The following is a 288,358-nucleotide window of genomic DNA, read 5'->3' as shown; positions in this document are numbered from 1 at the left end:
TTCTACGGATAATTACTACAGCTGAGGCTTCTCTGTCTGACGTTCTACGGATAATTACTACAGCTGAGGCTTCTCTGTCTGACGTTCTACGGATAATTACTACAGCTGAGGCTTCTCTGTCTGACGTTCTACAGATAATTACTACAGCTGAGGCTTCTCTGTCTGACGTTCTACAGATAATTACTACAGCTGAGGCTTCTCTTTCTTTGCCACCTCAGTTCAATAACGTACGATAGGTTTTTAGGATAGCTTCCAGGTCTATGACGTTATCCAACGCCGTGCTGCTAGCGAGAGACCGAGACGAGAAGCTGTCGGTGTTCCTACAAAACATCCTGTCTCGCGTCCAACTATCTCCAATATCTCCAATATTCAGCGGAAGTTTCCCCAGCTGTTCTACTGAGTGAGATCTCTGTCAGAGATTTAAGGCCAGAAACGCATATTCATATTCCGTCTCCTGTTGACTATGAGATATTGAAGCCCTGAGATATAAATGATGAGAAACCCATCAAAGACGAATTTGTTAGCGCAGATGTTCTGCCAGACTGAATATGCCAACTTTTCAGAGGAGATAGTAGACAGAGAAGCTGAGAAAATTGTACTGACATGACGTGCAATGTGCATTATGTCTTGTCACTTCATATAGTATATACAGTATGTTAATCATTATTACTTCAGCATAATTATTACCAGGTTGAGGCTAAATCGTAAACACAGAGGACTTTGAACTTTAAAAGTCCTTACAATCACTGTTCAGACAATTGAACTACTGAACACATGAGTCAGTCTTTCTAGAAATGTCACTCCCCTCACTAGAATCCTAAACCGTAAAAGCTAGGCAATTGAGGGAACAAGGAAACAGAAGTAGGATTATGTTTGTCATCACATAGGCTATAAATACCTTGAACAACTTTCAAGTTATTCAATTTGAAATGTTTTGTTTCAACTTTCAATTTTGACAATGAAACTGTCAACAGAGGAGCCAATTGAGTCTTACCCTTGGTGTCTTCGTGTGGATGTGGGAGATGTAGAAATGTTGACAGAGGAGACATCCAGTGGTATGGCAATTTCTAAACAAGTATGGTGCTACTCTTAGTTTGTCTCAGCCCATTTTTTAACTATATTGCTCCACCTCTATTCCCTACAATGACCCAACAGAGTCTGGAAACACCTCTGTGTGTGTGTGTGTGTGTGTGTGTGTGTGTGTGTGTGTGTGTGTGTGTGTGTGTGTGTGTGTGTGTGTGTGTGTGTGTGTGTGTGTGTGTGTGTGTGTGTGTGTGTGTGTGTGTGTGTGTGTGTGTGTGAGAGAGAGAGAGAGAGAGTAAGCTAAAGGCTCACCCTTCAGTGTTAGATAAGAAATCAGTACGAAAGGGCTGTGTTCTCCTGGTGTGCGTGTGTATACACCATCATTGAGAAGAGTGATATTTTGACCTCAGTACTGACATGTGTCAAGTCTCCAGATGTTGTGTCAAGTCTCCAGATGTTATGACATCTGTGTAGCAGGGACACACCACCACGCGAAGGTATTTTTAGAGGTATAATTGCCGATAAATGATATGACAATTAGCACTTTACATTTGAAGGTCTTTCGTATATATGAATGTTTTCTTTATGTGGTAGAAAATGGCTCTTTATTGCCCATTATTGACAGGAGAGCTAATTGCCTGTGGGCCGTTCTCCCCTCTCTTCACAGGATGGCTGTCAAATCTGAGATGAAAAGAGAGAAAAGAATCGTATTAACTGGAACCTCTGGGATTTGTTTTAGTTCGGCTGTTAAAGACCAACACGCTCTGTTTATCGAGGTGTTGTGACGAGCTCATTGCTTTCTGCCCGTGGCAACGATTATTTGAGAAGATGAGAATAGGCTTCGAAACACTCCTCCTTCTCCCTGGTGACGTTCTGTTGATGTTTTGTTTTAATTCTGGGTGCTGTGTGAGCATGTCAGGACTTGTTTAGGACTTGCCACCAGGGCTCACCCTCTGCTCTACTCTAACCTTGATCATGTTAATCACTTGTATAAGTGTCACATGCATGCACACACACGCATGCACACACACACACATCCCCTGGGATAACAGGCTTTCCAAGAAAAACCTCAGGATCGGGCAGTGACCAGGTTTGTGTTTGTTTATGTACATAGTTACACTTTTATGCTCACATGAAATTGTAAAATCTTGTAAAGTATCTGTCTGGCAAAGGGGAATTTTTATGGTGTGTGTGTGTGTGTGTGTGTACTTTTCCCATTCCATGCATATTCTCAAGTTGAAGTTTCTCAAGCTGATGGAGTCATGCTCTTGTCTGTTGGGAATAGCACACTTTTTTTGTTCAGTACACACCTGACTATTCATTTTGCCTGGATGCATTTGAAATCAATTTCGCTATAACGTCAGCAGCAGAACGGAATGTACATGCTCAATATGATTTTAGGGGGGAAAGTATTTTGTAATGATCTGGAGTCCATATGTCGGCGACTCCACATCATTCACCGGGTATAGGGGAAGGTCACCAGAGCAAGACCGTAAACAGGAAACCAGGCTTTGGGTCACCTCTCATCCCCTCGCCTCCCTCTCCCTAGGGGCTCTCTTGGACCTCTGCGTTCCAGAGTCGAGCCCCATCCCACTCCACTCCTGAGACATTTCCATATTGTTTTGGCTCCCAAGTTTTTCCTAACCATGTGACCTGATCAGGAACAACTCCAGGTCCTAGTTATAGGCTACATATGGGTCTGGAGTCTTCCTGGTCAGAGCCACATTACAATGCACATTACACAGCATTATACTTATAATACCGTCTATTTTGTTTGTACTCGTTTTATCAGCTCCGAGCTGAGGTTTCCACTATGCACAGATCTAGGATCAGCGTCCCCTCCCTCAATCCTAACCTTAACCATTAGTGGGGGAAATGCAAAACCTTCACACTGCACCGTACTCAGTTATTTCATCATTCACAGTATGAGGAAGGATAGATATCGCCCTCTAGTGGCTGTTTTTCACCTCATCTGTGTTTCTATTGACTTCGCTGTAATAATATGACAGTAAAGCCATATTTACTCTGCCATAATAGGCATTCAACGTTCAACATAGCTTCACTATCAATAACACACTCACACCAGCTAAACCATGGAAAGTTTGTGTAGTTTGTAAAAGAAACAAGACAAAGGATCAAAGGATCAAAGGGGAAACTGAAAAGTTTCAAATATAGCATGTATTGGACTGATGTGGTTTCAGCTGGGATTACTTATAGGATGTGTCCCAAATGGCACCCTTTCCCATATATATTGCACTACTTGGTTACCCTGGTTAAAAGCAGTGCACTTAATAGAGAATAGGATGCCATTTGGGACACATCTGTACACTATCTGTCTGTCAGTAGCTCCATCCACCCTTTGCAGAAGGGCCACTAAGTGTGTGTGTGCATTGAGCGTGCGTGTCCAGTCCACCACACTCAAATAATCAAGGTTGTATATTCTGGGAGTGTGAAAAGGTTTGCTTCCTGGGTTAATAATATGTCCAGATTTCAGACAGCCCAAGCTGAGAATAAACCATCTCTGTTGGTTTAGGGCCACTCCTATTCACTCTTAGCAACAACAAAACAAGGTGCTATCTAGAACCTTAAAAGGGCTCTTCAGCTGTCCCCATAGGAAACCATTTGAAGAACCATTTTTGGTTCCAGGTAGAACCCTTTCCACAGAGGGTTTGACATGGAAGCCAATCAGGTTCTACTACCTTTATCCGAAAAGGGTTCTACCTGGAACCAATAAGGGTTCTCCTATGTGGACAGCCGAATAACCCTTTTGGAACCCTTTTTCTAAGAGTGAGAGGTGGAGGAGTTTATTGTTTTAATGTTTCTGACCCTTCCTCCAGGTGCTAGTCACCCAAACTGCAAGGTGACCATCGTGAGCAGGTCAAACAACGATGAAACCAGGTAGGTTGCACAGCCTTTGTCACAAACGATGTCCGGAGTCCATTGGAGTTTGGAGTACATATCTCTTAGTATCGTGGGGCGTATTTATGTCATCCGAAATAGTTTGAGCATTCAGTAACAATAACCTACTGGTGAAAGTCTTTTTTTGGATAGCTTATGTTCCACACTGTTTCTGTCTGTCCGGACTCTTCTCAGACAGCCTCCTACTGAGAGGATTGAAATAATACTTTGTTTGTTGTTTTGGTTTTGTATTCTGGGTCCAAACCCCTGGATCCTGTGTAGTTAGGAGCAAGTCACTCGTCTGATTGGGGTATTAATTTGATACGTTTAAGTCCTGCTGAGAAGGCTCTATACAGAAGTGTGTGTGCGTGAGTACGTGCGTTCTCTTTCTCCGACTAAGACCTCCAAGTGATTTATCGCCACTGTGCACACACTGGCTGAATCAACGAAAGGACGTTAAACCAACGTGGAATATACTTTGAACTGACGTCTGTGCCCAGTGGGTCTGCCTCTCTAAAACACTACCCACTCTGTGGTGTTCAAACTGCCGTTTAGGACTTTCCAAATTCAATACGCACTCCTCTTCCCCTGCCAACCAGCCTCCGCTGGCCTACAGCTCTCCATTTAGGTCCAGTCCGAGATTTAGCCTTGAATGAAAAATTATGTGTTCCTGGCACCTGTGGAACAAGAAAGTTTTTTGGGGGGGGGGGGGGTTGGTGGGACTTGGCAGAGGAAAAGGTTCTGTGGCTCAGAGACCTTGGTGTGGTTGTGAGGTCTATATTGTTTTAGCAGAGCAGTTGACATAAGGTTCTCTTTCAGTCATTGAAGATGATGATGTGTAGAATGCTGTCTGTCTTTGTATTTCAGTGATCCACAGTTAACTGCAAGGCTAAGATGTGGCCAGGATTTGCACATGAAAGAGAGAGAGAGAGCAAGACAGCAAGTTAGAAGGATATAAATTCTAACCTCCCCACAGTTCACATTTTCCCAATTTCTCCTCAGTACCAAATTTGCGTCCTAAATGGCACCCTATTCCCTATATAGTGCACTACTTTTGATCAGAGTCCTATAGGCCCTGGCCAAAAGTAGTGCACTGGCCTATATAGGTAATAGTGTGCCATTTGAAAATTAGACCATGTGTCCCTTACCAGGGTTCAGACCTCTAATTAGCATCTGTAATCAGAACTGCTTGTTCTCCTCCAGGTGGTCTGTTACTTCTTATCCTCTCTGGAAAGTAGAGGAAGGTTCCTAGCTCTCCCTTTCTCCCTCCGCCCAGTTACTGGAAAAGATGAATCGTCTCTGCCTAGGTGTGTTGCCTAAACAGTGCACAGTAAAAATCCAGCACCACCGCCTAGTAACCTTTGGGGATAGACTTTTCTTCCAATACATAAAAATAAAAACGTTTGTCTTAGATGTTCTTGATGAATAGTCTGTCATTTCCACCTACCATGTTTACTACGTTAAGCCAGCTGGCGTGAGATGGGGGAAGTTTATAGCAACGTTATCATCAGTTAGCTGAATGAATCAACCCCGCCCTTGTTTTCAGACATTACCAGATGGTAAGTCTCTCAGATTGTGGTTGCTACAGCAGCACAACTGGAAGACTCTTCCACACCTAGCTCCTGTTGGTAACCGCAGGACTGAAGAGAAAGTGAAATGGAAAACGTGAGAAAATGAGAGGGAGATAAAGAGAGTGAAAGGGAAGGAAGGAAGGATTTTTCCATCAGGCTCAATTAGTCCTGGGACAAAGTACATGCTGTAATCAAACCCAGCTTTGCAAGGTGGTTTGGTCGACTCACTTCACCCTCTATCCATCTGTAGCGCCCACCTGGGTGATGCCACAGTGGCCATTTTGTACCCAGTAGCTCATCACACACCAGCTCTTCAACTTAAAATTGAGTTGACTTCTTCCTGGAAGTCTCTGGCTCATTAAGATTCAGAGCTTGCCATTTCTGCTCTCTCCTCCTCTGACAGCAGTGTCTGCCTCCCAGCCGTCGACGACCTTGGCATCAGAGAAACGGAAAGAGAGAAAGAGCTAACTTTTAGCCGCCGCTTACTAAAAGTCATCGGAAGCAGCGGGCGGTGCTTGTCGGTGTGGCTGCTTAACCTCACTGGACAACAAAAGCACTGTGCATCATCGTGGAAGGGAGTGAGATTCATAATGGTTGTGGGCTATCGCAGCTGGACAAAGTCTGAGGGATAGTAGCATCACACATAAGTCCCATCTCCATGTCTCTCAGATGTGTTGTTCAGCTGAAGTGCTGCTCCCTGATTTCTCTATGCCGGCAGCTTATTTTAATATACAAGATTGATCTCTCCTGTCCATGAATATTCCCTTCTTAATAAATCTGTGGCTGTGTCCCAAATGGAACCCTATTCCCTATATAGCGCACCAGTATTTTCCCATATTGAGGCATCAGAACAGGCATCAGGTCATATTCGGCCGTATTTCCGGTCTTTAATGTACTCCTTTGGGCCAATAGCAGTGACTCAGCGTGAATCCTTCATTTTAGTGACAGCCAATGGGATTCACTCCTTTAAATGCCATCCCCTGAGTCCCAAATGGCATCCTATTCCCCTACATAGTAAACTATTTTTGACCAGGGCATAGGACTACTGTAGCATTAGGGCTCTGGTCTAAAGTAGTGCACTACATAGGGAATATGGTGCCATTTAGGATGCAGACACTGTCAGATCTGTCAGCATTGGAGCTGAGATAAACTAAATAGTGCTCAATACTCTACCGTGTCAAGTTTATCTTCAAATTTTTAGGATAGCAGTCCGCCATTTAGCTAGCGCTAAGCTTGCGAAGGCACAGTGATTGGGAATTGAATAGTGCTCAATACCCTGGCATAGGCAGCTTCTCTATCTATTTCAAATGTTTATGGTCACAAATTTGTGTTTAGCAGCACTTAGATGATAAAAAGTATTGAGTGTACGAAATTATGATTTATTACATTTACATTTACATTTACATTTAAGTCATTTAGCAGACGCTCTTATCCAGAGCGACTTACAAATTGGTGCATTCACCTTATGACATCCAGTGGAACAACCACTTTACAATAGTGCATCTAAATATTTTAAGGGGGGTGAGAAGGATTACTTTATCCTATCCTAGGTATTCCTTAAAGAGGTGGGGTTTCAGGTGTCTCCGGAAGGTGGTGATTGACTCCGCTGTCCTGGCGTCGTGAGGGAGTTTGTTCCACCATTGGGGAGCCAGAGCAGCGAACAGTTTTGACTGAGCTGAGCGGGAAATTTCAGTGGTAGGGAGGCAGCAGGCTTAGATGGATGAAAGTGCCCTTATTTGGGTGTAGGGCCTGATCAGAGCCTGGAGGTACTGAGGTGCCGTTCCCCTCATAGCAGATTTATACCATGCTATAAGATTATCATAGGGGTTAAGGCTCTCAGCTCTGCCAGTGCCAAGTAATATATGTTAAATGGTGTTGCATTTGGAACCACAGGATGTTTGAGTTGCTCGGCCAGTGCGGACATGCACAGCAACTGTATAACTAGAGAAACCATAATAAGTCATATATTTATATATTTGATCAAATATATATTATATATATATTTGATTATATATTTGATCAAATGTCATTTAAATTGAGGAAAACACGTTGCTTGATAAACAGCTTCATTACTGACACCTAGAGGTCCAATTGAGTTACTGTCAAAAAACGTTTTATGAGCATTTTATGAGCTGTACATTGTGAGCGAGTGAGTCTGTATGTCTGCTAATCTGTCTGTCTTTTTTGTTGTCTGTCTGAATTTCTCTCTGAATGAATGTCTGATCTATTTGCTGTGCTGTGTATCTGTGTCCCAGGATGTGGTGGCCCACTGGAAAGCAGAGTGTGGCCTGGCCATGGACTAGACTCTCCTGCTGACCCTGCATTCTGCTCACACCCTGGATACGCTGGGCAGCAGGACCGCCAGGAAACAGCTAACACACACCTAATTAGCAGAACAAACCGTGTAATTGTCTCCCAAATTGTTATGTGACAGTTTAAAATATACTGGTGTATATAGACTGGTGCCCCGTGTATATAGACAAGACTCATGATGTATTATTACATTTTGTACTTTTCTATTATTTCTCTATTATCTTTCTCTCTGTATTGTTGGGAAGGGCCCGTAACTAAGCATTTAACTGTCAGTCCACACCTGTTGTTTACGAAGCATGTGACGGATCAATTTGTTATTTCATTGATTTGATACTAAATGTAATATTGCCTGTTTGATTTGATTTGATTGATTTGAAACAGACCCCCTCGGTATGTAAATGTGTGTCTAAAACCGTCAGAAAATGTCAATGAATTGTGAATATGAATTACAGCCTTCTGCTTCCTGCTTGGAAAGGTCAGTCTGACATGGCTCCCTCGTGTCACTTGTTTAGTCGGCACTGGCATACACAGATGCTTTCATATCTGTCACACACACACGCAGGCACGTACCAACGCATGCACTCTCATACACACACACACTAGATTGTATTCCCAGCTAGCCAATCCCTATCTGACCTCGAAACCAAACCACAGAGCGAGTCAAAGGAGTCATCCACAGTATCTTTATAATGGGACTCTATAATATGATTGACATGTTATCAGTCTCTGATGGCATGAGAGCTGCTCTGAGGTACCCTGACAGGAGAGGTGATGATAAGGTGAATGGAGGATAGAGGAGATGGATGGATGATGGACCCGAGGGTAGATGAGTACATGGTTGCATCCCAAAATGGCACCCTATTCTGTACATGGTGCACTACTTTTGACCAGAGCCCTATGTGTCCAGTATCAAAAGCAGTGCACTATATAGGGAATAGGATGCCATTTGGAATGCGCTCCGTGAGGTGAGTGAGGGAGCAATGGAAGGGAATGGGCGGCCAACGTCTGATCTAGTACGGGGGAGAAGGGAGACAACAGAGATGGGGTATGTGTCAGAAGAATTATGACAGCGTGACCAGTGTCTGAGGCCAGACGGACGGAGGAGACACTGCAGGAATACAGAACAGAACAGCTTTCTCCCCGGTTGTCGCTCACATCTCCTATCGTATCACATCTCCTCACTGCCATGATACTGTAGGGTTGGACAAATAGTAGCTCTGGTCCAGGGGTTACGTGCAGTTTGCTGACACTGAGAAGGCTCAGCTTCAGGAATCTGCATGTAACGCCCTGGATCAGAGGTAGACAAATAATGTAGTAGTTATTCTGCTAATGTGATCAAGGCAATGGAATGCTAGGAAACACATGGGCCTTTCCCGGTGATACGGTTTCAGTACCACGTACAGTCATCAGGAGTTGAAATAACTTGGAAAGGCTGTGCAAATGGAACAGGAGTCTAACCTGAAGCCTATTCACCACTGTGTGCGTGTGCGCGTGCGCATATGAGTGTAAAGTCCAAGTGTGTGACTATGTTTTTCTGTCACAACTATCCCGCCACTCCAATGCTTGTGTTCTATCAGACCCACGGCGTGGGAGATTTACCCACAATGCTGAGTCCTGCGGCGCTGCAAGTAACGCTCCGCTAGCGCTCGGCTCCACACGTGATGTCCTGCTGGTAGCTGTCACAGCAGCGCGCACACACACCACCGTCAGTGTAAGGAGTTACGACAGAAGTGGTGTCCTGGAATACCTTGTTTGCAGGACACCACTCAGCCCCGGGGAGGTTTCTGAGAAACGGGAGACGTCCTCCAGGAACAAATACATCCCATGGGGCGGATGATCAAAGTCCTAGACAACACTGAACGGTCCACCCAGCCAGGGTCATCCTGAGACCTGTTCCCAGGTGGAAGCCTAATGCCTATGCAGGGCTCTACGCTGACATTTTTTTTATTACATGGAGCACGTGTGCGCCTGAGTTGAAAAATGTAGGCGCACACAAAGAAATTTAGGAGCACGATGAAAATGTGTTGACCTATTAAAGCTAGAATCTTTCATTTTTCTAGGCGTACTGGTGCTCTTAAATTATACAATTCCAGGTAGCGAAATATGGTCGCCTTGTAGAGTCCTGCTATGTAGTGCACCTATTCCCTGTGTAGTGCACCTATTCTCTATGTAGGCCACCCATTCCCTATGTAGTGCACCTATTCCCTATGTAGGGCACCTATTCCCTATGTAGTGCACCTATTCCCTATGTAGTGCACCTATTCTCTATGTAGGCCACCCATTCCCTATGTAGTGAACCTATTCCCTATGTAGGCCACCCATTCCCGATGTAGTGCACCTATTCCCTATGTAGGCCACCCATTCCCTATGTAGGCCACCCATTCCCTATGTAGTGCACCTATTCCCTATGTAGGGCACCTATTCCCTATGTAGTGCACCCGTTCCCTATGTAGGCCACCCGTTCCCTATGTAGTGCACCCATTCCCTATGTAGTGCACTATTCTCTATGTTGCACCTATGTAGTGCACCTATTCCCTATGTAGTGCACCTATTCCCTATGTAGTACTCATATTCCCTATGTAGTGCACCTATTTTCTATGTAGGTCACCCATTCCCTATGTAGTGCACCCATTCCCTATGTAGTGCACCTATTCTCTATGTAGTGCACCTATTCTCTATGTAGTACACCTATTCCCTATGTAGTGCACCTATTCCCTATGTAGGGCACCTATTCCCTATATAGTGCACCTATTCCCTATGTAGTACACCTATTCCCTATGTAGTGCACTGCTTTTGACCAGAACTCTGATGTCTGTCTCTCTCCCTATGTGGTGCACTTTGATAGGGAATAGGGTGCCATTTGGACGGCACCCCTTTCTCAGTGCTACATCTTCACTTCCTGTTTCTCTCCGCGGGAGCTGGATACGGATAAATAACATGAATAATGTACAGAGAACAGTGAAAATGCTAAGTGGATATGCATAATACATGAACTTATTATTTTGTCTTTGGCGTTATTAAGAGAATGTTTTCTCTTGTCTGAAAAGCACAACAATGGTGACATAAATGCTTCTTCGTGGGGCTTTGTGGGCTTTGATCGTAGAAGGAGGGGACTGACATAAATCCCGCTGAGACTGAAGATGGACAAAATACGGACACTGTAATGGATGGCTGGATTGGGCTCGCTACTTTATTGCTACCCCAGTTAATTTCCTAATAATTGTATTTTCCGTATATTGCCATGATTACGGTGGTTGCTGCCAGGTTGGTGTGTAAGGTGGTGGACTGCACCATCCAGGAATATGGGCATGCGGGTGTATCTGGAGACTTCCCCCTTCCTCTGAAAGTGTTTTCAGACCCCTTCACTTTTTCCTCCATTTCTTGCACCTTTTTCTGTGATTACAGCCTCAAGTCTAATTGGTTATGACGCTACAAGCTTGGCACACCTGTATTTGGAGAGTTTCTCTCATTCTTCTCTGCAGATCCTCTCAAACTCTGTCGGTTTGGATGGGGAGCGTTGCTGCACAGCTATTTTCAGGTACCTCCAGAGAAGTTCGATCGAGTTCAAGTCTGGGTGTACCTTCGCCCCAGTCTGCAGTCTTGAGTGCTCTGGAGTAGATTTTCATCAAGGTACTTTGCTCCGTTCATCTTTCCCTCTATCCTGACTAGTCTCCCAGTCCCTGTCGCTGAAAAACATCCCCAAAGCGTGATGCTGCCACCACCATGCTTTACCATAGTGATGGTGCCATGTTTCCTCCAGATGTGACGTTTGGCATTCAGGCCAAAGAGTTCAATCTTGGTTTCATCAGATCAGAGAATCTTGTTTCTCAAGCAGGCTGTCATGTGCCTTTTACTTAGGAGTGGCCTCTGTCTGGCCACTCTACCATAAAGGCCTGATTGGTGGAGTGCTTCTGGAAGGTTCTCCCATCTCCACAGAGGAACTCTAGAGCTCTGTCAGAGTGATCATCAGGTTCTTGGTCACCTCCCTGACCGAGGCCCTTCTCCCCCGATTGCTCAGTATGGCCGGGTGGCCAGCTCTAGGAAGATCCTGTCTCTGAGCTCTATGGACAATTCCTTTAACCTCATTGCTTGTTTTTTGTTCTGACATGCACTGTCAACTTTGGCACCTTATATAGACAGGTGTGGGTCTTCAATGTAATTTACCACAGGTGGACACCAACTGAGGTGACTGCTTTGTTGTTTTTCGAATCACAGATTGCCCCTTTAAACAATTTTTCTTTTTTAAATCAGATAGATTTTTAGAATCATTCAAAGCAAACTTGATCTATGTTCATTTAGCAATAAAACTGGTGAAATGTCCTCATGACATTGCCAGTGTTTGTTTTGATCCAGACGCTGACAGTCATTGCTGCGGTGCCACACATTACCGTGTCACAAATGACCTGTCGTCTCGCCCGCTCACAGACAAACGCTGTCAGATGGAAAAATGCTTTCTCACAACGTCGACAGGCAGGCAGGCAGGCAGGCCGCTGAGCATCAGCCACACAGACAGTGACAGTCCGGTAGCAGCTCAGAGATGCAAATGGAGACGCAGAATTGGAAAAACGTAGGGAAATGGATTTGCATATCAATTATCAATGTAGTTAGTAGCTACGTTGAAGTGAGCTTTACTGAAAGGTGCTTTGATCTGACAGTAGGCTAATACGGCTCATTTCTATCCTTACGTATACTGATATTTTGTTCCAGTCGGTAGCTGGTGTAGATGCTACACTGAAGCTGGCATGTACCTCCTGCTAACATTGTGAAGCATTTATATAAGGTCTGACAATTTCCATTAGAAAAGCTGAGATACTCTCGCTTTCTCTCTCTCTTAAATAAATATTAGATGACGCTTACCCAGACACACTTGTCTAAAGTGATGGGTCATGTGAAATAAAAGCTATAACCCCCAGCCACATCCAGTGGTGGAAAAAGTACTCAATTGTCATACTTGAGTAAAAGTACAAGTCATTTTAAATGCCTTATATTAAACATTTTTAATTGATGGATAGCCAGGGGAACAATGTACTTAATTATCAAAAGTAAAAGTAAAAACCATTTCATATTCTTATATTAAGCAAACCAGACGGCACAATTTTTATTTTAGAGTTATTTTATTGACGTATAGCCAGGGGCACACTCCAACACAGACATGATTTACAAACCAAGCATTTGTGTTTAGTGAGTCTGTAACATCCGGGGTGTAGTGGGTGTGAAGTCAGGGGCAGGAAGCAGAGAGTTCAGGGTAGTGCTATATCGTTTAATGCACAAAAACCGGTGAACATACACCAACCCCATGAAACACAGGGCACACATCAAAACAAATGCCCCAAACACGCGGGACTTAAACAGTCCAGCAAAACCCAAGAAACTGGGAAAACCGAGACACACAGACGTGTACACACGTACACCAAACAATCCCGCACAACCAGCTGGTAAATAAAGCCCGACCAATCAGCCTAAAATGAACACAGGTGAAGCCAATAAACAGAAAGGTGGGAAAATGGATCAGAGGCAGCTAGTAGGCCGGCGACGACGACCGCCGAGTGCCACCCGAACAGGAAGGGGAGCCACCTTCAGTAGGAGTCGTGACAAAGTCTGCCAGATCAGATGCAGTAGGGATGACCAGGGATGTTCTCTTGATAAGTGTGTGAATCTGTCCATTTTCCTGTCAAAATGTAACGAGTACTATTGGGTGTCCAAGGAAAATGTATGGAGTAAAAAGTACATTATTTTCTTTACGAATGCAGTGAAGTAAAAGTTGCCAAAAATATCAAGAGTAAAGTAATGTACAGATAGCCCAAAAAACGACTTAAGTAGTACTTGAATGTATTTTTACTTAAGTACTTTACACCACTGCCCAAATGCCTTCACACCAGTACATAAGTATACTTCATATACTGTTACACACGCACTTATCACATAGTATTCCATACATAAGTTAAGGCCATGCAACCTGGGTTGTAACCTGCGTGAGGTGCACAGTACCGTACATAAACAGATGCCTGCTCCATATATTTATGCGGCGGACACTTGACACGGTCACATTAGATTGTTGTATGTCACAAAATCATGTTGCAACTACACATATTAATGTTCATTTTATATATCTGTTATGCAGGTGAATGAGGACCCAAAAGCGACTTAACAGAAACAGAGTTTATTCCAGTCTTAACAGAAAACGACTAATCCTGAATTCTTTCACAGGTAATGTCCAAACAGGAATAACTGAAATCCTCTAGTCTGTAGAGGGGAACACAGGAGAAGCGACCACAGACTGCCGGTCGCTTCGGGTTGGCGTAGGCCGTAGCTGATAGAGACACCTGCTCACACGCAGCATCTGATGAAGGCAAAAACACGACAGGACGGAACAAGAACGCAGCACAGCAAACAAGGATCCGACAAGGACAGAAGCGGAAACAGAGGGAGAAATAGGGACTCTAATCAGAGGGAAAAATAGGGGACAGGTGTGAAAGAGTAAACGAGGTAGTTAGGAGAAATGAGGAACAGCTGGGAGCAGGAACGGGAACGATAGAGAGAGAGAGAGAGAGAGAGAGAGAGAGATAGAGAGAGGGAAAGAACCTAATAAGACCAGCAGGGGAAACGAATAGAAGAGAAAGCACAGGGACAAGACATGAAAATCTATGACAGAACATGACAGTACCCCCCCCACTCACCGAGCGCCTCCTGGCGCACTCGAGGAGGAACCCTGGCGGCAACGGAGGAAATCATCGATCAACGAACGGTCCAGCACGTCCCGAGATGGAACCCAACTCCTCTCCTCAGGACCGTACCCCTCCCAATCCACTAAGTACTGGTGACCACGTCCCCGAGAACGCATGTCCATGATCCTCCGTACCCTGTAAATAGGTGCGCCCTCGACAAGGACGGGGGGGGGGGAGGGAAGACGAACGGGGGCGCGAAGAAAAGGCTTGACACAGGAGACATGGAAGACTGGGTGGACGCGACAAAGATGTCGCGGAAGAAGAAGTCGCACTGCGACAGGATTAACGACCTGAGAAATACGGAACGGACCAATGAACCGCGGAGTCAACTTGCGAGAAGCTGTCGTAAGGGGAAGGTTACGAGTGGAAAGCCACACTCTCTGACCGTGACAATACCTGGGACTCTTAATCCTACGTTTATTGGTGGCTCTCACAGTCTGCGCCCTATAACGGCAAAGTGCAGACCTGACCCTCCTCCAGGTGCGCTCACAACGTTGGACAAAAGCCTGAGCGGAGGGAACGCTGGACTCGGCGAGCTGGGACGAGAACAGAGGAGGCTGGTACCCAAGACTACTCTGAAAAGGAGATAGCCCGGTAGCAGACGAAGGAAGCGAGTTGTGAGCGTATTCTGCCCAGGGGAGCTGTTCTGCCCAAGACGCAGGGTTTCGAAAAGAAAGACTGCGTAATATGCGACCAATCGTCTGATTGGCCCGTTCTGCTTGACCGTTAGACTGGGGATGAAAACCGGAAGAGAGACTGACGGAAGCACCAATCAAACGACAGAACTCCCTCCAAAACTGAGACGTGAATTGCGGACCTCTGTCCGAAACGGCGTCTAACGGGAGGCCATGAATTCTGAACACATTCTCAATGATGATTTGTGCCGTCTCCTTAGCGGAAGGAAGCTTAGCGAGGGGAATAAAATGAGCCGCTTTAGAGAACCTATCGACAACCGTTAGAATCACAATTTTCCCCGCTGACGAAGGCAGACCGGTAATAAAGTCTAAGGCGATGTGAGACCATGGTCGAGAAGGAATGGGAAGCGGTCTAAGACGACCGGCAGGAGGAGAGTTACCTGACTTAGTCTGCGCGCAGTCCGAACAAGCAGCCACGAAACGGCGCGTGTCACGCTCCTGAGTAGGCCACCAAAACCGCTGGCGAATAGAAGCAAGCGTACCCCGAACGCCGGGGTGGCCAGCTAACTTGGCAGAGTGAGCCCACTGAAGAACAGCCAGACGAGTAGAAACAGGAACGAAAAGAAGGTTACTAGGACAAGCGCGCGGCGACGGAGTGTGAGTGAGTGCTTGCTTTACCTGTCTCTCAATTCCCCAGACAGTCAACCCGACAACACGCCCTTCAGGGAGAATCCCCTCGGGGTCGGTAGAAGCTACTGAAGAACTGAAGAGACGGGATAAAGCATCAGGCTTGGTGTTCTTAGTACCCGGGGCGATAAGAAATCACGAACTCGAAACGAGCGAAAAACAACGCCCAACGAGCTTGACGCGCATTGAGTCGTTTGGCAGAACGGATGTACTCCAGGTTCTTATGGTCAGTCCAAACGACAAAAGGGACGGTCGCCCCCTCCAACCACTGTCGCCATTCGCCTAGGGCTAAGCGGATGGCGAGCAGTTTGCGGTTACCCACATCATAGTTGCGTTCCGACGGCGACAGGCGATGAGAAAAATACGCGCAAGGATGGACCTTATCGTCAGAATGGGAGCGCTGGGACAGAATGGCTCCCACGCCCACCTCTGATGCGTCAACCTCGACAATGAATTGTTTAGTGACGTCAGGAGTAACAAGGATAGGAGCGGATGTAAAACGCTTCTTGAGGAGATCAAAAGCTCCCTGGGCGGAACCGGACCACTTAAAGCACGTCTTGACAGAAGTAAGGGCTGTGAGAGGAGCTGCCACTTGACCGAAATTACGAATGAAACGCCGATAGAAATTCGCGAAACCGAGAAAGCGCTGCAACTCGACACGTGACTTAGGGACGGGCCAATCGCTGACAGCATGGACCTTAGCGGGATCCATCTGAATGCCTTCAGCGGAAATAACAGAACCGAGAAATGTGACGGAGGAGACATGAAAGGCGCACTTCTCAGCCTTCACATAGAGACAATTCTCTAAAAGGCGCTGGAGGACACGTCGAACGTGCTGAACATGAATCTGGAGTGACGGTGAAAAAATCAGGATATCGTCAAGGTAAACGAAAACAAAGATGTTCAGCATGTCTCTCAGTACATCATTCACTAATGCCTGAAAGACAGCTGGAGCATTAGCGAGACCGAACGGCAGAACCCGGTATTCAAAATGCCCTAACGGAGTGTTAAACGCCGTTTTCCACTCGTCCCCCTCCCTGATGCGCACGAGATGGTAAGCGTTACGAAGGTCCAACTTAGTAAAGAACCTGGCTCCCTGCAGAATCTCGAAGGCTGACGACATAAGGTGAAGCGGATAACGATTCTTAACCGTTATGTCATTCAGCCCGCGATAATCCACGCAGGGGTGCAGGGTACCGTCCTTCTTCTTAACAAAAAAAAACCCCGCTCCAGCGGGAGAGGAAGAAGGCACAACGGTACCGGCGTCGAGAGAAACAGACAGATAATCTTCGAGAGCCTTACGTTCGGGAGCCGACAGAGAGTATAGTCTACCCCGGGGGGGAGTGGTCCCCGGAAGGAGATCAATACAACAATCATATGACCGGTGAGGAGGAAGGGAGGTGGCTCTGGACCGACTGAAGACCGTGCGCAGATCATGATATTCCTCCGGCACCCCTGTCAAATCACCAGGTTCCTCCTGAGAAGAGGGGACAGAAGAAACAGGAGGAATAGCAGACATTAAACATTTCACATGACAAGAAATGTTCCAGGATAGGATAGAATTACTAGACCAATTAATAGAAGGATTATGACATACTAGCCAGGGATGACCCAAAACAACAGGTGTAAAAGGTGAACGAAAAATCAAAAAGGAAATGGTCTCACTGTGGTTACCAGATACTGTGAGGGTTAAAGGTAGTGTCTCACAAATGGTACTGGGGAGGAGACTACCATCCAAGGCGAACATGGGCGTGGGCTCCCCTAACTGTCTGAGAGGAATGTCATGTTTCCGAGCCCATGCTTCGTCCATAAAACAGCCTTCAGCCCCAGAGTCTATCAAGGCACTGCAGGAAGCTGCCGAACCGGTCCAGCGTAGATGGACCGACAAGGTAGTACAGGATCTAGATGGAGAGACCTGAGTAGTAGCGCTCACCAGTAGCCCTCCGCTTACTGATGAGCTCTGGCTTTTACTGGACATGAAATGACAAAATGTCCAGCAGAACCGCAATAGAGGCAGAGGCGGTTGGTGATTCTCTGTTCCCTCTCCTTAGTCGAGATGCGAATACCTCCCAGCTGCATGGGCTCAATACAATACCTGAGCCAGTGGGAGGAGATGGTTGAGATGCGGAGAGGGGGGACACCGTTAACGCGAGCTCTCTTCCACGAGCTCGGTGACGAAGATCTACCTGTCGTTCTATGCGGATGGCGAGTTCAATCAATGAATCCACGCTGGAAGGAACCTCCCGGGAGAGAATCTCATCCTTAACCTCAGCGTGGAGTCCCTCCAAAAAACGAGCGAGCAACGCCGGCTCGTTCCAGTCACTGGAGGCAGCAAGAGTGCGAAACTCTATAGAGTAATCCGTTATGGATCGATCACCTTGACATAGGGAAGCCAGGACCCTGGAAGCCTCCTGCTCAAAAACTGAACGATCAAAAACCCGTATCATCTCCTCTTTAAAGTTCTGATACTCGTTAGTACACTCAGCCCTTGCCTCCCAGATAGCTGTGCCCCACTCCCGAGCCCGTCCAGTAAGGAGTGATATGACGTAGGCGATACGAGCTCTATCTCTTGAGTATGTGTTGGGCTGGAGAGAGAACACAATATCACACTGGGTGAGAAAGGAGCGGCACTCAGTGGGCTGCCCAGAGTAACACGGTGGGTTATTAACTCTTGGTTCCGGAGACTCGGAAGACCAGGAAGTAGCTGGTGGCTCGAGACGGAGATTCTGAAACTGTCTTGAGAGGTCGGAGACCTGAGCGGCCAGGGTCTCAACGGCATGACGAGCAGCAGACAATTCCTGCTCGTGTCTGCCGAGCATCGCTCCCTGGATCTCGACGGCTGAGTTGCGAGGATCCGTAGTCGCTGGGTCCATTCTTGGTCGGACCCTTCTGTTATGCAGGTGAATGAGGACCCAAAAGCGACTTAACAGAAACAGAGTTTATTCCAGTCTTAACAGAAAACGACTAATCCTGAATTCTTTCACAGGTAATGTCCAAACAGGAATAACTGAAATCCTCTAGTCTGTAGAGGGGAACACAGGAGAAGCGGCCACAGACTGCCGGTCGCTTCGGGTTGGCGCAGGCCGTAGCTGATAGAGACACCTGCTCACACGCAGCATCTGATGAAGGCAAAAACACAACAGGACGGAACAAGAACACAGTACAGCAAACAAGGATCCGACAAGGACAGAAGCGGAAACAGAGGGAGAAATAGGGACTCTAATCAGAGGGCAAAATAGGGGACAGGTGTGAAAGAGTAAACGAGGTAGTTAGGAGAAATGAGGAACAGCTGGGAGCAGGAACGGAACGATAGAGAGAGAGAGAGAGAGAGAGAGAGAGAGAGAGAGAGAGAGAGAGAGAGAGAGAGAGAGAGAGAGAGAGAGAGAGAGAGAGAGAGAGAGAGAGAGAGAGAGAGAGAGAGAGAGAGAGAGAGAGAGGGAAAGAACCTAATAAGACCAGCAGGGGGAAACGAATAGAAGAGAAAGCACAGGGACAAGACATGACAATCTATGACAAAACATGACAATATCAATATGTTGCCAAGTCTTGATAAGTGGATGGGTCTCTACAGAAGGTGTAAACGGTACAGCCAAATGGTTACTTGCATCGTAGTGATATCAGAAATGGATAGTGTCAGTTCAAATCAAAGATACAGTATGTACAAGATCAATACCAATAACGATACCAGCGATAGACGAGGTAGTTATATGCATACAATCAGGGGAAAGTGGCTGAGCAGCAGAGAGAGAAATGTTAGGAGAGAGTCCTTTGAATCGAGGCACTGCAGATAGCGCTGATGACTGGTCCGTCCGAACCACGCATGAACAAGGGAATCTATATTCGGAAAGAGCCTGTTTCTGTCCTTGACTTTGGTTGCAGGGCATGTGATGTCCAAAGGCTCTTTGTCTCAAAACTCCCTGATCTTCTCAAAAAGATACGTTTTTCTAGCTGGGTCTAGTCCAGCTGGTGCTTTTACAGGCAGACCATTTATGGGAGGAAGGATGTCAGTGTTGCGTAGCAGTTGAAACCTGGTCCCGACTGAGTCCGAACGCCCCTTGGCGACAACAACATCAGGCTCCAAGAGCATCGAAGCTGTAAAACAGGAAATATTTGGTGTATATCTATCTATCCATCTATGTCCTTAATCAGTATAAAGGAGTAAATATTGCGTACTTGTTGAGCAAAATCAAAGCTGTAATGCATCTTGATGTCTTTGCTTGCTGGTTCAGTAGTGACCCCCCCAGAGACAACTGCAGGTCTTGACACATGGTCCTGCAGTCAGCAACCATCTTCTGGTAGACAGAGCTCTCACTCTGAACAAGCAGGGGATGCTGCTCTTGCCTCTTCAGCTTGGCTGACTTAACAGCTTCTGACAGACTGGCAGATCTGAAGACGTGATAGTTGTTCCTCTGGCACTGCCAGCACAGATCTATCCTCGACTTAGTGCTTGAGATGTGGGGCAGCAATTTTCTCCAAAGCTTCCTGAAGGAAGTCAGCCCGACTACTCGTCCCTGTGGAAAATACAGAAAAAAATGTGAGATCAATAAAAGTACTGCCAGTCATGTTGGAGGTCAATTAAATAATAAAAATGTGTTTATGCTTTACATACCAAGTGTTGTCATCGATTCCTTGTAGAGACGCCACACTATTGCTTTTGTCAGGTGGGATGGCAGCAGCTTTCCAAAGTGTCTGTGTCCTGGTAGTACTATTGCATTAACCTCTGCGTGGTTGTTGATGAAGTAACCAGCACACTTTAACTTGGGGTCTTTTGTTTAGACATGTAACGTTAGCTAGATAAAACATGAACTAAAATCCCAGTCCATAGAGTAATGTTAGCGAGCCAGCCATCTAACCTCCGCTAACGTTAGCTTGATAACAGCAAGCTTTAACGTGGGGTCTTTTGTTTAGACATGTAACATTTTCACCTAAATCAGGGATTTCCTCATCGTCTGAGTCAGAGAGAGTCCGCATGGCACGATCGTCCTCCAGAAAGTAGTCCATCACAACTTTTTCCCACTGACCTTTGTCGATAGCACCTGATAAATTCAGGGCAGCAATGTTATTGAGAGCAGTAGCAACACATTTGCAGTTCTCCATGGCTAACGTTATATCTCTCCAACAAATTGCAGTAGAAAGGATTATCTACGCATTACGAGCAGCTCATTTTATAGACACAAATGCAACACCGCAGACCAATCCAAACTCATCTCTCGACATGTCCAGCCCACTCATTATCTCAGCCAATCATGGCTAGTGGGAAGGTTGCTGTCTTTCTCCGTGGCTAAAACAACTATGCCCGTAATTGAACAATTTTATTATTTACAGATGACATACAAGTTTCATATTCACATGAAAGTCCACATGTTCTAGAAGGCATTTTCAAAAGGCTCTCCTGTGAAGTTGTGACTTGCGACATATGCCTAGTTTCCTGAATCGGGTAATACATTTGGCTGGCGGTTAGGAAGTGCATCTCTGTTTCAACCTCAATTTGTGAGCAGTGTGCACATAGCCTGTCTTCTCTTCGGTGGCCTTTCTCAATAGCAAGGCTATGCTCACTGAGTCTGTACATAGTCAAAGATTTCCTTAATTTTGGGTCAGTCACAGTAGTCAGGTATTCTGCCACTGTGTACTCTCTGTTTAGGGCCAAATAGCATTTCTCTCTCTCTCTCTCTCTCTCTCTCTCTCTCTCTCTCTCTCTCTCTCTCTCTCTCTCTCTCTCTCTCTCTCTCTCTCTCTCTCCTCTCTCTCCAGGGTATTTATCTGTCTCTGTGAGGTCTTAAACCATACACTATTTTATTGCCTATTAGGGGGACGGTTTTGTGGTCCGTGTCAGACCTTTCATACCCAAACCACGTCCATGCAACCGAAGTAGCCACTCTTTTAGGTACGGCCTCCATGCTCTGTGTTGTGTTCACTCTCCTCCATGTTTGTTTGTGTTGCGATATATATATCGTCATATCGCCCAGCCCTAACACTAAGCAAGGGGCACCACCAAGCAAGCGGCACCATAAAGACCAATGAGCTCTCTAAACAGGTCAGGGGCAAAGGTGTGGAGAAGTACCGATCAGGGTTGGCTTATAAAAGTATCAGAAACTTTGAATATTCCAAGGAGGATTAAATCCATTATTAAAACATTTAAAGAGTATGGCACCACAACAAACCTGCCAAGAGAGGGCCGCTCACCAAAACTCACGGACCAGGCAAGGAGGGCATTAATCTGAGAAGCAACAAAGAGGTCAAAGATAACCCTGAAGGAGCTGCAAAGCTCCACAGTGGAGATTGGAGTATGTGTCCATAGGACCACTTTAAGCCATACACTCCATAGAGCTGGGCTTTACGGAAGAGTGTCCAGAAAAAAGCCATTGCTGAAATAAAAAATTGAGCATGTGGGAGACTCCCCAAACATATGGAAGAAGGTATTCTGGTCGGATAAGACTAAAATTGAGTTTTTTGGCCATCAAGGAAAACGGTATGTCTGGTGCAAACCCAACACCATGTTTTTCATCGGCAGGGACTGGAAAACTGGTCAGAATTGAAGGAATGATGGATGGTGCTAAATACAGGGAATTCCTTGAGGGAAACCTGTTTCAGTCTTCCAGAGATTTGAGACTGGAACGGAGGTTCACCTTCCAGCAGGACAATGACCCTAAGCACTCTGCTAAAGCAACACTCGAGTGGTTTAAGGGGAAACATTTAAATGTCTTGGAATGGCCTAGTCAAAGCCCAGACCTCAATCAAGTTTTGCCTTGAAGAATGGGCAAAAATCCCAAAGGCTAGATGTGCCAAGCGTATAGAGACATACTGTACCCCAAGAGACTTGCAGCTGTATTTTCTGCAAAAGGTGGCTCTACATAGTAGGGGGGTTGAATAGTAATGCACGCTCAAGTTTTCAGTTGTTTTGTCTTGTTTGTTTCACAATAAAAAAATATTTTGCATCTTTGTAAATCAAATGATATACAAACCCCCCCAAAATATATTTTAATAGGTTGTGAGGCAACAAAATAGAACAAATGCCAAGGGGGGTGAATACTCTCGCAAGCCACTGTAGGTCTTCAAGTCAAGCTTTATTTATACAGTACGTTTCAGACATGGAGTGCAACGCAATGTGCTTCATGGGGAAAAAACAACTAAAAAACAATGAAAATGAAGATATTTAGTACACAACAACATAGGATGAAAACAAAAGGACAAAAACTGAACGACTGAAAAGCTAAGGAAAAGCTAAGCTAAAAATATGCAAAGTTGTGAGTCATCCAAGTATTTAAATCACTGACACAGTCTAATAATTTATCCGTGGAGCTAAAATCCTCTGGTGACACACAGTAATGTAAAGTTGTTTATCGTCTGCGTAGCAGTGCAAATCAATGCTGTGCTTTCTGATAACACTGCCAAGGGGTAACATGGAAAACTGAACAGTACCCGACCCAAAATCTAACCTTCTGGAACGCCACGTGATATGTATTTTCTCTTGAGTTATGTTCACAAAAAAAACTCTCAACCGATTTAAATAGGTCCTAAACCAATTTAGAATTGGACCGGAGAGACCAACCCACCTCTCCAGTCTCCAGTCCAGAAGGACATCATGGTCAACAGTGTCAAATGCAGCACTTCAATCCAAGAGCACAAGGACATAGAGCTGTTTGGCATCTGTGTTGGCCGTAAGATCATTTGCCACTTTAACTAAGGCTGTCTCTGTGCTTTGGTGGGGGTGGGCACGAAAATCAGATTGGAATTTTTCCAAAATACAGTTGGCACTTAAAAAATAATTGAATTGCTAAGAATCTAGATTACTTTTCTTCAGAAGGGTTTTCACCATACCATTTTTTAGTGCAGTGGGGGAAGTGCAGGGAGTGATTAACAGTAGCTTTCACTTCTTCAGATATGCAATTAAAAGTGTTTTGAAGAAGGTGGTGTGGATAGGATTGAGAAGGCAGGTTGAAGGCTTACTTTGTGGTATCACTTCCCTGAGCGTGTCTGTGTCAACCAGGGAAAATACACCCATAGTGCCTTTGCGTGGTAGGCTAGAGCACAAATCATCAAACTTCTCATCAGGTCTTGCTTGACTTGATACCCAGCCTCATCTTATCTCTGAAATATGCCACAAACTCATCACATGTAGATACACACACACATTTGATGGGTTAGGATTTATCAGGCCAGCAATGGTCAAGAAGGGAACTCTCTCATTATTCTGATTAATAGTGATCAAGTTAGAGAAATGAGCCCGTCTGGCATTTATAATTGCCTTGTTATGAATGCATTGAATCATGTAGTAACCAAAAAAAGTGTTAAACAAATCCAAATATATTTTAGATTTTGGATTCATCAAAGTAGCCACCCTTTGCTTTGCCGACAGCTTTGTACACTGGAATTCTCTCAACCACCTTTACCTGGAATGCTTTTCCAACAGTCTTAAAGGAGTTACCAAATATGCTGAGCACTATTCAACAGATTTCCACTGGTCTAATGTCCTTTGCTCGTGTTTGTTTGCCAAAGCAAGTTTCTTATTATTATTGGTGTTCTTTAGTAGTGGTTTCTTTGTAGCAATTCGACCATGAAGGTCTGATTCGCGCAATCTCCTCTGAATAGTTAATGTTGAGATGTCTGTTACTTGAAGTCTGTAAGGCATTTATTTGTGCTGGAATTGGAGGTGCGGTTATCTCTGATGAACTTATGTGGAGCAGAGGTAACTCTGGCTCTTCCTTTCCTCTGGTTGTCCTCATGAGAGCCAGTTTCATCATCGCGCTTGATGGTTTTTGTGACTGCACCTGAAGAAACTTTCTTGACTTCAGCTTCAAAGTTCTTTACATTTTCAGGATTCACTGACCATCATGACTTAAAGACATAATGGACTGTCATTTCTCTTTGCTTATTTGAGCTGTTCTTGACATAATATGGACTTTTTTACCAAATAGGGCCATCTTCTGTATACCACCCCTACCTTGTCACAACACAACTGATTGGTTTAAACCCATTCAGAAGGAAATAAATTCCACAAATGAACTTTTAACAAGGCACTGTACATTGAAATGCATTCCATGTGACAACCTCATGAAGCTGGTTGAGAGAATTCCAAGAGTGTGAAAATCTGTCATCAAGGCAAATGGTGGCTACTTTGAAGAATCTCAAATATAAAATATATTTAGATTTGTTTAACACTTTTTTGGTTACTACATGATTCCATATGTGCTATTTCATAGTTTCGATGTCTTCACTATTATTCTATAATGTAGAAAATAGTAAAAATAAAGAAACATCCTTGAATGTTTAGGTGTGTCCAAACTTTTGACTGGTACTGTAAGTATTCAGACCCTTTACTCAATACTTTGTGAAGCACCTTCTGCAGCAATTACAGCCTCAAGTCTTCTTGAGTATGATGCTACAAGCTTGGCATACCTGTATTAGGGGAGTTTCTCCCATTCTTCTCTGCAGATCCTCTCAAGCTCTGTCAGGTTGGATGGGAAGCGTTGCTGCACAGCTATTTTCAGGTCTCTCCAGAGATGTTCGATCGGGTTCAAGTCCGGGCTCTGGCTGGGCCACTCATGGACATTCAGAGACTTGTCCCGAAGCCACTCCTGCGTTGTCTTGGCTGTGTGCTTAGGGTCGTTGTCCTGTTTGAAGGTGAACTTTCACCCCAGTCTGAGGTCCTGAGCACTCAGAAGCAGGTTTTCATCAAGGATCTAGGTACTTTTCTCCATTCATCTTTTCCTCAACCCTACCGCTGAAAAACATCCTCACAGCATGATGCTGCCACCACCGTGCTTCACCTTAGGGATGGTGCCAGGTTTCCTTCAGACATGACGCTTGGCATTCAGGCCAAAGTGTTCAATCTTGGTCTCATCAGACCAGAGAATATTGTTTCTCATGATCTGAGAGTTTTTAGGTGCCTTGTGCCAAACTCCAAGCCGGCTGTCATGTGCCTTTTACTGAGGAGTGGCTTCTGTCTGGCCACTACCATTAAGACCTGATTGGTGGAGTGCTGCAGAGATGGTTGTCCTTCTGAAAGGTTCTCCCATCTCCACAGAGGACCTCTAGAACTTTGTCAGAGTGACCATCGGAATCTTGGTCACCTCATTGACCAAGGCCCTTCTTCCCTGATTGCTCAGTTTGGCCAAGCGGCCAACTCTAGGAATAGTCTTGGTGGTATTAAACTTCTTCCATTTTAGAATGATGAAGACCACTGTGTTCTTGGGGACCTTCAATGCTGCTGAAATGTTTGATTCCCTTCCCCAGATCTGTGTCTTGACATAATCCAGTCTTGGAGCTCTACGGACAATTCCTTCGACCTCATGGCTTGGTTTTTGCTCTGACATGCACTGTCAACTGTGGGACCTTATGTAGACAGGTGTGTGCCTTTCCAAATCATGTCCAATCAATTGAATTTACCACATGTGGACTCCAACCAAGTTGTAGAAACATAAAGGATGATCAATGGAAACAGGATGCACCTGTGCTCAATTTTGAGTCTCATAGCAAAGGGTCTGAATATTTATGTAAATAAGGTATTTGTTTTTTGTTTTTAATCCATTTATAAAAATGTATAAAACCTGTTTTTGCTTTGACATTATGGGGTATTGTGTGTAGATTGCAGAGGATAGTTTAAAAAAATCAATTTTAGAATAAGGCTGTAATGTAACAAAATCTGGAAAAAGTCAAGGGGTCTGAATACTTTCCGCAGGCACTGTAAAGTACATGACTGGTCTGCAAAAACACTCAAACCATCTCCATTAGTGAATGCAGTGCCGTGAGCTTCCTAGCTCTGACTAAATTAATTCAAAAGAAACTTCATTTTTCGAACAAATTAACTTTTACTTCTGAAACAGATGGTGTATACAGTCTAACATTATGATGATTTCTTTCCCATTATCAACTGGTCCAACGCCCTTTAATTTGACAGAATAGTTGGGCTCTCAACCCAAAGGTTTGACTGCAAGTTTAGCGGAGTGCTGGGCATTCACTGTCTGCAGCCCAAATGCCACCCTCTTCCTTACATAGCGCACTACTTTTGACCAGGACCCATGGTACTCATAACCTGGTTTCCCAAAAACATTTTAAGGCTAAGTTCATCGTTCAAACTATATTGTTCTAACGATGAACTTAGCCTTACGATGGTGAAAAGTAGTGCACTATGTAGGGAATATGGTGCCATTTGGGATACAGTCACTGCCATTAGCTCAGCCATCTGTAATTGGGGCTCAGTGACATTTTCCCCCCCTAATTCACAATTTCTGAATAAACTTCTGGAAGTTACCCAGGTCCTGTTGTGTGGGAATTGAAGGTGTTGCACTTGGCAACAGAGAGGGAGAGCTGGAGCAGTGAAATGTTCCAGTCCAAGGTGGAGTCCGACTCTGTCAATGACTGAACAGAAAACGAACAGTCCTAGGTAGAAACGGTAGGCCTTGTGTTGCGGAAAGTTCTCAAGAAGTATTCTCATACAAGTTTACTTTATTTAAACCTGATAATATGCACAGTTGCCAAAGACTCACCATCGACCAACGACAACAACAACAAATAACTGTAATAAAAGAGAATATTAAAGGAGTTCTCAAAAGTATTGTAAGTATACTTGTCCTCGGGGATGTGTTTCCATTATATATATTACATTATTGTTAAATTGAAAAAAAGGACAAAACCAATATGTTTACAAAGAGAAGAAGATATAAAGTACAGTTTATGAACTATTGAAACAGTCGCACTTCCGCAAAATCCCTTGTTTCGTTTAATGAAATGTTTATGAACAAACAATTCTCTTGGTCTGATTCTTCTTCTGTGGGCTCCTCTTGCGCCTTTGTCCCTGGTGAAAGAATCAAACATTTAGTTTAGATTAGAGTGACAAATCAGACGGAGGTGGATTTAACACAACAGGTTAGAAACTTTTTTTGTGTTAGCGGTTTTTAACTAGTTTGCATGAACTCTGTATTCTTAACATGCTTGGAAGCAGATTTTCTCTCTGGTCACAAAAACGTGATTGATTGGTTTATTGACTCAGGTGGGGGTGAGGGACACGTGGAGGGGGACATTGGCCTCACCAAGGGTTCAGGTTTGTCTGGGACGTCCATAGCGGAGTACGCTCCTGTTCGTCCTCTTGGCTTCCCTTTCTTCTTCTCCTTCTGCAGCTGCCTCCGTACTCTCGTTACCTGGAAAACAACAACATGACGTAAGACTTCAATGATACAATGTTGAATGCAGGTCGACTAAGTATCGCTAAGATAGCATCTCCATAACTCCTGCTGAAACTTAGGCTGTCCTAATATGGCAAGTCAGTTAAGAACAAATTCTTATTTACAATGACAGCCTACCCCGAACAAACCCTAACCCGGACGAGGCTGGGCCAATGGGACTCCCAATCACAGGCGGTTGTGATACAGTCTGGAATCGAACCAGGGTCTGTAGTGACGCCTCTAGCACTGAGACGCAGTGCCTTAGACCACTGCGCCACTCGGGAGCCCATATCTCATGTCAGCAGTGTGTTTGAGATCTCACTAAACAAAAATGTTTGATATTAACTGTATCCTGGTATCACATGATGGTCTGCTCCTGGGTTGTCATGGCGATGTTGTATACCTGTATGGCGGCGCTGTGGTTGTTGCTGAGCAGAGAAAAAGATCCCACTCTGGATTTAGGCTTGTTCTTCTTCTTGGTCCCAGACTGGCCCAAGTGTCTCCTGGCCCGCTCTGTCTGGAGGAACAACATTCCCGGGGGATCATTTAGAAACTACAAGTGGCCCGGCTACTGTACGTTACACAGGAGTCTGTTGAAGGGAGGACGGCTCATAATAATGGCTGGAATGGATACATAGAACGGTATCAAACACATGGAAACCATGTGTTTGATGTGTTTGATACGGTTCCATTTATTCTGTCTCAGACATTTACAATGAGCCCTTCCTATTTAAAATGACATTAGCCACCACTGTAGCATACCAAGTGCTTCAAGAAAACAACTCGGGATAAGAAACTACAGTACACCACCCATCACATTCTTTCTTATGCCACTGTTTTTGGTGGGATCACAACAATTACAACACAACAGCCCCATTGGATCGTTTGAGACCTCTCCCTCTCGTTCGTCTCCCTCCCTGTCTCCAGCGTTACCTGAACTTGGATGAGTGTGTTGGGGAAGCCCTTAGTTGAGAAGGACCCAGGAAGGCTGGAGTGCTTCCCAAACTCTCTCTCCTGTCTGTCCAACGGCACGGCTGACAGTATGTTGTCATCCTTCCACCTCTATTCAGAAATAATTGAGGCATTGTTGATGAACATGGAGCCAGCACTGTGGCTTCAGCAATACAATAGTGTTGTATAACTACAGTATGTACAATGTAACACATTGCTGTAAATGTACAGCACAATATTTACAGTTAGTTAATGTAATTCTATATTACAGTACAGTACTTTAAAGAGCAATGCATTATGGGGGAGGGGCTCATTGGCATTCCACTACACTGCTGTAAAATTATATTCTTTATTTTACAATAGAATTTTACAGTAAAGTACTGTATTACCTGTTTTGCTGTATATTTCTAGCAGCATACGGTGAATTATGGTGCATTTTGGGAAAATGTCGTGGATGAAGAAAGACTCTGGCTTATTAACATACTTAGAGGCATGCCTTCTACGTGGAAATATGTATTGCATCCGCTAGTGAGAATGCTGTACCAATTAAACTGATATGTGGTAGTAGTGCCCAAACAATTCATGTGTATTAGGGGACAGATCAGAGTAGCAGCAACTCTTAAACCTTTACTGGTTGAGTGTTTTGCCAAGTCATTTTGGTCTATTTTACTCATGACCTGTTTGGAAGCCATTTTTTTGGCCTTTAGAAGTGCAAGTGATATAAAATGCCAAATATTCATAAATATGCTGTAAAATACAAATACCTAACAGCCAACCTGCTTGCACCAATGTAATTAGTGAAATACCAATATTACAATTACAGTAGAATATACTTATTTAGTCTACAGCAGGCAAATGTTACTGTGTTGTACTGTACGATTGCTCTGATATTACAGTAACTTAAAAGAAGCTGGCGGCGAGTTATTGTGAATATTACAGTAACAAACTTGGCACGAGCAAGAGATGGGCAAGGATACTTCAAAAGGTATCTTGTTACAAATACACAATACCTTGAAGACCAATGTACTCTTAATTACAACAACTTTCTCAGTAACGGTTACATAAACCTTTTACTTGCTATGACATGTTTTTTAGTTTAATGCACTGACTGACTGTAATCCCTCTGGACAAGAGTGTCTGCTAAATGACCAATGTCAATTTAAAAATGAACACTTGCAAAGCACACTGCTGGACATTATGTTGTTATGTGGGCTACTTGCAAGTTTATTTTTGTATTAGAAAATACCAAATGTATGTATTCTTATTAAACTGTTACAAAATACATGAATTGTACTTCAGGCCAATTAAATACAAAATAGATATTGAAACTATTCAAATACTCATATCAAATACATGTAATAGAAATACTGCCAATCGTTGGCAGTAGCTGCCTGCACTGTAAATCTGCAATAGTTTACTAACCACTGTGCTTCCAGTAAGGCACTGTCAATTCTAGAATGACAGCATGTTTGCTGTAGTCAGGTGTTATACGGTAATATGTTGTAAATTTGTGCTTCAGTATAGGTCCTGTAAATCTAAAGTAATTTACTGTCTTCTGTGCTGCCAGTATTGTACTGTACATTTACAGCGACCTACCGGCTACTGTGCTGCCAGTAATTTACTGTAAAAATTACAGGACATTTTTTTACAGTGTATAGTTCAAGTAGGCTAATTGGTTGTATTGTTTTGTTTTGCAGTTGTAAGGAGCAGGATTTATATAAATGTCTTACACCAAGTACAGAGTGTGCCTCAAGTCGTCCTCTCTGTTGGGCAAAAGAAAAATGTAAATAATGGGTTAATGCAATTTGGGAGAAAATAAATTCCTTCTATAAATGTTATCGTGTAAGTGTGTGTGTGTGTGTGTGCGCCTGCGAGTGTGTTGGTAAAGAGGTATATAGTCCTATATCCTTTCTTATACACAGATATCTGAGCAATGACTTTGGTGAATCTATATTTAATATCAATATTCAATATCTTGGGGCTAAGCGTTTGAGTTGCATGGACCTTCGTGTCTCGTTGGAATCATATTCCTCCTGGGGAGTTACCATACAGAGTGGAAAGTAAATCCAGTACAAGGCAGCAGTCCTCTGTGACAGAGAGCAGACTGCAACAGGATGTGTTTGTGGGGAGGGAGGCTCGTATATACCTGTGGCTTTTTCTGGGTATGGGTCTCTCTTGGAGCAGATGGCATCAGCCGCATAAACCCATTCTTCTGAAGGAGAAGATCCTTTTAACAACATGTCATCTTTATTCCACTTACGTAATAATAACACCTCAACCCCACTCCTATGCAATGACTAAACAATGACTAAACAATGACTAAACAATGACTAAACAATGACTAAACAATGACTAAATTAATATGTTTACAACATGTTTGTATGTCGTTACTTGCAGAATTACATTCTGATTTAGAAAGGTATAGCAGTAACTGAATGTAAAGTGTTACAATCGGACAATTGAGACAATTCATAAACCATATCCTGTCAGGATGAGTAAAGGAAAACAGTGACCATATTGTAGGAGTTCAGGCTTTACTAGAACAAAGAGGAACACAGAGTTCGTACTGTATGCCTTTTCACAGTGTACGTCCCCTCCTTCAACATACAGTGCATTTGGAAAGTATTCAGAGGCCTTGACTTTTTCCACATATTGTTACGCTACAGCCTTATTCTATAATGGATTTAATTATTTTTTCCCCTCATCAATCTACACACAATACCCCATAATGACAAAGTGAAAAACGGTTTAGAATTTTCTTGCAAATTTATAAAAAATATATAAAAAATGTAAATACCTTATTTACATAAGTATTCAGACCCTTTGCTATGATACTCGAAATTGAGCTCAGGTGCATCCTGTTTCCATTGATCATCCTTGAGATGTTTCTACAACTTGACTGGAGTCCACCGGTGATAAATGAAATTCATTAGGCATGATTTGGAAAGGCACAAGCCTGTCTATATAAGATCCCACAGTTGCCAGTGCATGTCAGAGCAACAACCAAGCCATGAGGTCAAAAGGAATTGTCCGTAGAGCTCCAAGACAGGATTGTGTTGAGATACAGATCTGGGGAAGGGCACCAAAACATGTCTGCAGCATTTAAGGTCCCCAAGAACCCAGTGGCCTCCATCATTCTTACATGGATGAAATTTGGAACCACCAAGACTCTAACAGAGTTTCAGAGTTCCTCTATGGAGAGGGGAGAACCTTCCAGAATGATAACCATCTCTGCAGCACTCCACCAATCAGGCCTTTATGGTAGAGAGGCCAGACGGAAGCCACTCTTCAGTAGAAGGCACATGACAGCCCAACAGGACAACGACCCTAAGCACACAGCCAAGACAACACTTTGGGACAAGTCTCTGAATGTCCTTGAGTGGCCCAGCCAGAGCCCGGACTTGAACCCAATCTAACATCTCTGGAGAGACCTAAAAATAGCTGTTCAGCGATGCTCCCCTTCCAAACTGATAGAGCTTGAGAGGATCTGTAGAGAAGAATGGGAGAAACTCCCCAAATACAGATGTGCCAAGCTTGTAGGGATACCCAAGAAGACTCGAGGCTGTAATCGCTGCCAAAGGTGCTTCAACAAAGTATTTGCAAACATTTCTAAAAACCTGTTTTTACTTTGTCATTATGGGGTATTTTGTGTAAATTGATTAAGAATAAAATAAAAATGTACTCATTTTAAAATAAGTCTGTAACGTAACAAAATGTGGAAAAAGTAAAGAGGCCTGAATACTTTCCGAATGCTCTGTATCTCTCCCTGTTGAAACTTCTGTTGTCCTAATATAGACACAATACTTTGTACAAAGGTCAGTACATGCCCTGTTTCCACTTCACACTCAGTGCACAAAGTGTGCTCTTCGGGGTCACGTATCCCTCATTACATGGAGGTGCCATGTTATTTTTTTAGTTATCTATTTTGAGCACTTTCTGTGTAGTCCATTTTGTTCTGTGCTAGTTGTTGACGAGCACCATGAACTAACCCTAGTAATGTATTATGTTCCATTATCCACATTCACAATGACCTTGGTGGGAAAAAGCACAGGCAAATAAACTCAGCATTGAGTTCAATTAAACTTTAAAATTTCTTCAATAATGCTGCCTAAGGCAACTGGGAGTCCAACCACATCTGAAGTTTAAATAATTGCATGTACTGTAATAGTGTAATTACACACAAAACACATAAAACCTATATTTCCCACCCGGTAAAGAATACTGAGAATACTCAGTCTTCCACGTTGTTGGTGAAAATCCTCTTTTGAGGAATGAATGCTGCATCTTTCATTTTATATTTGATTTAACCTTTATGTTATCAGGGAGTTAAACTGAGACCAATGTCTCTTTTACAGATGAGAATTGCAATGAGAAAGAAAATCTTTCATACATCTGCTGTATGTATTGGCCAGATAAAGGTAACTGCTTTGGACAGAACATGGGGAATGTCCACAAAGCATGTCGACCGCAAATATGGCAGCTCAAACGGCTCTGTGGCCACATTAAAAGTCTGCAGAGAGTTTGTTCCATTGAGGGTAATAGAATAGGTTACAATGAAACTTTGTTCCTGACTAAAATAAGTGTATGTTTCCTGGTTACTGGAATGTTTAACTCTATTTAAATCCATGCATGTGTTCCATCCAAAATAGGACATGCTCAGCCACCATACCACTGTGTCACACACACACACAACTTTCAAAAAAATTGCTGGATTGTTTGGTTGACCCAACTGCTAGGTTGCAGGCATTGGGTCACTTAGTTATGTTGTTTTCTTCTTTTTTTTAACTGCTGGGTTATTGATGCTGGGTGCTGGGTTATTGATGCTGGGTGCTGGGTTATTGGTGCTGGGTTATTGAGATATGACCCCAGCGGGTCAGCTCAGAAGACTAGAGGCATGGCTTAGTAGGGGCGTGGATTTCAGATAGAGTGAGAGTAAATGTAATTACAGCTCATCTGTTCTGTTGTTATCACATGTTAAGGTTGAACACTGACACTTTTGAAGCTTTAATGAACTTATCAGTTCCTCAAGAGTCCCAGTGTTGGGATATGCAAAGAAAAGATCTCTCAACATTGTATCTCTATGTTGGCATATGTAAATAAAAGATATTATGAAATTTGCAGTGTAAAACGTAACATAATGAACATGAATGACATGTACTCTTCCAGGTAGCCAAAAACAATTATCTGAAAGCCACGAAAGTTATTCACGCAACCCAACTGGCTGGGTCAAAATAACCCAGCATGTGTTTTGTCCAGTATTTACCCAGTGCTGGGTCACCAAATAACCCAAAGTGGGTTGTTTTTAACTCAGCACACACTCAATGGAAACACAAGAGCATTCATAGCAGTTATTGGCTTCCTTTGGCTTCTGAGCTAATGTTGCTACTGCAGAGTCTGGGGAAATGTTAGCTTGTAAAAAAACTTTAAAAAACACGTCTAGCACCAACACTTCTGAACTCCATCTACCTGACCAAAGGAACTCCTCCACAAAACACAACAAACCTACAACTGTAACCTGGGGGCCCCCAATCCCTTACCTTTCCTCCGGTGGTCTGCCCATTAACACAGTCTTCCACCGGTGATGTCCCAGTGCAGTCTGCACCACGTGTGAGCTGGAGAAAGCTGCCCTGCAGACAGAGCAGACTGAGGCACACCCAAAGAGCAGCTTCCATGATGGTGCAGATCCAGGGACTGAGGCCCAGCCCCCGTCAGCCCCCTGTTTTATACCATCCGCTCCTAACCTAATGAGGACCAGATGCAGAAGAACAGAGGAAGGGGGGGGGGCATGCCAGCTTCAGCTTCACACAGACAAACAGGATCGCACCACACCGCAGCCCAGCGTTCTACGCCAGCTAGCGGTTCTGCAGTTCTCCAAAAACATGTCAGCCATCTGAAGGGCCTCTCCCAATAACCACCCCCACCTCCCCTGTACCAGTCTGGACGGCGCATGAAAGTCATTTTCCACGGATGCTTTAAAAATGGTCACATACTGTAACGAGAGAGAGAGAGAGAGAGAGAGAGAGAGAGAGAGAGAGAGAGAGAGAGAGAGAGAGAGAGAGAGAGAGAGAGAGAGAGAGAGAGAGAGCCCTAGTGAAATAAATGTATGTATATCTAAACCCTCTCTGTTGGTTTGGACCACACATAAACTTTGCTTACACTTTGAGCTAACGTGTGTTTTGTGATCTGATCAATATGATCCAGTTTGATCAAGGGTTGTCACGTCTATTAAAATGTGTCTCTCATTCATTCACCGTGTCTGCATTGTGACCACATTAGCTGGTGCCTCCCTGTATGCAAATTATTTGACAGATATTCTTTCAAAATAATCTGGATGTATTTATTTTAACACAGTTACTGATGCAATAAATCAATGGTGCTACCTGTCAATGATTTTAGAGGCCAGTATAATGATGATTTAAATGGTTTGACCATCCAGATTTGTTAACACTTGATTGATATCCATAAGCAATGCGTGCCTTGCTACATCTGGAGGTGGTAAGGAACATCTGATCACAATCAGATCAGAATTTGTATTTTAACCGTCTACACCCGTCTTAAAATGTGGACAATATCAGGACAAAGGGTGTATCTTAGCACCACGTATAAACAGGGCTATGCTATAGTCTTTAATTTCCAGAAGTACATCAACAAATATAAGGGGTTTGTCGACAGTAAGTCACAATGGGCAGTTGTAAGGAAACTGCAGTGCTGGTATATTTGCCAACACATTATTTATGCGGGTGTTTTTTTGTTCCATTCGATTTCTTTCGATATTTTGTTTGTATGAAAAGAAAATTAGCAAGTATGTGGCTGTGTAGTACTTTAAAGTACTTTACACCACTGCCTGGTATCGATTTTAAAAAGTGAATGGAAGTATGGAAGTAGTTTTGTGCCATCAAATAAAAGGGGTTAATATGTGTCCAAAAATATATATATATATATTTCATGAGCTTTCTTATATATCCTTGATATGGGACAGACACTTCAAAACCTTATTCCTTATGATGTATTTTTTGACTGTTTGTTTTGCTATTTATGAATGTGTTATTCAATGTGTTTCTATGGACTATAGTAGTAATGGCCAAATATATATATATATATATATATATATATATATATATATATATATATATATATATATTATATTATATATATATTATATTTGTTATGCAGGTGAATGAGGACCCAAAAGCGACTTAACGAAAACAGAGTCTTTATTCCAGTCTTAGACAAAAGCGATATCCTGGATATTATCTAGGTGAAAGCAAAAACAGGAAAACTGAAATCCACTCGTCTGTAGAGAGGAATGACTGGAGACGCGACCACAGACTGCAGGTCGCTTCGGGAAGGCACCGGCCGTAGCTGACATTGACACCTGCTCACACGCAGCATCTGAAGAAGGTAAAACACGACAGGGCGGAACAAGGACACAGAACAGCGAACATCATACAAGGATCCGACAAGGACAGAAGCGGAAAACAGAGGGAGAAATAGGGACTCTAATCAGAGGGCAAAATAGGGGACAGGTGTGAAAAGAGTAAATGAGGTAGTTAGGAGAATGAGGAACAGCTGGGAGCAGGAACGGAACGATAGAGAGAGAGAGCGAGAGAGGGAGAGAGGGAGGGGGAGAGAGAGGGATAGAAAGAGGGAAAGAACCTAATAAGACCAGCAGAGGGAAACGAATAGAAGGGAAGCACAGAGACAAGACATGATAATCAATGACAAAACATGACAGTACCCCCCCACTCACCGAGCGCCTCCTGGTGCACTCGAGGAGGAACCCTGGCGGCAACGGAGGAAATCATCAATCAACGAACGGTCCAGCACGTCCCGAGATGAAACCCAACTCCTCTCCTCAGGACCGTAACCCTCCCAATCCACTAAGTACTGGTGACCACGTCCCCGAGAACGCATGTCCATGATCTTCCGTACCTTGTAAATAGGTGCGCCCTCGACAAGGACGGGGGGGGGGGGGGGAGACGAACGGGGGCGCGAAGAAAAGGCTTGACACAGGAGACATGGAAGACAGGGTGGACGCGACGAAGATGTCGCGGAAGAAGCAGTCGCACAGCGACAGGATTGACGACCTGAGAGACACGGAACGGACCAATGAACCGCGGAGTCAACTTGCGAGAAGCTGTCGTAAGGGGAAGGTTACGAGTGGAAAGCCACACTCTCTGACCGCGACAATACCTAGGACTCTTAATCCTACGTTTATTGGCGGCTCTCACAGTCTGCGCCCTGTAACGGCAAAGTGCAGACCTGACCCTCCTCCAGGTGCGCTCACAACGTTGGACAAAAGCCTGAGCGGAGGGAACGCTGGACTCGGTGAGCTGGGACGAGAACAGAGGAGGCTGGTACCCAAGACTACTCTGAAACGGAGATAGCCCGGTAGCAGACGAAGGAAGCGAGTTGTGAGCGTATTCTGCCCAGGAGAGCTGTTCTGCCCAAGACGCAGGGTTTCGAAAAGAAAGGCTGCGTAATATGCGACCAATCGTCTGATTGGCCCTTTCTGCTTGACCGTTAGACTGGGGATGAAAACCGGAAGAGAGACTGACGGAAGCACCAATCAAACGACAGAACTCCCTCCAAAACTGTGACGTGAATTGCGGGCCTCTGTCTGAAACGGCGTCTAACGGGAGGCCATGAATTCTGAACACATTCTCAATGATGATTTGTGCCGTCTCCTTAGCGGAAGGAAGCTTAGCGAGGGGAATGAAATGTGCCGCCTTAGAGAACCTATCGACAACCGTAAGAATCACAGTCTTCCCCGCAGACGAAGGCAGACCGGTAATAAAGTCTAAGGCATTGTGAGACCATGGTCGAGAAGGAATGGGAAGCGGTCTGAGACGACCGGCAGGAGGAGAGTTACCTGACTTAGTCTGCGCGCAGTCCGAACAAGCAGCCACGAAACGGCGCGTGTCACGCTCCTGAGTAGGCCACCAAAACCGCTGGCGAATAGAAGCAAGCGTACCCCGAACGCCGGGGTGGCCAGCTAACTTGGCAGAGTGAGCCCACTGAAGAACAGCCAGACGAGTAGAGACAGGAACGAAAAGAAGGTTACTAGGACAAGCGCGCGGCGACGCAGTGTGAGTGAGTGCTTGCTTTACCTGTCTCTCAATTCCCCAGACAGTCAACCCGACAACACGCCCTTCAGGGAGAATCCCCTCGGGGTCGGTAGAAGCCACAGAAGAACTAAAGAGACGGGATAAGGCATCAGGCTTGGTGTTCTTATTACCCGGGCGATAAGAAATCACGAACTCGAAACGAGCGAAAAACAACGCCCAACGAGCTTGACGTGCATTAAGTCGTTTGGCAGAACGGATGTACTCAAGGTTCTTATGGTCAGTCCAAACGACAAAAGGAACGGTCGCCCCTCCAACCACTGTCGCCATTCGCCTAGGGCTAAGCGGATGGCGAGCAGTTCGCGGTTACCCACATCATAGTTGCGTTCCGATGGCGACAGGCGATGAGAAAAATAAGCGCAAGGATGGACCTTATCGTCAGAATGGAAGCGCTGGGATAGAATGGCTCCCACGCCCACCTCTGAAGCGTCAACCTCGACAATGAATTGTTTAGTGACGTCAGGAGTAACAAGGATAGGAGCGGATGTAAAACGCTTCTTGAGGAGATCAAAAGCTCCCTGGGCGGAACCGGACCACTTAAAGCACGTCTTGACAGAAGTAAGAGCTGTGAGAGGGGCAGCAACTTGACCGAAATTACGAATGAAACGCCGATAGAAATTAGCGAAACCTAGAAAGCGCTGCAACTCGACACGTGACTTTGGAACGGGCCAATCACTGACAGCCTGGACCTTAGCGGGATCCATCTGAATGCCTTCAGCGGAAATAACAGAACCGAGAAATGTGACAGAGGAGACATGAAAGGCGCACTTCTCAGCCTTCACGTAGAGACAATTCTCTAAAAGGCGCTGGAGTACACGTCGAACGTGCTGAACATGAATCTCGAGTGACGGTGAAAAAATCAGGATATCGTCAAGGTAGACGAAAACAAAGATGTTCAGCATGTCTCTCAGTACATCATTAACTAATGCCTGAAAGACAGCTGGAGCATTAGCGAGACTGAACGGCAGAACCCGGTATTCAAAATGCCCTAACGGAGTGTTAAACGCCGTTTTCCACTCGTCCCCCTCTTTGATGCGCACGAGATGGTAAGCGTTACGAAGGTCCAACTTAGTAAAGAACCTGGCTCCCTGCAGAATTTCGAAGGCTGACGACATAAGGGGAAGCGGATAACGATTCTTAACCGTTATGTCATTCAGCCCTCGATAATCCACGCAGGGGCGCAGAGTACCGTCCTTCTTCTTAACAAAAAAACCCCGCTCCGGCGGAGAGGAAGAAGGCACCACGGTACCGGTGTCGAGAGAAACAGACAAATAATCCTTGAGAGCCTTACGTTCGGGAGCCGACAGAGAGTATAGTCTACCCCGAGGGGGAGTGGTCCCTGGAAGGAGATCAATACAACAATCATACGACCGGTGAGGAGGAAGGGAGTTGGCTCTGGACCGACTGAAGACCGTGCGCAGATCATGATATTCCTCCGGCACTCCTGTCAAATCACCAGGTTCCTCCTGAGAAGAGGGGACAGAAGAAACAGGAGGGATAGCAGACATTAAACACCACATGACAAGAAACGTTCCAGGATAGGATAGAATTACTAGACCAATTAATAGAAGGATTATGACATACTAGCCAGGGATGACCCAAAACAACAGGTGTAAAAGGTGAACGAAAAATCAAAAGGAAATGGTCTCACTGTGGTTACCAGATACTGTGAGGGTTAAAGGTAGTGTCTCACATCTGATACTGGGGAGAAGACTACCATCTAAGGCGAACATGGGCGTGGGCTTCCCTAACTGTCTGAGAGGAATGTCATGTTTCCGAGCCCATGCTTCGTCCATAAAACAACCCTCAGCCCCAGAGTCTATCAAGGCACTGCAGGAAGCAGCCGAACCGGTCCAGCGTAGATGGACCAACAAGGTAGTACAGGATCGTGATGGAGAGACCTGAGTAGTAGCGCTCACCAGTAGCCCTCCGCTTACTGATGAGCTCTGGCTTTTACTGGACATGAAATGACAAAATGTCCAGCAGAACCGCAATAGAGGCAAAGGCGGTTGGTGATCCTCCGTTCCCTCTCCTTAGTCGAGATGCGAATACCTCCCAGCTGCATGGGCTCAGTCTCTGAGCCGGAGGGAGGAGATGGTTGAGATGCGGAGAGGGGGAACACCGTTAACGCGAGCTCTCTTCCACGAGCTCGGTGACGAAGATCTACCCGTCGTTCTATGCGGATGGCGAGTGCAATCAAAGAGTCCACGCTGGAAGGAACCTCCCGGGAGAGAATCTCATCTTTAACCTCAGCGTGGAGTCCCTCCAGAAAACGAGCGAGCAACGCCGGCTCGTTCCAGTCACTGGAGGCAGCAAGAGTGCGAAACTCTATAGAGTAATCCGTTATGGATCGATCACCTTGACATAGGGAAGCCAGGGCCCTGGAAGCCTCCTTACCAAAAACTGAATGATCAAAAACCCGTATCATCTCCTCTTTAAAGTTCAGATAATTGTTAGAACACTCAGCCCTTGCCTCCCAGATAGCTGTGCCCCACTCCCGAGCCCGACCAGTAAGGAGTGAAATGACGTAAGCGATCCGAGCTCTCTCTCTTGAGTATGTGTTGGGTTGGAGAGAGAACACAATATCACACTGGGTGAGAAAGGAGCGGCACTCAGTGGGCTGCCCAGAGTAACATGGTGGGTTATTAACCCTAGGTTCCGGAGACTCGGAAGACCAGGAAGTAGCTGGTGGCACGAGACGAAGACTCTGAAACTGTCCTGAGAGGTCAGAAACCTGAGCGGCCAGGGTCTCAACGGCATGACGAGCAGCAGACAATTCCTGCTCGTGTCTGCCGAGCATTGCTCCCTGGATCTCGACGGCAGTGTTGCGAGAATCCGTAGTCGCTGGGTCCATTCTTGGTCGGATCCTTCTGTTATGCAGGTGAATGAGGACCCAAAAGCGACTTAACGAAAACAGAGTCTTTATTCCAGTCTTAGACAAAAGCGATATCCTGGATATTATCTAGGTGAAAGCAAAAACAGGAAAACTGAAATCCACTCGTCAGTAGAGAGGAATGACTGGAGACGCGACCACAGACTGCAGGTCGCTTCGGGAAGGCACCGGCCGTAGCTGACATTGACACCTGCTCACACGCAGCATCTGAAGAAGGTAAAACACGACAGGGCGGAACAAGGACACAGAACAGCGAACATCATACAAGGATCCGACAAGGACAGAAGCGGAAAACAGAGGGAGAAATAGGGACTCTAATCAGAGGGCAAAATAGGGGACAGGTGTGAAAAAAAGTAAATGAGGTAGTTAGGAGAATGAGGAACAGCTGGGAGCAGGAACAGAACGATAGAGAGAGAGAGCGAGAGAGGGAGAGAGGGAGGGGGAGAGAGAGGGATAGAAAGAGGGAAAGAACCTAATAAGACCAGCAGAGGGAAACGAATAGAAGGGAAGCACAGAGACAAGACATGATAATCAATGACAAAACATGACAATATTATATATATATATATATACTGTTGTCACGTGTAGTTTCATGTTATCACATTAACATTAACATCACGTGATCACATGTGAAGTTCATGTGGGGTCAAATCTAATACAACACAACACAGAGTGAAACCCTCTGTCACGACTTCCGCCAAAGTCGGCTCCTCTCCTTGTTCGGGCGGCGATCGGCGGTCGACGTCACAGGCTTTCTAGCCATCGCCGCTCCATTTTTCATGTATCCATTTGTTTTGTCTTGTTCCCTGCACACCTGGTTTTCATTCCCCAATCAATCTACATGTCTTTATTCCTCTGTTCCCCGTCATGTCTTTGTGTAAGATTGTTTGTGTTATGTGTGTATTGTTGATGCGCCAGACTGGCTCGTTTTTTCCCCGTGTTATTTTTCATGAAGATGGTTATTGTTAAACATCATTCTTGTGACTGTTTTGCGCATTTTGCACTTTTGCCTCAATAAAGTGTGCGCCTGTTCACAAATCTCTGCTCTCCTGCACCTGACTTCTATACCAGTACGCACACATCTGACACCCTCTGCATTTTCAAGTATTGTGGTGGCACCATCATCTTATGCTTGTCATCAGCAGGGACTGGGGAGTATGTCACGATCAAAATAAATATTACATGGAGCCAAGCCCAGGTAATAAGTTAGATGAAAACCCGCCTCTGTATTCTGAACACCTAACCCTGGGATAGAGTTGTATTTTTCAGCAAGACAATTACACAAATGTTTTTGCCAAAAATACACCAGATGGCTTTCTGAGTGGTATAGTCTTAATGCTTACTTAAATGTACTTAAAAATCTGAGACAATGTTTGAATATCGCTGTCTATAAATTATTCCCAAGAATGTTTGCTGAGCTTGAGCAATTTTGACAAACGCAATGTATTTATGTTGACCTAAGAGTGTTGGAGAATCTTATTCAAAATGATTGACAGCTCTAATGGCTGCCAAAGGTGCTTCCACCAAGCATTAACTCTGGGGTGTGAAGACATATGAAATCAAGACATCTTTGTTATTTTATTTTCTATTACTTTCTTTCACTTGTGGAGCAAGTTCAGTAGATTTGTAGGAATTCTTTAAAAAAAATGTAAAATAAAATTTTAAGGCAGCAAAATGTGAAGACTGTGTACGGGGTGTGTACACTTTCACTAGGCCCTGTATACATGATATGCCAAATAGGTGTTACCTGACAGGTAAGCACGGGAAAATAGAAACAAATAAGGTACAGGTAGGACTATGCTATTAGTGATGTAGTGTTTCTCTTCTTTACTAAACATAAATACTGGAGGACTGGAGATCGACTGACAATCCAGCAAAGGGAGACATGGCAGAGTGAAAAACAACGACAATTTCGGAAGCCTTGCTTAGACTGGAATGTAACCTAAGTGAACTATGAAAACTCAAACATGCATTTTATGAGGGCTAACCGTACAATTGACTCTATTATTGTTTTACTTGCGACATTTAAAAAAATGTTTCATCTAACATGCACTTACCATCCATCAGTTTGACAATAGTTGGAAGGGAACTTGCTTTTGTTTTGGAAAGGGAATCAAGATACATTTTGGTATTCACATACTGCACATACTCATATTCACCATGTCAAACTCTGCAGGGCAAAAATAAGTTTTCTTTTTGAATGCTTTCAGGCAACAGGAATGAAGTGAGACATCTCATTTGGGAGACCATCCATTCTCCCCATGCAGTGTAGGCCTGTTCAGTGTGAGATGGATAGTGGTGGGCTGGTGCTGAAAGACTGTGGCAGGATGTGGTTTACTGTGCAATCTCACTGCAAATGGAAAGCAAATGGATATAAATCAGTCACTTTATAGAGAGCTGGTGTAGGTATGTGTGTGTTTGTGTGTGTGTGTGTGTGTGTGTGTGTAAACCCGTGGGTGAGTGTGTGTTTACTTGGCTCTTTGAGGCTATGAGAGGGCTCCCAATGGAAAGTGAATTGGTCCAGCTATGGTCAATGAGCCCCCTGGTGCCTCGAGGCATAAGCTCTCCCAGCTAGCCCTCTATTTGGCTCACCATACTCTGCCGGCCACAGAATGGCACCATCCACTCTAAATGCCATTGCTGTGTGTGTGTGCATGCATGTGTGTAAAGAGCAACAGCATTAACAGTTCTGGCCTGGTGTGCCTCAGCCCTGTTTGTGTTGTGCAGATACTAATCCCAGTATAGCCTACTCAGGTTTTTAGCTAACACCCTTTTCTCTCTTCCCTTTTTTTGCGGGCCCCTGTTTGCAGCCTCGGCTAGCGTCTGGCTCGTGAGTCGGGAATCACAATCAATATTCCTCCAAAGAGCTGTGTCACTTTTTGCGAGTGGCTACTTCCCGCAGAGGTGTGAGAGGAGCGTGAATCACGTAGCCTCCTTTCAGGCAGGGGGGGAGAACCTCAAGGACGAGCCTGAAAGAAAACACACGGCACAGGCGTATGTGGCATAATTTGTGCATCCGTCATTGGAAAAGGGGAGCTTGTTGTCTCGCCCTCTCTTTCAACATTGCCTCTGTGACTATGCCTGTGCCCCTACGCCAGCGAGTTTGGTGGAGTGAGACTAATTCTGTAGCTCAGTTGGTAGAGCATGGAGCTTGTAACGCCAGGGTAGTGGGTTCGATTCCCGGGACCACCCATACGTAGAATGTATGCTTTGGATAAAAGCGTCTGCTAAATGGCATATATTATTTATTATATATTACTAATTGTCAAAGTTTGTATTGCAGTGTGCTTAAATACTCATCAATGGCTAGCTAACGTCAGTTCATTCATCTTTACACTAGCGTCTATGTTGCCTTCCTAGAATCAAAGTCCCCCTTTAGAATATCAGCAGTCTCCTCTCTCACAGACCACAGATGAAATCAGGCTCAGTTCCCATTCCGTTCCTTCTGACAGAACTACAAATGAGTTTCCAATTTGAGCGTGAATATGATAGTGAATCCTCCCTGAGAAGGGCCCATGGGCCCTGGTCGAAGGTAGTGTGCTATGTTGGGAATAGGGTACCATTTGCGACGCAGAGAGTATGAGAGAGTCAGGTTACCAGATTATTAATGAAGGGGTAATTTGCAGCAGCCGGGAGGCTCTGCTGGAATGTCATGATGTTCTGGCATTTCCCTGCCAGCCCCAAACATGTAGACATAAATCATTATTTCACTTCTATGTACTGCAGCACCAGAGGGACACACACGCACGCACACACACACACACACACACACACACACACACACACACACACACACACACACACACACACACACACACACACACACACACACACACACACACACACACACACACACACACACACACACACACACACACACTCTACCACTCTACCACTCTCAAAGAGAAGGTATCAGAGGGAGAGAGTTTACCCTTGGAGGCAATGGCTGTGTGTCTATCTCAGTCAATACTCAACACTCTTCAGAGCTGATGAATGTCTGTGTTTGCAGGTAATGACTCAGGGAGGAAAAATGTTATTAAACAATCGGACACATTTGGGTGATCTCTGGCCTTATCCTTGCGTGTGTGTGTGTGTGTGTGTATGTGTGCAACAGACAGCGTGAAGGTCACGCCCCCTCACCATCTCCAACCAATTTATAAACCAGTCACTCTGCTGGCGTTACCATGGCAGCAAGGAGTTAAAGGCAAACAATGGCATTCAGGGTGGAAGGCAACCCTTTGATGAGAGGAGAGAGAAACATGGGGAGATGTGTAATTACCCATCTATCTCCTGAGGAGAGATAGGATATGAAGAGGCTGTACTTTATAAAATATACAAATCCCTTCATGGAGTTTCACTTTAACCTCTTACATATGCACCACAAAAGATTTGTGCATGTAAATATCCAGGTGTTAACAAACACACATAGTAGGTTACATTTCCACCATGCAGAAATTCATTCCTTTCAGTGTTTGAATTGGGCTGGAACACACTGATTACGGGCACTTCTAATTTTATACTGCTTGAGTACTGGCACCTCTTATAGAATATTGGCTTAAAATATGATGAGTACTGGCACCTCAATGTAAAAAGTACCCGCACCTATTTCTTTCCACTTCAAGCACTGATTCCTATGTGTCAAACAAAGCCTCTTTAGAATGTGCAGCACACATTACCATTAGTCAGTGTGTCAGTTGAGACAGCACAGAAATGGAAACTCCTGAAATAAAGCAACGTTGTCATTTCACAGGGGAACGACTGAGAATGGCCCTCTTCCTCCCCGTAAATCTGATTGTCTGTGTGTGTGTTCCATTTCAGAGCTGAACCAAAACTGTCTGTCATATAGTCTGATACAGTACGCCATCTGCATGCTAAAAAAAGCGTAGTTTCCTGGTCTCATCTATTTCAAACAACATGTTATTCTACTGTATCTTTATTCGATAGTTTGTGTCTGCTTAGAAAAAGACTATTCCTTAGAAGAAGAATATTCCCCTCGGAAAATAGTCCTCCTGAGACTGAAGCTGTCCTAATATGGATACTGCACATTATTATTATATATATTATTTCAAAACAGGACAGAGGATTTATTTATAACATTGAATCAGTTTGATTAACCATGTTGAATTCGCGTGGTTGTTAAGTGTACCTGCCTCTTGCTCCGTGGATGAGTGGGAGCAGCTGTTGGTGGACTGTTAAGAAACAGTTTGGCAGAGATCTGGGTGAAAACCAACAGCCCGTAGATGACAAGGCAACCTGTTACGAATTCGTCAGCAGCACACAGTTCCTACTGCTGCCCAAGAATTCTCCATATTTATTCCGTTTTCCCATGGAGTTCTAAAAATGAATGGACATCATTAGACGGAGAGATACATAAGTGTCTCGGATGTATGAATTACACGTTTCTCCGGTATTCCATCTGTAAACAAGGAGCTGTTGGCACATAAGGCCCTGATTGGAGACTCTACTCTTGGGCTAGTTGCTTGTTTGTATGGGTAATGGGTAATGACAAAGTGTTGCGCTTGATCTGAGTCTATCACTGAAATGTTGTGTGGCGCTAGCCACACAAAGAGTGTGTTAGCAAACAGCTGTGGCTGGAGTAATATTGGCAGGCGAACTGCGTGGTACTTGGCAAATTTACTGTCACTCATTCAAATATGTGAAATAAACACAGTGAGGTGGGTTAGGGGGGCACTTTCCTCTGACTACCAATAGCCTTCCTCTGACTAAGTCTGGAAGCCTGGGGAGACTCTCGATGTGTTGTCGTTTCCACGGAGGGGAAACGGACCCCGTTGTAGTAAAACCATGGGAGTTGTTACGAAGCTCAACTCAGCCATTTTCCATATCTCTGAATGACCACTTGTGAGCGTCATTCACCACTGAGTCACTCAGTGCACACTTGTGGTCCACTGTGACAACAACCGGTTTTTCTTTTCTTAGGTTCCCTACGTTTTTGTCAGTTTCCCCGTCAGTTTCCGAAGGTGGTTGTGAAAAACGCCCTACTGACAACACAGTGTTTTTGACCGACAAAAACCCAACCATCCGGGTAGCGAGTCATTAAGCCTGTGCCGTCTCTCATTACTTTAATGACCATAGTTGAGCTGTGAGTGGGCTGTAACCAGGAGGCAGATAGTTGTTTGGTTAAATGGGTGGAATGAGCAGGAATGTCCTCAGCCACTATATTTTGACTCATTAAAGTGGTGAGGGCCTTATTAGCACTAGTTTATTATCTGGAACTGGGGGAATGGCCTCCTCCCGTCCTCCCTGGAAACGCCATACCGTATATACAGTATACGCTACACGGAGTGTACAAAACATTAAGAACACCTGCTCTTTCCATGACATAGACTGACCAGGTGAATCGAGGCGAAAGCTATGATTGAAGTCACTTGTTAAATCCACTTCAATCAGTGAATATGAAGGGGAGGAGACAGGTTAAAGGAAGGATGTTTAAGCCTCGAGACAACTCTAGACATGGATTGTGTACGTGTGCCATGTAGAGGGTGAATGGGCAAGACAAAATATTTAAGTGCCTTTGGCATGGTAGTAGGTACCAGGGCGCACCGGTTTTGTTTCAAGAACTGCAGCACTGCTGTTTTTCTTTTGCGCTTAACATTTCCACGTGTGTATCAAGACTGGTTCACCACCCAAAGGGCATCCAGCCAACATGACACAACTGTGGGAAGCATTGGAGTCAACATGGGTCAGCATCCCTGTGGAACTCTTTCGACACATTGAGGAGCAACTCAATATTCGGAGGATGTTCCTAACGTTTGGTAAACTCAGGACCCGCCATTCCTTTTTTCACATCATTTTTCACAGGACATCTAATAAATTGTGTGTATGGTGTAGGCTTACCTCGAGGTGACATTTTGATAGCCGTGTAATTCTCTCTCGGACAAGGTGAGTTTTATCAATATATTCGCCTCAATTGACAACAACAAACAAGTGCAAAGCTTATTATTGATAATAGTTACCCTATCCGAGGGATTTGCGCAGTTATCAAAACGTCACGCCAGGGTAAGCCTACACGAAGCAGGCCTTCTATGAAGTAGTTCTACATTTCCAGATGGAAAAATGAATGGTGAAAAAATGATTGGAAACATCTCCGGGTTTTATGACTCATACTGTGGTACTCATTACCGTATGCGCTGTAATAAATATAATTGAAGTACTATATGTAAAATGCAGAATGTGACGCTGGTCTCCCTGATTAAAGAGGCTCACATAATAGCCAAACAATTATGTGTTTATTTTTTTTCAAGTGTAGCCAACGGCTCAACATTTCTACTTGGAGTGAGTCACTGTATGTTTTAATGTTTTTTTTTGTTGTTGTTGATGCCCTTCCCGACAGTTCCAGTGCCACTTAGGCAATTAGTCATCTTTAGTATGCAGTGTGCTCCATCTCCACCTACTCAATCATCAACACAGGCAATTATGTTCAATGGAATCGGAAGCAGCAGACGAGCTGCCGGAGATGATAGAAAGTGGTGTGAGAGGTGTGCTGCTGAGCTTCCCTCTGCATTAGTCAAGCCTGTGGGCTGCTCAGTACGCACATTATTAAGGGCTTAGCGAAGAGGATTACTAATTCAAAATCAATACCTCCTGAATGTGAGCTCTTTCAGAATCGTAGTCTTTAATGTTTTGATACAGGAAATCATTAGAGGTCTTCTGAGGAGGGTTTACCCTCACGTGGGCTTAACGAGTGGAAGGGGTTTTCTATAGCTAGAGTATGTCAAAGATTAGAGTATGGATTTGAGGGTTTCTAAACTTCTGACTCATTCGAGGTCTTGCGGCTGAATAAAAACTGGACACAGGGGTTAATCCCGGTTCATGCTACTCAATACAGGTCAGAATTTCCCTCTTGTTGTTGTGAACATGCTGCGAACACACACATACACGCACACACACATAGGCTGTAGCCTAGCGATGAGAGCACTGGGCCAGTAACCGAAAGGTCGCTAGTTCAAATTCCCAACAAGGAGAAAAAATCTGTCGGATGTGCATTTGAACAAGGCACTTAACCCTAATTGCTCCATTATGGCAGACCCTGGCAGTGACCCCATTCTCCGAAAGTAACTCAGGGGGAGTTGGGAGGTGCAAAAAAAACACATTTACAATTCACACATGAGTAGGAAATAGGACACGTAGAAGCGCTCGCGCACACACAAAGGCCAGTATCCCACCTCGAGGCAGAAATTCCAAATGTCACCAGCTGAAGTTTATAACTCTATTCAAAGGTCAGAGACTTGTTTGCCGGGTCAATGTTCAATTTTAGCCCTGCCACCAGATACTGCGGTTTCAAACCCGACACAAAACACACTGTCCAGTCTGAGACTGTCAGCATGGCCAAGTCTCTATGATGACTCAGTGTGGGGGGGATTTCTTGTGTCTAATTGAGCAACTTGGTGTATTAGTGCAGTGTTCGCCGGCTCATTGAGTCCCATTTATTGTGGTCTTTCCCACTCCCACCTCTCTGCTGTCTGTTTATTTTCTTTCCCTCTTAACTACCCTCTCTCCTTCCGTAAAATCTATTGTTTTCTCTTGTGTCTGTTGTGCAGGGATTTTGAGTTGTAATAGGTTACTTAAAAATGACAAGAATTCCAGACAATGTTACAGAAGGACATTTTAAGCCATTACTTAATTCTATTAATATCAAGCCTATCAATTTCAATAACACCAAGAAAGGGATAAAGTCAAATGGAAATGAACTGAGTAATCTGAGAAAAATGTGCAGTGTAAGACTATAAAGCCTGGTCTCAACGCTTTACGAGGAGAAAGGCATTTAAGGACAGAAAAATATGGACGTTTCCTGGTGTTGAACCTGTCACTCTGTCTTCCGTTTAGACTTTGCTCCATAACAGCACCGCCGGACACAGAAGAGGCATGTTTTGATGAAGAGGAGGGTGAGCAGCATCGCGATGGCCAGTAGGAAAGCGAACACGTCCAGGCTGTGGTACTGGTACCAGGTGAGCTCGTGGGCCTGGACTCTCAGGTGCTTGGCACCTTTATTCCTCATGGTGAACTCTATCCAGAACACTGCCTCATCCTTGGGACTGATGGGCCTGTCATGGTGGATCCTGGACAGCCTCAAGACGTTCTCCTTATACGACGGCTCGTTGATCACAGTGTTGAGTCCATCCACCAGATCCTGGGTTTTCATGGTGTTGATGTTCATGATGACCGCCGCCCCCTTGGCCTTCATGTGGACCATGTTGTCTGGCTGGTCAGCGAACATAGGAATTCCCACCATGGGGACTCCGTGATAGATGGCCTCATAGATGCCGTTGGTTCCACCGTGGGTGATGAAGGCTCTGGTCTTGGGGTGACCCAGCAGGTCATTCTGCGGGATCCAGTCCAAGACTCTGGTGTTGGGGGCCAGGGTCTCAGGCTTCTCCCCACTGAGCCTCCACAGGACCTTCTGGGGAATCTGCCCCAGGGCTGAGGCGATCATGTTCCCTTTCTCTGTGGTGAGGTTCTTGATCATGGACCCGAGGGTGAACACCACAATGCCGTCATCTCCAGAGCTCTGCACAAACTCCTCCATGTCGTCTGGTAAGGGCTTGGCAGGCTTGCAGTGGATTCCCCCCACAAACTTGAAGTTAGGGAGGAAAGGACGAGGGTAGTCAAAGTCCCAGTATGTCCGGATCAGCCACAAGTCAGCTTGGCCCATCACCTCACAATAAGTCGATGGCTTCCCTCGAATCTCACTGTAGTAGGCGTCTATGTCTTGCCAATAACCGTATGCCATCATGTCCTGGGACGCATAGAAGAGGAAGTTCAACAGTCTTTCAGTGAAGCTCATTTTGTCAGTTAACTTGATCATGGCACCAGGGACAAAGGATGGTGGAGAAGGCAGCTGCCCACAGAGCCTCTCCCACATGTGGGCAATAGAGAAACGCAGGGTGTAGACCAAAGGAATGCCCAGATCCTCAGCCACCAGGTCACTGCAGGGGTAGATTGGGTCGGATAACAGAACATCATACTTGGCCTCTCTCAGTCTCCTCATGACGGTCTCTGACCTCAGCAGTCCGTCACATATCTGGATGGAAAACTTTAATTCTCTTTTTGCAATATGATACTCCTTCCAATGGATCTGCAAGTAGCTCAGGTGGTCTATCTCGTACATGTGAAAGTGGATGAACTCCTCAAAGAAATCGTTCATCTGTTGCATTGAGATGGAGACGTTGAATCGTTCGTAGCTGAAGCGAGCCTTTTCCGTGGGGTCCATGTATACAGAGGCACTCTGCACCAGCACTGTAACACTGTGTCCTCTGTCAATCAGAGTCTCCAGTATAGGCTTGAGGTTGATCCAGTGACTGCCTTCAGTATGCCAAACTAATATGTTTCCACAGTTTACACTCCCTATGATACATAACTGTGCGATCACAAACACATAGATATCCCGTGTCAGCTTCATCATGACTGTGTGGAAGCGAGTTGAAAACCACCTTTTAAAACTTTTTCCAAAGTCAACCAATCATTAACTGAAGTTGAACTCTGTATTGCAGTACTATAGAGTATTCCTTCTGTCACATAAAACCAGATAAGCGAGCCACCGCCTTGATCTTTCGGTGTGAAAGGTAAAGGCAAGCACACAGACAGTAACCCTGCTTGTTCTGCTTGTCCCTACCCAGAGTCAAGCAGCTAGCTGCTTGTAAGCCCTGCCAGCAACACACTGTTCAGTCATAATAGGTACCAGTGCGATTCAAATCTTACAGAGGCGTCGGCAGCAGAATGGTAATCTCCCCCAAATCCTGGGCAGGAATGTAGGCCCAGGAAATAAATCAGGAGAGTTTTGTTATGGCAGAGGGGATAAACAAATGGGCTGAGGTACTCTGGATTTGCGCCAAATGGCACCCTATCCCCTTTATAGAGCACTACTTTTGATGAGAGCTTGATGGGCCCTGGTCAAACGTAGAGGGTTTTCTATGCATTTTGCATGGTGGTTTGGTGGATTCTGTGATATTGATTTACTGACATTATTAGCAGACATTTTTTTATTTATTGCACCTTTATTTAACCAGGTAGGCTAGTTGAGAACAAGTTCTCATTTGCAACTGCGACCTGGCCAAGATAAAGCATAGCAGTGTGAACAGACAACACAGAGTTACACATGGAGTAAACAATTAACAAGTCAATAACACAGTAGAAAAAAGAAAAAAAGGGGGAGTCTATATACATTGTGTGCAAAAGGCATGAGGAGGTAGGCGAATAATTACAATTTTGCAGATTAACACTGGAGTGATAAATGAGCAGATGGTCATGTACAGGTAGAGATATTGGTGTGCAAAAGAGCAGAAAAGTAAATAAATAAAAACAGTATGGGGATGGTGTAGGTAAAAATGGGTGGGCTATTTACCGATAGACTATGTACAGCTGCAGCGATCGGTTAGCTGCTCAGATAGCAGATGTTTGAAGTTGGTGAGGGAGATAAAAGTCTTCAACTTCAGCGATTTTTGCAATTCGTTCCAGTCACAGGCAGCAGAGGAAAAAACAAAGGAACTAAGGTCAGAACGTGACAACCTGCTTTAACTTCCCTGGCAGGAAACTGTGCGACCTGGAATTGCTTCAGCCTGATATTGAGGAGGAGAGGGGAGGAAAACAGGAGCAGGATGGTGGAGAATGCTCACAGCTGGGATCAAAAAACAGGATCAGATGGATAATGGCTCACAGGTGGGTGAATATGGACTAGCCCAGGTGGAAAAGCTGTTGCACTCTAAAGTTATCGGATACACCTGGAGCTGAGTGACTCTCTCTCAGGCTGGCGGAAAAATACTTCATAGGGTTAGTTGAATAGTTGAAAAAATGTCTAAATGTATTGCAAAAAGCAAACATCTGCCTCAACATACTTCTAGACAATTTGTGTGTGCATAGAAATCAGAACAGTGTTTCATTTACATGACAGCCTCTGTCTTACTTCAGGTACCTACAGCTCGTAACAAAGGAGTTAATTGTTCGATTTCCTGTAAGAAGTAACAACACTAACAAATAGCCAACCATTATGAAGAATAACTGTAACAAACGATCCCCTGAAAAGACCCCGTTTAGGATTCAATTCTGCCTTGCTGTCAATGCAGTTGCGATCCATTGACCCATTCAATTGTTACAAGTGTGACATTTCGACGAAGAGTTCACACAGCGTTTAAAGCACCCCCCCCCTGAAAAAAGTCCCTCAAATGCCAGCATTCCACTGTGAAGCTAATCTATTCCCTGACAAACAAGAGTTCTGAATGTCGCTGCACACTGCACACACGCGTGCACACGCACATTACTGCTACTCCTTCTGCAGGAGGCATGTGATGGGGAGAGAGGGACAATAAACGTTATTGTGCCTAGTTATCACACTGTTCCCCAGTGGGCCTATGAGAGCTCTCATGCTGGGAAAATCCCTATCGGGCACAAACATGCTTTAAAAAAGGTAGGACATGTAGACCTATACTCATTATGGTTGAAGATTACTGTGACTGTAAGTGATACTGGTGCGTTGGTGTGTGTTTAAAGAACAGCACACGCTGTACATGTCACGGCTGATTTCCTCCTCTTCGTCTGAAGGGATCGGACCAATACGCAGCGTGGTAGGTGTCCATAGTTGTTTTTAATGAATAAACCAAAACACTAACCGAACCGTGAATAACCGAAACAGTACCGTGTGGCACAAACACTGACACAGGAAACAATCACCCACAAAGTACCCACAGAATATGGCTGCCTAAATATGGTTCCCAATCAGAGACAACGATAGACTGCTGCCTCTAATTGAGAACCAATCTAGGCAACCACAGACATACACTATACCTAGATAAAGGGACAGCCCCATAAACATACAAAAAACCCTAGACAAGGAAAAACACATACATCACCCATGTCACACCCTGACCTAACCAAAATAACAAGGAAAACAAAGAATACTAAGGTCAGGGTGTGACAGTACATGTACCAGTAATGAGTCCTATGTTCCTAGCTGAATGCTGGAAAAACACCTGTAACAAGCAGCCTCTTTGGAATTATGAAATATTCAACACACAGAGTACTTAAGCCACAGAAAGTTGTCAGAGAAGTTAATTTGATACCGGTATTGAAAGAGAAGGGCCAAATAATGCAACTTTGGTTTGGGAAACATGTTCCCTTTCTTCCATGTATGACGAGGAGCTTGTTGCAATTCTGCTTTAGATCTGCTTAACAGTATTCATCTGCCGATGGTCTGAAGCTGAGCTCAGGCTGCAGTGACTCAGCATGATTAGATAGATGATTAGATAGATGATTAGATAGATTTGCTGATCCACAAGGAACCATTAAACATTGATAACCATAAGTGATCATTCACTTCTAAAAGTCTAAGCCTTTAGCGGGAGGGGGGGGGGGTCTACTAAAGCTATTGTTTTTAGATGGTCATACCATGGATAATTTATCTATTTGATTTTGAATTTTAGGATCCCTGTAGGTAGCAAAAAATACATGAATATAGAATTTGGCCTTTACTACTATAGCCCATAGAAACGCGTTGAATAACACATTCATAAATTGAAAAATAAATCATTAGGAATAAGCTTTTGAAGTGTCTTTCCTTTATCTAGGAGAAATAAGAAAGCTAAGGAAATATTTGTGTTTTTTGGACACCCACTTAACCCCATTTCTGTTGTTGGCACAAAACTACCCTTTCTACTTTTTTAAACTGGTACCGGTTACCTTCAGACGAGTTCCATGACGCTACAGACAGAAGTTGGCACATCGGTGGTCCCGACTTCAGACCTACCACCGATGGGGCTTGTGGGGGTCGTAGAGCAAAACGGAGAACACCATCACGAGAATCTCATCTTTCCATAGACTGAAGGCCAAACTGTTCCGACGCTACAGACGTTTCCGTGAGAAGACTGATTTTGGGGATGTCTCATGGTCTGACAAACACCGCTCTAGCTCGGCCAACTTCCACCGCAGATTTGATTGTGTGTAGTACATCCACATAGGCGGATGCGATGGATTGAGACGCAGCCCATGTGTATCTCTAGCTTAAATTGATTGATTTTGATGGGGATTTTTTAGTATTATGCTACTTAGATTGACGCACTGGTGTGTCAATAGACTCTTGAGGATTCAACCACTGATGACCATTCATGTTATCAATCACATCACCCTCTCACCTGGTATGATCGATGTGTTTTATTGTTCACAGTTTTTAAGGGGATTGGATGTTGATGATTGATGTTCCACTCTCTGAACCCTCCAAAGAGTGCGTGACATAAGCATTAGTACGCATTCTGTTGTATCTGAGATTATGTCAACATCAACTAGGAAAGTGAAGATATAGATGGAGACATCTGACAGAGGACATGACTTGTACACACTGTACATCATACCGGGTGAGAGGGCAATGTGATTGATAACATGAATGGTCAACAATGGTTCATGGTTACTTAGGTAATGAACAAAACAATGGGAAAAGGCACTGTTAGGTTCAAATTGATCTTAAACGTTTGTGACGTATGTGTCACTTAATATGTTTTCCACTCCAATCCTGAGGCAAATCTGTGTTAATGTGCACCACTGAACAGCCGCTACGCAGTCATGCTGTCAGACAAAAGTTTAGGATTAAAGTGACAATTGATATGACAAGATTACCACTGGGATCAATGTTTAACAATATGATTTGTGTAACCTTCTCAGACCAAATGGCAAGTAAGTAAGCCTTGTCCGGGCCAGAATGGCCAATTGGGCAAGAGGCTGCAAAATCTCTTGTTTTTCTTGTGCAGGGATTTTTAACTAGATTCAGCCGTGGTAATTTTTCTTGAGTGGATAGATAATTTGATCCAAGAAGCCTTAACAGATATTGCATTTGACAAAAACATAAACATTTCAAACCTGGATTACATTGGTCCACGATCACATTCTGTAGGTCTCTTTATTTCATTTTTGTTTTAAGCCTATCCCAAACCTTAACCCTTACCGTACATACATTTCCAGTCAAAAGTTTGGACACACCTACTCATTCAAGGGTTTTTATACATTGTAGAATACTAGTGAAGATATCAAAACTATGAAATAACACATATGCATGCGCACATCATGATATATTGCATTTACATGTTGTTTAAACATATGAAAATATTTGTATTCATAAATAAGATGAAGTAATCTGCACCCTTGGTTTGGTGTTTTAACGGTTTAGAGGGAACATAAGCATACAGGTATAGACAGGAACCCACAGGATATCTGGGATGAAATAGAAAGTTCTGTCACTCCACTTCCTTCATTTGGAGGTCCGGGATCGGCTTCCATTCACAGCACAGTATTTTTTGTCAGCGTTAACCCATTTGATTGTGTGTAGTACTCTTCATTTGTGTTGAAAGTCTGTAATACTAGTTTGAACACAGAGAGTGACGAAAAAGCCCCAGAGGTCCCCACAGGGACATCTAATCTGTGTAAGGCACCATAGCTGTCTGCCTCTTGTGAGTGTCAGAGAGTGGAGGAGGAAATGGGCTGGATCTTATTCATGCTGTTCTCTTTGCTGAAATCAAAAGTGCTTTGCTGTCTTCTTCTTTTTCTCCACTACATTGCTCTCTCCTCAGCACTTTCCTAGCAGATCAAGCGTTGATAAAGAGACAAAGCCTCCACCGTCTCCTTAGGCTCCTTTGTGGCTTCTGTCCAGATCTCTGCACACCACCCCAGCCACTGCTCACCCCCCACCCTGCTTCGCGATCCATTGCTGAGGGTTTATGTGCCAAGCCCTGATTCAGCAGGAACAACGATTGATTATGCTGAGATGGTGATGTTTTCAGAGCAGAGGGAAAAAAATCTATGTTGACACACTAGCTCTGCTCCCCACTTGATGAGGCCAAATAGTAGAATGTTCATGTTTATCCGGATTTATGAGGTTTTGGTTGGTAAAGACTCAGTTATTTATCATTGGGGGTTGGCTTGAACAGACTTGAGTTGTTGAACTTCTAAATTACATCTACCCACATTTGCATAACATGAAAGTTTCTAATTTTCTATAGCCTACTCATCAGTTTGTTCGGGGTTGCATGCATGGCAGAATGGTAAACTAGAAAGAAAGAGGGTCTTTAAAGAACAGGCTTAATTTGAATTTGAATGGAGAATATGCACTGCGCCCCCGGATTTCTTAAGCAAAGTCCAATGAACGTTATCAGCTCACCATCCAGCCTACACAGCAGAATTGTATATTCATTTCGTGTTAATTGAGTTCTTTGATCCAACGGGCACCAAGAGAGACAGAGAGATACTGCATGTCTAATTAGTTTACCATGCCTTTGTATCTGCACGCACATCTCAACAGAGTGCCAGTAGCGTTATGAATGAACGCCCCGCGCGAGTTAATTCTGCGGTAGCAGGGCTCGCGCTGCCTCCTCGAGTACCGGTGTCGGCTTGAGGCTCTCTGATTGGCTATCTCACAGCATGCCCAGGTGCTGACAAGAGGATGGAATCAGCAGCTGGATCTCACCGCGTTGCATGACAGAGACACCGAGAACAAGGTGCGCCTGGTTATCTTTCCAGTTTTATGCTTACCCAGATATTTTTTTGAAATTGGCAGGAGAATCATCAACACAAGGAGAACAACTATACGTAAAGTCTCACCTCAGCGGGTCTGCGCCCTCTCACTCTAATCCAAACCTCGTGACTCTTCTACGGTTCCTGCTGCAACCGCTGCGTAGGGAAAACAACCCGAAGGCAAGGCAGTCAAAGTATCTGAGAGACATATCTGGAGGAAGTTTACCCTTGTACACGTATCTGAACGCATCCTCCCACGTTGTGTGTCTGGGAGAGCGCTCTGTTTGGAGTCTGTAGCTGGCGGTCATCCGGCGCCCATTGATCTCGTGTAAGTGATCGATTATCAATTCAACTTCTCCTTTTGAGTTATTATAGTCTACCTTTGCCATATGATCGCAAGTAGCATTGACCAAAATTAAGAATGCCCAGATTCAAGATTGAAATAAACTTTGTCCTTGTTGAGAAATAGCTAGACAGAGGCTACCTTGCATGATAGGCCTATCTATACGTTTGTTTACCTCGTTATAGCCTATCCATGTGGACAGATATGACCTATTTTTTTTGTATTCATTAGCCTGTTTTCTGATGAAGGTGACACAACAGCGGGAACCGAAATCCCCTCACCACATTCGTTTATCAACGCCACCTGTTACGCATGTTGATCACTGATGTTAATGCATGACATTGATGATGTGTTTCAATGGATGGATAGCTGCACTGCAGCAATTGAATTCACGAGGTTCGATCTGAGAAAAAGGGATTGCGTAGATTACACCCTGATTTAAAACGTCAATGTAGTTGTAGCCATAGAAATATAATCACATTCATGCAAAATGCATAAAGAGACCTGGCAATCGGTGTAAATGCGACGTATCAGGCACAACATGGTCAATTTCAGGATGCATGATGCAGCGGTAATATACAGGCTAATGTAGGTAATTGTGAACAAGTGTTTGGATGCCTCTGACGGTGCAAGGAGGAGTGGCCTTGGTCAAAACCATGGCAATGAATGAATATGGGTGAGACTGAGTCACGAGAGCGGATTGGGGTGGGGGGTTTAGATCAGCGGGAGAAATGTGATGTGTGTCAGGCTGCCAAAAAGTGACGGCTTGCAGTCGTATCTGGACTGGGGGACTGGTGGGAGTTTTATATTTACTAATGTAATATTATATCCCATGATGTATACTTTGTATTTGGAGCCTTAATATAAGCAAAGCAAGCATGCATACTGAGTGTTGGCTGCAGACACTGTGATGCCTAGACTTAGTGATGCCATTGTTCTCACCTGTTGGTCAGCAAGGTGATGTCTGAAAATGTATGACAATACAGACTGCAAAATGCTAAGTAGTGTTAGCTTATGGACACATAAAAAAGCAGGCCTTATTATACTACTGCACCTGTCTATGTTTATCTTTGATTGGCAAAATATTGTCTTTAAATTCAACAATATCCTACTCTAGGTTAACAATTGGCTACTCACAATAATTAACATCAATATGCCACATTGTGTACATCTGATAGGCTATCAATGTTTATTATAGGCTAGTATACATCTGTATGGTGTGTTATGTTGATGTTAACATTCTAGGATCCTGTCTCCTTTTTTAATTCATATGTATTTGGTGAAAGGTGAAAGTGATGTCATCAGCACAGTTACACAGTAGTTTATTCACAGAAACCGTTGGATACTGCAGGTTGCGAATACAATGCAGCTTATTCTCACCTTGCCGCCTACTATAGAGGGTGGTAATTGGGAGGAATGTGCATGGTGTGATACGATGTAAGACAGTGACAAATGATCAGGTGTTCTTCCCAACCTGAAACCTGAGTTCCCACGTACAGGGCCCAGAATAGGGCCGAAATGGCACCCTAATACCCATAGTGCTTGGCTCTGGTGAAAAGTAGTGCACTATATAGGGAATAGGGTGCCATCCATGTATTCAGTTGTTCCTCTATCTCCAACATTAACCCTGAAAGCACAGAGCCTTGCTATTGGTCACACATCATAGGCCAATGGATAAACTTCAAGTGGCTAAGTCCTTTCATTTTATTCATAAGATACATCTTAGAATTCAAATGTCCTTCTCACTCAGTGGATGCGTAACAAATGGCAGCATATACCCTCCATATTGCACTTATTTTGACCAGAGCCCTTTGGGCCCTTGTCTAAAGTAGTGCACTATTTACAATAAGGGTGTCATTACGGATGCAGATAATGAGAGCTGTCCTCTCCCTTCTGGTTGAGGGTAAGCACTGATCCTTAAGCTAGCCTCCGAGAGGCTAAAACAAGCAGTTAATTTAGTGCTTGGCTGCCCCTGCCCTTTGAGCTCACAGGCCTGCTTGTTATGCATTCATCTGCTGTGGAGCCCTAGCTGGGTTGCATTGACACCATTACTGTATATAACAGACAGCCTAGCCAACATACAATAAGGTTGTCAGTGTGTGGTTTCATGTCACAATGTGTTAGTAGGTCTGTGCACAATATCGTGTGTGGGTGGGTGGATGGATGTACCCGTGTCGATGTATGTGTGAATTTCCATTTGAGTGTGTGGGTTTCTGTCTCTGAAGAATAGCATACCCTCCTAACCTTGGACATCCTCAGCTGAGATGTTCTTCAGTCTGACCCAGTTCCATCTGGTATCCACAATCCTGGCCTATATGTTGCTGTTTCATACTGTATCTATTCAATACATATGCTCTCAATACACATGGTGTTATTATTGTCTCTCGTTTAGTCACACAAAGGCCAGGGAAGTCAAAGCTGAACAACAACTAACATTGTTTGTTTACTTAAAGAGAAAGCATCAATTGAAACATTAGATAAATATAGCTGCGAGCAGCAATGAACGGGGTTCACAGGATGACCGAAAGGACACCAGATCAGTTGGATAACAAAGCAAGCCTATCATGTAGGAACTGTCTTCCTTTGTGCAATCATGAGTCTAAAGGAGGAGATGATGATTTTGAGCATTAGCGTTACATATGCAAATAATGAGTTGTGAATGGTTTCCTTTTTTTATATATCAATACCAAATTCAATGTGGTTAATCTCAGTGATTTCCATGATGGCGATGACAAGTTTCAAGTTGATGGGCTACTGTGGAATGGATTTACAGTGGTTTAAATGGACATGTAAAATCAGATTGTTGATTTGTCTGACTGGCTGAACAACACCTTATCATCTGAAGCCGTGGAATCCCATCATCCAAGACCTGCCAAATCTCTACATTCATTTTTTTTTTACAGCTTCTTTGAGATTCTCTTTGTAATGACAAGCGCTATATAAAATACATCTATGATTATTATTGTGATTAGTCCAAAAACCAAGTTTAGAGTGAATCTAACTTTAGTCAGATTTGTTATGATTATTTTAAGCAATAGCGTTACATATATATATATATATATATACATAGTCCAAAAAGTGAATCGTTAATATTGGCCTTCTTTTTTAAAGATATCAATGCCAAAGTTAACATGGTTCACCGTGATAATGCCTTTGATACCCTAAACCGTTTCAAGTTCATAGGCCATTGTGAAGTGGTTTTTCAAAGGGTTTAAATGGACACATAAAATCAGATATGATTTTATCAAAACTTACCTGACACATTTCTCAGCCATCTCTAAACCAATCCCTTATCCTTTCTCAAACTAAATTAAGAGATATACCAAGGGCCTACATACGGAATGTGTTATTGGGAAAGGTTTTCAAAAAAGAAGGCACATTTGTTTAGCATGAGTAAAGACATGACGGCCCTGAATTTGTCTGAACCGTCTGTGCTTCTCCTTCCAATAGGGCGCTTCCCCTTTAATTCCCAATTAAATAGCCACCATCAGATGCGCAAAAGTGGGGTTGTGATGGAGACGTGAATGAGGATGTGTTCAACCCTCAGTTCTGAAGCTTCTCTCTTCCGTATGTTTTGTTGCTTTTAAACGTGTGCTTTTGTAGCCTAATGGCAAGTTTACCCAGGATCGCGTGCACTCTTTGCTTCCATTGGAGTCCGTTGTTCTTTGTGGCTTTTCTCCGCTGGAGATCTGCTGGCAGATTGGATTGTCTGACTGACCACAACCTTTTTGTATTCGCTATTTCATTTGTTTTGGTGTGATGTATTCCGTGATGGTTTATGTAGGTAGTTGTAATTAGGATTCATATTAGGATTTGATACGCTTTACAGTTGTGTGGAAAAATAATTGTTATTTTGATTGTATGATTGATACTGGGTTTACACGACACTTGTATGAACGGACAAACGTTGCGTGAGTAAGGTCACTTGAGTTCCCTAAACTTCTTTACCGGGCTGGACTCTTTTATTTTTTTTGTTTGTTTTAGGCCCGAGGTACAGGACTTTTCTGGAAGAACCAGAACTCATTGTTATTATTATGTGTGTGTGATCATTTATGTTGTTAATACAACCCATGCAAAAGAATACAGTTGTTTTTGAAGTTATTTCCAATGTTTTAAGGGTTTATGAAAAGTGTATTTCAATCCTGACATTTACATATGTCCTTTGTATATATATATTTATCTTTAGTAGACCTACTCTAAAAGTAAAGAGTAAAATTATGGTAAGGGTAGATGGGACTCATTCCCTCCCAAACCAAAAGGAGAAACCAATATTTTCTCTGGTAGACACAACCTACCTGGCACCCCTATAAACAATAGCCTCAAGTCAAAACCGTTACAATACAACGTTTCAAGTCTCTGTCAAACGGGGCGGTGGATATGTGATAATGCTTATAACAGTGCCCCCTGTAGGCCAATCGGTGCAATTCTATTAGACCAAGTTCTCATGGACTCTAGTTTCTGTGTGCCAATTACAAAAGTTAGCCATTCTATGCTTGAGTTTTTTTTTACCATGTCAAGGGGAAAAAATGTGAACCCCCAATGAGGAGTTGCATTGTGGGATTGATGGTGTCTGTGATGACTCATTAGTTCGGGTTAGGCTATCCATGTATTGGTGATGTAAAACTAGGGCAATTCCACAGTAAAGGAATCATTCCAGGGTTTTTCTTTATTTTCACTATTTTCTACATGATAGAATAATAGTGAAGACATAGAAACTATGAAATAACACATGGAATAATGCAGTAACAAAAAAAGTGTTAAACAAATCAAAATATATTTGAGATTCTTCAAAATTAGCCACCCTTTGCCTTGATGACAGCTTTGCACACTCTTAACATTCTCTCAACCAACTTCATGAGGTTGTCACCTGGAATCCATTTCAATTAACAGGTGTACCTTGTTAATTTGTGGTATTTCTTTCCTTCTTAATGTGTTTGAGCCAATCAGTAGTGTTGACAAGGTAGGGGTGGTATACAGAAGATAGCCCTATTTGGTAAAATACAAAAGTCCATATCATGGCAAGAATGGCTCAAATAAGAAAAGAGAAACAACAGTCCATCATTACTTTAAGACATGAAGGTCAGTCAATACATCAAATATTAATAACTTTGAAAGTTTCTTCAAGTGCAGTCGCAAGAACTATCAAGCGCAATGATGAAACTGGCTCTCATGAAGACCGCCACAGGAAAGGAAGACCCAGAGTTACCTCTGCTGCAGAGGATAAGTTCATTAGTTACCAGCCTCAGAAATCTTAGCCCAAATAAATGCTTTACAGAGTTCAAGTAACAGACATCTCAACATCAACTGTTCAGAGTAGACTGCATGAATCAGTCCTTCATGGTCGAATTGCTGCAAAAACAACACTACTAAAGGACACAAATAATAATAAGAAACTTGCTTGTGCCAAGAAACAAAAGCAATGGACATTTAACCAATGGAAATCTGTCCTTTGGTCTGATGAGTCCAAATGTGAGATTTTTGGTTCCAAGCGCTGTGTCTTTGTGAGACGCGGAGTAGGTGAACAGATGATCTCTGCATGTGTGGTACCCACCGTGAAGCATGGAGGTGTGGGGGTGCTTTGCGTTGAAACTCTCTGTGATTTATTTAGAATTCAAGGCACACTTACCCAGCATGGCTACCACAGCATTCTGCAGTGATATGCCATCCCATCTGGTTTGCGCTTAGTAGGACTACCATTTGTTTTTCAACAGGACAATGACCTGAAACACACTTCCAGACTGTGTAAGGGCTATTTGACCAAGAAGTAGAGTGATGGACTGCTGCATCAGTTGAGCTGGCCTCCACAATCATCCAACAATTTGAGATGGTTTGGGATGAGTTGGACAGCAGAGTGAAGCAAAAGAAGCCAAAAAGTGCTCAGCATATGTGGGAACTCCTTCAAGACTGTTGAAAAAACATTCCAGGAGAAGCTAGTTGAGATTGCCAAGAGTGTGAAAAGCTGTCATCAAAGCAAAGGGTGGCTACTTTGAAGAATCTAAAATCTGAAATATATTTTGATTTGTTTAACACTTTTGTTTTTTTTACTACATGATTTCATCGTTTTGATGTCTTCACAATTATTCAACAAAAAATGTTTTTAAAAACCCATGAATGAGTAGATGTGTCCAGTCTTTTGACTGGTTCTTTACGTCAAACCAAAACCATTTTATTTCAAAGTTTATAAAAACCTGTCATGCCCTGACCTTAGTTTCCTTAGTTTTCTTTATTGTTTTGGTCAGGGTGTGACTAGGGTGGGTATGTTAGTTTTTGTATTGTCTAGGTTATTTTGTATATTTTGTATATCTAGGGGTTTTTGCAAGTCTAAGTATATGTAGGTCTATGGTGGCCTGAATTGGTTCCCAATCAGAGGCAGCTGTCTATCGTTGTCTCTGATTGGGGACCATATTTAGGTATTTGGGAAGGACTGCCCGTTCCATGATCTCGCCATCACGGTTGACAACTCCATTGTGTCCTCCTCCCAGAGCGCTAAGAACCTTGGTGTGATCCTGGACAACACCCTGTCGTTCCTGTCGTTCTCAACCAACATCAAGGCGGTGGCCCGTTCCTGTAGGTTCATGCTCTACAACATCCGCAGAGTACGACCCTGCCTCACACAGGAAGCGGCGCAGGTCCTAATCCAGGCACTTGTCATCTCCCGTCTGGATTACTGCAACTCGCTGTTGGCTGGGCTCCCTGCCTGTGCCATTAAACCCCTTCAACTCATCCAGAACGCCGCAGCCCGTCTGGTGTTCAACCTTCCCAAGTTCTCTCACGTCACCCCGCTCCTCCGTTCTCTCCACTGGCTTCCAGTTGAAGCTCGCATCCGCTACAAGACCATGGTGCTTGCCTACGGAGCTGTGAGGGGAACGGCACCTCAGTACCTCCAGGCTCTGATCAGGCCCTACACCCAAACAAGAGCACTGCGTTCATCCACCTCTGGCCTGCTCGCCTCCCTACCACTGAGGAAGTACAGCTCCCGCTCAGCCCAGTCAAAACTGTTCGCTGCTCTGGCCCCCCAATGGTGGAACAAACTCCCTCACGACGCCAGGACAGCGGAGTCAATCACCACCTTCCGGAGACACCTGAAACCCCACCTCTTTAAGGAATACCTAGGATAGGATAAGTATTTCCCCCCCCCCTTTAAGATTTAGATGCACTATCGTAAAGTGACTGTTCCACTGGATGTCATAAGGTGAATGCACCAATTTGTAAGTCGCTCTGGATAAGTGCGTCTGCTAAATGACTTAAATGTAAATGTAAATGTAGGTAGCCATTTTTCCATAGGGTATTTGTGGGATCTTATTCTATGTTTAGTTGCCTGTCTGCACTTCTCATATTTAGCTTCACGGTTTGTTTGGTTATTTTGTTAGTTTTTTCAGTGTTCTTTCTTAATTAAATAAGAATGTATGCATATCACGTTGCGCCTTGGTCTCCTCCATACAACAAACGTGATTAAACCATAGAACTCTATGCCCAAGGACTACTTTGAACTATTTACGCAGATAATTTCACAAAAACAAATAATGGAAGAACTGTGTAGATGCAAAGATTGTTAACAGAATTACAGTGAAATCTACCTCAGTTTTGTTAAATACATTACTTTCAGAAAGTATTCACACTCCTTGACTTTTTAAACATTTTGTTGGTTTACATCCGGGATTTAAAATTACTGAATTGTATTTAACTCTACTGTGCTGTTCTGTACTGTGATGTCTAAACTTGTGAAACATATACATTCTTTCTGCAGGCATCTTTGAATCTTAGTTCGGAGCGTAGACATTGGTTTCAGCAAGTATTCATACCCCTTGATTTTTTCCCCCCACATTTTGTTGTGTTACAGCCTGAATTAAAAATGTATTCAATTGTTTTGTTTTTCTCACTTATCTACACAAAACAACGCATAATAACAAAGTGAAAACCTACTTTTAGACATTTTTGCTAAGTTATTGAAAATTAAATACAGAAATATCTCATTTACATAAGTATTATTTTTGTCACTGGCCTACTCACAGTACCCCATAATGTCAAAGTGTAATTCTTATTTCAAAATATTTACAAATGAATGAAAAATGAAGAATCTGAAATGTATTCAACACCTTTGTTATGGCAAGCCTAAATGGACTCCTTCTGTGTACAATAACGGTGTTTAACATGATTTTTTTTCATCTCTGTACACCACACCTACAATTATCTGTAAGGTCCCTCAGTCAAGTAGTGAATTTCAAACACAGATTCAACCTCAAAGATCAGGGAGGTTTTCCAATGTCTCGAAAAGAATGTCACCTATTGGTAGATTGAAAAAAAGCTGACATTGAATTCCCCTTTGAGCATGATGAAGTTATTAATTACACTTTGGATGGTGTATCAATACACCCAGTCACTGTCACGACTTCCGCCGAAGTCGGATCCTCTCCGACCGCGTCACCGGTCTTCTGGCCATCATCGATCCATTTTCCATGTGTTTTGTTTTTCCTCACACCTGTTTTCAATTCACTCAAATATTTAACCATCTGTCCCCCCCATGTGTGGGATTGTTTATTGTAAGTGCTTGTGCACATGTTGACAGGTGCGCAACGGGTTTTGTACCCATGTCTTGTTACTCTTTATGCCGTTGGTTTTGCAATTAAACTGCTTTGGCTATTACTTAGTTCTGCTCTCCTGCATCTGACTTCCCTGCCACCAGTTACGCACCCCTTACAGAATCCCACACCTGAATATGGAGTCAGCAGGAGCAGGTGCCCCTGGTATGGGGGTCGAGGAGCTTGTCCAGGAACATACAGCAATGCTCCACCATCTCGGTGCCGCCATGGACCGCGTCGTCCAAGCTATGGACCGCTGGGAGAGACTGAGAGTGCCTTCAGTACCTCCACCAGCACAACAGGGGCCTCCACTACTCGCTACCCCTGCACCCGGTTCCAGTGTGATTCTCCTCGCCCTCCCCGGGTATGACGGGACGGCTGCCCGCTGCCAGGGTTTCCTGCTGCAGTTGGAGCACATGTTGGCAACCGTCCACCTGGCTCCTTCGGGCCGTTAAAGGGTGTCAGCCCTCGTCTCATGCCTCTCGGGGAAAGCCCTGGAGTGGGCCAACGCCGTGTGGTTGGAAGGAGATGCGGTGATGGACCAATTTGAGGAGTTCACCCGTTGTTTCCGGGCAGTCTTCAACCACCCACCCGAGGGTAGAGTGGCGGGTTAATGTCTTTTCCACCTGCGGCAGGGGACAAGAAGCGCACAGGAGTTCGCTTTGGACTTTCGGACCCTGGCCGTCGGTGTGGGATGGAACGACAGGGCCCTGTTCGACCACTATCGCTGTGGTTTGCGCGAGGAAGTCCGTTGAGAGTTAGCTTGCAGGGACACCACCCTCACATTCGACCAGCTGGTGGACCTGTTCATTCGGCTGGATAACCTGCTGGCTACCCGCGGACGTCCAGATCGGGGTCTGTTGGTTCTATCCCCATAGTTTACGGATCCCTATCGTTCCTGTGGATATGCCCTTCCCAGTTCACGCCTTGAGATAGTCAACCATTAGGGTCAGGGTTGACTAGGGAGGCCACCACTCCTCTGGGCATGGTGACGCAGGGGGTCACACGGAGAAAATCGGTCTCTTTCTCATTGACTCTCCTGTGTTTCCCATGGTGCTTGGCCTACCCTGGTTAGCTTGTCATGACCCCATTGTTTCATGGCAACGGAGGGCTCTTACAGGGTGGTCACGAGAGTGCTCAGCGAGGTGTTTAGGGGTTTCCGTTGGTGCTTCTACGGTGGAAAGTCCAGACCAGGTCTCCACCGTGCGCATTCCCCCCAAATATTCAGATTTGGCTCTCGCCTTCTCCAAAAAGAACGCGACTCAATTACCACCCCATCGATGTAGGGATTTTGCGATAAATCTCCTGGTAGACGCCGAACTTCCCAGGAGTCACATGTATCCCCTGTCACAGGCGGAGATGGTGGCTATGGAAACATATGTCTCCGAATCCCTGCGTCGGGTACATTCGGTCCTCCACTTCACCCGCCTCCTCGAGTTTATTTTTTGTGAAGAAGGATGGAGGTCTGCGCCCATGTATTGACTATCGAGTACAGTTACTCGCTACCTTTTATCGCCACGGCAATTGAGTCAATGCACAGAGCACGCTTCTTCACCAAACTTGATCTCAGGAGTGCTTACAATCTGGTGCGTATCCGGGAAGGAGACGAGTGGAAGACAGCATTCAGTACGACATCAGGGCATTATGAGTACCTCATCATGCTCCATCAGTTTTCCAAGCGTTTGTAGACAAGATTTTCAGGGATGTGCACGGGCAGGGTGAAGTGGTGTATATTGATGACATTCTAATATACTCCCCCTACACGCCCCGAGCATGTGTCCCTGGTGCTGAAGGTGCAAGGTCGACTGTTGGAGCATGACCTGTACACCAAGGCTGAGAAATGCCTGTTCTTCCAACAGTCTGTCTCCTTCCTAGGGTACCGCTTTTCCACTTCAGGTGGAGATGGAGTGACCGCATCTCAGCCGTGCGTAATTGGCCGACTCCCACCATAGTAAAGTAAGTCCAGCGGTTCCTATGGTTTGCCAATTACTACTGGAGGTTTATCCGGGGTCCCATTACCTCATTGCTGAAGGGGGGGCCTGGTACTTTTGCAGTGGTCAGCTGAGGCGGACAGGGCTTTTGGTCACCTGAGGGCTCTGTTTACCTCGGCTCCCATGCTGGACCATCCGGATCCCTCTTTTGCGTTCACAGTGGAGGTTTACGCGTGCTCTCTCAGCGGTCGGGTACGCCACCGAAGCTCAGCCCGGTGGAGTGAAACTTAGAAGCGGGGGACCGGGAGCTGTCGGCTGTCGTCAAGGCTCTGATGGCGTGGAGACATTGGCTTGAGGGGGTTAAATACCATTTTCTCATCTGGACTGACCACTGCAATCTGGAGTACATCCGGGCAGCTAGGAGACTTAACTCTCGCCAGGCAAGGTGGGGCATGTTTTTCATCTTTTTTTCCCCCTTCACACGAAGTTTCCAAAACGTGAAGGCAGACGCACTGTCCCCGACTGTATGACACAGAGGAGCGGCCCATGGATCCCAATCCTGGCCTCCAAGCCTGGTGGCGCCGGTTAGTGTGGGAGCTGGACACGGACATTGGGCAGGCGTTACGTGCAGAGCACGTGGGGCCATTTAAAGTCCTGAGGAGAGTGAACGAGGTTTGTTATAGGTTACAGCTTCCCCCTGATTACCATATTAACCCCTCGGTCCATGTGTCTCTCCTCAGGCCGGTGGTGGTTGGCCCGTTCCAGGATTCTGAGGTGCGGGAGGTTCCTCCGCCCCCTCTGGACATCGAGGGGGCCCCGGCATTCTCAGTTCGCTCCATACTGGATTCGAGGCGTCTGGCGAGAGGCCTTCAGTACCCCGTGGAGTGGGAGGGGTACGGTTCGAAGGAGAGGTGCTGGGTTCCGGTGGAGAACGTGTTGGACCCTTCAATGCTGTGGGAGTTCCACCGTCTCCGTCCGGATCGCCCTGCACCTCGCCTTCCGCGGTGTCCCCGAGGTTGGCGTTGGCGCGCTGCTGGAGCTGCGTGTCAAGGGCAGGGCGGGGCGTACTGTCACGACTTCCGCCGAAGTCGTCTCCTCTCCTTGTTCAGTTGGCATCGCCGGTGTTCTAGCCATCATCGATTCATTTTCCATCTGTTTTGTCTTGTTTTTCCTCACACCTGGTTTCAATTCCCTCAATTACTTGATGTGTATTTAACCCTCTGTTCCCCCCATGTCTTTGTGTGGGATTGTTTATTGTAAGTGCTTTTGTACATGTTGACTGGTGCGCGATGGATTTTGTATGATGTCTCGTTACTGTTTGTGCTGTTAGTTTTGCTATTAAACTGCTTCGGCTATTTCTTAGTTCTGCTCTCCTGCGTCTGACTTCCCTGGCACCGGTTATGCACCCCTTACAGTCACTACTAAGATACAGACATCCTTCTTAACACATTTGAAGGAAGGAAACCTCTCAGGGATTTCACCATGAGGCCAATGGTGACTTTAAAACAGTTACAGAGTTTAATGGCTGTGATAGGAAAAAACTGAGGATGACTCAACAACATTGTAGTTGCTCCACAATACTAACCTGATTGACAGAGTGAAAATTAGGAAGTCAAAAACATGCATCCTGTGTTCAACAAGGCACTAAATTAATACTGCAGAAATTGTGGCAAATCAATTAAGCTTTTTGTCCTGAATACAAAGTGTTACCTTTGGGGCAAATCCAATACAATACATTAGCTAAAGGGTAGAGCTGCCGCTTTCAAGGAGCGGGACTCTAACCCGGAAGCTTATAAGACATTCCCCTATGCCCTCTGACGAACCATCAAACAGGCAAAGCGTCAATACAGGACTAAGATCAGATTGTACAACACAGACTCTGACGCTTGTCAGATGTGGCAGGGCTGATCAGAGATGCAGCCAAGAGGCCCATGATCACTCTGGATGAACTGCAGAGATCTACAGCTGAGGTGGGAGACTCTGTCCATAGGACAACAATCAGTCGTATATTGCACAAATCTGGCCTTTATGGAAGAGTGGCAAGAAGATAGCCATTACTTAAAGATATCCATAAAAAGTGTTGTTTAAAGTTTGCCACAAGCCACCTGGGAGACACACCAAACATGTGGAAGAAGGTGCTCTGGTCAGATGAAACCAAAATTGAACTTTTTTGGCAACAATGCAAAATGTTATGTTTGGCGTAAAAGCAACACAGCTCATCACCCTGAACACACTGTCCCCACTGTCAAACATGGTGGTGGCAGCATCATGGTTTGGGCCTGCTTTTCTTCAGCAGGGACAGGGAAGATGGTTAAAATTGATGGGAAGATGAATGGAGCCAAATACAGGACCATTCTGGAAGAAAACCTGATGGAGTCTGCAAAAGACCTGAGACTGGGACGGAGATTTGTCTTCCAACAAGACAATGATCCAAAACATAAAGCAAAATCTACAATGGAATGGTTCAAAAATAAACATATCCAGGTGTTAGAATGGCCAAGTCAAAGTCCAGACCTGAATCCAATCGAGAATCTGTGGAAAGAACTGAAAACTGCTGTTCACAAATGCTCTCCATCAAACCTCACTGAGCTCGAGCTATTTTGCAAGGAGGAATGGGAAAACATTTAAATCTCTCGATGTGCAAAACTGATAGAGACATACCCCAAGCGATTTACAGCTGTTATCGCAGCAAAAGGTGGCGCTACAAAGAATTAACTTAAGGGGGCTGAATAATATTACACGCCCAATTTTTCAGTTTTTGATTTGTTAAAAAAGTTTAAGATATCCAATTAATGTCGTTCCACTTCATGATTGTGTCCCACTTGTTAATTCTTCACAAAAAAATACAGTTTTATATCTTTATGTTTGAAGCCTGAAATGTGGCAAAAGGTCGCAAAGTTCAAGGGGTCCGAATACTTTCGCAAGGCACTGTACATTAGAGATATCTGTATTTAATTTGCAATACATTTGGAAAAATATCTAAAATATTGTTTTCACTTTATTATGGTTTATTGTGTGTAGATGGGGGAGATAAACAAAACAATTTAATCAATTTAGATTTTTATTTTAAATCAAGGGGTAGATACTTTCTGAAGGCATGGTAGGCTTCAAATGAAGATTCAAAGATGTCTGCAGAAAAAACATCTGTTTCACAAGTTTAGACATCACAGTACAGCAGAGTACAATAGTAGAGTACTGTAGAGTACATTACACATTATTCACTACTTTTTCTGTACCGTACGCTACTGTGCTTCACTGGAATGTGCTGTCCCAACTTGTGAGACGTTGTCTATGATTGGTTCCAATTTGGTCTGTCACCAATCTTGGACGTCTACGTTTGGGCCAAATCACAGCCAGTCCGGACCAAAAATCTACATCTGTAGACGTTCGGACAGGCCTTGATTTCAACCAGATCAAAAAATATCTGTGGGTGTTGAAATCAAGGCCGGGGCGGACTGACCAAATTTAAACTACTTTTTAACTTCTATGGATGTTCTTTGTCGGTCAGTGCTCAGTAGGTGCAGATGCTGGTTATAGTAAATGGAAAGAGGGGGCTCATGGGTGAGAGAGAGATTAGCTGAACTTGATTTCTGTACTCTGATTTCCCATTGTAGCCAATTGAATTGCAGTATTCCGTTATAGATTTTTCAGTAATTATGTTACTGAATGGGTAACAGAATTGAGTTTTAATAATTTAATAATACATTTAAAAATGATATACCTTCATACCGACCTTGTGTCATACCGGGATATTTGGTAATACCGACACTGAACACAAGGAGCACTGTCTTCAAACCCCACTTATACTCTGTAATCCGAAGGTTAGCAATCCTAATACTAAGTACATGTAAAATCCCAAAGAAAATGCAAAGAAGCGCATTGCCAAAATTTAGTACAGTTTCTGACCTAAACTACACAAGTATACAAATAACTCAAAAATACTACTCACAGTTTACCTCACGCATGAAACAAATATTAGCCAGCAAGGCTCTTGATCCAGGAGGGGATCCTCTGCTGTTACCAGGCGAAAGCTTGATTTAAGGAAGAAGCTAACAACTCAGCTAGATAGCTAACTAGCTACTAAATTAGCAAACCAAATACACAACTTAGAGCATTTAGCACATTTTAGACAGTTAATTGAATAGTTAAGATATCTAGCTGGCAAACATTTAGTTGTGAATTCCATACTGTAATCACCTGGCGCATGCTGCACATCAGTAAGTGACTCACAAAGCTCTGGTCTCTCATCATTGTATGCTTGTAAACCAACACCATGTGAAGCGTGACTGGGGATTACCATAAGCTTCATAATAATGTGACAGGTGATATAAAGAACATTGCGTTCTTCATCTCATAATGTTTCCAAATACTCTGGTATATGGTTAAGCGTCCAAGCTGGTCTACCTTCTTAATTGTTACTTGTGTAACTTTCATTATCCTCCCTGCTCATGCTGCAGAGAAATGTGAAGATATCTTAAAGATATACATTTTTTGGTAACGTAATTACAAGGCACAAGGCAATGTTTGTTACAGAATGCAAATAATCTATCCAAAACTAAATATCTGTTGATATTAGTTGGCAGGGGTCTTCACTTCAACATGATTTTATTTAGATTTATTTCTAATACCTTTTTTTAAGACTTTTTCTGGTAGACATTTTCTAAGACCCCTTTTCCATATGTTTGACCAGAAATCAAAGCATTACTTAACTCATTTTTAAGATAGATACATTTTTCAACCATTTCCTATGCCTCCATTTTCCCAAAATATAGCTGAAGTAGCTTTCATTTGACACTCAATTCGATATGCTCCTATAATGTTGGTACTGTTGGGTTCGACATTTTGAACATTGAGATATGAAATAAATGATAGAGAAGAATCATAGACCCAAAGGAGAAAGTTAATTGTTCTCTGAAGAAGGCTTTGGAATGTGTTGATGGAGGAGAGGAGAGCGATGTGTTGATATAGGTTAAGACAGATGGATATTGGTGGAGGGGTTGAGGTAGGAGGTGAGGGGTGAGGTCAGTTCCCCTTAAGGGAGTAATCAGGGTTAGTATATGGTTACCTTCTTTCCTGTGGAGCCATACACTGTAAGAAGGAGGAGTGTCTTAATTAGGATAAATATATCTGAGTGGGACAAATGTTGAGTTGTCTGTTTTCAGCTGTACAGAACCTTTGGGAAATGAATAAACGTGGCTTCTCTAGTGTCTGTGAGTTATTTACTCTGAAAAATAAGAACCTAACAGTCCTTAGGGGAGTAGGTAGAAATTTCCCGTAGACGTGGATCTGGGGTTCGTACCTGGGGAAAACTTCACTCTGAACGTAGGCTTTCTGTATGGGAATGTCTGATTCCCTGTCTTTAGTAGACATAAGTCACATGACACCTGTTGTGAGTTGGTATGTTGTTTTTTTTGCATTCACTAGTCCATGTAATGACTCACTGAAAAAAAGCAACCTTTTCTCTTAGCTCTTTGAGGTAAATTTAGCTATTGTCTGGGAGTTCACATGTCTTGTAGGATTGCGAGAGACCATACCTATTTTATAAGACATTGAAACGTTGTGGACACAATCCCCAAGCACCGTAGCAGATCAGCACAGTTTGGTATCTGTAGATGGGTCCCGCGTGCGTACGTCCCAGTACATCACTGGGGCAAAGCTGCCTACCATCCAGGACCTCTACACCAGGCGGTGACAGAGTCATAGACTGTTCCCTCTACTACCGCATGGCAAGCGGTACCGGAGTGCCAAGTCTAGGACAAAAAGGCTTCTCAACAGTTTTTACCCCCCCCACCTGCTACTCTCTGTTTTTCTTATATGCATAGTCACTTTAACTATACATTCATGTACATACTACTTAAATGGCCTGACCAACCAGTATTCCCGCACATTGGCCAACTGAGCTATCTGCATTGTGTCCCACCACCTGCCAACCCCTCTTTTAACGCTACTGCTACTCTCTGTTCATCATATATGCATAGTCACCTTAACCATACCTACATGTACATACTACCTCAATAAGCCTGACTAACCGGTGTCTGTATATAGCCTTGCTACTCTTATTTTCAAATGTCTTTTTACTGTTTTATTTCTTTACACACACACACACACACACACACACACACACACACACACACACACACACACACACACACACACACACACACACACACACACACACACACACACACACACACACACACACACACACACACACACACACACACACACACACACACCTTTTTCCCTGCACTATTGGTTAGAGCCTGTTAGTTAGCATTTCACTGTAAGGTCTACATACACCTGTTGTATTCTGCGCACGTGACAAATAAACTTTGATTTTATTTGAAATGGCACCCTATTCCCTACATAGTGCACTACTTTTGACCCATTTGGAACGCAAACGGTGTGTAACTCACACATCCCACTGTGCTGCTGGATTCAGGAATGCATCATCAATGGAAACGGTCTTGTGGGCAGTGTGAACGGTGGCTTCCACGGAGCCTAAATCTCTGCGTCACCGTGGCGAGCAGATGTGCTCTGACACACACACACACACACACACACACACACACACACACACACACACACACACACACACACACACACACTGGCGTAATTGATGCCCTCCACCCACTGTCCTTGACATGACTACAAAAAGCAGGACTGAATAATTGCCTCCCCCTGTGGGTTGTGAGTAATGATGCATTTTCCCTCCTCTAGTCTATACAGTAATTGTATTTTGGGCTCTGGTCAAAAGGAGTGGACTATATAGGGAATAGGGTGCCATGTGGGATGCAGCTATGACCTACCTACCTATATGGTCCTCCCCAAGGCAGATGTAGTACAATAGACCAAATAGCGCTGTTCTTTACTCCTACTGTACGTCAGAGACCGAACAATCAGCTAGAGGAAGTCCAGAGCCAAGGGGTAGGACGATTGATGGCCTTGTACTGTATTCTCCCCTTGCTCCCTCTGTCAATCCCAGGATTATTGTTTTATCAGGAGGGACACAGGCATTGTACCACGGGGTGTCTTGAAGCCACTCGTGTGCATTTGCTTTCTGAATTAGTGTTCAGAAAGCAGGTTCCAATCAGGCAGAAATACAAGGAAAGAACAGCATGGTATTGCAATCTTCAGAGTGGGATAAACAATAGAAAATGCCAGGACACTTTCCCACTGTGAATGCAGTGCAATTGTATTTTGGGTTATTTAATTGAACTTTTTAATTACTTTTAGATTTGTATTTGTTTTATTATGTTATCTTGTACACTTATTTGTATTTAATTAGAGATTATGTATAATTGGACTTTTGACCTATTTTGTTCAACAACAAAAAATTACATATTTTTGACAAATAAAAGCATTTTTATATAGTAAACACTTGGCCTTCTCTTGATTTAGTGAAATAATTAGCACCCCAGTAGTGTAGGGGTTCTATCATACAATCGGTTGAAGGAGAAACCAACTTTTGAGTGTTATGGAAGTGGCTAGTCTTCATAGGTGTAAGGATAATTAGGAGTCTGAATCTTGGGTATTTGGTGCAGGAACCTTTAAGCTAATATTCTATAAGAGGTGCAGGAACTCAAGTAGTAGATAATTTAAGTTACTGGAACACACTACCGGTGTGCTCCAGCCCAGGTCAAACAGCATTGGTGGAAAAAGTACTAAATTGTCATATTTGAGTAAAAGTAAATATATCTTAATAGAAAATTACTTGAATTGAAAGTCGCCGAGTAAAATACGAGTTGAGTATTTGGTTTTAAATATATTTAAGTATCCTGGTCCTGTGTAGCTCAGTTGGTAGAGCATGGCGCTTGTAACGCCAGGGTAGTGGGTTCTATCCCCGGGACCACCCATACGTAGAATGTATGCACACATGACTGTAAGTCGCTTTGGATAAAAGCGTCTGCTAAATGGCATATATTATTATTATTATTATATTATTATTATTATATTATTATTATTATATTATTATTATTATTATTATTATTATTTATCACAAGTAAATGGAATTTCTAAAATGTACTTAGTTGAAGTCAGAAGTTTACATACCTTAGCCAAATACATTTAAACTCACAATTCCTGACATTTAATCCTAGTAAAAATTCCCTGTCTTAGATCAGTTAGGATCACCGCTTTATTTTAAGAATGTGAAATGCCAGAATAAGAGTAGAGAGTGATTTTTTTCAGCTTTTATTTCTTTCATCACATTCCCAGTGGATCAGAAGTTTACATACACTCAATTAGTATTTGGTAGCATTGCCTTTAAATTGTTTAACTTGGGTCAAATGTTTCTCATAGCCTTCCACAAGCTTCCCACAATAAGTTGGATGAATTTTGTCCCATTCCTCCTGACAGAGCTGGTGTAACTGAGTCATGTTTGTAGGCCTTGTTCGCACAAGCTTTTTCAGTTCTGCCCACAAATGTTCTATAGGATTGAGGTCAGGGCTTTGTGATGGCCACTCCAATACCTTGAAGTAGCTACTCTCTGTTCATCATATATGCATAGTCACTTTAACCATATCTACATGTACATACTACCTCAATCAGCCTGACTAACCAGTGTCCGTATGTAGCCTCGCTACTTTTATAGCCTCACTACTGTATATAGCCTCGCTACTTTTATAGCCTCACTACTATATATATTTACTGTAGTTTTATTTCTTTACTTACACCTAAAACCTTTTTTGCACTATTGGTTAGAGCCTGTAAGAAAGCTTTTCACTGGAAGGTCTACTACACCTGTTGTATTCGGCGCACGTGACAAATAAACATCGATTTGATTTCTACACACCTTCCAGAGATGTGTTTATAACATACAATATGATATTGGAAATAGATTTCCAATTAGATAGGGGCGGCAGGTAGCCTAGGGGCGGCAGGTAGCCTAGGGGCGGCAGGTAGCCTAGGGGCGGCAGGTAGCCTAGGGGCGGCAGGTAGCCTAGGGGCGGCAGGTAGCCTAGGGGCGGCAGGTAGCCTAGGGGCGGCAGGTAGCCTAGGGGCGGCAGGTAGCCTAGGGGCGGCAGGTAGCCTAGGGGCGGCAGGTAGCCTAGGGGCGGCAGGTAGCCTAGGGGCGGCAGGTAGCCTAGTGGTTAGAGCATCAGACCAGTAACTGAAAGGTTGCTTGATCGAATCCCCGAGCTGACAAGGTAAAAATCGTTCTGCCCCTGAACAAGGCAGTTAACCCACTGTTCTTAGGCTGTCGTTATAAATAAGAATTTGTTCTTAACTGACTTGCCTAGTTAAATAAATAAATAAAAATTGTCAAAAAGGTTCTGATGATGATGCTTGAGCAAGACTGAGTAAATGAAGTGATGAATGGTGAGAGGGAGAAGAGGCTCTTCATGTCTAAGTCTAAGTCAATAATGTAGCACATAATTGTCAGATCTTATGAATATCCATTCTCTCCATCCCCTCTCATCTCACTCAATAGGGATGTGCTGCATCCACACTCGTACGCTTGTACCATATGATAACTTTATTGTCCATTTACATAGAAATGCATTTTGTGATGTCATCAATAGGGATGCACCGATATGACATTTTTGGCCGATATCGATATCCAATATTTTCCTTGCCAAAATCCAGATATTTATTTATTTAAAATTTGTAGTGGCCTTTTTAAGCATTCTAGTACAGTTAAATAGTTGAAACACACACTGACCAAAAAGTGGCATTTTACGTATGTTAACATTACCAGTAAAACATAATCAAAACCTATTTCTTTCACTTGCTGTGTTGTTTTGTTGTTCATTTGTTCAGTCGTTTTATTCTCAACCAGGATTTCATCATGCATGTCAAGCAGTGAAGTTTCAGCTCTGTCTGTCGTGGGTCCTCTTACTCGGTGCGCACTGTCACTGTGTCCGTTACCATCTTGTCCAGCTGTGTCTAACATTTAACATAAACCCTGTTTCATATCTGCATCGACGTAGCGGCCCATGTACCTAGCATCAAGCATAGTGGCGACACCATAAAGAGGCTCAGAGAGAATGCCACCGAATCACTTGTTCACAGCCTCGAGGAGTGTATTTTTCAAGTTTTAACCATACGGTCTCTGTCTGCAATTTTGTTGATCAGGCGTTTCAATGCCATGACAGAGGGTATCATGTCTGCTGCAGACTCAGTTGATGAGCTTATTTCTCGAGTCAGTTGTTTCGAATGGAGCTAGGAGTGTGTTCATGTTTACAAGTTTCAAACATGTTCTCAAATGGCAGCAGCAGTATGAGAACCAGCACATTCTTGAGCAAGCAATACGGCTTTCCTCAGTACGAAATCCTTGTCGACCCACTGTGCTGTCAGGCTCAGCATGCTCATGGGGCTGACATCACTGGTCCAAATGTCAGTCGTGAAGCTAATAGCAGTGACAAGTAGCTCATGGATGTGCGTTTCAACAACACTGCGTAACTCCTGTAGGGCAACATCTGAAAAATAGTGCCTACTTGGTAGTGTGTACCGGGGCTCGAGGTGCTCGACCAGTTGGCGAAAGCCAACATAACATCATCCACGACAGAACGGTTGATTGTCAAGGGCAATAAATTCCATTATCTTGGCTTTAATGGATTTCGCCTTTGAGTTGCCTCGCTGAAATGTTCTTACTCTTTCAAATTACTGCAAGACTTGAAATGGTTTAGTAGTTGGAAGTGGGCGCTTAGTTTCTTTCTGCTTTTGTTCTATGTAATCGCTGAAAGTCTGGGGTGATGCACTTTCAAGTGAGTAATTAGGTTTGTGGTATTGAAAGATTTCACACTCTCCCTTCCTCTGGAAATAATAGCAGCACAAACGTTGCAGATGGCCTTTTTGTTATCATCCTTTGAATCTTCAACATAGATCCACACAGCAGACATTGTGGGCTAGGTTAGGAATGCTGTGTTGCACGTGTAGCGCTATATTTTTTGTAGCGTCAGTACGTCATCTACCTACGTTGTAAAGGTATGCAAGTCAGCTTTGACAATGGTTTTGCACATTGGCGTTAAACTGGACATCGGGCCGATGCCGACGTTGGCATTTTTAGCTAATATCATCCGATTCCGATATGCTTACCGATATATCATGCATCCCTAGTCATCAATACACTACAGTACAACATAACACAAAGCAAAACCGCCGGAACATTTAATGTAGAAAGTCTTGAAAGACACAGTTATGGACCGTCTCCACCACTTCTCTCTAAACCCCCTCTACCTCCTCCCCTGTGCAGGGTTGTCCCTGCCCCGGCCTCCCGAGTGCCCCCCTGCAGCAGTACCCCGTGGCGTTGGCAAGGCCAGGAGAGATGGGGCGCAAGCTGGACCTGTCGGGCTTGACGGACAATGAGGCAGAGCACGTGCTGAAGGTGGTGCAGAGGGACATGAAGCTGAGGAAGAAGGAGGAGGACAGGCTCAGGTGAGTTGGGGAACTGGGGGAATTGATGTGGGGTCGGGAATGCAGGATGGGCCCCCCCCATTTTGTTAAAAGAGGGATTTGCTGTTCGGATATTTGAGAAAATGTACGATATTTGGTAACATTTTACTCCTGTGTCAACCAATTTACCACTTAAAACACGAGTTGTAAATTAACGAAAATGTGGTGCCCCCAGGACTCTACCTGGTATACGATCCCCCTTTAATACACACATTTTTGCTGATAGCTGTCCTATCCTAATCTGTGACATTACCTGCCTTACTTTTTCTGAGTTTGGGGAAAGATAGTTGTGCTGATGCTGCTGGATGTAAAGAGGGAATAAGTTGTGACTGTCTCTTATGCCTTGTCAGACTGTGTGGATGTCAGATACTGTAGGGGTCTCAGGGTCAGGTCTCAGAGTGCCTCAGAATGCTGTTCTTCTTCACACACCCCTGAGAGACAGTTCCTTCTGTCAGATGCGACAGGCTTCCTCCCTCTCCTCCTTTTCCTCTGTCCCTCTCTTCACATTTCCTCCCGACCTCCATCCCTCACCCTCTGACAGGCTGTAACTACTACAGGGGCGTATTCATTCCGGAAATCGTTTACCGTTTTTTAAGAACCAAACGGAAGAAAACCGAGCAAACCAACAGTTTTCTATTGGACAAATTCAAGGTAGGTCCCGCCCCGTTTCGGCGTGATGAACACATCCCAGTCTTACTCCCTCTCCTCCTTCTCCTCCCCCTCTCCCCTCCATCTCTCCCCCTCTCTCTGTGTGACAGGCTGCAGCTAGGGGATACAGTGTTGTGATGTTGACAGTCTCCCGTGGAGAACTGTCATCAAATGTATTGGCAGATCAGACCGTCTGGTTTGTGATGCATCAGCAGGCCTATGTTGTGGTGATCCTGGTGGACGCCTCGAAGCCTTTCAGAGATGATTATACAAATCTATCAAACTGAATATGGAAATATGTGTACATATTTGAGGGTTGTCAAGTTTCACTTCCTACAGCATTTTTTGTTTGTTGGTAAAGTATTATGCTCCCCTGTCTCCACGTTTGATCAAGAGCCCAATAGTGGGTTTTTTCCACTGTATTGCAGTAGCTTTTTACACTTCTTGACAGTTTGATCTTATAGGCCTATCATACTACAGAACACCACAGGGATGACCTGCCATGGGATGATGTGTATTGGAATTATTTCAGTCGGTTATATAATAACATTCTCATATCTTGCGTTGCCAGACTCTGTAATCTCACATTCACTCTGCTTACGAGGGTAGGGCTGAATCAAGGATACATTGTTATTGACTAGACAGCAGGCAGCAGAGGTTTTGAGTCAGCTACACTTCTGGGCCTCGTCTAATCAAGACTGGGCTACAGCTGGCTCGGCTTCTCCATGAATTACACAATTTTCTCTCTTGCAAACTCTTTCAAATGATCAAAAACAAAGAAACCTTTGAAAAACACGATGTCGAGTCAATATTGGTGTTTCTCCCCATTTTAAAAGCTAAATGCATGTAAGGATGTGAAAAAATGCAAATTTTCATTGGCAATACAGGGAGGGGCTCATGAAATAAATAACCAAGGTAGCTTTGTTGGAGTCGCAATCTGGAGCAAAGTGTTTTGAAAGACTGTGTAACTGTCTTAAATATACTAGAAGCCCACTGACAACAAATTGAGTTACGTCCTTTGTTTTCTTTGTTCGATTTGGTGTCTATTGTTTCAGAAAAGTAATTATGTTTAGTTTCTCTGTAGACTCTCTCTCTGTTTCATAACAGAATCAACAGTGTGCAGTAATCTTTGCTCTTGAGAAATCGATAGTTCCCAGTCGAGGGCTCTCTGAGCAGTGCTGAACACCCGCTCAAATTCAGTCACGTCTATCACACTCCTGCGGTTGAGGTTGGTTTGAGTGCAGGGAATGCTGGGAGCTCCATACAGTTAGGTTCAAGTGCACAATAACGGTAATGGCAGTGATTTCATTCTCAGGGGTCCACTTCTTTGGCACAATGACTGAGGCCAATGCATCTCAAGAAGCAGACCACATGCACAGTTGACCACACCGACTGGGACAAGTGTGTTCTCTTATTTCATGGCTGTTTTACATTATGAATGATTCTGATTTGTCTTGGATTTTCAACCCAAGAAAATGGTGTGGTAATCTGCGCTGTATTAGAATCACAATGACAGTTAATAGAAATATGGTTTTGTGTGTCTGCTAGTATAAATATACAGAGCATTCGGAAAGTATTCAGACCCTTTGACTTTTTCCACATTTTGTTACAGCCTTATTCCAAAATGATGAATAAAACTATATTAAATCCAATCTACACACAATTCCCCATAATGACAGTGAAAACATTTGTATTTCATTTTTTTAATGCATATTTAAAATGAAAAATACCTTCTTTACATAAGTATTCAGACCCTTTAGTATGAGCCTCAATTGAGCTCAGGTGCATCCCGTTTCCATTGATCATCCTTGAGCCGTTTCTATAACTTGATTGGAGTCTACCTGTGATAAATTCTATTGATTGGACATGATTTGGAAAGTTGCACACCTGTCTATATAAAGTCCCACAGTTGACAGTGCATGTCATAGCAAACATTAAGCCATGAGGTCGAAGGAATTGTCCGTAGAGCTCATAGACAGGATCGTGTAGACAGGATCGTGTCGAGGCACAGATCTGGGGAAGGGTGCCAAAACATTTCTGCAGCATTGAAGGTCCCCAAGAACAGAGTGGCCTCCATTCTAAAATGGAAGAAGTTTAGAATCACCAAGACTTTTCCTAGAGCTGGCCACCCCACCAAATTGAGAAATCAGGGGAGAAGTGCCTTGGTCAAGGAGGTGACCAAGAACCCGATGGTCACTCTGACAGAGTTCCTCTGTGGAGATGGTTGTCCATCTGGAAGGTTTTCCCATCTCTGCAGCACTCCACCAAACAGGCCTTTATGGTAGAGTGTCCAGACGGAAGCCACTCCTCAGTAAAAGGTACATGACAGCCCACTTGGAGTTAAAAGACTAAAAGACTGACCATGAGAAGCATGATTGTCTGATCTGATGAAACCAAGATTGAACTCTTTGGCCTGAATCCCAAGTGTCATGTCTGGAGGAAACCTGGCACCATCCCTTCGGTGAAGCATGGTGGTGGCAGTATCATGCTGTGGGGATGTTTTTCCACGGCAGGGACTGGGAGACTAGTCAGGATCAAGGGAAAGATGAACGGAGCAAAGTACAGCGATACTCTTGATGAAAACCTTTTCCAGAGCGCTCAGGACCTCAGACTGGGGCGAAGGCTCAACTTCCAGCAGGACAACAACCCTAAGCACACAGCCAAGACAATGCAGGAGTGGCTTCGGGACAAGTCTCTGAATGTCCTTGAGTGGCTCAGCCAGAGCCCGGTCATGAATCTCTGGAGAGACCTGAAAATAACTCTGCAACGGTGCTCCCCATCCAACCTGACAGAGCTTGAGAGGATCTACAGAGAAGAATTGGAGAAACTCCCCAAATACAGGTGTGCCAAGCTTGTAGCCTTATACCCAAGAAGACTTGAGGCTGTAATTGCTGCAGAAGGTGCTTCAATGAAGTACTGAGTATATATTTATATTTTAGAATAAGGCTGTAATGTAACAAAGTGGAAAAAGTCAAGGGGTCTGAATACTTTCCGAATGCACTGCTGTGTGTGTGTGTGTGTGTGTGTGTGTGTGTGTGTGTGTGTGTGTGTGTGTGTGTGTGTGTGTGTGTGTGTGTGTGTGTGTGTGTGTGTGTGTGTGTGTGTGTGTGTGTGTGTGTGTGTGTGTGTGTGTGTGTGTGTGTGTGAGAGTACGCTTTCATTCAACCGTTATTGATCTATTTGTGTTGTGCAGTCAGGCACCTGCTTGATAAGAAGGATTAACCTAGAATTCCACATTTCACAATGTTCCAAGTGACTAGGTTATAACACCAAAAAACAAAGCCTGTTGTTCTCCTTTTGATATGAAACACAGTTGTAAGGAAAGTACTGTTGTGAACATTTACATGAATAATATCAAAGCTATTGTACCTATGAAAACAGTAGCAGATGGTATTTGGTTGTTTCAGGGTGTCTTCCCCCAAACAAACGAGGGCGAAACACCCAGGGGTTTTGCCCTCCATGCGTGGCTGACGTTCGTTTCTTCTTTTTTAAATGCCAGCCGGTCTGAGTTATAAAGTGTCCCATGAATCCTTCACAAGGCTAATTAACAAGTCATCTCAGCTGGCACTTTGAATGCTCCATTTTAATTTCCCTAGTGTTGTCTACTAAGAAATGTTTAGAAACTTAATTGACATTACCTTCTGTCAGATAAGTACTGGCCTGTCAGAAAAATGTAAATATTCAAATGATGTGCATGTAATCAAACCTGGGTACAATCTCAGCTTTCCTGGACTGTTGACCTCAACAGTGAAATGAAGGGACTTCTTAAACGTGCTACGTGTTTCTACTACTACTGCTGAAGCTGAGTTTTCTCACTGATTGTAATGCCAATGAGTTAAATTGTTTAGAATGGATTGCTACTGTATGTCAACACGGTTAAATATTGGCATGCTGAGTCCTACAGTATATTTCCGTCGGAAATGCTTGATCAAACAGCACTGTGAGCCGTCGCATCATGATGTGTTCCATTCTCCGATTGAGTGTGATCATTTTGACCCAATTATGATGTACAGTTACAGCATTAGCTGTCCAACCTCTGGCCTGTTTCCATCTGTCACTGTAGCCAACATGCTGGAGTGTGTCTCATCAAACCAGCAAGAGGGAACAGAGTCTTAGCCCCAGAGCCCAGTCAGAGATGGATTGCTTAATAAACAGCGCTATGACTCCCAAGGGCCAGGAGGAATGATCAAAACGAACTATCCATTCACCACTCTTTGTTTCCAAGCTTCCTCCCAGATTGTTCTCTCTTGTTTGCTTCTGCCTGCGGTAGCAGTAATGACTTCTGCAGATACAGGCCATTGAGCCATTTAAAGGACTCTGCCTTTTCCTGACATGATAATGCCAATTACTCTGCCCATGCTCCGTCTTTACACAGCTCATAGACAATGCTATTAATGAGCCTCGACAAGTCTGTCTTTACCGCCGTCGACGAAAGTCAAGTGTCTGCATTTTACAATCCTGTCTGTGTGAAGCTTGTGGTCCATGCAAGGTAAAAAAAAAATTAGCATTATGATCGAACGATGTCTGGTGGCTAATTTGCTATTCCTTTGTCCCGTGTAGACCAATACCTTTCCTCTCTCCTCTCTCTCAATTCAATTCAAGGGGCTTTATTGGCGTGGCATATGTTTACATTGCAATAGCAAGTGAAATAGATAATAAACAAAAGTGAAATAAACAATCAAAAATGAATAGTAGCTAATAGCTATTTCAAATGTCATTTGTCTATATACAGTGTTGTAATGATGTGCAAATAGTTCAAGTTAAAAAGGGAATATAGATAAACATATGTGTTGTATTTACAATGGTGTTTGTTCTTCACTGGTTGCCCTTTTCTTGTGGCAACGGGTCACAAATCTTGCTGCTGTGATTGCACACTGTGGTATTTCACCCAATATGAGAGTTTATCAAAATTGGATTTGTGTTGAAATTATTTGTGGGTCTGTGTAATCTGGGGGAAATATGTGTCTCTAATATGGTCATACATTTGGTAGGAGGTTAGGAAGTGCAACTCGGTTTCCACCTCATTTTGTGGGCAGTGTGCACATAGCTCATTTTTTGGCCAGTGTGCACAGTGTGCCATAGCCTTTCTCAATAGCAAGGCTATGCTCACCGAGTCTGTACATAGTCAAACCTTTCCTTAAGTTTGGGTCAGTCACAGTAGTCAGGTATTCTGACAATGTATACTCTCTGTTTAGGGCCAAATAGTGTTCTAGTTTGCTCTGTTAAAAAAAAAAATATATTTCCAATATGTCAAGCAATTATCTTTTTGTTTTCTCATGATTTTGTTGGGTCTAATTGTGTTGCTGTCCTAGGGCTCTGTGGGGTCTGTTTGTGTTTGTGATCCGAGCCCCAGGACCAGCTTGCTTAGGGGACTCTTCTTCATCTCTCTGTAAGTGATGGCTTTGTTATGGAAGGTTTGTTTCTCTCTCTGTTTCAGTCTCTCTTTCTCCCCCTCACCCTTGTCTCTGGATGTGCTGTCTCAAGCATGCCCCCCCCACCCTTGTTTCTCTGGATGTGCTGTCTCAGCATGCCCCCCACCCTTGTCTCTCCTGTCTGCATCTTGTCTCTGGATGTGCTGTCTCAAGCATGCCCCCCACCCTTGTTTCTCTGGATGTGCTGTCTCAAGCATGCCCCCCACCCCCCACCCTTGTCTCTGGATGTGCTGTCTCATGCCCCCACCCTTGTCTCTGGATGTGCTGTCTGCATGCCCCCCCCCCTTGTCTCTCTGGATGTGCTGTCTCAAGCATGCCCCCCCCCTTGTCTCTCTGGATGTGCTGTCTCAAGCATGCCCCCCCCCTTGTCTCTGGATGTGCTGTCTCAAGCATGCCCCCCCCTTGTCTCTCTGGATGTCTGTCCCAAGCATGCCCCACCCCCCCACCCTTGTCTCTGGATGTGCTGTCTCAAGCATGCCCCCCCCTGTCTCTCTGGATGTCTGGATGTCTGTGCTGTCTCAAGCATGCCCCAAGTCTCTGGATGCTGTCTCCCCCCCTGTGTCTCTCTGGATGTGCTGTCTCATGCCCCCCTTGTCTCTCTGGATGTGCTGTCTCAAGCATGCCCCCCACCCTTGTCTCTGGATGTGCTGTCTCAAGCATGCCCCCCTGTCTCTCTGGATGTGCTGTCTCAAGCATGCCCCCCACCCTTGTCTCTGGATGTGCTGTCTCAAGCATGTCTCTCTGGATGTGCTGTCTCAAGCCCCCCTTGTCTCTGGATGTGCTGTCTCAAGCATGCCCCCTCGTCCTGGATGTGCTGTCTCCCCTTGTCTCTGGATGTGCTGTCTCAAGCATGCCCCCCTTGTCTCTCTGGATGTGCTGTCTCAAGCATGCCCCCCACCCTTGTCTCTGGATATGCTGTCTCAAGCATGCCCCACCCCCCACCCTTGTCTCTGGATGTGCTGTCTCAAGCATGCCCCCCTGTCTCTCTGGATGTGCTGTCTCTAGCATGCCCCCCTTGTCTCTCTGGATGTGCTGTCTCAAGCATGCCCCCCACCCTTGTCTCTGGATGTGCTGTCTCAAGCATGCCCCCCCCCCCTGTCTCTCTGGATGTGCTGTCTCAAGCATGCCCCACCCCCTTGTCTCTCTGGATGTGCTGTCTCAAGCATGCCCCACCCCCCTTGTCTCTCTGGATGTGCTGGCATGCCCCCCCCCCTTGTCTCTCTGGATGTGCTGTCTGCATGCCCCCCACCCTTGTCTCTGGATGTGCTGTCTCAAGCATGCCCTACCCCCCACCCTTGTCTCTGGATGTGCTGTCTCAAGCATGCCCCCCACCCTTGTCTCTGGATGTGCTGTCTCAAGCATGCCCCCTTGTCTCTCTGGATGTGCTGTCTCAAGCATGCCTCCCTTGTCTCCCTGGATGTCTCTGGACCCTTGTTTCTGGATGTTCTGTCTCAAGCATGCCCCCCTTGTCTCTCTGGATGTGCTGTCTCAAGCATGCCCCCCCTTGTCTCTGGATGTGCTGTCTCAAGCATGCCCCCACCCTTGTCTCTCTGGATGTGCTGTCTCAAGCATGCCCCCCACCCTTGTCTCTCCCCCCTTGTGTCTCTGGATGTGCTGTCTCAAGCATGCCCCCACCCTTGTCTCTGGATGTGCTGTCTCAAGCATGCCTCACCCCCTTGTCTCTCTGGATGTGCTGTCTCAAGCATGCCTCCCCCCTTGTCTCTCTGGATGTGCTGTCTCAAGCATGCCCCCCCACCCTTGTCTCTGGATGTGCTGTCTCAAGCATGCCCCCCCCCCTTGTCTCTCTGGATGTGCTGTCCCAAGCATGCCCCACCCCCCACCCTTGTCTCTGGATGTGCTGTCTCAAGCATGCCCCCCCTGTCTCTCTGGATGTGCTGTCTCAAGCATGCCCCACCCCCTTGTCTCTCTGGATGTGCTGTCTCAAGCATGCCCCCCTTGTCTCTCTGGATGTGCTGTCTCAAGCATGCCCCCCCACCCTTGTCTCTGGATGTGCTGTCTCAAGCATGCCCCCTTGTCTCTCTGGATGTGCTGTCTCAAGCATGCCCCCCACCCTTGTCTCTGGATGTGCTGTCTCAAGCATGCCCCCTGTCTCTCTGGATGTGCTGTCTCAAGCATGCCCCCCACCCTTGTCTCTGGATGTGCTGTCTCAAGCATGTCCCCCCTTGTCTCTCTGGATGTGCTGTCTCAAGCATGCCCCCCCCCTTGTCTCTGGATGTGCTGTCTCAAGCATGCCCCCACCCTTGTCTCTGGATGTGCTGGCATGCCCCACCCCCTTGTCTCTCTGGATGTGCTGTCTCAAGCATGCCCCCTTGTCTCTCTGGATGTGCTGTCTCAAGCATGCCCCCCACCCTTGTCTCTGGATATGCTGTCTCAAGCATGCCCCACCCCCCACCCTTGTCTCTGGATGTGCTGTCTCAAGCATGCCCCCCCCCCCTGTCTCTCTGGATGTGCTGTCTCAAGCATGCCCCCCTTGTCCCTTGTGCTGTCTCTCTGCCCCCCACCCTTGTCTCTGATGTGCTGTCTCAAGCATGCCCCCCTGTCTCTCTGGATGTGCTGTCTCAAGCATGCCCCACCCCCTTGTCTCTCTGGATGTGCTGTCTCAAGCATGCCCCACCCCCTTGTCTCTCTGGATGTGCTGTCTCAAGCATGCCCCCCCCTTGTCTCTCTGGATGTGCTGTCTCAAGCATGCCCCCCCCACCCTTGTCTCTGGATGTGCTGTCTCAAGCATGCCCTACCCCCCACCCTTGTCTCTAGATGTGCTGTCTCAAGCATGCCCCCCCCCTTGTCTCTCTGGATGTGCTGTCTCAAGCATGCCCCCCTTGTCTCTCTGGATGTGCTGTCTCAAGCATGCCCCCCCCCTTGTCTCTCTGGATGTGCTGTCTCAAGCATGCCCCCCTTGTCTCTCTGGATGTGCTGTCTCAAGCATGCCCCCCTTGTCTCCCTGGATGTGCTGTCTCAAGCATGCCCCCCACCCCACCCTTGTTTCTGGATGTTCTGTCTCAAGCATGCCCCCCCCTTGTCTCTCTGGATGTGCTGTCTCAAGCATGCCCCTCCCCACCCTTGTCTCTGGATGTGCTGTCTCAAGCATGCCCCCCCTTGTCTCTCTGGATGTGCTGTCTCAAGCATGCCCCCCACCCTTGTCTCTAGATGTGCTGTCTCAAGCATGCCCCCCTTGTCTCTCTGGATGTGCTGTCTCAAGCATGCCCCCCTTGTCTCTCTGGATGTGCTGTCTCAAGCATGCCCCCCCTTGTCTCTCTGGATGTGCTGTCTCAAGCATGCCCCCCCCACCCCACCCTTGTCTCTGGATGTTCTGTCTCAAGCATGCCCCCCCCTTGTCTCTCTGGATGTGCTGTCTCAAGCATGCCCCCCTTGTCTCTCTCGATGTGCTGTCTCAAGCATTGCCCCCCCCCTTGTCTCTCTGGATGTGCTGTCTCAAGCATGCCCCCCCCCCCCTTGCCTCTCTGGATGTGCTGTCTCAAGCATGCCCCCTTGTCTCTCTGGATGTGCTGTCTGCATGCCCCCCACCCTTGTCTCTGGATGTGCTGTCTCAAGCATGCCCCCCCTTGTCTCTCTGAATGTGCTGTCTCAAGCATGCCCCCCCTTCACTCATATGTAGATAACAAATCTGGAGCTGATTTGAACGGTGTAGGTTTTATGGAAGTGATTTTAATTGGTCAACCTGGAGCATCATAAATCTTTAGAAAATAAAGTGTCAGGGCCAAACAAGTGCAAGGCTGTTTTGTCGCTTGTAGAGAGGGCCTTCGTAATGAGACATTTGATATCATACCGTTTATCATACCCGGTGGTTGTGGGACTAGTTTCATAAAATAGGGAACTGAAATGTATACTGTATAATGACTGCTAGTGTTGTAATTGCTGTTGCGCAGCGATTTGTTGGACAAGAATCAGAATAACTTGATTAGCCAAGTACATTTATATATACCAGGAATTTGACCTGGTGAAAGACTACCTTCCTGTATCAAAGACTTTGAACAGTATTAAAGTGTTATTTGTTTTATACTTGTCTTTTGGGTTGTAATCACCTGCCAATATTTATTTTGATATGGTACAGACAAGGTCAAATCAATTCAATACACAATTAATAAAAAAATATGAATATGAATAAAAAATAAATATTGAAATGCAGAGCTCTAGTTAGAGTAGAGTCTGGGTAGTTCCATATTTTTTTCAATTTCCCAGTTTTTATAAAAAATGTATACCCTTCCCGAGGTATGTGCCTCATCACAATTCTATCTCGGTGATCTACGGACAGGTCCTTGGACTTGATGGTATAGTTTCTGCTATGACATGCACTGTCAACTGTGGAGCCTTATGTAGACAGGTGTGGATATTCATAAATCATGTCCAAACAATTGAATTGGCCACATGTGGACTCCAATCCAGTTGTAGTGCCACCTCAAGGGTGGTCCAAGGAAATTGGATGCACCTGAGTTCATTTTGGAGTGCCATTGCAAAGGTGTGTCAATACTTATGTAAATGAGTTATTTCTGTATTTCATTTTCACTTAATTTGCCAACATTTAAAAAAACATGTTTTGACATTGTCATTATGAGAAGAAAAAAATATTTATTAAATGTTGAATTCAGGCTGTAACACAACAAATGTGGAATAAGTCAAGTGGTATGAATATTCTGAAGGGACTGTACTTTAGAGTGAGATATGTCAAGAAACCAGTATAGAAATACATGTGGTGTGTGTGTGTATAAGCAGTGTAACTAAAATACAATGTACAGTAGTATAAATAATAGAATGAGCTATGTTGAGAATAGTGTTTTAAATACACATTACAAAACCGCATGGCAAAATGGATCGAATTTCAGGAATTAAGCTTTCGAACCAGATTCCAAAATATGTATGTATGTGAATGGTGTGTTTTGACAGTATGTGAATAGAAAATGTGTATACAGCAGTAGTTGTATAATGGTGAGCCATGACTAGAATACAGTATATACATATAAAGTGGTTAAAACAGTATGTAAACATTATTAAAGTGACCAGTCTTCAATGACTCTATGTACACGGGGCAGCAGTCTTTAAGGTGCAGGATAGGGTATCGGGTGGTAGCTAATGACAGTGTTTAAGGTTCAGGGCAGGGTACTGGGCGGAGGCCTGCTTGGGATGACTGTTTTAATAGTCTGATGGCCTGGAGATAGAAGCTGTTGATCAGTCTCTCGGCTCACATTTTGGGCTGACTGCACCACCCTCTGAAGAACCCTGTGGTTGTGGGCGGTGCAGTTGCTGTATAAGGTGGTGATACAGCCCGACAGAATGCTCTCAGTGGTGCATCTGTAGAAGTTGTGAGTTTCTTATGGGCCGAGTCAAATTGCTGTTGCGCCTTCTTCACCATGCTGTCGGTGTGAAGGGACCATTTCATGACCTCCGTGATGTGCTGAGTTTGAGTTGGAGACATGCCTGGCCACTCACTCATGGGTGAACAGGGAGTACAGGTGGGGGCTGAGCACACACCCCTGTGGGGCACCAGTGTTGAGGATCAGTGTGGTGGATGTGTTGTTGCCTGCCTTCACCACCTGGGTTCAGCCTGCCTAGGACCCAGGTCCCTGAGCTTAGTGATGAGCTTGGAGGGCACTATGGTGTTGAAGACTGAGCTGTAGTCAATGAACAGCATTCCTACGTAGGTATTCCTCTTGTCCAGGTGGGATAGGACAGTGTGCAGTGCAATGGTGATTGTGTTGTCCGTGGATCTGTTTGGTTGGTATGCAAATTGTAACGGTGTTAAGGGATTTTCTTTAATCAATAATGACTAATTATGTATACATTTCAATCAGGACTGACTAATCAGAATACTATTATGTTACTGTATAGATGTATGAATTTTCTTTTAACCCTAGTACTGAATATAATGTGTGTAAATATAATCAAGAATTAGAACAATGACTGTCTGTTCCTTGGTAGAAATGAATTAACTTATCGTCAGACTGGCTAGAATGCTTATCTACACAGGAAGACTTTGGCTCAGTCATAAATTATATTAAATTGGTAGGGAGACGATGTGGGAAGGCTTGAGATACTGCCTTTGTACCAGGGTGGGAGAAGAGACGGGACAGTTTGAAAATGAATGACGTCATTTTCAGTTTATAACCTGTGGTAAACTGTATCGTGTTCAGTACTCTTGAGAATAAATGCTACTGATTGATTTTGAGACTGGGCTCTGTCCATTTTATGCAAATAAGGGTCTTACAAATTCTTAGGAGTGGACAGAGTGTTGAATTGAATGAGTTAAATAAAACATAAAGGAATTTAATTCCTGTAACAATTGGTCCTTCAAACCCGGATCCAAATACCCGTTTCTGCCATCTGAAGGTAGTATGCCGAAAATCGTGCATGAGCGGGGTCTAGTCCCGTTATTTTAAGACCTGGCCTCTGAATTGAGGTTAAAGACCAGGCCGGTATACTCCTCAGACCGACAAGGACGGTGACTAGATCCAACGAACATTGCTTTTCCCAGTTGGTGACAAGGTCAGTAGCTTATATTCTCGATTCTGGGGGGAATGATTTAAGGTATCTTTGATTTGATGTTCTAAAATGCTTAGAATTGATCAAGAATAGGAGCTTTGCTATTCCAAACAGATCCAATGGGTTGTGTATACACTGTTTTTTTTATAGCTCTGGCAGGTTCGAGACAACCTGAGGTTAAGTGCACACCATAAATAAACTAGCTTGATAGATCCGGGTGCCTTGAAGGCCAGAGGGGTTATTAAGATGGGACATGCAGTCCAAATGAGGAGGAGAGGGAAGCCAAAATCTAGAGGAATGGGATAAAAGCCAAATCTATAGACAAGGTTCCAGGAGAGAGGGAAGCCTAATATAGCAAAGTGAGACAAGATATTGGTGTACTTTAAAAGTCCTATGAGGCAACATGAAATAGGAGGTTAACTAGGGATTTACGACTCCTGGGTAATAGCTTATAGTTGTAAGGGTGAGACATGGTATCTGATCGAGAGTCAACGCTATAGACAACGTTTCCACAAAGGAGAAAACGAAGGAGAGAATGCACAGCATAAATAAACTGGCTTGATAGATCCGGGTGCCTTGGAGGCCAGAGGGGTTATTATGACGGGACATGCAGTCCAAATGAGGTTCCAAGAAAGAGTGAAACCTAAAATAGTGGCATGAGATTAGTGTACTTTAAAAGCCCTCCGACACAACCGGAAATAAGATGTTAATTAGGGATTTACGACCCCTGGGCTTATAGTTGTATAGGTAAGACACAATATCCGATCGACAGTTAAAACTATGGGTAAGGTTTCCAAAAAGGAGAAAGCACAAATAGAAATCCATACACATAGATTGTAAGCATTAAAGAGACACACACATAGTCATGCAGTAGAACAACCATAGTGACTAGGTAATGATAAACAGCACATACAGTGGGGCAAAAAAGTATTTAGTCAGCCACCAATTGTGCAAGTTCTCCCACTTAAAAAGACGAGAGAGGCCTGTAATTTTCATCATAGGTACACTTCAACTATGACAGACAAAATGAAAAAAAAAATCCAGAAAATCACATTGTAGGATTTTTAATTAATTAAATTAATTTGCAAATTATGGTGTAAAATAAGTATTTGGTCAATAATAAAAGTTTATCTCAATACTTTGTCATTGCCAACAAAGGGTATATCACTGAGGTCAAACGTTTTCTGTGAGTCTTCACAAGGTTTTCACACACTGTTGCTGGTATTTTAGCCCATTCCTCCTTGCAGATCTCCTCTAGAGCAGTGATGTTTTGGGGCTGTTGCTGGGCAACACTGACTTTCAACTCCCTCCAAAGATTTTCTATGGGGTTGAGATCTGGAGACTGGCTAGGCCACTCCAGGACCTTGAAATGCTTCTTACGAAGCCACTCCTTCATTGCCCAGGCGGTGTGTTTGGGATCATTGTCATGCTGAAAGACCCAGCCACGTTTCATCTTCAATGCCATTGCTGATGGAAGGAGGTTTTCACTCAAAATCTCACATGGCCCCATTCATTCTTTCTTTTACACGGATCAGACGTCCTGGTCCCTTTGCAGAAAAACATCCCCAAAGCATGATGTTTCCACCCCCATGCTTCACAGTAGGTATGGTGTTCTTTGGATTCTTTGTCCTCCAAACACGACGAGTTGAGTTTTTACCAAAAAGTTCTATTTTGGTTTCATCTGACCATATGACATTCTCCCAATCTTCTTCTGGATCATTCAAATGCTCTCTAGCAAACTTCAGACGGGCCTGGACATGTACTGGCTTAAGCAGGGGGACACGTCTGGCACTGCAGGATTTGAGTCCCTGGCGGCGTAGTGGTTACTGATGGTAGGCTTTGTTACTTTGGTCCCAGCTCTCTGCAAGTCATTCACTAGGTCCCCCCGTTTGGTTCTGGGATTTTTGCTCACCGTTCTTGTGATCATTTTGACCCCACAGGGTTAGATCTTGCATGGAGCCCCAGATCGAGGGAGATCATCAGTGGTCTTGTATGTCTTCCATTTCCTAATAATTGCTCCCACAGTTGATTTCTTCAAACCAAGCTGCTTACCTATTGCAGATGCAGTCTTCCCAGCCTGGCTCAGGTCTACAATTTTGTTTCTGGTGTCCTTTGACAGCTCTTTGGTCTTGTCCATTGTGGAGTTTGGAGTGTGACTGTTTGAGGTTGTGGACAAGTGTCTTTTCTTCTGATAACAAGTTCAAACAGGTGCCATTAATACAGGTAACGAGTGGAGGACAGAGGAGCCTCTTAAAGAAGTTACAGGTCTGTAAGAGCCAGAAATCTTCATCTTCTCATCTCTCATCTTTTTAAGTGGGAGAACTTGCACAATTGGTGGCTGACTAAATACTTTTTTGCCCCACTGTACATACATCATAGAAATATATACACATAGATAGAGATTAATACCATAGATACTAGAAGCGGCAAGGATTTATTAAACATTGGTAGTAAAACCTCAAAGGAGGTCCCGAAATTAACGGGAGATGTGAAATATATGCAGGAAGAAGATAAGAGGAACACCTATTTTAGCCAGACATGGAGGAGTAAGTACGAATTTGATGAACGTTTAAATAAAGAAAAACTGCAATCAATGATTAAACAAATAAATAGGGTTAGTGGAGACAAGACAGATAAACAACGGGCCGAGGGGCTAAATACAGCTAGGAAATGGTTAGCCGAGGCGAGGAAGAGAGCTCAGAACAAAGGGAAAGGAGAGAAGAGCAAAGTCTGACTCAGACAAAGACGATGATGAACCCGGAATAGAAACTGATACTGTTAAAATATTCAGGAAGGGTTTAAATTAGGACTATTTTCTGGGAATTCTCGGTGCCGGAGTTTGCGACTACAGACCATTATAATAATATAGTTATTGGCGGGGAAATTCAATCATTTCAATAGCGGGACACTAAGGTTCGTATCTCAGCTTTGACACCGATAGACTAATATTGATTTTAGATTGTAATTCAGCTATTTGTATGTTTTGCCTGGAAAAATACGGTCGCTTGTTTTTGTATACGATATGAACTGAACATTTTTTATATGTTGTTTAGGTTGAATTGAGAGAAGAATTCATTAGAAAATAATGGCGAGGCAATTTCGATGTAATACGTTATGTTGCCCAAAATGATCTGCTGGAATAATGCATTGAGACTGGAGTCGTATTTAAATAAATGTATCATAGAAGAGAAAGTTACCTAAACCCGATTAATTTTTATTAATAACAGAGAGATACGATAAGGTTTTGTGCCATCAGGATGTTATATATTTTATGAATCGACTGACATACGATATAAATTTAGCAAAGAACATAGTACGTTAAAATTTTGGGGTATAGAAAGTTGGGAGGTTCGGTTGGTTTGACTTTTTCGATAGAATTTAAAGCAGAACTCAATCTGAATAGGGGATATATATTTGACAAGAGGCAATAACGTTCCTCAAATTATGCCAGAGAAAATGGGTTGTGGCATTTAGAGGGAAAATGCGTGCATTATAACTGAGTCACTTTTCAAAAGTGGCTAAAAGTTCCAAATACATTTTTTAAAAAGGAGCTGAATATCGTAAGGATAGTCTGAAAAGATGCTACAGCTAGCAACAGAATTGCTAGGCATTCCATTGGGCTACATTTGGCTATAATATAAGGGGGTAAGAATAGTTGAATCGTAAAAAGTTGTGGTTGTTTCCTGGGTATTGATTTTTGGTTAGGTAACGCCAGTGAATTCAAACAAGAAGTTAACATATTCTAAACATTATCTGTTTTCATTACGGGGAACAATGAAAAGTCTACAATAGGGTATGGCTGGCTGGGACATGTTATATTTTAAAGGGACAGTGCATGTTTATCACAGTTGTTTGAGTGTAATGGCAGGGTATAAAGTATTTTGGGGCGACAATTTGGAGAAAGACTGATTGAGTTACATGAAACATCGAGGAAATTTAAAGCAAATGATTTTAGGGGATTATCATAATTATTAGGTTTTGTTTTTGTAGTAAATGTTTGGGCGTTTGGGTTAAGGAGATCTTAAAGAGGTACACTCACATATGGAATATTAGGAGTTTTATTTTTTATTTTCTGAGTTTTAATTAGACAAGTGAATTATTTTTTTTAAGTTAAAGGGTTCTTTAATATGTCTAATATGGTATGGAACACGAATGTAAAGGGGTGGTGTAACCTTTGACCAAGTTTCCATGGCTCTCCCAGTTGGTCTGATCAGGCACAGGGGGGAGCCATTTTAATAATTAATTTGTGGTCATGGGTGATACTGGTTTTTAAGGTACATTTATTTTAATGGAGTTTATAGTACTGTAACAGGAACAGAAATCATATTAATCATCGATAATAAATGGGGGAAGATGGTCCTTTGAGTTTTGGACAGGACACCGTTATTAAGCCAATAGCGCAGGAAAATACATGAGAGAAAAGGCGATTTTATAAGCATTCAAATTATTTATGAAAATAAACAAGTTGCAGTTCTTAGGGATGGTAAATTACAGTAGATAAGTTATCTCAAACTATGCAATATATACTCAATTATTGATGTGACTGATTTATAAGGTTAACTCATGTTATTTTTAGATAAAATACAGTGGATTCCTGAAGGAGAGATTTCATTAACACAGGAAAGAGATAGGATATGGTTAGCATTCGTTTTGGCTTTAGTTAACCATTAGAATATTTTTATTTAAATAGTATTAACGTTTGACAGGGATATATGACATCTGTGGTGATTCAGGATTAGGGATAGGATCGAGAACCTTAATTTACTTATATAAGGACTTTAGAAATTGACACCATAGACATGTTCTTCTAAAACAAATCCATCAGTTTAGATAAAGCCAAACAGTGAGACATTTAGTTCAAATTTGGAAGCAACACATAGTTGTTACAGAGCAGAGAGGAAATGAACACACATACCTCTTAAAAGTAGATAAGACACTTGCCAGAGAATTGGTACAGGATAAATATGAATGAGAGAATTGGACATACATGATAATGTCAGAACATAAGGATAATTTACTAATCTTACCTAAGTCATTATTTCGAGTAGATAAGGCAGAGCCAGGTATAAAAAGGGGGATGGGTAAGTTGTGGTCTAGGATAGGACACTTAGTGGCCTATTGGATAATAAACTAATAATATTTTTTTAGCTAACAAGTAGGCATAGAAGTTAAAGATATAATCAGATAGAACATATGAGAAACTGTTAACCAAACCTGTATGTCCAGGATTTATGCACTACAGGTGAACTACAGGGTAAGGTGATTCACTCAATCCAGTCCCCGTCGGAGAATAGATGGGAATCAGCACGGTGGGGCGGGGCCATACCAAGCACTCCTGGTGACTGCCTTCGCGGTGAGGATAGCCGAAGGAGCTCCTGGGGTGCATATCACACATTGTAAGAGGGTAGGACACCCTGACACTGTCGAACAATCACAGGAGTAGGAGAGGAACCGCAACCAATAGGGTACGGGGGTCAAACTCCTACTGAAGATTCCCTAATACCCGACTTTTCCCCACCTGTGAGTGTTCATAGAAGTGAAGTGATGTCTTGGCCTCTTGCTGGTGATATGTTTTCCGGGAAAAGGGTGGGGCTTCATTGGAGTGCTGTTTGGTCTGAGCTGTCTTGTCGGGGGTGCCATATTCCTGATACAGCACGTCCCACCTGAGTAAGCAGAGAGTGGTAATTTGACCCATGGTTTAGACGATGAGGATTTTGTTCCAAACAAGCATAAGAGATCCCTAGATCTGGGTAGACAGGAAGTTAGTGTAGAGGTTTGGAAGGATGTCTCAATGGAGTTTTATGTAGACCAAATGGGGTCTCTAACTACATGGCAGTCTAGGACTCTGAGCCATTATGGTATATATTGGTGCAGGTCCCCATGTTGGTCGTGGACACAGGTCATAGCTATACCGGAGAGAGAGGGCTATATGAATCCACTCACCCAGTATGGAAGGAGGTGGAGTATTGTGAAGGTGAGTTTTTGACTGTAATCCGGAGAGATTGATGTATTGCATAAACATCCGATCCTCGTTTGCTAAGTCAAACAACACCGCTGGTTCTGCTCACACTGCCCTACCCTGTGCTCTGACCTCTTTCTCCCCTCTCTCTCCAGATGAAATATCGCGTCTTGTGTGACGGCCGGCCGCCCAACAACCTGCTCGACCCTATCCCCTCCTCTCTTCTCCAGACCATTTCCGGAGACCTTCTCCTTACCTCACCTCGGGTCCCTGACCGCTGGCTACGTCCCTTCCGTCTTCAAGAGAGCGAGAGTTGCACCCTTCTGAAAAAACCTACACTCGATCCCTCCGATGTCAACAACTACAGACCAGTATCCCTTCTTTCTTTTCTCTCCAAAACTCTTGAACGTGCCGTGCTTGGTCAGCTCTCCCGCTATCTCTCTCAGAATGACCTTCTTGATCCAAATCAGTCAGGTTTCAAGACTAGTCATTCAAAACGGAGGCGCTCCGGCTAAAGCTAACTCTCTCTCCTCTGCTCTCATCCTCTAGACCTATCGGCTGCCTTCGATACTGTGAACCATCAGATCCTCCTCTCCACCCTCTCCGAGTTGGGCATCTCCGGCGCGGCCCAGCTTGGATTGCGTCCTACCTGACAGGTCGCTCCTACCAGGTGGCGTGGCGAGAATCTGTCTCCTCACCACGCGCTCTCACCACTGGTGTCCCCCAGGGCTCTGTTCTAGGCCCTCTCCTATTCTCGCTATACACCAAGTCACTTGGCTCTGTCATAACCTCACATGGTCTCTCCTATCATTGCTATGCAGACGACATACAATTAATCTTCTCCTTTCCCCTTCTGATGACCAGGTGGCGAATCGCATCTCTGCATGTCTGGCAGACATATCAGTGTGGATGACGGATCACCACCTCAAGCTGAAGCAAGACGGAGCTGCTCTTCCTCCCGGGGAAGGACTGCCCGTTCCATGATCTCCCATCATGACAACTCCAGTAAGAAGTGATCCTGGACAACAAACTTGTTCTCAACTAACATAGGCGGTGGCCCGTTCCTGTAGGTTCATGCTCTACAACATCCGCAGAGTACGACCCTGCCTCACACAGGAAGCGGCGCAGGTCCTAATCCAGGCACTTGTCATCTCCCGTCTGGATTACTGCAACTCGCTGTTGGCTGGGCTCCCTGCCTGTGCCATTAAACCCCTACAACTCATCCAGAACGCCGCAGCCCGTCTAGTGTTCAACCTTCCCAAGTTCTCTCACGTCACCCCGCTCCTCCGCTCTCTCCACTGGCTTCCAGTTGAAGCTCGCATCCGCTACAAGACCATGGTGCTTGCCTACGGAGCTGTGAGGGGAACGGCACCTCAGTACCTCCAGGCTCTGATCAGGCCCTACACCCAAATAAGGGCACTGCGTTCATCCACCTCTGGCCTGCTCGCCTCCCTACCACTGAGGAAGTACAGTTCCCGCTCAGCTCAGTCAAAACTGTTCGCTGCTCTGGCTCCCCAATGGTGGAACAAACTCCCTCACGACACCAGGACAGCGGAGTCAATCACCACCTTCCGGAGACACCTGAAACTTTAAGGAATACCTAGGATAGGATAAAGTAATCCTTCTCCCCCCTTAAAATATTTAGATGCACTATTGTAAAGTGGTTGTTCCACTAGATGTCATAAGGTGAATGCACCAATTTGTAAGTCGCTCTGGATAAGAGCGTCTGCTAAATGACTTAAATGTAAATGTAAATGTAAGATACGCCTTACCCTTTAAAAAGTAATGAAAGAGGATCTAGGGTATGGTATGTTGGATTTGACCAGTTTTTGGTCGACACCCTAGTACGGTTCCGGGTAGAGGAGGTTAGGCCAGTATGGTAAAGCTGTTCACGAAAGCATGAATGCCAGATAATGACAGTAGTATTGATTTGCACTATTTATATCCACAGGTTCCCCTTAAATCAAGACTTCCTCCCTTTACAGTGACCGGAGGAGATTATTACTGTTTGGCCCAGTACAGTACTCATGGGAAATATGTAGGGGAAGTTAGTACCTGCAATAGGACAGAGAATATTACCACTGATGAGACCATGTCTGATTTGACAGGCTGGTTGAACTCTGGGGATTTCAATAAGGTAAAGTGGGCCAGGGCTGACATCTGATGGTTGTGTGGGGGAATGATGTTATGGACAGTTTTACCGGCAGATTGGACAGGATTATACTCCCTTGTACATTTGGGAATGCCTTTCACACTCATTCAACACCAAGACATGAAGTTGGCCAAACGGGAGAACAGAAGTACTCCATTCTGGGTCTTTTGACAAGAGAGTATATATTGATAACATTGGGGTTCTACAGGGGATACCAGATGAGTTCAAAGCAAGAAATCAGATCGTAGCAGGATTAGAGTTAAGTATTTTCTAGTGGTCCACACTCAAATAAGAATGTGAACTGGATCAATTATATTTAGGATAATCCACAGCGCTTCGTCAATTATACCAGAGATGTAATGAATGACTTGGCAGAATATAATTCATCTTGGATATGTTTGTTGGCTGGAAAGGGTGAGAGTGGGTGTAGATGGTTTGTTCCTCGATGGCACAGCTTCGGACGAATCAGTGACCAAAGCCTCAGCTGGTTTGACCACCCTGGCTCGCGAGTTGGCAGAAAACTCTGGGGTGGATACTTTTTTGACTAATTGGTTTGATAGTATGTTTGGAAAATGGAAAAATGTTATGATCACTGTGTTATGGGCTACCTTCACCTGTGTGACTGTTTTAGTTGTGTGGCTATTGTCTAATTCCCTGTGTATGAGGTCTCATTTCCAGGACTCTGGAGAAATCAATGAGAAAACAGATGGTGCGATACAGACTGATTCCAAGATCTGACCAGTGGAATGATGAATACATGCCTCAAACCTAAATAGATGAATGAATCCGGATTCTTCATATGCGAGGAACTTATGTTTTTGATTAGAGCATTTTGATATTTAGAGATGTTAGGTTGTATCTTGTTTCGATGAAGATTGTAACAAAAATTCTGATGAGAAGAGTTATGGTTCTGATGTTGGCCTAAAAACAGTCAGTGTAAATGCAAGTATTGGTTTATGTTAGTTGGTATTTTGATAACAATAAATATTTATACTAAAAATAGATGTATGCTTTATAATATTTTAATAAAACTAGATGTTTGATTGGATAATATAATGTATAATAAATTTTAAAAAATAATCATAGGGTGGATATGTTAAGGGATTTTTTATCAATAATGACTAATTATGTATTAATTTCAATCAGGACTGACGAATCTGTCATGCAGGTGAATGAGGACCCAAAAGCGACTTGGCGAAAACAGAGTCTTTAATCCAGTAAAGTAATTCTACAAACATAAGACATAATTCCACTCGTAATGACGAGAACAGACTGGAGACTCGATCAAGAACTGCAGGTTGCCTCGGGAAGGCACTTGAACCTAGCAGACTCAGACACCTGCTCTCCACGCAGCATCTGAGGGAAACACGACACGACAGGGCGATACACAGACACAGCACGGTGAACAATAGACAAGGATCCGACAGGGCAGGAACGGAAAACAAGGAGAGAAATAGGGACTCTAATCAGGGAAAAGAATAGGGAACAGGTGTGGGAAGACTAAATGATTGATTAGGGGAATAGGAACAGCTGGGAGCAGGAACGGAACGATAGAGAGAAGAGAGAGAGGAAGGGAGAGAGAAAAAGGGGAACGAACCTAAAAAGACCAGCAGGGGGAAAATGAACAGAGGGAAAAGCCAAAATGACAAGACAATCTAAGACAAAACATGACAGTACCCCCCCACTCACCGAGCGCCTCCTGGCGCACTCGAGGAGGAATCCTGGCGGCAACGGAGGAAATCATCAATGAGTGAACGGTCCAGCACGTCCCGAGACGGAACCCAACTCCTCTCCTCAGGACCGTAACCCTCCCAATCCACTAAGTATTGGTGACCCCGTCCCCGAGAACGCATGTCCATGATCCTACGTACCTTGTAAATAGGTGCGCTCTCGACAAGGACGGGAGGGGGAGGGAAGACGAACGGGGGTGCGAAGAAAGGGCTTGACACAGGAGACATGGAAGACAGGATGGACGCGACGAAGATGTCGCGGAAGAAGCAGTCGCACAGCGACAGGATTGACGACCTGGGAGACACGGAACGGACCAATGAACCGCGGAGTCAACTTACGAGAAGCTGTCGTAAGAGGAAGGTTGCGAGTGGAAAGCCACACTCTCTGGCCGCAACAATACCTTGGACTCTTAATCCTGCGTTTATTGGCGGCTCTCACAGTCTGTGCCCTGTAACGGCAAAGTGCAGACCTCACCCTCCTCCAGGTGCGCTCACAACGTTGGACAAACGCTTGAGCGGAGGGAACGCTGGACTCGGCAAGCTGGGAAGAGAACAGAGGAGGCTGGTAACCCAGACTACTCTGAAACGGAGATAACCCGGTAGCAGACGAAGGAAGCGAGTTGTGAGCGTATTCTGCCCAGGGGAGCTGTTCTGCCCAAGACGCAGGGTTTCTGAAAGAAAGGCTGCGTAGTATGCGACCAATCGTCTGATTGGCCCTCTCTGCTTGACCGTTAGACTGGGGATGAAACCCGGAAGAGAGACTGACGGACGCACCAATCAAACGACAGAACTCCCTCCAAAACTGTGACGTGAATTGCGGGCCTCTGTCTGAAACGGCGTCTAACGGGAGGCCATGAATTCTGAACACATTCTCGATGATGATTTGTGCCGTCTCCTTAGCGGAAGGAAGTTTAGCGAGGGGAATGAAATGTGCCGCCTTAGAGAACCTATCGACAACCGTAAGAATCACAGTCTTCCCCGCAGACAAAGGCAGACCGGTAATGAAGTCTAGGGCGATGTGAGACCATGGTCGAGAAGGAATGGGGAGCGGTCTGAGACGACCGGCAGGAGGAGAGTTACCCGACTTAGTCTGCGCGCAGGCCGAACAAGCAGCCACGAAACGGCGCGTGTCACGCTCCTGAGTCGGCCACCAAAAGCGCTGGCGAATAGACGCAAGAGTGCCTCGAACACCGGGATGACCAGCTAACTTGGCAGAGTGAGCCCACTGAAGAACAGCCAGACGAGTGGAAACAGGAACGAAAAGGAGGTTACTAGGACAAGCGCGCGGCGACGCAGTGTGCGTGAGTGCTTGCTTAACCTGTCTTTCAATTCCCCAGACTGTCAGCCTGACAACACGCCCATAAGGAAGAATCCCCTCGGGATCAGTAGAAGCCACAGAAGAACTAAACAGACGGGATAAGGCATCAGGCTTGGTGTTTTTGCTACCCGGACGGTAAGAAATCACAAACTCGAAACGAGCGAAAAACAACGCCCAACGAGCTTGACGGGCATTAAGTCGTTTGGCAGAACGGATGTACTCAAGGTTCTTATGGTCTGTCCAAACGACAAAAGGAACGGTCGCCCCCTCCAACCACTGTCGCCATTCGCCTAGGGCTAAGCGGATGGCGAGCAGTTCGCGGTTACCCACATCATAGTTGCGTTCAGATGGCGACAGGCGATGAGAAAAATAAGCGCAAGGATGAACCTTATCGTCAGACTGGAAGCGCTGGGATAGAATGGCTCCCACGCCTACCTCTGAAGCGTCAACCTCGACAATGAATTGTCTAGTGACGTCAGGAGTAACGAGGATAGGAGCGGACGTAAAACGTTCTTTTAGAAGATCAAAAGCTCCCTGGGCGGAACCGGACCACTTAAAACACGTCTTGACAGAAGTAAGAGCTGTGAGAGGGGCAGCAACTTGACCGAAATTACGAATGAAACGCCGATAGAAATTAGCGAAACCTAAAAAGCGCTGCAACTCGACACGTGACCTTGGAACGGGCCAATCACTGACAGCTTGGACCTTAGCGGAATCCATCTGAATGCCTTCAGCGGAAATAACGGAACCGAGAAAAGTAACGGAGGAGACATGAAAAGAGCACTTCTCAGCCTTCACGTAGAGACAATTCTCTAAAAGGCGCTGTAGAACACGTCGAACGTGCTGAACATGAATCTCGAGTGACGGTGAAAAAATCAGGATATCGTCAAGATAGACAAAAACAAAGATGTTCAGCATGTCTCTCAGAACATCATTAACTAATGCCTGAAAAACAGCTGGCGCATTGGCGAGACCAAACGGCAGAACCCGGTACTCAAAATGCCCTAACGGAGTGTTAAACGCCGTTTTCCACTCGTCCCCCTCTCTGATGCGCACGAGATGGTAAGCGTTACGAAGGTCCAACTTAGTAAAGCACCTGGCTCCCTGCAGAATCTCGAAGGCTGATGACATAAGGGGAAGCGGATAACGATTCTTAACCGTTATGTCATTCAGCCCTCGATAATCCACGCAGGGGCGCAGAGTACCGTCCTTTTCTTAACAAAAAAGAACCCCGCCCCGGCCGGAGAGGAAGAAGGCACTATGGTACCGGCGTCAAGAGACACAGATAAATAATCCTCGAGAGCCTTACGTTCGGGAGCCGACAGAGAGTATAGTCTACCCCGAGGGGGAGTGGTCCCCGGAAGGAGATCAATACTACAATCATACGACCGGTGAGGAGGAAGGGAGTTGGCTCGGGACCGACTGAAGACCGTGCGCAGATCATGATATTCCTCCGGCACTCCTGTCAAATCGCCAGGTTCCTCCTGAGAAGTGGGGACAGAAGAAATGGGAGGGATGGCAGACATTAAACACTTCACATGACAAGAAACGTTCCAGGATAGGATAGAATTACTAGACCAATTAATAGAAGGATTATGACATACTAGCCAGGGATGACCCAAAACAACAGGTGTAAAAGGTGAACGAAAAATCAAAAAAGAAATAGTCTCACTGTGGTTACCAGATACTGTGAGAGTTAAAGGTAGTGTCTCAAATCTGATACTGGGAAGATGACTACCATCTAAGGCAAACATGGGCGTAGGCTTGTCTAACTGTCTGAAAGGAATGTCATGTTTCCGAGCCCATGCTTCGTCCATGAAACAACCCTCAGCCCCGAGTCAATCAAGGCACTGCATGTAGCACCCGAACCGGTCCAGCGTAGATGGACCGACATAGTAGTACAGGATCTAGATGAAGAGACCTGAGTAGTAGCGCTCACCAGTAGCCCTCCGCTTACTGATGAGCTCTGGCCTTTTACTGGACAAGAATTGACAAAATGTCCATCAAATCCGCAATAGAGGCACAGGCGGTTGGTGATCCTCCGTTCCCTCTCCTTAGTCGAGATGCGAATACCTCCCAGCTGCATGGGCTCAGTCTCTGAGCCAGAGGAGGGAGATGGTTGCGATGCGGAGCAGGGAAACACCGTTGACGCGAGCTCTCTTCCACGAGCTTGGTGACGAAGATCTACCCGTCGTTCTATGCGGATGGCGAGAGCAATCAAAGAGTCCACACTGGAAGGAACCTCCCGAGAGAGAATCTCATCTTTGACCACTGCGTGGAGTCCCTCCAGAAAACGAGCGAGCAGCGCCGGCTCGTTCCAGTCACTAGAGGCAGCAAGAGTGCGAAACTCTATAGAGTAATCCGTTATGGATCGATCACCTTGGCATAGGGAAGCCAGGGCCCTAGAAGCCTCCCTACCAAAAACTGAACGGTCAAAAACCCGAATCATCTCCTCTTTAAAGTTCTGGTAATTGTTAGAACAATCAGCCCTTGCCTCCCAGATAGCTGTGCCCCACTCTCGAGCCCGGCCAGTAAGGAGTGAAATGACGTAAGCAACCCGAGCTCTCTCGCTAGAGTATGTGTTGGGTTGGAGAGAGAACACAATATCACACTGAGTGAGAAAGGAGCGGCACTCCGTGGGCTGCCCGGAGTAGCAAGGTGGGTTATTAACCCTAGGTTCCGGAGGCTCGGCAGGCCAGGAAGTAACAGGTGGCACGAGACGAAGACTCTGGAACTGTCCAGAGAGGTCGGAAACCTGAGCGGCCAGGTTCTCCACGGCATGGCGAGCAGCAGACAATTCCTGCTCGTGTCTGCCGAGCATGGCTCCTTGGATCTCGACGGCAGTGTTACGAACGTCTGTAGTCGCTGGGTCCATTCTTTGGTCGGATCCTTCTGTCATGCAGGTGAATGAGGACCCAAAAGCGACTTGGCGAAAACAGAGTCTTTAATCCAGTAAAGTAATTCTACAAACATAAGACATAATTCCACTCGTAATGACGAGAACAGACTGGAGACTCGATCAAGAACTGCAGGTTGCCTCGGGAAGGCACTTGAACCTAGCAGACTCAGACACCTGCTCTCCACGCAGCATCTGAGGGAAACACGACACGACAGGGCGATACACAGACACAGCACGGTGAACAATAGACAAGGATCCGACAGGGCAGGAACGGAAAACAAGGAGAGAAATAGGGACTCTAATCAGGGAAAAGAATAGGGAACAGGTGTGGGAAGACTAAATGATTGATTAGGGGAATAGGAACAGCTGGGAGCAGGAACGGAACGATAGAGAGAAGAGAGAGAGGAAGGGAGAGAGAAAAAGGGGAACGAACCTAAAAAGACCAGCAGGGGGAAAATGAACAGAGGGAAAAGCCAAAATGACAAGACAATCTAAGACAAAACATGACAGAATCAGAATACTATTATGTTTACTGTATAGATGTATGAATTTTCTTTTAATTCTAGTACTGAATATAATGTGTGTAAATATAATCAAGAATTAGAACAATGACACTGTCTGTTCCTTGGTAGAAATGAATGAACTTATCGTCAGACTGGCTAGAATGCTTATCTACACAGGAAGACCTTGACTCGGTCATAAATGATATTAAATTGGTAGGGAGAGTATTTGGGAAGGCTTGAGATACTGCCTTTGTACCAGGGTGGGAGAAGAGACGGGACAGTTCGAAAACCAATGACGTCATTTTCAGTTTATAACCTGTGGTAAACTGTATCGTGTTCAGTACTCTCGAGAATAAATGCTACAGATTGATTTTGAGACTGGTCTCTGTCCATTTTATGCAAATAAGGGTCTTACAAATTCTTAGGAGTGGACAGAGTGTTGAATTGAATGAGTTAAATAAAACAAAGGAATTTCATTCCTGTAACAAATGGTCTCGGGTGTCTGGTAAAATGGAGATGACATTATCCTTAACTAGCCTCTCAAGGCACTTCATGATGATATACACTACCGTTCAAAAGTTTGGGATCACTTAGAAATGTACTTGTTTTTGAAAGAACCCATTTTTTTGTCCATTTAAAATAACATCAAATTGATCAGAAATACATTGTAGACATTGTTAATGATGTAAATGACTATTGTAGCTGGAAATGGCAGATTTGTTATGGAATATCTACATAGGCGTACAGAGGCCCATTATTAGCAACCATTACTCCTGTGTTCCAATAGCATGTTGTGTTATTGTAATCGAAGTTGATCATTTTAAAAGGCTAATTGATAATTAGAAAAGACCTTTGCAATTATGTTAGCACAGCTGAAAACTGTTGTTCTGATTTAAGAAGCAATACAACTGGCCTTCTTTAGCCTAGTTGAGTATCTGGAGCATCAGCATTTGTGGGTTCTATTACAGGCTCAAAATGGCCTGAAACATAGACCATTGTTCTGAAACTCGTCAGTCTATTCTTGTTCTGAGAAATGAAGGCTATTTCATGCGAGAAATTGCCAAGAAACTGAAGATCTCGTACAACGCTGTGCACTACTCCCTTCACAGAACAGCACAGACTGACTTCTCCCTCTTCTCCGTCGTTAATGTTTTGTTGTAGAACCCAGGATGAATGGGACTGCCTCAGGAAGTCCATACAAAGGATCCAGGTCAGGGAAGTCACATTTCTGGTCAAATTTCTTCCGAGTGATTTACCGATCTAATGTCCAAAAGTTAATTTAGGCTGTAGGTAATAATACTACAAATGTTCTGAACAAATCATGTAAGAAATAACATCTTGTCAGTTGGCGTTGGCCTATGTGTGCGTGTAACCCAATGACTATGAATGGACAAAGCTATTGGTCACCTGACACCATTCATTCCAATGTGAAGACTCAATAGCGCATTGAAGCCAAATTAAGTCGGATAAGATGATGTCTCATGGAGACGTACCATGCGCAGTTTGAGCAACTCCAGGAAGTGATGTTGCAGGCTATCTCAGTGCTGCAGGCTAGCTCAGTGCTGCCCCCTCCCATTGAGTAACTCAAGTTGAAGGCTGACCGGGGTACTGCAGTCTGCCATTAGCAACCACATTTTCCTTTCGTTTTCCTTTCTTCTGTGTGCGATGTTAAAATAGTTGGTTGAAGGACATACATCTGGTGTATTAAAAGCAATTTATTGTCTTCTAAAAATATATATATTTACATGGAGATTCGACATGTTTCCATTTACTATAATGGGGGATCCTGTTTTCTGCAAACAATGCCTTCAATACAGAGGTTGAACTTCCAGGTCTTCAATGAAAGGGGACAGTCGTTCTCCCAACAATAGACAGTTGTTTTAATACAGTGTCAGTGAAGATGGATGAAAAGGTGGGAGTTGAGAATAAACAGCTTTTGTTTTTCATTGCCATTACATGCTAACCTCTGTAACATCACACAGCGGTAGCGTCCTAAATGGCACCTTTTTCCTTTATAGTGCACTACCTTTAACCAGGGCCCATAGGGCTCTGGCCAAAAGTAGTGCCCTAAATAGGGAATTGGGTGCCATTTGGGAGGAAGACAGACTTTCTCTGTTCTGCTCAGCATGACTCTCCCTTTTCATTTTAGTGGAAAGGTGACGTTATAAAAATGGCTATAAACCAAACCCGACCAGAGTTAATTCACTAACCAATTACCCCAGGAACTGACCGCACAAAAGCTTGGACATACTTGTGAATTGAAAACAACCACGTCACTGATACTGTAGTTCAGTTTGTAATGTGTTTTATGTAGGTCTGTGTTTTACTGATATCTGCAGGGAGTGGCGCAAGCACATACTCGACTGTGTGTTTCTGTATGCTTGATATGCAAACATTGTATAGCTTTCAAAAGAACTTTCATATCTGTACAAATCTGTATACTGATCTACTGTACACACTGTCTCCACCTAATTTTCAAATGTTGCTATGGACACAGTCAAACAGCGGAAGTGATGGATTCGACTTCCGTTTTACTTCCCTACTGCAGCGCGCTGTTGGCAAACTTGCCAGAGTAAATTATTTGACGGAGTCAATTTATAGGGTATTAAAGCCGAGTAAATGAAATTAAGCTTAATTTATTTAATTCAAGTTAGCTACACCTACTAGGAATTATGTTGTGATAATAACATTTGTTGTGTAATAGTTAAGAGCCATCCATCAAGTTAAAAACAGTAATGATAACTAGGCTATAATGATAGACTATAGGCTACATAACTATATGTGTGGTGAGCATCCACACTAGAGGAATGTTTTATCGTTCTACAGTCCTGCACCTGTCAATCAACTGATCAATGGCAGTCCAATGCATCATACTGCATCATGCCTATTAATAAGGTGGTAACCCAAGACTATTCAGTGCTTTGAGGGTGTGTTCATTGTCATAGTGACAACAGCAAATAATACTTCAATGTACAGAGGCCGAATGAAAACTAAAATGGTAACTCATTTTTCAATGTCACAATTCAGCAACAACCACTGTTTAGACCGTGCATCTTTTACAGCGTGTCATTGCCTCGTTGCTCAAGTGGTTTGCAAGTGATTTCCATTTTTCTAATGGTCGTCAATTCATTTTGCTTCTGTCTGTCCTGTGCAACTATTTGCAACGCATCAGTGCAACAATGTCATCATAACCGGCCAAAAGAGATCACACCAATGCACTTTCTCTCCTCAACTTTCACCCGACATGCATTTTCTGTGCTGTAGGCCTGTTTTACATTTTAGCAATTAGCAAGAGCAAGCCTGCTTCTTAACCCCAAATAGGCCTAGTATAAAAAAGGATCTAAACGAATGTCAGTTAGCTTTTGTAGCCTATAGCTTTTCCTGGGATTTCACAACAAGGGGAATGGAGAGGCTTGAGTAGCCTATTGAGCACTGACTCAATTTGTGCATGGGGATATTGCCATTGCCATGCAGGAAAGGGCCTTCCTCAATGTTGGAAGCAAAGAATCTTCTAGAATATAATTGTAAGCTCGAGTGTTAAGATTTCCCTTCACTGGAACTAAGAGGTCTGACACGAACCATGAAAAACAGCCCCAGACCATTATTCCTGCTCCACCACACTTTAGTGTTGGCACTACGCATTTGAGCAGGCAGCGTTCTCCTGGCATCCACCAAACCCAGACTCGTCCATTGGACTGCCAGATGGTGAAGTGTGATTCATCACTCCAGGGAACGTGTTTCCACTGCTCCAGAGTCCAATGGCAGCGAGCTTTACACCACTCCAGCCGACACTTGGCATTTCGCATGCTGATCTTAGGCTTGTGTACGGCTGCTCAGCCATGGAAACCCGTTTCATGAAGCTCCAAACGAACAGTTCTTGTGCTGACGTTGCTTCCAGAGGCAGTTTGGAACTCGGTTGTAAGTGTTACATCTGAGGACAGATGATTTTTACCAGGTACGCGCTTCAGCACTCTGTGGTCCAGTTCTGTGAGCTTGTGTGGCCTACCACTTCGCGGCTGAGCTGTTGATACTCCTAGATACTCCTTTTCCAGTTCACAATAACAGCACGTACAGTTGACCAGGGCAGCTCTAGCAGGGCAGAAATTTGACGAACTGACTTGTGCAGAAGGTGGCGTCCTATGACGCTGCTATGTTGAAAGTCACTGAGCTTTTCAGTAAGGCCATTCTACTGCCAATGTTTGTCTATGGAGATTGCATGGCTGTGTGCTCGATTTTATAAACCTGTTACCCAGTCCCTGGGTACAGAGCTCGAAAACTTACCCTATTGTTTCAGTTTTTGTGGGACAAGAAATGTATATTACAACACAATGTAATAAAAATGTTATTATTGTTTCCAGGTGAGTACAAAACTCTAGTCTCGTCTCAGTAGGCTGTAAACTACAGTGAATAGTCTATGTCATGTGAATAACTGCTCAAAAGCCTGGTGTTTTGAGTGCAAGGTCCAGGCCCATTAGTAGGCCAGTAATATGGTGTATTTTGTCAAGATGTATCATCTAACAGAAACATGCTAATGCAGCGATTTCTAGTGGTGTTGTGTATATGAATTATGACAATGCACAAGCGTGGAGGAAGTTGTGTCCATATCTTCAGTGTTTGGCTTCTGTATTTTAAAATCATTAGAAAGTGAGGTGGATACAAGCCTTCTATGGTACAACTGTAAACTGTTCTCCAAGCTCAACTGCAACCATCATAGACATTCATTGTGATTCATGTGATTGACAAGTACCAGAATGCCTTGCGGCAGGACGTGATAGCAAGAAAGGTTTTCTGAATGAATCCAACAAGTGATTAGCAATGCTAAGCTACAGTACCTTTTTATTTGATTTATCTGCACAATCCAGAGTGGTCAAATGAACGTGAACGATTAAATGCGATGTTCATCCGAGGACAGTATTTGCTTAGGAGGTGTGCTTGACAGAAAAGTAATTTAGGATAAACAAGTGAGTATTTTTCATTATTACTCCCTCTCTCCTCCTAGCAACGAGCATGTCCTGTTTTCCTGTGAGGGGTGCAAAATTGTCACTTAAATATCACTGAATTGATGGCTTTAATTTTACTGTAGCGACTCTTTGTTACTCTTGCTTGTGCCATTCATTTTTGTTCCTGTTAACGATACCACTGTGGAAATGTTGGTAATGACCTGTCAAACACAATCCGCTAATGGCTCAAATGGGTTCAATGAAATACAATGGTTTTCCATTGCATCAACAAGAACACCAACGCTTGGTCAGGAATGAAACGCAAGGTCTCGACACTTCTATCATAAAAAAGAGAAGAAAGAGAACCTTTTATTTTGATGGGTGTAGGTGTTTTGTGCCATTAAAAAATATATATATATTACAGTTGACATTTTTACAAGTTAGATAAGCTAAAATGAAAGCAACTTCCCAATAGGAACATTTGGATTATAATGATATTATGACTGATCTCGCAAACAATGTAAAGTAGAGCCAAGCATGTTGATTTTTGGGTATCCTTCTCTTGACACACTTGTTGAATTATGTAATACAACATGACAACAACAGTAATTAATCATTAATGAGGCAGTCTAGAGAGCACAGATGAGTGCAATATATGATTAGAGAGAGCCTGGACAAAGGTCGTTTTTGGTGGTTGCAGGTTCCACCCCTTTATGTTAAGTCATTCATGTATGCAAATACACCCAGTGCATAGATGCAAATGAGGCATATCCATTGCTTTATTGTATCACAAAATATGAAAGAAATACCTGATATACAAAAATAATGTATATACAGGTACAGTGCATTCAGAAAGTATTCAGACCCCTTGACTTTTTCCACATGTTATGTTACAGCTTTATTCAAAAATGTATTAAATTGTTTTTTTCCCTCCATCAATCTACACACAATACCCAATTATGACAATGCAAAAACAGTTTACATTTACATTTAAGTCATTTAGCAGACGCTCTTATCCAGAGCGACTTACAAATTGGTGCATTCACCTTATGACATCCAGTGGAACAGTCACTTTACAATAGTGCATCTAAATCTTAAAGGGGGGGGGGTGAGAGGGATTACTTATCCTATCCTAGGTATTCCTTAAAGAGGTGGGTTTCAGGTGTCTCCGGAACGTGGTGATTGACTCCGCTGTCCTGGCGTCGTGAGGGAGTTTGTTCCACCATTGGGGGGCCAGAGCAGCGAACAGTTTTGACTGGGCTGAGCGGGAACTGTACTTCCTCAGTGGTAGGGAGGCGAGCAGGCCAGAGGTGGATGAACGCAGTGCCCTTGTTTGGGTGTAGGGACTGATCAGAGCCTGGAGGTACTGAGGTGCCGTTCCCCTCACAGCTCCGTAGGCAAGCACCATGGTCTTGTAGCGGATGCGAGCTTCAACTGGAAGCCAGTGGAGAGAGCGGAGGAGCGGGGTGACGTGAGAGAACTTGGGAAGGTTGAACACCAGACGGGCTGCGGCGTTCTGGATGAGTTGTAGGGGTTTAATGGCACAGGCAGGGAGCCCAGCCAACAGCGAGTTGCAGTAATCCAGACGGGAGATGACTGGATTAGCCTGGATTAGGACCTGCGCCGCTTCCAGTGTGAGGCAGGGTCGTACTCTGCGGATGTTGTAGAGCATGAACCTACAGGAACGGGCCACCGCCTTGATGTTAGTTGAGAACGACAGGGTGTTGTCCAGGATCACGCCAAGGTTCTTAGCGCTCTGGGAGGAGGACACAATGGAGTTGTCAACCGTGATGGTGAGATCATGGAACGGGCAGTCCTTCCCCGGGAGGAAGAGCAGCTCCGTCTTGCCGAGGTTCAGCTTGAGGTGGTGATCCGTCATCCACACTGATATGTCTGCGAGACAGAGGAGGAAATGTAGAGAGGAGGGAGTGAAAGGATGCCAGGTCCGCAGGGAGGCGAGTTTTCCTGCATTTCCGCTCGGCTGCCCGGAGCCCTGTTCTGTGAGCTCGCAATGAGTCATCGAGCCACGGAGCAGGAGGGGAGGATCGAGCCGGCCTGGAGGATAGGGGACATAGAGAGTCAAAGGATGCAGAGAGGGAGGAGAGGAGGGTTGAGGAGGCAGAATCAGGAGATAGGTTGGAGAAGGTTTGAGCAGAGGGAAAAGATGATAGGATGGAAGAGGAGAGAGTAGCGGGGGAGAGAGAGCGAAGGTTGGGACGGCGCGATACCATCCGAGTAGGGGCAGTGTGGGAGGTGTTGGATGAGAGCGAGAGGGAAAAGGATACAAGGTAGTGGTCGGAGACTTGGAGGGGAGTTGCAATGAGGTTAGTGGAAGAACAGCATCTAGTAAAGATGAGGTCGAGCGTATTGCCTGCCTTGTGAGTAGGGGGGGAAGGTGAGAGGGTGAGGTCAAAAGAGGAGAGGAGTGGAAAGAAGGAGGCAGAGAGGAATGAGTCAAAGGTAGACGTGGGGAGGTTAAAGTCGCCCAGAACTGTGAGAGGTGAGCCGTCCTCAGGAAAGGAGCTTATCAAGGCATCAAGCTCATTGATGTACTTTCCGAGGGAAACTGGAGGGCGATAAATGATAAGGATGTTAAGCTTGAAAGGGCTGGTAACTGTGACAGCATGGAATTCAAAGGAGGCGATAGACAGATGGGTAAGGGGAGAAAGAGAGAATGACCACTTGGGAGAGATGAGGATCCCGGTGCCACAACCCCGCTGACCAGAAGCTCTCGGGGTGTGCGAGAACACGTGGGCGGACGAAGAGAGAGCAGTAGGAGTAGCAGTGTTGTCTGTGGTGATCCATGTTTCCGTCAGTGCCAAGAAGTCGAGGGACTGGAGGGAGGCATAGGCTGAGATGAACTCTGCCTTGTTGGCCGCAGATCGGCAGTTCCAGAGGCTACCGGAGACCTGGAACTCCACGTGGGTCGTGCGCGCTGGGACCACCAGATTAGGGTGGCCGCGGCCACGCGGTGTGGAGCGTTTGTATGGTCTGTGTAGAGAGGAGAGAACAGGGATAGACAGACACATAGTTGACAGGCTACAGAAGAGGCTACGCTAATGCAAAGGAGATTGGAATGACAAGTGGACTACACGTCTCGAATGTTCAGAAAGTTAAGCTTACGTAGCAAGAATCTTATTGACTAAAATGATTAAAATGATACAGTACTGCTGAAGTAGGCTAGCTGGCAGTGGCTACGTTGTTGACTTTGTAGGCTGGCTGGCGGTGGCTGCGTTGTTGACACTACACTAATCAAGTCGTTCCGTTGAGTGTAATAGTTTCGACAGTGCTGCTATTCGGGGGCTAGCTGGCTAGCTAGCAGTGTTGATTACGTTACGTTGCGTTAAAAGAACGACAATAGCTGGCTAGCTAACCTAGAAAATCGCTCTAGACTACACAATTATCTTTGATACAAAGACGGCTATGTAGCTAGCTATGTAGCTAGCTACGATCAAACAAATCAAACCGTTGTATTGTAATGAAATGAAATGAAAATGTGATACTACCTGTGAATGCGACCGGGTTGTAGAGTTCTATTCAGAAGACGTTGGCTAGCTGTTGGCTAGCTGTCGGCTAGCTGTTGGCTAGCTGTCGGCTAGCTGTTGGCTAGCCTAGTTTAAAAAAAAATGTTTGCAAATGTATAAAAAAAACTCCTGGAAATATCACATTTACATAAATATTCAGACCCTTTGCTCAGTACTTTGTTGAATCACTTTTGGCAGGAATTACAGCATCGAGTCTTCTTGGGTATGACGCTACAAGCTTGGCACACCTGTATTTGTGGAGTTTTTCCCATTTTTCTCTGCAGATCCTCTCAAGCTCTGTCAGGTTGGATGGGGTGAGTTGCTGCACAGCTATTTTCAGGTCTCTCCAGAGATGTTCGATCGGGTTAAAGTCCAAGCTTGGCTGGGCCACTCAAGGACATTCCAAGACTTGTCCCGAAGCCACTCCGGCGTTGTCTTGGCTGTTTGCTTAGGGTCGTTGTCTTGTCGGAAGGTAAACCTTTGCCCCAGTCTGAAGTCCTGAATGCTCTGGAGCAGGGTTTCATCAAGGATCTCTCTGTACATTGCTCCGTTCATCTTTGCCTCGATCCTTTCTGAAGGCACTGTAACTGCCCAAGTAAAAGAAACACAAACATAAAGTGTCTTAATAGGGTGTTGGGTCACCACGAGCCAGGACAGCTTCAATGCATATATTCTACAAGTGTCTTTGTCAGGATTTGGCCAGGGTTGTTCCGGTTTTTGGTCACTAGATGCCCCCATTGTGCTTTTTGACCTTTTGTTTTCCCTTGATCCCCATTATTATTTGCACCTGTGCCTCGTTTTCCCTGATTGTATTTAAACCCTTAGTTTTCCTCAGTTCTTTGCTCTGTGTTTGTATGTTAGCACCCAGCCCTAGTATTCTGTGAACTCTTGTTGATCCCGGTGGACTCTCTTGTGGAATTCTGTTTTTTGTTCTTGTTTTTTTATTTTTTGAGTATCTTTTGAGGCTTTTTATGCTTTACCTTCCACCTTGTGGATTTACCTTTTTGTCTTGGAGGATTACCTTTGTTCTTGTGGAATTCCTTTTGAGGTTGTGGAGTTACATGTTTTCCTGAAGGACTTCACTTTTTACTTCATTAAATACACCGTCTCAAGTACTGCTGTGTCTGCCTCATCTTCTGGGTTCTGCCGACTATTCGTGGCTCAGTTGGTTAAGTGACTGTTTCTCACTCCGGAGACCCGGGTTCGTAACTGGGTCCTGACAGTCTTGATCTCTATTGGATGGATGTGACACTCTTCTTCCACGAGAAATTCACTCATTTGGTGTTTTGTTGATGGTGGTGGAAAACGCTGTCTCAGGCACTGCTCCAGAATCTTCCATAAGTGTTCAATTCGGGTCGAGATCTGGTGACTGAGATGGCCATGGCATATGGTTTACATCATTTTCATGATCCTCAAACCATTCAATGACCACTTGTGCCCTGTGGATGAGGGCATTGTTATCCTATGGGAGCATAGCCATGGTTGCCCAAATAATGGCCTGCCCAGTATTTGTATACATGACCCTAAGCATAATGATATGTTAATTGTTTAATTAACTCAGGAACCACACCTGTGTGGAAGCACCTGCTTTCAATATACTTTGTATCCTTCATTTACTCAAGCATTTCCATTATTTTTGGCAGTTACCTGTATAAGTGCATTGTAATGGAAAAAAATTGCTTTTTTACAATAAATGTAATACCTGAATTCCGACAAATGCCTGAACTCAATTTATTATTTGTCGGTGACAGTACAATGTTTCATGTACTATAATTCAGTCAATATTTGATGGATTTTTTTTAAATTAAAAAAGTGTATCATCATCCATTATAATCAGAATCGTATTTTTAACCTTTTAACTATTTCGACGACTATTGCTACTCCTTCCCATCCTCCCTGATAGACAACTAGGTGAGCCTTAGTTTGTATTGTCTGCCTCTTGAGAGGGTGAGGTGAAGAAGTCCCTCCTTTACAGGACAGTCCGGTACATGGAGAGGTATATGGATCAAGAGAGGAGGGAACAGATGTCAGGACCACAATCTGACAGGAAAGCATAACAGCAGTCTTCTCAGCCCATCTCAGTGTCTGTCTGTCGACAGGGCCTTGCCATCTAGATGTGACAACTGAGCCCCTGACAACAGCCTCTCACCTACTGTACACTTACTGGGGAACAAGATGGAGCCAAGATATTATCAGATACCTAGGCTGTCCTTATGATACAGGTTACTGTAGGGCTCTTGAGTGGCTCAGTGGTCTAATGCACTGCATCTCAGTGCTTGAGGCGTCACTACAGACTCTGGTTCGATTCCAGGCTGTATCACAACCGGCTGTGATTGGCAGTCCCATTGGCCCAGCGTCATCTGGCTTAGGGTTTGGCCGGGGTAGGCCGTCATTGTAAATAAGAATTAGTTCTTAACTGACTTGCCTAGTTAAATTAAAAATACATTTCTGTTCAAATTACATTTATATCATATTCAGTTGGTACAGTAATTGGTATGATAATTATATTCTGGTTAGGTAAAACGTCAAACTGTTTTTCACAGCATTGGGAAATAAGAAATGGGAAGAGAGGTATCCTCCTCCTCATCTTCCCACTAATTGACACCAGTCTCAATGATATTAATATGGTGCTATGGTCTAGTGGGTTTTTTCTATAAAGGATTGGAGAAAGACACTCAGCAGAAATGCTGGTGTGGCCATAAAACCTCTCTAACTCTTCTATTCAACATGGTTGTGTTTTAATTAGCCAGCATGCGCCCCGGGTTGTTAAGGTGATCTGTGCGCCTGTTTGAGACTCTTGATTCCTAATTAGGCTCGAATTTTTACCCTGAGTAGTCGACGACATTAAATCATTTTTTTTTAAATGAAGCCCTAACCATGTCAATTATGCACGCTCGTATGCATACTTATTCAATCGCATAATAAATGGCTTTCATTATGATTATGATAGACGCGGTAGCTTTCTATTCCCGTACAGTCCAATTACCCACAAGACTGAGGGAAATGGGGACGACACCCTCTGACCTCGGAACTCTGGCTAAAGGTCAACATACTTGCTGACCTTAGTCATGTATAATCATGTACTTTCAGCCAAAGAAAAAAAGAAAACGAGCAATCTGATTTCATTCTTTCACTGTTCGGAGTCATTTACATTTACATTTAAGTCATTTAGCAGACGCTCTTATCCAGAGCGACTTACAAATTGGTGCATTCACCTTATGACATCCAGTGGAACAGTCACTTTACAATAGTGCATCTAAATCTTAAAGGGGGGGTGAGAGGGATTACTTATCCTATCCTAGGTATTCCTTAAAGAGGTGGGGTTTCAGGTGTCTCCGGAAGGTGGTGATTGACACCGCTGTCCTGGCGTCGTGAGGGAGTTTGTTCCACCATTGGGGGGCCAGAGCAGCGAACAGTTTTGACTGGGCTGAGCGGGAGCTGTACTTCCTCAGTGGTAGGGAGGCGAGCAGGCCAGAGGTGGATGAACGCAGTGCCCTTGTTTGGGTGTAGGGCCTGATCAGAGCCTGGAGGTACTGAGGTGCCGTTCCCCTCACAGCTCCGTAGGCAAGCAGCATGGTCTTGTAGCGGATGCGAGCTTCAACTGGAAGCCAGTGGAGAGAACGGAGGAGCGGGGTGACGGGAGAGAACTTGGGAAGGTTGAACACCAGACAGGCTGAGTCATCTTGTCCATTCATCTTCGTGGTTATCGATCTTTTTCGATGACACTGTGTGTCGTGTTGACCCTGTGTGCCATCCCCGTGTGTCTCTGTCTGTATGTGTGTATGTGCTACTAGCTGATACCTCGGTGAAACCTCAGGGTGTCAGCAGAGAACAGTTTGCTACATCACCATACCAGGCCAGGTGGGGCTCTGATTTCCACTAAGCGCCGCACATTGCCCTGGAACTAAAACACTAACATCATCTGGAGTCAACCCCAGAGGGGATTGATGAGATACAGAAAATATAATCGACTTCGGGCCCAGTTGTGTAAGTAGTCTAAGCACTAAGCTGCAGTCTCAGCAGCGACGGCATGGCTTTATTAAGGTGTTTCCAGTTGACTGGACAGATGGGTGTTTTCCAGAGTAACCTTGCCCACCCGTCTGTGTAATGTGTGAAACTTAGCTCATGGTTGCACCCCAAATGGCACCCTATATGGCACCCTTTAGTACATTACTTTTGACCAGGTAACTAGTGCACTATATTGGGAATAGGAAGCCATTGGGTACGAAGGCCATAGCTTTTTAAAAGAGCTGACTCTGCCAACCTCTCCTATTCCCCAGGTCACTTTGGAAAGGTAATCATCATCCCCTTGCTTTTTAGCTGTGCTCAGCTGAGTCCATGTGAAGGGGAGCAATACAGGCTGTGTCCCAAATGGACCGCTATACTTTGAACAGGGGGCCATTTGGGAAACAGACATATTGTAGTTGCTAAGCCCTTGCTTATTATACCAGACAGATGCTGTATTCAAGATATGATATTGGCTTTTTCTGAGGGGTTGGGAGGGGTTGGAACAGACTGAGAACAAAAGTGTTGGGTTTTATTTTGATCATATAACAAGGAACAGGCTGACCACGGCTGGGATTGCTGCCTTCCACTGGCCAATTGTCAAGCAGCGGATCTCTTCTGTTCTGCTTTGTTCACAGGGTTCAGCCAAAGATACACTATAATGACAGAGCATTTTGCTCTCTTTCTCTCTCTCTCTCTCTCTCTCTCTCTCTCTCTCTCTCTCTCTCTCTCTCTCTCTCTCTCTCTCTCTCTCTCTCTCTCTCTCTCTCTCTCTTTCTCCTTCCCCTCTCTCTCTTTCATCCTTCCCCCTCTCTCTCTTCATCCTTCCTCCTCTCTCTCTCTTCTCTCTCTCTCTCTCTCTCTCTCTCTCTCTCTCTCTCTCTCTCTCTCTCTCTCTCTCTCACTCTCTCTTTCACTCTCTCTCTCTGTCTTTTCTCTCTCTCTCTCTCTCTCTCTCTCTCTCTCTCTCTCTCTCTCTCTCTCTCTCTCTCTCTCTCTCTCTCTCTCTCTCTCTCTCTCTCTCTCTCTCTCTCTCTCTCTCTCTCTCTCTCTCTTTCATCCTTCCTCTCTTTCTCTTCTCTCTCTCTCTCTCTCTCTCTCTCTCTCTCTCTCTCTCTCTCTCTCTCTTTCATCCTTCCCCCTCTCTCTCTTTCATCCTTCCCCCTCTCTCTCTTTCATCCTTCCCCCTCTCTCTCTTCATCCTTCCCTCTCTCTCTCTCTCTCTCTCTCTCTCTCTCTCTCTCTCTCTCTCTCTCTCTCTCTTCTTCTCCCTCTCTCTCTCTCTCTCTCTCTCTCTCTCTCTCTCTCTCTCACTCTCTCTCACTCTCACTCTCACTCTCACTCTCACTCACTCTCTCTCTCACTCTCTCTCTCACTCTCTCTCTCTGTCTTTCTCGCTCTCTCTCTCTTCATCCTTCCTCTCTTTCTCTCTCCCTTTCTTCATCCTTTTTCTCTCTCTTCATCCTTCCCCTCTCTCTCTCTCTCTCTCTCTCTCTCTCTCTCTCTCTCTCTCTCTCTCTCTCTCTCTCTCTCTCTCTCTTTCATCCTTCCCCCTCTCTCTCTTTCATCCTTCCCCCTCTCTCTCTTCATCCTTCCCCTCTCTCTCTCTCTCTCTCTCTGTCTTTCTCTCGCTCTCTCTCTCTTCATCCTTCCTCTCTTTCTCTCTCCCTTTCTTCATCCTTTTTCTCTCTCTTCATCCTTCCCCTCTCTCTCTCTCTCTCTCTCTCTCTCTCTCTCTCTCTCTCTCTCTCTCTCTCTCTCTCTCTCTCCTCATCCTTCCCCCTCTCTCTCTTTCATCCTTCCCCCCTCTCTCTTTCATCCTTCCCCCCTCTCTCTCTTCTCCTTCTCCTCTCTCTCTCTCTCTCTCTCTCTCTCTCTCTCTCTCTCTCTCTCTCTCTCTCTCTCTCTCTCTCTTTCATCCTTCCCCCTCTCTCTCTTTCATCCTTCCCCCTCTCTCTCTTCATCCTTCCCCCTCTCTCTCTTCATCCTTCCCCTCGCTCTCGCTCTCGCTCTCGCTCTCGCTCGCTCTCTCTCTCGCTCTCTCGCTCTCTCTCTCTCTCTCTCTCTCTCTCGCTCTCGCTCTCGCTCTCGCTCTCACTCTCGCTCTCTTCATCCTTCCTCTCTTTCTCTCTCCCTTTCTTCATCCTTTTTCTCTCTCTTCATCCTTCCCCTCTCTCTCTCGCTCTCTCTCTCAAATTAAATGTGATAATGTGAGCAAGTGAAATAAATATGACAATATGTGGGATGCAAAATTTCAACATGTGATACCATGCAACTACACGTGACAACATTTGAAAACCCAGAGGTCAAATGTTATTGAGAATATTTGACTTTAAAATGAATAATTGACATTACTTAAATGTAAACAATAATGGACCCCTGCGGGGCTTATCAAGCTCCTTGTTTTGTCCCCAAGAAAGTTTGTAGAACATTGTGTCATTGTCCCCTGGATTACTTGGCACTCAACCTCCCAGCCTCTTGGTTGCTAGGTACCTTTGCACTTTGCCTAAAGTATATACAACAACTTCAGGTGTTATTTATATAAAATGACAGTATGCTGTTTTCAATTATTGTAAAAATAAAAACTGTATTATTTTGTACTGTGAACACACTTGGGATTTGAACTTAAAACCTCTTAGTCGCTAGCAACCTGAACTGTCCTGCTATTACCACCAGGTCTGTGAGTTTAAAAGAGATATGGCTACACTTATTGGCAATAATTCATTCCTGTGCTTTGCTAAAGCTGCACAGAATGATGTAAATCATTGTCAAATTACCACCAACATTACATCAACGTGAAACTAGCAGTGCTGAAGGAAACTTGGCATACGCTTTGTTCACACAGGCAGCTCAATTCTGATTTTTTTTCTTCACTAAATGGTCTTTTGACCAATCACATCAAAAGACCAATTCGTGAAAGAAATATCAGAATTGGGCTGCCTGTGTGAACGCAGCAGTGGAGTATTCATGAATGCTTTGTGAATTTTAACATGCAACCTCTTGCGTCAATGTTTCTGCAGTGCCACCAGGTTCATACTTATTGCTTGGAACATATATTTACACACAAGAAAAGGGTATGTTTAACGGTACAGTGTTGTTCCCTGGGGTACAAAAAAGTCAAAGGTACACTACACAGGTACATATATGAACTCACATGGTACAATTTGGTACCTTGTAGGTATGACGGGAAAGGTTTCTACCCAATATTTTGAATATAAGTTACAATCATCACTGCGCTTTGATTGGTGAGGGCAATGCACTGGTGGGGCTCATTAGCATATCTTGGTATGTGGTCAAATATATGTGTATTTGTGCCAACCGTCAGTGGAAGTGTTGTAGCAGTTTAAATGTTTCATAGTTATGCTGATACAAGTCAAGTACCTCTTGTGACACTGTCTGGTCTGCAGACTGTAAGCACACGTGTCACTAATGAGCTGCATTGTAAAGAAGTTAGTGTGCATTTTCCAGTAATTTAATGGGAACTTGTTGCTGTGAAATTCTATTTTCTTAACTGGAAACCATTTGTCAGTAAGTTATTTAAACATTCACAATAAGGTACAGGCAACTTGCTGTCACTAGCAATACCAGTAACCTATTGTGCCTTCACTGACTCTTCTGTTGACAACGTGCAACATTACTTGCTAATTGGCAGCATATTGATACAGTGGGACTGTTGTATGTTACCATGTGTAGTTACTCCCCTTCCGGGGGTTTTAGGCCCCCATTGATCTGGTAGAGAAAACAATATGGTGTGCACTTACATTGACTCTGATCATGGTCGACTTGTTCCGTGGTACTGGAGCAAGAGAACCATCACTGTTCTGTACTACAGCTGTCTCATGGTCTGACAAACACGGCTCTCGTGGTCTGACAAACACCGCTGTAGCTCTGCCACCTTTCATCACTAATGCGAAGTGCAGCGGATTGACTCTAGGGGGTTAAAAAAGGTCGATGTCCGTATACAAATCTGTGAGTTTAAACTAGAGATACGTTTTTTAGCATTCTATGCATCTCAATCCAACGTAATCTGCCTATGTTGCACTTCCACATCTGCGGTGAAAGGTGACGGAACTAGAGCGGTGTTTGTCAGACCATAAGCCTTCTCAAAAATCGGTTTTCTCACAAAATCGTCTGCAGCGTCCGAACAGTTTGGCCTACAAACTATTATGGCCCCTTTATGGAAAGATGACTCTCACGAGCCCGACGGTGTTCTCAGTTTTGCTAGGATGCTCACAAGTCTCACAATACTATTCTGAAGGTCACTCGGTACCAGTTGAAATAATTAATGGAAGTATATGTGGAGACTGTTTAATGCTAAACATATGGTGTTAAATACATGTAAAAAATATATATATATTTCCTGATCGTTGTTATATATCTCAGATATAGGAGAGACACTTCTGAACAAACTTCCTTTGATCTTATTTGGGGACTATCTGTTATTCAATGTGTTTGTATGGGCTAATAGCAGTGTCTTTCATCAAATATTAATATATTTTTTTATATAATTCAAGGTGTCTTAAGATTCCAAATCAAATAGCTAAAGGATATTTGGTATGATGTTCTTAAAACAATTCCATATAGCTTAGAACCACCCCCCACTTCCCCGGCTTTGACGGGGTTTATACTCTAATGGGTTTAAAATTGATAAATCATTATGTCCCCAAGAAACTGGCAGAGAGTGTGGTCAGTTATACATAACAGTGAACCAATTTGCGACGCTGAGACTCGAACCCAACAAGCCATGGCTTTCCTGGGCTTCTGAGTGGCGCAGTGGTCGAAGACACTGCATCACATCCGGTCGTGATTTGGAGTCCCATAGGGCGGCGCACAATTGCCACAGCGTCGTCCGGGTTTGGCCGGGGTAGTTCGTCATTGTAAATACGAATTTGTTCTTAACTGACTTGCCAAGTTAAATCAAGGTTAAATATATATACAGTTGAAGTCGGATGTTTACATACATTTAGGTTGGAATCATTAAAACTAGTTTTTCAACCACTCCACAAATTTCTCGTTAAAAAGCTATAGTTTTGGCAAGTAGGTTAGGACATCTACTTTGTGCATGACACAAGTAATTTTTCCAACAATTGTTTACAGACAGATTAATTCACTGTATCACAATTCCAGTGGGTCAGAAGTTTAAATACACTAAGTTGACTGTGCATTTAAACTGCTTTGAAAATTTCAGAAAATTATGTCATGGCTTTAGAAGCTTCTGATAGGCTGATTGACATCATTTGATTCAATTGGAGGTGCATCTGTGGATGTATTTGAAGGCTATCTTCAAACTCAGTGCCTCTTTGCTTGACATCATGGGAAAATGAAAAGAAATCAGCCAAGACCTCAGAAGAAATTGTAGACCTCCACAAGTCTGGTTCATCCTTGGGAGCAATTTCCAAACGCCTGAAGGTACCACGTTCATCTGTACAAACAATAGTACGCAAGTATAAACACCATGGGACCATGCAGCCGTCATACCAAAAAGTGTGAATCAATCCCAGAACAACAGCAAAGGACCTTGTGAAGATGCTGGAGGAAACCGGTACAAAAGTATCTATATCCACAGTTTAAAAAAATTCCCAAATCCACAGTAAAACGAGTCTTATATTGACATAGCCTTGAAATGCTCAGCAAGGAAGAAGCCACAGCTCCAAAACCGCCATACAAAGGTCAGCCTACGGTTTGCAAATGCACATGGGGACAAAGATCGTACTTTTTGAAGAAATGTCCTCTGGTCCGATGAAATGAAAATAGAACTGTTTGGCCATAATGACCATCGTTATCTTTGGAGGAAAAAGGGGGAGGCTTGCAAGCCGAAGGACACCATCCCAACAGGGAAGCACGGGGGTGGCAGCATCATGTTGTGGGGGTGCTTTGCTGCAGGAGGGACTGGTGCACTTCAGAAAATAGATGGCATCATGATGTAGGAAAATTATGTTGATATATTGAAGCAAAATCTCAAGACATCAGTCAGAAAGTTAAAGCTTGGTCGCAAATGGGTCTTCAAAATGGACAATGACCCCAAGCATACTTCCAAAGTTGTGGCAAAATGGCTTAAGGACAACATAGTCAAGGTATTGGAGTGGCCATCACAAAGCCCTGACCTCAATCCTATAGAACATTTGTGGGCCAAACTGAAAAAGCGTGTGCGAGCAAGGAGGCCTACAAACCTGACTCAGTTACACCAGCTCTGTCAGGAGGAATGGGCCACAATTCACCCAACTAATTGTGGGAAGCTTGTGGAAGGCTACCTGAAACGTTGGACCCAAGTTAAACTATTTAAAGGCAATGCTACCAAATACTAATTTAGTGTATGTAAACCCACTGGGAATGTGATGAAAGAAATTAAAGCTGAAATAAATCATCTCTCTACTATTATTCTGACATTTCACAATCTTAAAATATAGTGGTGATCCTAACTGACCTAAGACAAGGAATGTTTACTAAGATTAAATGTCAGGAATTGTGGAAAACTGAATTTAAATGTATTTGACTAAGGTGTATGTAAACTTCCGACTTCAACTGTATATTTTTAAGACAACTTGGTGATGCAAATAAGAGCAATAAACAGCTGAAGGATATCCAAAAAAACATAAAAATGCTTTCAATGCTAAAGGTTGCAAAAAGTAGATTTGTTTGAAAGGAAAGTAGAGTCTATCATGTCAGATAAGCATATACAGGGCGGACGCGTGGACTAACAAGACGAGAACATTGGAAACAAAAGTGAACACTTTAGAAGATGAACTGGATCAGCTAGAAAACAGACTAAGACAAAATAATGTGACAATATTGTCCCCAACGGAAGATGAGGAAAAAGGGGACCTTTTCAGCTGCGTGATCAAGCTGATATCAGAGGAGCTTGGGCGTGGATGTATCACCGGAGGATCTAGAGTGATGGCATCTGCGCAAAGCAGAAAAACGCTAAATACCCTTGTATGGTCATCTTTAAGCTATGGAACTATCAGACAGAAGTCAACATTCTGAGGGCACGGGGGAAAAGGAGATCAAGGTCCATTCTATTCGTCCAGGACCTTTCTGCTAGGTTAAAAAAACAAACGAGCAATTCATTCCGATCAGAAAGTCACTGGAGGAAAAAGGAATCAATTCTCAATTTTGATTCCTGGCAGTACTGAAAGGGAACACAGGGAAGGGAGTTCAAAAGCGCTGATGAAGACCTGAACAGGCAACAGGAAACCTTTCCCGTGGATAGAGAGCCCAGTTTCCTGCTGAGAGGCAGAAGTTAAAAACAATATTTAAGAAAATAAAATAAAATAAAATGGATAAGCACACTAGGCTACATACAGTGATGCCCAAGACCATCTTATAGTAAGTTGAGAAAATGTTCCTTCCCTCTCCCACCAATACAATCTAGTAATGACAGAGTTAGCCAATGCCAATGAGACACATGGACACTGAAAATACTATATAAAAGAGGAAATATAGTATGTACAGTGCCTTGCGGAAGTATTCGGCCCACTTGAACTTAGCGACCCCTTTGCCACATTTCAGGCTTCAAACAAAAAGATATAAAACTGTATTTTTTTGTGAAGAATCAACAACAAGTGGGACACAATCATGAAGTGGAACGACATTTATTGGATATTTCAAACTTTTTTAACAAATCAAAAACTGAAAAATTGGGCGTGCAAAATTATTCAGCACCCTTAAGTTAATACTTTGTAGCGCCACCTTTTGCTGCGATTACAGCTGTAAGTCGCATGGGGTATGTCTCTATCAGTTTTGCACATCGAGAGACTGAATTTTTTTCCCATTCCTCCTTGCAAAACAACTCGAGCTCAGTGAGGTTTGATGGAGAGCATTTGTGAACAGCAGTTTTCAGTTCTTTCCACAGATTCTCGATTGGATTCAGGTCTGGACTTTGACTTGGCCATTCTAACACCTGGATATGTTTATTTTTGAACCATTCCATTGTAGATTTTGCTTTATGTTTTGGATCATTGTCTTGTTGGAAGACAAATCTCCGTCCCAGTCTCAGGTCTTTTGCAGACTCCATCAGGTTTTCTTCCAGAATGGTCCTGTATTTGGCTCCATCCATCTTCCCATCAATTTTAACCATCTTCCCTGTCCCTGCTGAAGAAAAGCAGGCCCAAACCATGATGCTGCCACCACCATGTTTGACAGTGGGGATGGTGTGTTCAGGGTGATGAGCTGTGTTGCTTTTACGCCAAACATAACGTTTTGCATTGTTGCCAAAAAGTTCAATTTTGGTTTCATCTGACCAGAGCACCTTCTTCCACATGTTTGGTGTGTCTCCCAGGTGGCTTGTGGCAAACTTTAAACAACACTTTTTATGCATATCTTTCAGAAATGGCTATCTTCTTGCCACTCTTCCATAAAGGCCAAATTTGTGCAATATACGACTGATTGTTGTCCTATGGGCAGAGTCTCCCACCTCAGCTGTAGATCTCTGCAGTTCATCCAGAGTGATCATGGGCCTCTTGGCTGCATCTCTGATCAGCCCTGCCACATCTGACAAGCGTCAGAGTCTGTGTTGTACAATCTGATCTTAGTCCTGTATTGACGCTTTGCCTGTTTGATGGTTCGTCAGAGGGCATAGGGGAATGTCTTATAAGCTTCCGGGTTAGAGTCCCGCTCCTTGAAAGCGGCAGCTCTACCCTTTAGCTAATGTGTTGTATTGGATTTGCCCCAAAGGTAACACTTTGTATTCTGGACAAAAAGCTTAATTGATTTGCCACAATTTCTGCAGTATTAATTTAGTGCCTTGTTGAACACAGGATGCATGTTTTTGGAATATTTTTATTCTGTACAGACTTCCTAATTTTCACTCTGTCAATCAGGTTAGTATTGTGGAGCAACTACAATGTTGTTGAGTCATCCTCAGTTTTTTCCTATCACAGCCATTAAACTCTGTAACTGTTTTAAAGTCACCATTGGCCTCATGGTGAAATCCCTGAGAGGTTTCCTTCCTTCAAATGTGTTAAGAAGGATGCCTGTATCTTAGTAGTGACTGTAAGGGGTGCATAACCGGTGCCAGGGAAGTCAGACGCAGGCGAGCAGAACTAAGTAAGAGCCGAAGCAGTACTCCTTCCATTTCAATATTATCGCTTGCACAGTGCTCCTTGGGATGTTTAAAGATTGGGAAATCTTTTTGTTTCCAAATCCGGCTTTAAACTTCTTCACAACAGTATCTCGGACCTGCCTGGTGTGTTCCTTGTTCTTCATGATGCTCTCTGTGCTTTTAACGGACCTCTGAGACTATCACAGTGCAGGTGCATTTATACTGAGACTTGATTACACACAGGTGGATTGTATTTATCATCATTCGTCATTTAGGTCAACATTGGATCATTCAGAGATCCTCACTGAACTTCTGGAGAGAGTTTGCTGCACTGAAAGTAAAGGGGCTGAATAATTTTGCACGCCCAATATTTCAGTTTTTGATTTGTTAAAAAAGTTTGAAATATCCAATAAATGTCGTTCCACTTCATGATTGTGTCCCACTTGTTGTTGATTCTTCACAAAAAAATACAGTTTTATATCTTTATGTTTGAAGCCTGAAATGTTGCAAAAGGTCGCAAAGTTCAAGGGGGCCGAATAGTTTTGCAAGGCACTGTAAGTCAATCAAATCAAAAATCGAATCAAATGTATTTATAAAGGCCTTTTTACACCAGCAGATGTCACAAAGTACTTATACAAAACCCCAGCCTAAAACCCCAATCAGCAAGCAATGTAGATGTAGAAACACGGTGGCTAGGAAAAGGAAAAACTCCCAAGAAAGGCAGGGACCTAGGAAGAAACATGAAGAGGAACCAGGCTCTGAGGGTGACCAGGCCTCTTCTGGCTGTGCCGGTGGGAGATTATAAGAGTACATGGCCATTAAGGCCAGATCATTCTACAAGATGTTCAAACGTTCCTAGATGACCAGCAGGGTCAAATACTAATCACAGTGGTTGTAGAGGGTGCAACAAGTCAGCACCTCAGGAGTAAATGTCAGTTGGCTTTTCGTAGCCGAGCATTCAGAGGTCGAGACAGCAGGTGTGGTAGAGGGATGGAGAAAGATTGAAATCCGCAGGTCCGGGACAAGGTAGCACGTCCGTTGAACTGGTCAGGGTTCCATGTCAGCAGGCAGAATAGTTGAAACTGGAGCAGCAGCATGACAAGGTAGCACGTCTGGTGAATAGGTCAGGGTTCCGTAGCCACAGACAAAACAGCAGAAACATGGAAGAGTGGGCCCATGTCGTCCAAAAAGTTTTTTGACTCATTTGTCCTGGCAAAAACCAAACACTGCATTCCACAGTAAGACCCACATGTCACCAAGGTGGTGGTAGTTTGATGGTTTGGGGATTCTTTGTGCCTCAGGACCTGGACAGCTCGGTGTCAGAGAAGGCTACTGGAGAATGTCAGGCCATGTGTCTGACCTGAAGCTGAACCGCAGCTGGGACAATGATCCAAAATACAATCAAATCTACATGAAAATGTTTAAAAAGCAACACATTTGAAGTTTTGGAAAAGTCCAGACCTAATCCCAATTGAGATGTTGTGACAGGACTTGAAACCAGCATCTCATGCGTGTAAACCCACACATTTCGCTGAGTTAAAGCAGTTCTGCAAGCAAGAGTGGGCCAGATTTCCTCCACAGGGATGTTAGAGACTGATCAACTACAGGGAGCATTTGGTTTCAGTTAATGTAGCTAAAAGTGACACAACCAGTTATTGAGTGTAAGGGGGCAATTACTTTTTCACACAGGGGAATTGGGTGTTGCATAACTTTTGTTAATTAAATAAGTATCTAATATTAGGTTTTGGTTGAAGATCTGATAACATTCAGTATCAAAAACAGAGAAAATCATAAAGGGGCAAATACTTTTTCACGGCTCTCTACAAATAATATATTATCTGATGCAAGTGCTTTAGAAAGGGGCACAAGATAGGGATGTCCCACCTCCTGTTTGCACTGGCAATTGAACCGCTTGCAGAACATTTTGACAGGACCCAAATGTAACAGGTATTGGTAAACATCAATATAAACCAAACAAAATGTATTTGCAGATTATCTCCTGTATTGTGTCTTTACTTTCATTAATCTGATGACTGTTACTTATTTAATCCACTAACTGTATTTAATTGTTGCCCAATTTAAATTAATCATGTAACAATTAACTCATTAGGAATTTGGGGCACCACGGAAGAAGTTGTTTAAAGAGTTACCATCTCCCAAATTAAACTCTGTCTTGACCTATAACATCCATAAAACAGTGAACATATTAATCATAACTTCATATCATATCATCATTCTGAACAGTTATAAGCTTCTTGATGTGAAAAAATCCCAGGCTTACTCGTGATTCAGTACTACACAAATTGGTTTAATTATTTATTTACTTGCTAACTAAATAATAACACAGAATAAACATACACACTAACTACATGAGACAAAGGTCCCCAGCGGACTGACACAGTATGTATTGGAGAGGGAGAAAGAGAAAAAAATACAGTTATCGTCGATACATTTTCGAAACTATTGTCACAGTAATCGTATGCTTTGCACACAAACCGCCACCTGTTTGGAATACGAAATCTTGAATGTATTTACGTGTGAATGTCTTTGTCCATCGTGTAGTCCTGAACAGAACTACAGAGTTCACTTAGTTCCGTTCGTTCCTGAAGCTGCTTATTTGAAGATAAGCTAGCCAGCTATGCCAATGGTTTCGGTGGGGTGACGAGAGTAGTGTACTGCGGTGATTTGACAAGAGTAGTAGGATGGTTTGAAGAGTTTGAGATATTTGACTCAAGACAACTAAACGGCCGTACCCGTGATTGTCTGGGGTCAGGATTCAGACCACTTTACACGCACAGCTGCAACCTGGCAATATACTGATCTAGTATGTTCATTCTTAGCCAGTCCTTTTAAGCACTCTGGTCGAAAAGGACGGTTCTGTACGGCTGACATGCTCTTCTGACCTCATTCGGGGCGTGGCTACTTACTGTGCAAAGGATATGATTGCAAGTTATCTCCTATCTTAATAAAACATTCTAATGTTAGAATTATTGTTCCTCCAGTATTTACGTTTGACCGTGGTAGAGTTGAGGCAGGAGAAGCCTGTTAACAAAGGCATTCCTTTGGTTCATACTGGAGGGGAGAAAGAGTCTCCTTCTGCTCTAATGTACAACCGGGTGTGAACTGTCGAGCAGAAATAACGGCAATAGGATAAAGAAACAGAATAACTCACCATCTATAGCAATCCTTTAAGTGGACCATAAAGAATATTAAATACTTAGGATGCTTAATAAGTGACAACAAATATATAAAGTTAACTTTAGTTAAAGGGAATAATCTTCCCATACATATTACAGGTAGCATAAACCTTTTAAGAATAGCATGGCTCCTCAAGTTTTTGTATTTATCGGTAATACCAATTTATCGGTAATACTAATTACCCCACCGAAGACATTGTTTAAAAAAAGTATACTCTGTCATAAGACTTTATATGGGCAAATACAATTCATAGAATAAAAAGGACATTTTTACATCTTACTAAGTCTGAGGGTGGTTTTGACCTTCCAGACTTGGAATTGTATCATCTTGCTACTCAGGGCTTTACTTGCGACATATAGTTAAATGCACGAAAGAGGAATAATGGGGTACACATTGAAGATGTTACATGCTCAAAAGATAAAGCCAAGAACATTCATTACATCATAGTTAAGAGCATCATAACAATATGGAAGAACATTTTTAGTTTTCTTCAAGAACCAATATCACTCCCTGGAAACACAACCTTATGGAACAAACCTTGGATAACTTTTCAGAATTCATCAACAGATTGGTCCACATGGAAAACTAAAAGCATAGAAACCGTAAATGACTTGGTAATATAAGTATATATATATATTTTTTTTTAACTAGGCAAGTCAGTTAAGAATAAATAATTTACAATGAAGGCCTACCCCAGCCAAACAACACTGGGCCAATTGTGCACCGCCCTATGGGACTCCCAATCACAGCCGGATGTGATACAGCCTGGATTCCAACCAGGGACTGTAGTGACACCTCTTGCACCGAGATGCAGTGCCTTAGAACGCTGCGCCACTCGGGAGCAGTGGTAATAGGAAATACATTTAGTTCCATGACAGTTTAAAAAACGCTTTTGGATTGAGAAATGTAGATATTTTCAAATACATCCAACTTAAAAGTTTTATATCACCAAATTTAGATTTGAAATCTTTTGGACATCAGAGCAATCTTGAGGGAATTCAATTTGATTCAGAAAAGGATATTCATATAATAGGTAAGCTATACAAAACCTCTTTTCTCCCTCCTTTTCTCCCCCTATTGGTCATCAGTGTTATCCATGGCTGCTGAGCTAAGAGTGGAGGGAGACGAGAAGAGCAAAGCTGAGCCAGTCCGGTCAGTCCGTGTGAGTGGTGTAGGAGACAGAGACAGGATCCCATGTGGATCCCAATTTCCTTTTATAGTGCACTACATAGGGAATAGGATGCCATTTGGGACGCACACCGACAAGACAGTAACCAGGCTCTCCCTGTCTGTATCATCAATCCCCACTATGGATCAGTCTCTCAGATCTGGACAGGATACACACATACCACTCAGTTTACTCTCCAGCTGCCATTGATCCATCCACCCATGCAAGGCAAGCTCATTTCGTATAGAAATAACAGTTTCATTAGAATTGAACTTCAAGGCTCCTGGATTAATGAGTATATATATATATATATATATCCCAGTCAGTATTAGCCACCACCGAGAGGTTCAAGTGATCTGACATTGTTCATCATCTCTCTTTCTCGCAATTCAAATTCAATTTCAATTTAAGGGGCTTTATTGCCTTGGGAAACATATGTTTACATTGTCAAGGCAGGTGAAATAGATAATAAAATGAACAGTAAATTTTACACTCACAAAAGTTCCAAAAGAATAAAGACATTTTAAAATGTCATATTATGTCTATATACACTGTTGTAATGACGTGCAAATAGTTAAAGTAGAAAAGGGAAAATAAATCAACATAAATATAGATTGTATTTACAATAGGGTTTATTCTTCACTGGTTGCCATTTTCTTTTGGCAACAGGTCACAAATCGTGCTGCTGTGATTGCAAACTGTGTTATTTCTCCCAATAGATGGGAGTTTATTAAAATTGGATTTGTTTTCAAATTCTTTGTGGGTCTGTGTAATCAGAGGGAAATAGTTGTTTCTAACATGGTCATACATTTGGCAGGAAGTTAGGAATGGTAGGTCAGTTTCCACCTCATTTTGTGGGCAGTGTGCACATAGCCTGTCTTCTCTTAAGAGCCAGGTCTGTACATAGTCAAAGCCTTCTTTCATTTTGGGTCAGTCACAGTAGTCAGGTATTCTGTTGAGGGCCAAATAGCATTCTAGTTTGCTCTGTTTTTTTGTAAATGCTTTCCAAATTCTTTCTCTCCCTCTTCACCCCCCCCTCTCTCTTATTGATCACTAGTGTTATGCATGACTGCTGAGCTAAGAGTGGAGAGAGATGAGAAGAGCAAAGCTGTCCCAGTCCAGTCAGTCTGAGTGAGTGGTGTAGAAGACAGAGACGGCCCCAAGTGGCACCCTATTTCCTTTTATAGTGCACTACATAGGGAATAGGGTGCCATTTGGCACGCACTCCAACAGACAGTAGCCAGGCTCTCTAATATAGAATTAACGGTTTCATTAAAATTGAACTTCACGGCTCCTGGATTAATGGGGGGTTTGCGATATTTCCCAGTCAGTATTAGCCTCCGCCGAGAGGTTCAAGTGATTTGACATGGTTCATTATCCTGGGTTTGGAGTGGCTTTTGGGGGGTTTAGTGTAGAGTGTGTGATAGTCTAAGGCTTGCGTCCCAAGTGGCACGCTGTTCCCTATATGCTGCACTACTTTTGATCATCTCCATATGGCACTTTAGGGCACTAGATAGGAAATAGGCCTAGGGTGCCATTTTGGACATAGATATAGTCGAAGGCTCCCTGCAGGATCTGGATCCAGCCAGATAGGCGAAGAGAGGAGAGAAAAGACGGGAGAGAGGAGGACTTGGGCTTACTTCAAACACAATGAGACAATGCTCAGCTTAAGCTCCAGAGTTTTCGGCTGTCTCTGTTTTGATTGCAGTTGGCTGAAGATTCATCATGGTTAATGTTACAGGACAGGTGCATGAGTGAGGGTTTGTATAAGTTTGTCGAGGTGAGTTGAATGCACTCTATCTGGGAGGTATTATAAAAAAAGCCTCTCTGCTTTAAAAAATATCTTTATTTAACTAGACAAGTCAGTTAAGATCAAATTCTCATTTTCAATGAAGGCCTAAGAACAGTGGGTTAACTGCCTTGTTCAGGGCCAGATCAACAGATTTTTACCTTGTCAGCTTGGGGATTTGATCTTGCAACCTTTCGTTGACAAGTCCAATGCTCTAACCACTAGGCTACCTGCCACCCCTGCGTGGTATGGTTTGGGTTCAGAGCTGAATAGCTCCCCCAAGGTTGCACAATTCCGGTACATTTCCCAAAAGGTTTTCCAGAAATCCCAGTTGGAATATTCCTGGAATCAGGGGGTAATAAACAGGATTTCCAAAAATCTGCCAACCGGGATTTATGGAAAACCTGGGAATTTTGAGAAAGTTACAAGAATTGTGCATCCCATGCAGGTCGCAATTGTAAATGAAAACGTGTTCTCAACTTGCCTACCTGGTTAAATAAAGGTGAAATAAATAAAAAAAATCCTTAAGCCCTCCCCATACTTTTGATGTGCTGCACATCTCTCACAGACTATAACCTCACCTCTTCATGTTGTCTCCGTCTGTTGCTGTCTAGTTGCTCTCTTGAGGTGTTGTTTGCCGTTGCACACTATAGGCATAACAATATCCTCTCCTCCAGCAACCACTGCATCCGAAACAGACAGAGAGAGTGAGAGGAGGAGAAAAAGGAGAGGTACAGTCTAGAGAGAATTATAAGGAAATTAATGGACAGGATTTTTTTTTTTGATAAACAGTGTGCTACAGCCAGCTTGTCGAATGTTGGGGCTTTTCAAAATCCCAGCTGTTGTTTTGATCATTTCCTCTCTGCTTCGTTCCATCTCTTAGCCACTCAAACATGCACTGCATGGCTGGCTTTGAGATTGGCATGCCTTGGGTTTTAGACAATCAATTAGGTTCTGCATTTCCTGTGAGAGCTCTTCAGCCCGAGCACTACTTCAGCTGAGAGCACAGTTAGCTCGCGTACTCTCTTGCAGTGGACAGTATCTGTTTACGGCTACGGGCTGTGTCCGAACTGGCACCATATTCCCTACAGTATATAGTGCACTTGACCAGTCAAAGGTAGTGCATTAAATAGGGACTAGGGTTCCATCTGGGACACACCCTGTGTTTCCAATGGCTGAGCTTTACTGTGTGGCGACAAACTCCTGAGGTAAAATCGGGAAATTGTAATGGGTTTGGTCTATGGTAGAATGAGTTAAAGTGAAGTGAATTGAAGCTGTGAGAGGCTAGTAGGAAGGTATTAACACTCTAAAGCCCCCCCCCCCTCCCCCAGAACAGAGCTAAACCTATAGCTGAAGAGAAGGGGTGGAGAGTAAAATGAGACGGAGAGAGATAAACCAAATTCGAAACCAAATCCAAAGCGAGCTAAATATCTGCAGTGAGAAGAGAAATGTTCTTTAAAGCCTAGTCATCAGAAATTGGTAGCAACGACGGTAACTTTAGGCCCGTGGCGTTTTCAATCAACTCCCACTCAGACGCCATGATGCAGTAAATAATTGGACTAGATTGGCTGTTGTGTGCTGTGTGGATCTCTTCCCAGCGATGACTGACACATGCACATACACACACACACACACACACACACACACACACACACACACACACACACACACACACACACACACACACACACACACACACACACACACACACACACACACACACACACACACACACACACACACACACACACACACACACACACACTGGCAGTGGGTTGAGTTACACCACTACACTGCAGCCATCCATAACAAAATGCTTGTTACGGGGAAATTTCCCAGGATTGGCTTCTATATCTCACCATCACCACCAAGCCTCGCATCCCAAATGCAACCCTGTTCTCTCTTCATTTGGGACACAGGCCCAAAACCTGAGTAAGGAGGGAGGGACTGCAGTGGCAGAGGAGAGAAGACGGATAGAAACAGAGGGAAGAGAGAGAGACTAATAGCTGTAGATGGATCATGATGACATACAAGAGAAAGATGACCGATGTTGTGGAGCGCCGTTCTGTCTTTCTGCTGAGAGAGAATTATTCATCCCGGTAACACCCACATCCTTCATCCTTTCTTCACAGTACACCCTGGATGGAGAGTGGTTGTGTCAGCCATACATTCTCAATGGTTGCGACTACATTTTGAACACTACCAATCTTGGTTTCAAATACTATTTGAAATATTTCAAATATTCTAAACATTTGCTCTAGCCTGCCTGGAGTGGCAGGTTTGCGATTTTTAGACTAATCTATTGGCCCATTAAGCCAGGCAAGCTCATTCGCGCACAGATTAAGTATTTGAAATAATATCGAATAGTATTTGAACCTAGGTCTGAACACTACAAATAGTATGCATTGCCTGTGTATAACCCTACTCCCCGTGGAGATACACTGCTCCCCTCAGCTCAAATTAGACAGGAAATTTCTCTGTACAAGCGCACACACACCTCTCTCTCGCACTCTCTCGCTCCCGCTCTTTTTGTCTCTTTCTCTCTCGCGCTCTTTCTGTCTTTCTCTCTTTCTTCTCTTTTCCTCTCCATTTTTCCCTCTCGCTGTGGCTGCAGCAGATGTGGCGTGACAACAGCCTGTGTAATAATCACAGTAGCTCAGGCAGCATCTGCAGCACTCGCCCCTCATTCACAACATATGAGAAACAGCCGCTTATCTTTCTATCGCTCTCTCTCTCTTCCTCTCCTCTCTTTCACTCTCTGCAGTCCTCAGCTACTCCGCGACATCGTACATGTCAGATTCCAGTTGGTTATCCTACCTCTTGTCTCGTAAAGCAGGCTAAGCAGAGCCAGATGGGCTGCGTCAGAATTCGAAACAGCTTTAATTCAGGCGAAGGTGCTCCGTCCCAAAGCGCACCTTATTCCCTATGTAGTGCACTTACTTTTCCCCAAAATGTGTGACGTTTGGGATGCAGACACTGTGACAATGACATGCCTGTCCCTTCCATGGCAATCATTCTCCTCGGAAATACTCTGAGCAAATGAATCAGCCATCGTTCAGTTTGGTGGAAACTCACTTTACAAGCTTTTCCATCACAAAAGTGTCGGAGCACAAAATGACTTTCCTTTGAAAGCTGCGTAACGGCATAAGCCGCGTTAACGGGAGAAGCCTGTAATGGAGAATAGAACGGCCAGCTGTTTGTCTGTTGTGTTGCGAGTAAGCTGCATATCTTATCTGGGCATATGTTGCTATACAGAGATGGTGTGTTGAGATGCAGACCAGTGTTAGGAGGTGGCTTGCTCCCGACATCTCTGGGTTGAGCTGGGTCAGTGTCTGGAGCAGCAACCCCATTACTGCACATTAAAATAACTGTATGGTCACTCTCAGGATCTCTCTCACACACACACACAAACGCGCACACACGTAGCCCGTACACACACACAAACACACACACAGGGAGCTATTGTAGATATGGTTTATATACAGACAGAAAGATAATAGAGAGGATATGGTTTATATACAGACAGAAAGATAATAGAGAGGATATGGTTTATATACAGACAGAAAGATAATAGAGAGGATATGGTTTATATACAGACAGAAAGATAATAGAGAGGCGGGGGAGAAAGGGAGGGAGATGGAGTGAGAGAAATAATGAAAGAGGGAAGGAAGGAGACAGAAAAAGGGAAGAGAGAGCAAGAAAAAAACTAAAAGTAGGAGAGAGAGAGAGTGGTAGAGATGGAGGTGGGTCTAGAATGACTGGTGGAATGAGGGTTAGTCCAGGGGGAGATATTGATCAGCCCCCCCCCCAACCTTCCCTACCACCTGATCCCCCATTAACTGCACCCAACGGAGGGGAAAATGAGAATCAATGTCCCTCCCAAATCTAGCTGGCAGAGCCCCGGGCCCTCGGCTCACTCCCACGAACCACACCATTAGTTTCACAGTCAATGCTACAAATTAGCTTTATTTTGCCGTGGCCTTGCTTGCGTCAGATCAATCCTATGATTTAGATTTTCCTTTAGCTCTTCTACTGACCTGAGAGTGGTCCGGTAGCAGGTAGATACAGGATGTAGAGGAAGTGCACCACCTTTGACCAGAGCCCTATGGACCTTGGTCAAAAATAGTACATGTTATAGAGGCTGGAGTTCCATTTGGGACTGTAGAGGATATCTAATAAGAAGCGTCCTATGACTCATGAATTAGCTCTTTGGCGCTTCGGGACCTAGTCTAGCACTCTGACGAAGGCATCTCATTGGGTGAGAGCCAGCGTGGAGTGGTGTGGTAAATGCACAACATATTCAAGTGTGTGTGCATGTGCTTCTATTCGCGCTATTGTTCATTCGTGCTTGGGATGGATGCACTGATATCGATTTGGCAACTTCAATTTTGTCTGTGAGCAAAACGGTACTGCATGTAATGCTGTCTTCTGTTTTCCAAAATCTTCATCTCAAATTACCCTTTGGCAAAATCAGGGCACTATATACACTGAGTATACCAAACATTAGGAACATCTTCCTAATATTGAGTTACACCCCACCTCTTTTCGCCCTCAGAACTGCCTCAATTTGTTGGGGCATGGACTCTACAAGGTGCTGAAAGTGTTCCACAGGGATGCTGGCCCATGTTGACTCCAACGCTTCCCACAGTTGTGTCAAGTTGGCTGGATGTCCTTTGGGTGGTTGGACCATTGTTGATACTATGGTTGAATATTTTCCCGGTATTTAACAAATGTTCCATCCCGAGAAGAAATCACTTTTATCCCGGGTAACCAGGTAGTTGTATTATGACACTGGTCTGCAGCAGCAGGATACAAGTGGAACGTAGCAGTGTTAAGATGATATGGTTGTCAGATACACTTTTTCAGTGGACACGGATGGTACTTTAATCCAGTGCTCTGTGGGTGCTTTGGGGTTTGAACGGTGCGTTACAGGGTTGCCAGGTTACGAGTTACTTCACAAAACATGTTAATGGTGTTTGCTCGTGCCCTTCTGGACTCCCAAACAAAGGGTTGCCAGGGACTACTGTGGATTATAGTGCTTGATAACATTTCCAGATCGATGGATTTATCTGTGGGTTTGTCATAGATCATGAGTCGGTTACCAGATCGTGAAGGCTGCACGTGAATTTAGACACGTAACGTGAAATCCTGTGATTTTCCCACGTGGTTTTTCCTGTAAGGGGTCTGTCGTAGTTCATCAGTGGGTTGCCCGAGTGTAAAGGCTGCGCTGTTATTCTGCCATAGTTCAATCGAGTACAGGCCTAACTGAATGAACAACAGAGACCGGATGCAATATGGAATAGTATTCATAGTTTGAGATATGGCTTCGTCACAGAGGAATGCTCCTCTCCGCCAGATACTGTGTCGGGCAGCTGGCATCAACCCCCCCCTGCTTGGGGGAAGGAGTTCCAATGACAGGCCTTAAGGTTACCATGCTGCTGGTGTTGGGGAGGTGGATGGCTTTCGACAACTGTTGCAGAAAAACAGCAAGTGAGAGAACACGGGGTAAGTTGACATGTAAATACCTCCCAAGATGAACACCCGTTGGTTAAGAGAGAGGTTGAGAGGTGAACCATTGGTTGAGAGAAAGGACGAGTGAGCCCATAATGTTGGAACAGCAAGCGTGAGGAATGTATTATTGTGCGTAGAGGATCTAAGTTAAATAGGTGAATGACGTTCGTCGCGCATAGCTAATAGGAAAGAGGAGAAGAAGCAAGACGCTGATATGTTTGTATTGATTCCCACCATGCCCGTATGATAGAAAACAAAGAGAATTAGGTTCTGTTTTGTTAGGTTCCTCTTTTTCAGAGTAAATAACTCCCAGACGATAGAGAAGCTTGAACCAAGTTTAATTCTTCCCAAAGGTTCTGTACAGCTGTAATCAGACAACCCAACATTTGTCCCATCCAGATATTTATTTCCCACTTAAGACACTCACTCTCTCCAATCCTTACATCTCAAGCTCAACAGGAAGAAGGTAACCAGATACGAAACCCTGATTACTCCCTTAAGGGGAACTGACCTCACCTCCTGACCTCAACCCCTCCTTCCACTAATCCACAGATGTCCATCTGTCTCCCAACTGCTCTACTCCCTTCCCCCAACACATTCCAACACAGCTATCTGTCTTTCATAAACTACATTTCATCAGTGGGTTGCCAGAAGTAACTCACTGTTAGCCTGTAATAGTTCATCAGTGGGTCGCCAGAAGTAACTCACTGTTAGCCTGTCATAGTTCATCAGTGGGTTGCCAGAAGTAACTCACTGTTAGCCTGTCATAGTTCATCAGTGGGTCGCCAGAAGTAACTCACTGTTAGCCTGTCATAGTTCATCAGTGGGTCGCCAGAAGTAACTCACTGTTAGCCTGTCATAGTTCATCAGTGGGTCTCCAGAAGTAACTCACTGTTAGCCTGTCATAGTTCATCAGTGGGTCGCCAGAAGTAACTCACTGTTAGCCTGTCATAGTTCATCAGTGGGTTTCCAGAAGTAACTCACTGTTAGCCTGTCATAGTTCATCAGTGGGTTGCCAGAAGTAACTGACTGTTAGCCTGTCATAGTTCATCAGTGGGTTTCCAGAAGTAACTCACTGTTAGCCTGTCATAGTTCATCAGTGGGTTTCCAGAAGTAACTCACTGTTAGCCTGTCATAGTTCATCAGTGGGTTTCCAGAAGTAACTCACTGTTAGCCTGTCATAGTTCATCAGTGGGTTGCCAGAAGTAACTCACTGTTAGCCTGTCATAGTTCATCAGTGGGTTTCCAGAAGTAACTCACTGTTAGCCTGTCATAGTTCATCAGTGGGTTTCCAGAAGTAACTCACTGTTAGCCTGTCATAGTTCATCAGTGGGTTTCCAGAAGTAACTCACTGTTAGCCTGTCATAGTTCATCAGTGGGTTTCCAGAAGTAACTCACTGTTAGCCTGTCATAGTTCATCAGTGGGTTTCCAGAAGTAACTCACTGTTAGCCTGTCATAGTTCATCAGTGGGTTGCCAGAAGTAACTCACTGTTAGCCTGTCATAGTTCATCAGTGGGTTTCCAGAAGTAACTCACTGTTAGCCTGTCATAGTTCATCAGTGGGTTGCCAGAAGTAACTCACTGTTAGCCTGTCATAGTTCATCAGTGGGTTTCTAGAAGTAACTCACTGTTAGCCTGTCATAGTTCATCAGTGGGTTTCCAGAAGTAACTCACTGTTAGCCTGTCATAGTTCATCAGTGGGTTTCCAGAAGTAACTCACTGTTAGCCTGTCATAGTTCCTCAGTGGGTTGCCAGAAGTAACTCACTGTTAGCCTGTCATAGTTCATCAGTGGGTTTCCAGAAGTAACTCACTGTTAGCCTGTCATAGTTCATCAGTGGGTTTCCAGAAGTAACTCACTGTTAGCCTGTCATAGTTCATCAGTGGATTTCCAGAAGTAACTCACTGTTAGCCTGTCATAGTTCATCAGTGAGTTTCCAGAAGTAACTCACTGTTAGCCTGTCATAGTTCATCAGTGGGTTTCCAGAAGTAACTCACTGTTAGCCTGTCATAGTTCATCAGTGGGTTGCCAGAAGTAACTCACTGTTAGCCTGTCATAGTTCATCAGTGGGTTTCCAGAAGTAACTCACTGTTAGCCTGTCATAGTTCATCAGTGGGTTGCCAGAAGTAACTCACTGTTAGCCTGTCATAGTTCATCAGTGGGTTTCTAGAAGTAACTCACTGTTAGCCTGTCATAGTTCATCAGTGGATTTCCAGAAGTAACTCACTGTTAGCCTGTCATAGTTCATCAGTGAGTTTCCAGAAGTAACTCACTGTTAGCCTGTCATAGTTCATCAGTGGGTTTCCAGAAGTAACTCACTGTTAGCCTGTCATAGTTCATCAGTGGATTTCCAGAAGTAACTCACTGTTAGCCTGTCATAGTTCATCAGTGAGTTTCCAGAAGTAACTCACTGTTAGCCTGTCATAGTTCATCAGTGGGTTTCTAGAAGTAACTCACTGTTAGCCTGTCATAGTTCATCAGTGAGTTTCCAGAAGTAACTCACTGTTAGCCTGTCATAGTTCATCAGTGGGTTTCCAGAAGTAACTCACTGTTAGCCTGTCATAGTTCATCAGTGGGTTGCCATAAGTAACTCACTGTTAGCCTGTCATAGTTCATCAGTGGGTTGCCAGAAGTAACTCACTGTTAGCCTGTCATAGTTCATCAGTGGGTTGCCAGAAGTAACTCACTGTTAGCCTGTCATAGTTCATCAGTGGGTTTCCAGAAGTAACTCACTGTTAGCCTGTCATAGTTCATCAGTGAGTTTCCAGAAGTAACTCACTGTTAGCCTGTCATAGTTCAGCAGTGGGTTGCCAAATTGTTTTCTGTCGTAGTTCATCCATGGGTTGCCAGGTTGGAGGTGGGTCGACCTTGCTCTGTAAAGCCCATAGAGAGCACTGTTGTCGAGGTTGTTAGGTTAGTACTCCCCTGCTGGCCCCACGGATTCACCTCACTCCCTGTCAACATTCAGGCTCTGCATCTGCCTTTCACCTGTATTGTGTATTGTGTATTGTGTGTTGTGTGTGTGTGTGCGCGTGCGTGCGTGCAATTGTGGGTAAATGCAGTGTACATGTGTAATGTATGCATCAGCTGTATCATCAAGTTCTGTGATATTTTCTCAGAAGGAGTCATTACCCAAAGAAACATATTGTACTTCTTCTTTCACATTGACTGTGGTAATGATTTAATAAAGCTACCCTCCACTGAACAGCTTAATAGAGACAGTCTCTCTCTCTCTCGCTCTCTCTTTCTCTCCCTTTCTCTCCCTTTCCATCTGTGTGTGTTTGGCTAATCATCAAATAGATAATCAAATACTTTTGTATACTTTTTAACAAGTACTTCTGAAAGTAGTGCTCACAAGTAAAAAATGGTCCCTGGAAATTGTGTCTCTCTCCCACTCTGTTGCGTGTTCTTGGTAGCTGTCACTCAAATGGTGAGGGACTAAAGCCCATTGGTTGAACTCAAATTGATAGGGGACTGGCCCACATGGGGGGGGGTGTAGGGAGAATCCGCAGCACAGCTTCCAGAAAAACAGTCGCTTTCAAACTAGGGATTTTGTGGCTAACTGAGGGTAAACGGTATTTCTGCTTACAGATTATGCATGTATGAACTACACATTGACACATCCAGCCCAAAGCGGGAGGTTTAAAAAATACTTAGTAGTCGCCAAGGTTCCAGAGCATGTCTTTAATTACACCCAGTGATCCAAAAAGCTCTATTTCTCTCTGCTCAGCTAAACCAGTAGCCAGCATAAAACAAAGCTGCTTGAGACTCTTGTTTTAGTCTTTGTCTATTATTTACTTGGACATTTCCTTTGTAGTTGGAATACCTGCTTTCTATTCCTCTGTCATATGAGTTGTAATGTTTGAAAAATCTGTGTCGTTATCTCACATAGTTTGTCAGCACCCTCTATTGGAATGGGCCATCATTACATCATTACAGGCAAACATGAATCATGTTTGAGGAGGGGGGGGGGGTCCTTGATGAGAATTGACCATGCTTTTATCACTTTTGATTTCTCAGTGTTCGTTTATGCCTTAGTGTTGTTTTGAAGTGATTTAGCATTATTGTGGTACGACGGCGTATGCGTTATGCGTTTTCTGTGGCCGTGACATACATGTAGTCTGGTGCAACAACAAAAAAACAGAGGGAGTGTGTCTAGATCCCAAAGACGAGTGTAAACACCACACATTACAAAAGGTGGCGGGTGACCGACCTTGACTATTTACACACGAAACAGGATTGTGTTCTGTGGAAAAGGTAGCCCACTCGAACGAACAAAGGTGTCTCTCTCCTCGCATCGTTTGATGACGTTTGCTGAAGGTCATAATGCACCGCGCTCCTCAAATATCAACGAGGCCTCTGAAAACAGCATGTCGGGAGATTTGGCAGGAACATCTTTCTGAAAAGTGAATGAGTCCTAATGTCATGGCCCTCCCGTGCGTGTGCGTGGATTCGGGCAAATAAAATAGAGTTTTCACACAGTTTACAGTTCCTGGCTGAGACTCTCTTTGTGAAAATGAATCAGCTTTCTCCACCTTCCGAGGCTGAGCCTCCTGAGGACACACACGCCATACCACCAACATGGCGCAGTACACAAGGTGCTCTGTGTGTGTTTATGCCCGAGGCATTATGTGTCCTGTGGATTGAAAAACCGAGGAACAGCGAGGATGGAAATGAAGGAAATTACATCCTATTATATATATACTATTTTGGCATCATAAACTCACAATAGTCAATTTAGAGGTAATGTGAAGTGCAGTGTTTTAATCAGTCTTTCCACTCAGAATCCCCCGTGTCATTACTGTACAGCGTTCCCTAACCCATGTTTTAGTAGCCTGATTTGTGTGCCAGATCTGTTTTGTGTTCTAGCCAACTCCATTGATGTCATTGTCAAGTCAAACATGGCAAGGAGCTGGTATGATAGCACAAACCGACTGGCCCTCGGGCTGTTTTACTGATACAGTGCCGACAGAAAGTCTACAACCACTTGAACCTTTCTTTTCTCTTAATTTTGTTGCTTTACAAAGTGGGATTCAAATTGATTTAATTGTCAGTACTTTTGTCAACGATCTACCCATATTCTGCAATGTCAAAGTGGAAGAACATTTTTATTTGAGGAAAAAAATAGGGATGAAAATTAACCCCTTATACACCTTGATTAGATAAGTATCAGCACCTGGAGTCGATGTGTGCTAGGAACACCTTTGGTTGCGATTACAGCTGTGAGTCTTTTTGGGTAAGTCTCATAAGAGCTTTGCACACGTGTAATATTTGCACATGATTCTTTTCAAAATTCTTCCAGCTCTGTCAAGATGTTGGGTACCATGGCTAGACAGAAAGTCTAGCCATAGATTTCTCTTCTTGCCAAGCAGATTTAAGTCAAAACTGTTAACTTGGCTACTCAGGAACATTCACTGTATTCTTGGTATGCAACTCCAGTGTAGATGTGGTTTTGTGTTGTAGGTTGTTGTCCTGCTGAACGGTGAATTCCTCTCCCAGTGTCCGGTGGAAAGTAGACTGGAGCAGGTTTGATTTTAGCCTGTGCTTAGCTCCATCCCGTTTCTTTTTATCCTGAAAAACTCCCCAGTCTTTACCGATGTCAAGCATACCCATACTATGATGCTGCCACCAACATGCTTGAGAATACGGAGGCAGCTACTCAGTGATGTGTTGGATTTTCCCCAACAAGGCTTTGCTTTTAGGCCAAAAAGTGCATTCCTTTGCCAAGTTTTTTTGCAGTATTACTTTAGTGTCTTGTTGCATACATATGCATGTTTTGGAATATTTTCATTCTGAATATTTCTATTCTTCTTTTCACTCTGTAATTTAGGCCATTATTGTGGAGTCACTGCAATGTTGTTTCCGTCCTCTCCTGCAGCTCAGCTCAGAAAGACGACTGCCTCTTCGATGTGTCTGGGTGGTTTAATACATCATCCACAGCACATTTATTCACTTGGCCATGCTTTAAGATCTATGCAATGTCTGATTTATTATAGATAGCCATCGACCAATCACTGCCCTTCTTTATGAGGCTTTCGAGAAAAAAAAAACCTGGTCGTTGTAGTTGAATCCAGCACAGATTCAGGGACCTTCCAGATGTTGTATGTATGAGGAAGGGGTAGTCATGTCAACCCCTATTGTTTCACACAGAGTGAGTCCGTACAACTTATTATCTGATTTGTTCAGCCAAATTTTACTTCTGAACTAATTTAGGCTTGTCTAAACAAACGGGGTGAATACTTATGCAATGACCTACATTTTAGATATTACATTTTTTTATTAATTTGTAAAAATGTTTAGATTGTTCTTTTCAGTTTGACATTCTGGATTCTTTTGTGTTGAGCAATAACAAAAAAAATCCACTTTGAAACATAAAAATGTTCAAGGGGGTGTGGACTTTCTATTGCCTAGACATTGTTGAACATCCCAAGAGCAAGCCATGTTGTATAATTGCACCGCAACTACAGTAGCAGTCCAAAGTTTGGACACATCTACTCATTCAAGGGTTTTTCTTTATTCTGAGAGATGAGAGAGAGATGAAATAGCTCACCCTGTCATGCTAGTGATTAAGCCGTTATGAAGGTGATGTGCTCAGTGCGTTGCTTAGATTGGCTCCGGTTCTGTTAACAATGACATGACATTAGAGGTGTGGGTCACAGAGTACTGCACAGTTTGCTGTGCAGTAATTGTAGAACACTGCATCATTAGGCTCCGTCTTCCCTATGTCTTGCATTGCTCTACTGTCAAAAGGAAAACTTGTATCTCCACAATTGAAACTGTTCAGTAAATGGATAACTGTCATATTTTTACCATTACATACAATTATGAAACTTCAGCAGCTAATTTGAATACATGTTCTTGTTCTTAGAGTCATGAATGTTCGGAGGGATTTGAGGGGAGTTACTGCTTTAAATTCATGTTAAAAAAAGCGATGATAGCCTTGAGTTGTCAGGAATAATGTAATTCAAAGCAATCTTTTTGATAGCACCCAGCTATAGATATTGTTTTGATGAATTACTATGACATTTTCTATGATATCAAGAGATCTTCTTCAGTTTGTCAATGATGGTTCAGTATTTTGTCTTCACAGGAATGTGACGGTTTCAATAAGGGAGATGTTCATGATATAAGTGGTCTGTGCCAAGCCTATGGTCTAGACACATTATACTCCCACCACCAGAGAGATTACTCTCTCGAATAATGCCCTCGAATAATTCAGGCTGTTCTGGAGACAAGGGGAGTCCGGCACGGTGCTAGATGGGTGTACCTAATAAACCAAGCCTATGGTCTAGACACATTATACTCCCACCACCAGAGAGATTACTCTCTCGAATAATGCCCTCGAATAATTCAGGCTGTTCTGGAGACAAGGGGAGTCCGGCACGGTGCTAGATGGGTGTACCTAATAAACCAAGCCTATGGTCTAGACACATTATACTCCCACCACCAGAGAGATTACTCTCTCGAATAATGCCCTCGAATAATTCAGGCTGTTCTGGAGACAAGGGGAGTCCGGCACGGTGCTAGATGGGTGTACCTAATAAACCAAGCCTATGGTCTAGAAACATTATACTCCCACCACCAGAGAGATTACTGTCTCAATCAAGAAGAAAAAAAGTATGCAAGGAGAGTGTAATTCCACTTTCAAGTCAAAAGAAGACATAACCGTTCTGATAAACGATACTTTGTAATGATTTCTCCTCCTGATAAGAAGCAATGGTTTTGTTAGGCCTTATTTACCCTCTGCAGTAGTATACCACCCTCCACCCACCCAGCCAGCCAGCTAGGGGCTTCTAAACTCATATTCAAAAGCTGCTGCTTGTTCCTCATACTGTCCATATGAATAATGACTGAGGCTCTCCCAGCCTCCCCTCCAGTTCTCCCCTCTTCCTTCAGCTGTGTGTTTGACTAAAGCCTAAGCTTTGAACTAATTCACATATGCTTTTGTAGGTAATATGTGCTTATGAGGCAAAGTCCCATTGATGAACATTACATGCAACAGTATTATTTTTTTTCTCATTTGGCTCTGGTCAAAAGTAGTGCACTAAATAGGGAATAGGGCGTCATTTTGGGTCGAGGCACTGACTGCACAGCTAAAAAATATCACACCAGATTAACAAAACTGTCACGTGTTTTCCAGTACAAGATAAAACAAATACAGTTGGAAGTTTACATACACATTAGCCAAATACATTTAAACTCAGTTTCACATTTCCTGACATTTAATCCTAGTAAAAAGTCCCTGTCTTAGGTCAGTTAGGATCACCACTTTATTTTAAGAATGTGAAATGTCAGAATAATTAGTAGAAAGAATGATTTATTTCAGCTTTTATTTCTGTCATCACATTCCCAGTGGGTCAGAAGTTTACGTACACTCAATTAGTATTTGGTGGCATTGCCTTTAAATTGTTTAACTTGGGTCAAACGTTTTGGGTAGCCTTCCACAAGCTTTCACACACTTTTTCAGTTCTGTCCACAAATTTTCTATTGGATTGAGGTGAGGGCTTTGTGATGACCACTCCAATACCTTGACTTTGTTGTCCTTAAGCCATTTTGCCACAACTTTGGAAGTATTGCTTCGGGTCATTGTCCATTTGGAAGACCCATTTGCGACCAAGCTGTAACTTCCTGACTGATGTCTTGAGATGTTGCTTCAATATATCCACATAATTTTCCTACATCATGATGCCATCTATTTTGTGAAGTGCACCAGTCCCTCCTGCAGCAATGCACCCCCACAACATGATGCTGCAACCCCGTGCTTCCCTGTCGGGATGGTGTTCTTCGGCTTGCAAGCTTCCCCCTTTTTCCTCCAAACATAACGATGGTCATTATGGCCAAACAGTTCTATTTTTGTTTCATCAGACCAGAGGACATTTCTCCAAAAATTATGATCTTTGTCCCCATGTGCAGTTGCAAACCATAGTCTGGCTTTTTTATGGCGGTTTTGGAGCTGTGGCTTCTTCCTTGATGAGCGGCCTTTCAGGTTATGTGGATATAGGACTCGTTTTACTGTGGATATAGATACTTTTGTACCTGTTTCCTCCAACATCTTCACAAGGTTCTTTGCTGTTGTTCTGGGATTGATTTGCACTTTTCGCACCAAAGTATGTTCATCTCTAGGAGACAGAATGCGTCTCCTTCCTGAGCGGTATGATGGCTGCGTGGTCCCATGGTGTTTATACTTTGTACAGATGAACATGGTACCTTCAGGCATTTGGAAATTGCTCCCAAGGATGAACCAGACTTGTGGAGGTCTACAATTGTTTTTCTGATGTCTTGGCTGATTTTCTTTTGATTTTCCCAGAGAAGAAGCGCTGAATTTGAAGGTAGGTGTTGAAGGTCGTGAAATACATTCACAGTTAAACCTCCAATTGATTCAAATGATGTCAATTAGCATATCAGAAGTTTCTAAAGCCACGACATCATTTTATGACATTTTCCAAGCTGTTTAAAGGCACGGTCAACTTAGTGTATGTAAACTTGTGATACAGTGATTTATAAGTTAAATAATCTGTCTGTAAACAATTGTTGGAAAAAATACTGGTGTCATGCACAAAGTAGATGAGGACATTAACCGACTTGCCAAAACTATAGTTTGTGAAATTTGTTTGTGGTTGAAAAATGAGTTTTAATAACTCCAACCTAAGTGTATGTAAACTTACGACTTCAACTGTACATAAAAAAGGCAAAAACACAAAACAAGTCATCTGAAATATCTTAATTTAAATACCTAACATTGAATTACCATCTATGTTGAATTCCCTCTGGAAAAACATGGTGGAGGTATAAATAATAGCATATTACTGCTCAGTCCTGAATAGTTCAGAGACAGAAGATACATAGTCTAGGAGTAATTGGCGGCCTTGCAGTGATTTAAGCTTATGCTCCAGTTGTCTGCATTCCTCTGAATGTCAAGCTTGGCCCATTGTGTAATGCTAACTGGATTTGCGCGTGTGTGTGGCTGGCTAAAGGCTACATGGCACAGATTCCCACTCAACTCCAACACACTCCCTGTGGTGCACCACAGTCCCTCCCCCTGGTTATTTTACCCTGCGATGCCTGGCTGGCTACTGATGACCTTATGTGTTGTACTAGTATCCTTATTCAACTGTGGTAAAGGGCGTGGTATCCATACTAAGTGTACAGACAATATGTGTGTCCCAAATGGCACCCTATTCCCTAGTCCCTATGGGGCCCCGGTCAAAAGTAGTGCACTATATAGGGAATAGCGTGCTTTTGGGGATTTTTTGAGAAATAAATATAGTAGACCTAGTCTATAGAAAGCTGATGGGATCCTCTTTTTAGTAGAGGACATCACTCTGTTTTCTCCCGTAAATTGCATAGGCCGTAGAAATGTTGGGCAACATGAGCTGATGGGCTTTCATGAGGTGTTCGACTAGATTTTTAAAGACATTTGCATTGATGTCAGAGTGATTAGAGGGATAATAGTAGAGTGCTGAGTACCATGCAGTTAGTACGTTTGGTAGGCTACTAATGACCAGCAGCAGCATCAGAGCATGGAGAAGCCTAAGTACCATGACCACTGGTGTGGTGAGGTTGTGTGAGGCCTGGAGCTGTGGAGCGGCAGGGTGTGGAGGATAACCAAGTGGTACGACCCAGTCAGGGCACCATGGGGTAAGTTTGAAGGCTTTACACTAGGTGTGTGTGTGTGTGTGTGTGTGTGTGTGTGTGTGTGTGTGTGTGTGTGTGTGTGTGTGTGTGTGTGTGTGTGTGTGTGTGTGTGTGTGTGTGTGTGTGTGTGTGTGTGTGTGTGTGTGTGTGTGTATGCGTGCGTATACGGGTGATTTAGAGTGTAATACGGTGCAGCCCACGGTAATTACCGAACCACCGTTGACCCTGTGCCCGCTGGCCATCACTCAGCGGCCTGTTGCCATGGACATGGCTGCTCTGGCACCTCTTAATGAGGTGGGATCGTCTGCGTGTGATTTACCATTAACATCCATCAGAATGGCGAACACGTATGTACAGCAGCTCACAGATCCATGTCGGCCCCATTTCTCCTTATTGCTTTTAAATTACACATTATGACTGAGTACATGTGGATCCATCCATTATTCCCTCATGATCCCCATGAGTTTGACATGAATAATATAAGCAATTTATCATGGATTTTGACTTTAAGATCAGTATCTTTATTCATGGGAATATGTAGATGGCAATGTAGTTAGAAATAGCCTGCTGATTTATCCAGATAATGTCTGCCTCCCAAATGGCGTCCTATTCCCTATTTAGTGCACTACTTTTGACCAGAGTCCTATGGGTCCTGGTCAAAAGTGGTTTACTAAATAGGGGAAAGGGTGCCATTTGGCAGCCCTGGTCAAAAGTGATGCACTATTTGGGGAATACGGGCTCAATCTCAAATCAAATTTTATTTGTCACATACACATGGTTAGCAGATGTTAATGCGAGTGTAGCGAAATGCTTGTCCAGGCGTCTGTGTTTACCATGATGTCCAATTGTTGTTTTGTTTATTGCTGGCTGTGTGTGTACCGGGCGGGCAATTTCCAAATTGCTGGCTGTGTACCGGGCGGCTGTCATTATGCAGTAATCTGAGCCCACGTTTATGGAGGAATTAAAGTTAAGACAGGGACTTGTTCACTACTAATCCCTCACTCATCTCAACATGCTACTCTCCTCTCGGAAACAACCTTAATGGTACCTTGTCGGTTCGCCAAATGGCACCCTATTCCCTAATTAGTGCACTACTTTTGACCAGAGCCCTATGAGAAAGCAAGAAAAATAATAATACTATTGCATGTAATGTTCATCAATGGGACTTTGCCTAATAAGCGCGTATTACTTACAAAAGCATATGTGAATTAGTTCAAAGCTTAGGCTTTAGTCAAACACACAGCTGAAGGAAGAGGGGAGAACTGGAGGGGAGGCTGGGAGAGCCTCAGTCATTATTCATATGGACAGTATGATGAACAAGCAGCAGCTTTTGAATATGAGTTTAGAAGCCCCTGGCTGGCTGGGTGGATGGAGGGTGGTATACTACTGCAGAGGGTAAATAAGGCCTACCAAAACCATCGCTTCTTATCAGGAGGAGAAATCATTACAAAGTATCGTTTATCAGAACGGTTATGCCTTCTTATTTTCTTGAAAGTGGAATTACACTCTCCTTGCATACTTTTTTTCTTCTTGATTGAGAGTATAATGTGTCTAGACTATAGGCTTGGTTTATTAGGTACACCCAATCTAGCATCATGTCGGACCCCCCTTTACCTCTAGAACAGCCTGAATTCTTCAGGGGGAATTCTACAAGGTGTCGGAAACGTTCCACAGGGATGTTGGTCCATGCGATGCAATGGCATCACGCAGTTGCTGCCGATTGGATGGCGGTACATTCATGCTGCTAACAGCCCGTTCCATCTCTTCCCAGACATGATCTATTGGGTTGAGGTCTGGGGACGACACAGACCACTCAAGTAAACTGAACTCGCTGTCATGTTCCAGGTGATGTTTTTCCACTCGCGTGCCCACTGGAGCCGCTTCTTCTTCTAGTTTTTAGCTGATTGGAGTGGAACCCTGCTGCAATAGCCCATCCCTGACAAGGATCGATGAGTTGTGCCTTCCGAGATGCCGTTCTTCACACCACTGTTGTACTGCGCCGTTATTTGTCTGATGGTGACCCGCCTGTTAGCGTGCATGATTCTTGCCATTTTCCTTTCACCTCTCTCATCAACAAGCAGTTATTTCGCCCACAGGACTGCCGCTGACTGGATGTTTTCAGTTTGTTGCACCATTCTCGGTTAACCCACGGCATTGTCGTGCGTACAAAACCCAGGAGGCCGGCTGCTTCTGAGGTACTGGATCCGGCCCCTGGCACCGACGATCATACCGCGCTCAGAGTCGCATAGGTCACTCTTTTTTTCCCATTCTAACATTCAATCGAACAGTAACTGAATGCCTCAATGCCTGTCTGCCTGCTTTATATAGCAAGCCACGGCCACGTGAACCACTGTCTGTAGGAGTGATCCATTTTCGATAACAGGCTAGTGTCCCTAATAAACTGGCCGGCGAGTGTATATACACGGTATGTGGAATAGGCTACGATTTGGGATGCATCCAAGGACACTTAGCATATGGTGGCGAAATGTGAATATCCGGCTTGCACGGGGAAATGTTCTCCCATGTAGAAATGAGGGGAAGGCTACAAAAATAAGAAAGTTCCACTGTTATATTGTGCCATTCCATACTTAATATGGTCCCGACCCCAGCTAGAACTAAAGGAAGAGGAAAAGGTGGAGGAGTAGGGAGAGTGGTCCTTATTGGGATTCTGGGCTGTAGAAGCCAAAGTGATTTGTAGTAATGAGTCTGCACTGAACTATGACTCATCCATACGGCCACTACTTGCCCTACTTTGACCCCTATCCCCTATTCCCATGTTGGATGCAGACAGTCTTTAACCGTACTGTAAGGTGTACTGTAGACCAGGGTTTTTTTTTATACGAGGGTGTGTCTTGCTCCAATGCTGTACCTGTCTATGATGTATGGTTCCTCTGCGGAGACTATAACTATAAGCTCAGTAACAGGGTTGAACCCAATCTCTATGTGGGCACACAGTGTCAACCGTCTCTCGACATAGAAGGGGACACACACTCTCAACCTTCTCTCTGTTGTGGACACTATCAACCTGGTTTACAGAGGTGGACACAAACAAACACTCAACCCACCTTCTATGTGGACATTTACTATCAACCTGCTTTTTACATTGAGACGGATAAAAAGCACAGCCGATCACGTTCTTCTGTAAGCCACATTTGTTTTGAGGCAGAATTGGCATCACACTAAAGATTAGACTACAGTATCAGGGGAGAGTATCCAACCTCTGCTGCTGTTGAGCTGTACTCTTTTTGTTTCCCTGGGGAATAATTAAAATGTGACACACCACAGAATTGTTTCTTAACTAAGCTAAGTTCTAAAGAGAGACTGGATAAATAACCTTGCTGCTCTTTGTTTCTGACTGTTCTGTGAAAACACACACACACACACACACACACACACACACACACACACACACACACACACACACACACACACACACACACACACACACACACACACACACACACACACACACACACACACACACACACACACACACACACACACACACACACACACACACACACACTGCTCCAAAGTTTCCCCAGAGAGTGGGGTCGTAATGAAGTTTAAAAGACTCCCAGTAGTCATAATAACAGAGCTATTCTATGGGAGGGTATGTTTCCAAATTAATCTCTGGGTAGCTAAAGAAAAACCTTTGAAGTTTCCTCTGTCTTTTGCTTGGTTTTGTTATTTTTAATTCATGTTTTTTTGGTCCTCACTATGCATCGTTGATACGTTTAATTCATTCACTGTATTTTTGTGTCCTTTGTTGTGTTTTGAAGAACTAATATGACATTTTAAGATGTGCATGGCTGTTTAAGAGTTCACTCCCCTACAAACCCTCTTCGCAGTTCTTGAACATGGCTATCACTTAAATCACTGAATGCTAAAGGGGCAATCTGGGATTGGGTGATCACTTTGCTGTCCCTTTAAAGATGCACAATGCAGAAATCGTTCAGCCGTGTTCTGGTTGCTAAAATTCTAATAGTAAGCCTAATTTCACTTTGTGAGAAAGCAAGCAAGTATAGTGTAGAGAATCATTGTACCATCTTAAACTGCTGTGAAAAATATTTTCCATAACCAAAACTATTGTGTTTGAAGCTGTTTAACAGTTGTGTACAAAACTGAAAGTAAAAGAAGCACAAAAAAAAATGAGAAAAAAGAGAAGCATAGAACTAGCGCATATAGAACATATCTGCTGCTTCTTATACTTGCTTTCAATGAGCATGACAGATCTAAAACTCACATTTCTATGTGTCTTTTATAGAGTCGCCCAAAAATATACATATTGCAGCTTTAATATATCAAATATTGATATATCAGAGTTGATATTGAAACTGATGTTGTCACTGCTGTCTCTGTAAAGATCAAATGTATTTATATAGCCCTTCGTACATCAGCTGATATCTCAAAGGGCTGGACAGAAACCCAGCCTAAAACCCCAAACAGCAAGCAATGCAGGTGTAGAAGCACGTGAAGAGGTTTGTCAAGCTTGCTGAGGCCTACTAATAGTGTAGTATGCTTCTCCTAGCAGTATGTCAGATCGCGTGCTGCGCTGATTGCCTATATGCTTTTGATCCAGGGGGTGTGTGAGCGACTACAACTGAGTTTATTGAGACGCAACACATCTCAGTACCTTATTATAGATCTGTGATTTGTGTGTGTGTGCGCGTCACTGTGGGACTCATTATTCTGTGAATGAAAACGTGTGTGTGCGTGCATGCGTTTGTGTGTGTTTGCGGTAGAGGAGAGCGTGAAATCACAGGCCGAACCAAGGAGAGATAACACTTCATTTAATTTTTTTTTTAACCTATTATTTACCTAGGTAAGTAAGTTAAGAACAAATTATTATTTACAATGACAGCCTACCCCTGCCAAACCCTCCCCTAACCCGGACAATTGTGCGCCCGCCCTATGTGATCTCATGATCACGGCCGGTTGTGATACAGCCCGGGATCGAACCAGGGTCTGTAGTGAGTGTGGTACTACTCGGGAGTGTGGTAGGTTAAACTGCCATTGTCATGCTCTCACGCGCAAGCTGAGAGCACGCACACACACACACAGACACACACTATGTATCCACTCTGCACTAAATGCCATTTCACATACAATATGACCTATAGTAGATTCCACTACAATGACTGGTTAACAATGGCAGAAGATGAATGGCAGGAGTGCATAAGTCAGTGACAGAGCAGTGGTCCAGTTTGTGTTTAAGTTGCCTTATTGTAGTGCCTGATTGGATAGAGTTGACTCCACTGGTCTACATGGACCTGGATCTGGGTGGCTGATTGGAAGGTCACAATCCAGAAAGAAAGTTCAGGAAGTGTTTATAAAATGAAGGTTCGGTGTAGTGAACTAATATCATCTGAGAATAAATGGTCCGACTCTATTACATAATGTAACATGATGCCACGGTATGGTGGAGTGTAATACATTCTATTTAAACGTCTCTTAGGTACCTACTACGGTGTTTTGTTTTAATCTGGGTTTTTAAACCGCGGGAAAAGTATCGCCGTTTTTGATCTGCCCTTTTTTTCTAAAGGTTGTATGTTCGAATCCAGCGTTAGAAAGTTGTTTTTGATATTTTTGTTTTAAGCCTATCCCAGCCTATACCTTAACCACTCCGAGATAATGTCTAACCTTAAGAATTCAGAGTTATTACCTAAACTAAACTTATTACTAAACCAGCTTTATATAGTCGGAGTTCATGCCTAAAGTTAAACTTAAACACTTTGAAATTTGACGTTTGGAAGAACTTCAAAATTTGCCGTTTGAGAAACATAGATGAACGTCTAGTTCTGACATGAGATTGTGAGCTCAATGTCTGATACAGAGGTGGACATGTGCTGATCCAAGTCTCTATGTGGACACAGTGTTAACCGTCTCTCTACGTAGAGGTGGACACACACCCTCAACTGTCTCTCTATTGTGGACACTATCAACCTGCTTTACAGAGGTGGACACAAACACACTCAACCCACCCGCTATTGTGGACACATATTCTCAACCACTTTCTATGTGGACATTTACTATCAACCTGCTTTTTACATACAGACGGACACACACTCCGAAGCAGTTAAAAAGCACAGCCGATCACGTTCTACTGTAAGATCCATTTATGTTGAGGCAGAATTGGCATCACACTAAAGATTAGACTACAGTGTCAGGGGAGGGTATCCAACTACTACTGTTGCTGGCCTCTTGGTTTCCCTGGGGAATAATTAAAATGTGACACACCACAGAATTGTTTCTTAACAAAGCTAAGTTCTAAAGAGAGACTGGATAAATAACCCTGCTGCTCTTAGTTTCTGACTGTTCTTTGAAAACACACACACACAAAGACATACACACACACTGCTCTGTTTTTTTCCCCCATAGTCTTTCCCCAGAGAGTGGGGTCGTAATGAAATTAAGACTCCCTGTCGTCATAATAACAGAGCTCTTCTATGGAAGGGTATGTTTGAATGTTGCCAAATTAATCTCTGGGTAGCTAAAGAAAAATGTTTGAAGTTGCCTCTGTCTTTTGTTTGGTTTTGTTATTTTTAAATGAATGTTTTTTTGGTCCTCACTATGCATCGTTGATAAGATTCATTCATTCATTCACTGTACTGTATTGTTTTAATGTGTCCTTTGAAGAACTAATATGACATTTTAAGATGTGCACGGCTGTTAAGAGTTCACGCCCCTACAAACCCTCTTCGCAGTTCTTGAACATGGCCTTCACTTACATAACTGAATGCTAAAGGGGCAATCTGGGATTGGGTGACCGCTTTGCTGCCCCTTTAAAGATGCACAATGCAGAAATCGTTCAGCCTTTTCCTGGTTGCCTAATTTCACTTTATGTGACAAAACAAGCAAGTATAGTGTAGATTATCATTGTACCTTCTAAACCGCTGTGGAATATATTTTCCATAACCAAAACTATTTTGTTTGAAACTGTTTGATGCTTGTGTACAAAAGTAAAAGACACACAAACTAAACAAAAAACTGGAAGCATAGAAATATCACGTATAGAACAGATCTACCGCTTCTCATACTTGCTTTCAATGAGAATGACAGATCTATAACTGCCATTTCTATGTGCATTTTGTCAGGTCTCCCTAAGAGCTACATATTACAGCTTTAATATGTCAGAAACACATATTTCTATCCTCGTCAGGGGAGTTGATATTGAAACTGATGTTGTTATTGCCGTGTCTGTGAAGAGGTTTGTCGAGCTTGCCGAGGCCTACTAATAGTGTAGTATGCTTCTCCTAGCAGTATGCCAGACCGCGTGCTGCGCTGATTGCTATATGCTTTTGATCCAGGGGGTGTGTGAGCGACTACAACTGAGTTTATTGAGACACAGCACATCTCAGTACCTTTTATTATTGATTTGTATGTGTGTTTGTGTGTCACTGTGGGACTCATCATTTGTGGGTGTGTGTGTGTGTGCGTTTGGAGAGAGGAGAGAGTGAAATCACAGGCCGAACCAGATGACACTTCATCAATCACTGTGGTAGGTTAAACTGCCGTTGTCATGCTCTCGCAAGCTGATAAGGGCGCACACACTATGTATCGACTCTGCAGTAAATGCCATTTCACATACAGTATGACTTATAGTAGATTCGACTACAATGACTGGTTAACAATGGCAGAAGATGAATGGCAGGAGTGCATAAGTCAATGACAGACCAGTGGTCCGGTTTGTGATACCTTGTTACTTTGACTTATTGTAGTGCCTGATTGGATAGAGTCGGCTCCACTGGTCTCCTTGACCTGTATCTGGGGGACTGATTGGAGGGTCACAATCCAGAAAGAAAGTACAGGAAGTGTTTATAAAACGAAGGCTCAGTGTAGTGAACCAATATCATCTGAGAATAAATAGTCCGACTCATTGTTTTAAAACCATGGGAAGACGATCGCCATTTTTGTTTCCTTACTTTTGACAATCATTATATCGTCTCTCAACTCCTACTTGTATTTGTGTGTTTTTTATTCGTTGTTGGCCAGAATGATATTCCTCCCGTAGGAGCTATCAGAACGGAGCGGCGAGTTCAAATGTGGAAATGTAGTAATTGGTGGGGTGCAACAGCAGCCACCAGCCCCAGCTCTAACCTCAACTCCCTTATCTACAGTGCCGCTTTTTAGCCACACACACCAGTGGTGGTTTTGGCATCGAAATGAGAATGCATGAGTGGAAAAGACCCTATTCCTACTGTAAGATATGGTGTTGGATCATTGATGATATGGGGATATTTTTCTTCTTCTCCTCTGGTCCTGGGACTCTTGTTATGGGCGGCAGCGTAGCCTAGTTGTTAGAGTGTTGGACTAGTAACCAGAAGGTTGCGAGTTCAAACCCCCGAGCTGACAAGGTACAAATCTGTCGTCCTGCCCCTGAACAGGCAGTTAACCCACTGTTCCCAGGCCGTCATTGAAAATAAGAATGTGTTCTTAACTGACTTGCTTGGTTAAATAAAGGTAAAATTTAAATAAAATAAAATGGTCAATTACCTGGACATTTTAGCCAACAACCTGGTCGCCTCTGCAAGGAGTCAGAAACCTTGACCACAATTAGTTCTTCCAGCAAGACAACAAGCAATTGGACACACAATCAAAATGTTGCAATGTTCATCTCAGTCTCCCGACTTGAAACCTATTGAAGCCCCCCCCCCCCTCTATTTTTTAAGCACAGATGAAGGATATCAAGGATCTGGAAGGATTCTGTATGGAGGAATGGTCTAAGATCCTTGTCAATGTGTACTCGCGATTCTAAATGGCCTGGCTCCCCCTCCACTCAGTATTTCTGTTAAACAGAAAACCCAAACATATGGCAGCAGATCCACAAGGTCTGCCATGAGAGGTGACTGTATAGTTCCCTTAAGGATAAGCACCTTTAGTAAATCCGCTTTCTTTGTGAGAGCTTCCCATGTCTGGAACACACTGCCATCAGACACACATAACTGCACCACCTATCACACTTTCACAAAATGTATGAATACATTGCTAAAGGTCAATCAGATGTGTGTGTTACAGTTTTCATCCTGGGAAGGAGAGGAGGACCAAAATGCAGCGTGGTTATTTATAAACATCTTTAATGAAAGATGAAAACGTGAACACTATACAAAATAAGAAAACGTGGAAAAACCGAAACAGACAGGAACAATCACCCACAAATTACCTAAAGAATATGGCTGCCTAAATATGGTTCCCAATCAGAGACAACGATAAACACCTGCCTCTGATTGAGAACCACTCCAGGCAACCATAGACTTACCTAGAACACTCAACTGAACACAACCCCATAGACTACAAAACCCCAAGACAAAACAAGACACATAAATCACACGTCACACCCTGGCCTAACCAACATAATAAAGAAAACACAGAATACTAAGGCCAGGGCGTGACAGTGTGAACATAATCACTAGCAGTGTATTGCCGCTTTCCATGTTGTCTGTTGTCTGTAGCTTGTGAGGTGTGGAAACCTGATTTGTTAAACAAAATCTATTTTTCTGAGCAATTGTATTGGTATTAAATAGTATTGTTTCCCTTTTTTAGCTTACAATCAAGCTCAGTGTTTGACTTATTTATTTTATACAGTCATTTTTGCTTGTCTTTATCAACGGTGTAATTTTATTTCGGACCCCACTGTATATACCATTTTAGAGAAAATAGCTTTATAGTGTAAAAAGCAGGAAAGCCTTTTCCAGGAGTGTGTATTACCTCACCAGTCACCACACGCTTCCGTCGAGGAGAGGGATGGAAGCTATACTGTTACACTGGCAATACTAAAGTGCCTATAAAAACATCCAATAGTCAAAGGTTAATGAAATACAAATGGTATAGAGGGAAATAGTCCTATAATTCCTATAATAACTACAACCTAAAACTTCTTACCTGGGAATATTGAAGACTCATGTTAAAAGGAACCACCAGCTTTCATATGTTAGCTTTCTTACATAGCACATGTTGCACTTTTACTTTCTTCTCCAACACTTTGTTTTTGAATTATTTAAACCAAATTGAACACGTTTAATTATTTATTTGAGGCTAAATTGATTTTATTGATGTATTATATTAAGTTAAAATAAGTGTTCATTCAGTATTGTTGTAATTGCCATTATTACAAAAAAAAAAAAAAAAATCGGACGATTAATCGGTATCGGCGGTTTTGAAAAAAATCGGACGTTGAAAAATCATAATTAATCTAGTTTGTGTCCTCCAGGACCGACATTGAACAGCCCTGGTGAACACCAACATATCATCACATCCTCTTCCAGCATCGCACATTCAACCTTTTCATGTTTCATATATGTCTCTGTCTTACGTTTAGACATTGGTTGCGTCTCAAATGTCACCCTGTTCCCTTTTATAGTGTACTACAACTGTACTTGACCAGAGCCCCAGTGCACTATAAGGAATAGGGTTCAATTTAGGATGCATCCTATAGTAGAGCTCCAGCCTCCCAGACTGCAGTGCTACAGGGAGATCTCTCGCTAAGCTAACTTTGGCTGATGGCTATTATCTAACTGGGCAATAATGAACCCTCTCTCATTGGAAAGGAAACCAAATGTGTGTGTGTGTGCCCCACCGATAACACTTTCCAATCAGATTGACTTGGCAGCCAGGAAACCATTGGAGAACGAAGTCTTTTGACAGTTTTTACATCAGCTAGAGTAGCTCGACACAGCATGGGGGTGAGGTCATGTTCATTTTCTATTAATTTGCTCTCCGCATGCAAAATGGGAAACGATCCATTTTAGCTCGCTGATGTATTGTACAGGTGAACACAATTTCACAATCTACATTATAATCACAACCACCTTGAAACACATTCGTATTCCACTCAAATTGAAACAAAACAAATCTCTAGCTTTTTGCCTCAAACAAATTGACTACTATGATGCCCACACAAATGTTAATGTACAACAGTGATGTGTAATGTCTTAATAGCAGTAGACTGGAGATGCTGACCATACATCACAGTCCTTAACCCTGTGCACCACTGTACCTATGGAGGTCAAATGATCTAACACAGGCACAAACTCAAAGCCTTGTGTCCAGCAAGCCACACTCTTTCAACCCCCTTTCTTCCTTCTGTTCCTCTCTCTCTCCCTCCAATCCTCAGGCTCGACAATACACACGAGGCAGGGGTACAAGCTAATTGAGGTAGATATTTACATGTAACTAGGAATAAAGTGACAGATTATAAACAGTGGCAGCAGCGTATGTGATGAGTCCAAAAAGGTTCAATACAGACAATCCGGTGTCTATTGGTTATCTATTTAACTAACTATTTAGCAGTCTTATGGCTTGTGGGGTAGAAGCTGTTCAGGGTTCTGTTGGTTCTAGACTTGGTGCATAGAAACTGCTTGATGTGTGGTACTGTAGCAGAGTGAACAGTCTATGCCTTGGGAGGCTAGAGTCTTTGAAAATGTTTAGGGCCTTCCTCTGACACCGCCTGGTATAGAGTTCCTGGATGGCAGGGAGCTCAGCCCCAATGATGTACTGGGCCATGCGCACTGCCCTCTGTAGCGCCTTGCAGTCGGATGCCAAGCAGTTGCCGTACCAAGCGGTGATGCAGCCAGTCAAGATGGTGTCAATGGTGCAACTGTAGATACTGAGGATCTGAGGGCCCATGCGAAATCTTTTCAGACTCCTGTGGGGGAAGAGGCGTTGTGGTGCCATCTTCATGACTGTGTTGGTGTGTGTGGACCATGATAGATCCTTAATGATGAACACAGAGGATCTTGAAGCTCTCGACCAGCTCCACTACAGCCCAGTCGATGTGAATGGGGAAGTGATCTGCCCTCTGTTTCCTGTAGTCCACGATCAGTTCCTTTGTCTTGCTGAAGTTGAGGGAGAGGTTGTTGTCATTTAGACAGGTTACCTTGGCATTCTTGGGCTCAGGGACTATGATGGTCTGCTTGAAACATATAAGTATTACAGACTGGATCAGGCCATCAGGGAGAGTTTGAAAATATCAGTGAAGACATTTGGAAGCTGGTCAGCGCACACTCTGACTAGCCTCCTGGTAATCCATCTGACCCATGGGCCTTGTGAATGTTAACCTGTCTAAAGTTTTTACACACAATGGCTACGGAGCGCGTGATCACACAGTCGTCCGGAACAGCTGGTGCTCTCATGCATGGTTCCGTGTTGCATGCCTCGAAGCGAGCATAGAAGGCATTTAGCTCGTCTGGTAGGTTTGCATTACTGGGCAGCTCGTGACTGGGTTTCCCTTTGTAATACCTCATAGTTTTACAAGCCCTGACGAGCGTCAGAGCCGGTGTAGTAGGATTCGATCTTAATCCTGTATTGACGCTTTGCCTGTTTGATGCTTCGTCGGAGGGCATGGCGGGATTTCTTCTAAGCGTCCGGATTAGCGTCCCGCTCTTTGAAAGCGGATGTTGCCCTTTTGGAATTTTTCAGTAGTCTGTAAAACGGCTGCTATCCACAGTGCCATTCACCCTCGAGTGGAAGCCTGTGATTTTTCCCACTTTCCTGACTATAAACACGTTACACATGGAGAGGAAAGCAAACCAAATGTGCCAACTCTTCAGCCCAAGTGTCACCCAGTGAGAGAAGTGAAGTGAGGGGGGGGGGGGGGGGGTGAGAGAGGGGAGGGCTGGAGAGATGGAGACATTCACAGCTATTACCCTATGTGCTCCTGTATGGCCTGGGACCCACTCCTGGAGAAATGCATTGTTTCCAGTTTATGGAGTGACTCAATCTGTTGTCGGGGTGGAGGGGACGCACGGTAAATATGCTGGCTCAGCTAGTCTGACCCCACCAGATGATTCATCTAGAGCGCATACTAGAACAGTTACAGCATAACCTTGTGACTCAGAATATCCCGCTCCCCACGACACTTCAACCAAGGCCCTCAGAGAGATCAATGATGGTGCTTTAGTCCCTTATTTCAAAGCAAGCATTCTGGATATTTACTGTAATTGTGGGTATATAGGCTGTACCTTCTGTGTCCGCAGGGATGTGAATATAAAGAATTGGTGGTTGTTGCATCTTTAAGAAGAACAGTTGCCGTGTCCCAAATGGCATTCTGTTCCCTATATAGTACACTACTTTTGACCAGGGCTCATAGAGCTCTGGTCAAAATTAGTGCACTATGTAGGGAATAGAGTGCCATTTGGTACACATCCAGCGAGTTACAGTAGTAGGCCTACATGCAGGGATCTCGGGGAGCCGCTAGGGACACAATGGCTATTTCGGAGGCAACAAAGACACAGAGTGACGAGCTACATTGCTCACCATTATTCCCCTGTGAAGAAGTGCTGTACTCAGGAAAATATATGATGGAGAGAGAGGGAGAAAATAATTAGGGACTGTACTAGGCGGACGAGGGACGAGAATGGGAGTTATTTTTGGGAGATGCCAATTCAATTAGTGAGCCAGAGATTGGCTGTGGCAGTGGCACTGTGACTTTAATGGGAACTGGATTCACTTCCTGGCCAGGGTGTCCTGATCCCAATTACAGTACACATTACAGAGCCAACGCAGGCTACGCTGGCATGCTGCGCTCCACATAGAGACACAGACAGACACACTGACTGTCTGACTCATCTACTATCTACTTACTACACAGAGAAACTAGACTACTCTGGGTCACTCCACTTCACACACAGTGGAGATGACATAGAGCAGAGATAATCAACTAGATTTAGCCACCGGCCAATGTATTTTTTTGAGGCAGATGATCGGGGCCTGGAAGATAATTACAAATCATTTGTAGGCTGCAAATTGACTGCAAAAAGCCCAAACGGATATAATATGTGACTAAAACATCATCATTTCAAACCTTGCTTATATTTGTATACGATCAAATACTGTATCTCTCTATTATGTGTGGGAATACTTTGGAACAGATTTGCAAAATTCATATCACTTGGAGCTAGTTTGCTGGTGTTTTTACATCATTTATGTCCACATATATTTATTTATTTTAAAAAACACATTGTTTTGTTTGCTCAGAAAACATAACATCACCCACGGGCCAAATTTGGTCCACGGGCCGCCAGTTTGAGAACCCTGACATAGAGGCACACTGACTGTACTGTTATCTACTGTACTAACCACCTAGAGTTGTGTGGAACTAGACTACTCTGGGTTGCCGTGCTCCACATAGTCAGTGGGCCTTTACACTGTGTTTCTAACTGTCATCTATAACCACCTAGAGCTGTGTGGAACTAGACTACTCTGGGTTGCCGTGCTCCACATAGTCAGTGGGCCTTTACACTGTGTTTCTAACTGTCATCTATAACCACCTAGAGCTGTGTGGAACTAGACTACTCTGGGTTGCCGTGCTCCACATAGTCAGTGGGCCTTTACACTGTGTTTCTAACTGTCATCTATAACCACCTAGAGCTGTGTGGAACTAGACTACTCTGGGTTGCCGTGCTCCACATAGTCAGTGGGCCTTTACACTGTGTTTCTAACTGTCATCTATAACCACCTAGAGCTGTGTGGAACTAGACTACTCTGGGTTGCCGTGCTCCACATAGTCAGTGGGCCTTTACACTGTGTTTCTAACTGTCATCTATAACCACCTAGAGCTGTGTGTGGGAACATGACGTCAAGAGGGAGAGACCGAGAGGAAGACAACAGTCTGACTCTGATATAATTGTTATAGACTTGCTGAAATAATGGAGTATGGCCTGGCGAACATACTGTAGCTGCTTGACAGTCATGTTCTCTAGAACAGTGATAGATAGTGTGTGTGTGCGTGTGTGCCAGTGCGTCAGTTTGCACCCCACATAAAGCCCTACTTTGGGCTCTGCTGGTGACCCTTATGGCTGACAGATCTGACAGTTGCTAACATGCCACAGGGGGCTCTGGGCAGTAGACTCTCCCCCCTTCACCCCTCCAAACCCTCCTAAAATGATCCATTAGGCCTCATGTAGTGCTCTGCCAGTTCTCAGAGTAGGCCTTAGTGAGCAGCACAGCTCTTTTAAGACAGTCATTTGTGCCGAAGTGACTGATGGACAGGCCTTTGATTTCTGAGCACCTGGAGGAAGAGGGGAGAAGGACTTCTATCGCCCACAGGAAGCAATTTGGAACTAGGACTGAGGAGTGATATATATGCTATTGAATTTTGAAGATGATGAGTTATCGATTTGAGAGGCCAAGACGCGCGGGCCATTCGTAACAGCCAAGTGATATGGTTTGATTTGAACATTAGTGGAATGCTAAACACCCACTGGTATGACCCATGCTGGCTGGTGAGCTGTCTGGCTGTCTGGCTGGTGGGCTGAGTGGGTGGCATAAATATGCACGCGGAGGCTTGCGTCCCAAACGGCACCCTATTCCCTATACAGCGCACTACTTTTAACCAGATCTGTTCAAAAGTGTATGCACTAAATGGGGAATAGGGTGCCATTTGGGAGGAACCCAGAATGACTGGACTAATGCACTTTCTCACAGCTGACAGACATGCATATTGGATTTATGATAATACAGTCCAGGTGGCAAATCAATACAGTAAACAATAGATACAACCTGTCCTCTCTCTGTCTTCTCTCTACTGTCACCTGGTTTGACATTGATCTGACTCCATGTAAAAAAGTGGAACTATGTAAATAGCTAATGATAAGATTCAAGTAACAATATTTCAACCTCTCTTCGGGGATGGATTTGTGTGTGTGTGTGTGTGTGGGGGGGGGGTTCAGGGCGTGTGTTTTAATGGGTCACTCGATCATAGTAACACCACACCCAGGCATACCATGGGCCCTGGTCAAAAGTAGTGCACTGTACAGGTAAAAGGGTTTAATTGGGGATTAGTTATATTGTGTATGAGGTATGTGTGACGCAACCAGGGTTGGGTAGGTTACTTTCTAAATGTAATCTGTTACAGTTACTAGTTACCTGTCCAAAATTGTAATCGGTAACGTAACCTTTGTATCACCCAAACTCAGTAACGTAATTTGATTACATTCAGTTACTTTTAGATTACATTCCCCTTTAGAGGCATTAGAACAAGACACGTATACATGTTCCCAATTGAACCACATCTATTGCAGGATAAATCAATGTTAAAGTTTACATAGCTGGCCATGTATGGATGTTACGTTTTACTTTATGGGTTGGTTATGTAGCTTCTTCTAACCCATTGCTTGCTACTACATATAATAATAATTTTAAATTCTATCAGAATTCCAGTCATTCCAATAAATGTTATAACCCTTGAGCTTCAAGAATAGGACTTGGAAATATGGAAGTATAGATTAGCCTAATTGTTTTACCTGAGCACAACCCCAAAACTAAGGACTTATTACTCTGTTGTTTATGATTTTGTTGTCATGGAGGACAGATTGGGCTCATTGATTCGAGTTTAAAAATAAATGCTGTACTCATGGAATGGCATGCTTTGAGCACGACTGAAAAGTGCTATTTACATGTGAAAAATGAATGCCAAATGCTGCATTTGCTATAGGCCTATGATTTATCTTTTTGCTGGTGACACTTTCATATCTTTATAATATGCAGCTGTTTCAAGGGCAAATCCACAGATGACAAAACACCTGCCCCGCCTCTGTTTTGGTAAAAAGCTGAGGGATGGGCCTGGAGAAATGTAACCACTCTCAGATTAATAGACAGTGCTATGGATGCAAGGACTGACCATCCATGATATCAACAGTATTGTTTTAACCTGATGTTATGAGGCTATACAGTGTTTGTTTACGCTTACAATGTTTGCAAACATTGGAGAAAAACAAGCTTATATTTGGATTCTCTTGGAGTGTGACAGTTGAACTAAGCTCATGAGGCATTTATAAGTTATATTCTTCAACAATCAATGGATATATATATAATTTATAAGTTGTCCAAAAATGGATGTGTGAATTACAGATTTCCCCTTTAAGTCAATCATAAGTGTACACGTTTGAGCATGTGTCCATTAGGCCTATGGATCTTTTTTTTATCAGCATGAATTAGATTGAGCAATGAAAGCCCCACTTTTGTTCCATAGGCTGGGATCTGCACTATGCAGCTGTTGTAAGAGCGCATTTTTCACTGGCTGTCCACCTGTTTCAAAAACAATGATTGATTGGCAGCTTAAACTTCTTGAATTCAACCATTATTGGGTTCAAATACACATTTAGATTTGTGAACAGCCGTCCACAACAACCACAATCCGTAAGGCACAAATATCTAAATGAGAGATCAGCAGTGTGATTCACATCAATGCGTTATGTAGAGATCAATAATAAGTGATATCTGTATCGCCGTAGACGACACCACTGCTGTCATCCTCACCTCCAAGCCTTTATTCAAGTTGTGTGTGTGTGTGCGCGTGTGCCAGTGCGTCAGTTTGCACCCCGCATAAAGCCCTACTTTGGGCTCTGCTGGTGACCCTTATGGCTGACAGATCTAACAGTTGCTAACATGCCACAGGGGGCTCTGGGCAGCAGACTCTCCCCCCTTCACCCCTCCAAACCCCCTTAAAATGATCAATTAGGCCTCATGTAGTGCTCTGCCAGTTCTCAGAGTAGGCCTTAGTGAGCAGCACAGCTCTTTTTTTGGCCGACAGCAGTCGCACCATTGGAAGACACAGCTTGATCCATCAAACACATTGTGTGTTATAGTGGTGTTATAGTGGTCTCTGACTTGTGGTCAGACTCCCTCAGGCGGAACAAACTTAAACTTGCAGTTTTTTTCAATGCTTATTTGAATGTCATTGAGAAAACAGAGAAGTGTCAAATATTGTTTTTCCCCGCAAACATCCTTTCTGAATTTAAAAGTAATCCTCGAAGTAATCATCTAGTTTTTCAAAAGTATCTGTAATCTGATTACAATATATTTTTTTGCTGGTAACGTAAAAAAACAGTTACTGTTTTTTGTAATCCCTTACATGTCATCCGTTACTCCCCAACCCTGGACGCAAGTGTGTGTGTGTGTGTGTGTGTGTGTGTGTGTGTGTGTGTGTGTGTGTGTGTGTGTGTGTGTGTGTGTGTGTGTGTGTGTGTGTGTGTGTGTGTGTGTGTGTGTGTGTGTGTGTGTGTGTGTGTGTGTGTGTGTGTGTGTGGTCGGGAGACAGTAGGATCTTTGAGTAGCATATCCAAGGAGAGATGACACTTCATCTATCACTGTGGTACATAGGTTGCACACATACACTGAAGAAAACAAACATACATACACACACGCTCTCTCCCTCTATCTTTTATGTTACCTAACACCCATGGCATAGCTCATCTTGGGAGCTGTGCGTTGGTTGTTTATCCCTAAACTTTAATACTTTCTGTAAATGATGATGTTATGGATAAACTCCTCATCAAAAATGCATCATCATATCAATATTAAAACTCCCTGCTGCATACTTTGACAAGGTTACTGCTACGTGTAATTATGCTGCATGGCATCTCAATGGGGGAAAACACTTAGTGTGACTTTATGGAGAGTATCTCTGATCATATTTTATATAGAAGCTCTGGGGATCTATGGTGAGACTTGTGTTCGTAGTGTGTGTGCGCTTGCATGCGCATCCAGGGGAGCCTAAGAGGACTGCAGGTGTTCTCGTCTAACCTCACACACTTCTCCATTTCCCCATTCTCTCACTCCACTCGTCTCCGTTTCTCTCCATCCCTCACCCAGTGTTCTGTCTGTGCGTAACGGGGTAATGACATGCGCTGTGCCTCATTCCCTTCCCTCTGGGACGGGTTTCATCAGTCACGGGACAGAGACACACATGCTGCGTCGCAAATGGCACCCTATTTCCTATATAGTGCGCTACATTTGACCGGAGCCCAAAAGTAGTGCACTATATAGGGAATAGGGTGTCATTTGAGTAGGGTGCCATTCGCAGTAAAAGAGGGAGGGGAACTGTGCGTTATCTCCCAATAGAGATCGCTGGCCCTTATTTACTGTTATGTCACTTAGTTCGATGGGCTCGAATACTGGGCGCCATGCTAAGAGTTAGCAGAGTAGCCGTACAGTACTGGGGCTGATGGTGAGTAGTAGAACTAACGGCTCTCTGTGGATCACAAAATAGGAGAGAGGGGTATTTTCTCTGCCCTCTCTCTCTCTATCCTTCCTAAGAATATCCTTAGAGTTTTTTTCCTTCTTCTTCAATCTTTAAAATCAGCCAATTTCTCTGTGCTATGCAGCAGTAGACTCCTGCTGCTGGATGGTTGCTGAGTACAGCGGTAGTCGTCTGCCCATAGAGAGATCTTAGTGGGGAGGAGGTGGGAAGGAGAAGGAGTTGGGGAGACTCTGGGTCTTCAAACACTTCACGGTTCATTTCGAGGTCAGTCAGTCCAGCACCAACTCCACCTGCCACCAGCTGCCACACTCAACTAGAGAGGGCGAGGGATGAAGAGAGGTGGGAGAGTGGGGGAGAGAGTGGGTCCACCAGCTGCCAGATTCACCTGGAGAATTCACCTGAGAAGTGCAATAAAACAACAGAAACAAACTTGGCAAAGTGGCTGGCGAATAACCAAGAGGATGGTTGCAATCAGTGTCTTCTGGCACCGGCTATAACATGAACTGTACAAACAAACCATAGAAATGAAATGACGCTAGGCATGTGTGACGCTTAGCAAATGACTTAGTCTGTAAATCTGGTGACAGTTGTCATTATTTTGGCCTTCAAAGCAACCTGAGGAGGCTAAAGAGAGCTGTAAACATGGGGTGAGTTAGTTGCAGTAGAGAGAGAAGAAGCCCTTCTCTAGTCTTTGTGCTGTGCTACAGAAAGATGCACTGTACTGTAACTTGGGTTAGCTTAGCTTGATAGCTCCAAAGCAAAAGCTAGTTTGAAGAGTCAGCAAGGAGTCTTTGGCAGACGACTACTGTAACGAATAAGTAGAGAGAGAGAAGAAGACCTTATCTAGGCTTTGTGCTGTGTGGGGGCTACAAAGAGATGTACTCTATGTAACCTGGAGTGGTTTAGCTTAGCTCGCTAGCTCCAGTGCAAAACGAGTGAGCCAAGAGTCACGCAGCTTTGACAGACGACTATTGTAAATGACTAAGACACTTCAGCGTTTGAAGTAAATCCCCCTAGTTGGAGGTAACGACCTCATGAGAGTGTGTCACCTCAGTGTAAACCTGCTGATGATGAATAGAGTTGATATATTTACTTTAGCGTAACACATTAGTGTAGCATGCTAGCCATTTTAGCCCTGCTAGCTAAGATGAGATATAGTTCCAGGAGAGGGGTCCAGCAAGCGCCCTCCTCAGCCAGACCATTTCAATCAACCGCCTGAAGACAGCCATGTTAGGCGAGTGCCGATAACCCCCACTGCACGATTTATGGCTGTCATGTGCCTCTGCTCTGAAATGGAAGTGGTGGACAAATAGGAAGTATCTTCTGGCCAAAGCACATCCAACTCTAATCATGAAAACATAAAAGTTGTACACATAATGTCGAAGAAAGGCCCTTTAAAAACAACATTTCTTTCTGCTCATGGCAACTGATTTTGGATCGATTATTCTTACCCCACTCATTATCAGCCAATTTAAACAACTGGCCCTGGACCAGTTTCAAAGAGCGGGAAGTAGCAGGAAGTGTGATAGATTGAAACAGTATTGATTGATAATGGAGACGATGACAGTACAGTATTTGCTATACAGTAGAATACTGATTTAAAGATATGCTCTGGTACTTTTGCCACTAAGCCTTTTTTTCAACCTCCCACTTTGGGCTGGATCTGTCAATATGTAGTTCATACGTGCATAATCTATGAGCATAATTACTTTTTTTTTTAACGCAATTAACCACAAACTGAATTTAATGACAGCCTATTTGCAGCTGCTTGTTGCATTGGCAGAGAGAAGGCCAGCCCAGGTGGTTAATGTCTGGAGTCTGTGTTATGTTTGTTCGTTCTCTTTCTCTCCCTCTCTTCAGCTGCAGCAACAGTCATCCACACACCCACGCAAGCGAATGCTAAGCACCAGGTCTGCTCCTCTGCCACAGTTCTCCAAAAACAGAAATGAAACGAATGCAGGCAGCAGCACATTACTTCCTGTCAATCGCACGTGCACAGCATTTCTTCCTCACGTCTCCTTGAAGTCAGAGGTTTGAGAGAGAAATGCCCTTGTCTGCTGTTTTCTGCTTCTATGTCTTCTTGAAGTCATTTTTCTGCTCAGAAGAATGGAAAAGAGATGTCGGTAAGCTAGAAGGCGAAGTCCATGGGCTCTCTCTGCTCTCTCTGTCTCCGTAACAAAAGTATATGGACCAGGAGTTTTTCCCTGAACCATGTGGTCATGGAAACCTCTGGTTACCACCACTTTGGTGCTCCTTTCTACTGCCCTATACTCTACCCTGCCGTAAGTACTTGGCACATTAGGTGCAGTTATACTTTGCACTTGGTAAATGCTTCGTAAATCTGGCCCTAACACTGCTGCTGCATGAAGGCCAGGGTGTGTCCCAAATGGCACACTGCTCCTTAAATAGAGCTGTGAGCCCTGGTCAAAAGCTATAGAGCAAATAGTGTGCCATTTGCGATGCATCCCAATTCTCACCAGTCTTCTAAAGGGCAGTAGTAATATGTTCCATACATAGAGAATGAGAGGGAAATTAATTATTGACTAAATAGTAAAGACAAGCTAATGAAAAAAGTTGGCCGCACTTAAGCGTCACTCAGGGGCTTGTTAAGGCTCATTTACCCCCACTATGATTTATTCATAAAGACTTATATATACACACACACACATAAGCACACAGTTATATATACACACACACACACACACACACACACACACACACACACACACACACACACACACACACACACACACACACACACACACACACACACACACACACACACACACACACACACACACACACACACACACACACACACACACACACATAAGCACACAGTTATATATACACACACACACACACACACACACACACACACACACACACACACACACACACACACACACACACACACACACACACACACACACACACACACACACACACACACACACACACACACACACACACACACACACGCACTCTCCTTCTTTGCTGGTCTGAATGAAGGCCAGGATGGCCTTATAATAAAGTTAACCTGGGGTTTGTGTAGGGAGAGCAGCATGGTCAAAAAGTTCTCTTCTACATCACAGGAAGGCTTTGATCAGGGCTTGCGTCCCAAATGGAACCCTTTTTCCTTCACAGTGTACTACTTTTGACCACAGCCCTACTACAGACCCGGATCAAAAGTGGTGCACTGTAAAGGCAAAAGAGTGCCATTTGGGACACAGACCCAGGCCTTTCATCTCTCTGCAGTGGAGAGCCCACCAGCCAGACATCTCTGATGCTGAGGAAAGACGTAGGTGTAGGAGGGTAGCCAAGTGTGTGTGTGTGTGTGTGTGTGTGTGTGTGTGTGTGTGTGTGTGTGTGTGTGTGTGTGTGTGTGTGTGTGTGTGTGTGTGTGTGTGTGTGTGTGTGTGTGTGTGTGTGAACATAGAATTACATATAGAATGTATAGGAGTTCTATGTGTGCACTTGTATCTCTGTCTTTGGTCTATTTAAGGTGCCTAGTCCAATACCTCTGTGGAATAAAGCCTTTGGGAGAGAGAGAGGTTGTAAATCCCCAGGCTGTGCTCCATGATGAAATATCTCCCTGCTGTTATCCCACCTGGATTGATGGTTCCCAGACGCTCACTGTTAGCCCTGGGATGGGTTACACAGGGTTACACAGAGTATGAATACGGGCCCAGAGGCCGCTGCTCTCCCGAATTGTGCACAGGCTCAGCAAGGCTAGCCGTCAGCAGCCTACTTCTCTCACACACACACACACACACACACACACACACACACACACACACACACACACACACACACACACACACACACACACACACACACACACACACACACACACACACACACACACACACACACACACACACACACACACACACACACACACACACACACACACACACACACACACACACACACACACACACAGACACAGTGTGTGCTTCCGTGTGTGTCCTGTCCAGCTGCACCAGTGGTATGAATACAGTCCCCTACTCTCGTGGTCGTCAGTGTCCTATCCGGTATTGAATGGTGATGGGAGGGGGGGGGGGGGGGCAGTGTGTGCTTCTATTACCGCTACTTAACAGGGAAGGGGGTTCATCAGATGGGACACCAGGTGTGTCGATATGGCTTTCTGTCCTTGGGTATATGTATACGTTACGTTGCTCATTTAGCCTAATGGCCTGCATGGCTTGATACCGAGCTATCATTTTATTTTTTCAGTTTTAAATTTGACCTTTTAGTTAACTAGACAAGTCAGTTAAGAACAAATTGTTATTTACAATGACGGCCTACCGGTGGGTTAACTGCCTTGTTCAGGGGCAGGACGACAGATTTTTTTACCTTGTCAGTTCGGGGATTCAATCCAGCAACCTCTCGTTTACTGGCCCAGCGCTCTAACCACTAGGCTACCTGCCGCCCCAGACCTATCATCCAGCTGGCCCCTCATCTTTAGGTTATTCATTTAGCGCTGGGGAGCCTCACTAAAATGGGTTTTGGTCAATCAAAATCATCATCTGGGTTTCATAGACACATAAGGGATACATATGAATAACATTCTTACTCCTCAATGCGAAAGCCTGTTGTTTAGAATGTTATGCACTTTTTTTGATCGCTTTTCATATTCATTGCCAATAGATACAGCAAATCCTCTTTTTTTTGTTTGTCTAAAATTAGCCAATCCCCGCCCTTCTGCACATGACCTCCTTTGTATTGTTGGATACGGTAGCTAAGTGTGTGTGTGTGTGTGTGTGTGTGTGTGTGTGTGTGTGTGTGTGTGTGTGTGTGTGTGTGTGTGTGTGTGTGTGTGTGTGTGTGTGTGTGTGTGTGTGTGTGTGTGTGTGTGTGTGGGTTATGAGCTGTGCATATGAACGTTGGTTCATCGTATTAATATACCATGGCTAATGATGCGTATGGAACACAATCAGTGATTCCTCCAGGATGAGGATGAGCTGGAGGATGAGTATTACTAAAGTTGGGATATTGCAGATTAGTCTCTCTCTCTCACAGACACACACACACACACACACACACACACACACACACACACACACACACACACACACACACACACACACACACACACACACACACACACACACACACACACACACACACACACACACACACACACACACACACACACACACACACACACACACACACACACACACACACGTCTGGAACCGCCCTTCCACTGAAGGCTGCCTTCAACATCCCAGCAGTACTAATATGTGCTCTACACTACCCAGGTTTAGAAGATCATGTTGCAGTATGTGGCTTTTCGTGGGGAGAAATAATCCAATGAATTCAATTATAAATCTCTGTGGATAGATACAACTAACTGGATGGATATAAGAGGACGGGGGAGGTGTGCGGGTGTGGGTGTGGGTGTGGGTGCGGGTGCGGGTGCGGGTGTGGGTGTGGGTGTAGGATCAATGGAAGCTGTATAAGAGTTACTCTGAGCACAGTAAATCCTGGAGGAGAGGAGTGTAAATAATTTACTCTCCCACCGTGAGTTAAACTCACCCTCTCTCTCACCTTCATACAAGCCCCATAGGACTGGCTAATACAACCACCGTGGATGCACAGGAAGCGACATGTGTACAGTAAGCGATGCAACATATACTGCATACAGAAAGGTACATGTAAATAAGTCATTATACCTGGAATAATAATAATATAATTCTCTGGACATAGTGTGTGTAGCGTATGTGTAGGGAGAGATACAGGACTGTGTCCCAAATGGCAGTCCATTCCCAAAACGGAGCACATATTTCTTTGTTCAAAGGAGGTAGACTTGTGATAGGGCGCCATTTGGGACGAGGCACACTGTTCAGCGATGAACAGCCTGATGCAGTAAGAGAAGGGAAATCCTTTTGATGGTTTGGTTCAAGGAATGAATTGATCAAATAGCCAAGCTCTGGACAGCTGGTTTGTTTCTATTGGCTAAAACTGGGATTGACAGCCCAAATGATCCCGGCCCTTCCCAAAGTGGTGTGTCTGTAGCCCCTTTCTTTTTCAGTCCTTTTTCTACAGCTTTGTTTCTTGTGTATGTTCAATCACAGCAAGCGACATCATTATTATTTGTTTTGTTACTACATTAGAACACATCCAGTAATGCTGGCATAGTATTGTGTTGCACGCAAGTTTAGAGGCTAAAGGTTGATTCCCAGATGGCATAGCAGTCAGACGTCCTTTGTACTCGTCTTGTCGTGTCCCGTATATACAGTGGGGCAAAAAAGTATTTAATCAGCCACCAATTGTGCAAGTTCTCCCACTTAAAAAGATGAGAGAGGCCTGTAATTTTCATCATAGGTACACTTCAACTATGACAGACAAAATGAGAAAAGAAATCCAGAAAATCACATTGTAGGATTTTTTTATGAATTTATCTGCAAATTATGCTGGAAAACAAGTATTTGGTCAATAACACAAGTTTATCTCAATACTTTGTTATATACCTTTGTTGGCAATGACAGAGGTCAAACGTTTTCTGTAAGTCTTCACAAGGTTTTCACACACTGTTGCTGGTATTTTGGCCCATTCCTCCATGCACATCTCCTCTAGAGCAGTGATGTTTTGGGGCTGTTGCTGGGCAACACGGACTTTCAACTCCCTCCAAAGATGTTCTATGGGGTTGAGATCTGGAGACTGGCTAGGTCACTCCAGGACCTTGAAATGCTTCTTACGAAGCCACTCCTGTTTGGGATCATTGTCATGCTGAAAGACCCAGCCACGTTTCATCTTCAATGCCCTTGCTGATGGAAGGAGGTTTTCATTCAAAATCTCACGATACATGGCCCTATTCATTCTTTCCTTTACACGGATCAGTCGTCCTGGTCCCTTTGCAGAAAAACATCCCCAAAGCATGATGTTTCCACCCCCATGCTTCACAGTAGGTATGGTGTTCTTTGGATGCAACTCAGCATTCCTTGTCCTCCAAACATGACGAGTTTAGTTTTTACCTAAAAGTTATATTTTGGTTTCATCTGACCATATGACATGCTCCCAATCTTCTTCTGGATCATCCAAATGATCTCTAGCAAACTTCAGACGGGCCTGGACATGTACTGGCTTAAGCAGGGGGACTCGTCTGGCACTGCAGGATTTGAGTCCCTGGCGGAATAGTGTGTTACTGATGGTAGGCTTTGTTACTTTGGTCCCAGCTCTCTGCAGGTCATTCACTAGGTCTGGGTGTGGTTTCATCATAGGTGTGGTTCTGGGATTTTTGCTCACTGTTCTTGTGATCATTTTGACCCCATGGGGTGAGATCTTGCGTGGAACCCCAGATCGAGGGAGATTATCAGTGGTCTTGTATGTCTTCCATTTCCTAATAATTGCTCCCACAGTTGATTTCTTCAAACCAAGCTGCTTACCTATTGCAGATTCAGTCTTCCTAGCCTGGTGCAGGTCTACAATTTTGTTTCTGGTGTCCTTTGACAGCTCTTTGGTCTTGGCCATAGTGGAGTTTGGAGTGTGTGTCATGCAGGTGATAGAGGACCCAAAAGCGACTTAACAGAAACAGAGTTTATTCAAGTCCAAACAGGGAATAACAGAAATCCTCTAGTCTGTAGAGGGGAATAACAAGAGAAGCGGCCACAGACTGCAGGGTCGGGTAGGCGCAGGCCGTAGTTGACAGAGACACCTGCTCACACGCAGCATCTGATGAAGGCAAAAAACACGACAGGACAGGGCGAAACACAATCACAGCACGGTGAATACTAAACAAGGAACCGACGGGACAGGAACGGAACACAAAGGAATAAATAGGGACTCTAATCAGGGGAAAGGATCGGGAACAGGTGTGGGAAGACTAAATGATGATTAGGGGAATAGGAACAGCTGGGAGCAGGAACGGAACGATAGAGAGAAGAGAGAGCGAGAGAGTGAGAGAGGGAGGGGGAGAGAGAGGGATAGAAAGAGGGAAAGAACCTAATAAGACCAGCAGAGGGAAACGAATAGAATGGGGAGCACAGGGACAAGACATGATAATAAATGACAAACATGACAGTGTGACTGTTTGAGGTTGTGGACAGGTGTCTTTTATACTGATAACAAGTTCAAACAGGTGCCATTAATACAGGTAACGAGTGGAGGACAGAGGAGCCTTTTAAAGAAGAAGTTACAGGTCTGTGAGAGCCAGAAATCTTGCTTGTTTGTAGGTGACCAAATACTTATTTTCCACCATAATTTGCAAATAAATTCATTAAAAAGTCTACCTATGATGAACATTACAGGCCTCATCTTTTTAAGAAATCTTTTTAATATCTTTTTAACTTGCACAATTGGTGGCTGACTCAATACTTTTTGCCCCACTGTATATATATATATATATATATATATATTTACACCTTTCTTCGCATATCTTTTATATTTTTTATTTTCCAAAAACTCAACTTCAAAACACTCTCCTGCAACCCGCCTCACCAATTTAAAAAAACAAGTATTATTTACCTCAAATCTGAAATCCACAATAGAAGCTAGCCAGAAGCTAGCCAGATGCTAGCCAGTTTACTGGCTAACTTTAGTATTCAGCTAACAACGGCTTGTGGTCATCAGCTATCCTTTAGCTCAAACCTATCGCCAGTTTTGTACAACGCGACTCAGACCAGAATATACCGGACCTATTTTTCCCCACCAAGCCTTCACGACTGGTTATCCAACTAGCCCCTCCGTCACGACGTTACCTGAAAGCCCATCTGCGGCCCGCTAATCGTTAGCTGTCTTATCGGCTGCTATCTGAATAGGTCTATCGGACAATTTTTCTTGGGTCACTATAACCATATCTATTTTGCCAAAATCCCCTCTACCACATGAAACCCCACTAACCTACCGATGGAAACGCATGAGGTGGCTAAAAACAGACCTCCATCCACTGCCAGCTTGCTTCCCATGGCCCGGCTAGCTGTCTGAATCACCGTGACCCCAACCAACCTCACTACTCACTGGATCCTTATGAGCACTCGGCTAACCATGCCTCTCCTTAATGTCAATATGCCTTGTCCATTGCTATTCTGGTTAGTGTTTATTGGCTTATTTCACTGTAGAGCCTCAAGCCCTGCTCACTATACCTTATCCATACTTTCAGTTCCCCCACACACACATGCGATGACATCACCTGGTTTCAGTGATGTTTCTAGAGACAATATCTCTCTCATCATCACTCAATACCTAAATTTAACTCCATTGTATTCGCATCCTAGCATACCTTTGTCTGTACATTATAACTTGAAGCTATTTTATCGCCCCCAGAAACCTCCTTTTACTCACTGTTCCAAATGTTCTAGACAACCAATTCTCATAGCTTTTAGCCGTACCCTTATCCTACTCCTCCTCTGTTCCTCTGGTGATGTAGAGGTGAATCCAGTCCCTGCAGTGCCTAGCTCCACTCCTATTCCCCAGGCGCTCCCTTTTGATGACTTCTGTAACCGTAATAGCCTTGGTTTCATGCATGTTAACATTAGAAGCCTCCTCCCGAAGTTTGTTTTATTCACTGCTTTAGCACACTCCGCCAACCCGGATGTTCTTGCCATGTCTGAATCCTGGCTTAGGAAGACCACCAAAAATTCTGAAATTTTCATCCCCAACTACAACATTTTCAGACAAGATAGAACGGCCAAAGGGGGCGGTGTTGCAATCTACTGCAAAGGTAGCCTGCAGAGTTCTGTCCTACTATCCAGGTCTGTACCCAAACAATTTGAACTTCTACTTTTAAAAATCCACCTCTCTAAAAACAAGTCTCTCACCGTTGCTGCCTGCTATAGACCACCCTCTGCCCCCAGCTGTGCTCTGGACATCGTATGGGAACTGATTGCCGCCAATCTATCTTCAGAGCTCGTGCTGCTAGGCGACCTAAACTGGAACATGTTTAACACCCCAGCCATCCTACAATCTAAGCTTGATGCCCTCAATCTCACACAAATTATCAATGAACCTACCACCCCAAAGCTGTATACACCCTCATAGATACCATCCTAACCAACTTGCCCTCTAAATACGTATCTGCTGTTTTCAACCAAGATCTCAGCGATCACTGCCTCATTGCCTGCATCCGTAATGGGTCAGCAGTCAAACGACCTCCACTCATCACTGTCAAACGCTCCCTGAAACACTTCAGCGAGCTGGCCTTTCTAATCGACCTGGCCGGGGTATCCTGGAAGGATATTGATCTCATCCCGTCAGTAGAGGATGTCTGTTATTTTTTAAATGCCTTCCTCACCATCATAAATACGCATGCCCTACTCAAGAAATTTAGATCCAGGAACAGATATAGCCCTTGGTTCTCTCCAGACCTGACTGCCCTTAACCAACACAAAAACATCCTATGGCATTCTGCATTAGCATCGAAACAGCCCCCGTGATATGCTATTTTTCAGGGAAGCTAGAAACCAATATACACAGGCAGTTAGAAAAGCCAAGGTTAGCTTTTTCAAGCAGAAATTTGCTTCCTGCAACACAAACTCAAAAAAGTTCTGGGACACTGTAAAGTCCATGGAGAATAAGAACACCTCCTCCCAGCTGCCCATTGCACTGAAGATAGGAAACACTGTCACCACCGATAAATCCACTATAATTGAGAATTTCTATAAGCATTTTTCTACGGCTGGCCATGCTTTCCATCTGGCTAACCCTACCCCGGTCAACAGCACTGCACCCCCCACAGCAACTCGCCCAAGCCTTCCCCATTTCTCCTTTTCCCAAATCCAGTCAGCTGATGTTCTGAAAGAGCTGCAAAATCTGGACCCCTACAAATCAGCCGGGCTAGGCAATCTGGACCCTTTCTTTCTCAAAATTATCTGCCGAAATTGTTGCCACCCCTATTACTAGCCTGTTCAACCTATCTTTCGTGTCGTCTGAGATTCCCAAAGATTGGATAGCAGCTGCGGTCATCCCCCTCTTAAAAGGGGGGGGACACTCTTGCTTCAAAGGGGGGGACACTCTTGACCCAAACTGCTACAGATCTATATCTATCCTACACTGCCTTTCTGAGGTCTTCGAAAGCTAAGTCAACAAACAGATTACTGACCATTTCGAATCCCACCATACCTTCTCCGCTATGCAATCTGGTTTCAGAGCTGGTCGTGGGTGCACCTCAGCCACGCTCAAGGTCCTAAACGATATCTTAACCGCCATCGATAAGAAACAATACTGTGCAGCCGTATTCATTGACCTGGCCAAGGCTTTCGACTCTGTCAATCACCACATCCTCATCGGCAGACTCGACAGCCTTGGTTTCTCAAATGATTGCCTCGCCTGGTTCACCAATTACTTCTCTGATAGAGTTCAGTGTGTCAAATCGGAGGGTCTGTTGTCCGGGCCTCTGGCAGTCTCTATGGGGGTGCCACAGGGTTAAATTCTTGGACCGACTCTCTTCTCTGTATACATCAATGATGTCGCTCTTGCTGCTGGTGAGTCTCTGGTCCACCTCTACGCAGACGACACCATTCTGTATACTTTTGGCCCTTCTTTGGACACTGTGTTAACAATCCTCCAGGCGAGCTTCAATGCCATACAACTCTCCTTCCATGACCTCCAATTGCTCTTAAATACAGTTAAATGCATGCTCTTCAACCGATCGCTGCCTGCACCTGCCCGCCTGTTCAACATCACTACTTTGGACGGCTCTGACTTAGAATATGTGGACAACTACAAATACCAAGGTGCCTGGTTAGACTGTAAATCCTCTTTTCAGTCTCACATCAAACATCTCCAATCCAAAGTTAAATCTAGAATTGGCTTCCTACTTCGCAACAAAGCATCCTTCACTCATGCTACCAATCCTCGATTTCGGCGATGTCATTTACAAAATAGCCTCCAATATCCTACTCAATAAATTGGATGCAGTCTATCATAGTGCCATCTGTTTTGTCACCAAAGCCCCATATACTACCCACCACTGCGACCTGTACGCTCTCGTTGGCTGGCCCTCGCTTCATACTCGTCGCCCAACCCACTGGCTCCAGGTCATCAACAAGACCCTGCTAGGTAAAGTCCCCCCTTATCTCAGCTCCCTGGTCACCATAGCATCACCCACCTGTAGCACTCGCTCCAGCAGGTATATCTCTCTGGTCACTCCCAAAACCAATTCTTCCTTTGGTCGCCTCTCCTTCCAGTTCTCTGCTGTCAATGACTGGAACGAACTCCAAAAATCTCTGAAACTGGAAACACTTATCTCCCTCACTAGCTTTAAGTACCAGCTGTCAGAGCAGCTCACAGATTACTGCACCTGTACATAGCCCATCTATAATTTAGCCCAAACAACTACCTCTTTCCCTACTGTATTTATTTATTTATTTATTTAGCTCCTTTGCCCCCCATTATTTCTATCTCCACTTTGCACATTCTTCCACTGAAAATCAACCATTCCAGTGTTTTACTTGTTATATTGTATTTACTTCGCCACCATGGCCTTTTTTGGCCTTTACCTCCCTTATTTCACCTCACTTGCTCACATTGTATATAGATTTTTTTTTTTACTGTATTATTGACTGTTTGAGAGAGAGAGAGAGAGAGAGAGAGAGAGAGAGAGAGAGAGAGAGAGAGAGAGAGAGAGAGAGAGAGAGAGAGAGAGAGAGAGAGAGAGAGAGAGAGAGAGAGAGAGAGAGAGAGAGAGAGAGAGAGAGAGAGAGAGAGAGAGAGAGAGAGAGAGAGAGAGAGAGAGAGAGAGAGAGAGAGAGAGAGACTCCCTTTAAAAAAATATATATCATTTGTCACAGCATCTCCAATTATTGCCGCTCCACCGTCCTCTCACTGTTCGCTTACTCCCCCCCCTCTCTCTCTCTCTCGGTCGGGCAGTGAGATGAAGCAGGAGCTGGCGGAGGAAGGCAGCAGATGCTCCGTCCTCTCCAAGCAGCCCCGCTTCAACGAGCGCTGCTGCATCCGCTGCTGCTCTCCCTTCACCTTCCTGGTCAACCCCAAGCGCCCGTGTCTGGACTGCCAGTACAACGTCTGCAAGTCCTGCCGCACCTACAGCAAGCAGGAGAAAGCTTGGCTCTGCGCCGCCTGCCAGAAGACCAGGTCGGTCTACCACTGTCTGAATCTGTCTGTCTGTCTGTCTGTCTGTCTATCTCACTGAATGAATGAATGGATGGATGGATGGATGGATGGATGGATGGATGGATGGATGGAGAGAGAGAGGGAGAGCGGGAGAGCGGGATGAGGAGACCAGTGGTGAGTGAGGGAGAGAGCCAGGACAGAGGGGGAGTGAGCAGCATGTCACGCCGGTGTTGCAGAGGGCTCTCAGGAACGAGGGGAGGAGAGGGAGGATGTCTGTTGTGATGGAAGGCTAGGAGGTCTTGCAGACGTTGAGAGAGACTGACTGACTGGTGTAATGACAGCGAGTGATGCGGAGTCATAAACTGCCTCCCCGTTCTCCAGCAGTGAGTTTTTTTGGATGCTGCAGTTTTGTTGTCAGTGTGTTTCCACGCTGTGTACTCCACTTACAGAGGAGAGACTTTGTGTGTGCTGTCTGACCACTGACACCGTATTGAGCTCTCTTTAGACGGTAGGAGGATGAATTGAGCTGTGCACTATGTTGTGTTACACGGGCTGTACGCTATATATGCATCCGATCATGATGGTTGTGATTGTAAAACTTTAGTTTATTTAGGAAATAACTCTGTCTTGAACTGCGTTGTTGGTTAAGGGCTTGTAAGTAAGCACCTCTATTCGGTGCTTGTGACAAATACAATTTGATTGGATTTCATTCTATGGGCTTGATGAACACTGCTTTTCATGGGTGCGTGTGTGTGTGCATGTGTGTGTCTGTCTTCACGTGCGTGTGTGTAGACTTTATTCAGGATGACCTTGCTTATGTATGCCACATCTTGTGCGTGCGTGCGTGTCTGTGTGTGTCAGTCTGCTTAGGGTTCTTAGATGTGTGTATGGTAACGCCTGAGAGGGGTGAAGACGTAATCAGTCATGTCTCTGCCACCTGAGTCCCTGACATGGAGAACTAATGTGCTCCTCACACTGTCTAAGACAGTGATATCACGCTGCGGTGTGTGTGTCACAGTCTGTGTGTGTGTGTGTGTGTGTGTGTGTGTGTGTGTGTGTGTGTGTGTGTGTGTGTGTGTGTGTGTGTGTGTGTGTGTGTGTGTGTGTGTGTGTGTGTGTGTGTGTGTGTGTGTGTGTGTGTGTGTGTGTCACAGTGTGTGTGTGTCTCACAGTGTATGTGTGTCTCACAGTGTATGTGTGTGTGTCACAGTGTGTGTGTCACAGTGTGTGTGTGTGTCACAGTGTCTGTGTGTCACAGTGTGTGTGTGTCACAGTGTGTGTGTGTGTCACAGTGTCTGTTTGTGTGTATGTGTGTGTCAGTGTGTGTGTGTTTCACAGTGTGTGTGTGTGCGTGGAAGAGGTGAGTGAAGGGATTACTGAACATGACAAGGCGAGGGGGGACAACGTGATGTGCTCGCACTCTCTCTTTCTACCTCACTCTTTCTCTCGCTGTGTGTGTGTGTGTGTGATTGATTTTGCGGCATGGTATCGAATTAGACACCCAGCCCCAAACTCTGGGTTTACAAGACAAGAGAGGGTAGGATTTTATTGATCAGGTTGGAGTCTTGCTCTCTTTCTCACTCTCTCGGTCTCTCTCTCTCTCTCTCTCTCTCTCTCTCTCTCTCTCTCTCTCTCTCTCTCTCTCTCTCTCTCTCTCTCTCTCTCTCTCTCTCTCTCTCGGTCTCTCTCTCTCTCTCTCTCTCTCTCTCTCTGACTCTCTCTCTCTCTGACTCTCTCTTTCCCTCACCCCACATCTCTCTGACTCTATCTCCCTCTAGCCTGTTAATGTTATTGAGATGAGTAGAGGCTTTGATGCCTCCAGCTCTGTAATACGTCCATTACCTTTCAGCCTCACTGATGTAAATGATATTAAATGCTTTCAGAATATTAACAACCATCATGATGGGATGTATATAAAGACGTCCCTTTTCATTACTGCATTAGATGGGCCGTGTCCCAAATGGCACCCTATTCCCTATATCAGCGTTTCCCTAACTCAGTCCTCGGGACCCCCAAGAGCTGCACATTTTGGAGTTTTTGCCCGAGCACTGCTGTGTAGTGCTAGGGTAACAAACAAACAAAAAGTGCACCGCCTGGTGTCCAGAGGACCGAGTTTGGGAGACACGGCCTTATATAGTGCACTACTTTTGACCTTCTGGTCTTAACACTCACGAGAATCACAACATCATCTGATTTGGAAGATGTGGTATCGATTCGGTTACAGGTAACTCAATCGCTTGTGTCGCTCAAGCGATGAAACGTTTTGTCGCGGCGCAATTTTGGAAGATCGGAGCCGTACCGCTCGGGCTTTCTTTCTTCAGTCATAGTGCGTCCTGTCATCCTAGCACTGGTGTGAACATTTGGGACGTGTCTATTTCTCACGCACCATTGACAGCAGCAGATGTCGCTGTCATTCAGAATCTACGCCGTGATCTCAACATCATCGCAACAAGGACAGAGTGTCCGCCTTCCCCCACTGCCTTATCAAGCATCACACTGGAATACTACAGTCGACTGTAACAAACCAGTACCGTGAACATCCACCACCATTCCATCACCTTGCCCTGATATCAGCGCTTTTGGATCTGGGTTTGAGAAACCCCAAGGCAGGGTGGCGGGCGGCTAGCGCGTATGACTGCCGCTGCCCGTATTCCTCCCCTCCATTACCGCTGTGCACCTCTGTGGGTGTTATAAGACAGCCTGCACATGTGAAGCTGCCTGTCTGTGTGGCTGGCTGTCTGCTGGACCGCACGTCAGCCTCTACCACAGCCTCAACAGAATTGAGAAGAGGCATGTGAAATGATGGATTATGATGTTTAAGCACACATTGCAGTATTTACACCCTAGCGATTTTTTTGGGGTGAACAAATAAAATCCTATTAGGTCTATGGTTTGGGTTATTAAAACGTATTGGTTGATTCACACCAAATTATGATTCTGCATAGCTTGAAAATCATTATCTATAGTGTACACGGTACGCTCTTCCTATGTCACCAAAATGATACACAGACATCATTTTGGCTGCAATATAGACTTCACCAGGGTCGTATTCATTAGTGCACACCGTAGCAAAACTTTGTGCAACTGAAAACGAAATGTTTCTTATTGGACAAGTTCACATCGTACCTACCTGTTTCAGTCCGTTTTCTTTTGTTTGGTGCCGGAGTGAATAAGACCCAGGTAGAGATGTACAGTAGCTGAGACATAGCTAGCTTCTTCTCCTGTGGGTCTTCACTGTAGTGACAGGCCTGTCACCCTACTTGCATGTAAGTCCCTGAACTCACCCATGCGCACACGCCCCTACCAGTCCTGGGTGAGAAGGTGCATTGAACATGACAAGCATGACCGGGCTGGTCTTATTAACCGTGCGGTCCATCCCTTGGTCCATAAACACACACACGACGGTTCACAGGCTATAGGAGTTTGTCTTTCTGATAAGAAATACGAACTCAGTCTGGGAAGAGTTTTTCTCTCTGCAGTCAGACACCCACACTCAAGACACTGAGACACTTGTACTACCTTTCTGAAAGAGAGGGAGAGAGATACTGACAGAGAAAGAGAGATGATAGAGAGACAGATAATGACACACAGAGAGAGAGAGAGATAATGACACAGAGAGATGCTAGAAAGAGAGATAATGACACAGAGAAAAATAAATTGAGAGAAAGATAATGACAGATAGAGAGATAATGACACAGAGAGAGAGGGGGAGATAATGACAGAGCGTGAGATAATAACACAGCGCGAGAGATAATGACACAGAAAAAGAGATAATGGCAGAGAGAGAGATAATGACACAGAAAAAGAGATAATGGCAGAGAGAGAGATAATGACAGAGAGCGAGAGAGAATGACAGAGAGAGAATAACACAGAGAGAGAGAGAGATAGAGATAACGACAGAGAGAGAGAGAGAATGACAGAGAGAGAGACAGAGAGAGAATAACACAGAGAGAGAGCTAGAGATAACGACAGAGAGAGAGAGAGAATGACAGAGAGAGAGAGAGCTAGAGATAACGACAGAGAGCTAGAGATAACGACAGAGAGCTAGAGATAACGACAGAGAGCTAGAGATAACGACAGAGAGAGAGAGAGAGAACGACAGAGAGAGAATAACACAGAGAGAGAGAGAGAGAATGACAGAGAGTGATGCAGAGCCATAAACTGCCTCCCCGTTCTCCAGCAGAGCCAGACACTCTGGCGAATTGATATGAAATCCTCTCTTTATTTTTCTCTGAAGGTACCGCGTGCAGCTCTCCCCACATCCGTCTGTGAGATGAAGTCACCATTCTCTCCACATTTACATTCCCACTGCGTTCCCTACTCTTAATCTGACTAGATGGACTTACTTTGTATCACTCCATGGAGCAGACTGCACTGGATGGAGAACGGTGTGTGTGTGTGTGTGTGTGTGTGTGTGTGTGTGTGTGTGTGTGTGTGTGTGTGTGTGTGTGTGTGTGTGTGTGTGTGTGTGTGTGTGTGTGTGTGTGTGTGTGTGTGTGTGTGTGTGTGTGTGTGTGTGTGTGTGTGTGTGTGTGTGTGTGTGTGTGCGTGTGTACGTGCACAAACACCCCTGACGGGCAGACGTCAATATCCAGACGATTCTCATCCTGAAGCATTCATCCACTATATTAAATACCAAAAGCATTCAAACATACAGGACCAGTCAAAAGTTTGGATACACCTACGCATTCAAGGGTTTTTTTCTTATTTTTTTAATGATTTTCTACTTCGTAGAATAATAGTGAAGGCATCCAAACTATGAAATGACAAATATGGAACCATGTAGTAACCAAAAAAGTGTTAAACAAATCAAAATAGATTTTTTTTAAATGATATTCTGCAAAGTAGTGTCGTGGAAAGCCTTACACGGGGACACTTGAAGTCAATCTTAAATGAATCATTGTTTCTTTGTCAGTGAGCTGGAGAAATTCCAACAAACCTAATGCACCATAGTGAATGTCTGTCAGCAGCTCTGCCTGGGCAAGTCTTAGCAGTTGTCTTATATACGGCTATACACGATGTAGCATAATGAATGAATCATTACCGATTTGCTTCATTCATGTGACAGACCAATACTGGTTCGTAACATGTGACAGACCGATACCTCTTCTCTCTAAGCTGAGACCTTGAAACTGAGATATCTTTCGTTCATTCTCAAAAACAAGATCTGAGCGTACTGCCAAATTGCAGCTGCTGATAGTGAGGATTTGTACTGTCGGCCACTTGCATGAACACAGAAAGTGGTTTATAGAACAGCACTTGAATAGAACACAAACATTATTTATAAGAAAAGCACAAAACATTAAAATTCCATTAGAATAGCCACTCTTTACCTTGATGACAGCTTTGCACACTCATGGCATTTTCTCAACCAGCTTCCCCTGGAATTCCAGCTTCCCCCTTTCCTTCACTCTGCGGTTCAACTCATCCCAAACCATCTCAATTGGGTTGAGGTTGGGTGATTGTGGAGATCCGGTCATCTGATGCAGCACTCCATCACTCTCCTTCTTGGTCAAATAGCCCTTACACAGCCTGGAGGTGTGTTTTGGGTCAGTGTTCTGTTGAAAAACAAATTATAGTCTCACTAAGCGCAAACCGGATGGGATGGCGTATCGCTGCAGAATGCTGTGGTAGCCATGCTGGTTAAGTGTGCCTTGAATTCTAGATAAATCACTGACAGTGTCAGCAGCAAAGCACCATCACACCACCTCCTCCATGTTTCACGATGGGAACCACACATGCAGAGATCATCCGTTCACTTTGCTTGTCACAAAGACACGGCGGTTGGAAACAAATATCTCAAATTTGGACTTATCAGACCAAAGGACAGAATTCCACTGGTCTAATGTCCATTGCTTGTGTTTCTTGGCCCAAGCAAGTCTCTTCTTATTATTGGTGTCCTTTAGTAGTGGTTTCTTTGCAGCAATTCTTTGCAGCAACAGTTGATGTTGAGATGTGTCTGTTACTTGAACTATGTGAAGCAATTATTTGGGATACCATTTCTGAGGTTGGTAACTCTAATGAACTTATCCTCTGCAGCAGAGGTAACTCTGGTCTTCCTTTCCTGTGGCGGTCCTCATGAGAGCCAGTTTCATCTTAGGACTTGATGGTTTTTGCGACTGCACTTGAAGAAACGTAAGGGGACGTAAACAAAATAATTAGCATAGTCGGCGCTACACAAAACGCAAAATAAAATATAAAACATTCATTACCTTTGACCATCTTCTTTGTTGGCACTCCTAGATGTCCCATAAACACTATTGGGTCTTTTTTTCGATTAAATCGGTCCATATATAGCCTAGATATCGATCTATGAAGACTGTGTGATCAACGAAAAAAATAGCGTTTTATAACGTAACGTCATTTTTTAAAATTAAAAAAGTCGACGATAAACTTTCACAAAACACTTCGAAATACTTTTGTAATGCAACTTTAGGTATTAGTAAACGTTAATAAGCGATCAAATTGATCACGAGGCGATGTATATTCTATAGCTGTACGTCTGGAAATAATGTCCGGGTAAATCTCAACCAAAATATCCAGTCGGAGACCTGAAGAAATGGGCTGTCTCTTCTTCGTTTGACCAAGAAACAAATCGTAGGCAAATGACAAGACTGTTGACATCGTGTGGAAGCTGTAGGTATTGCAACCTCGGCCCCATTTAATGTTGTACAGCCTTTATCAATCGGTTGAAGTTGCGCATGGATATATTTTTCCATTTTCAGTGATCGGATTTTCCTGCACTTTTCGATGAAACGCACGTTCTGTTACAGTCACAGCCGTGATTTAACCAGTTTTATAAATGTCTGAGTGTTTTCTATGCACACATACTAATCATATGCATATATTATATTCCTGGCATGAGAAGCAGGGTGCTGAAATGTTGCGCGATTTTTAACAGAATGTTCGAAAAAGTAGGGGGTAGGAGTAACAGGTTAAGGTAATGATGGACTGTTGTTTCTCTTTGCTTATTTGAGCTGTACTTTCTATAACATGGACTTATGTTTTACCAAATAGGGCTTTCTTCTGTATACCACCCCTACCTTGTCACAACACAGCTGCTTGGCTCAAATGCATTAAGAAGGAAAGAAATTCCACAAATTAACTTTTAACAAGGCACACCTGTTAATTGAAATGCATTCCAGGTGACTACCTCATCAAGCTGGTTGAGAGAATGCAAAGAGTTTTGCAAAGCTGTTATCAATGCAAAGTGTGGCTACTTTGAAGCATCTCAAATGTAAAATATATTTTGGTTTGCTTTAACACTTTTATGGTTACTACATGATTCCATGTGTTATTTCATAGTTTTGATATCTTCACTATTATTCTACAATGTAGAAAACAGTAAATATGAAGAAAAACCCTGGAATGAGTATATTTGTCCAAACTTTTGACTGGTACTGTATACACACACATTTTGGACATGTCAGTCAATCTGTTCTGTTGAATCTAATGGAAAATAACATACTTGACACCTAAGATTAACCTTCGATGAGAACTAATGAAAGTTGACAGACAGATTACGTCCCAAATGGCACCCCGTTCCCCTTTTCAGTGCACTACTTTTGACAAGTAGTGCACCGTGTAGGGAATAGGGTGCCACATGGGACACGGTCTGACGCACCCAGACAGTCTAGCAGGTTGAGAGCTCGGCCCAAATGTAATCATCTCCTTCTCTGCAGCCCCAGCATTATCCCCAGTAACCATCTTAAAGGTCACCAAGTAGCACTGTGACTTTCTGATTGGTTTAGGGAATAAGCAAACACCCCATGGTGTGTTTGCACACACAAACACACACCCACATCTCCTGTCACTTATAACATACGTTAATAACATGACCTTAATGACGTTATTTATTAATAAGGCTATGTTTATTCGTCCACTGACCGAACGGGAGTCGTGATAAACGCTGACGGCCAAGTTTTGTTTTTGTGTCCATTTCTCCACGTCGGAAATATGTGCGTCCACACCCACTGTTTATACACCAGAGGGGTTTACTACGAAGCAAGATAGATCTACAGTACTCAGGGTTTTCTAAAAGCCAGCCAGCTCCAGTTAGCTTCACTTTCCAGGTCAGGCTTCATCCGTACTATAATGGTGGATAATGCTTGTCTGCGCCTACCATTAACTCTAGCAGGCTTGTAACTGTGCGTGTCGCGTCGCACATGGCTAGTCGAACGGCGAACTCTTCATTGAGACCATGCTGATAGACCGATCAAAAATGAAAGAAAGTTATCTTGTGAATAGGGTGGCGGGTAGCCTCGTGGTTAGAGCGTTGGACTAGTAACCGAAAGGTTGCAAGATCGAATCCCCGAGGTGACAAGGTAAAAATATGTAGTTATGCCCCTGAACAAGGCAGTTAGCCCACTGTTCCTAGGCCGTTATTGAAAATAAGAATTTGTTCTTAACTGACTTGCCTAGTTAAATAAAGGTTAAAAAAGGCTATGGTGTGAAATAGGCTTTAAGAAGTGGCATGTTCATTTTTTTACTTGTTGTTAATGTCGTCTTTGGTATGCTTTGTTGTGCTTATCAATGTACGAGCACCCACTCCTGTCTATAAAATCATTGTATTCATTCATACAAAAGTTTTACTGTGCGTGAAGTTTTAAATACATTCTGTCATCAATAAATGTGTAACACGATAGGTATTTTAACATAAATGTTTTTTAACACAAAAAAACAACAGTTTTGATTAATAAACATTGAATCAGTCGTCTTCCTCAGATGAAGGCGATGATGATGACGTCGTCTTTGCGAGACGGAGGGTATCCGAAGTTGTCAACCCGTGGCTCAGTCATTTCATTCAGGGTAAAAGCGGAGTTAGCCGCGGAGCAGGGTAGACCTGAGAGGATTCGTTGCCATAGGAAATGTGCCTGGCTAAAAGGTGAGCCGCTTTCGTGGTACCGGTTATCCCGAGTTGAGCAAAGTCACCTCGCTAACTCCTCAAAGCTGGTTCGTAGTATGGGGCTCAGGTCACTTCAACGTGGAGGAAAACCAGATGGTGGATTGACATTAGACCACTTTAAAGGTCTGAAAACATTGGACAAACTTTGATTTGAAAGTGAAATGCCCTTTTAAAATTTTCATTGGGCTCACTGACAGCGGCCACGTAGCGATAGTATCTGCTGAGCTGAGATGAGCGTCAACTCAAGCAAAAGAATAGGGGACAACAGTCAGCAGCATGTTGTCAGTCCTGAGGCCTGTCTGTGATCACACACTGACCTCTCACCTGTCTGTCTGTCTGTCTGTCTGTCTGTCTGTCTGTCTGTCTGTCTGTCTGTCTGTCTGTCTGTCTGTCTGTCTGTCTGTCTGTCTGTCTGTCTGTCTGTCTGTCTGTCTGTCTGTCTGTCTGTCTGTCTGTCTGTCTGTCTGTCTGTCTGTCTGTCTGTCTGTCCAGCCTTGTCTCACCTGTCTGTCTGTCTGTCTGTCTGTCTGTCTGTCTGTCTGTCTGTCTGTCTGTCTGTCTGTCTGTCTGTCTGTCTGTCTGTCTGTCTGTGATCACACACTGACCTCTCACCTGTCTGTCTGTCTGTCTGTCTGTCTGTCTGTCTGTCTGTCTGTCTGTCTGTCTGTCTGTCTGTCTGTCTGTCTGTCTGTCTGTCTGTCTGTCTGTCTGACCTGTCTGTCTGTCTGTCTGTCTGTCTGTCTGTCTGTCTGTCTGTCTGTCTGTCTGTCTGTCTGTCTGTCTGTCTGTCTGTCTGTCTGTCTGTCTGTCTGTCTGTCTGTCTGTCTGTCTGTCTGTCTGTCTGTCTGTCTGTCTGTCTGTCTGTCTGTCTGTCTGTCTGTCTGTCTGTCTGTCTGTCTGTCTGTCTGTCTGTCTGTCTGTCCTCCCCTGTCCTGTTTCCATCATTGGTGTTTACCTCACTCTCTTTTTCTCTCTCTCATACACACCCACTTCTATCATGCCTGGTTAATGGGCGTGCGGAGGGGCTGATGGGTACTGTGTTTGATGTCACGGCGGCGTGCGGCAGAGTGGGATAGAACGACCATGATATGCCCTCTAAGGCCTGTGCTACCATCAGTGGATGGGAGAACAGAGGCGAGAGAGAGAATATGAGGGAGAATGACTAAGAGAAAGTGAGACCGATGGGGAGAAGTAGAAGGAGAGAAGGAGGCATTTTGTCCTCAGTGTAGGTGTATTTTCAACAGTCACATGACAAAACAAATGTTTCTGGGCCTCGGAGCAGTGACTGACTAACTGCACCAAACTCCTAGTTATTTTTCACTGCAACTTATTTTTAAAAATTATTATTTTTTGTTGAATTTTACCCCCTTTTTCCTCCCATATTTCGTGGTGTCCAATTGTTAGTAGCTACTATCTTGTCTCATCGCTACAACTTCCATACGGGCTCGGGAGAGACAAAGGTTGAAAGTCATGCGTCCTCCGATACACAACCCAACCAAGTCGCACTGCTTCTTAACACAGCGCGCATCCAACCCGGAAGCCAGCCGCACCAATGTGTCGTAGGAAACACCGTGCACCTGGCAACCTTGGTTAGCGCGCACTGCGCCCGGCTCGCCACAGGAGTCGCTGGTGCGCGATGAGACAAGGATATCCCTACCGGCCAAACCCTCCCTAGCCCAGACAACGCTAGGCCATTTGTGCGTCGCCCCACGGACCTCCCGGTCGTGGCCGGTTACGACATAGTCTCTGGTGGCACAGCTGTCACTGCAGTACAGCGCCCTTAACCACTGCACCACCCGGGAGGCTCACTGCAACTTTTCTGCTCGATAATGCTACCTGCCTGATAATGCTACCTACCTGATAATGCTACCTGCCTGATAATGCTACCTGCCTGAGTGCGTAGTGCCAACTGTAAAGTGTGGTGGAGGAGGAATAATGGTCTGGGGCTGTTTTTAATGGTTCAGACTAGACCCCTTAGTTGCAGTGAAGGGAAATCTTAACGCTACAGCATACAATGACATTCTCGATGATTCTGTTCTTCCAACTTTATGGCAACAGTTTGGGGAAGGCCCTTTCCTGTTTCAGCATGCCAATGCCCCTGTGCACAAAGCGAGGTCCATACAGAAATGGTTTGTCAAGATCGGTGTGGAAGAACTTGACTTGCCTGCACAGAACCCTGACCTCAACCCCATCGAACACCTTTGGGATGAATTGGAACGCCGACTGCGAGCCAGGCCTAATCACCCAACATCAGTGCCCGACCTCACTAATGCTCTTGGGGCTGAATGAAAGCAAGTCCCCGCAGCAATGTTCCAACATCTAGTTCCCAACATCTAGTTCCCAGAGTGTTATAGCAGCAAGGGGGGGACCAACTTTTTGGGGAATGCTGATCTTTCTCTCTCTGTATTGCAGCTGGGTTAAATGCTGTCTGGGGGTGGAGGGGTGTAGCAGGTCACAGACTGTTAATAACCTGTGTGTGTGCATTTGGCACTGTGTTTGTGTGCCCTAACTGTTTGTGTGTGTATTGAAGTGTGTGTGTTGTTCCGTCTCTCTCTCTCTCTCTCTCTCTCTCTCTCTCTCTCTCTCTCTCTCTCTCTCTCTCTCTCTCTCTCTCTCTCTCAGGGAGATGTGGCATTGTGCTGTGGGGAGGTTCAGAGACTCACTCTATGTCCCTCAATTGAATCGGTTCGGGCCAAATGAAGAGTGGAGCTGAACACTTTACCTGCAGCCCATATGACTTAGCGGAGGAATCATCTCCCTTTTTCTCTCACTATTCTCTCTCTCTCTCTCTCTCTCTCTCTCTCTCTCTCTCTCTCTCTCTCTCTCTCTCTCTCTCTCTATTTTCTTCTCTTTATCACTGTCTCTCCTGCTCTCTTTGCCTTTACAGCTCTCTCCTCGTGTCCCTCCCATCTTGCATGGTAGCCATCTGCTGGTCGTTACTCCTGGGTGATGAGTTGTGTTCACACATACAGAGAGACACACAGACACACAGACAGGCTGGTCTGCAGTAGAGGAGGTGATTTAGGAGTCTGGTGATGTTGCCTGTATATTCTCTGTGGACCAGCGAAGACGGTGGAATTGTTAGTGCTTCGTTCGGATTCATTTGGACAACCCAGCTCTCATCAATTGAAACAGCCTAATTCACAGACCTGGTTCGTTTTTACCAATGGAGTTCGTGCAGAAGCTTCCTCCAAACTAATTACAGCTGAACGCACTAGCCTAGAGGCACTTTTCGTGTGTGTGTGTGTGTGTGTGTGTGTGTGTGTGTGTGTGTGTGTGTGTGTGTGTGTGTGTGTGTGTGTGTGTGTGTGTGTGTGTGTGTGTGTGTGTGTGTGTGTGTGTGTGTGTGTGTGTGTGTGTGGGAATCAGACGCATACGTATATTTTTTTGGGGGGCGAGTGTGTGCTCTCGGTTCTCGCTGTCATTCTAAGTCTGCTACTCTGTTGACCCCATGTGTTCTATCAGAGCTGGTCTCTATGTAGAGGCTCAGGTGTGTGTGTGTGTGTCAGGAGCAGGTGATAACCCACTGCTACTGCTGCCAGCGCTCCAACCTGACTGACCATGAGCCAAACAGACATCCACCAGCTCCTCTGGTAGGTGCCAAGCCATTGTGCATGTGTGTGTGTGTGTGTGCGTGCGTCAGCTGTGTGTTTTCCATTGTGTCTGTACTGTGTGTGTTTTCTGCTCTGTGTCATCCTGCAGAGATGACTCATTGATGTGGGTTATTATTATTGTGTGGCGGGTTGGTATGGTTTCTCTGTCAGTCGGCAGGCCTCCCTGGTGTCTGTGTGTGACGGAGTGAGACCCAGAGAGTCACACTTCTGCCGCTCCGTTGTGGCTCCATTTGTGCCTCCAGTTTCACCAATTCAACATTGTGAGGCGGGAAACTGAGTCAGGCAATATGCAAGATCCAGTCGTCGCCGTGTTTTGCACTTGTGCTGTGTGCTCTGACTCCCATTGTGTGTCCTCAGGTGATTTCAGTTGCATTAGTTCTGCACAGTGAATTAGGAAACTGGCTGCCATACTGGAGCTCACCATGTGAAATGACACTTTCAGATGATTCAGTCTGTTCTGCGGCTGGGCCTCCCTGTTCACACACAGGCGATTGGGAATCTCACGATACTTACATCCGTTTATGAGTTACCAGATCTGGTGCTAAAGACCTTGTTGTTTTATGGCTTAGTGGGAAAGGGTTTGTAGTTGTTTAGCCTTACAATGAAACAAGGTAAAGCTACAATTTATACACTGCTCAAACCTCACAGTATTGGCTATACAGTTAGCTTTAGATGTAGTATCAGTAGTAATGTTAGCATCAGAGTATCTCTGTCTCTCTTCAATCCCTGGAGTGCCGTATCTCATATCCTGCTGGGCTGCTGATAGGCTGGCTGCAGTCTGCCTCCAGGTGATGCAAGTGGGTTGTGATTGGGCAGATCAATGGTTTAGATCTCCTCATCTTCTCTGTGATTAAAACCAAAAATGGTGTCTTCACTGAGAGATCTTTGATTTGACTCGAGTGTAATTACTCTCCTCTCTCATGTCGTCTCATCCCTCTCCTTTTTTCTCTCTCATTTGTATTCTCTCTCTCTCTCTTTAGTTTTATCTCTTTATTTCGCGCTCTCTCTTTCCTTCTCTCTCTCGCGCTCTCTCTTTCCTTCTCTCTCTCTCGCGCTCTCTCTTATCCCTCTCTCTCTCTCTGAGCTCTGCGTGAAATACCAAGCAGGGAGGGTGTCCTGAGGTGCTGCTGGGTTAGAAATATATCTCTCTCACTCGTTCCCCCTCCCCCCCCCCCCCACGCCCTCCCCGCCGCCCTCCCTCCCCCGCCCTCCCTCCCTCCTGCCCCGAGAGCCCCCTTTGAAGAAGGAGAGAGCTAGGATGAGAAAGAAAGTGGGGGGGGAGAGAAGGAAATAGGTGGGATTTGAGCTCCTTCAATGCAAACATTTCCACAATTGCACAAATCCCTTCCCTAATCACCACAATGCAGCAGATGAATATTAGAATAGGATAATTAGTATTCACTCTCCCTGCTGCACTTGTGCATGCCTATAGCGTACGGAGAGTCCTTGTGCCCGTTTTTGACATCTTACAATTTGTCCTTTTCAGTTGACTGAATTGGGCTAAAGACAGAAAGTCGAGTTCTATGGCTTAACAGCGGGTTCGCTTTCTCACACACACATACCTGCGTACTAGCGCGCGCGCACACACACACACACACACACACACACACACACACACACACACACACACACACACACACACACACACACACACACACACACACACACACACACACACACACACACACACACACACACACACACACACACACACACACACACACACACACACAGAGACTCAGAGATATGCAGCACACACACTCATAGACTTTGGTTTTCCTGGAAAGTGAGGCATTGTGCATGCATAACAATGAGCTCAATATGCTAATCCTGCTATTCCACTGTCCCTGTTGTGTGTGAGTTCTGAGCCACTTTAATGGATGTTTGTTTCTCTTTTTCTCTCCCTCTCCTCTGTCTCTCTTCCTCTCCTCTGTCTCTCTTCCTCTTCCCTATCTCTTTTTTCTCCCTCTCCTCTGTCTCTTCCTCTTCCCTATCTCTCTCTCTCTCCTCCTCTCTCTCCCTCTCCTCCTCTCTCTCTCCCTCTCCTCCTCTCTCTCCCTCTCCTCCTCTCTCTCTCTCTCTCTTCCTCTCTCTCCCTCTCCTCCTCTCTCCCTCTCCTCCTCTCTCTCCCTCTCCTCCTCTCTCTCCCTCTCCTCCTCTCTCTCTCTCCTCCTCTCTCTCCCTCTCCTCCTCTCTCTCCCTCTCCTCCTCTCTCTCTCTCCTCTCTCTCTCTCCTCCTCTCCCTCTCCTCCTCTCTCTCTCCCTCTCCCTCTCCTCCTCTCTCTCCCTCTCCTCCTCTCTCTCTCTCTCTCCTCCTCTCTCTCCCTCTCCTCTCTCTCTCCCTCTCTCTCCCTCTCCTCCTCTCTCTCTCTCTATCCTCCTCTCTCTCCCTCCCTCTCCTCTCTCTCTCTCTCTCTCTCTCTCTCTCTCTCTCTCTCTCTCTCTCTCTCTCTCTCTCTCTCTCTCTCTCTCTCTCTCTCTCAACCTGACGCATATCAATGATTCCGCACCGCTCCCGGTATCATCTTTTGCTCGTCTCCCATTTCTCACTGCTTTGAACCAGGGCTGAGAGTCTGAGCCGGCGCAGTGCACTAAAGCGATCTCTCCTCTCACTTCTCCTCTTCTTTCCGTGTTTCATTTTGATTTAGCACCTCGGGCGGGAAGCGTGTGCTCATGTTTGTTTTGTCTGATGTTATTTCACCAGTTAGGTGATGAAATCAGAGGCACTTTCCTGTAGGTGATCAAATATAAGAGAGATGATCAGTGTGTGATCAGTGTTCTGACGTTGTGCTGTGTGGAGTAATCTGTGTGTGTGTGTGTGTGTGTGTGTGTGTGTGTGTGTGTGTGTGTGTGTGTGTGTGTGTGTGTGTGCGTGCGTGCGTGCGTGCGTGCGTGCGTGCGTTTGCGTGCGTGCGTTTGCGTGCGTGAGTGCGTTTGCGTGCGTGCGTTTGCGTGCTCTCTGCATCCTCCTCCAAAAAATAGTTGGGAAAATGATGCTTTGTTCGGCAGGAGCTGAAAGCTGGGAGAAGGGATTGTTCAAGACACAGCTGACTGTTTCTCTCTGTGCGTGTGTGTGTGTCTCTCTCTCTCTCCATCCTTGCTGGCAGGCGGTCGTCTGGCCCTGTAACGGGACTCTCCTTGTGTTGTATGATTTAAGCTGGATCACAGTCAGTGGCCATTCAGATTAGCCTGCCAAAGCATGAGTTATCAAAGCAGCAGGCAGCTGAGACACACACACACACACACACACACACACACACACACACACACACACACACACACACACACACACACACACACACACACACACACACACACACACACACACACACACACACACACACACACACACACACACACACACACACACACACACACACACACACCATCACCAACTGACTGAATGCTTCAGAGATTATAGATCAACCAGCTCCTCCCTTGTTCTTTTTTTTGTGTGTGGTGTGCCCCCCCCCCCATCCACTCACATGCTATGGATCTGGGGTACTCAAAACAAGTGCGGGTTATTGAACTTCACAGCATAACATGGCCAATGGAGTAGCATCAGCATTTTTTACTTAATCTACATAAAACTATTAACGTGTTTTAATCATACCCGTAAACTCGTTGTTTTTGTTTATTTTCGGTCGCAGAGAAATGGCACTGGCAGTGCTGTCTTTTCTGCAAAAACAAAATGGAAATGGGAGTGACAATTGAGGGATAGATGTGTCAAATAGCATGGCTGCACCTGTATATCAGCATGGGGGGATATGACCACACATTCACCTGTCCTTAGGCTACTGCCCATCATGGCTGAACAGTTTCACAACAACTTATACAATATTCAGTTCTGTGCTGCTAGCTGTTCCTTTGTTCTCCCTGTTGGCAAGCAGTCCGTGTTGAAGCTCTATTGGTAAACAGAGTGGTCCCCAGGAGACTGCCTGACTGCAAAGGGTCAAAAAACACCGCGGTGTTGTCGTCTCCGTCTCAGCCCAGTGTAAAGACCCCCTCGGGCTAACGCTAGCTTAGCGCTAACTAGTTCGCTAACACTCAGCACGCACGTGCTCCCCTCCAGATTTGTCCCGCTGTTGTTGGCGGTTTTGTTTTCGAATGGCATGCAGGCAGCAGACATTCTCCCAGACGTCCTCTTTTACAAGTCCGATTCAGTTCAATACTTTTCACACCCAGCTGCCGCATGTTTATTCGTCGTCGGGTTCACCCACCTTGCTCTATTTGAATGGTCTTCCCCACAGATAGACCCACGGCATTGCTATGATCTTTGACCGCAAGCAATCAGCCAGAGTGGCCTTTCACATTAGGCCATATAAGGTTTCTAATCTTTAAATGGAGTGGTACGTGTCCCAACCCGAACCCATACACACGTAATGCGTTTGTCTCACTGCAATCTACTCGGTACTATGAGCCTTAGGCTGTAAAATCGGACCACTTTCATATTGGATTGCCTTCTCAAAATGATACTGTCATTTCCACCGGCAGTGCAAGTTGCTATTCATTGTGTTGTTTACGCGCTCTACAGTCCCATCTCATGGAATGCTATGGCGTGTCTACATCAAAGAGAGAGTATAGGGGTCTCGGGGGAACACCACAGGCACGTTAAACTCCAAGGTGTAGCTATGCCCTATTAGCCCTCCTCTTGAGGCTTATAGTAGCTAGCAATAAGTCGTGCACACCGAAGGCATAATGAGGTTCTCTAATGCCATAATCACGTGTCACGTCATGTTGTTGATGCAGTGTATCAGTTTTGATTTAACGTGTTAGAATAAGTCATTTTGCACTGCTTTGTCCTATTGATTTTCGATTTACATTTGACACCAGAAGTGTTTATAGGAAATCTGCTTAGTACATGCTTTTTAACTACAGTACCGTGGTCAGCGTGGCTTCCCAGAGGTATCCCTCCATTTTTTCGAACGATTGTTCAATTAGTATTGTAATGATCAGAGAGCGAGCCTCGTGCCACGAGGACCCTCCGTTGATTCATTTGTTTCATTCGCAAGCAGACTAAACACAGAACAGAGCCGACGCCTTCCCACCCACACAAACGAGTCTCCATATCTCACTTTACCACAATCCTCCTCCCAAACATCCTTATTTTAGCCCTGCGTTTTCTTAATCTGTCACGATTTCTAACAGGATTAAACTACGTGTTTACTGTTTGCCTCTAAGAACGCGACCGTAGGAAATGCACTTCAGCACCACCATCTCAGACTGCTGGCTATGTTGGCGAATCAAATCCAATTGTATTTGTCACATGCGCCGAATGGAACAGGTGTAGACTTCACAGTTGAAATGCTTCCTTACAAGCCCTTAACCAACAATGCAGTTTTAAGAAAATGACCTAAAAAAATGATAAACAAAAGTAACATAGTTAAAGAGCAGCAGTAAAATAGGGAGGCTATATACAGGGGGGTACTGGCACAGAGTCTATGTGCAGGGGCACCGGTTAGTCGAGGTAATTGAGGTAATATATACATGTGGGTAGTGTTATTAAAGTGACTTATACATAGATAATAAAAGAGTAGCAGCAGCGTAAAGGGGGGGGGGCAATACAAGTAGTCTGGGTAGCATTTGATTAGATGTTCAGGAGTCTTATGGCTTGAGGATAGAAGCTGTTTAGAAGCATCTTGGACCTACTGTATACTTGGAGCTCTGGTACCACTTGCTGTGCGGTAGCAGAGAGAATAGTCTATGACTAGGGTGGCTGAAGTCTGACAATTTGTAGGGCCTTCCTCTGATACCGCCTGGTATAGAGGTCTTGGATGGCAGGAAGTTTGACTTCAGTGATGTACTGGGCCATAGGCACTACCCTCTGTAGTGTCTTGCGGTCGGAAGTCGAGCAGTTGCCATACCAGGCAGTGATGCAACCCGTCAGGATGCTCTCGATGGTGCAGTGGTAGAACCTTTTGGGGATCTGAGGACCCATGCCAAATCTTTTCAGTCTCCTAAGGGGGAATAGGTTTTGTTGTGCTCTCTCTGACCTCCTCCCTATATGCTGTCTCATCGTTGTTGGTGATCAGGCCTACCACTGTTGTCATCGACAAACTTAATGATGGTGTTGGAGTCGTGCCTGGCCATGCTGTCATGAGTGAACAGGGAGTACAGGAGGGGACTGACCACGCACCCCTGAGGGGCCCCTGTGAGGATCAATGTGGCGGATGTGTTGTTACCTACCTTTACCACCCGGGGGCGCCTGTCAGGAAGTCTAGGATCCAGTTGCAGAGGGAGGTGTTTAGTCCCAGGGTCCTTAGCTTAGTGATGAGCTTTGAGGGCACTATGGCGTTGAACGCTGAGCGAGTCAATGAATAGAATTCTCACATAGGTGTTCCTTTTGTCCAGGTGGGGAAGGGCAGTGTGGAGTGCAATAGAGATAGCATCTGTGGATCTGTTGGGGCGGTATGTACATTGGAGTGGGTCTAGGGTTTCTGTGATAATGGTGTTGATGTGAGCAATGACCAGCCTTTCAAAGCACTTCATGGCTACAGACGTGAGTGCTATGGGTCGGTCGTCATTTAGGCAGGTTACCTTAGTGTTGATGGTCTGCTTAAAACATGTTGGTATTACAGACTCGGTCAGGGAGAGGTTGAAAATGTCAGTGAAGACACTTGCCAGTTGGTCAGCACATGCTCGGAGTACTGGTCCTGGTAATCTGTCTGGCCCTGCGGCCTTGTGAATGTTGACCTGTTTAAAGGTCTTAATCACATCGGCTGCGGAGAGCGTAATCACAAAACAAATGGAATTCGTAAGCTGTTAGCTACCGCTCGCAAACTATTTACCTTGTTGAATGCACCTCTGGTTAGCAAATAGTTGCCTATGTAATGAGAGCGAGAGAGACAGACAGAGAGAAAGACAGAGACAGAGAAAGGGGGAGAGAGAGAGAGAGAGAGAGAGGCCTTTGACCTCAGTGCTTAGAGGCAGCGTACGAAACAGCTATATAAACTTACATGCATGTGATGTCTATTGAGACATGGATTAGGATTCACTGTCAATCAAACATGGGTAGTCCTCTCATAATGACTCTCTTTGCAGAGAAAGAGCAACAGAAGGGGAGGATGCGCGTGATGTCAACCGGGACTTCCGAACGTTCTCCTGGAGATTCAACCAAATATGTAACACTGTTCTATTTGCACAGATGAAGCGAGAGAGAGAGAGAGAGAGAGAGAGTAACAGGGAAAGTGAGTTGTTAATATGCGTGATATCTACAGCTTGTCTCGTGTAGTCACTGATCCATCCTGGTCTGTCTCTCCCAGTCTCTCCGTCTGTTGAGCTGAGTGAGTAGTGAATAAACCAGACTGACTCTCTGGCCTGACAGGTAGGTTGGTTACCAAATTTCACCCTATTCCCTACATAGTACACTAGGGCCCTGGTCAAAAGTAGTGCACTATATAGGGAATAGGGTGTCATTTGGGGCGCTACCACACACTGCCCGCGGGGCACACACACACACACACACACACACACACACACACACACACACACACACACACACACACACACACACACACACACACACACACACACACACACACACACACACACACACACACACACACACACACACACACACACACACACTAGTGTTCTGCGTTTCTGGCTTGTCAGCACAGCTCAGGACATGGGCCAAAGCAGACAGACTGATGTGTTAGGTCTCTCTGACTGACTGCTGTCTTATGGATGAATTAGAGCCGGACAGGAAATGGAATGAGCTTGTTGTATGTCTTTATCGGACACAGTTCGCATCCCAAATGACACCCTATCCCCTGTATAGTGCACTACTACTCAAAAAGTTGTAAAACGACATAGGGAATAGGGTGCCATTTTGGGACATACCTACAGAGAACATTGGAGCTTGAATTCACTGTCCATGTTGTATAAATTAATATTCCTTATTTTTTTGCATATTCATATACTGCAGATAATTCCCTATTCATATACTGCAGCTATATTATACATATCTCCAGAGACCTTTGTTTTGTGGTTTGGGATCATTCACAGGGAGGAGGAAGATAGTTAGAGAGAGAGAGATGGCCGCTGAAGTGTTTTGTCTTGTGGCTTGCATTGTGTCTGTAACTTGGAGGAAACTGAACCCTAGGGGCTCGGGATGCTAGGGGCTTGTTTGGGAGAAGGGGCCATACATTGGTTTGTTAATTGGCCGGGCTGCAGTGATGCCTGAGTTTATGGCCCCGTTTTTGGCAAGGCAGCCTGACGTAAAATGCACTGAAGTGACTGGAGAATGTGGCCTTAGGGTGACAAGCGTGGAAGAATTATTCTGATGGGAGACGTGCACACACACACTCATGTGCACGCGCACACACACACACACACACTCATGTGCACGCGCGCACACACATACACACACACACACACACACACACACACACACACACACACACACACACACACACACACACACACACACACACACACACACACACACACACACACACACACACACACACACACACACACACACACACACACATCCATTACATTCCTATTCATTCCTATTATAGATATGCTTTTATGAGTAATCCATTCACTAACTCACACACACACACACACACACACACACACACACACACACACACACACACACACACACACACACACACACACACACACACACACACACACACACACACACACACACACACACACACACACACACACACACACACACACACACACACACACACACACAACACACACACGAGTGCCTTTCTCTGTGAGCTAGTCCATTGAGGGAGTATTAAAGTAAGCCTGGACCAGAGACAACACACTCATCTCTGCAGGGTAAGTCAGTTCGCTGTGTGTATGCGGAGCGGCTCAATATGAGTGAAGCTGGAAAATTCTGCTTTGTTAGGAGTGAGCCGAGAGCTGCGAGAGGGGATAGTTTAAAACACAGCTGTGTGTGTGTGTGTGTGTGTGTGTGTGTGTGTGTGTGTGTGTGTGTGTGTGTGTGTGTGTGTGTGTGTGTGTGTGTGTGTGTGTGTGTGTGTGTGTGTGTGTGTGTGTGTGTGTGTGTGTGTAACTTGAACACATTGATAATCCTTCTTGTAGAGAAATGGCATAGATACACTAACACACCATCTGGCAGTAAATACTTTTCCATATTACACTACTGGCAGCATTCACACGTTACAACCCTGATGGTCGTGGGTTTGATAAATGAGGGTTGAATTTTACTGCCCTTTAAAAAAACAAACACTATAGGACTCAAATCAGCGGCGTTTTCAAACTGCAAGAGAGCGTCCCTGACACCCCACAGTTGTTTTGAAGAGCGTTTCCACGATGTGACACAGGAAGCCTCACAGGAAGTTCACTGACAGTTCCCCATCATGCCCTTGGGGTTCAGGAAGCAGCGCTCCACTTCCTCAGTGTCATCTCTGTTTGATTTGACAGCCTCTGCTCTCTCCCAGTTGATCTTTGTCTCGTTTTAGGGCCTTTTAAACGGTGGTGTGGTGCTGCCAATTGATATGCCATATTTCAGAGTTTAAAAGTTTAGCCTGTTAGTAGTAGCTAAAAGACCGTGTTTGGATGCTTTGATAGAGGTTGATTCACCCTTCATTTCTGGGGCCACCTCCCATCCAGCATAACTACCCTAGATATTCCCTTTCTGGGGCCACCTCCCATCCAGCATAACTACCCTAGATATTCCCTTTCTGGGGCCACCTCCCATCCAGCATAACTACCCTAGATATTCCCTTTCTGGTGAGAAACCGCTTTTGGCCCGACAGGTCGGCTGGCTGGTTGGCTGGTCGTCTGGCTGGTCGGCTGGCTGGCTGGTCGGCTGGCTTATCAGGCAAAGACTTGCCTTCAAAGGGCAAATAGAAATGGTTTGTTACCCGCGGAGAGAGCCAGGGCAGAGAGAGAACACTTGAAGGAACTGCGGCCCAGGAGATGAAAGATAGCTGACTGCTGCGGCCGCACCGACACTCTCTCTCTCTCCATTTGAACATCGATCCTCAAGGATTACACACACTGGGAATTATGGTGGCGGGGGAAAGAGGCTTCTATAAATAGGAGTCTGGAATAAATAGAAGACTGTCTGGGTGTGTGATATTGTCGCCATGACCTCTCTCTGTAATATAGATAGACAATCTCAATTCTCCATCTCGCTCTCTTTTTCCTACCCACCTCTCTCTCTTTCTCTCTTTCACAGTTTTGCTCCAATGGTATCTACACTTTCTCTATCCCTGAATGTTATACCCTCTCTGCAGGTGTCATTACGTGTCTACGCGGTAGGTATATGCTGTTCCCGACTGTATGTCCTAGATACTTATAGGTTCTGAACGAACAGATAGGTTCTGAACAAAGACTCACGGACAACTAGAAAAAGCTCAAACCAAGTTTATTCAGCCACTGGGTCATACAGCTACAAAGACATGTTAACACAAGCACATATTTATACCCTCCTACTAGGCGGAGTCAACTCCTTGCACATCTAGACAGCCAGTACATCGCTGTTGCTAGTCTGGAACTTAATTGGTTCCTCTCACTGGTGTGGTCATGGCCCTGCCTCATGGTAGAACCTTCATGGGTGTGGATGTATATGTGTGTGGGATAGGACTGTTCCTTCTCACTTCATCTGACCTGACCTCGGGCCGAATTCCTCACTCCTCCCTAATCCACGGCTGTCCTACCTTATCAGTGACTGAAACCAGACTGTTGCCAGTTGCCTGCCTCCTTAGGAGCCATAAGATTTAGCAATACCATGTTTTGACAGAATGTAACCTTTCTGCACTCCACCTTCCCCACTCATTAACTTTCCATGAACTTTATCCACTCTCCATTGCCCCCTATAAATACAGTACCAGTCAAAGGTTTGGACACACCCACTCATTCAAGGGTTTTTCTTAATTTTCACTATTTTCTACATTGTAGAAAGGAAAGGAAGACCCAGAGTTACCTCTGCTGCAGAGGATGAGTTCATTAGAGTTACCAGCCTCAGATAATTGCAACCCAAATAAATGCTTCACACATCTCAACATCAACTGTTCAGAGGAGACTGCCTGAATCAAGCCTTTGTGGTCGAGTTGCTGCAAAGAAACCACTACTGAAGGACACCAATAGGAAGAAGAGGCTTTCTTTGGCCAAGAAACACGAGCAATGAACATTAGACCGGTGGAAATCTGTCCTTTATGCTGTTGCAACCGCCGTGTCTTTGAGATGCAGAGTAAGTGAACGGATGATCTCCGCATTGTGTGGTTCCCATCGTGAAGCATGGAGGAGGAGGTGTGATGGTGCGGGGGTGCTTTGCTGGTGACACTGTCAGTGATTTATTTAGAATTCAAGGCACACTTAACCAGCATGGCTACCACAGCATTCTGCAGCGATACGCCATACATTCTGGTTTGTGCTTAGTGGGACTATCATTTGTTTTTCAACAGGACCATGACCCAACACACCTAAAGGCTGTGTAAGGGCTATTTGACAAAGAAGGAGAGTGATGGAGTGTTGCATCAAATGACCTGGCCTCCACAAGCACCTGAGCTTGTGGGCTCTATATAGAACCTTTAGGTGTGCCATGTATGAAACAAGCAAGGTGACATTACGTCAAAGCATTGGGCTTGTGATTGGGTTGTTCTTATGGGGATTTCCACAAGGCATGGATCTCCTTCTGGAGGAATCTGAAGCCTTTTAGCCTGGCAGTTATGTCATCTCAAATCCTTTCATTTCCAGCCAGTTACATTTTCCGGCTAAGGTGTTAGGTTTCAGTAAGAGGATGGCCATTTTCTAACACAGCAATAGCCTTCAAACTCTGAGCTACATTGCACCACTGGTACAATGCAAGGTCAGAGACAGGTATGCCGGGGTCTTCAACCTTTTCTTGCCCGGGCGAAACAAACGACCCAGGGGCCGACGTTATATGTTTGAATAAAATAACATTATTTCCCCATAGGATGTATGACATTGACAAGGAGAAGTAGTCAACATTTTAAAAATGAATAGATTTGGTGGATAGTTTTTTCCATTTATTTTGACCTCCCACTTTATGATTGACTAGAATGTTGTATTATTAGCGTGGTCATGCTACTTCTTTTATAAATGTGGTTGGAGTGGCCATTGATTTGTTTTCTTCCTCAGACACCTGTGTCTTCAGCTGCTGCTGTGCTCGCCTCAATACATGTCATTGCTCTAAACAAGGATAGCGTTACCCGTGGCTATCATTAGCCACATACTGTATTAATGGGAAGAGACTCGGACAACGGAAAAGATTACTGCCATATAACTTCTCACGATTTTGTCCCCTCATAGCTGTTCTGCGACGCTTGCTTCAACAGATGCTCGCTTCACATGTACACACGCACACTCACCGCTCTCACAATCTCACACCATGTGCAGCCTCTCCCAGACCAACTGTGATGGATACTTTGAAAGGAGGCTTTTGACTTCTTTATTCCCATTCTCTTTTTAAAAAAAAAATCTCATATCCAATTGCTCTCTCAATACATATTACCTGCATGGATTTAGGTTCTGATTGGGCCCAATATAAACAGTCTGTCCTGGGATGTGTCCCAAATATATAAATTTAAAAAATTAAAAATGCCAACCTATTTGGTATTGGAATTTTATTAGGATCCCCATTAGCTTTTGCTGAATCAGCAGCTACTTTTCCTGGTGTCCACACAAAACATGAAACTTGACACAATACAGAAGATTAATAGATAAGAACAGCTCAAGGACAGAACTACATAAAAACATTATTTTTAAGGCACACGTAGCCTACATATTTCATACATACAGACAAACTACCTAGGTCAAATAGGGGCTAGGCGTTGTGCCGTGAGGTGTTGCTTTTTTAAACCAGGTTTGCTGTTTATTTGAGCAATATGAGATGGAACTGAGTTCTGCACAATAATGGCTCTGTATAATATTGTACCCTTTCTTGAATTGTGTGTCTGTGAAAAGACCCCTTGGGGCACGTCTGGTAGGGTAAGTATGTGTCAGAGCTGTGTGTAAATTGACTATGCAAACAACTTGGGATTCTCAACACATCAACATTTCTTATAAAAATAAGAAGTGATGCAGTCAGTCTCTCTCCAACTCTTAGCCAAGAGAGAATGGCATGCATAGTATCTACAAAGAGATGCAGCACTCGACCACACGACTCGACAACAATCAAGATAAGACAAAACTAGAGCCTGCAGAACTTGCTTTTTGGAGTGTGGTGTCAAATAATCTCTTTATTACATACAGACCTCTCCCCATGTTTACAACTATTGAATTCATATGTTTTGAACATGACAGCTTACAATCTAAGGTAACACCAACTAATTTAGTCTCCTTAACTTGTTCAACAGCCTCCCTATTCATTACCAGATTCAGCTGAGGTCTAGAATTTAAGGAAGATTTGTACCAAATACAATGCTCTTAGTTTTAGAGATGTTCAGGACCAGTTTATTACTGGCCATCCATTCCAAAACAGACTGCAACTCTTTAAGGGTTTTAGTGACTTCATTAGCTGTGGTTGCTGATGTGTATATGGTTGAATCATCAGCATACATGGACACACATGCTTTGTTTAATGCCAGTGGTAAAAATAGAAAAGAGTAGAGGACCTACAGAGCTGCTCTGCGGTACCCCACACGTTATATGTTTGACATTAGAGAAACGTCTATTAAAGAAAACCTTTTGAGTTCTATAATATAGATAGCTCTGAATCCACAAAATGCCAGAGGTTGAAAAGTCATAACACACAAGTTTTTTCAACAACAGGTTATGGTCAATAATATCAAAGGCTGCAGTGAAATCTAACAGTACAGCTCCCATAATATTTTTATTATCAATTTCTTTCAACCAATCATCAGTCATTTGTGTCAGTGCAGTCCATGTTGAGTGCCCTTCTTTATAAGTATGCTGAATGTCTGTTGTTAATTTGTTTACAGAGAAATAACATTGTGTTTGGTCAAACACCATTTTTTCCAATGGTTTATTAAAAGACAGACTTTCCTCTAGGCTCAGATTAAAGATATGACAGATAGAAGTGGCTATAGAGTCAACTACTATCTAAGTTGTCAATGCCAGGAAGTTTGTAATTATTGATCGATAACAATAATTTTCCACCTCTCCCACACTAACTTTACAAAATTCAAACTTTTCTTTCATTATTATTTTTTTTATGCATGAATACGATAGCTCACTTTTCGTTGTTGGTATTTCCTGCCTAAGTTTGCCCACTTTGTCAATGAAGTAATCATAAAAAATGTGTTAACATCAAATTGTTTTGTGATGAATAAGCCATCTGATTTCATGAAATATGGAGTTGAATTCATCTTTATAGCCATAATTTCATTTAAAGTACTCCAAAGTTGTTTTTCATCATTCTTTATGTCATTGATCTTGGCTTCGTAATACAGTTGTTCTTCTTTTTGTTGAGTTTAGTCGCATTATTTCTACATTTGCAGTAAGTCAGCAAGTCAGATGTGCAGCCAGACTTATTAGCTGCTCATAGTGGATGTAAGCAATGTCCCCAAGTGTTCATGCAGCTTTCATGACTGGGATAAGTTATTTCCTCTTCTGGCACACAGCTTCAGGATAGTCCTCATTGAGGAAGATGTATGTTCCTCTCATGTTCTTGGCTCACCTACCTTGTCCTTGAACCTCAGGAACTTGACCACTATCAGCCTGGGCCTGTCACCTGTGCCGGTGGTGGGTCCATTTTCAATTTCTCAGAGATCATTTCCCTCACTTTGTCCTCAGACTTCGTTCCAGATCTCATGTAGAGAGTCTGGAATTGTGTCCACAGCCATCTTGTTCCGCCTTGATTGTCCCTCGATAATCTGATTTCTCTGTAATTGTTTTTACGGATTCACACACAGAACTGATGTCCTCTCTCAATGACTTACAGATTGATGTCATCTTGCCATTTTCCTGTTTCAACTCATCGAGCTGACCCAGCGAGAACTGAAAACTGTTCTTCAGGTCCTGGACCTCTCTAGTCAGGTCGTCCATTGTTTTATTTGTTGAATCCACCAGTATTTGGACAAAACACTTGAAGCTATTTTCTTGTTTTTGTAACAACTGCTTGTGGAACTATTTTTGTTTGTTTTTGTTTGTTTAACTTCTTGCGTTGAGCAATCCCGTATCCGGGAACGTAATCATTGCCTCAAGCTCATTACCATAACGCAACATTAACTATTCATGAAAATCGCAAATGAAATGATATAAATATATTGGCTCACAAGCTTAGCCTTTTGTAAACAACACTCTCATCTCAGATTTTCAAAATATGCTTTTCAACCATAGCTACACAAGCATTTGTGGAAGAGTATTGATAGCTAGCATAGCATTAAGCCTAGCATTCAGCAGGCAACATTTTCACAAAAACAAGAAAAGCATTCAAATAAAATCATTTACCTTTGAAGAACTTCGGATGTTTTCAATGAGGAGACTCTCAGTTAGATAGCAAATGTTCAGTTTTTCCAAAAATATTATTTGTGTAGGAGAAATCGCTCCGTTTTGTTCATCACGTTTGGCTAAGAAAACCCCCCGAAAATTCAGTCATTACAACGGCGAAATTCTTTCCAAATTAACTCAATAATATCGACAGAAACATGGCAAACGTTGTTTAGAATCAATCCTCAAGGTGTTTTCCACATATCTATTTGATGATAAATCATTTGTGGCAGTTTGGTTTCTCCTCTGATCCAAATGGAAAAATGCACGCAGCTGGAGATTACACAATAATTTCGACGGAGGACACCAAGCGGGCACCTGGTAAATGTAGTCTCTTATGGTCAATCTTCCAATGATATGCCTACAAATACGTCACAATGCTGCAGACACCTTGGGGAAATGACAGAAAGTGTAGGCTCATTCCTGACACATTCACAGCCATATAAGGAGCCATTGGAACACAGCGCATTCAAAATCTGGGGCACTTCCTGAATGAAATTTCCTCTTGGTTTCGCCTGTAGCATTAGTTCTGTGGCACTCACAGACAATATCTTTGCAGTTTTGGAAACGTCAGAGTGTTTTCTTTCCAAAGCTGTCAATTACATGCATAGTCGAGCATCTTTTCGTGACAAAATATCTTGTTTAAAACGGGAACGTTTTTTTATCCAAAAATTAAAAGAGCGCCCCCTATATCGAAGAAGTTAAAAGATCCTTCACATGTGATAGAGAGACAACACTGTCCTCAACGGTACTCCCAACAGCTTTGGTCTTTGGTCATGGTATACAGTGCCACTGAGACTGCCCACTACCAAACGCTGTGGACTCTCCTTCACTGCAGCCGACGTGAGTAAAACATTTAAACATGTTAACTCTCGCAAGGCTGCAGGCCCAGACGGCATCCCCAGTCGAGTCCTTAGAGCATGCGGAGACCAGCTGGCTGGTGTGTTTACGGACATATTACATTTACATTTACATTTAAGTCATTTAGCAGACGCTCTTATCCAGAGCGACTTACAAATTGGTGCATTCACCTTATGACATCCAGTGGAACAGCCACTTTACAATAGTGCATCTAAATATTTTAAGGGGGGTGAGAAGGATTACTTATCCTATCCTAGGTATTCCTTAAAGAGGTGGGGTTTCAGGTGTCTCCGGAAGGTGGTGATTGACTCCGCTGTCCTGGCGTCGTGAGGGAGTTTGTTCCACCATTGGGGGGCCAGGGCAGCGAACAGTTTTGACTGGGCTGAGCGGGAGCTGTACTTCCTCAGTGGTAGGGAGGCGAGCAGGCCAGAGGTGGATGAACGCAGTGCCCTTGTTTGGGTGTAGGGCCTGATCAGAGCCTGGAGGTACTGAGGTGCTGTTCCCCTCACAGCTCCGTAGGCAAGCACCATGGTCTTGTAGCGGATGCGAGCTTCAACTGGAAGCCAGTGGAGAGAACGGAGGAGCGGGGTGACGTGAGAGAACTTGGGAAGGTTGAACACCAGACGGGCTGCGGCGTTCTGGATGAGTTGAAGGGGTTTAATGGCACAGGCAGGGAGCCTGATTAATTGTGTGTCGTCTGCATAGCAATGATAAGAGAGACCATGTGAGGTTATGACAGAGCCAAGTGACTTGGTGTATAGCGAGAATAGGAGAGGGCCAAGAACAGAGCCCTGGGGGACACCAGTGGTGAGAGCGCGTGGTGAGGAGACAGATTCTCGCCACACCACCTGGTAGGAGCGACCTGTCAGGTAGGACGCAATCCAAGCGTGGGCCGCGCCGGAGATGCCCAACTCGGAGAGGGTGGAGAGGAGGATCTGATGGTTCACAGTATCGAAGGCAGCCGATAGATCTAGAAGGATGAGAGCAGAGGAGAGAGAGTTAGCTTTAGCAGTGCGGAGCGCCTCCGTGATACAGAGGAGAGCAGTCTCAGTTGAATGACTAGTCTTGAAACCTGACTGATTTGGATCAAGAAGGTCATTCAGAGAGAGATAGCGGGAGAGCTGGCCAAGGACGGCACGTTCAAGAGTTTTGGAGAGAAAAGAAAGAAGGGATACTGGTCTGTAATTGTTGACATCGGAGGGATCGAGTGTAGGTTTTTTCAGAAGGGGTGCAACTCTCGCTCTCTTGAAGACGGAAGGGACGTAGCCAGCGGTCAGGGATGAGTTGATGAGCGAGGTGAGGTAAGGGAGAAGGTCTCCGGAAATGGTCTGGAGAAGAGAGGAGGGGATAGGTTCAAGCGGGCAGGTTGTTGGGCGGCCGGCCGTCACAAGACGCGAGATTTCATCTGGAGAGAGAGTGGAGAAAGAGGTCAGAGCACAGGGTAGGGCAGTGTGAGCAGAACCAGCGGTGTCGTTTGACTTAGCAAACGAGGATCGGATGTCGTCGACCTTCTTTTCAAAATGGTTGACGAAGTCATCTGCAGAGAGAGGAGGGGGGGGGGGGAGGAGGATTCAGGAGGGAGGAGAAGGTGGCAAAGAGCTTCCTAGGGTTAGAGGCAGATGCTTGGAATTTAGCGTGGTAGAAAGTGGCTTTAGCAGCAGAGACAGAGGAGGAAAATGTAGAGAGGAGGGAGTGAAAGGATGCCAGGTCCGCAGGGAGGCGAGTTTTCCTCCATTTCCGCTCGGCTGCCCGGAGCCCTGTTCTGTGAGCTCGCAATGAGTCATCGAGCCACGGAGCGGGAGGGGAGGACCGAGCCGGCCTGGAGGATAGGGGACATAGAGAGTCAAGGGATGCAGAGAGGGAGGAGAGGAGGGTTGAGGAGGCAGAATCAGGAGATAGGTGGGAGAAGGTTTGAGCGGAGGGAAGAGATGATAGGATGGAAGAGGAGAGAGTAGCGGGGGAGAGAGAGCGAAGGTTGGGACGGCGCGATACCATCCGAGTAGGGGCAGTGTGGGAGGTGTTGGATGAGAGCGAGAGGGAAAAGGATACAAGGCAGTGGTCGGAGACTTGGAGGGGAGTTGCAATGAGGTTAGTGGAAGAACAGCATCTAGTAAAGATGAGGTCGAGCGTATTGCCTGCCTTGTGAGTAGGGGGGGAAGGTGAGAGGATGAGGTCAAAAGAGGAGAGGAGTGGAAAGAAGGAGGCAGAGAGGAAAGAGTCAAAGGTAGACGTGGGGCGGTTAAAGTCGCCCAGAACTGTGAGAGGTGAGCCGTCCTCAGGAAAGGAGCTTATCAAGTCATCAAGCTCATTGATGAACTCTCCGAGGGGGAACCTGGAGGGCGATAAATGATAAGGATGTTAAGCTTGAAAGGGCTAGTAACTGTGACAGCATGGAATTCAAAGGAGGCGATAGACAGATGGGTAAGGGGAGAAAGAGAGAATGACCACTTGGGAGAGATGAGGATCCCGGTGCCACCACCCCGCTGACCAGACGCTCTCGGGGTGTGCGAGAACACGTGGGCGGACGAAGAGAGAGCAGTAGGAGTAGCAGTGTTGTCTGTGGTGATCCATGTTTCCGTCAGTGCCAAGAAGTCGAGGGACTGGGGGGGAGGCATAGGCTGCGATGAACTCTGCCTTGTTGACCGCAGATTGGCAGTTCCAGAGGCTACCGGAGACCTGGAACTCCACGTGGGTCGTGCGCGCTGGGACCACCAGAGTAGGGTGGCCGCGGCCACGCGGTGTGGAGCGTTTGTATGGTCTGTGCAGAGAGGAGAGAACAGGGATAAACAGACACATAGTTGACAGGCTACAGAAGAGGCTACGCTAATGCAAAGGAGATTGGAATGACAAGTGGACTACACGTCTCGAATGTTCAGAAAGTTAAGCTACGTAGCAAGAATCTTATTGACTAAAATGATTAAAATGATACAGTACTGCTGAAGTAGGCCAGCTGGCAGTGGGTGCGTTGTTGACACTACACTAATCAAGTCGTTCCGTTGAGTGTAATAGTTTCTGCAGTGTTGCTATTCGGGGGCTAGCTGGCTAGCTAGCAGTGTTGTTTATGTTACGTTGCGTTAAAAGAACGACAATAGCTGGCTAGCGAACCTAGAAAATCGCTCTAGACTACACAATTATCTTTGATACAAAGACGGCTATGTAGCTAGCTATGTAGCTAGCTACGATCAAACAAATCAAACCGTTGTACTGTAATGAAATGAAGTGAAAATGTGATACTACCTGTGAATGCGACCGGGTTGTTGAGTTCTATACAGAAGACGTTGGCTAGCGTTGGCTAGCTAGCAGAGTCACCTACGTTAAGGACGACAAATAGCTGGCTAGCTAACCTCGGTAAATTAAGATAATCACTCTAAGACTACACACTCTAAACCTAAAACAACACAATTATCTTGGATACGATGATACGAAGACAGCAAAGACAGCTATGTAGCTAGCTAACACTACACTAATCAAGTCGTTCAGTTGAGTGTAATAGTTTCTCCAGTGCAGCTAATCAGTGGACGTTAGCTAGCTGGCTAGTGAAGACTACGTTAGGACGGCGAAATACGATAATTACGCAATTATCTTTGATACAAAGACGGCTATGTAGCTAGCTGAGAAGAAATTGCTAAGATTAGACAAATCAAACCGTTGTGCTATAATGAAATATAATGAAAAAGTTATACTACCCGCGGGAGCGAAGTGCAGATGCGACCACTCGCTCCAACCGGAACCGGTGGCAGGCTTGATTACCAACAACGACGAAGCGGCCTACAGGGAGGAGGTGAGGTGAGGGCCCTCGGAGTGTGGTGTCAGGAAAATAACCTCACACTCAACGTCAACAAAACAAAGGAGATGATCATGGACTTCAGCAGAGGGAGCACCCCCCTATCCACATCGACGGGACAGTAGTGGAGAGGGTAGTAAGTTTTAAGTTCCTTGGTGTACACATCATGGACAAACTGAATTGGTCCACCCACACAGACAGTGTGGTGAAGAAGGCGCAGCATCGCCGATGTCACAGGAAGGCCATAAACATCATCAAGGACAACAACTACCCGAACCACTGCCTGCTCACCCCGCTATCATCCAGAAGGCGAGGTCAGTAGAGGTGCATCAAAGCAGGGACCGAGAAACTGAAAAACAGCTTCTATCTCAAGGCCATCAGACTGTTAACTGGAACTGCCGATCTGCAGCCAACAAGGCAGAGTTCATCTCAGCCTATGCCTCCCTCCAGTCCCTCGACTTCTTGGCACTGACAGAAACATGGATCACCACAGATAACACTGCTACTCCTACTGCTCTCTCTTCGTCCGCCCACGTGTTCTCGCACACCCTGAGAGCTTCTGGTCAGCGGGGTGGTGGCATAGGGATCCTTATCTCTCCCATGTGGTCATTCTCTCTTTCTCCCCTTACCCATCTGTCTATCGCCTCCTTTGAATTTCATGCTGTCACAGTTACCAGCCCTTTCAAGCTTAACATCCTTATCATTTATCGCCCTCCAGGTCCCCTCGGAGAGTTCATCAATGAGCTTGATGCCTTGATAAGCTCCTTTCCTGAGGACGGCTCACCTCTCACAGTTCTGGGCGACTTTAACCTCCCCACGTCTACCTTTGACTCATTCCTCTCTGCCTCCTTCTTTCCACTCCTCTCCTCTTTTGACCTCACCCTCTCACCTTCCCCCCTACTCACAAGGCAGGCAATACGCTCGACCTCATCTTTACTAGATGCTGTTCTTCCACTAACCTCATTGCAACTCCCCTCCAAGTCTCCGACCACTACCTTGTATCCTTTTCCCTCTCGCTCTCATCCAACACTTCCCACACTGCCCCTACTCGGATGGTATCGCGCCGTCCCAACCTTCGCTCTCTCTCCCCGCTACTCTCTCCTCTTCCATCCTATCATCTCTTCCCTCTGCTCAAACCTTCTCCAACCTATCTCCTGATTCTGCCTCCTCAACCCTCCTCTCCTCCCTTTCTGCATCCTTTGACTCTCTATGTCCCCTATCTTCCAGGCCGGCTCGGTCCTCCCTCCCGCTCCGTGGCTTGACGACTCAATGCGAGCTCACAGAACAGGGCTCCGGAAGGCCGAGCGGAAATGGAGGAAAACTCGCCTCCCTGCGGACCTGGCATCCTTTCACTCCCTCCTCTCTACATTTTCCTCCTCTGTCTCTGCTGCTAAAGCCACTTTCTACCACTCTAAATTCCAAGCATCTGCCTCTAACCCTAGGAAGCTCTTTGCCACATTCTCCTCCCTCCTGAATCCTCCTCCCCCCTCCCCCCTCCTCCCTCTCTGCAGATGACTTCGTCAACCATTTTGAAAAGAAGATCGACGACATCCGATCCTCGTTTGCTAAGTCAAACAACACCGCTGGTTCTGCTCACACTGCCCTACCCTGTGCTCTGACCTCTTTCTCCCCTCTCTCTCCAGATGAAATCTCGCGTCTTGTGACGGCCGGCCGCCCAACAACCTGCCCGCTCGACCCTATCCCCTCCTCTCTTCTCCAGACCATTTCCGGAGACCTTCTCCCTTACCTCACCTCGCTCATCAACTTATCCCTGACCGCTGGCTACGTCCCTTCCGTCTTCAAGAGAGCGAGAGTTGCACCCCTTCTGAAAAAACCTACACTCGATCCCTCCGATGTCAACAACTACAGACCAGTATCCCTTCTTTCTTTTCTCTCCAAAACTCTTGAACGTGCCGTCCTTGGTCAGCTCTCCCGCTATCTCTCTCAGAATGACCTTCTTGATCCAAATCAGTCAGGTTTCAAGACTAGTCATTCAACTGAGACTGCTCTTCTCTGTATCACGGAGGCGCTCCGCACCGCTAAAGCTAACTCTCTCTCCTCTGCTCTCATCCTTCTAGACCTATCGGCTGCCTTCGATACTGTGAACCATCAGATCCTCCTCTCCACCCTCTCCGAGTTGGGCATCTCCGGCGCGGCCCACGCTTGGATTGCGTCCTACCTGACAGGTCGCTCCTACCAGGTGGCGTGGCGAGAATCTGTCTCCTCACCACGCGCTCTCACCACTGGTGTCCCCCAGGGCTCTGTTCTAGGCCCTCTCCTATTCTCGCTATACACCAAGTCACTTGGCTCTGTCATAACCTCACATGGTCTCTCCTATCATTGCTATGCAGACGACACACAATTAATCTTCTCCTTTCCCCCTTCTGATGACCAGGTGGCGAATCGCATCTCTGCATGTCTGGCAGACATATCAGTGTAGATGACGGATCACCACCTCAAGCTGAACTTCGGCAAGACGGAGCTGCTCTTCCTCCCGGGGAAGGACTGCCCGTTCCATGATCTCGGCATCACGGTTGACAACTCCATTGTGTCCTCCTCCCAGAGCGCTAAGAACCTTGGCGTGATCCTGGACAACAAACTGTCGTTCTCAACTAACATCAAGGCGGTGGCCCGTTCCTGTAGGTTCATGCTCTACAACATCCGCAGAGTACGACCCTGCCTCACACAGGAAGCGGCGCAGGTCCTAATCCAGGCACTTGTCATCTCCCGTCTGGATTACTGCAACTCGCTGTTGGCTGGGCTCCCTGCTTGTGCCATTAAACCCCTACAACTCATCCAGAACGCCGCAGCCCGTCTAGTGTTCAACCTTCCCAAGTTCTCTCACGTCACCCCGCTCCTCCGCTCTCTCCACTGGCTTCCAGTTGAAGCTCGCATCCGCTACAAGACCATGGTGCTTGCCTACGGAGCTGTGAGGGGAACGGCACCTCAGTACCTCCAGGCTCTGATCAGGCCCTACACCCAAATAAGGGCACTGCGTTCATCCACCTCTGGCCTGCTCGCCTCCCTACCACTGAGGAAGTACAGTTCCCGCTCAGCTCAGTCAAAACTGTTCGCTGCTCTGGCTCCCCAATGGTGGAACAAACTCCCTCACGACGCCAGGACAGCGGAGTCAATCACCACCTTCCGGAGACACCTGAAACCCCACCTCTTTAAGGAATACCTAGGATAGGATAAAGTAATCCTTCTCACCCCCCTTAAAATATTTAGATGCACTATTGTAAAGTGGTTGTTCCACTGGATGTCATAAGGTGAATGCACCAATTTGTAAGTCGCTCTGGATAAGAGCGTCTGCTAAATGACTTAAATGTAAATGTAAATGTTATACAGCCACCACTAACATTGAGTGGCTGCTGCCAACATACGGACTCAACTCCAGCCACTTTAACAATGGAAAATGGATGTAAAAATGTATCACTAGCCACTTTAAACAATGCCACTTAATATAATGTTTACATACCCTACATTACGCATATCATACGTGTATACTGTACTCTATACCATCTACTGCATCTTGCCTATGCCGTTCTGTACCATCACTCATTCATATATTTTTATGTACATATTCTTCATCCCTTTACACTTGTGTGTGTATAAGGTAGTTGTTGTGGAATATTTAGGTTAGATTACTCGTTGGTTATTACTGCATTGTCGGAACTAGAAGCACAAGCATTTCGCTACACTCGCATTAACATCTGCTAACCATGTGTATGTGACAAATAAAATTTGATTTGATTTGGTAGCTAGCAACGTAGGTTACGCTGTTTCTCCTCACAGTTCCAGACAGGGTAGGTCACAGGGAAGATTGAAAACAACAAACAGCAGGGATCTAGACAGCCACAAACCAGAGACAATCCGTGGTCCCAGCCACAATGTCTACCATGTTGCGGGCTGCGTTTCAAGCCCTCAAGAAAACCCCACTAGCTTGATGGGCAGCTAGCTAGCATCTAGGCTAACTGCTACGCCAAATAGCTTCTGAGGCCCGGCTTTGGTCGGCAGGATCACTGAACAGAGACTAGAAGTCCCAGCAACGGATGCCAACTGAGTCGCGGGATCCAAACTAAACAGTTAGCTAGCTACTAAAAAAAACGTTCCAATACACTTTTTAAAAAACACCCTTTTCAAAAGAACAAAACCAAGCTCTCCCTCATTCCGCATTGAACAGGAAGTGACGATGGGCCGGGTAACATCGCGCACTGATATGGGCACTGGTCAAAAGTAGTGCACTATATAGGGAATAGGATGCCATTTGGGAGGGCTCGCTCAGCTGCTGCCATGGCTATTTGCAGTGCTAGGGGGTCAATGGAGAGGGAGGAGAAGGGGGGGAGGAAGGAGAGCGAGAAGATGAGCGTTCGGGTGAGTGAGAGAATTGCCTAGCGGTGCCTGAGCAGAAGTGAGGATGTGCTGTTCCTATATTTAGACTTTTTAAGACACAAGTGAGTTATATGAGCAAGACAGAACACCCTGGACTCTCTAAATCGGCCAGGGGATGTGTGGGTGTGGGTGGGTATGTGCGTGCGTGCGCATATTTACACACACACACACTCAGAGGTCTGCTTCTAGAGGGGCTTAGTGCTGTTTCAGTCTGCCTGCAGTCATCTACCTCTTCACCTGCCTCTCCTGTTAGGGCTCTGCAATGAACACGTTCGCTGGATTAAAGGATATTTCAAGTGTTCACCTCTTATTATATATAAACCAGCAGGGCCAGGCCACTTCACTGCCTGTGATGGCCCAAGATAGTATCCCTTTCTCAGGGGAAAGGATGATGTGCTGATCCCTGTCTGGGTCTGTTGTGGGATTCCTATTCTGGGGATTAGGGTTTGCAATGTTTCTCATGGTGGACTTTGTCGATCCGGACCTCCTACAGAGATCTGTGGCCAGAAACGTTTTCTGGGTCTGGGTCTGTGATGGCCCTTAAAATAGACCATGCCACTGCTTGTGATGGCTTAGCACGCATGCCTTTCTTAGGGTCGTCTGTCAGTGTCTGAGGTTTCCCGTTCAGACAGGTAACCTAGTGACGGCAGGTAGCCTAATGGTTAAGAGCATTGGACCAATAACCCGAAAGGATGCTGGTTCAAATCCCCAAGCCGACATGGTGAAGAAAATCTGTTCATATGATCTTGAGCAAGGCACTTAACCCCAACTGCTCCTGGAAGCCACTCTGGATAAGAGCATCTGCTAAATGACTCTTTTTTTAATGTTGAATGGAGTGGAGATGGAGAGAGAGAGCTCATACTGCTTCATGATAGTTGGTGATGGACTCCCCTCTTGTCTGTGTCTTTGAATATACACGCGTGCACACAAAGTAGAGCGAGAGGGAGGGAGGGTGGGATTATGGCAGATGAGATGATGATATTATTGTGTTTTTATTTTTTTGAATAGTAGCATTTACAATTCTCATCACTTAACTTTATTCATATGAATAGCTGCTGCTCCCAGGCTCAGACCTAACCTCTGATATGTATATTTAGAGCCAAACATTATTACATAAGGATATAAATGAGACTTTTTGCATGTTCTCTCGTTAGTGAAATGCATAGTCTAAATGCTGACCATTTTCACCTTTTCTGTTGTGCCGCGCTTATCGCTGTCCGGTTATGATTGAAATCACGTTAAAAGGATGTCCTGACTAATTTGTTTTTGTTTCTGTAAGTGGAATTGGTTTTATTGAATTACATTTCCACCCAATGGCAAATAAATGTGGGTGTCTGTGTATCATTTCTTGTAAGATTTTCCCATACAAAATACACTTTTTTCTAGCTTTTCAACAGACAGGGGGGGAAACGTGTTTCCACACATAACTTGAACCTCCCATGACGTTTTGACACATCCTGTGATTGAAATGGTCAGATCCCACAAACACCGTTCAAACATTTCACAGCAAACTCATTAAGATGTCCTTCTCAAACTTCAAAACTCTGACACTAAACAGACCTGCTTTATTTCACCAGCATTTTCTTTCATTAAATAGAGGGATGTTCTGTAGGGTTTCAGAGCGGAGATTCTATTTGATCTTTGATGTTAAAGAAACAGTGTTTTTACCCACCCCACCCCTCGCCTCCCCTCTCCCTGCACCACACCCACCCTTGACAGAAAGCACACTGATTCATTAGAAGCCTCAGAAAGTCAATAATGGTAATAGTATCTTTTGCCCGGGGAAGTGGGAGCTTGGCAGAACCACAGAGGGGCTTCTTTTCTGCACTTCACATACATATTTTATTTAAATCACATTTATATGTGCAAATTGATCGGAGAAGAGAGAGCGAGATAGACGAGGAAGGGGGAGGGATGCCTGCCTGGTCTCATAGACTAGACGTAACATTGTAAACGAAAATGTTACGTTAGGTATGGTTATATAGGACAGAAGGTTACTCAAGGCAAAAACGAAAGGAGGGGGGGGTGTTTAATGCGAGCGTCTAGCAACCCAAAGGTTGCCTGTTTGAATCTCATAGCCCCTAGCCCCTAACCTAGCTAACGTTAGCCAATTAGCCACCTAACTAACGTTAATAACAACAAATTGGAATTTGAAACATATCATACGTATTGCAAATCCATAACATATGTTTGAATTGCAACATGTAACATCATACCAATTGTAATTCATAACATACAGTATAATACGAAATGAGTGAAGGACATCCATAAATGAATACGTACCGTACCAAACGTACCGTATCATACTAATTTGAGTGTCCCGTATTTTCGTTTTCTATATTACGTTTAGGTTGGGGAACCTTTCCCTCCCAAGCTCCAAGGCAAGGGGGTGAGGAGGGAGTAATGCAGGCAAATTCTGCACCAAGAAACCAAAAGACGAAGAGACACTCCAAAGGAATCCCGCTCCCTTATTCATGTGAGCAGGAAACGTGGAATTTCTTATCCTTATTATGGAATTTGGATTTGCACAAAACTGCTGTACTACAGTGGGCTGCCAACCGAAACCTCCTCCCCTTATCCACTTCACTTTCCCAAATTCTCACTTTTAATTCTTCCTCATATCGGATAAACACACAGGATGTTATGTTCCATAGATCACAACACTTCCCTCTCCGAAAATACTCCTCCTCACAAAAACGGTTAATGTATGGACTTAATTTAAGAGGGTTAGGTTAGTGTACTGACTTAATTTGAAGAGGTTAATATCCAGACTTAATTTGACAGGGTCACTGTGCTGACTTCATTTTTGGAGGGTTAGTGTAGTGGACAGCTTGACGTTTAAGTAGCCTGTCAGGGAGGAGGAGAGAAGGAGCAGATGCCGGACCTGAACTATACATTCTCACCCGTCTGTTTTCACTACCTGTCTTGAGTGACAGGCGCAGGGAGAGGAGGGCTGCTCTGCTGCACGTTGAGCCCACTGATTCAGAACTGAAATATGCATGAGCGTGGATCTGATAGCACTGGCTTTTCTAGTCCCAAAGTCACCACACAGCAACGTGACAAATGAGGTCTCAACCTCCTGTTTAATCAACAATTACACGTTCACATTTCACTAACGAGGTGAAATTGCCTCACGTCGTAGCCGCCTGGATACCACTCGATTCCGCCTGTGGGCAAGATTGATGTCATTTTGTGTGGCCTAACTCTACCACTTAACTAAACACCCCACGGGACACTTCCTGTTGTTCAATATACCTCTGTGTCACTAGTATTTGTGTCATTAGTATTTCTCTCCTGGTTCTCTTCCGTTGCTAGTTTATTTATTGATTTCCTGTTTGACCGTGTGGTGGCAGTGAGGAGCAAGCAGCCAGGGATTGAAAAAGAAATACATTTCAAAAACAGCCGGGCCTTTTCATTTGGGCGCTCTCGCTCGCTTTTGGCAGCCATTACCGTTACATGGATGACCCCGGGCGTGAATTAAGGAAGCCGGCCACATTTGGCAGGAGAGGAGGATAGATAATAAATACACAGAGAACAGAGGGAGGGATGGAGGGATGAGAGCCTACAAAAAGCCGACATCCTTCAGGGGCACTCAGGATCCTCCATTAGCAGCGTGCCCATTGCTCCCGTCTCTATGTGTACCTGGTTCGTCTCGGGTTGGCGTAGAGAGACACACTCACTCCTGCCTGGCACACACAAACACACGTTCTATCTCTTTCTCTCCCACACACTCTCTTACTTTCATCAGGGCAGTGAGGGGTAACATACACTACCGTTCAAAAGTTTGGGGTCACTTAGAAATATTTTTGTTAATTTAAAATAACATCAAATTGATCAGAAATACAGTGTAGAGATTGTTATTGTTGTAAATTACTATTGTAGCTGGAAATGGCTGTTTTCTTAAATGGAATATCTACAACCATCACTCCTGTGTTCCAATGGAACGCTGTGTTAGCTAATCCAAGTTTATCATTTTAAAAGGCTAATTGAACATTAGAAAACCCTTTTGCAATTATGTTAGCACAGCTGTAAACTGTTCTTCTGATTAAAGAAGCAATTAAACTGGCCTTTAGACGAGTTGAGTATCTGGAGCTTCAGCATTTGTGGGTTCAATTACAGGCTCAAAATGGCCAGAAACAAATACATTTCTTCTGAAACCTGTCTGGCTATTCTTGTTCTGAGAAATGAAGGCTATTCCATGCGAGAAATTGCCAAGAAACTGAAGATCTCGTACAACGCTGTGTACTACTCCCTCCCTGTGTACTACTGGCCTTCAAGCAGAGTTGTGAAGAAAAAGCCATGTCTCAGACAATGAGAAGAAAAGATTAAGATGGGCAAAAGAACACAGACACTGGACAGAGGAACTCTGCCTAGAAGGCCAGCATCCCGGAGTCGCCTCTTCACTGTTGACGTTGATACTGGTGTTTTGCGGGTACTATTTAATGAAGCTGCCAGTTGAGTATAAAGGGCCTCTGTACGCTTATGTAGATATTCCATAAAAAATCTTCAGTTTCCAGCTACAATAGTTATTTACAACATTAGCAATGTCCACTGTATCTCTGATCAATTTGATGTTATTTTAATGGAGAAAATGTTTACTTTTCTTTCAAAAACAAGAACATTTCTAAGTGACCCCAAACTTTTGAACGGTAGTGTATATAATATGACAAAACAGATTATGCACAGGGCCTTTTAGTTAACTGGACAAGTCAGTTAAGAACAAATTGTTATTTACAAGATTGTTTTACCTTGTTCAGGGGCAGGATCATTGTTTTACCTTGTCAGTTCGGGGATTCAATCCAGCAACCTTTCGTTTATTGGCCCAGCTCTCTAACCACTAGGCTACCTGCCGCCCCAGACCTATCATCCAGCTGGCCCCTCATCGTTAGGTTAGTCATTTAGCGCTAGGGAGCCTCACTAAAATGGGTTTTGGTCAATCAAAACCATCATCTGGGTTTCATAGACACATAAGGGATACATATGAATAACATTCTTACTCCTCAATGCGAAAGCCTGTTGTTTAGAATGTTATGCACTTGTTTTGATCGCTTTTCATATTTATTGCCAATAGATACAGCAAATCCTCTTTTCCCTTCTGCACATGACCTCCTTTGTATTGTTGGATATGGTAGCTAAGTGTCTTTTGACTGTTTGTGTGTGTGCGTGTGTGTGTGCGTGCGTGTGTGTGTGTGTGCGCATCATTATGTGAACAGTATGTACGACGGGTTTGGTGTGAAATTAAATAGGGCGGGCGGAGGTTTGGGAGAGATTAAAAACAAAGTTGGCAGAGATTCACGCAATCCGATGCAACAGTGGCGCAAGGCGAGCGCTTTTCTCATGTTTTGTAAATCAGAACACACTCCAGCATAAATGACTGCTTACATAACACACAGACCACAGCAGTCTGGTCTGGACAAGCAGCTAGCGCCCTTTAAACACATACCAGCTACAGATCCACACCAACCCGTGAGAAAAAGGATTTGGCATCCAAACACACATGCATGCACACAACACATACACCTACACACACATGCACATACAGACACACACACACCCTCAATGCACAGTCAACACATACGGAAACATACACAATACACTCCAATGGCATTGGATCATCGGGTTAACAAGGTACGTATACCAATAAAAGTGCTGTGAATGGGACTGTTGACTGCTTGACTTGACTCCGTGACTTAACACCAGGGGCTGGCTGTGTCTCAGGTGGCACCCTATTCCCTATATAGTGCACTAATTTTGATCAGAGCACTATGGGTTTCCCTATTGCACTATGTCGGGGAAAAGGGTGCCATTTCAGATGCAGCCCATGGACGGAGAACAAGACAGCCAGCTCTCTCTCCCTGACTTTGTCTGTTCACAAGGGAAAGTGTTTCCCATGAAACGCGCAGCGTCGCCCGAAAGCGATAAACTGTAGTTATCTCTCTGCCACGGTAATACAAAGGCATCAAATTAAACTTTGCGTTTTCTTAATGGATTTCATGACGTCGGCCGCGATTAGAAGTTTTCCCCGGTTCCTTTGTGCTTTTTTTTCTCCATCCTCTTTACTCTGTGCCATGTTTAATTTCACCTGTGACTGACTCTCTCTCTCCCTTATCTCTCTCTCTCCCTCTTTCTTCTCCTCGTCTCCAGGATATTGAGGACCCAGTCTCTGGAATGGTACTATAACAACTTGAAGAGCCGCTTCAAGAGGTTCGGCAGTGCCAAGGTTCTGAAGACGCTCTACAGGAATCACATAGTGGAGAGAGGAGGCAACTCTGATCTACCAGGTACAGGAAATGTCTCTCTCTTTTGTCTCTTCCATGTACGGAACGGTGGGCGCATCCCAAATGGCATCCTTTTCCCTATATAGTGCAGTACTTTTGACCAGGGCCCGAGAAGTGCACTAAATAGGGAATAGAGTGTAATTTGGGACGCAGCGGGTGTCATTGCTCTAGTGTTGTGTTTTTGATGTGATCGCTCTCTTCTGTATGGCCCACTCTTCAATGACTGCCTGACGTTCTCTGTTGGCTATGACGCCTCATTCATGGATCTCAGTTAGTAACTCAACTACAGGGGGCAAAAGGTCTCGCGTCAAAGAACCACACTCACTCAGTCCCACACGTCACGTGGACATTTATGTCGAGAGAAACTGAACCATTGCCCAACAGACATAAACGCCCACGCTTCTCGTTTACACACACTGTCACACACACACACACACACACACACACACACACACACACACACACACACACACACACACACACACACACACACACACACACACACACACACACACACACACACACACACACACACACACACACACACACACACACACACACACACACACACACACACAGATAATTTATTTCAGGACAGGGCTGTGTGTGAGTCACTAATGTTCCCAGACCAGAGAGCAGCAGGAAGCAGGAGAGAGACAACCAAATTCATGGTATAGCTAAGCTAGTCACTGACTCACTGAACCAACTGATATCATGACATTGGTCATGTTTCAGGCCGACTACATTGTGGCCGTTGCATTGCATCAACCAATGTTTGTGTACCACGCCATCGACCGCACAGTTGGACATCAGACTGCTAAGTCACATTATGGGGTTAGCTCATGTTAACTACCTATCCAGGCGTAGTGTGATCTGGAAGGCAATGTCCAAGCACATCAAGACAGTCGTGAAGAGAACACGACAAACATACCCCCTCAGGAGACTGAAAATATTTGGCATGGGTCCTCAGATTCTCAAAAGGTTTCACAGCTGCACCATTGAGAGCATCTTGAAGGGTTGCATCACTGCCTGGTATGGCAACTGCTTGGCCTCCCACCGCAAGGCACTACAGAGGGTAGTGCGTACGGCCCAGTACATCACTGGGGCCAAGCTTCCTGTCATCCAGGACCTCTATAACAGGCGGTGTCAGAGGAAGAGGAAAATTGTCAAAGACTCCAGCCACCCTAATCATAGACTGTTCTCTCTGCTACCGCACGGCAAGCGGTACCGGAGCGCCAAGTCTAGGTCCAAGAGGCTTCTAAACAGCTTCTACACCCAAGCCATAAGACTGCTGAACAGCTAATACAGCTAATCCTGAACAGCTACCCAGACTATTGGCATCCCCCCACGCTGCTGCTACTCTCTGTTATTATCTATGCATAGCCACTTTAATAACCCTAGTGGTTAGAGCATTGGGCCCGTAACCAAAAGGTTGTTGGATCGAATCCCCGACCCGAGAAGGTAAAAGAAATCCGTCATTCTGCCCCTGAACAAGGCAGTTAACCCATTGTTCCCCGGTAGGCCGTCATTGTGAGTAAGAATTTGTTCTTAACTGACTTGCGTCGTTAAATAAAGGTCAAATAAAAAATGACCTCAATTACCTCGACACCGGTGCCTCTGCACATTGACACATTGACTCTGTACCGGTACCCCCTGTACATAGACCCGCTATTGTTATTTACTGCTGCTACTTAATTATTTGTTATTCTTATCTCTTACTTTTTTAAATGTATTTTCTTAAAACTACATTGTTGGTTAAGGGATTGAAAGTAAGCATTTCACTGTAAGGTCTACTACACCTGTTGTATTCGGCGCATGTGACAGATACAATTTGATTTGACCTGCATTGTAGTCAGCCTGGAATGCAGCCATTTTGTTTGTTTGACCTCACACCCCACTGGACCACAATGCTTTGAGTCAACATTGTTTCCACATCATTTCACCGCACCTTGTTGAAATGATCACGTTCCATCAGCGTTGCATCACTCAATTAATGTTTCTCGACAACTCAAATATCAATCATGACTGGATGTTGATCTGATGTCTGATGGTCATGGATGTTAGAGTAATGACTGGGCAACGTTATCTCGTGGTTGTGTGAACGTTATGAAGTTATTTTACATAAGCGTTTATTGTGCCACACTACCCCATGAAGGCTGTGTTGCTTGTGCTGTACAACATTATCATGCATGCGTTTCGGTAATGGCTATTGTGCTGTCGTGGGAATGTTAGCGTAGCATTGTGCTGTTTGTGTAAACCTAGATAGCATTAAGTAGAGTGTCTTTTTTTACTGTGTGGTGCTAGCTCTGTCTGACCTTTACCCTCAGGCCACACTGAGGCTAAAGAGCACAGGCCTCTAGGACATGCACGCATGAAGGCACACACACGTGCGCACACGTCCCTAGAACAACATCCATCATAGAAGCTCTGCGGCAGTCTTCTTGTAGGTCACACGTGTACATATTTCACTTTCACTGCGTACGACAGACATGGAAGGTACAAATAACAAATACCTCACATTTATGTTCCAGCCATGTTGGAGTGAAGGTCACATTATTCTCAAGGGGAAGTGTTGGCGTTAAAGGGATAGTTTGTCCAAATGTTTAATTCCCAGTAAGCAGTCTAGGCCCCCATCTTGCTGGTGTAGAGAAATGTTAGCATTTTGCCATGGCTAATGCTTAGGTTTTTTGCTCAAACAATATCAAAACATCAACACAATATGCTTGAGGCATCACTACAGACCTGGTTTCGATCCCAGGCTGTGTTACAGCTGGCCGTGACCGGGAGACCCATGAGGCGGTGCACAATTTTCCCAGCGTCGTCCGGGTTAGGGGAGGGTTGTGTTTGGCAGGGTTGTGTTTCAGAGGGCGCATGGCTCTCGACCTTCGCCTCTCCCGAGTCCGTAGGGGAGTTGCAGCGATGGGACAAGACTGTAACTACCAATTGGATATTATGAAATTGGGGAGAAAAAGAGGTAAAAGTACAAGTAAGTAAAATGGAAAATCCTCCCTGACTACCTAGCTTTTATTTTGGTGATTGTTAGTTCTCAAATATATGATTATTCCATGATCTGTTCGACATACTTCATAGCTGGTTTGAGTAATTTAAGTTTACACTGAAAGCGTTTTTCCATCTAGATTTTAAAATAAAATATATATTTATACAGTATCATTCAAAAGTTCTGCGTCACATTTTTTGTCCATTTAAAATAACATCAAATTCCAAATCAAAACAAAGTGTATTTGTCACATGCGCCAAATACAACAGGTGTAGGTAGACCTTACCGTGAAATGCTTACTTACAGGCTCTGACCAGCAGTGCAATTTCTAAGAAATGTTTTATTACAAAAGGGTATTAGGTGAACAATAGGTATGTAAAGAAATACAAACAACAGTAAGAAGACAGTGAAAAATACCAGTAGCAAGGCTATATACAGTAGTGAGGCTATATACAGTAGAGAGGCTATATACAGTAGAGAGGCTATATACAGTAGTGAGGTATATACAGTAGAGAGGCTATATACAGTAGAGAGGCTATATACAGTAGAGAGGCTATATACAGTAGTGAGGCTATATACAGTAGTGAGGCTATATACAGTAGTGAGGCTATATACAGTAGTGAGGCTATATACAGTAGTGAGGCTATATACAGTAGTGAGGCTATATACAGTAGTGAGGCTATATACAGTAGTGAGGCTATATACAGTGGAGAGGCTATATACAGTAGTGAGGCTATATACAGTAGTGAGGCTATATACAGTAGTGAGGCTATATACAGTAGAGAGGCTATATACAGTAGTGAGGCTATATACAGTGGAGAGGCTATATACAGTAGAGGCTATATACAGTAGTGAGGCTATATACAGTAGAGGCTATATACAGTAGAGAGGCTATATACAGTGGAGAGGCTATATACAGTGGAGAGGCTATATACAGTGGAGAGGCTATATACAGTAGTGATCTATATACAGTAGAGAGGCTATATACAGTAGTGAGGCTATATACAGTAGTGAGGCTATATACAGTAGTGAGGCTATATACAGTAGTGAGGCTATATACAGTAGAGAGGCTATATACAGTAGAGAGGCTATATACAGTAGAGAGGCTATATACAGTAGCGAGACTATATACAGTAGAGAGGCTATATACAGTAGAGAGGCTATATACAGTAGAGAGGTTATATACAGTAGTGAGGCTATATACAGTAGTGAGGCTATATACAGTAGAGAGGCTATATACAGTAGAGAGGCTATATACAGTAGAGGCTATATACAGTAGCGAGGCTATATACAGTAGCGAGGCTATATACAGTAGCGATGCTATATACAGTAGCGAGGCTATATACAGTAGCGAGGCTATATACAGTAGAGAGGCTATATACAGTAGAGAGGCTATATACAGGCATCAGTTAGTCGGGCTGATTGAGGTAGTATGTACATGTAGACATGGTTAAAGTGACTATGCATATATATATTTTTTTTAACCTTTATTTAACGAGGCAAGTCAGTTAAGAACAAATTATTATATTCAATGATGGCTTTGGAACAGTGGGTTAACTGCCTTGTTCAGGGGCAGAACGACAGATCTTTACCTTGTCAGCTCGGGGATTCAATCTTGTAACCTTTCTGTTACAAGTCCAACACTCTAACCACTAGGCTACCTGCCACTACTGTCTCTGAATAACAGAGAGTAGCAGTAGGGTAAAAGAGGGTTTGGCGGGTGGTGGGTGGCGGGACACAATGCAGATAGCCCGGTTAGCCAATGTGCGGGGGCACTGGTTGGTCGGGCTAATTGAGGTAGTATGTACATCAATGTGTAGTCCATGTGACTATGCATATGTGATAAACAGAGAGTAGCAGCAGCGTAAAAGAGGGTTTGGGGGGGGCACACAATGCAAATAGTCCGGGTAGCCATTTGATTACCTATTCAGGTGTCTTATGGCTTGTGGGTAAAAACTGTTAAGAAGCCTTTTTGTTCTAGACTTGGCACTCCGGTACCGCTTGCCATGCGGTAGTAGAGGGAACAGTCTATGACTGGGGTCTTTGACAATTTTTAGGGCCTTCCTCTGACACCGCCTGGTGTAAAGGTCTTGGATGGCAGGCAGCTTAGCCTAAGCTGATCAGAAATACAGTGTAGACATTGTTAATATTGTAAATGACTATTGTAGCTGGAAATGTCTGATTTTTTAAAATGGAATATCTACATTTATCAGCAACCATCACTCCTGTGTTCAAATGGCACGTTGTGTTAACTTATCCAAGTGTATCATTTTAAAGGCTAATTGATCATTAGAAAACCCTTTTGCAATTATGTTAGCACAGCTGAAAACTGTTGTTCTGATTAAAGAAGCAATAAAACTGGCCTTCTTTAGTCTAGTTGAGTATCTGGAGCATCAGTATTTGTGGGTTCGATTACAGGCTCAAAATGGCCAGAAACAAAGACCTTTCTTCTGAAACTCGTCAGTCTACTCCAGTTCTGAGAAATGAAGTCTATTCCATGCGAGAAATGGCAAAGAAACTGAAGATCTCGTACAATGCTGTGTACTACTCCTTCACAGAACAGCACAAACTGTCTCTAATCAGAATAGAAAGAGGAGTGGGAGGCCCCAGTGCACAACTGAGCAAGAGGACAAGTACATTAGAGTGTCTAGTGTACAGACGCCTCACAATTCCTCAACTGGCAGCTTCATTAAATAGTACCCGCAAAACACCAGTCTCAATGTCAACAGTCAAGGGGCGACTCCGGGATTCTGGCCTTCAAGCAGAGTTGCAAAGAAAAAGCAATATCTGACTGGGGAATAAGAAAAAAAGATTAAGATGGGCAAAAGAACACAGACACTGGGCAGAGGATTTCTGCCTTGAAGGCCAGTATCCCGGAGTCACCTCTTCACTGTTGACGTTGAAACTGGTGTTTTGCTTAACACTTATTTGGTTACTATATGATTCCATATGTGTTTTATTGTAGTTTTGATGTCTTCGCTGTTATTCTAAATTGTAGAAAATAGTAAAAATACAGAAAATCCCTTGAATGAGCAGGTGTGCATTTTGGGGGGACAAAAATTCAAAAATAAAGTTAGTATTAGCGGACATTTTTGTCCCCCAAAAATGTGTCAAAATCTTGTTCTTCTTACAGAGTAAGGAAACCAATACGCCCTTTTGTAATTTGGGTGAACTATCCTTTTAAAATGGCAATGGAGGTAAAACCTAACCTTCATTCACCTGTGACTTTCAAGTGGGCTGAAAGTGATCTATTACTTTCAAATCATATCTGCTCTTTCTTAAAGAAGTTAGATTTGTCCTCTAGTTTGTCAAAAACTCTTCAACTCAAACCAACAGCTGCAGTCAGATAGATTTCACAAATCGAGTTACATTATATAGTTCTTTATGTCAATACAATGTACCAACCATGAAATAATGGAGCAACGTTGTGTTTGTTTTATAAAGGGAATTGTTTCGATAGGCTACATTACTTGAAGGATTCCTTTACATTTTGTATTCAATGTGGGTTCAAAAAACATCAACGGCTGTGTCCCAATTCCATTTCAATTCCAGTCAATTTAGAAAATAAACCAAGGGCCTCTTGAGCAGTGCAGCGAATCCAAGGCACTGCAATGCAGTGTTGCAGCGTCACTACAGCCTGGGGTTCGATCCGGGAGTCCCATAGGGCGGCGCACAATTGGCCCAGCATCATCCGGATCAGGAGAGGGTTTGGCTGGGGGGTGCTTTACTTGGCTCATCATGCTCTAGCGACTCCTTGTGGTGGTGCCAGGCGGCTGCAAGAGGACTCGATCGTCAGGCGAAAGGTGTTTCCTCCGGCACATTGGTGCGGCTAGCCTCCGGATTAAGCGAGCGGGTGTTAAAAAGTGCAGCTTGGCGGGTCATGTTTCAGAGGACGCATTATTCAACCTTTTGCCTCTTCCGAGCCCGTTGAGAGTTGCAGCGATGAGAGAAGATCGTAATTGGATCGCAATTACAACAACAATTGAAATGGAATTGAACCCAACCCTGATGGACTCTGGTCAAAGATAGGGCACTATATAGGGAATAGGGTGCCATTTGGGGCACTCACCAAGCTTCCGGAAGCATACAAAACGTCTTTATCCAGTATTTCTACAGCCTTTTCTACATGGCCTTGACCCATTATGAGCAGTTATTGACAATCTCTTCCCTTTAAATCTGGTATACGAGAAGGGGGAGGAGGGAGCACATTCAGAATGGTGAGGAGGACATTCTCAGGGACAAACGCACGCACATACACAAAGGCACTCACACATATGCACGCATGCACACACACAAAGGCACTCACACATATGCACGCATGCACACACACAAAGGCACTCACACATATGCACGCATGCACACACACAAAGGCACTCACACATATGCACGCATGCACACACACAAAGGCACTCACACATATGCACGCATGCACACACACAAAGGCACTCACACATATGCACGCATGCACACACACAAAGGCACTCACACATATGCACGCATGCACACACACAAAGGCACTCACACATATGCACGCATGCACACACACAAAGGCACTCACACATATGCACGCATGCACACACACAAAGGCACTCACACATATGCACGCATGCACACACACAAAGGCACTCACACATATGCACGCATGCACACACACAAAGGCACTCACACATATGCACGCATGCACACACACAAAGGCACTCACACATATGCACGCATGCACACACACAAAGGCACTCACACATATGCACGCATGCACACACACAAAGGCACTCACACATATGCACGCATGCACACACACAAAGGCACTCACACATATGCACGCATGCACACACACAAAGGCACTCACACATATGCACGCATGCACACACACAAAGGCACTCACACATATGCACGCATGCACACACACAAAGGCACTCACACATATGCACGCATGCACACACACAAAGGCACTCACACATATGCACGCATGCACACACACAAAGGCACTCACACATATGCACGCATGCACACACACAAGTGGAAAATAAAGCCGTAACTCATGCATACTTTGTTTAGAAGAGAACTCGTGTTAACATCCCTTGTCTCAAACACACATGCGCACCCCCCACTTCTCCCCATTCGTCCCTCATTCCATCAGCCAGCTAGTCAGTCAGTCAGTACGGTTTGATGCAGTGTGTGTTTCTAACTCTGAAGCTGTATAATCTGCTCAGCTCATCTGAAATGGGAGCCCAGCGGCAGCTAGCAGCTAATCCTATTACCTCCTTGTGTGATGTAAGAGTGGCAGTAAGAGGAGAGGAGGAGAGGGAAGGGCAGGAGAGGAGAGGAGAGGGGATCACAGAGGGACAGCTGGAAAGACAGATTGGGACAGGAGGGCTTTTTTTGGACTGTATGGGGACCCACATACATTGGAGCTGATTGGACCAATAGCCATCCAGCAGTCACATGGACAGAGTGGAGCTGATTGGACCAACTGCCACCAGTCAGGGGGACACACCGTCACCAGTCAACACATCAGCACTGGAGCTGTGAAACTCCTAATGCTTCAAACAGTGGTATAGCGGCTGCCATGACTAGTTTTTGTTCCGGTAGACTGACTAAGAAAATACAGTTGCCCTATTCCTGCCATAAGTACCATTATTGGTACTACGGCTAACAGTAGGCCTAATGGCCATGGCGGATACTTTTAACAATGTGGTTCAATCAACTCATCCCTTGAAAGGAGCAATCTAGGATTAATATATCCATTTTGGAAATGGTGTATATATAGCCATTCATTTTTTTTAAACGTATAAAAGCCTCATTCCTCCGCTGTTGTTCTTTGAATCGCAGATTGCCCCTTTAATCCCAGTGTGCTATACAACAGTAATACTCCCTAACTCCACACACTCTAACAGATCAGGCTGATGGGGGGGGACAATGGCATCTGGATGATGAGATGTTGAGGGCAGATAAAACTGTTCCCACAGCAGGAACTAATCACTCAGAGGACAAAGTGGCCATTGCAACGGAGGGGATTACTAGCCAGCAAGACTAGCAGCGGTACCACCACCCCACCCTGACCGAGCAGCATCGCCACTCTCTTCTCTCCCCCATTATGCTTGCTGAGCAGCAGCCTTAACACTAGCTGTCTGCTAATATTACACACGGATTACACCCTCCAACCTCAGGGATTAGGACCATCTAGACTGTGTCCATTGGCTGGCCAGTGGTGGATGAAGAGGGTGTTTGTGTATAAAAGAGATTGTGTGATGGGTGAGTGAAGGTGTGTGTGTGTGTGTGTGTGTGTGTGTGTGTGTGTGTGTGTGTGTGTGTGTGTGTGTGTGTGTGTGTGTGTGTGTGTGTGTGTGTGTGTGTGTGTGTGTGTGTGTGTGTGTGTGTGTGTGTGTGTGTGTGTGTGTGTGTGTAAGGGGGGTGTAAGAAAGAGAGATTGTGCATGTGTTGGGGGGGGTTATGTAATGTCAAAGACATTGATCTGTCAGTAGCCATCCGTCAGACCTTTTACGAGGTTTAAGGACAAGCACACACACCTCTCTCTCACACACACACACACTCACTCACACACACACTCACACACACACACACACACATAGTAGATGACAGAGGCGTTGTCCGTGTTAGAAGAGATTTAACAGTTTGAGAACAGAACAGAAATCCCCTCTCGTCTCAAACCTTAATGGCTGCTGTAACGTCTCATGAGCTGCAGTGCCCCTGGTGGCCAGCATGTTACACTACAGCATCCAGCAGATGGAGGAGTCAGTTGTACTCCCAGTCTGTGCATCTATCTATCTATCTATCTATCTATCTATCTATCTATCTATCTATCTATCTATCTATCTATCTATCTATCTATCTATCTATCTATCTATCTCTATCCCTCTCTCTCTCTCTCTCTCTCTCTCTCTCTCTCTCTCTCTCTCTCTCTCTCTCTCTCTCTCTGTCTCTGTCTCTGTCTCTGTCTCTGTCTCTGTCTCTCTCTCTCTGTCTCTGTCTGTCTGTCTGTCTCTCTCTCTCTCTCTCTCTCTCTCTCTCTCTCTCTCTGTCTCTCTCTCTCTGTCTCTCTCTCTCTCTGTCTCTCTGTCTCTCTGTCTCTCTGTCTCTCTCTCGCTGTCTCTCTCTCGCTGTCTCTCTCTCGCTGTCTCTCTCTCTCTCACTGCCCTTCCTCCTGCTGCTGGAGGAACTTCAGCTTTGAGTGCTCTTTACTGACAGGACACACACCCTCTTTCTCTCGCTCACTCACTCACTCACGCACGCACACAAACACACACACACACAGACCGGTGCTGTCGTCTGCAGGGTTGTCATGGTAATATCGAGTGATTCCTCTGCCGATCCTTGAGTGGAAAAAAGGTAAGACTGTGGTCAGTGAGAGGAAATGAAATGGGAACAGGGAGGAACACAAAGGAGATGGTTATCTCTTTCCATCTCTCTATAATCATTTGACATGAGTAGGGCCCTGTGTTTTGGTTAGTCATGTCACATGGCCATTTCCAGAAATGAGAATTGGGCCACAAGTGAAATGAATTGTCTGATGATGGTGCTGGACCATCTGACATAAAAAGAAAAGGCGACAGTTTAAATTAAGGTTCAAATTCAGGTCATCTGGCATTATTAACCAAAGCACAGGGCCCTAGACACGAGATGACATGAGCTTTCTGATTTGAGGAGGACACGCCCAGTAGAGGCGGGGGGGGGGCTCTGCCCAGTGTGAAGGCTTGGAGGGGCTAAATGATTGACAGGAGTGGGTCATAACAATGGCAATGCATGCTGTGGTGGATTGTCAAGTAGCATGTCATCAATCATGTTTTGTCATCTCATCAAATCGCCGAATAGAGCAGGTTCACCTTGCAGTGAAATGCCTACCTACAAGCCCTTAACCAACAATGCAGTTTTAAGAAAAAACAAGTGTTAAGAAAGTATTTACTAAATAAACTGAAGCAAACAATAAATAAATAAAAATGAAAAAAAATGAAAATAGAAAATTAACAAATAATTAAAGAGCAACAATAAAATAACAGTAACAAGGGGGGTACTGGTACAGAGTCAATGTGCGGGAGCACCAGGGTGGTCGAGGTCATGGGTACATTTGTGGGATTCCCCTGACTGTCTCCCTGGGCGGTGAGGCATCGGGAAGTGGACATGTTGATGCTGTGAGAGATGACAGACAGGGTCCCCTGCAACTATGACACTGTTAGCTAATAGTTCTCACATCGTCAGCAAAGCACACACGCACTCATCAGCACTGCATGCATGTCCGCGTGCGTGCGTGCCTGCGTGTGAGTGAGTGTATGTGAAAGAGAATGGGAGCCGTAGAGACAGGTTGTGTGTGAGAGAGATAAAGAGAGAAAATGAGATGGAAAGTGAGCGTGGAGACGGAAAAGAAAGCAAAAAGTGAAAACGAAAGAAAGAAACAATCAGAGAAGCGTTACTGTGTCTATTCTGTGGAGACACCTAAAATGCCAGTAAACAAGATGCCACATGGCCGCCATCTTGTGATCATGTACCCCTCTGCATGCTTAGTTTCCTTCATTACACTCTTAGGGGGGAAAGTGCCAAGTAGAATCATGTAGGGTTCTTCGGTTTGGTGCAAGGTTGAAACCTTAAAAATGTACATTATGTATCTTTATGTAGCATAAGATCAATCAATGTACAAGCACAAACACAGACATTAAAACAAACAATTCTGAAAATCAACCTGTAATGGAGCATGCTGGGAAATATGATAATGATAGGTGTGGTTTTGAGGGTTTTACTCCCTTCTTGCCTTCCAAAGAATATTCAAAGAACCCTTTCTTCCAAAAACGGTTCTTTAGGATAAAAAAGATTATTGGTTGAACTCTTTGCCTAACAAAGAACCCTTGTCTTCCATAAAGGGTTCTTAGGAGCAAAACTCAAAACTATTATTTGTAGAAACCTAGCCCTCCTCAAAGAGTCTTTTGGAACCCTTCTTTCTAAGAGTGTAGGACTCGGTTATCTCAGCAGTGTCATCGTATGTCCGTGTCCTACTAAATACATGATTACAGGCTTGATTTGTGCTGGGTGATATACTGTTTGTTGCTGTTGGCTGTCTCCTTTAAGTCAAATGTGCAGGCAGGCAGCCAAACACACACACACACACACCACACATGCACACATACACCCTGCATCTCAAACAGAGGAGAGAGAGAGAGAGAGGTCTTGGAGTGGTCGAGACATAGTCGGGGACTTAAACCATGCCCTGCGGTTGAGTTGGGAGACCACAATTCTCACTTATTATCCTTAGGATAAAACAAGCCATCACATGGACAAACAAACTCCATAGATCAGTGGAGGGATGGTTGAAAGATGACAGGAAGAGGAGGAACAGAAGAGGAAGGTAAGGGAGGACACAGGACGGTGACGTGGATACAGATGGCATCGTTTGGAAGTTCTTGTCTTGATCAAAGAAGAACTGGAAGACCATTCCCACTGACCACACCCTCCGAGCCAGGAGGGGACTAAAACAGTTCAAACACAAGACAACCTGTCCTCTGCCCGACCAAGCAGAGTCCCATTACAGGCAGACAAACAGACCAACACAAGCGAGTCTAGTACTGTCTGATTGCATAGCCTACCACTGCAGTTTCAGAGTCACTGCACACAGACACTCAGAGGACTCCTGGTGGCCTGCCTCGACTCCCACTGCCAGGCTCCGAGTGCTTCGTGTCACGGCTACAGCCGTTATAGCCCCAGTCCTTCCATGCACACACATAGTTCAGTCCTTCGGGGGCACAGGCTGTGGCAGGGTGATAACTTCAGCTGTGACAACAGTCATATTCCCAGAGCTGTGGCTCTAAGCTGCTAATTGGAGGAAGTTGATTTGTCCCTTGAGAGGAAGTAAGGAGTCGATGAAAGACCTCCTGGGATACATATCCGCCACCGAATGGCCCCCTGCGCTAATGCAGGGTGGTTTATGAGGAGACGACGCTACACAGGCAAACACACACCCTGCATCTAAAACTGAGCAGAGGAGAGAGAGCGAGAGGCCCTGGGGTTGCGTTTAATGAAGCTGACCTGAATCAGGTCAGGGAGCTGACTTCAACCATGTGCTGTGGTGGGAGTTGTGGGGCCCAACGATTCTCGCTTATATATCAGAAGGATACAACACACCATCAAATGCAAATGGGCCAACAAAGTCCAGAGAGTAGTGGTGGGATGGTAAGAAGATGACAGGAAGAGGAGGAGGAACCGGAGAGGAAGAGGAAGGTAGGGAGGACACCAGTCGGTGATGAGGATACAGATTAGTGGTGCGCGAAGGTCAGCTGTTTGTTCACCCGCCCGCAATTACTAATAATCCATCCACAACCGCCCTACTATATGTGGTAGGCCCGCACCCGACCCTAACCTGCAAGTATAGAAAATGCTCTATAGGCTACAGTCAAAGACAGCAGGACGATTTCTTGACGGGTGTAGTTTTTGTTGTTGTTGCCTGATTTAGATACGTTTCTGCTTGTAAGTAGGCTGTTTGTTAGTCAATGTGTCTAAAATTAGATACGTGTAGGTTCTCTTTTGTCCTTATATGAGAATGAGAAATGGTTCTCAACTAGCCTGCCTGGTTAAATAAAGGTGAAATCCAATTGAATATGTATGTTGCCCTAGAAGACTAAATAAACCCCTTGCTCACCAGAATAATGTGATCGATTGATAGAATGAATTCTTCAATCTAGTTGACATCGGTAAAGTTTCCTCTGTCATCTTTCATGACGTTTAGGGACTGGAGACAATAAAACAACAAATGAAAAACGGGAAAGATATTCTGTGCAAAATTTCCAAATGACATCGGTTTGACCGGTTGTAAGAACAAAAATGAAGCTGTGAAAACGATCCATAAGATTTCACTTCGGCTTCCATGCATATTTTATGTGGTTGAAATACTATCAAGGTTCATGATGCTTTTACGATGAAGACGGCACCTCTACAGATGGTATCTAACAGAGCATCGCATTCTCTCAAGATGCATAAATAAATCAATCATATTTCTTCACTCCTGTTTCCAAGTCCAAATTTTGCCTACATTTGGTGAGTAATTTTACTGCAAGAAATGCTTAGATCTGCAGTATTCATTATTAAGGCTATAGCCCTATTCACACGAGACTAGCATTACCAGAGAACCTTGTCTTATCCCAGAATGTGGGTTATTCCAGAGGCGCAATATTTTTGAATTATACATTTGGCGATGTTCAATTCATTCGCACAAAACATGTAAACAAAAGCATTCACTGTGAAAGTTGATAGATGTAGGCCAAGTTGATAGATGTAGGCCAAGTTGATAGATGTAGGCCAAGTTGATAGATGTAGGCCATTCATATATAGGTTAAGCGCAGCCCTTCGTTCAATTTTTCGAAACCGGTTATTGTTTTCTTGCTTAAACCCTCGAGCAACACTTGTCAAACTCAGACATTTCTCTCAAAGCACAGGGATGTCGATTTGCACGGGACAAATATTATCAAAGAACGTTTGCCAGAAAACAGTAGGTTATGCTGGTTAGTCAATGTCCAGATTTAACCCATCTAAACAGCAGGCTACAGTTCCCTTGACGTGCCCTAGGCCTCATTCATAACACAGCCGGCACTGCTATCGTCCTCTCTTACCACTTCATCAAATCTTTTTCCAAACATGACTTTTCTTGCCCTCCCTTTTCTTTATTTTCAACAGCTTTCGCAGCTTTTGTGTTATTGAATTAAACTTCGACAATGTCCTTTTTTCCCTCCGTGGATTTTGACGTGAACTTTATCTGCCCTTCCCAAAAGCATTATTTGGAGATTATTTGGAGGCTGTGTAGGCTATTTGGCACACATACAGTTAAACCCTCAAGTTTAGGCTCATGCAGTAATAACAGATGGCCTACAATAATGAAAGAAAAACCTCAAGGTAGCCTATATAAATTGCGCAATAATTATACATTTATGGATATTCAAAGGTATTGTTTCTCTTCATTCAACCCGTCCGCCACGCACCCGTCCCTTCAGCCACACAATATTTAATGACCCTAAACCTGTCCTGCCTGCGTCATGAGTCCAGGAGTCCACCCGTATCGTTGGGAGTTCTTGTCTTGATCAAAGAAGAACTGAAAGATCATTCCCACTGACTACTCCCTAACTACTCCCTAACCCGAACCCAAGCCAGGAGGGGACTAAAACTTTTAAAACACAAGGCAACCTGTCCTGTGCCCGACCAAGCAGAGTCCCACTACAGACAGACAGACAGATAGACAGACCAACACAAGTAAATCTAGTACTGTCTCTTTGCCGGGCTCGAAATGTCACTGCAGTTTCAGCCTCACTGCACACAGACATCATTCCCAGTGGCCTGCCGTGACTCCTGAGTGCTTTGTGTCACCGTGAAAGCCATCACAGCCCCCCCCACACACACACACACACACACATAGTTAAGTCCTTCGGGGGCACAGGCTATGACAGGGTGATAACTTCAGCTGTGACAACAGTCATATTCCCAGTGCTGTGGCTCTAAGCTGCTAATTGGAGGAAGTTGATTTGTCCCATGAGAGGAAATAAAGAGTTGATGAAAGACCTCCTGGAGAAAACAGATAGCCCTATGGGACACATCCGTCCCCAAATGGCCCTCTGCGCTAAAGCAGTGTGGTTTATGAGGAGACGACACTAGACAGGCAAACACACAAAAAAGGGTTCACGGACAGGTTCAAATTAATTGAAGGCGTCGCACAGGTTCTCTGCTCTTTGCTCCTGTCTCATATCATTGCTCTCCTCTGCTGATGAGGGTGATGAGAGGTTCTCTCAGCGCGAGCCAAGGTTCCTCCCAGCACAACCGATGCTGACCTCTAACCTCTCCTCTGGCGGTCCCGTGTGGCTCGGTTGGTAGAGCATGGCCCTTGTGATGTCAGGATCGTGGGTTCGATTCCCGAGCTGGGGCTACCAGTACGACGATGTATGCACGCACGACTGTAAGTCGCTTTGTATAAAAGACTCTATATATTAGGTGTGTTGTTATTGTACCTGCGTCTCTGTCCCCCGCAGAAAGCAGTGTTCACGACGGAAGCAATGGCAACGATGGCAGCGTGTGTGGCAGTGACTCCACCTTCTACAGGCAGAGTGAAGGTACACAACCCCATATAGGTGGTGTCCTGGTCAAAAGTAGTGCACTACACAGGGGATGGGATACCATTTGGCATATACACCCATGGAAACCAACAAATGAATAAGTGTCATTTGTAGCATGTATATCCGTTTCAACAGGCTATAGCACATTACATATATCCACCGCATGACACAGCATTACCGTAGGGGGGTGTTGTACTACACACCCACTGCGTGGTCCTCTTGGTCAAGAGGTCTGTGACCCTCCCAGTCGGCCACTTGTGTGTGAATCACCACAGCCCTGACATTAGCCTGTAAACAAACCACTTTGCTCTGCACAAGCAGATATATCTGTAATTAAATCTGCTCCTGAAGGGCTGCAAGTAAACGTGTGTGTGTGTGTGTGTGTGTGTGTGTGTGTGTGTGTGTGTGTGTGTGTGTGTGTGTGTGTGTGTGTGTGTGTGTGTGTGTGTGTGTGTGTGTGTGTGTGTGTGTGTGTGTGTGTGTGTGTGTGTGTGTGTGTGTTGTTTGCAGGACACAGCATGGCAGAGACCCTCACTGTTGCCCTGCGTGTTGCTGAGGAGGCCATAGAGGAAGCCATTGCCAATGCAGAGGAGTTTACTGACAGCTTGGTGAGACAATAGTCCTGGTGTGTGTGTGTGTTTGTTTCCCTCTCTCTATTTCTCTCTGTCTCACTCTCTCTGTTTCGCTCAGATTCAGATCAGCTTTATTAGCATGAATGACAAGGCCACTGTTGCTAAAGCGACGTGAGATAATGACAACAATAACAGTAATAAAAAAAAGTCATTTCTTCTCTCTCTCACCATGTCTCTTTTTGGGGGGGTTTTGGTGCTTGTTTTTCTGTAGTTCTGACCAGGCTTTGATGTATCTGTGTTGCAGGAGAAGCAGAATGAAGCTTGCTACCTACGGGACCACAAAGAGGAGCTTATAGAGGAACTTGCCACGACCATCGTACAAAAAGTACGTTTAGAGTCTGGTGTGGAGTTTTCGGTCACATCTAACATTGCCCTCTCTCTCTCGCTCTTGCTCCGCTCCTCTCCTTTCCTCTCCCAGATCATCCAGAGGAGGAAGCGTTCAGAGATGCAGACAGAGTATGACTTTGTTTGGCCCCAGAGCCAGGGCCAGCCCCAGGGCAGTGAGATGTCCTCCCCCAGCCAGCCCCCTCACAGCACCCTGGCCCAGGCCAACCAGGCCCACCTCAAGAGTTCCTATTCCCTCTGGGTCAGTCTAGTTAGGAAGCCCTCACTACACTACACTACCTTACACTACGCTACCATGTACTAAGCTATGCTACACTACGCTACCATGCTCAATGCTACGTTACACTACGATATGTTATGTTTCACTACACTACGCTATGCTATGTTACACTGCACTACAGTACATTACACTACAGTACAGTACAGTACATTCTTAGGGCTGCAATTCCGTGAACGGGATTGATATGACAACAGCCAGTGAAAGTGCAGGGCGCCAAATTCAAAACAACAGAAATCTCATAATTAAAATTCATCAAAACATACATGTATCTTATACCGTTTTAAAGGTACTCTTGTTGTTAATCCCACCACAGTGTCCGATTTCAAATAGGCTTTACAGTGAAAGCACCACAAATGATTGTTAGGTCACCACCAACTCACAGAAAAATTCTGCCATTTTTCCAGCTAAAGAGAAGAGTCACAAAAAGCACATATAGAGATAAAAATAATCACTAACCTTTGATGATCTTCATCAGATGACACTCATAGGACTTCATTTTAAACAATATATGTATGTTTTGTTCATATTTATATAAAACAATCTCGGTATACATTGGAACGTTACTTTCACTAGTTCCAAAAACATCCGGTGATATTGCAGAGCCACATCATTTTACAGAAATACTCATTATAAATGTTGATAAATACAATTGTTAGACATGGGAATATAGATATACCTCTCCTTAATGCAACCTATGTGTCAGATTTCAAAAAAACTTTACGGAAAAAGCAAACCATGCAATAGTCTGAGACGGCGCTCAGAAAAAAATATAAAAATATCCGCCATGTTGGAGTCAACAGAAATCAGAAATAACACTATAAATATTCCCTTACCTTAGATGATCTTCATCTGAATGCACTCCCAGGAATCCTAGTTCCACAATAAATGTTTGTTTTGTTCGATAATGTACATTATTTATGTAAGTAGCTACTTTCGTTAGCGCGTTTAGTGCACAAATCCAAATGCTCGTGCAGGTCCAGCCGAACGTTGGACAAAAACTTCAAAAAGTTATATTACAGGTCGAAGAAACTTGCCAAACTAAGTATAGAATCAATCTTTAGGATGTTATCATAAATCTTCAATAACGTTCCAACCGGAGAATTCCATTGTCTGTAGAAATACCATGGAACGCAGGTTGCTATCATGTGAAATGCGCATGACCAGGACTGGCTCTCTGCCAGACCACTGACTCAAAGAGCTCTCATCCGGCCCCACAATACAGTAGAAGCCCAATTCAAGTTTCTAAAGACGGAAGCCTAGTGGCTAGTGGAAGCCTTATGAAGTGCAACATAACCAATATCCCACTGTGTATTCAATAGGGGCTGGGTTTTTACATTTAAGTCAAATGTTTGGGGCAATATTTCTCAAGTCAAAAAAAAAATTGTTGTCTCATGTTGACTGACAACATTTCATTGAAGAATCCCGTCCATAGTTTCCACTCATACTAGGAGTAGTTCTGTTGACCAATCACCGACAAAGGGGCGTATACTTTGTCTACTCAACTACGACTTGTTTGTGTGCTTGAACATCTGAAAATAAACCCTGCTGAACACCAAAACTAACAAAAACCTAACCACAATTTGTCATAATATGTACATGAACTGTTTTGAGTGGGAAGCATGCGACAAGCGTAAGCTCCACCACCTGCACTACCCTACCCTTTGTCCTGACCATTATAGCCTGTAGGTAGGGCCTGGAACTTTGGGGTATGACTAGGACCCAGAGTTTTTTCCCTGGTCAGGGCAGGGAATTCTTGGCCTTAAGTGAGGAGATATGGGGACAGACAGGGTTGAGGTCTGGCAAAGAACAAATGTAATTACTTTAAATGTGCTGGCAGATTTTCCCATGAATGGTCCTCTCCTGAGGGCTGTGTAACCTGTTTGTACCTGTGAGCTATACAGTAGCTTTCCAGGGAAACCTCTACACGCACACACACACACACACACACACACCTGGCAGTGTTTCACAGGGGAAGTCAGTGGGGACCTGGCTGAGATTTGTTATCGTCCCGTGTGTGTGTGAGGCAGGCACAGCAGTGTGGAATCAAAGCTACGCTCCCAGCCCGTCTCCTGTCCCAGTCTGTCTGTTACACTCAACCATGATCAAAGTCCTGCAGAAATACACAGAGATTCTCCTCCACGCCCTGGCCCACAGAGGGATGGGTTCCCTTTATAAATGCTCTGCAAACACACACATCCAGGCACACACACAGCACACACACACACAAAGCGTGCGCAGACACAAACACAGGCGCCCACATACACACATACATGGCGTTCACATACAGTCACACTTACTCACTCACACACACACACACTCTGCCTATGAATGAGCGCAGAGTGATGTGTGTGTGTGTATGTACGTCCGTAAGGAGAGATTTAGTCGTATTTGGTTGAGATTAGTTATTCATACACTGTTTTTTGTTTGTAATTTTAATTATCTGATACACAAATTGTAGTTCTCTGGTGCCCAGATTGTAATTCTCTGGTACCCAGATTGTAATTCTCTGGTACACAGATTGTAGATCTCTAATACCCAGATTGTAGTTCTCTGGTGCCCCCTGCAGACTCTTTATATGAATTACATCCATTGGACTGGCAGTGCATCCCTTAATGGCACCCTATTCCCTATAGTATACTACTTTGTAGGGAATCGGGTGCCATTTGGGACGTAACCTGAACGTCAGTCTTACAATGTACCAGGATGCCGGAAGAACACAAACTCCAGTTGCCATTTACAGGTCGCAATTGTAAATGAGAACTTGTTCTCAACTTGCCTACCTGGTTAAATAAAGGTGAAATAAATCAAATAAAAAATGACAATACCTTCTGAGATTTTTACCAAACGACCAGTTCAGTTGGAGCAGTGAAGACCAGGCTGTGGTCAGTGGTATCCACATTGCCACCCAAACAAACCAAGCTAATCTTTTGTACCTAAGCTGGAATTGGAGTGTGGGAAAATTCCTCCCCGGAACAAAATGTTGCCACTGTGCCTGTTACATTTTAAGCTTTCCTTGGCTGGTCGGCCCAAAATTCATCATATTGTGTCACCTTTTCAGCACTTGTTGTTTTTAAAGTGTTGTAGTCTATCATTTACGTGTGTGTGTGTGTGTGTGTGTGTGTGTGTGTGTGTGTGTGTGTGTGTGTGTGTGTGTGTGTGTGTGTGTGTGTGTGTGTGTGTGTGTGTGTGTGTGTGTGTGTGTGTGTGTGTGTGTGTGTGTGTGTGTGTGTGTGTGTGTGTGTGCGCGCACAGAGGTCGCGATCTGCGTTCTCCCTGACCAGTGACGATTCTCCAGAGAAGAACACCGAGGCACTAGTAGGGGCGGGGGGAAGTGGAGAGGTACAGGACTACGCCTCTCTGAAGAAGGAGACCGCCAGGGCCTCCTCACTGCCCAGCTGGAAGAATGTGGACCGCCTGGACAACTCCAGTAAGTAAGACACACACTGAAACATGGATCCCTGATACAGTCGCGCACACACACATATTAGAGACGCCCAGAGCAAAATCCTCCGTATTGTCGCACAATATAACGCTCTACGCTCAACCCAGAGAGACATGTCCATACTGTCACGTTTTACATGCAAAGACACGTCAGTACTGTCACGTTTTACATGCAAAGACACGTCAGTACTGTCACGTTTTACATGCAAAGACACGTCAGTACTGTCACGTTTTACATGCAAAGACACGTCAGTACTGTCACGTTTTACATGCAAAGACATGTCAGTACTGTCACGTTTTACATGCAAAGACATGTCAGTACTGTCACGTTTTACATGCAAAGACACGTCAGTACTGTCACGTTTTACACGCAAAGACACGTCAGTACTGTCACGTTTTACACGCAAAGACACGTCAGTACTGTCACGTTTTACATGCAAAGACACGTCAGTACTGTCAGGTTTTACACGCAAAGACACGTCAGTACTGTCACGTTTTACACGCAAAGACACGTCAGTACTGTCACGTTTTACATGCAAAGACACGTCAGTACTGTCACGTTTTACACGCAAAGACACGTCAGTACTGTCACGTTTTACATGCAATGACACGTCAGTACTGTCACGTTTTACATGCAAAGACACGTCAGTACTGTCACGTTTTACATGCAAAGACATGTCAGTACTGTCACGTTTTACATGCAAAGACACGTCAGTACTGTCACGTCTCTCTGTACAGTCAAACATGTTACATGCAACAGGACGATTCCATACCGTTGCGGTCCCAGGAAGAATGCTGTGTTTGTCACCTACATAAAGCTCTAGATATGTTTATCTGTGCCTGTATGTACAGGTGCGTCCTCGGTGCTGCAGAGCCCGGACGGTAACTGGATCGCTCTGCAGAGCTCTCAGCACTCCCGTCCCAGCCTGCTGACCAAGAGAAAGTCTCTGGTGTTCAGCGTCCTGGAGAAAGAGTCCGACGTGGTCTCGGCCTACGACGAGATGGGCCCCGAATCCGACCAGGAGGACGACAAGGGGGGCTGGGGGGCCGCGCTGCGCCAGTTCCAACGGAAACTCTCCGACGAGACGTACTACACGGACTCCCAGCACGACCCTGAGTGGACGTACACCCCGGTCCACCTCCCGGTCACATCGCCCTCTTCGGGCCAGTACACCAACATCGAGACCCTCAACTCTGACTCAGAGTGTTCCTCTGTACCCCCCACCCGACCAGGCAAACCCCTCCAGAACGTAATGACGAAGACAGGCCCTAACCAGGACCCGTATCTTCATCCCCAGCAAGCTCAGTACCACCATCATCAGCATCAACACCAGAACCCCCCTTTGTACTCGCTCCACCCGGAGGCGCTGGATGTGAACTTTAACCCCAAGGTGACTGGGGACAGTGGGCAAAGCAACCACGTCAGGAGGTCGCGGAGACGCAGGAAGAGCAAGAGGGAGCTGGCGGGGAACCAGGCCCACGCACAGACACACACACAACCACTTTATTCGTCATCTGCACAGGTGGGAGGACATTCACTCACAAAGCCTTGAGTAGGGTTTTACTTGCAATGACTGTGATATGTGGTTGTCTTATCTAGCTTGGTTGAATGAACTGATTGGAAATCTCTCTGGCTGACAGTGTCTCTGCTAAACCACAAAAAATGTCAATGTAAAGATATGGCACGTGTAGCAGCTTCGCCAATCTCTTCACATTGGCAGTAGTAGGTACAGAGTTGTTTTAGTCACCTTTACGACACCTCATTCTAGTTGTTTTAGTCACCTTTACGACACCTCATTCTAGTTGTTTTAGTCACCTTTACGACACCTCATTCTAGTTGTTTTAGTCATCTTTACGACACCTTCTAGTTGTTTTAGTCACCTTTACGACACCTCCTTCTAGTTGTTTTAGTCACCTTTACGACACCTCATTCTAGTTGTTTTAGTCACCTTTACGACACCTCCTTCTAGTTGTTTTAGTCACCTTTACGACACCTCCTTCTAGTTGTTTTAGTCACCTTTACGACACCTCCTTCTAGTTGTTTTAGTCACCTTTACGACACCTCCTTCTAGTTGTTTTAGTCACCTTTACGACACCTCCTTCTAGTTGTTTTAGTCACCTTTACGACACCTCATTCTAGTTGTTTTAGTCACCTTTACGACACCTCCTTCTAGTTGTTTTAGTCACCTTTACGACACCTCATTCTAGTTGTTTTAGTCACCTTTACGACACCTCATTCTAGTTGTTTTAGTCACCTTTACCTCCTTCTAGTTGACACCTCCTTCTAGTTGTTTTAGTCACCTTTACGACACCTCCTTCTAGTTGTTTTAGTCACCTTTACGACACCTCCTTCTAGTTGTTTTAGTCACCTTTACGACACCTCATTCTAGTTGTTTTAGTCACCTTTACGACACCTCCTTCTAGTTGTTTTAGTCACCTTTACGACACCTCCTTCTAGTTGTTTTAGTCACCTTTACGACACCTCATTCTAGTTGTTTTAGTCACCTTTACGACACCTCCTTCTAGTTGTTTTAGTCACCTTTATGACACCTCATTCTAGTTGTTTTAGTCACCTTTACGACACCTCCTTCTAGTTGTTTTAGTCACCTTTACGACACCTCCTTCTAGTTGTTTTAGTCACCTTTACGACACCTCATTCTAGTTGTTTTAGTCACCTTTACGACACCTCATTCTAGTTGTTTTAGTCACCTTTACGACACCTCATTCTAGTTGTTTTAGTCACCTTTACGACACCTCATTCTAGTTGTTTTAGTCACCTTTACGACACCTCATTCTAGTTGTTTTAGTCACCTTTACGACACCTCATTCTAGTTGTTTTAGTCACCTTTACGACACCTCATTCTAGTTGTTTTAGTCACCTTTACGACACCTCATTCTAGTTGTTTTAGTCACCTTTACGACACCTCCTTCTAGTTGTTTTAGTCACCTTTACGACACCTCATTCTAGTTGTTTTAGTCACCTTTACGACACCTCCTTCTAGTTGTTTTAGTCACCTTTATGACACCTCATTCTAGTTGTTTTAGTCACCTTTACGACACCTCCTTCTAGTTGTTTTAGTCACCTTTACGACACCTCATTCTAGTTGTTTTAGTCACCTTTACGACACCTCATTCTAGTTGTTTTAGTCACCTTTACGACACCTCATTCTAGTTGTTTTAGTCACCTTTACGACACCTCATTCTAGTTGTTTTAGTCACCTTTACGACACCTCATTCTAGTTGTTTTAGTCACCTTTACGACACCTCATTCTAGTTGTTTTAGTCACCTTTACGACACCTCATTCTAGTTGTTTTAGTCACCTTTACGACACCTCCTTCTAGTTGTTTTAGTCACCTTTACGACACCTCATTCTAGTTGTTTTAGTCACCTTTACGACACCTCATTCTAGTTGTTTTAGTCACCTTTACGACACCTCATTCTAGTTGTTTTAGTCACCTTTACGACACCTCCTTCTAGTTGTTTTAGTCACCTTTACGACACCTCCTTCTAGTTGTTTTAGTCACCTTTACGACACCTCATTCTAGTTGTTTTAGTCACCTTTACGACACCTCATTCTAGTTGTTTTAGTCACCTTTACGACACCTCCTTCTAGTTGTTTTAGTCACCTTTACGACACCTCATTCTAGTTGTTTTAGTCACCTTTACGACACCTCCATTCTAGTTGTTTTAGTCACCTTTACGACACCTCATTCTAGTTGTTTTAGTCACCTTTACGACACCTCATTCTAGTTGTTTTAGTCACCTTTACGACACCTCCTTCTAGTTGTTTTAGTCACCTTTACGACACCTCATTCTAGTTGTTTTAGTCACCTTTACGACACCTCCTTCTAGTTGTTTTAGTCACCTTTACGACACCTCATTCTAGTTGTTTTAGTCACCTTTACGACACCTCCTTCTAGTTGTTTTAGTCACCTTTACGACACCTCCTTCTAGTTGTTTTAGTCACCTTTACGACACCTCCTTCTAGTTGTTTTAGTCACCTTTACGACACCTCCTTCTAGTTGTTTTAGTCACCTTTACGACACCTCATTCTAGTTGTTTTAGTCACCTTTACGACACCTCATTCTAGTTGTTTTAGTCACCTTTACGACACCTCCTTCTAGTTGTTTTAGTCACCTTTACGACACCTCCTTCTAGTTGTTTTAGTCACCTTTACGACACCTCCTTCTAGTTGTTTTAGTCACCTTTACGACACCTCCTTCTAGTTGTTTTAGTCACCTTTACGACACCTCCTTCTAGTTGTTTTAGTCACCTTTACGACACCTCCTTCTAGTTGTTTTAGTCACCTTTACGACACCTCCTTCTAGTTGTTTTAGTCACCTTTACGACACCTCCTTCTAGTTGTTTTAGTCACCTTTACGACACCTCCTTCTAGTTGTTTTAGTCACCTTTACGACACCTCCTTCTAGTTGTTTTAGTCACCTTTACGACACCTCCTTCTAGTTGTTTTAGTCACCTTTACGACACCTCCTTCTAGTTGTTTTAGTCACCTTTACGACACCTCCTTCTAGTTGTTTTAGTCACCTTTACGACACCTCCTTCTAGTTGTTTTAGTCACCTTTACGACACCTCCTTCTAGTTGTTTTAGTCACCTTTACGACACCTCATTCTAGTTGTTTTAGTCACCTTTACGACACCTCATTCTAGTTGTTTTAGTCACCTTTACGACACCTCCTTCTAGTTGTTTTAGTCACCTTTACGACACCTCATTCTAGTTGTTTTAGTCACCTTTACGACACCTCATTCTAGTTGTTTTAGTCACCTTTACGACACCTCATTCTAGTTGTTTTAGTCACCTTTACGACACCTCCTTCTAGTTGTTTTAGTCACCTTTACGACACCTCCTTCTAGTTGTTTTAGTCACCTTTACGACACCTCATTCTAGTTGTTTTAGTCACCTTTACGACACCTCATTCTAGTTGTTTTAGTCACCTTTACGACACCTCCTTCTAGTTGTTTTAGTCACCTTTACGACACCTCCTTCTAGTTGTTTTAGTCACCTTTACGACACCTCCTTCTAGTTGTTTTAGTCTCCTTTACGACACCTCATTCTAGTTGTTATACATCTCAACAACAACAACAGAAAAAAAAGTGTAGTCCTTTCGTCAACCCTCATGAGACTGTTGTGAAACATTAGTACACCACTGGGTGGCAGGAAAGGACAATGCTTGTTCATATGGAAGGAGATAAGCATGAAGGTCTCCCTATTGCTCTCTCTTTCATTCTGTCTTTCTCTCCATCTCCGCCCGTAGGAGAACAGTTTCCTGCTGAACGCCCTGCTGAAGAGTGGCATGAGTGAGGAGATGCCTGGGCCTGACGTGGGGCCCGTGCCCGAGACCTCCTCTGCGGTCATGACCCCCGAGCCCAAGAACCAGGACACTGTGGCCCCTAACTCTGCGGCCCCCAGCTCCCCTAACTGCATGGCCCCTGGCCCACTGTCCCCCAGCAGCTCTGGGCCCGGCTCGGGAGACACACTGGAGCAGGAGCTCTACTCCAAACTGGGCCAGCTGGTTGGACGAGCCAGCAGCGAGGAAGTAGCGAGCTCGTCCGAGGATGAGCCAATCAAAAGCCCCGTAAAGAGAGACAGAGAAAGCGACAGACAGAAAGAGAAGCTGAGGCAGATTGAGAGAGAGCGAGATCCCCAGGCACAAAGTGAGAGACAGAGCAGTAAAAGTAGGGATAGGACGAAGCGAGAGACGTTTGAGTCAGTGAACGGGCCGGAACTGAAAAAGAGAGAGCGACTAAGGGAATGTCTGACATTGAGACAGGAGGAGAGAGTGAAGGAGAGGAGGTTGGAGAGAGGAGGAAAGAGTTTGGAAGAGAAAGTAGATGGCAGGGAAAATAAGACAGTGGAGAAGAACAGGCAAAGTAAGAAACTACAGAGAAAAGAGGTGGACAGAGAGACCGAAAGAAAGGGGGAAGAAGTGGAAGACCGAAACGAAAAGACAGGATCCACGCCCTCCTCGCCTGCAATTACCCCATCTATCCAGGAAGGGGTGCTGTGTGACGGACAGGTAAGCAGAGAGAGGCAGAATAGGAGGTCTTTGTTTCATATTTAGCTTCAGCCATAGAGTTGGAAAGAGGGACAAATCGAAGGATAGGGATATGGATACTTGGATAGGGATGTTTGACCCAAAGCCTGTGTTAGCATGGGAAAAGATAGGAGATGAGCTCTTTAATACCTCTCTATGGCTTTAGCCTATCATACATGACCTGTATGTCCTGTTTGTGTCGTCACCTAAACACCGCAGGCGGCTACCCTGAGTTATCTTTACTCTTATATTAAACTCTCTGTTTCTCCTTTATCTCGTTTCTCTCGGTCACTCCTTTATTTTGCCTCCCTTTCTTCTGGCTGTACCTTCTACTCATCCCGAACCTCTTCCTCCCTCCTCGCCTACCCGTTCTCACCTCTTCTCTCATCCACATCTTTCTGTGCCATCCGTGTCCCACATCTGTCTTTCTCCCGTTTCTCTCGATATCCCCCCCACCCCCGTCTCCCTTTCTCCTTTTGTCTTTCTGTCCGTCCATCTGTCCGTGCGCGCATGTCTGTCTGTCGCGAGAGACAGAATGGGGTGGAACTACAGCAGAGGCTACAGTTGCTCTCCTCTCTCTTACAGCAGGTGAGATTTACTGTCTCTATAACACAGTCAGTCAGGACATCACACAAGCGCACACACACACACACACACACACACACACACACACACACACACACACACACACACACACACACACACACACACACACACACACACACACACACACACACACACACACACACACACACACACACACACACACACACACACACACACACACCTTGTATGCGACATGACTAACCACAGTCCCAACCTTAACATTCACGTGATGCAACCCCAAAACAATCAAATTAATCAGATTGCTGTGGTGGACAACGCACACTAACACACACTCACTGCGTCTATCTGATGATTCACTTCTTACAATTCTTAGACACTCTGTCACCAAGGCATCATCAAATGAAACATGGTTATTTTGTCAGGGGCCATCGTGATATTAGTCACGCTCTCTCTCTCTCTGATGAACTTCCTATATAGTTCACTACTTTTAACCAGTGCGTGTAGGGAATAGTGTACCATTTGGGACGTAGGTTTATTTTAGGGACTTCTGGACACAATCAGGTATAATTGTTATTCAAAGCCACTAGATGGAGTCATGAGTGAAAAGCTGATGGTGCTGTATTCAATTTAGACATAAAAGGCCGACTGCATTAGCTTGTACCCTTACGGAAAAACCACATGATTTCATATGTGGAAATCACATTAATTCCCGTGAAATTGTCACGTTTTGCCTAATGTCTCATTTTATTTCACGTGATGTTTCACATGTGGATTTTCACGTTATCACATATCCTTTCACGTGTGGTTTTTGAACACTTCTCATGTGATGATATTTCATATGAAGTTTCACGTGGATATCTTTCACATGAGATTTCACAGGTGATGCCCTGCAAATTAAAATGTGTCGTTAGGATGTCTCCGGAACATCACGCAGTCGCAGTGTTTTCAACTTACATATTTGACACACTTTGACATACAGTGCTTTCAGGAAGTATTCACACCCCTTGATTTATTCCACATTTTGTTATGTTAAAGCCTGAATTTAAATTAGATTAAATTGAGATTGTTGGTCACTGGCCTAAACACAATACGCCATCAAGTAAAAGTGTAATTATGTTTTTAGACATTTTTACAAATGAATAAAACATGAAAAGTTTAAATGTCTTGAGTCAATAAATATTCAATCCCTTTGTTATGGCAGCCTAAATAAGTTCAGGAGTAAATATTTTCTTAACAAGTCACATAATAAGTTTCATGGACTCACTATGTGTGGAATAATAGTATTGAACGTGTTTTTTGAATGACTGCCTCATCTCTGTACCCCACACATACAATTATCTGTAAGGTTACCTCAGTCGAGCAGTGAATTTCAAACTTGAATTTCAAATTTTAATATCTCACGAAGAAGGTACCTATTGGTAGATGGATATATATATTTTTAAAGCAGACATTGAATATCCCTTTGAGCACAGTGGTCATTATCAATACACCGTGTCACTAAAGCGATACAGGCATCCTTCCTAACACAGTTGCCAGAGAGGAAGAGAACTGCTCAGGGAATCACCGTGAGCCCAATGGTCACTTTAAAACAGTTCGCGTTTAATGATTGATCAACAACATTGTAGTTACTCCACAATATGAACCCAATTGACAGTGAAAATAGGAAATCCTGTACAGATAAAAAAAATCATAATCTAAAACGTGCATCCTGTTTGCAACAAGGCACTAAAGTAATACTGCAAACAATGTGGCACAGCAATTCACTTTTTGTCCTGATTTGGAGCAAATACAATAAAATACATTACTGAGTACCACGCTCCATATTCTCAAGCATATTGGTGGCTGCATCATGTTATGGGTATGCTTGTAATGGTTATGGACTGGGTAGAAGAAAAACAGAATGGAGCTAAGCACAGTCAAGATTCTAGGAAAACCTAGTTCAGTCTGCTTTCCACCAGACACTGAGAGATAAATAACCTAAAACATAAATCTACACTGGAATTGCTTACCAAGAAGACAGTGAATGTTGCTGAGTGGCCGAGTTACAATTTTGATTTAAATCTGCTTGAAAATCTATGGAAAGACCTGATAAAAATGGTTAGCAATGATCAACCAATCAACCAATTTCACAGAGCCTGAAGAATTTAGAAAATAATAATGAGCAAATGTTGCACAATCCAGGTGTGGAAAGCTCTTAGAGACTCACCCAGAAAGACGCTGCCAAGGGTGCTTCTACAAAGCACAGATAAAAAAATATATGGCAAATAGAAATCAAACTGGATGGTCTACAGGGATAGATGGGAGGGGTTGAGGGTAACTGAAGGATGGGACTGGTCTACAGGGATAGATGGGAGGGGTTGAGGGTAACTGAAGGATGGGACTGGTCTACAGGGATAGATGGGAGGGGTTGAGGGTAGCTGAAGGATGGGACTGGTCTACAGGGATAGATGGGAGGGGTTGAGGGTAGCTGAAGGATGGGACTGGTCTACAGGGATAGATGGGAGGGGTTGAGGGTAGCTGAAGGATGGGACTGGTCTACAGGGATAGATGGGAGGGGTTGAGGGTAGCTGAAGGATGGGACTGGTCTACAGGGATAGATGGGAGGGGTTGAGGGTAGCTGAAGGATGGGACTGGTCTACAGGGATAGATGGGAGGGGTTGAGGGTAGCTGAAGGATGGGACTGGTCTACAGGGATAGATGGGAGGGGTTGAGGGTAGCTGAAGGATGGGACTGGTCTACAGGGATAGATGGGAGGGGTTGAGGGTAGCTGAAGGATGGGACTGGTCTACAGGGATAGATGGGAGGGGTTGAGGGTAGCTGAAGGATGGGACTGGTCTACAGGGATAGATGGGAGGGGTTGAAGGTAGCTGAAGGATGGGATTAAAAACAAACAAAAGATAACTATTGGAAAATAAATTTTGTCCGTAAAATGTATATTATATGTATAAGCTGTTATAAGTTGGATGCAGTTTCTAAAAGCGCTTTCTAAACACATATGTCGCAGTAGGAAATGGAGCCTAGTGTTGGAGCCGTGTGATAATGATGTATATTGGTAATGTACTATAGGTGACGACCAAAACTCCGGCTCCCATTACCCATCTACGTACTCAGTCGGTACCTGAAATCTTTCCCTCTCGCTCTTTGCTCTCTAAGTCACCTCTGAGTGTTCAAAAGGAGCCGCCTCTCATCTCCTCTTGTCTCCCACTCGAGTGCCACCCCTTACCACCCACACTATACACACTTCCTTTCAAGCCCACGTACATCGCTAGCTAGCTAACACGTCTTAAAAAGAGAGAGAGAGAAAGGGGTGTGGATCAATGCACTTGTTAGTCCCACAGATCAAAGCTTCAAGCCAAGGATTATCTCATTATTGAATTACATCGATCTCTCTCCTTCTCCCTCGTCCCTCTCACCTTTTCATCCATTCAGATGTACTTGTTTGTACTTTACAGCAGGGGTGTTGTTTGTTAGTCTTGTAGGTTCGAGACTGCACTTATCGTGTTTTCTCACATTTTCTACTTTTCTAGTGGTTTGGTAGAGGAAAATGTAAATACAGTAATTGTAACTCTGTTAGGTAACCCTACCATGACCTGGAATCTAGTAATAAAGGTCAACAGCTCCCCTCCTCTTCCACATGAAGCGTCACACTCTTCGTCCTCCACCTGATTGCTCCTTGCAGGTTGACATGAGTCGTGACGATGTGTGTGTGTGTGTGTGCTGCACTGATTGGAGGTGTAAAAGCTCTGTGTGTCATTGAGGACCATGCTGTAAACATCTCACTTGGACCCTGTTACGACTCTCCTCTTGACTGTTCCATATTTGTTTGTACCCACTAATGATAGTCATGTTCGTGCCTGTGTGTGTCTGACTCGTATCTCTGTGTGTGTTGTGTGTCTGTTTCTATGTGGCATGTCTTTGTGTGTGTATGTGATGTGTGTGTGTGTGTGTCTTGACGTGTGTGTGCACGTGTGTGTGTGTGTTGAGCAGAAGTACTCGGCCGCATCGCTGTGCAGTATCACCACAGAGGTACTGAAGGTGCTCAACGCCACAGAGGAACTGATTGGTGAGGCGGGGGGCGATAGTGTCACCCCCTCTGAGTGCATGAGCGCGTCTGAGTCCTTCCTCAGTAACTTAGAGACCAGGAAGCTGGACCAGAAACTCACCAAGATGGAGGAAAACGTAAGACCCAGTGCCTACATACATCTCAATGTTGGTGGTCACTATCTGGCCATGCTAGAAAGGATATGTGTACTTGCTCATCTGAACTCACTATCTGAGCCACTTTTGTCCATCTTAGCATGACCATATAGTGACTACCACCTGTAAAGACTAAACAAGAAAGGCCCAAGGATAGAGCCCTGTGGGTCCTCAACATTGTTATGCTCAGCACCTGTGCCCATTGACCTTTCCTGTAACACGTGACTTGTCCCTGTAGGTGTACATGGCTGCGGGGGCGGTGTACGGCCTGGAGGGGTCACTGGGGGACCTGGAGAAGGTGGCCCGAGGCATCAGCAGTGGCACCTCAGACAGAGACCTGGCCTTCCTGGAGGACCAGGTGGCCACTGCTGCCGCCCAGGTGCAGCAGTCTGAGCTCCAGGTAGGGGGTCCATTCATATCCAAACGCCCAGTTGTTTCTATGACTGCATTCCATGCTGATGACATTGCAGACGCAGGTCAGATGTGATGCTTGCCCAACTGTGCAGTTGACGACGTGGCAATGTGTTGGGGATGGAATGCAACCAATGTTTGATGGTCCTGTAAGAATGCAGGTTTGAATGTGGAGACTGGAGAGAATGTGGCAATGTGTAATTGTATTCTAATGGTGTCTTCCAAATGAACCTGATTCATTCATTCATTAAATGAACCTGAGCCTTGATGTACTCTACAATACATCTACAGCGAATGTCGTTTTTATTTTCGGGAATCATTTGGAATCTTTCTCCTCCAGGTATCAGACATCGAGGAGAGGATACTATCCCTAAAAACAGCTGGACTGAATGTCACCGCCTGCAATCGTTTCTCCAACTTCTCCAAGCCAAGACCTACGGTAATACCGTAGTATATTCCCACCAGACAATTATTACGCACAGCTACACCCTCATATGGCCACTGTATTCACCATACTGATCTGTCACTCTGCAGCCTCAAACCCTTGACACATCACGCCAACAGAGGAGAAAACTACCTGCCCCTCCGGTCAAAGGTAACGGACAACTTGTTGAATTGATCGCAAAGGAAACCTTTTGCTGTTGAACAATGTTAAATGTTCTATTTAATCCATTTACTTTTCCTACTTCTGTTAAATGGAGTTTATAGGATTGGCTCCCCTTGATGATAGAAAAAAGTACCAGGTCGCAAAAAATACCCAAACTTTGTCGCTTCATAAAATCCTACGATTTTCCGACTGTGTAATGTCATACTGTCACAATGAAAAGTTTTTTTGTCCCTTTCAGGAGTTTGAAAATACACTCACACCCTCTTTACGCTTTGATGTGCGTGTTGCATCGATCGCGGGCTGACGTCACTGTGGCAACACGATGTTGTCTGCTCCACAGGATAACGCACCCTTTTTTCATGTGCGGACATTGGCTTGGCAGAAAGATTTTGTGTTCACACTTAGAAGACTAACATCACATTTGGATCTAAAGGAAGAGGTTGAATGGATTCCAGGCTAAGTGTACCAGGTAGAGAGGGAAGATATAGAAAGGAAAGAGAGAGGCTCCATTAGGAACGAGAGAAGGAGCACACAGAATAGGAGACGAATCGGACGGCTGCACCATTAGCCAATGGGGGCACGCTTCTTTTCATGTTAATAATTCATTCATTATTAATCAGGGTTTTCTTCTTTTTTTTGACACCAACAAGCAGCTTTTCCACATGGTCAATGAAATCACTCTGTTTTTAGGCTTTACTTTCCAAGTAAAACACAACACAACAGAGGCTAAATCAAAGAAGTCTCATATAGTCATAAAGCATTGATTTCAGACTGGGGTCGACGGTGCATCTTTTGAAAGAGACTCATTAGACAATCAATCAATCAAATGTATTTGTAAAGCCATTTTTTTTACATCAGTAGATGTCACACAGTGCTGTTACAAAAACCCAGTCTAAAACCCCAAAGAGCAAGCAATGCAGATGTAGAAGCACAGTGGCTAGGAAAAACTCCCTAGAAAGGCAGGAACCTAGGAAGAAAGCTCAAGAGGAACAAGGCTCTGAGGGCTAGCGATTCCTCTTCTGGATGTATCGGTGGCAATTATAGGAATGCAGGGCCATTAACACTAGATCCCTCTTCAAGATGTTCAAATGTTCATAGATGACCAGCAGGGTCAAATAATAATCACAGTGGTTATAGAGGTTGCAACAGGTCAGCACCTCAGGAGTAAATATCAGTTGGCAAATCAATTTATAACATTTTTGACATGCGTTTCTCTGGATTTTTGTTGTTGTTATTCTGTCTCTCACTGTTCAAATAAACCTACCATTAAAATTATAGACTGATCATGTCTTTGTCAGTGGGCAAACATACAAAATCAGCAAGGGATCAAATACTTTTTTCCCTCACTGTATATAGTGAAAACAAAAGTCCTAAAAAAAAAACAGAACCTTGAGGAACACCTATTTAGAATCATAAAACCCGGGACAAGATGTTAAAAATTGTCCATTGTGCCAATAGATGGAATGCACTCACATGAGATTTGCCGTGGTGCTGACAGAGTGGCATGCGAGGTTTATTTCTTAGACTGGGTTAAGATGTCAATTTTGGGACACATCCTCAGTAGTGTGCCTTCGAATCAGTGGGTGTTTCGGCCTTTAATCACTAAACACCCTCATCAAAGGTGGCCAGCTAAAGGGTGATCAAGCCTTAGCTTGTGTCCCATGCCCAATTAAGATGTCCCACGGGACTATGCAAGGCAGGGGCGTCCTCTTTCCTGAGCCAGCCCTACAGCTGACCGCATACCTCATATGCCCTCCTCAAGTTGGAGGGATTTGAATTGGGTTCTCAGGTGGGGGGTCATGAAGTTATAGCCCAGCTGCTTGAGAAACTGCTCTGATGGTCTGCCGCAGAGCCTGTCCATGGATTCCAAGTTCTTTCAGCAACCTGATGGTGGAAGAAGCCACGAATCCTCTGCATCCCACTTCAACTGGCCAGACTTTTGCATTCCAGCCACGCTGAGTTGCGTCTGCTGCCAACTCTGTGTAACGCAGTTTCTTACGCTCGTAGTCGTCTTCAACAGAGTTTTCCCACGGGACTGTGAGCTCTATGATGTACACAGCCTTTCGTGAAGGGGACCAGAGTACCATGTCTAGCCTAAGGTTGGTAGAAGCAATCTCAGGTGGAAAAAATAGTTGCTGGCCAATATCGACAAGCATCTTCCAGTCCCAGGCCATGGCTAGGTGTCCAGTTTCTGGCTTCGAAGGAGGATGCTTGGGCCTTTTCTGTCCCTCCCGGATGTATTTTGTTGTTTTGACGGGATTGCTTGTTTTTGGAGGTAATGAATTGGTTGCACTCCTCTTGGTCTCAAGTGCTGCAGCCAGGCTCTTGAGGACCTGATTGTGCCTCCAGGTGTAGCGGCCTTGTGAGAGGCTGGTCTTGCAACCTGTCATTATATGCCTGAGAGTCGCTGGAGCTGGGCAGAGGGGCAGGTCGAGTCCTCACCATACCATTGATGTAGATTCTTTGGTGATGGAAGCACATCATAAACAGCTCTTATGATGAAGCTGATGTTGCTTGCCTCCATTTGCCAAAGCCTACTCCAGTTGATCTTTCTCCTCTCCAGGCCTTCCCACCGCGTCCATTGCCCTTGTTTAGCAAGAGAGACAGCCTTTGCACTTCTTGCAGACTCCTCCTGTCTGCGCACCTCCTTGACCACCAGCTTTCTGCGTTCAGATGTTGTTGCCTTATGGAACGTTGGTTTGCTTGCTGCCAGGCCAAAGCCTCCTCTTCCATGCTGGATATTCCCCACAATGTCTTGGTGTCTCAGGGCTGATGTTGCTTGCTGCACAGCCTTGGATGATGTCCATTTTCGTCCAGTTTGTAGGGGAGGTGCAGCCTTGCTAATGGTCTGGTCTTTGGAGTCCTTCAATGTCATCTGAAGTCTTACTTTAGAGCACTTGTACTCCTCCGTTAGACTTGTAAGAGGTAGTTCAAGGACCCCTTTGCCATAGAGGCCGATGTTACTCAGGCATCGTGGGACACCCAGCCATTTCTTCACGTATGAGGTAATGGTTCGCTCCATCTTCTCCACTGTTGTTATTGGGACCTCATAGACGGTGAGTGGCCACATTACCCGGGGGAGAAGTCCAAACTGTAGGCACCAAAGCTTGAGCTTCCCAGGCAGTAGGGTCTTGTTGATATTCTCAAGACCGTTGGCGATGTCCTGCCTTACTTGCTGCACATGATCTTTATCCCGGAGGCTTTCGTTGTACCATCTACCCAGGCTCTTGATGGGTTGCTCATACACCGTTGGTATCGGGTCATCTCCAATGCAGAACCTCACATCTTTAAGCTGTCCCTTGACTATGGAGATGCTTCGAGATTTGCTTGGCTTGATTTTCATCCGGGCCCACTTGATGTTATCCTGCAGCTTTGCAAGTAGCCGCCTGGTGCATGCTGCAGTGGTAGTCAGTGTAGTCATGTCATCCATGTATGCTCGGATAGGTGGGAGACGGAGTCCTTCCTTAGTTCTCTCACTGCCGACCACCCATCTCGATGCCCTGATGATGACTTCCATGGCCATAGTGAAGGCCAGAGGAGAAATTGTACAGCCTGCCATTATGCCTACTTCCAAGCGCTGCCATGTTGTTGTGAAGTCAGGTGTTGTGAAACACAATTGCAGGTTTTGGAAATAGGCCTTTACCAGTGTAGTGTTGGGTTCTGGTACGTGGAAAATGTTGAACGATTCCCAGAGGATTTCATTGGGAACTGAGCCAAAGGCATTGGCCAGGTCGAGGAAGATGACATAGAGGTCTCTCTTGTCCTTCTTAGCTGTTTGGATCTGGTGCCAAATCATACTAGTATGTTCCAGGCAACCAGAGAAACCAGGAATGCCTGCTTTCTGTACAGATGTATCAATGTACTTGTTCCTTTCGACGTTGAGAAGGGAGATTGGTCCGAATTGACTGATGTCTGTCGCATCCTTCTCTTTCGGGATTAGCACACCACCAGCCCTTCGCCATGCCTTTGGTATTATTTCCTTCTGCCACACTATCCTCATGAGCCTCCAAAGAAAGTGTAGAATATCCGGGGCGTTCTTGTAGAGCTAGTATGATACTCCATTAGGCCCAGGAGCCGAGGCCGCTCTTGCTCTTCGGACAACGTTCTCTACTTCCCTCCATTTTGGAGGGTCAGTGTCCAGATTGAATTCTGGTGGTTGAATAGGTGGGATGTCATCTGGGATGATTATCTGCTCATGCCTTTTCATGTCCTGGTGGACCTTTTCCAGATGTTCTTCCAGTTCAGGCTTTGGGGTTTTTAGGATTCCGCACTTTTCCTTTGCGAAGAGGTCTTTGACAAACTTAAAGGGTTTTTTATAGAACCGCGTTCTTGAGTGTTCCTTCTTCCGCGGGAGGCGCGGGAGGTGTCTTGCCACTTCTCCTTTTGTTTACTCCAAAGCGCTCTTCTCCGTAGTGGTAGATAATGTCTCCCATCCTTTCAAGCTTTTTCTCTGCTGTTCCTACCTGTTGTTCCAAGATTTTCGTCCGGTCGTTGTTGATTGTTTCCCACTATCTCTTTTTAGCAGCTTTGGGCCACTTCACACTCGGTCTGTGCCCTTTGATCTTTTCCTCTTTTAGAGGTCTCTGTGGTTGGGTGAGTTTATCCACCGGCATTTCTGTGCTTGTGTTATCCTCCTCCGTTACATGGGTGCTGATGCTCTGCAAACTTTGGTTTGCGTCCCGTCGCTGTGCTTCATTCGACTGATTTGACTGGCTGCTTCGTAAGAAGTACTGGTCAATGCGAGGTCCCTGTCTCTGCTCTCCCAAGCACCTTTTCCTCCCTTGATGGATCCTTAACCTCCTTGCCGATGTTACTCTCTCCCAACCACAGCTGCACACCTGAAGTGTGTGTCCTGCTGCTGTTATGGTTGTCTCATGTGCTGTGTTCCTACTCGTAGTCGTTTCCGTTCCTGGGTCCGTAAACCGTGTGATCAGTCGTTGAGACCCACAGATTTAGATCAGATCTAAACCAGGCAAAAACTTTTCTGCGTAGACTATTTTGGGTGTCCAATCTCTTAAAAAAACAGTGGTCGCCAACGATAAAGGCTTGCGCTCGTTTTTTTTTAGGTGTTACGCTGAAGGCGGTAGGTGCACTTAATTCAGAAGCCCTGCGCACCGGGCAAACAAAGTGTTTCCATTTTGTACCATTTCATTTGTCTGAAAAGATTGACTCCGGCCTACCCGGTGGACCGGGACATCTGTGGCTAAACCGAGTGCTCTAACTGCTCTGGCCAATAGGATTGCTCAAATCAACGTACCTATAGAGCTTCTACGACCCCAGCCACAGCAAAGTGTTATACTAGCCTATATACAATTTATTAACTTCATGAGTGAGTTCACATTTGTTTTTATATAGCTCAAAACACGGTTCAACACTATTACAAATCATAAAACGCGATTCTCCGTACTTGCGCTGCAATGAATGAATAGCCAAGTGTATCATTAGCCCTGCATTTTATTATTATTAGCAGCTTGTTGTGTCCATTTTAATATAGAGGAATGTTTCACTTTCTCTGGACATAGGTACAACATAACTTTGAGCATGACTGAGGCAGATGCGGAGCGACTCAAGTTTCGTCATCGGGTAAGAAGAGGTGTACCCTCTCTGGTTAGTCTCACTGGAGGAATGTTCAAAACAATTGGGAAATCGGAAATCTTCTGACTTCCGACTTCAGTGAGTTGGGAACTCAGAAAAAAATCAAGATCCCATTTTTTTTCAATTCCAAGTCGAAAACTTTCCGACCTAAAGATCATTGACGTCTTGATTTGACCTGTGTTTTTGTTTTTTGGGGGTGGGGGTTCCCAGTTGCCTTGAAAGCACCATGACCATCAGATGCAGGTACAGTAAAAATAAAAGTAAAATAAAAAAATATTTCAATTTATGGTCCGCAGTGCAAGTGCTACACCAACTGATCTATTTTGTTATCAAAGATCGAGTTTTGAACTATGATATGGTCTGAGAATAAAAATATTGTCAGTCCAGCCAAAAATCTCGACTAGCTTTTTGACTGTGAGTGATCTTGACTCAAAAGGGTGGTGTTAAAAGCCGGACTAAGGTCTAGTAGCACAACGACAGACGCAGAGCCTTGGTCTGACGCCATTAAAAAGGGAAATTTACCACCTTCCCGAGTGTGGTCTCAGTACTATGATGGAGTCTTAAACCATACTGGAGCTTTTTTTACACAGTTGAAGTCGGAAGTTTACTTACACCTTCGTCAAATACATTTAAACTCAGTTTTTCACAATTCCTGACATTTAATCCTAGTAAAGACTCCCTGTCTTAAGTCAGTTAGAATCACCACTATTTTAAGAATGTGAAATGTCAGAATAATAGCAGAGAGAATTATGTATTTCAGCTTTTATTTCTTTCCCAGTGGGTCAGAAGTTTACATACACTCAATTAGTATTTGCTAGCATTGCCTTTAAATTGTTTAACTTGGGTCAAACGTTTCTGGGAGCCTTCCACAAGCTTCCCACAATAAGTTGGGTGAATTTTGGCCCATTCCGCCTGACAGAGCTGGTGTAACTGAATCAGGTTTGTAGACCTCCTTGCTAGCTTTTTCAGTTCTGCCCACAAATTTTTTATAGGATTGAAGTCAGGGCTTTGTGATGGCCACTGCAATACCTTGAATTTGTTGTCCTTAAGCCATTTTGCCACAACTTTGGAAGTATGCTTGGGGTCATTGTCCATTTGTAAGACCCACTTGTGACCAAGCTTTAACTTCCTGACTGATGTCTTGAGATGTTGCTTCAATATATCCTAATAATTGTCCTGCCTCATGATGCCATCTATTTTGTGAAGTGCATCAGTCCCTCCTGCAGCAAAGCAACCCCACAACATGATGCTGCCACCCCGTGCTTCACGGATGGGATGGTGTTCTTCGGCTTGCAAGCCTCCCCCTTTTCCCTCTGAACATAACGATGGTCATTATGGCCAAACAGTTCTATTTTTGTTTCATCAGACCAGAGGACATATCTCCAAAAAGTACGATCTTTGTCCACATGTGCAGTTTTATAGTGGTTTTGGAGCAGTGGCTTCTTCCTTGCTGAGCGGCCTTTCAGGTTATGTCGATATAGGACTCGTTTTGCTGTGGATATAGATACTTTTGTACCCGTTTCCTCCAGCATCTTCACAAGGTCCTTGTTCTGGGAGTGATTTGCAGTTTTCGCCCCAAAGTACATTCATCTCTAGGAGACAGAACGTGTCTCCTTCCTGAGCGGTATGACGGCTGCGTGGTCCCATGGTGTTAATACTTGCGTGCTATTGTTTGTACAGATGAACGTGTACCTTCAGGCATTTGGAAATTGCTCCCAAGGATGAACCAGACTTGTGGAGGTCTACATTTTCTGATGTCTTGGCTGATTTCTTTTGATTTTCTCATGATGTCAAGCAAATAGGCACTGAGTTTGAAGGTAGGCCTTCAAATACATCCACAGGTACACCTCCAATTGAATCAAATTATGTCAATTAGCCTATCAGAAGCTTCTAATGCCATGACATCATTTTCTAGAATTTTCCAAGCTGTTTAAAGGCACAGTCAATTTATTGTATGTAAACTTCTGACCCACTGGAATTGTGATACAGTGAATTATAAGTGAAATAATCTGTCTGTAAACAATTGTTGGAAAAATTACTTGTGTCATGCACAAAATAGATGTCATAACCGACTTGCCAAAACTATAGTTTGTTAAAGGGCTGAAATCCCGTTCACGGGATGATATGACAACAGCCAGTGAAAGTGCAGGGCGCCAAATTCAAAACAGGAATCTCAGAATTTAAATTCCTCAAACATACATGTATCTTATACCATTTTAAAGCTAATCTTGTTGTTAATCCCACCACAGTGTACAATTTCAAATATGCTTTATAGCAAAAGCACCACAAACGATTGTTAGGTCACCACGAAGCCACAGAAAAACACACACATTTTACCAGCCAAAGATTTTCCAGCCAGAGTCACAAAAAGCACAAATAGAGATGAAAATGAATCACCAGATGACACTCATAGGACTTCATGTTACACAATACATCTATGTTTTGTTTGATAAAGTTCATATTTATATCAAAATCTGAGTTTACATTGGCGCATTATGTTCACTAGTTCCAAAAACATCCAGTGATTTTTGTTCTACTTTCTGTTGGGAAGTCAGTCTGAGGTGAGTAAATCGGCTGTGTACCTCGGTAGGAGATTTGGGTAGGAGATTTGGGTAGGGTAGTGGAACTTGCTACCCGGAGCTATAGCCTTTTCCCCCTGATAGGCTTAGCGACGTGTTTCAATTTTGGACATGTTGGGCATGGTTAAATGTTTGTTAATTTTGTGTGGTGTCTGTGGACTGAGCAGTTGTCTCGGGGGCACATCCGTGGCTTGGTGGAATTTTCCAGCATGCTGGGGGGTTCTCTTTCCTTGCCAGCGGGCTACAGTGCGTAAATACCCACCGCAAATCTGCACGAAGACTAGGGTTGAGTTATTGTAGGTTTTTGGGAAGCTCTGTATCTCATCTCTCTTCTGTGGTGCTCAGGGTGATTGTCATTTCTCTGGTTGTGGTCTGATGTGCTCAGCAGAGGAGTTGAGCAAGATTATTTACTTATGACTATGGTGTCTCATGTATACAAGTTCATTCGCTTTCCATCAGAGGACCTGTTAGAATTATGTACTTAAGAACAGCTGTGGAAGATCGCTGAACACTACAAGCTTAAATAATTGAAATTAGTGACATTCTGTTTCGTTGGAAGTGACTATGAATCGTTGGAAGTGACTATGAATCGTTGGAAGTGACTATGAATCGTTGGAAGTGACTATGAATCGTTGGAAGTGACTGAATCATTGGGAGTTGTAAAAATTAAGAAGGACCCTGATGTTCTTTTCGTTGGAGTTTGTAGCTGTTGGTCTTTTGTGCCATGTTCCTGAATGTTTACGTGACTGACCATTGTTTCGGGTTGTCATGTTCTATCTTTCCTGTCTGTTTCCTCCTGGTCTTGTGTTCTTCTTTCCTCTTAAATATTGCTTCCTATGCGCAAAGGTTGCTGAGGTCTGGGGAGGAGGAGGTTGGATGCGGCAGGTGGAGGTGTGAACACATAACCCCTCACCAATTTGGGACGCAGAGGCCTGTGTCAATTTGGGACGCAGAGGCCTGTGTCAATTTGGGACGCAGAGGCCTGTGTCAATTTGGGACGCAGAGGCCTGTGTCAATTTGGGACGCAGAGGTCTGTGTCAATTTGGGACGCAGAGGCCTGTGTCAATTTGGGACGCAGAAGCCTGTGTCAATTTGGGACGCAGAGGCCTGTGTCAATTTGGGACGCAGAGGCCTGTGTCAATTTGGGACGCAGAGGCCTGTGTCAATTTGGGACGCAGAGGCCTGTGTCAATTTGGGACGCAGAGGCCTGTGTCAATTTGGGACGCGGGAGGCTGGTATGTTGTTCCGGGGTCCTTGTTGGTCCCCGGTTTTATGGGGGGGAATGTGACGACCCTCCCACTCTGTCTGCCGTATTCTGTCTTTGTTCTTGTTTCCTTATTAGGATGCCGGTGGGCGGAGTTGAGAGGGTCGTCAGCTACATGGGAAACACCTGGGCCAGGTGTCTCCCAGGATAAATAGACCTCTTCCACATTCATGGAAGAGACTCTCTCCATGCAGACACCTTTTGTAGATTCTGTTGTGGTTCTTGGTGGCCTTTTGTTTGTTTGCTTTGGCACCTTTCATCACCCTGCATTATCACATTCATGCATGCAAAACACTCACTTACACTACTGATTACTGATTACACTCACCATTGTATATTATACTTAGTTACTTATTTAATAAATATAGATTTTGCTACTCCTTATCTCCACGTTGTCTCCCTTTGTTACGGGCTTTGAGCCGGTTCGTGACACCATGCAATAATCTGAGACGGCGCTCAGAACAATAGTCAAATTAGCCACCATGTTGGAGTCAACAGAAACCAGAAATGACATGATAAATATTCCCTTACCTTTGATCTTCATCAGAATGCACTCCCAGAAATCCCAGGTCCACAATAAATGTTTGTTTTGTTTGATAATGTCCGTTATTTTTGTCCAAATACCTCCTTTTGTTAGCGCGTTTGGTATACATATCCAAACGCTCGTTCTGGTCGTGCGTTACTTCGGACAAAAACTTCAGAAAGTTATATTACAGGTCGAAGAAACATTTCAAACTAAGTACAGAATCAATCATTAGGATGTTCTTATCACAAATATTCAATAAAGTTCCAAACGGAGAATTCCTTCCTGTGTCTTGAGGAGCAACGAAACGCAAGTGGATATCATGTGGAATGCGCGTGACCAGGAAATGGCTGACTGCCAGACACATGGCTCATTCTGCTATTATTCAGTCCCACAACACAGTAGAAGCCTCATTCACATTTCTATAATCGGTTCACATCTAGTGGAAGCCCTAGGAAGTGCAACTTCATTCATATCTCAATGGGATTTCAACTGGGACTATGTTGAAAAGCTACCAACCTCAGATTTCTCACTTCCTGTTTGGATTTCTTCTCTGGTTTTTGCCTGTCATATAAGTTCTGTTATACTCAGACATCATTCAAACAGTTTTAGAAACGTCAGTGTTTTCTATCCAATACTAATAATAATATGCATATATTAGCAACTGAGACTGAGGAGCAGGCCGTTTACTCTGGGGCACCTTATTCATCCAAGCTACTCAATACTGCCCCCCCAGCCATAAGAAGTTAACAAGAAATTTGTGGAGTGGTTGAAAAACGAGTTTTAATGACTCCAACCTAAGTGTATGTAAACTTCCGACTTCAACTGTACATCATTTGTCTTCAGGAAATAGTGAGTTTCTCAGCAACAGCTTTTTCAACAACAACATTTGAGTAAAGGGAGATTCGATATAGGCAGATAGTAAATAAATAAACCACTCAATTGTGGTCAAAGTTTGGCTTTCTCATGAGAGGCTTTATTACTGCCACTTTAAGTTACTTTGGTTCACATCGTAAGGATAGGGAGCCATTTATTATGTTCAGTATATAAGTAGGCAGTTGGAAGGCTTATGGGCCATTACTTTTTTTGTAAACGTGTCGACGAAAACTTGGGTTTATCCATTGATCTGAGGTTCTGCCAGTTCTGTGCAGACTTTGGACAACTACACCTATTCAAAGAGGAGTCTGTGATTTGCTTTCTAAAGATCATGATCTTTTCATTGAAGAAAGTTATGAATTCATCATTGCTGAAGTGAAGCGCATCCTCACTTGGGGATGCTGCTTTTCAGTTAGCTTTGCAACAGTATCAAATATGTATTTAGGATTGTTTTTATTCTCCTCAATCAGGTTTGAAAAGTAGGCTGATTGAGCAGCAGTGAGGGCTTTTTGATATTGCACTTTCTAAGATGGTCATAAGACTTCCAATTTGGTGGAGTGACATTTCTGATCCAATTTTCTGGAAGCTTCTTTCCGGGCTCTCATATTTTCTGTATTTAATTTTGTTTTGCTTTTAGTGGCGCAACTGCATCCAGGGTGTTACGCAAAGTTACTTTTATATCCTCAGGTGATTTTACGACTCTGACATCCTTGGGTAGGTGGAGGGAATCTGCAAGGGCATCTAGGAATCTTTGCGTTGTCTGAGAATTTATAGCGCAGCTGTTGATAATCCTTGGTTGGGGTCTAAGCTAATTATTTGATTGCAAATGTAATAAAATGGTGGCCCAATAGTCCAGGATTATGAGGAAAAACATTCAGATCCACAAAATCTATTCCACGGGACTAAACTAGATCCAGGGTATGACTGTGGCTATGCGTAAGTCCTGAGACATGTTGGACAAAATCCACAGTTGATGATGGCTCCAAAAGCCTTTTGGAGTGGGTCTGTGGAGTTCTGTGAATATTGAAGTCACCAAAAATGTGAATATTATCTGCTATGACTATGAGGCCCAATAGAAGTTCAAGGAACTTTGTGAATAACACTGTACACAGCCCAGGAGGCCTGTAAACAGTAGCTATAAAAAATTGATTGAGTAGGCTGCATCAATTCATGACTAGAACCTCAAAAGATGAAAATGTAGCCTTTTTTGTTGTCATAAATGTTAGCAACACCTCTGCCTTTGCGTGATGCTCTGGGGATATGGTCACTAGTGTAACCAGAAGGAGAGGCCTCATTTAACCCAGTAAATTCATCAGGCATGAGCCATGTTTCAGTCAGGCCAATCACATCAAATTTATAATCAGTGATTAGTTTGTGAAGGATCTTACATTAAGTAGTCCTATTTTGAGATGTGAGTTATGATCACAATCTCTTTCAATAATGACAGGAATGGAGGAGGTCTTTATTCCAGTGGGATTGCTAAGGTGTGTTTAATTTTGTCAGACCTAGATCGAGGCACAGACACGGTCTCAATGGGGAAAACTGAGCTGACTACACTGACTGTGCTAGGGGCTGGCAGGCTGGCTAACAGCACCCTATCCCATTGTGGAGCTAGAGGAATTAGAGCCCTGTCTATGTTGATAGAAAAGATGAGAGCACCCCTCCAGCTAGGATGGAGTCCATCACTCCTCAGCAGGCAAGCCTTGGTCCTGTTTGTGAGTGAGTCCCAGACTAGAGCATCATGTAATGATTATTTAACTAAGGGACTACTGTTTTACTGTTTCTCTCTCAGTGTTGGGAACTTCTACATTTTATGCCCAACTCTGAATAGATATTACCAGATAGACTGAGTATCCAAAATATTAGGAACACCTACCAAGTGACAGATTGCCCAGGCGAATCCAGGTGAAAACTGTGATCCCGTATTGATGTCACTTGTTAAATCCATTTCAATCGGTGTAGATGAAGGGGAGGAGACAGGTTTGAGACAATTGAGACATGGATTGTGTATATGTGCTCTGGGCAAGACAAAATATTTGTGCCTTTCAACTGGGTATGGTAGTTGGTGCCAGGCGCACCGGTTTGTGTCAAGAACTCCGGCGCTGCTGTGTTTTTTTACGCTCAACAGTTTCCCGCGTGTATCAAGAATGGTCCACCACCCAAAGAACATCCAGCCAACTTGACACAACTGTGGGAAGCATTGGCGTCCACATGGGGCAGCATCCTTGTGGAACACTTTTGACACGTTGTAGAGTCCATGTACCGACGTATTGAGGCTGTTCTGAGGGCAAAGTGTGGGGGGCAACTCAATATTAGGAAGGTGTTCCTAATGTTTTGTACACTCAGTGTATACGCAATGCAAACTACATGAATGGTTATGCTGTGTAATAGCTTCATTTGTCATTGTGACTATTGAATACACTCTTTAGCTTCCTGAATTGCTCAAGTCATATATTTCTATATGTATTTCCTTGTTTTTCTCCAGATAAGGAGTCTGAGCAGCAGGTAACAGCACTTCATCCGTAGCGACAGACAGAAAGCACAAAGAGTCCCTCAGGGGCCCCGCACGGTCTCTCCACTCCAGTGCCTTGATCCAGCGTCTGCCTTGGGCTATGCAGGGGCCAACACCTGCCCTGTGCACCCCACCCAGCGCTCTCCTCAGCCAGGCACGGCCCCATCCAGTCACCCCCCTGAATATCTCCAGACCCCCTTCCCTGCCTCCCCCAGCCCAGGACCGACTCATTCAACCCCTGTCCCAACCTACTCCATCAGCCCCCTGGGCCTCATTCACTGTAATTACCACACCACAACGCTCACAACAGGGTGGTTTGATAGACGACGTGTCTCTGCCTTAAAATCAGCGAACGAACACTCCTCGCCCGAGACAACTCACTGTCCTACTGTCAAAAGAAGACCTAACTTCAAAGTCCTTGTACAGAAAATAAGAAAACCTCTGTCAGTCTTTTTTTTTCTAACTGTTTGCAAGGGTGTCGTAGGTGTTTGAAGATGTGAAAAACCATGTGAAAACTTCTGTGATGAATGTCCCAAAAGAGGCTGAACCATGTTTTATATTACTTGTTGTTTCTCTCGCTGATGAAATGTCATGATGAATTGCCGAGCACCTACAGAACCTGTTCAATGTTGTTGCTGTATTATCATTTCTGTGTACAGACTCAAACGTAATCATTTCCTTGAACTAGCATTTACAACAATCCTCATTCACGACGCTCTGGTCTGACGTGTTTTGGAATTTTAGATGAGAGGTTCACTTTAAGAAACATCTGGCGTCCTCTCCTGTTCCTTGAATGAATCATTTACATGAAGGTAACAGGTAAACACACCTCCATCTTTTCACGGTGGCGATTCTGAGACGAGCTCGTTACTCTAGCGCGTAGTTACCGTGTTTCGAGAAAGATTCACGACATTGCTCGGCCCACACAATGACAGTTTATGTCATGTCTGTTTTGTAAGGCCAAAATAACCTCCATCGACAGGCTGCGAGACTTTGGCATCTGTCTCCGGGGAGACCCAAGGCCAAAATAATGCAAGGCACAATATTTAGTTACATGAACAAATAATGAAACGTTTATCACACAAATGGTCTACCTATGATATAAAGTATATGTAAAGCATTTAGGAACCGAAAGAAGCCCGACATTAGAATAAATGGACACGTTTCTTAACCAAACAAAAACATCTCTGTACGACATCTTCACCGTTCTGTTTTTTTTTTCATGAATATGTTTCATCCTATAGCTAGAGGACTCCTGATATCTCCAGGAGTAATACATCAAATGTGTGTCTTTATCTGTTGTCTAGTACTGTCTTTTTGCTATGGCTAGGGCCGTCTACTTGATATCTGTCTTCCCAGTAGCATACTTGGGTGTGTGAACTGTTAACTGCTCATAACTTGCAGATGATGGTTGACACATTAACTAGGTTTAAAGGACAGGGCGATTTGCGCGTGAACTAATACTCACACCCGGATTTATTTTCCTACTAGCACTGACATTGCTGATAGCTACTTTATTGAGGAAAAATACATGTACTATGACTGAGGTATTTGGCTGTTGCAACTAGCTATCTGAAGATCAATGCACTTAACTGTAGGTCTCTGGATAAGAGCGTCTGCTAGATGACAACAACTTCAAATGTAATTTTTTGCTTGTTCTTTTTATGTTTAATTGGTTTCAGCTTTGTGGCCTTTACTTGGCGTACATTTTGATTTCTCTCCTGTGCTCTATGGCTCCAATAATTAATTGTGCGTTGTGTTAAATATCTTGTAAAGATTTATACATAATGAAGTCTACTGGGCTTTATGACAAAATGCCATGAAAAGCATGATTTTATTTTTGTACTTTTGAAGATTGTTATTACGCAGTTCTTTTCACTAAAACAAAGTGGGCGGAAACCGGCCTAGGCTTTATTCTCCTCCTCCGAAAGGTTTTCTCATCAGTTAAGTCTGAAACCGTGTCATGTTTCCTTCTTCAAAGTGCTTTACATGTATGCCTGCATTAATTGTCGGAAAATGTGTGATTTTAATGGGGATGATGGTATTCATATTCATGATAACGTGGGAGATGTGATAAATAACAGTTGATGCAGTGTCTGGTATTACTCCAATGACCAAGGGGAGAGTCTGGAATGCCAGGCCTGTTTTTTTTCAGAGTAGGAGTGCTGATCTAGGATCAGGCTTTCCCTGTCCATGTAACCATATTCATTGTGATCTACAACACAAAATGGATCCTAGATCAGCACTTCTACTCTTGAGATACTCTGAGAGGCCCTGGTCTTTATATTGAAAAGATCAGATAGTATATTAATATAGAGGAGAGGAAATACAGTGTTGAGGAATTCTGTTCCTTAGTAATTACAGGTAAAATAGTATGACGTTTGCGCTGGTTCAGGTTGTTACGTGCAGCCTGACCTTTCTTCAAGCCGCACCTATCAGGTGGGGTCCTGTTGTGGCTCAGTTGGTAGAGCATGACACTTGCAATGCTAGGGTTGTGGGTTCAATTCCCACGGGGGACCAGTATGAAGTTGCTCTGGATAAGAGCGTCTACTAAAGGACAATAAGAATAATATGTAACGCCCTGTACCGGAGCTAGTGACACAGGTTATTCCCATACCTATGGACTTCTGTTATATTTATATTATATTTGAACACTGTCCACTGGTGAGTCCTTCCATCCATCCTATGATCCCATTTTGCAGGTTGTGCATATCGTTTCCTGTATGTCGTCGTTGTTCCTGGATGTGTGTTGTGTATCAACGCATGTTTCTGGTTTGAAATAGATGTACAAAATTCGAGAAGCACAGCCAAGGGGTTCATTATTATCAATGTCCTGTATTTTTCTATTGTAAAAAAAAAGATATTTTATCTCACCTCCTAATTTGTTTATATATATATATATATAAAAATATATATATCCATATATATGTAAAAAAAAAATGGATATGACATAAGATAATTGCCCAATCATAAACTTGATCCTTCTGTGTTGTCTGCGGGAGGCAGCCAGCTGTCTATGTTCCTCGGCCGCAGTGAAGTTCACTTTGCACACCTCTGATGAATTATTCACTCATATGCGCAATCGTTTGTTGCAGTTCATATCATGTGTCGGGGAAAAAATATTAAGAAGCAGAAAATACAGATTCTCTATGTGCCAAATTGCTCTGATTGAGAAAAAGTGTAATACTGATTGAATAAAGTTTGCACCTGAATGACCTCTGGAGTTTCCTATCATTCCTAACCTCTGGGGATTAATGAAGTATGGTCTTACTTTATGTTACAAAGAATATCCCTCACCAATGGTAAGAAAAACTGACCGGCTTATTCACCGAAATGTTCAGATTTTGAGCAGCTTTATGTTTCTCGTTTTAGACTTCCTGCTTTTTATTCAACAATAATTGGTCACAGCATCAATGTACCAAAAACATAGTCTGTTACTATCTTCATTTATTAATCAATATAGATTGCATTTCTCAATATGTACCATACAGACTACAACTGGTCGGCCAGTTTAGAGGTCCCTAGACTAAGACATACTGTAGGCTTGAGAGCAAACCTTGAAAAGAAAGAAAGAACGACAGAAAGAAACAGGAGATAGAGACAAAGAAAGACAATACTTGATTAAATAAAGACACGTTCACAGACACAGATGGTGGGGGCGGGCGAGCGGCCAAGCATGTTGTCATGGTAGCCAGTCGGCGTCCTCTCCGCTAAGTGTCTTCCCGATGTTCTCCTGGTTCCTGATGATGTCGAGGAGAATCTCCAGTGTGCTGACCATGGCCACAGGGTGTCTGAGCCCTCCGCTGCCCCCTCCTCCGCTCTGCCTCTTCCCAAAACGCCCGATGGGCCTTACCCCACGCCCCACGTACCAGAATGGATCTATTTCTGGACCTGACAAAGACACAAGGGGTGAGTGGAAGCGTCAAGTTAAGGTTTCAGTATACACTGAACAAAAATATCAATGCAACATGTAAAGTGTTGGTCCCATGTTTCATGAGCTGAAATAAAAGATCACAGATATTTTCCATAACACAAAAAAAAGCTTATTTCTCTCAAATGTTTTTCACTCATTTTTTTACATTCCTGTTAGTGGCATATCAAGAAGCTGATTAAACAGCATGGTCATTACACAGGTGCAGCTTGTGCTGGGGACAATAAAAGGCCACTCTAAGATGTTCAATTTTGTCACACAACACAATGACACAGATGTCTCAAGTTTTTTGAGGGAGTGTGCAATTGGCATTCTGACTGCAGGAATGTCCAACAGAGCTGTTGCTAGAGAATTTAATATTAATTTCTCTACCATAAGCCACCTCCAATGTCATTTTAGAAAATGTGGCAGTACATCCAAATGGTCTCATAACTGCATACCAAGTTTAACCACGCCAGCCCAGGGCCTACACATTTGAGTATTTCTGTCTGTAATAACGCCCTTTTGTGGGGAAAAAATATATTCTGATTGGCTGGCCTGGCTCCCAAGTGGGTGCCCCTATGAACCTCCCAGGCCCACCCATGTGTGCACCCCTGCCCAGTCATTTGAAATCCATAGATTAGGGCCGAATGAATTTATTTCAATTGACTGATTTCCTCATATGAACTGTAACTCAGTAAAAATCTTTGAAATTGTTGCATGTTGTGTTTATATTTTTGTTCAGTATATATACAGTTGTGGTCAAAAATATTGGCACCCTTACACATTATTCAAGTAACTCACAATTTTCCCTAAAAATATGTTAAAATTGAACAAAGTATTTGGTCTCCACAATTCTTTATTTCACTGTTAATATTACAGAACCTTTTTATTTATTCTGAACTTAATATATCAATTTAAATCAGAAAATAAACAGAAATGACATTGAAATAATTATTGACACCCTAGACTTAATATTTGGTAGCAGCCTTTGGTCAAAATAACTGCAATCAAGTGCTTCCTATAGTCATTGATGAGCTTCTTGAACCTCTGTACTGGCAGTTTGGTCAACTCCTCTTGTGCAAACTTCTCCAGTTCTCTCATATTTTAAGGGTGCCTTCTCCCAACTGCTGTTTTCAGATCTCTCCACAAGTGTTCAATGGGATTTTGATCTGGACTCATTGCTGGCCACTTCAGAACAGTCCAGTGTTTTGTCTTGAACCATTTCTGGGTTCTTTTTGAAGTGTGTTTGGGGTCAATGTCCTGCCATCAATGTCCTGGCATGCACAGGTTCAAGGCACCCAGTGCCAGAGGCAGCAAAGCAATCCCAAAACATCATTGAACCTCATCCATGTTTGGCTGTAGGGAAGGTGCTCTTTTCTTTGAAAGTTCAATTTTGTTTTAGAGTTTCTTTAGACTATTCTATGGTTTTCTTTCTTTTGTCCATGCTCGTTGCGGCACACACAGTGACACACAACAGGAGAATGAGTCCTTTCCTCTATTCAAACTGGTTGAATAAGTGATTTTTATACTGCAGACACCTTCAACTCACCACAGGTGAGTTCAATTCTAAAGATAATGAGAATCACCTGATTTAAATTATTTCTAACTACTTCTAGAAGTTATCGTCCGGGCCATTTTAGGATTTGTTTGTGGAATTTGGTAAATTATTCCGTTTTATTGGTGTTGTTCAACTGGTGTTGTTCAACTGGTGTTATTGGTGTGAACAATAACCTAGTATGAACAATAACCTGGTATGAACAATACTATTTTAGGCTATTGGTGTGAACAATTACCTGGTATGAACAGTAACCTGGTATGAACAATACCATTTTAGGCTATTGGTGTGAACAATAACCTGGTATGAACAATACCATTTTAGGCTATTGGTGTGAACAATAACCTGGTATGAACAATACCATTTTAGGCTATTGGTGTGAACAATAACCTGGTATGAACAATACCATTTTAGGCTATTGGTATGAACAATAACCTGGTATGAACAATACCATTTTAGGCTATTGGTGTGAACAATAACCTGGTATGAACAATACCATTTTAGGCTATTGGTGTGAACAATAACCTAGTATGAACAATAACCTGGTATGAACAATACTATTTTAGGCTATTGGTGTGAACAATACCTGGTATGAACAATAACATTTTACGCTATTGGTATGAACAATACCATGTTAAGCTATTGGTATGAACAATACCATGTTAAGCTATTGGTATGAACAATACCATTTTACGCTATTGGTATGAACAATACCATTTTAAGCTATTGGTATGAACAATACCATGTTAAGCTATTGGTATGAACAATACCATTTTACGCTATTGGTATGAACAATACCATATTAAGCTATTGGTATGAACAATACCATGTTAAGCTATTGGTATGAACAATACCATTTTACGCTATTGGTATGAACAATACCATTTTACGCTATTGGTATGAACAATACCATGTTAAGCTATTGGTATGAACAATACCATATTAAGCTATTGGTATGAACAATACCATATTAAGCTATTGGTATGAACAATACCATATTAAGCTATTGGTATGAACAATACCATATTAAGCTATTGGTATGAACAATACCATTTTACGCTATTGGTATGAACAATACCATTTTAAGCTATTGGTATGAACAATACCATATTAAGCTATTGGTATGAACAATACCATTTTACGCTATTGGTATGAACAATACCATATTAAGCTATTGGTATGAACAATACCATTTTACGCTATTGGTATGAACAATACCATATTAAGCTATTGGTATGAACAATACCATTTTACGCTATTGGTATGAACAATACCATATTAAGCTATTGGTATGAACAATACCATTTTACGCTATTGGTATGAACAATACCATTTAGGCTATTGGTGTGAACAATTACCTGGTATGAACAATAACCTGGTATGAACAATACCATTTTAGGCTATTGGTGTGAACAATAACCTAGTATGAACAATAACCTGGTATGAACAATACTATTTTAGGCTATTGGTGTGAACAATTACCTGGTATGAACAGTAACCTGGTATGAACAATACCATTTTAGGCTATTGGTGTGAACAATAACCTGGTATGAACAATAACCTGGTATGAACAATACCATTTTAGGCTATTGGTGTGAACAATAACCTGGTATGAACAATAACCTGGTATGAACAATACCATTTTAGGCTATTGGTGTGAACAATAACCTGGTATGAACAATACCATTTTAGGCTATTGGTGTGAACAATAACCTGGTATGAACAATACCATTTTAGGCTATTGTGTGAACAATAACCTGGTATGAACAATACCATTTTAGGCTATTGGTATGAACAATAACCTGGTATGAACAATACCATTTTAGGCTATTGGTGTGAACAATAACCTGGTATGAACAATACCATTTTAGGCTATTAGTGTGAACAATAACCTAGTATGAACAATAACCTGGTATGAACAATACTATTTTAGGCTATTGGTGTGAACAATACCATGTTAAGCTATTGGTATGAACAATAACATTTTACGCTATTGGTATGAACAATACCATATTAAGCTATTGGTATGAACAATACCATTTTACGCTATTGGTATGAACAATACCATTTAGGCTATTGGTGTGAACAATTACCTGGTATGAACAATAACCTGGTATGAACAATACCATTTTAGGCTATTGGTGTGAACAATAACCTAGTATGAACAATAACCTGGTATGAACAATACTATTTTAGTCTATTGGTGTGAACAATTACCTGGTATGAACAGTAACCTGGTATGAACAATACCATTTTAGGCTATTGGTGTGAACAATAACCTGGTATGAACAATAACCTGGTATGAACAATACCATTTTAGGCTATTGGTGTGAACAATAACCTGGTATGAACAATAACCTGGTATGAACAATACCATTTTAGGCTATTGGTGTGAACAATAACCTGGTATGAACAATACCATTTTAGGCTATTGGTGTGAACAATAACCTGGTATGAACAATACCATTTTAGGCTATTGGTGTGAACAATAACCTGGTATGAACAATACCATTTTAGGCTATTGGTATGAACAATAACCTGGTATGAACAATACCATTTTAGGCTATTGGTGTGAACAATAACCTGGTATGAACAATACCATTTTAGGCTATTAGTGTGAACAATAACCTAGTATGAACAATAACCTGGTATGAACAATACTATTTTAGGCTATTGGTGTGAACAATACCATGTTAAGCTATTGGTATGAACAATAACATTTTACGCTATTGGTATGAACAATACCATGTTAAGCTATTGGTATGAACAATACCATTTTACGCTATTGGTATGAACAATACCATTTTAAGCTATTGGTATGAACAATACCATGTTAAGCTATTGGTATGAACAATACCATTTTACGCTATTGGTATGAACAATACCATTTTACGCTATTGGTATGAACAATACCATATTAAGCTATTGGTATGAACAATACCATTTTAAGCTATTGGTATGTACAATACCATTTTAGGATATTGGTATGTACAATACCATTTTAGGCTATTGGTGGGAACAATATCAATTTAGGCTATTGGTGTGAACAATACCAATTTAGGCTATTGGTGTGAACAATACCATTTTAGGCTATTGGTATGAACAATACCATTTTAGGCTATTGGTATGTACAATACCAATTTAGGCTATTGGTGTGAACAATACCAATTTAGGCTATTGGTATGAACAATACCATTTTAGGCTATTGGTATGAACAATAACCTGAAAGTGTATGTCACCTTTTCATCAGGCAGTGGAGGACCATTACTGGGTTTGGAAGATCATTTTTAGGCAACACTTTAGTCTTCTATGAAGATTTTAGGATGTATAAGTCAAGTTCATATACAAGACCCTGCTAGGTAAAGTCCCCCCTTATCTCAGCTCGCTGGTCACCATAGCATCTCCCACCTGTAGCACTGCTCCAGCAGGTATATCTCTCTAGTCACCCCCAAAACCAATTCTTTCTTTGGCCGCCTCTCCTTCCAGTTCTCTGCTGCCAATGACTGGAACGAACTACAAAAATCTCTGAAACTGGAAACACTTATCCCCCTCACTAGCTTTAAGCACCAACTGTCAGAGCAGCTCACAAATTACTGCACCGGTACATAGCCCACCTATAATTTAGCCCAAACAACTACCTCTTTCCCAACTGTATTTAATTAATTAATTTATTTTGATCCTTTGTACCCCATTTTTTTTATTTCTACTTTGCACATTCTTCCATTGCAAAACTACCATTCCAGTGTTTTACTTGCTATATTGTATTTACTTTGCCACCATGGCCTTTTTTGCCTTTACCTCCCTTCTCACCTCATTTGCTCACATTGTATATAGACTTGTTTATACTGTATTATTGACTGTATGTTTGTTTTACTCCATGTGTAACTCTGTGTGGTTGTATCTGTCGAACTTGTCATGTTTGTCATTTATTATCATGTCTTGTCTCTGTGCTCCCCATGCTATTCGTTTCCCTCTGCTGGTCTTATTTGGTTCTTTCCCTCCTTCTATCCCTCTCTCTCCCCCTCCCTCTCTCACTCTCTCGCTCTCTCTTCTCTCTATCGTTCCGTTCCTGCTCCCAGCTGTTCCTATTCCCCTAATCATCATTTAGTCTTCCCACACCTGTTCCCGATCCTTTCCCCTGATTAGAGTCCCTATTTATTCCTTTGTGATCCGTTCCTGTCCCGTCGGTTCCTTGTTTTGTATTCACCATGCTGTGATTGCGTTTCGCCCTGTCCTGTCGTGTTTTTTGCCTTCATCAGATGCTGCGTGTGAGCAGGTGGCTCTATCAACTACGGCCTGCGCCTACCCGAAGCGACCTGCAGTCTGTGGCCGCTTCTCTAGTTATTCCCCTCTACAGACTAGAGGATTTTTGTTATTCCCTGTTTTGGATTTAAATAAACTCTGTTTCTGTTAAGTCGCTTTTGGGTCCTCTTTCACCTGCATGACAGAACTGTTTTGCTTTATCTTGGCCAGGTCACAATTGTAAATGAGAACTTGATCTCAACTTGCCTACCTGGTTAAATAAAGGTGAAATAAAAAAGTAAAAAAGTAAACTGTGAATGTTTAATTTATGAATACCATATAAATCATTAAAAAACATGTTCAAATCCATAACTAAGATGTTGAAAATCTAAATGATATTAAAAATGAACAAAATGTATTTTTTTTTGCATAATTATAAATTATATCACATTAACAGTGGTGTGTTACATTCAAAAGTATTACATTTGTTAATTATGAGTAAATGTTTTGATGAACAAATTCTACAACCCTTTTATTAACCATTTGTAATAGGTTTGAAATTGACATTTTTTTTACTTTGAATTATAACACAAAGAAATGTATACAAAATAATGTGTGAAATCCTATGTGTAATATCCAAATGTGTCGTCAATGTCGCCATTCAAGATCAAATCCAATGAAGACAAATCATTCACTTATTCGAAAATAAAACGTGTTTCAACCTACTTCTGTTGTCGACATTGTGAACGATGTGAAAGTCGTGCTCCACGGTGGTACTGTGAACGCAGGTGACCGTCGTGGAAAGCAGCAACAGAATCGTGAGCGCAGCCATCAGCCAGCGGGACCCCAGGACGCACTCTCTCACCATCACTGGGCACGCAGCTGTAGTCTCAGGTGTCATTGTGGATGGACGGCAAGGCACTGCACATGGTCCGTTGTGTTTTTAAAATGACATAAAGGTAAAGATAAATAATTAAACCCGACTTTAGACTTGTGTCAATGTAATCTTGCCATATACTTTGAATTAGCCTAGTTCTTGCGTAATTGCGCACCAATGTGTAATTTTAGAACATACATATACCAGCGAACGATCTACTCTAACACAAGGCTAACTAATAACTCAATAAATACGTAATAATCCTAAATATATGTTCACTTTTTATACATAAAAGTGGAGAGCACACAACCAGTTTCAACTTACCGTAAACGTTGGTAGCTTGCTGAGGTGGGTCGGTGGAGAGTTTTCCTCGTGCCAGGTTATTCATTAGCGGAAATGGTGTGAGCGCGAATTTATATATTCCGGACTGCCCATGTTAAATTATGACTCAAGAACATCTGTCAGATAGGATACTCCGGTTGATATCGTCAGCACCACCACTTCCTCCCCATCCCCTCCTTCTTGCAAATCCCCTTATCCTTTAAGAATGAAACGGTAATGTAATGGGGCGTTTGGGTTGCCGTTGTCCTGGTCCATGGCACGCCGCGGTGCACTCCATCAAGGAGTCAATGACATGTGGACAACATTAACTTAGTTAGTTGACTCCTGCTTTGGGGACCTTTACTTCGGGTACAAGACAGTGAACCAGAGCTGTGGAGGCGGGTATGCGTCAATCATCTTGATTAGTATCGACAAGTCCTACTGTTGTCATAGCACCAACCAGATAGTGGAAAACAGATCACTGAGTATCATGTTCATTGAATTAACTTGTATATGTCTAATCAAATTCGCGCGTATTGTAATTCATTATAGGTTATTGAAATCTAGAACATTGGACAGTCACTTCAATGCAACATGGTACACGTTTATGTCGCCTACGTTCTTTAGTGATGTGCAATATTCACATGCATTAACAAATGGATGAGAGGTCAAGTACAACACTTGAGTGATCAAATAGAGTGATGTTCTTTTGCATGTGGTGTCAATGAGTTTGCACAGTTCATGTCCAAACATCCCTGACACAGCTAGGTCAGAGAGATGAGTCACGGGTGACAGTCCGGTTGAGGGGAAATTCAGAGTAAAACTGAAATGTCAAAAAGGTGATCGCAGCTTTGGCGTGAGGCCCATGACTACACTTGTCTAAAAAAAATAGTGCTATCAAGAAACTTAAACTGTTCTTTGGCTGTCCCAATGCAGGTAGAGCCCTTTTTGTGTTCCATGTAGAACCCTTTCCCATAGATGGTTTGACATGGAACCCAAAAGGGTTCTATCTGGAACCAAAAAAAGTTATCCTATGGGGACAGCCAAATAACCCATTTGGAAACCTTTTTTCTAAAGAGTTTAGATCCAGTGAGAGGATATCTAAATACAGATGACATATACAGTGTACAATACCAGTCAAACGTTTGGACACTACTCATTCAAGGGTTTTTCATTATTTTTTTACTATTTTCTACATTGTAGAATAATAGTGAAGACATCAAAACTATGAAATAACACATATGGAATCATGTAGTTACCAAAAAAGAGTTAAACACATCAAAATAGATTTTAGATTCTCCAAATAGCCACCCTTTGCATTGATGACAGCTTTGCTCACTCTTGACATTCTCTCAACCAGCTTCACGAGGAATGCTTTTTCAATAGTCTTGAAGGAGTTCCTACATATGCTGAGAATTTGTTGGCAGCTTTTCCTTCATTCTGCAGTCCAACTCATCCCAAACCATCTCAATTGGGTTGAGTTTGGGTGATTGTGGAGGCCAGGCCATCTAATGCAGCACTCCATTACTCTTCTTCTTGGTCAAATATCCCTTACACAGTCTGGAAGTGTGTTTTGGGACATTGTCCTGTTGAAAAACAGATAGTTCCACTAAGCGCAACCAGATGGGATGGCGTATAGCTGCCGAATGTTGTGGTAGCCATGCTGGTTAAGTGTGCTCTTAAATAAATCACAGACAGTGACACCAGCAAAGCACCCCACACCATTACACCCCCTCCTCCATGCTTCACGGTGGGAACCACACGCGGAGATCATCCGTTTTACTCTGGGTCTCACAACGACAGGCGGTTGGAACCAAAAAAATCTAATTTGGACTCATCAGACCAAAGGACAGATGTCTAATGTCCATTGCTCATGATTCTTGGCCCAAGCAAGTCTATTCCTCTTATTGGTGTCCTTTAGTAGTGGTTTCTTTGCAGCAAAATCGAGCATGAAGGCCTGATTCACGCAGTCTCCTCTGAAGACTTGATGTTGAGATGTGTCTGTTACTTGAACTCTGTGAGGTGCAATCTGAGGTGCAGTTACAGTAATTGCCTATTTCTGAGGCTAGTAACTCTAATGAACTTACCCTCTGCAGCAGAGGTACCTCGGGGTCTTCCTTTCCTGTGGCGGTCCTCATGAGAGCCAGTTTCATCGTTGTTGATGGTTTTTGTGACTACACTTGAAGAAACGTTCAAAGTTCTTGAAATTGTCCATTTTGACTGACATTCATGTCTTAAAGTAATGATGGACTGTTGTTTCTCTTTGCTTATTTGAGCCGTTCTTGCCATAATATGGACTTTGGTATTTTACCAAATAGGGCTATCTTCTGTATACCACCACTACCTTGTCACAACACAACTAATTGTCTCAAACGCATTAAGAAGGAAAGAAATTCCACAAACTAACTTTTAACATCTTTTAACACACCTGTTAATTAAAATGCATTCCAGATGACTACCTCATCAAGCTGGTTGATGGAATGTCAACAGTGCAAAGCTGTCATCAAGGCAAAGGGTGGCTACTTTGAAGAATCTCAAATATAAAATATATTTTGATTTGTTTAACACTTTTTTGGTTACTACATGGTTCCATATGTGTTATTTTATAGCGTTGATGTCTTCAATTGTACAAAATAGTACAAATAAAGAAAAACCCTTGAATTAGTAGATCAAGAAGCTGATTAAACAGCATCATCATTATACAGGTGCATCTTGTGCTTAGGACAATAAAAGGCCACTCTAAAATGTGCAGTTTTGTCACACAACACAATGTCACAGATCTCTCAATTTATTTATTTATTTATTTTGGGGGGGGGTGCAATTGGCATGCTGACTGCAGGAATGTCCACCAGAGCTGTTGCCATAGAATTTAATGTTAATTTCTCTACCATAAGCCACCTCCAACCTCGTTTTTGAGAATTTTGCACTACGTTCAAACTGGCCTCACAACCGCAGACCATGTGTAACCACGATAGCCCAGGACCTCCACATCCGGCTTCTTCACCTGCGGGATTGTCTGCGACCAGACACCCTGAAGAAACTGTGGGTTTGCACAACCTAAGAATTTCTGCACAAACTGTTTCAGAAACCGTCTCAGGGGAGCTCATCTGTGTGTTCGTCGTCCTCACCAGGGTATTAACCTGACTGCAGCGTCGTATCCGTATCCGAATTCAGTGGGCAAATGTTCACCTTCGATGACCACTGGCACGCTGGAGAAGTATGCTCTTCATGGATGAATCCCGGTTTCAACTTTACCGGGTGGATGGCAGATGTCGTGTATGGCGTTGTGTGGGTGAACGGTTTGCTGATGTCAACATTGTGAACAGAGAGCCCCATGGTGGCGGTGGGGTTATGGTACGGGCAGACATAAGCTAAGGCCAATAAACACAATTGCATTTTATCGATGGCAATTTGAATGCACAGCAATACCGTGACGAGATCCTGAGGCCCATTGTTGTGACATTCATCCGCCGCCACCACCTCATGTTTCAGCATGATAATGCACGGCCCCATGTCACAAGGATCTGTACACAATTCCCTGAAGCTAAAAATGTTCCAATTCTACCATGGCCTGCGTGCTCACCAGACTTATCACCCATTGAGCATGTTAGGATGCTCTGGGTCGATGTGTACGACAGCACGTTCCAGTTCCTGACCATATCCAGCAACTTCGCACAGCCATTGAAGAGGAGTGGGACAACATTCCACAGGCTACAATAAACAGCCTGAACAATTTCATTAAAAAATATATATATATTATTTAACGAGGCAAGTCAGTTATGAACAAATTCTTATTTACAATGATGGCATACCCCGGCCGAACCCTCCTCTAGACCGGAAAATGCTGGGCCAATTGTGCGCCGCCCTATGGGACTCCCGATGACGGCCGGTTGTGATACAGCCCGGGACCGAACCAGGGTCTGTAGTGATGCCTCTAGCACTGGGAAGCAGTGCCTTAGAGCACTGTGCCACCGCTGTGCCACTCGGGGGCTAAAGGAGATGTGTCCTATTTATGCGAAGGAGATGTGTCACGCTGCATGAGGCGGTCACACCAGATACTGACTGGTTTTCTGATCCACGCCTCTACCTTTTTTTTAAGGTATCTGTGACCAACAGATGCAATGTCTTTATTCCCAGTCATGTGAAATCCATAGATTAGGGCCAATTGAATTTATTTAAATTGACTGATCCTTATAGGAACTGTAACTCGGTAAAATCTTTGAAATGGTTGCGTGTTGCTTTTATATTTTTGTTCAGTGTAAAAAAAGACACTCCTGGCACCCCTTAATCAAATCTTATTGGTGCAGTTTGTAAGAAACAAATCTGCAAACAAAAAAACGGCCAAGAAAACTGTCACAATTCATAAGCACATCAATTGAGAGAGTGGCATTATTCATAATTCCATCCTCTTCATTCAAAAGTCTTGGTGGATATTGTAGTACGTCATTGGCCTGTTTAGTATGGGTGAGGCACGGTTCACTTGGGGGGATGCAGTTTGGTTCTCCTCCATAAATTAGGACAGACATTATTGCCCTGTTGAAGAGGATCAGATGCCATGATGTAAGTAAGAGTTCACCCAACAAGAGAGGATGGCTGTGCTAATGACTAAATTACTGCCCGAGGGTGTATATAATCATGACTCGGATGTGCCGCCGGAGACCAAATTGAGGCTTAATGCTTGAAGATGCATATAGCATATTATTGATTTATGGCGAGGAGCTCTCATTTTCAACAGAACAAATATTAGACGCTTCCACCAGATGCTCAACCCCTATCAGATTTCTCCCAATATTCAAGCTTCTGGGCAAAATGTATTTGAGGTGTGTCCAGTACATTCTCACCATACCATTTTAAAATGTATTGAACTGCTGTAAATTATTCATATTTCTTTGCTCTTCCAAAATATGAGGCCATCATTTTACTAATAAAATAGGACTTATCTATTATGTCAGAACCAAGGAGCAGCAGAATACCGCTTTACATCCACAAATATCAAGCACACAAATAGATCAAAGAACATATGCACATGCTATGACCTGCGTTCCGTATCGACCCCGTTCTGGGTCCGGATCCGGTCCGCCAGTTGAGTACGGAGGATATACAGTATGTTGTGCCCCTTAAAATGTGTGTGCTTAGCATGAGAAACATGAGCTTAGATGGATCTCCAGGTTGATCCCTGATAATCTAACACTACTGCCTTTCTCTACCACTCTGGGTTAAAGACGTCATAGGCCTCTCTCAACGTTTGGTGAAATCCTCCAAATCCTGCCTCAACGAGTCTTACCACACACACACACTCACTGCGTATTAATTAAGTCAGAATGTCACATAGCAGTCTCATTAACCCATGCTGTGTGTCTGACAACACTATAGGAGAGGCTACAGCTGTGGAAGGATAGCGAAAAAGCACCGTGTGGAATCCGAGGCCACGTTCCAAATGGCACCCTATTTCCTTTATAGGGATCTGGTCAAAGGTAGTGCACTTTATAGGGAATAGGGTGCCATTTGGGACACACAGCCGACACTCTTGGCCCAG

The 288,358-nt window shown here is 44.2% G+C and overlaps 6 protein-coding genes and 1 non-coding gene across 23 annotated transcripts in view; 3 read left to right on the top strand and 4 right to left on the bottom strand.

The window, feature by feature from the left end:
- The window catches only part of ackr4b (atypical chemokine receptor 4b), a 7,646-nt gene extending 6,456 nt beyond the window's left edge, over positions 1-1,190 (bottom strand). The window contains exon 1 of the mRNA XM_046356208.1: positions 995-1,190. The gene's annotated coding sequence lies outside the window, so the exon portion shown is untranslated. The remainder of the gene's footprint in view (positions 1-994) is intronic.
- The window catches only part of acad11 (acyl-CoA dehydrogenase family, member 11), a 33,229-nt gene extending 24,939 nt beyond the window's left edge, over positions 1-8,290 (top strand). The window contains exons 1-4 of one of the 3 annotated variants that reach the window (XR_006839636.1): positions 1-1,520; positions 1,691-2,113; positions 3,861-3,921; positions 7,748-8,290. The exon at positions 1-1,520 is cut by the window's left edge and continues 716 nt beyond it. Coding sequence is in view for 1 of the 3 variants with exons in the window: in XM_046356212.1 (XP_046212168.1) it covers positions 7,748-7,808 (61 nt within the window). In the remaining 2 variants the exon portion in view is untranslated. Of the gene's footprint in view, positions 2,114-3,860; positions 3,922-7,747 lie in introns of all 3 variants that reach the window. The other 2 variants (XR_006839635.1, XM_046356212.1) reach the window with 2 other exon arrangements.
- An 18,989-nt stretch (positions 8,291-27,279) lies between these two features.
- Positions 27,280-34,673, bottom strand: si:dkey-12l12.1. Of its 7 annotated transcripts, none has more exons than XM_046356200.1 (7): positions 34,502-34,673; positions 31,111-31,191; positions 30,695-30,727; positions 28,947-29,075; positions 28,417-28,530; positions 27,882-27,989; positions 27,280-27,646 (listed from the first exon to the last, which is right to left on the bottom strand). In XM_046356200.1, the coding sequence occupies exons 1-7, from the start codon at positions 34,634-34,636 to the stop codon at positions 27,584-27,586; spliced, it is 663 nt and encodes a 220-aa protein (XP_046212156.1). In that variant the 5' UTR covers positions 34,637-34,673; the 3' UTR covers positions 27,280-27,583. The 7 variants fall into 7 exon arrangements, with proteins under 7 accessions (XP_046212156.1, XP_046212157.1, XP_046212158.1 ...); XM_046356201.1 differs by having other exon boundaries at positions 31,111-31,176; positions 34,502-34,672; XM_046356202.1 differs by having other exon boundaries at positions 31,111-31,173; positions 34,502-34,672.
- A 14,914-nt stretch (positions 34,674-49,587) lies between these two features.
- Positions 49,588-51,459, bottom strand: LOC124039804 (UDP-glucuronosyltransferase 2A1-like). Its single transcript, XM_046356199.1, has one exon. The coding sequence runs from the start codon at positions 51,400-51,402 to the stop codon at positions 49,807-49,809; it is 1,596 nt and encodes a 531-aa protein (XP_046212155.1). The 5' UTR covers positions 51,403-51,459; the 3' UTR covers positions 49,588-49,806.
- Positions 51,460-57,316: 5,857 nt separating this feature from the next.
- myripb (myosin VIIA and Rab interacting protein b) lies at positions 57,317-275,123 on the top strand. Of its 9 annotated transcripts, none has more exons than XR_006839632.1 (16): positions 57,317-57,813; positions 79,536-79,717; positions 182,494-182,715; positions 225,806-225,942; positions 241,948-242,028; positions 242,542-242,639; positions 242,908-243,249; positions 246,541-246,715; positions 247,582-248,252; positions 252,004-252,765; positions 257,338-257,529; positions 257,786-257,947; positions 258,299-258,397; positions 258,493-258,553; positions 264,088-264,148; positions 271,888-275,123. XR_006839632.1 is itself a non-coding variant. In XM_046356195.1 (16 exons), the coding sequence occupies exons 2-16, from the start codon at positions 79,608-79,610 to the stop codon at positions 271,926-271,928; spliced, it is 3,060 nt and encodes a 1,019-aa protein (XP_046212151.1). In that variant the 5' UTR covers positions 57,318-57,813; positions 79,536-79,607; the 3' UTR covers positions 271,929-275,123. The 9 variants fall into 9 exon arrangements, 7 of the variants coding, with proteins under 7 accessions (XP_046212148.1, XP_046212151.1, XP_046212147.1 ...); XR_006839633.1 differs by having other exon boundaries at positions 264,088-264,172; XM_046356195.1 differs by lacking the exon at positions 264,088-264,148 and having other exon boundaries at positions 57,318-57,813; positions 242,908-242,988; positions 243,082-243,249.
- On the top strand, positions 274,358-274,434 carry trnaa-ugc. Its single transcript has one exon. It is a non-coding gene; the product is annotated as a tRNA-Ala (tRNA).
- Positions 275,124-275,344: 221 nt separating the features above from the next.
- On the bottom strand, positions 275,345-283,006 carry prlh2 (prolactin releasing hormone 2). The gene is made up of 3 exons (XM_046355095.1): positions 282,826-283,006; positions 282,351-282,545; positions 275,345-275,805 (listed from the first exon to the last, which is right to left on the bottom strand). The coding sequence occupies exons 1-3, from the start codon at positions 282,887-282,889 to the stop codon at positions 275,597-275,599; spliced, it is 468 nt and encodes a 155-aa protein (XP_046211051.1). The 5' UTR covers positions 282,890-283,006; the 3' UTR covers positions 275,345-275,596.
- Positions 283,007-288,358: the final 5,352 nt, after the last annotated feature.

This window comes from Oncorhynchus gorbuscha, linkage group LG07 (assembly GCF_021184085.1).
Source record: "Oncorhynchus gorbuscha isolate QuinsamMale2020 ecotype Even-year linkage group LG07, OgorEven_v1.0, whole genome shotgun sequence".
Classification (NCBI taxonomy): Eukaryota; Metazoa; Chordata; class Actinopteri; order Salmoniformes; family Salmonidae; genus Oncorhynchus; species Oncorhynchus gorbuscha.
This window is presented reverse-complemented; position numbering and strand designations above follow the sequence as displayed.

Excerpts from the sequence above, each read along its gene's own strand:
- prlh2 (XM_046355095.1), bottom strand. The coding sequence starts at position 282,889 with ATGAATAACCTGGCACGAGGAAAACTCTCCACCGACCCACCTCAGCAA. Across the intron at positions 282,546-282,825 it reads GCAAGCTACCAACGTTTACG|TGCCTTGCCGTCCATCCACA; the intron begins GTAAGTTGAAAC and ends GACCATGTGCAG. Across the intron at positions 275,806-282,350 it reads TCACAATGTCGACAACAGAA|GTCCAGAAATAGATCCATTC; the intron begins GTAGGTTGAAAC and ends TGTCTTTGTCAG.
- si:dkey-12l12.1 (XM_046356200.1), bottom strand. The coding sequence starts at position 34,636 with ATGGAAGCTGCTCTTTGGGTGTGCCTCAGTCTGCTCTGTCTGCAGGGC. Across the intron at positions 29,076-30,694 it reads AGGCACACTCTGTACTTGGT|AGGTGGAAGGATGACAACAT; the intron begins GTAAGACATTTA and ends ATTTCTGAATAG. Across the intron at positions 27,990-28,416 it reads ACCACAGCGCCGCCATACAG|GTAACGAGAGTACGGAGGCA; the intron begins GTATACAACATC and ends GTTGTTTTCCAG.
- LOC124039804 (XM_046356199.1), bottom strand. The coding sequence starts at position 51,402 with ATGATGAAGCTGACACGGGATATCTATGTGTTTGTGATCGCACAGTTA.
- myripb (XM_046356191.1), top strand. The coding sequence starts at position 79,608 with ATGGGGCGCAAGCTGGACCTGTCGGGCTTGACGGACAATGAGGCAGAG. Across the intron at positions 246,716-247,581 it reads GGACCGCCTGGACAACTCCA|GTGCGTCCTCGGTGCTGCAG; the intron begins GTAAGTAAGACA and ends CTGTATGTACAG. Across the intron at positions 257,530-257,785 it reads TCACCAAGATGGAGGAAAAC|GTGTACATGGCTGCGGGGGC; the intron begins GTAAGACCCAGT and ends TTGTCCCTGTAG.